Source organism: Dendrobates tinctorius, unplaced genomic scaffold, assembly GCF_039654945.1.
Source record: "Dendrobates tinctorius isolate UK_male_01 unplaced genomic scaffold, ASM3965494v1 ptg000164l, whole genome shotgun sequence".
Classification (NCBI taxonomy): domain Eukaryota; kingdom Metazoa; phylum Chordata; class Amphibia; order Anura; family Dendrobatidae; genus Dendrobates; species Dendrobates tinctorius.
Genome location: NW_027361831.1, coordinates 3737687 through 3977718, shown reverse-complemented (window position 1 = coordinate 3977718; position 240032 = coordinate 3737687). Strand labels below are relative to the sequence as shown.

Here is a 240032-nt window from a genome sequence, read left to right as displayed (position 1 = left end):
AGTGCGGAGTGCATTCCCACCTTTATGATTGCTGGACTTTTACACTTTAGTGCTGTGTGCATGCTCATTCTTAATATTGCTGGACTGCCTCATTAACTCCTTAACGACGCGTTCATGTGATACGGCTGCCGATGGGAGGAGTGAATAACGTGCTTCCTGCACATGCATGTTAAATGCCGCTGTCAGAGTTTGACAGCAGCATTTAACATGTTAACAGCCGTGGGCCAATCATGACTTCACCCGTGGCTGTTCCAGGCACATGTCAGCTGATCAGATCAGCTGTCATGTCCCGGAAATGGTGCGGGCTCATTACTGGAGTAAGCACCAAACGGGGAGTCGTCCAATGATGGACTATGTCATTGGACGTTAAGGGGTTAATTGCGGTGTGCTTACTCCCTTTCTGCTGGACTCCTATGTTTAGTGCCTTGTACACACCTGCGTTATATTACTGTTGGACTGGTTATATTAGCGGCTGCACCCCATCCCTCAGTTACTCTGGACATTTCCGTATTAAGCTGTGTTTTCATTACAATTGCAAGAAGTGCTCTGTTTTGCTTTACTTGCATCATTCTATAGTGTGCTGTGTTTTCATAACTATTGCAGGAAGTGCCCTGTTAGTTTTTTACACTTGTTGAATATACTTATTTGCATCAACTTTGGTCTGTCATATTATCCCACGCAATCAGATTCCATAGTACCCATATAATTGTTACAATAAATATATTTTTATGTACTTTTCTTAAAGGGTCACATACATTTGAGTCACATACATTTTTTTTAATTGACCATTAATACCACATACAAGGGACAAATACAGTCACACCATGACCAGATCACATATTACCACCACATAGTGACCAAATAATACCACATACAAGTAACAAATACCACCACACCCTGACCAGACCACAAATTAGCACCACATAGTGACTGAATACTAGTACTACAATACTGATCATTAATAAAAAACAAAACCCAATATTAAGTGACATTATACACAGGAGTTCTGTATATAGTGTTGGTGTACAGGTAATACAGTGAACACCAGTGACATTATACACAGGAGCTCTGTGTATAGTGTACAGTTAATACAGTGATCACCAGTGACATACACAGGAGCTCTGTATATAGTGTCAGTGTACAGATAATATACAGTTGTGGCCTAAAGTATTGACACCCCTGCAATTCTGTCAGATAATACTCAGTTTCTTCCTGAAAATGATTGCAAACACAAATTCTTTGTTATTATTATCTTCATTTAATTTGTCTTAAATGAAAAAACACAAAAAGAATTGTCCTTAAGCCAAATTAGATATAATTCCACACCAAACATAAAAAAGAGGGTGGACAAAAGTATTGGCACTGTTCGAAAAATCATATGATGCTTCTCTAATTTGTGTAATTAACAGCACCTGTAACTTACCTGTGGCGCCTAACAGGTGTTGGCAATAACTAAATCACACTTGCAGCCAGTTGACATGGATTAAAGTTGACTCAACCTCTGTCCTGTGTCCTTGTGTGTACCACATTGAGCATGAAGAAAAGAAAGAAGACCAAAGAACTATCTGAGGACTTGAGAGACCAAATTGTGAGGAAGCATGAGCAATCTCAAGGCTACAAGTCCATCTCCAAAGACCTGAATGTTCCTGTGTCTACTGTGCGCAGTGTCATCAAGAAGTTTAAAGCCCATGGCACTGTGGCTAACCTCCCTAGATGTGGACGGAAAAGAAAAATTGACAAGAGATTTCAACGCAAGATTGTGCGGATGTTGGATAAAGAACCTCGACTAACATCCATACAAGTTCAAGCTGCCCTGCAGTCCGAGGGTACAACAGTGTCAACCCGTACTATCCATCGGCGTCTGAATGAAAAGGGACTGTATGGTAGGAGACCCAGGAAGACCCCACTTCTTACCCCGAGACATAAAAAAGCCAGGCTGGAGTTTGCCAAAACTTACCTGAAAAAGCCTAAAATGTTTTGGAAGAATGTTCTCTGGTCAGATGAGACAAAAGTAGAGCTTTTTGGGCAAAGGCATCAGCATAGAGTTTACAGGAGAAAAAAAGAGGCATTCAAAGAAAAGAACACGGTCCCTACAGTCAAACATGGCGGAGGTTCCCTGATGTTTTGGGGTTGCTTTGCTGCCTCTGGCACTGGACTGCTTGACTGTGTGCATGGCATTATGAAGTCTGAAGACTACCAACAAATTTTGCAGCATAATGTAGGGCCCAGTGTGAGAAAGCTGGGTCTCCCTCAGAGGTCATGGGTCTTCCAGCAGGACAATGACCCAAAACACTTCAAAAAGCACTAGAAAATGGTTTGAGAGAAAGCACTGGAGACTTCTAAGGTGGCCAGCAATGAGTCCAGACCTGAATCCCATAGAACACCTGTGGAGAGATCTAAAAATGGCAGATTGGAGAAGGCACCCTTCAAATATCAGGAACCTGGAGCAGTTTGCCAAAGAAGAATGGTCTAAAATTCCAGCAGAGCATTGTAAGAGACTCATTGATGGTTACCGGAAGTGGTTGGTCGCAGTTATTTTGGCTAAAGGTTGTGCAACCAAGTATTTGTCTGGCCCATTTTTGGAGTTTTGTGTGAAATGATCAATGTTTTGCTTTTTGCTTCATTCTCTTTTGTGTTTTTTCATTTAAGACAAATTAAATGAAGACGATAATACCAAAGAATTTGTGTTTGCAATCAATTTCAGGAAGAAACTGAGTATTATCTGACAGAATTGCAGGGGTGTCAAAACTTTTGGCCACAATTGTAGTGATCACTGGTGACATTATACACAGGACCTCTGTATACAGTGTCAGTGTACAGGTAATACAGTGATCACTAGTGACATACACAGGACTTATATAGTATAGTGTATAGCGTCAGTGTACAGGTAACACACTTGTTGTGAACACTTTAGACCTGACTTCTGAGTTTGGGCACCCTCTGGTGGTTGCTGCGGATAATGGAGCTAGTCGGGTTGACAGAAGTCAATCACCTGAAGATGATGATTGGAAGTCAGATGTTACAGACTGGGAAGATTTAAGTCAGCAAGCTTCCTTCAGTTGCTGGTGATTTGGTTTTCTTCCTGTGCATTTTGAAGTCCGCTCGCCCCCTGCTTGGTCCTGCTTCATTCAGATAAGTTATTTGTTTGCTGGAATCTTTTTGCATTTGATCCAGTTATTGCCTTTCTCTGTTTTCTGCTTTGCTGTGTGGGTTCAGCATTGTACCCTGCTGGGACCAGTGCTGGACCTTGTTCCATAGGCCACAGCTTATGTCAGTGTTCAGTATTGCTAGTCCCCTGTTATATCAGTATGTTTTGCTTGGCTTCCAGTTCACACCAGAATGCTGATTTAGTGGGGAGAGGTCGTGTGGCCTTAGTATTTTTGTATATCAGACGTGTTGGATTTTTCTTAGGGTTTTTTGCATGATTGCAGACAGTATCCTTTTCTGTCCTGTTCTATCTAGACAGTTTGGGCCCCATTATTTGCTTACTCTATTTTCTGTCTGTGTTTGTGCCTCATCTTGTCTCACCGGCAATATATGTTTGGGGGCTATCTATTACTTTGGGGTTCTACTCCGGGGCAGTTTAGCTTTCCCCTTTCTTGCTTTAGGCTTAGTTAACTCTTTGGCTGTGCCGAGGCGACTAGGGCCTTGTAGGTACGTCCCACGGCTAATTCTAGTTGTGTTGTTAGTTTTAGGGGTCTGCAATCCGTTTAGTTACCAACCTTTCTGGTTGCCTAGCTTATTTCCCGGCTATCCTCATCGGTGACCTAATCATAACAGAATCACTAGCTTAAACTTGATTCTAGGGTACTCTAACGAAGGGAACAATTGTAAAAAAAAAAAAAAAAAAAGTGTCGAAATTTTTTATATATTTTTTTCTCTGGGGGCCGTAGGAGGATTTTTTCTTTAATGGAGACTAAGCAATTATCTGATCATGTTGAGCAGCTCGCTGCTGAAGTTCGGGGAATTTCTGCCTATCTCGCTCAATCGTCAGCTGTAGAACCAAAAATCCCTATTCCTGATGTATTTTCTGGGGATCCGTCTAAATTTTTGAACTTTAACAATCATTGTAAACTGTTTTTTGCCTTGAAACCTAATTCCTCGGGGAATTCGGTGCAGCAGGTTAAAATTGTCATCCCCCTGTTGCGCGGCGACCCTCAGGACTGGGCCTTTTCTCTGACACCTGGGGATCCTATTCTGGCTAATGTGGATGCGTTTTTTCAAGCTCTGGGGTTGTATGATAAACCTAATGTTATTGATCAAGCTGAGAAAACTTTATTGGCATTGAACCAGGGTCAGGAAGCAGCAGAGTTATATTGTCAAAAATTCTGAAAGTGGGCGGTCCTTACTAAATGGAACAATGGCGCCCTAGCAGCTCTTTTTCGGAAAGGTCTGGCAGAAACTGTAAAAGATGTTATGGTGGGATTTCCTGTTCCCTCTGGTCTTTACGACTCTATCTCATTAGCCATTCAAATTGATCGACGTTTACGTGAACGTAAAACTACGTGAGAGGCGGTGCTGCCTTTTGAACAAACTTCTGAACCCATGCAATGTGATAGGGTTTTGTCTAGGGCGCAACTTCAAGAGTTTAGAAGGCGTAATAAGTTATGCTTCTTTTGTGGGGACGCCTCTCATACTACTTCTGTCTGCCCTAAGCAGGAAAAAACGTTTTGCTCACTCATTTGCTGTGGGCAGTGTACAGCCTAAATTCCTTTTGGCGGTTTCCTTGATCTGCCCCTTATCTTCATTTTCTGCTAAGGCTTTTGTTGATTCAGGAGCAGCCCTGAAACTGATGGATTTTGACTTTGTCAAGCGTTGTGGTTTTCCCATGGTACCCCTGGGGACTCCTATTCCATTAAGGGGTATTGATGCTACCCCTTTGGCGGAGAATAAACCCCAATTTTGGACCCAGGTGATAATGCGGGTAGCCCCGGACCACCAAGAGAATTGTAAATTTTTGGTGTTGCATAACTTACATGACATTATTGTACTGGGTTTTCCATGGTTACAGACCCATAATCCTGTCCTGGATTGGAAATCTGTGTCTGTGGTTAGTTAGGGTTGTCAATGTGTTCTTAGTGACACTCCTGCTTTCTCCACCTCTCCCCAGTCTCATGATGTTCCTGACTATTTGGCTGATTTTTCTGATGTATTTAGTGAGAGTTAGTCCGCGTGTTTGCCTCCTCATAGGAGTTATGATTGCGCAATCGAGTTAGTGCCCGGTTGTAAATTTCCCAAGGGTCTGCTTTTCAACTTATCTGTACCTGAACATGATGCTATGCGAGCTTATATCAAGGAGTCATTGGAGAAGGGTCATATCAGACCGTCCTCTTCACCTTTAGGTGCTGGGTTTTTTTGTGGCCAAGAAAGATGGCTCATTAAGGCCATGTATTGACTATCGTCTCCTTAATAAAATCACTGTTAAATATCAGTATCCGTTACCCCTGATTTCTGATTTATTTTCCAGAGTGAAATGTGCTAGTTGGTTTACCAAGCTTGACCTTAGGGGGCGTATAATTTTATTCGCATCAAGCAGGGTGATGAATGGAAGACGTCGTTTAATACTCCTGAGGGACATTTTGAGTACCTAGTGATGCCTTTTGGGCTCACTAATGCCCCTTCCGTCTTCCAATCTTTCATGACGATATTTTTCGGGTCTTTGTGGATAAGTTTTTGATCGTTTATTTGGACGATATTTTGATTTTTTCCAGTGATTGGGATTCTCATTTGGAACATGTTCGGACTGTGTTCCGGATTTTGAGAGAAAATGCTCTGTATGTAAAGGGATCGAAGTGTCTCTTTGGCGTACAAAAGATTTCGTTTTTGGGATTCATTTTGTCCCCGTCTGCTATTGAAATGGACCCGGCCAAGGTCCAGGCCATTTATGATTGGGTTCAGCCAACTTAATAATAATAATAATAAATTTTATTTTTATAGCGCCGACATATTCCGCAGCACTTTACATTTCAGAGGGGATTTGTACAGACAATAGACATTACAGCATAACAATAATCACATACAGTAGATTATAACAAATACCAAGAGGAGAGAGGGCCCTGCTCGCAAGCTTACAGTCTATGAGGAAAGAGGTAGACACGAAAGGTGGGTGGTAACAGTTGCCCTGATTGTATGGACCAGCCATAATGTTAAGTGTGTAACAGTACAAACACAGAGGGCTAATGGATGCATAAAGCATGTGGGAACATGATGCGGGAAATCTGGTTATGGTAAAACTTTTGGCTGTGCCACACAGGGATAGATTAGGTTAATGTGTTGAGGCGATAGGCCAGTCTGAATAAATGCGTTTTCAGGGCACGCTTAAAATTGTGGGGATTGGGGACTAATCGTATTGACCTGGAAAGTGCATTCCAAAGAATTGGCGCGGCACGTGTAAAGTCTTGGAGACGGGAGTGGGAGGTTCTGACTATTGAGGATGCTAACCTCAGGTCATCAGCAGAACGGAGGGCGCGGGTAGGGTGGTATACTGAAACAAGGGAGGAGATGTAAGGTGGTGCTGAGCTATGGAGGGCTTTGTGGGTGAGGGTAATAAGTTTATACTGAATTCTGGAGTGGATGGGTAGCCAGTGTAATGACTGGCACAAGGTAGAGGCATCGGTGTAACGATTGGTGAGGAATATGATCCTGACTGCAGCATTCAAGACAGATTGGAGAGGGGAGAGTTTGGTAAGAGGGAGACCGATTAGAAGAGAGTTACAATAGTCAATAGTTACAATAAGAGTTTTTGCAGAGTCAAAAGTAAGAAAAGGTCGAATTCTAGAAATGTTTTTGAGGTGCAGATGACAAGAGCGAGCCAGTGATTGAATGTGGGGGGCAAAGGAAAGCTCGGAATCAAGTATGACCCCAAGACAGCGGGCCTGTTGCTGGGGAGTAATAGTGGAACCACACACAGAAATGGCAATGTCGGGTATAGGTACATTAGTAGAGGGAGGAAACACCAGGAGTTCAGTCTTTGACAGGTTCAGTTTCAGATATAGTGAGGACATATTAGACACAGTGTTTAGACAATTGCTGGTGTTTTCTAGAAAGGCTGGCGTGATGTCAGGAGAAGAGGTGTATAATTGGGTGTCATCAGCATAGAGATGGTACTGGAAACCAAATCTACTGATTGTTTGACCATTAGGGGCAGTGTACAAGGAGAAGAGGAGGGGGCCTAGAACCGATCCTTGAGGGACCCCAACAGTAAGGGGAAGGTGAGAGGAGGAGGAACCGGCGAAAGATACAGTAAAGGAGCGGTCGGAGAGATAGGAGGAGAACCATGAGAGAACGGTGTCCTTGAGGCCAATGAAACGGAGCATAGTGAGGAGGAGCTGATGATCCAGTGTCGAATGCTGCAGAGAGATCCAAGAGAATTAGCATGGAGTAATGACCATTTGATTTAGCTGTTAGCAGATCATTAGAGACTTTAGTGAGGGCAGTTTCAGTGGAGTGTAAAGAGCGGAAACCGGATTGGAGAGGGTCGAGAACAGAGTTTTCTGAGAGATAGTGGATAAGACAGGAGTGGACCAGGCGTTCCAGGAGTTTAGAGATAAAGGGAAGATTAGAGACAGGTCTATAGTTAGCGGCACAGTTTTGGTCGAGGGATGGTTTTTTAAGTAGTGGATGTATGATGGCATGCTTAAATGAGGAGGGAAAAATACCAGAAGAAAGAGAGAGGTTAAATATTTTAGTTAGGTGAGGGGTCACAGCAGGGGAAAGGGACTGGAGGAGATGTGACGGAAATGGGTCACTGGTGCAAGTGGTTGGGCGAGAAGATGCAAGAAGCCTGCTTACTACTTCTTCTGTGACTGGTTCAAAATCAGAGAGTGAGCTAGATGCAGTGGGGGAGGGAGGACAGTGCATGGTATGAGGTGACTGGGAGATAATTTCCTGTCGAATCTGGTCAATTTTTTCTTTGAAGTAATTGGTCAGCTCGGAGCTCCATGGTTGGGGCCTGTACTCTTGGATTGAGTAGAGAATGAAAAGTGTCAAAGAGACGTTTCGGGTTATTGGACAGTGAGGTGATGAGGGTGTTTAAATAGGCTTGTTTGGAGAGGTGAAGGGCAGTGTTGTATGTTCTAAGCATAAACTTAAAATGGATGAAATCTTCGTGTAGATTGGATTTTCTCCACAGACGTTCGGCGCACCTGGAGCACCGCTGCAGGAAACGTGTTTGCACCGTGTGCCAGGGTTGTCGCCATCTGCGTTGTGGTGTTCTATTTATAGGGGGTGCAAATTCATCCAGGGCACTTTGAAGTGTTTCATTGTAATGCTTCAATGCAGAATCAGGACAGGAGAGGGAGGAGATAGGGGCCAATGAAGACTGCAAGTTCTTCATAAGTTTCTGGGTGTTAATGGCCTGTATGTTTCTATAAGTCTGGACAGTGGGGGTGACCTGAGCAGCCTGGCAGTTCTTGATAGAAAATGAAAGAAGATTGTGGTCAGAGAGCGGGAGAGGGGAGTTTGCAAAATCATCCACTGCACAAAGCCGAGAGAAGACCAAGTCGAGGAAGTTTCCGTCTTCATGCGTTGGAGAATTAGTAAGCTGCGAAAGGCCAAATGAGGAGGTTAGAGATAAAAGGTGAGTAGCAGATGGTGAGAGGGGAAGAGCAATGGGGATGTTGAAATCTCCCATGATGAGGATAGGGATGTCACAGGAGAGAAAATGTGGAAGCCAAGTGGCAAAATGATCCAGGAACTGATGGGAGGGGCCGGGAGTATATACCACCGCCACTCGCATGGAGAAGGGGGTGTAGATTCTGACCGCATGGACCTCAAAAGAAGGGAAGACTAGTGAGGGTAGTTGAGGGATAACCTGAAATGTACATTTTGGTGATAGGAGCAGACCAGCGCCTCCACCTGCTTTATTGTCTGATCTTGGGGTATGAGAGAAGTGTAGCCCCCCGTATGAAAGAGCAGCAGCAGCGGTAGTGTCTGACTGCTGGATCCAGGTTTCAGTAAGAGCCAGTAGGTTAAGAGAATTAGAAAGGAAGAAGTCATGGATGAAGGAGAGTTTGTTACACACTGAGCGAGAATTCCAAAGTGCACAATTAAGAGAGACAGATGGCATGCAGGGAATATTAATAAGATTAGAGGGGTTTCTAAGTGTAGCAGTCGGGGGGTTTGACTTTCTATAACATGGGGGACCAGGGTTGGGAGCAATGTCTCCTGCGACTAGAAGGAGGATAGAAAGAGTGAGCAGATGTTAAGTGATTTGTGAGAGCGTCTCTGATGTTGAATGGTGGGACTGACTGGGTCTGTACAATTTAACAATGTGAAAAGAGCGTGAGTGCTATACATAGGAGAGGAAAGGAGCGAGGGGCTGATATGGATGGAGTGTAGAGAGTTAATGCCAGGGCAGTGGATGTGTGTGAATGCAGCGGCCAGGATAAAAATTACACAAATGCATATGGTATATATTTGATGTGCTCCAAATGTACAGGGAGTAGATGTATATAAAGGTCTTACCTGTCTCCTGCCCTGTCTAACTGCCATGTTATAACTGCCAGTAGTACTTTGATACATGTACTTCGATTACATGTGCATAAATGCTCCCCCTAGCTATGTCTGAATATATAGGAGGTTAAGACTAAGATATTTTCTTTTTGCTCTCTCTCTTCTCGTTAATCAATCACACTAAATTGAGACACCAGGACCCAATAAAATGTTGTGGTCAAATAAACATGTCCCGCACTACATGGATCATAAAGCACTTTGAAAAGTTTCTTGACCTCACAACATAAGGGGACAAGCAGAGTAAGTTGAAAAAACTATATACCAGATATAAGCTTGCATAGTTGAAAACACATAGATAGCATTCGGGATTAACTGCTTGCTGACATTGAATGGAGACATAGGAGTGGATTCAGAGCAGAGATTGGAAAAGCTGGTTACCAGATATAAGCTTGCATAGTTGAAAACACATAGCATTCAGGATTAACTGCTTGCTGACATTGAATGGAGACACAGGAGTGGATTCAGAGCAGAGATTGGAAAAGCTGGTTACCAGATATAAGCTTGCATAGTTGAAAACACATAGCATTCAGGATTAACTGCTTGCTGACATTGAATGGAGACACAGGAGTGGATTCAGAGCAGAGATTGGAAAAGCTGGTTACCAAATATAAGCTTGCATAGTTGAAAACACATAGCATTCAGGATTAACTGCTTGCTGACATTGAATGGAGACACAGGAGTGGATTCAGAGCAGAGATTGGAAAAGTTGGTTACCAGATATAAGCTTGCATAGTTGAAAACACATAGATAGCATTCAGGATTAACTGCTTGCTGACATTGAATGGAGACACAGGAGTGGAAGGCCTTCCTTGAAGGCTCTCCAGAAGTTTTTGGGTTTTGCTAATTTCTACCGTAAATTCATAAGTAATTTTTCTGGTATTGTTAAACCACTGATGGATTTGACCAAAAAGGGCGCTGATGTGCTGAATTGGTCTCCAGAGGCAGTCTCGGCGTATCAGAAGCTTAAGCGGAGATTCACTGCTGCTCCTGTCTTATGGCAATCTGATGTTTTACTCGCATTTCAGGTGGAGATAGATGCTTCTGAGATTGGTGCAGGAGCCGTTTTGTCTCAAAGCGATCCGGCAACCTCTAAGATGAATCCCTGTGCCTTTTCTCGAAAATTTCCCCATCTGAACGTAACTATGATGTGGGGAATTGGGAATTTTTTGTAATGAAGTGGGCATTTGAAGAGTGGAGACATTGTTTGGAGGGAGCCAGACATCAAATTGTGGTCCTCACCGACCACAAGAACTTGATCTATCTTGAATCAGCCAAGCGATTGAATCCTAGACAGGCTAGGTGGGCCTTATTTTTCACGCGTTTTAATTTTGTGGTCTCTTTTCTTCCGGGCACTAAGGCCTGTTTCACACTTCCGTTTTTTCAAATCCGTCAAAATCCGTTGTTTTCCGTAAAAAAACGGATCCGCCATTTTTTGCAGGATCCGTTTTTTTTGTCCCATAGACTTCCATTACGGTTACCGCGGATCCGTCAAAAAAACGGATCCGTTTTTAAAAAAACGGATCCGTTTGCATCAGTTTCCGTCAAAAAAACGGAAACGGATCCGTTTGGCGGACACAAAAACGGAAGTGTGAAACAGGCCTAAGAATGTTAAAGCGGATGCCCTCTCTAGGAGTTTCTTTGCGGATTCTCTTGATGTGACCGAGCCTACTACCATTCTAAATGAGGGTGTGGTTCTTTCTGCCATTTCACCTGATTTGAGACTTGCCCTGGAGGAATTTTAGGAGGACAAACCTGAACAATGGGGAAATTGTATGTCCCTGACCAGTGGAGGAGAAGAGTAATGTCTGAAATTCATTGCTCCATGTTAGCTGGTCATCCTGGTATTTTTGGTACCAGAGATTTGGTGAGTCCGTCCTTTTGGTGGCCTGCTTTATCTCATGATGTCGGGAATTTTGTGCAGTCCTGCGGGACTTGTTCTCGGTCTAAACGCTGTTCTCGTTCTAGTGGTTTGTTAATGCCCCTGCCGGTGCCCAGGAGGCCATGGACCCATATCTCAATGGATTTTATTTCTGACCTCCCTGTCTCTCAGAGAATGACTGACTGTTATCTGGGTGATCTGTGATAGATTTTCTAAGATGGTCCAACTTGTACCACTCCCGAAGTTGCCATCTCCCTCGTAGTTGGTGCCCTTGTTTTTACAACAGGTGGTTCGTTTGCACGGTATTCCTGAGAACATTGCGTCTGACAGAGGAGTCCAGTTTGTTTTCAGATTTTGGAGAGCTTTTTGTTCTAAACTGGAAATTTCGTTGTCTTTCTCCTCTGCATTTCACCCTCAGACCAATGGGCAGACTGAGAAAACAAACCAGACTTTGGAAACCTATTTGAGATGTTTTATTTCTGCTGATCAAGATGACTGGGTCTCATTTTTGCCCTTGGTTGAATTTGCTCTAAATAATGGGGCTAGTTCTGTCACTTCACTTTGATGTCTCCTTTTTTCTGTAACTTTGGGTTTCATCCTCGATTTTCTTCAGGGCAGGTGGAGGCTTCGGCCTTCCCAGGTGTGGATTCTGTGACAGAGAGAATGCAGCAGATTTGTAGTGGATAAGTTGTCTCACTCTCAGGAGAAGGCCCAACAGTTTGCCAACCAGCATAGGACCATTGGTCCCCGGTTTAAAGTGGGTGACATGGTTTGGTTGTCCTCAAAAAATATTCCTATGAAAGTTGCATCTCCAAAATTCAAGCCAAGGTTCATTGGACCTTATAAGATTTTGGAAACTCTTAATCCCGTTTCTTTCTGTTTGGCTCTTCTAGGAACATTTAAGATTCACAACGTTTTTCATAAATCTTTGTTGAAAAGGTTTGTGGAGCCAGTGGTTCCCTTGGCTGCGCCCCCTGATCCTGTATTGGTTAAGGGTAATCTGGAGTATGAGGTAGAGAAGGTATTGGATTCTCGTCTGGCTAGACAGGGACTCCAGTACTTGGTCAAGTGTAAAGGTTATGGTGAGGTGATTGACTTCTGTCAACCCGACCAGCTCCATTACCTGCAGCAACCACCAGAGGGAGCCCAAACGCAGAAGTCAGGTCTAAAGTGTTCACAACAGTAGCCCCCCCTTGAGGAGGGGTCACAGAACTCTCATCCAAGCCACCAGGCCGATCAGGATGGGCCCGGTGGAAGGCGCGAACCAATCTCTCGGCATGAATGTCAGAAGCAAACACCCAAGAATTATCCACCTGAGGATGATTGGAAGTCAGGTGCTACAGACTGGGAAGATTTAAGTCAGCAAGCTTCCTTCAGTTGTTGCTGGTAATTTGGTTTTCTTCCTGTGCATTTTGAAGTCCGCTTGCCCCCTGCTTGGTCCTGCATTGTTCAGATAAGTTATTTGCTTGCTGGAATCTTGTTGCATTTGATCCAGTTTTTCCCTTTCTCTGCTTTCTGCTTTGCTGTGTGTGTTCAGCATTGTTCCCTGCTGGGACCAGTGCTGGACCCCGTTCCATAGGCCACAGCTTATGTCAGTCTGTTCAGTATTGCTAGTCCCCTGTTATATCAGTATCTTTTGCTTGGCTTCCAGTTCACACCAGAATGCTGATCTAGTGGGGGAGAGGTCGTGTGGCCTAAGTATTTTTGCATATCAGACGTGTTGGAGTTTTCTTAGGGTTTTTTGCGTGATTGCAGACAGTATCTTTCCTGTCCTGTTCTATCTAGACAGTTTGGGCCCCATCATTTGCGTACTCTATTTTCTGTCTGTGTTTGTGCCTCATCTTGTCTCACCAGCAAAATATGTTTGGGGGTTATCTATTCCTTTAGGGTTCTACTCCGGGGCAGTTTAGCTTTCCCCTTTCTTGCTTTAGGCTTAGTTAACTCTTTGGTTGTGCCGAGGCGTCTAGGGCATCGTAGGTACGTCCCACGGCTAATTCTAGTTGTGTTGTTAGTTTTAGAGGTCTGCAATCCGCTTAGTTATCAAGTTTTCTGGTTGCCTAGCTTATTTCCCAGCTATCCTCCTCAGTGACCTAATCATAACACACACTGACTCACCAATGACATATGTAGCTGTAGTCTTTCATCTTTGCGTTTCTTTTTCATGCAGCGCAGACCACCATCGTTTCTTCCCGCCAGGACTCGTCTCTTCATAAGGCCTCTTTCACACATCAGTTTTTTGGCATCGGTCGAAATCCGTCGTTTTTGGAAAAAAATGGATCCAGAGAATGATTCTGCTGGATCCGATTTTTTCTCATAGACTTGTATTAGCGATGGATTGCGAGGGATGGCCTCACGCTTCGTCCGTCGTGTGCTGGATCCATTGGAAATTGTCCGTTGTCGGGAGAGGACGGACAAAGTAACGCTTTTTGTCTGCGTTGAAAAGTCGGACAGTGATGTATCCAGCGCCGTCCGTCGTTGGCTATAAGGCTGATTTCACATATCAGTTTTTTAGCGTCAGTCGCAATCCATCGGTGGGACTGATCCATCGCAGATTGTGAAAAACATGCGATGGATCCATTTTTTCATCCGTTTCTTCCGTTTTTTGACAGATCCGTTTTTAAAAACGCCTACAGACAGATAGATATGGGATAGATAGAATACATAGCTATATCTATAGATATAACCATAGATATATAGCCATAAATATATCTATGAAATAAAACACAACACATTTTTTCATAATTTTTATTACACGCCAAGATCCTAACAAAGCCATCGATCACCTGCAAAAAATATAGAAAACAAACCAACAATATACTCCCTGTCTGATGTAATCCCATTAATAACGATTGTCCCATGGCGATCTCCTGCTGATGTGACAGCTTTATAGGCCTCTGATGACACACTGACCGGAAATAACCCTCTGGCAATGTGTCATTGGAGATAAGCCTCTCGTTTTACTGCACTACAGCGTGAGAAAATTCTCACGCTGTAGTGCCGCAAAGTGACAGGTGAACTCAGGTGACCTGTCGGCGACGGAGTGATACAATGCGGAGGATTATCTCCGTCATTGTATCACTGGAGCCCATGAAGAGCGGTCGCATCAGTTGATGTGACAGCTCTCCACGGGAGATCGTTGTGGGACAATTTAATTAATTGGATTACGACGGAAAGGTGAGTATATTGGTGGTTTATTATTTTAATAACTTTTCGAGTGATCGAGGGCATCAGGGATTAGCTGTATATGGTAAGTATGGACTATATGTGTGTGTTATTTTTTTTTTACACTTAACAAATTAGCCGGATGATGGGACGACTACTGTCCCATCATTGGCTAGTGTGTCAATCACTGTCATTGTAGCAGGCATAGCCCAATGGGACTTGTAGTCCCATCGGACGATGCCTGCATACACACACACAGACCCCCACACAGCCCCGCATACACAGACTCCTGCACAGCTCCGCAGACCCCTGCACAGTGTCGGAGCATGCGCAATTTTAAAAAACTAAATTCATCGCCGGATTCCAACATTTGTCGAACAACGACGGATCCTGCGCCCATAGGCTTTCATTCTAGCAAAAATCGACGGACACAAAAGACGTTGCTCTGTGCGTCGTGTCCGGCCAGATCCGGCAAACGACGGACGAAACGATCCCGGACCTGGTTTCTCAGGGTATCTTTGATGGAACTAAGTGATCTTATGCGGGGCACAGATGTTAGCAACGGTTTGCCAAGAGTCCTCTTCAGGTGGATATCCCTGCCATCTTATAAGATACTGAAGTCAGTTTCTGTAGATCCTGGAATCAATGATTTCCTCCACCAAGAATTGCTCCTGCCCATCTACCAGTATGGGTCAAGGAGGGGGCACTATGCGTCCCTGAAAGCTATTAGGAGAGACAGGCTTCAAAAGAGAGAAATGAAATACTGGGTGTACCTTCATAGTCCTCGGCAGCTTAAGCAGGTCACAGAACTCACGATACCGCTGATCTTGAAAGGACCAATGAACTTCTGTCCCAGTTTCTGTGAAGTAACGTTCAGTCTGAGATGCTTAGTAGATAACCACACTGAGTCTCCTACCTTGAACATGGGTGCTGGCTTCCGGAATCTATCAGTCGATCTCTTGTAACGTTCCTGAGCAGAAGTTAAAGATTCCTTAAGGACTTCTAGATTCTCCCTCACAGTAGCTAGCCTCTCCTCAACTGACGGAACATCCATCGGAGATCTAGGAAAGATGCTTGGGTGATAAACAAGATTAGTGAATAAAGACGTTAACATAGTGGAGGCATTCTGAGAATTATTGTAGGAGAATTACGCTAAAGGAAGTAGTTCCAACCTGTCATCCTGAAGATGGTAGACGTAGCATCGTAAGTATTGCTCTAAAGTCTGATTGGTGAGACCGAGTGAACCATTCGTCAGAGGGTGATATGCAGAAGAAAGACAATCATTAATATTAAGCGCGGCACAAAACCCCTTCCAGAATCTTGAGGTGAATTGTACATCACGGTCAGGGATAACTTCATCTGGGACCCCATGCAGCCAAAAAATATTCTATATTACTAAGTTCACAGTCTCCTGTGCAGCCTTAGTCAGACGATCAACCACCACTAGGATTGTATTCATGCCACCAGAAGTAGGAAGATCCATAATAAAGTACATAGAGATGAAGCCCCACGGACGAGATGAAACCGTTAGTGGTTGAAGTGGACCCATAGGAGAAGCATGAGGAGTCTTATAACGAGCACATACCTCGCAAGAGAGAACATAGTCCTTAGTATCCTTCAGGCAAGTTGGCTTCCAGAAAAATCAGCTAGGGAATTCTTGTGTCTTCTGTACCCCCCTATGACCAGCCATCTTGGAGTCATGTACCAACTTGAGGATCTGCAGACGTACGGCCTCAGGAATGTAGATATGTTGGTCACGGAACCACAAGCCTCCCTTAAGGACAAGATTGAGATACACAGGCGAGTTAGCAAGAAATAAATCACCATCATAGGCCCCTTTGATCTCTGTCCACAGGTCCGGATCATGGATTACGCTGATGAAGTTGTCATCTGATAAAATGGTCTTGGGCAAGGATCCAGGTATGGAATCCACAGAATGGATTTGGGACAAAGCATCAGCCTTCCCATTACGTGAACCTAGACAGTACGAAATAGCAAAATTAAATTGGTTTAAAAATAAATTCCACCAAGCCTGACTGGGAGACAGACATTTAGCAGATATGAGGAATTCTAAATTGCGATGCTGCCTCCATTCCTTAAAGGCCGCAATAATTGCCAGAAGTCCCTTATCTCCCACGTCGTAGTTCCTCTCTGCAGGGGTAAGCCTATGAGAAAAATCACAAGGATGTAACAGAGCCTTCTCTCCAGTTCTTTGAGAGAGAATGGCCCCTAACGCCCAATCAGAAGCGCCCACCTCCACGATGAAAGGAAGTGTGGGTCCGGATGAATCAAAAGCGGAGCTGAATTGAAACATGACTTAAGCCGATCAAAGGCTTCCTGAACCTGTGAAGACCACTTAAGGAATTTCTCCTTCTTAGTCAAAGAAGTGATGGGATGGACAATCTCTGAAAGATTTCAAATAAAACGTCTATAAAAGTTTGCAAAGCCGATAAAACGTTGAACCTCCTTAACGTTTCTAGGCACCGGTAAAGTAAAGGATTGCTTGAATCTTACTGGATTCCATGTTTATCCCCTGAGGATAGATGACATAATAACCTAAGAATTGTATTTCAGAACGATGGAACTCACACTTCTCTGGCTTGATATACAGATGGCTTTCCTACAAATGCTTCAAAACCAATTTGACGTGTTCTTGATGTTCCAGTAGAGAGTCAGAAAAAATTAAGATGTTGTCCAGATAGATTACAACAAAATAGTCCAGTAAATGTCTAAAAATATCATTGGCAAGATGTTGAAAGGTTGCAGGGGCCTTGCACAGCTCAAAAGGCATCACCAAGTATTCAAAATTTCCATACCGACATCTGAAAGCCGTCTTCTATTCATCACCGGGACAGATGCGTACCGGATTATGTGCCCCGCGAAGATCCAATTTAGGAAATACCTTGGTATGACATTCTTTCCAATAGTTCTGTAATCACAGGCAAGGGGTATCTATTGGCCGAGGCAGTGCTGCAGTGCTTCCAGCTTGTGATTGATGTGGTCATTTTGGAGATGGAGGCTGAAGAGGAGAAGGATGAGGTGCAGGAGCTGTAGACTGTGGGGGCAACCCTGACTGATGTAGCGCCCGCAATCCTCGGCATTGGGAGTACATGTTCCATCCCAAGGTCTGACTGGGTACCGGCTTCCACTATGTTAACCCAGTGTGCCGTCAGCGAGATGCACCTTCCCTGCCCAGAAGCACTTGTCCACGTGTCCGTGGTTAGGTGGACTTTCCCAGTAACTGCATTGTTAAGGGCACAGCTAATATTGTGGGACACGTGCTTGTATAATGCGTGGATGGCACACTGGGAGAAATAGTGGCAGCTGGAGACCGAGTATCAAGGGACGGCCACCGCTATCAGGTTGCGGAAAGCTTCCATCTCCACAAGTCTAAAAGGCAACATTTTGAGCGCAAGCAGATGAGAAATGTGTGAATTTAGAAGTATGGCCTGTGGGGCGTTGGCAGCATATTTCCGCTTGCGTTCCAATGACGGGTGTGGACAACTGAATGCTGCGCTTGGACAAGGACATGGACGTGCTGGATGATGGTGTTAATTGAGTGTGTGCAATGGCAGGTGCAGGGCAGGAGGCATCGTCACATGCACCATGGACAGGGGAATGGCTTGCATGCACAACAGTGGTAGAAGCAGTGGTGTCACCCACAGACACTGTTCCTGGACCCTGGGATTCGGCCCACAAAGTTGGGTGCTTTGCTGCCATGTACCTGATCTTGCTGGTTGTGGTAAGGCTGGTAGTTTTCCTACCCCTGCTGATGCAGGCATGGCAGGTGGTACAAGTGGCCTGTTTGGGGTTATCGGCAGAGTCTTTAAAAAACAACCAGACTAGGGAAAACCTAACACTTGGACTTGCAACTTCCATTGTATTGGTGTTACGAGGAATGGTTGCCTGCCTTCTGTCTGCGACCACCACAATGCTTTTTCCTGTCTGTTGGGGTGCTACGCCTCCTTCCCCCGTGTGCTGCTGTCTTCGCTCTGCATGTCCTCCTGCCAGGTTGGGTCAGTTACTATATCATCCACCACCTTGTCTTCCACTTCCACACCCTGGTCCTCCTCCTGACTTTCTGGCAATTGTGTCTCATAATCGTCCACCTCTTGTGACACGTTCCCACCGTCGCCTTCGTGTGACTGTGGCTGCTCAAATATTTGGGCATCGCTACATGCAATCTCTTCTTGCCCTGCTTCAAGTGGACGAGGCGAGACACCTGAATCTATAAATAGAAAAATAAACAGCTATTGGGAGTGTTCAAGTGTGGGATCAGTTGTCTCCGGGCACTCGGCAGGGTGGGAGGAAGGAGGATCAGGGTGAGGAATATGCGGTCCAGACTCACGGCTACTCAGACTTGACAGTGTGGAAGACAGGATGGTGGTGGCATAGTGACTGGAAGCATTATCCGCTATCCAACCAACCTCTTGACACTGCTCTGGGTTCAATAGTGGTGTGCTGCTGTGGTCCCTAGTAATTGGGACAGGAAGGTCAGGTGAGAAGATGTGGGTATTTGTTGTGACACAATTTCAGCTAGCCCACGGTCTCGGCCTCTGCATGCACCATCACCATCACGTCCACTTTCCCTTCCCTTGCCACACGCCTTGCCCATTTTAAATGGAGTACAATATTTTCCACGTTAACTACAAAACTACAAATGACTGAATTTGGAACGAACTTATATGTGATCCGTATGCGGGAAAACCACAGTTTAAAATATCTCACCTGAAGTAACATTTTTTTTTTCAGCAAACTGGTGTGAATAACTAGTCTAAGACACAGCAAAAAAATTCAATAAAGGTGTGAAATGGCGCAATTTTCAGTGCACTGATATGTGAGGCCTGTGACGGAGATACCCCACTTTCAACTATCTGGCCTGTATTTTTTTGCAGCAAAATAGTGTCAATAACTAGGCAAAGACACAGCAAAAAAAATGCAATGGAGGTCTGAAATGGCACAATTTTGAGCACACTGATATGCGATCCGTGTGACAGACAAAACCCAGTGTAAAATATCTGCCCAGTAGGTAACTATTATTTTTTTTCAGCAAACTGTTGTCAAGAACTTGTATAAGACACTCCAACAAAATTGTACAATAGGCCAGAAATGGCAGAATTTTCTGCACACTCAGATGTGATCATTGTGACGGCCAAACCTCTGTTTAAAATAGCTGGATTTTTACACTGTAATATAGAAAGGATCTGGCTGTATTCTGCAGTGCCAACAAGCAAATGGTGAAAAAAAACTATGTGCTCTGGATAGCTTTTGAAGAAAATAATCAGAATTAAGATGCAAAAAAAAATATTCCTGGCCACTGATACCTGAGGCTATGTGTATACGGTCAAAATGTGTAATAGCCTATTACTAATAGGCAGCAGCAGCAGAGAGTAATGGAATGGACCCTCTTGCTGTAATGCAATAAAGTATGCCACATACACTGCCTGCCTAGCACTGACATCTATATACACCGTAATTAGTCCTCAGAAGGACTGTTGGTTTAGCTGGATTTGTGTACTCAATAATGGGATACCCACACTAACATATACACACCACCAATTCTGTTCCTATCACTGCAGCAACTCTCCCTACACTGCCTAAGTCAGGAGCACAGTATGACGAACATGGCAGCGCCAGGTCTGATATAGACCTGATGACGCTGTGCAGCCACCCAATCACTGTAATGCCCCAACCAACATGGCCGCAGCATTAGGGTACCGTTACACATAGAGATGCACCAGCGATCCCGACAACGATATGATGCGGTCAGGATCGCTGGTGCATCACTAAGTGGTCGCTAGTGAGCTGCCAACAGGCAGATCTCACCAGCGACATAGCAGGGGTCGGGGGTCGCTACTTACCTGTCAGATGAGGCGATCCTGCGTCCTCCCGCCCGGCTCCACGCGTCGCTCGTCGTCACAGCAGGAAGCGCCCGACGAGAAATAATCCAGGACGTTCTCGCGCGACCAGCGATGAGCAGCGGGGGAGCCGGTCGGAGGTATCACATGTAGCGATATCGCTAGCAATATCGCTATAACGGCACAAAACCAGTGACATTATAGCGATATCGCTATGTGTAACGGGGGCTTTACAGTGCGTGGCAGACAATCCCAGCATGTTGATTGGTGCTCTAAAGAGCACCATGACAACCAGCACAGCACACTGAGGCTCCTGATCATGTGACCCCTGACTCCTCCCCTCCTGTGACCTCATCCCAGGTCCTGTGCGCACAGAGCAGCCATATATGTGGAGTGCGGCTCTGCAGGTGGAGGTAGGTGCTGGAGATTCCCCATTACTGGGCACAGGGGGCAGTAACCCCTTCAGCACTGACACTATTTTGGTGCTTTTTTTTGTTGCCATCTTCTAAGAATTATAGCATTTTCTTCCTTTCCCTCTGATAGCTATATACAACCCAACTATGAAAGACAGGAACTGAGGAGACCTGTATTCCTCACATAGTGCACTGCCCCCTTCTTGGCCCTACGCAGTATATTGTGTATTTTTGGTGTTTTATCGACAATTTCTGAGAATCATAGTGTTTTTGTCCCTTTCCTTCCCCCTCCGACACAATATGTCACCACCACCCTCCTAATAAATAAATCCTCCCTTCCCCCACTCCTGGTGCAGATACAGATGACCCCGGGACACAGCACCGACCTCCTGGGTCAGGTTCCCAGGTCTGGAGATGTGGCCCCGGGCCGGTGCTATAGATGTATGAGGGGCTGTTATCTGCGGTGTGAGCTGTACATGGAATGGAGACATTCTGGGGACAGATTATCCCAGAAGTAGAACTTCTTATCTTTAGTGAATGGAGCTGGATTTTACCTTGCTGTTTTCTCTTTATAATTTAATGGCCTCGTTCTCGGACCCCATTGTTAGGCCCGGCTGTCATGGTGATATATTGGGAGGGGTCTGTGAGAACAGAGCCCCACATCTCTATCTTCCTCAGATATAATAAAAATAACCATAATTGAGAGTCCTCAGTAGTTGATGCCTTTAAAGGGAATCTGTCGCCCATTTTTAGTGATATCATGTAAAGATATCATTCAATTCTGTGTCACATAATGATTCTAGTAGGACTTTTGATCCCCCCTGACCTTTTATGCATAAAAACCTTTGTTATCTTTCTTGCGATGTATGTAAACTGCCGCGGTCCGGTCCGATGGACGGAGCTTATTCTCCTTCGCCCCCACCTCCTGTCTTGCTCTACGTATTTTGTTCTTCTTATTCCTGCGTTCACATAGTGTTTCCGCTCTTGCGCATTGAAAAGGCCTCTCGCGCTTGCACAGTATGCTTTACCCAACTGTGGGCAAAGCATATAATCAGTATTGCGCATGCGCCGGCATTTTTCATTGCGTTCTATGCACCTGAAGTCTTCCCATGCAAGAGACGCTCTTCCTGGACACCGGAACGCCGGAAACCATAGCAAAGCCCAGCCCTGCACATTGCACCGGAAACTTCAGAAAAAAAAACATCTGGTTGAAAAATTTGGCCTGAAAAACCGTCAAAAGAGCAAAAGGATAAACTGATATAGTAAAAAAAGTGTAGTCAGCTTACCCGTCTACAAAGCAATCCCCAAGCCTGCCAACGCCCAGCATGGACTGTGGTGAGCATCCACATGAATTAGGAGCAAGAGGAAGAAAAAAAAAAAAAGTGATCCAGCTGGAGACGCAGGCGGCTGCAATTAACAAAGCTTTATTGGACAACTTAAAAATATGTTGGTTCTTTAAAAATTTCTTATAGCAAACACCAAGCACACCAGTAAAGAAGATCAACGCGTTTCAACTAAAAAATAGTCTTAGTCATGATCTACCTGCTAATACATTCACAAACTATATATAGAGTGCACATGACATTGATTGGACAGACAATTAAAAATGCAAAAAAGCATATACATATTGAGAAAAGAAACAAAAAACAAATATTACTTGGTCAAGAATCATCATGGATAACAGTGAATTAGGATAAAACATTTCCTTATAAGATACTGCATGAACAGTGTTCAGTATAATTTTATTAAATCTTGTCTGGCATTGAGACCATGGGGAATACGGGTGTCAAGCATAAACATCCAGTATATCTCCTGATCCGCACCTTCAGCGGACAAGTAGTGCAGCCGACATACTGAACTTTGCGTGCAGTACATTCTATAAGATACACCACATTCTCAGTGTTGCAATTAATGTAATCATGTATGTCAAACTGCTTTTGATTATATGAAGACAAAAATGTGTTTGTTTTATAAACATAATTGCATGTTTTGCAACGGTTAGCTCCACATCTAAAGAATCCTGTGGCGTCCAGCCAAGTAGCTCTATTAGTATCCCGAGGAGAGCTGAGGAATAAACTTGGAAACAGGGTCGAACCCAGGGTAGGAGCTGGTTTTGCTACAAACTTGATGTCACTATGTGTTAATATTTGTTTCAATCTGTCATCTTGTTTTTGCATTGGTAAATGTTTTTAATGATATCTACAATTTGTCCATATTGCAAGCTATAAGGAGCAATGAATACTACATTATTATTATAGTTCTTTTTATTTTCATGTGAATTATTCTGAATAAATCTACCTTTTTTGGTTGTTAATAAATTTTTACGATCTGTCTGTAGAATTCTTTCACGTGCATTATCTAAATTCCATTTAGGATATCCTCTTTGTGAAAGTCGCTCACAAGTTTTCTCTGTTTCTGCCAAAAATGCATCATTTTCAGAACAATTACGTCTTATCGTAATAAGCTCACCATATGGAATATCTTTTATGACATGTTTGGATGGCAAGAGTTGGCCCTAAGAACAGAATTACTTGAGGTTGGCTTTCTATAGGGAGTGATCTCAACGGCATGCTTAGATACATTACCTCTGAGATTCAGATCCAAAAAATTAGTATTTTTTTTCTGAAAAGAAGAAGTAAATTTCAGATGATATTCATTGTCATTGATATAATCTACGAATTTTTCAGCCTCCTTTTGTGTGCCTCTCCATATTAAGATCAGATCGTCTATGTAACGACCGTACCAAACAATATGTTTGCATATATCATTATTATCGTCATAAATAGGACTTTCTTCCCATTTGAGCATAACAATGTTGGCTAAGGAAGGCGAAAATTTCGCGCCATACTGACGCCTTTCAGCTGTTTGAAAAATCTGTTATCAAAACTAAAATAATTATGGTTTAACAAAAAATCCACGGCAGATATCAAAAAATGTTATGTCATTACTGTAGGTAGAATATGTGTCCAGATAATATGTCAAACTAGATAATGCCACAGAGTGATGGATTGATGGATATAGACTCACTACATCGCATGTTAACCATGCATATTCCTCCTTCCAGTGGAATTGATCAAAACTGCAGTTACATATTTGGAATCGCATATATAGCTAGGTGTGTTTTGCACCAAAGGTTGCAGGTAATGGTCCACCCAAGATCCCAATCTTTCCCCTATGGAACCAATGCCTGCAACTATTGGTCTCATAGGGGGAGGGAATACATCTTTGTGAATTTTAGGAAATGAATGATAGATTGGAGTGACAGGATGATCATTTTTCAAAAATTCTGCCAATCTGTCATCCAAAACATTCATATGGACGCCTTCCAGCAACAAATTATGAAGCAATGAATTATACTCATCAGTAGGATTAGAACTTAGTTCAAGATAGGTCTCCTTATTTTCCAAATCTAACAAATTCTGTTTTTTGTACAATCCTGCATCTAAAAGCACTATGGTGCCACCTTTGTCTGACTGCCTTACTATGAGATCCTGATTATTATGCAAGTCTTTAAGTGCTTTTTTCTCCCTTTTAGTTAAATTATAGTATTTATTTTTAGATTCCATATTAAGTTTATTAAGGTCAACTAATTCCTGTTCAATTAAATCCTGAAATTGGTCTAAGACCGCTGGTCTGGATTTTAATGGATAAAAAAGTGGATTGCTGACAGAAAAAGAATCATTAAGTGAAATAGGACCCGCACATCATTCTCTTTCTAATGATTTTAAGCTGAGAAATGCTTTCTGTTCCTGAAACATACGAATATCATCAGTAATAGGAGAATCAAGATTATCTGTACAGGTAACATGTTTAGCAGCATCATCTGTAAGAAAATGACATTTCACTGTCAGATTACGTGAAAATTTATTCAGATCAAGTAGAGTCTTAAATAAATCAAAGTCAGTCGTGGGAGAAAAGCTTAGACCCTTGCTGAGTACCGCAATCTGTTCTTCTGAGATCACGTAGCTTGACAGATTCCAGACTGGAGTCTCTAATAACAGCGATTCTTGTGCCGAATGGGATATCTTCCTCCCCCTGTGTTTACGGCCCGCACGTTTCTTGCGTTTTTTGAAATCGCTCCACTGGTACTAGGAATGTTAGAAGCCGACCTCTGATCCACAGAATGTATACTGCTCGTTGAACCCATTGAAGAGTCTGAAAGTTCATCAGTAAACTGGTATATTTCATAACTCTATTATTACTTTATCTATCTTTCTATGTATGTCACTTTCCTTCTATCATGCCTTCTAGCAATCTGATTCCTTCTATCTATCTCATTCTATCTCTCTGATTCCTTCTATCAATCTGTCTATCCATCTATTTCTTTCTAGCTCTCTGATTCCTATCTATCTCTGCTTCTCATTCTATCTATCTGATTCCTTCTAGCTCTGATTCTCATTCTATCTATCTGTCTGATTCCTTCTATCTCTCTGATTCGTTCAGTCTATCTTTCTATCTATTTGATTCCTTCTATCTATCCCATTCTATCTCTCTGATTCCTTCTATCTATCATATACCTTCTATCTATCTCTGATTCCTTCTGCCTATCTTTCACTCTGATTCCTTCTATCTCTCTGATTCCATCTATCTTTCTATTTATCGTTCATTCTATCTATCTGATTCTTTTTATCTATCTCATTTTATCTGATTCCTTCTATTTCTCTGATTCTTTCTATCTGATTCCGTCTATCTATCTATTACTCTATATCTCCTTTTTATCAATGTTCCTGGATCATCACTTAAAGTCGGACTACATGAGCAGAAGGGAAGAGCAAAAGCTAATTCAAGTTGAAAGTTAAATAAAGCACAAATCAATGTGAAATAAACTAGTTGGGGAAGGTATAGCTGACACTCTTAGGCCGGTTTCACACGAATAATAAAGATTTGAAAACTGTGTAGTGTATTCTTTCATTAAAATACTTTCTTCTTATTGTGAGTGTGTTTATTTAACCCTTGAATAACTCTGGGATCAGTAATTGATAGGTGCCTTATTGACACCTCTCCATTACTAAGCCGGCTTATTGTCAACTTACAATAGCAAGGTGACATCAACTCCTTATTACCCCACTTGCCACTGCTACAGGGCAAGTGGGAAGAACTGGGCAAAGCTCCAGAATATGTGAATCTAATAGATGCGCCTTTTCTGGGCAGCTTCGGGCTGCTATTTTTAGGCTGTGGGAGGCCAAGATCAATGGCCCCTTACCAGCCTGAGAATATCAGGCCTCAGCTGTCAGCTTTAGTCAGGTTGGTTGTCAAAAATAGGGGGGGACCCCATGCCTTTTTTAAAATTATTTACTTAATTAAAAAAAACAGCGTGGGGACCCCTCTATTCTCGAGAACCAGCCTTACTAAAGCTGACAGCTGAGGGATACAGCCCAGAGCTGTAAGTTTCGTCTGGTTAGTTAAAAAAATCAGGGTGACCCCATGCCATTTTTTACATTACTAAAAAAACAGCATGGGGACCCCTCGATTCTTGAGAACCAATTTTGCTGAAGCTGACAGCTTTGGGTTGCATTCCCCAGCTGTTAGTTTTGCCGGGTTGGTTCACAAATAGAGGGAGAACCCACGTTGGGTTTTCATTAATTCATTCTCTCCTGCTCGCTGTTGCCTGCAGAGCATGAGAGAAGAATGGCAGCCGTGTTCAGCACCAGCCGCCGGGGAACAGCGCTTACTGTAGTGCTTCTTCCCTGGCGGCCGTCCGTGTGTGCCTGATGCAGCACATGTGCGACACACATGTTCCACACGGATTTGCCACGTATCCACACGGACAGCTCCGGGAACGATTTTTACGGTACCAGAAATATCTGGACGTGTGAAACTGGCCTTAGATTATATTTTTAGTTGATAGGCCAAAAAAAAGTGACATATTCACTTTAATTCTATGTATCTAACATGTATTCAATCTACATAATTCATTCTATCTTTCCTTCAATAATTCATTGTAACTATATTTCTATCATTTCTTTCCTGCTATCTACCTATCTATCATTACTTATATCTTTCATTGCTTAACTATCATTTATTACTTCTATGGTTGTATTTAGCGATCATGCCATCTATCCTACCTTATATCTTTAAATGGAAACTATCACCAAATTTTTCACATTTAATCTGCGGCAACCACCACTAGGGGCAAATCTACAGTGTTATGAATGAGTCACCGAAGGAGGAAAAAACAAAAATACAAGCTAAGTCCAGAAAACCGGAGAGGTTGGTAGCTATCGGATTGCAGACCCCTGATCCTATCCACAACTAACAGTAGCCGTGGGGGGTTCCTACGATGCCCTAGACCCCTCGATCACAGCCGGAGAACTAAATAGGCCTAAAGAAAGAAAGGGGAAATCTAATCTGCCCCAGAGCAGACCCCAAAGCAAAAGGCAGCCCCCAACATATGACGGTGAAGCAAGATGAAAACACTAACACAGATAGAAAGATAGGTTGAGCAAACGATGGGGCCCAAGCTAACTAAAAAGGACAGGATAGAAAAGCTGCTGTCTGCAATCTGCAAAAAACCCTACCAAAAAATGTCCCAACCGTCTGATAGGAAAAACAGGCCCTGAAGTCGCTAGGACTTCAAAATGACTATATCAGCACTCAGGTAAATTCTGAAGACAGAGCAAAGAGACAAACTGATCAGAGACAAAAATGGAACTCAGCACACCCCCGACCGGGGATGGCTGAACGACAAAAAAACAAGGAAAACAAAACAAAACTAATAAGTTCAATAGCAGAGCAAAAACTTATCTTTTGGAAGCAGGAATCAGACTGGTCTCCAAGAATCCAGCAGAGAAATCACCAGCGACTCAGAAGGGCGTCGGCTGCTTTATATCCAGTCAGCAGTTCCTGTTACCCAGTCATCATCTACCAGATCAGGTGTTTGGTAATCAGCCTCACTACCTTCCTTCACCAGAAGAGGGAGTTCACCAGACATCGACGGTGAAGGGGAAAATGAACTCACAACAGTACCTCCCCCTTGAGGAGGGGTCACTGAACCCTCATCCACGCCACCAGGGCGATCAGGATGGGCCCGATGAAAGGCACGAACCAATCTTTCAGCATGAATATCGGATGCAGGGACCCAAGAATTATCCTCCTGGCCATAACCCTTCCATTTAACCAAATACTGGAGTCTCCGTCTAGCCAGGCGAGAATCCAGTATCTTCTCAACCTCATATTCCACATTACCTTCAACCAATACCGGGTCAGGAAGTGCCACCACAGGAAATACTGGCTCAACAAACCTCTTTAACAGAGACTTATGAAACATGTTATGGATCTTAAATGTAACAGGAAGAGCCAATCGAAAAGAGACTGGATTAAGAATCTCCAAAATCTTGTAAGGTCCAATAAATCTAGGTTTAAACGTTGGAGAAGCCACCTTCATAGCGATATTCTTTGATGACAACCAAACCATATCACCCACCTTAAACTGGGGACCAATGGTCCTATGCCGGTTGGAAAACCGCTGGGCCTTTTCCTGTGAGAGAGACAACTTATCCACCACTTGGTCCCAGATCTGGTGCATTCTCTCCACCACAGTGTCAACACCTGGGCAGGCAGAAGGCTCCACCTGCCCTGAAGAGAATCGAGGATGAAACCCAAAGTTACAAAAAAAAGGTGACATCAAAGTGGCAGAACTAGCTCTATTATTTAAAGCAAATTCGGCCAAGGGCAAAAATGAAACCCAATCATCCTGATCAGCAGAAATAAAACATCTCAAATACAACTCCAAAGTCTGGTTTGTTCTCTCCGTCTGCCCATTGGTCTGAGGGTGAAATGCAGAGGAGAAGGACAACAGAATTCCCAGCTTGGAACAGAAAGTCCTCCAAAATCTAGACACAAACTGAACTCCTCTGTCAGATACAATGTTCTCAGGAATCCCGTGCAAGCGAACCACCTGTTGCAAAAACAAGGGCACCAACTCTGAGGAAGATGGCAACTTAGGGAGTGGTACAAGATAGACCATCTTAGAGAATATCACAAATCACCCAAATAACAGTCAGTCATTCTCTGAGAGACAGGCATATCAGAGATAAAATCCATTGATATATGGGTCCATGGCCTCCTGGGCACCGGCAAAGGCATCAACAACCCACTAGAGCGAGAACAAGGTTTAGACCGAGAGCAAGTCCCACAGCACTGCACAAAATTCCTGACATCATGAGACAAGGCGGGCCACCCAAAAGACCGACTCACCAAATCTCTAGTACCAAAAATTCCCTGGATGACCAGCCAATGCAGAGCAATGAACTTCAGACATCACTCTCTTCCTCCACTGGTCAGGAACATACAATTCTCCAATGGGACAACGCTCAGGTTTGTCCTCCTGAAACTCTTCCAGAGCACGTCTTAAATCGGGCGAGATGGCATAAAGAACTACCCCCTCACCTAAGATGGTAGCAGGCTTGGTCACAACAGGAGAATCAGCAAAGAAACTCCTAGAGAGGGCGTCTGCCTTGACATTCTTAGTGCCCGGAAGAAAAGAGACCACAAAATCAAAACGTGTGAAAAACAAGGCCCACCTAGCCTGTCTAGGATTCAAGCGTTTGGCCGACTCCAGGTAAATCAAATTCTTGTGGTCAGTAAGGACCACAACTTGATGTTTAGCTCCCTCCAACCAATGTCTCCACTCCTCAAATGCCCATTTCATGGCTAACAGTTCCAGATTCCCCACATCATAGTTACGTTCGGATGGGGAGAACATTCGGGAAAAGAAAGCACAGGGATTCATTTTAGATGTTACAGGATCCTTTTGGGACAAAACAGCTCCTGCACCAATCTCAGAAGCGTCCACCTCCACCTGAAACGGGAGTGAGACATCAGGTTGCCGCAAAACCGGAGCAGAAGTGAACCTTCGCTTCAGCTCCTGAAAGGAAGAAACAAGAAACAGCCTCCGGAGACCAATTCAGCACATCAGCACCCTTCTTAGTCAAATCAGTCAATGGTTTGGCAATACCAGAAAAATTAGCTATAAATTTACGATAAAAATTAGCAAAACCCAAAAACTTCTGGAGGGCCTTCAAAGAAGTGGGCTGAACCCAATCATAAATGGCCTGTACCTTGACCGGGTCCATTTCAATAGTTGACGGAGACAAAATAAATCCCAAAAATGAAATCCTCTGTACACAAAAAAGGCATTTCGATCCCTTGACATACAGGGAATTCTCCCTCAAAATCCGGAACACAGTTCGAACATGTTCCACATGAGAGTCCCAATCCTTGGAAAAGATCAAAATATCATCCAGATAGATGATCAAAAATTTATCCACCAAGTCTCGGAAAATATCATTCATGAAACACTGGAAGACAGAAGGGGCATTAGTGAGCCCAAAAGGCATCACCAGGTACTCAAAATGTCCCTCTGGAGTATTAAACGCCGTCTTCCATTCATCCCCATGCTTAATGTGAATAAGATTATACGCCCCCCCTGAGGTCAAGCTAAAATGTTAATTTTAGTACAAACATGTATGTTACATATAGGACCTAATATGTCCTGTGATGGGAACTGATCGATTGATTGATCCAAGTTTGTCTTAAAGCACTGAAGGATCTAAAAGTTTTAGCTTTGATAAAGATCGCTGTTGCGACAGAAATGTGTTGCTTTTCTTCCTGAGTGCGGTTCAGGAGAATGCGCATTTTAATATGGACTAAATACACTTTGGATTTTTTTCGAGGAGCTGAACTTTTCAAGTTGTAGCAATACTCTTGTCCACATAGTGAATGTATACATATATAGCTGAGAAATATTAAATGGACATGTAATACTGCATTTCATTTGCTTTTTAGATAACAGATGTACAATTGTGTGAAAGTGTTTGCCCCCTTCCTGATTTCATATTCTTTTGCGTGTTTGTCACACTTAAAATGTTTCAGGTCACAAAACAAATTTAAATACTAGTCAAAGATAACACAAAATGCAGTTTTTAAATGAAGGGCTTTATTAATAAGGGAAACACCAAGGTTACTTACCGGTAGCCACACCACACCACATTATATTTAACTAAAAAAAACACCCTAACTATAGTGCACACCAAAGGAGTGAAAAAAGGGGGGGAATATACCGGTGCCATCATGGGCTCTGGAAAAACCGGCTACCGGTAAGTAACCTTGGTGTTTTCCAGTCTCCCATGACGGCACACATGAGAGACTTTTGTAGAATAAGACACCTCAGGGAGGCACCACCGCTTGCAGCACCCTTCTACCAAAGGTTAGGTCAGTAGAGGAAGACAGATCAAGTCGGTAGTGCTTAAAAAAGGTGGAAGGTGAGGACCAAGTAGCGACTTTACAAATTTGTTCAATTGATACCTCAGCCTTCTCTGCCCAGGAGGTAGCCACGGCTCTGGTGGAGTGAGCCTTGATGCCTTCTGGAACCGGAGCGCCACTTGCGGAGTAGGATAACATAATGGCCTCCTTGATCCATCTGGCAATGGTACTCTTAGCTACCCTGTGCCCTTTTCTACTACCCTGAAAGGCTACAAAAAAGGACTGATCTTTCCTCCACTGACTAGTTACTGACATATATTGTACTATGGCTTTTCTTACATCTAATGTATGGAACTTTTGCTCCCCAGGGTTTCTAGGATTGTTACAGAACGATGGCAAGGAGATCTCCTGAGTCCTATGAAACTTTTGGACTACCTTGGGGAGATAGGCCGGGTCTGGTCTTAGAACCACTTGGTCATCCAAGATCTGTGTATATGGAGGACATATAGACAGAGCTTGAAGGTCGCTGACTCTTCAGGCTCATGTTAAGGCTACCAGTAAGACAGTTTTAAGTGTAAGTAGCTTTGGTGACAGTTCTAGTAGTGGTTCAAAGGGGTCTTTAGTTAAGGCCTCTAAGACTAGGTTGAGGTCCCAGGGTGGTATCTTTGGGATAATGACCGGCCTTGACCTGCCACAGGACTTTATGAATCGGGACACCCACCTATTGGCTGCTAAGTTGCAGTTATATAGGGCCCCCAAAGCTGAGACTTGAACTTTGAGTGTGTTAGTGGCTAACCCCAGTAGTAGCCCCGACTGTAAGAACTCTAGGATAGGTCCGACTGGCACTACATCCCCCAAGGTTTCCCCCAGGAAGTCTAGGAACTTTTTCCACGCTCTACCGTAGATTTGGGATGTTATAGGTTTCCTACTTTTCAACAGGGTGGAGACTAACCCTGGAGGTTATCCCTGGCGACTCAGTAGCGCCCTCTCAAATTCCAGGCTGCTAGATGGAAGCCCTTCACCTGAGAGTGGACCACTGGTCCCTGGGAGAGCAGGTCTGGAATCTCCGGTAGTATCCATGGATCTGTCACTGACATGAGCCTCAGAAGGGAGAACCAAGGCCTTCTCGGCCAAAACGGAGCTATAAGAATTATTCTCGCTCGATCCTCCCTGATTTTCCTGACCACCACTGGGATCATTGTTATCGGGGGAAATGCATAGGCCAGGATGAACTTCCAGGGTATTTGTAGGGCATCTACTGCGACGGGGTTTTCCCTTGGGTTTAGTGAGCAGAACTTCCTGACCTTCCGGTTGTGTGCGGTAGCGAACAGGTCTATTTCTGCTTTGCCCCAGGCCTGAACTATTTGTTGGAAGACTTGGGGGTTTAGGGACCATTCCCCTTGTCTCAGATGCCTGCGACTCAGGAAGTCTGAATGTATATTTTCTGCCCCCTTTATGTGCAGTGCTGTGATGGATAACAGATGTTGTTCAGCTAGCTGGAAGAGTAGATCTGATATTTGCATGAGGCCCTGAGATCTCGTTCCCCCCTGGTGATTGATGTAGGCTACTACTTCCTGATTGTCCGTCATGACCCGGGTGTGGCGGCCCCGAAGTAAGGGAAGAAAATGTCTCACGGCTTTCTCCACTGCCCATAGTTCTTTTACATTTGAACCGTGATCCCTTTCTAGCGAGGACCAGGTCCCCTGTATTGAGTGGGATCTCAGGTGTGCTCCCCATCCTGTGGCACTCGCGTCTGCTGTAATGATGTCCTCGACTGGTTTTTGCCACGGGATACCGGCTGTTAGATTCTTTTCTACAGTCCACCAGAGCAGGGAATCTCTTACAGGCACTGAGAGACATAGTTTGCCTTCTAAATGCCCTTTTAATTGTTTCTGTGCTGACAGAATTTCCCACTGTAGTTGCCTTAAGTGGTACTGCGCCCATGCTACTGCGGGTATGCATGATGTCAGTGAGCCTAAAAGGGACATTGCGTTCCTCAGTGTCATATTTGGTCTTTGAATTGCTGTGCGAGCTAGGCCTCTTATTTTGGTCACTTTGCTCTCTGGTAGGAGGCAGCGTTGTTGCTCAGAGTCCAATATCAACCCTAGGAAGGATTGCTCTTTTACTGGGGTTATCCTTGACTTGGGGATGTTTACTATCCATCCTAGTCCTACTAGAATTGCTATCACTTCCTTCACTTGATGTGTGCAGTGGGACTCCGACCTCCCTATTACAAGAAAGTCGTCTAGGTATGGGACGATCACTATGTCCCTGGAACGCAGAAAAAACATTACTTCGGCCATCACTTTGGTGAATACTCTGGGGGCTGTAGACAGGCCAAATGAAAGGGCTGCGTACTGGTAGTGTTTCACCTGCCCCTGGACATAGAGCGCTACTCTCAAATATTTTTGATACTCCCGATGAATTGGGATGTGATAGTAGGCATCTTTTAAGTCTATCACTGCCATGAGGCAATGCTGGAACAGGATCTTTGTGGCCGTGTTGATTGACTCCATTTTGAAGGAGCAATTGTCTACCCACTGATTGAGTCTCCTCAGGTTGACAATGGTTCTCCAAGAGCCGTCTGGTTTTTGTATTAAGAAGAGGGGGGAGTAGAACCCCCTTCCTTCTTCTTGCACTGGGACTTCCTGTAGGACTTGTTTTTTCACTAGTCCCAAGACTTCCGTCTCCAGGGCCAGCTGTTGCTCTTGGGCTTTCCTTCTGGGTGTCATTATGAAGGTATGCCTGGGCGGACGGATGAATTTTATTTCTAAGCCGTCCTGGATTATATTTAGGACCCATGTACTGGGGGAGATATTTGCCCAGGCGGAAAGGAAGAGAGAAAGCCTTCCCCCTACCTCCGGCCCAATGTCATTGGGGAGATTTTTTGGAGGAAGTGGAGGGCCCTTTAAACATATAGCCTGATCCTCTTCTTTCTTTAAAGTCCCAGCTTTTTCTATCTCCCGGGGGACGACCCCTGTTAAATCTCCTCCTCTGAAAGGGCTGCTTTTTAGGTTCTCCCGGAAATCGGGGAAAGCTTTTCTTCCTATCCCCCGCATGTTCCAAAATCTCTTCTAGTTTTTTCCCGAAGAGGAATTGGCCATCGCATGGAATGGAACATAACCTATGCTTTGATGGTAAATCTCCGGGACACCCTGTAAGCCACAGGGCTCGTCTTGCCGCGTTTGACAGGCTTGCTGCTCTAGCTGTCAATCTTGCGGAGTCTCCAGAGGAATCTGCTAGGAAAGCCGCTGCTCCGTGCACCAGTGTCAAATTAGACAGAATTTCGTCCCTAGGAACTCTATCCTTGATCTGGTCCTCTATTTGTTGTAGCCAGACCATGAGGGCACGAGCGGTACAGGTACCAGCTATCGCTGGTTTCAGTCCACCTGCTGAAGCTTCCCAGATATGTTTTAGGAAACCATCTGCTTTTTTGTCAAGCGGGTCTTTCAACACGCCAGAGTCCTCTAATGGTAGGGATACCTTTTTTGAGGATCTGGCTACGGCCCCATCAATTTTTGGGACTTTTTCCCAGGCTTCTGAATCCTTCTGCTCAAAAGGGTACCTCCTCTTTGATGTGGAAGGTAAGCCCACTGACCTCTCTGGTTTTTTCCATTCCCTGTCAATTAGTGCTTTTATTTTATCATTTACAGGGAAGGTACGTTTTCATTTTTCCTCCAGTCCTCCAAACATTACATCCTCTAATGATTTGGGAGTTTTTTCCTCTTTAAGGCCCATTGTAGCCCTAATCACTCTGACCAGTTTTTCCACATCCTCTGTTGGGAAACATGGACGGCCGCCTATATCGCTCTGTCCGAGGAGGATTCTGAGGACTGAGTAGAGGAAGAGGAGGTGGAGGGGGACAAGGATCTATCCCGCCCCTTCTGCCTTGGCGAGGCCTCTGAATCGGAGCTTCTTCTACGATTTCTTTTATCTTTCTTTTTAAGGGCTGCCCTTAGGGAACCTTTCACCTCCTGTTGAATTAGCTGTTTAAGGCTAGTCACCAAATCAGGGGTCTCCTCCTGTATAGTTTTATTTATACAGTCAGCGCAGAGGTCTTTCTGCCACTGATCTGCCAGCGGGTGTTTACATAGGGCGCATTCTCTATTTTTGGTTTTGCTGCTGGCCTTCCTCGACCCCTAGTGATCAAACAGAGAAAATGGAACCCCGTTACCATAAGGGTGACATTCACGTAGATCACTCACCACCCCTGTCAATCAGGGGTACCGATCTCGGAGGCTCCTCAGATGCACTCGTGACATTTCTCCTGGACGTCATGCCGATTGCGTTTATGACTGCCGCTCCCACCACTCGAGCGACTGCTCCTGGTATGTTGGCGGCTCGGCCTGGCATCTGGCGAGAGGTCCTGCTGCTGACGCTGCTGTCGCTTCTGCTGACGCTGCTCGTCTTGCCCCACTTCCATCATGAAGCCTTGGGCATGAGTGCGTCTTCTGTGGTCACTGCACTCTCCGCCTCCTCCGGTTACCTCACAGCCCCTCCCCACCTGCCATGCCGACAGGATCTCCTTTCGCCGGCCGGCGTTATTTGCTATGGGCGCCGCCATCTTGGGTTGCCGGTGCTGCCTCCTGACGTCACGCAGGCACGCCAGGGGAGCGCGGCCCGGAAGTGGCCGTTCCTTGATGCTGGCTGCTCCTGGATGCGGCAGAGGGGGAGAGGGAGGCGCAGCAGCCATGGCAGAGCCCCAGGACCCAAGGCCGTGCTGCTTCTGCGCCTGCTCGGACGCTGAGCCCCCGGGGGACCCGAGGACGGCGCTTCCCTCCCCCGACGCATGGCTCCCAGGACCCTGCCTGTTCTTCCACACCGGCACGAGATAGGGGCAGGTACGTGTTCCTTCAGTACATGGGTCCCTGTCAGGACAGGAAACTCAACTGAAGCGAGGGAGAGGTACCGCCCTTTTATCTTCAGTAGGGTTCCTGTCCTGACTGGGCAGATCCCCTCTCTCATGTGTGCCGTCATGGGAGACGGGAAAAAAGAAATCCAAATCTAGAGGGCCCTGTGTGAAAGTGATTGCCCCCTGAACCTAATAACTTGTTGGGCTACCCTTATCTCAAACAACTGCAATCAACCTTGACTAGGCCACTCCAATGTCTTAATTTTGTTTTTCTTAAGCCATTCAGAGGTGACTTTCTAGTGTGTTTTGGATCATTGTCCTCCTGCTCAAGCCAAGTGTGCTTCAGCTTGAGGTCACAGTCAGATGGCCAGACATTCCCATCCAAGAGTTTTTGGTAGACAGCAGAATCCATGGATCCACTTACCACAGCAAGTCTTCCAGGTCCTGAAGCAACAAAACAGCCCCAGGCCATCACACTACTACAACCATATTTTTCTGTTGGTATGATGTTCCTTTTCTGAAATGCTGTGTTACTTCTACGCCAGATGTAATGGGACATACACCTTAGAAAAAGTTCAGTTTTTGCCTCGTCAGTCCACAGAGTATTCACACAAAAGTCTTGGGGATCATCCAGATGTTTTCTGCTCAGCAGTGGTTTTTGTCTTGGAACTGCCATCCAGGCCATTTTTGACCATGACTCTTTGTTATGGTTGAGTCATGAACACTGATCTTAACTGAGGCAAGTGAAGCCTGTAGTTCTTTGGATGTTGTGGGGTCTTTTGTGACCTCTTGGATGAGTCATCGCTGCACTCTTGGGGTAATTTTGGCCTGCCACTCCTGGGAAGGTTCACCACTGTTCCATGTTTTCATCATTTGTGAATAATGGCTCTCACTGTGGTTCGCTGGAGTCCTAAAGGTTTAGAAATGGCTGTAGAACCTTTTTCCAGACTGATAGATTTCAATTACTTTGCTTCTCATTTGTTCCAGAATTTTTTTGGATTGCGGCATGATGTCTAGCCTACTTCACTTTGCCAGGCAGGTCCTATTTAAGTGATTTCTTTATTGAGAACAGGTGTGGCAGTAATCAGACCTGAGTGTGGGTATGGAATTTGAACTCAGGTTTCAAAGATTTCATAAACCACAGTTAATTTATGTTTTATGGGGGAGGTGGGTCAATCACTTTTTCACACAGGGCCCTGTAGGTTTGGATTTCTTTTCCCCTTAATAATAACAAACTTCATTTAAAACTGCATTTTGTGATATCTTTGTCTAAAATTTAAATTTGCTTGGTGAGCTGAAACATTTAAGTGTGACAAACATGAAAAATAATAGGAAATCAGGAAGGGGCAAACACTTTTTCAGACAATTGTATATTAGTAGCTGCATGTTTTAATGTAAGTTCAAACTTGCTTTCTTGTTTACTTATTTGTCATTACTTCGACTCTTGGTTACGTATTTTCTTTTTTAGTTTGTTAAACATATATGGTTTCTTACTGTGAATTTTCCTTTGTGGTCAACACAAGGTAGTTTTCGAGTAGAGCATTTCTCACCTTCTAGGCATGAGAATGCCCTTTTTCTTTGTGAGATATTTGATGTTTAGCACAATTCCTTTGGTTGGTAAAATATTTTCCACATTCTGAACATGAAAATGGCTTATTCCCTATGTGAGTTCTCTGATGTGCAACAAGATTTGATTTATCTACAAAACATTTACCACATTCTGAACATGAATATTATGGCTTATTCCCTATGTGACTTCTCTGATGTCTAACAAAAGCTGATTTATCTCCAAAACATTTCTCACATTCTGAACATGAAAATGGCGTCTCCCCTGTGTGAGTTCTCTGATGTGTAACAAGATTTGATTTATCTACAAAACATTTACCACATTCTGAACATGAATATGGCTTATTCCCTATGTGACTTCTCTGATGTCTAACAAAAGCCGATTTATCTCCAAAACATTTCTCACATTCTGAACATGAAAATGGCTTCTCCCCTGTGTGAGTTCTCCTATGTGTAATAAGAGAAGATTTATCTAAAAAACATTTCTCACATTCTGAACATGAAAATGGCTTCTCCCCTGTGTGAGTTCTCTGATGTGTAAGAAAATTTGATTTATCTGCAAAACATTTACCACATTCTGAGCATGAAAATGGCTTCTCCCCTGTGTGAGTTCTCTGATGTGTAACAAAATTTGTTGTATTTGCAAAACATTTACCACATTCTGAACATGAAAATGGCTTTTTCTCTATGTGACTTCTCTGATGTCTAACAAGAGCTGATTTACCTGCAAAACATTTCTCACATTCTGAACATGAAAATGGCTTCTCCCCTGTGTGAGTTCTCCTATGTGCAATAAGAGTTGATTTATCTGTAAAACATTTCTCACATTCTGTACATGAAAATGGCTTTTCCCCTGTGTGAGTTCTCTGATGTGCCACAAGATTTGATTTATCTACAAAACATTTACCACATTCTGAACATGAATATGGCTTATTCCCTATGTGACTTCTCTGATGTCTAACTAAAGCTGATTTATCTCCAAAACATTTCTCACATTCTGAACATGAAAATGGCTTCTCCCCTGTGTGAGTTCTCCTATGTGTAATAAGAGTAGATTTATCTGAAAAACATTTCTCACACTCTGAACATGAAAATGGCTTCTCCCCTGTGTGAGTTCTCTGATGTGTAACAAGATTTGATTTATCTGCAAAACATTTACCACATTCTGAACATGAAAATGGCTTCTCCCCTGTGTGAGTTCTCTGATGTGTAACAAAATTTGTTTTATTTGCAAAACATTTACCACATTCTGAACATGAAAATGGCTTATTCTCTATGTGACTTCTTTGATGTCTAACAAGAGTTGATTTATCTACAAAACATTTCTCACATGCTGAACATGAAAATGGCTTCTCCCCTGTGTGAGTTCTCTGATGTTTAACAAGACATGCTTTATATGCAAAATATTTCCCACATTCTGAACATGAAAATGGCTTCTCCCCTGTGTGAACTCTTTTTTGTCTAACATGCTCTAATTTCTGGTTAAATTTTTTCCCATACTCTGAAGAAAATCTTTTCTCCTCCATGTGAATTTTTGGATGTGTAATAAAACACGTTTTGAGGGAAAAAGTTTTTTCATATTCTAAACTTGAAAAATGCTTGTTTGCTGTCAGAGCACTATGATATTGAACACCTTTTTTGCAACTTTTAGTTTTCTTAATAATCTGTGATGAATCAGAAGATAAGACCTGTTTAAAAGGATCAGATGATAGATCTTTGTTGTGAAAGGATGTCTGCATTTCTGGAATAGTGGCATAGATGTTAGCTTTATCTTGATTGATATTAAGGCCATCTGACTTAAAAATTGAAGATGCCAATTGCCCCTCTGATCTTCTGGTGCAGTCATCTGCCAGGAATAAAGATTAATTTTAAATGAATTATAATGAATTATATTTTTATAATATTTGTAAAATACCCAAAGAAATGACAAGTTAAGCAGCAAAATTCAATTATTTAAAAAGACAAAGACAATTAAAAAAATCTAAAAGTAAACTATGAAAAGGAACATGACTTCCAGAATCCAACAGCAAAATCTGGGTTCCCAAAAGCCAAATGCCCTCCTTGCTCCTGAGCCTTACAGTGCGCCCAAAAACTGCTAGCATCCACATGTTTAGCATTGCAGTAACGGGAAGAGTGCACTTAAACATTTACAGTGTGCGTGTCTTTAGAAGTACAAGCTGAGCACCACTTCTTGGGTACTAAAATGGAAAATTTACAATTGTCATTCTCCAACATTCACTGTGTGCTAGTTTCCAGAGAATACCTATGGAGTCAAAATAATCCCTACTCCTAAAGATGAATTCATTGAGGAAAATTGAGTCAATTTTATGTGGTTTTCTACTGTTTTTCTGCACCTTAGATTATCTGCAAATGGCGCTCCCAACTATTCCAGTAAAATCTGCATTTCGAAAGTCAAATGGCGCTCTTTTCCTTCTGAGTCCTGCCATGTGCCAAAAGTATGAAATTGCCCTATTTAGGAGAAGCTGACAAATATATTGTGAGGTATATTTTTTTCTATTTCCCCTAGTAAAATTGAAAAAATTGGGGCTACATCGATATTTATTGTGAAAAGGGTTGAATTTCCTGACTGTGTTTTTTTTTACTATGAGAAGTACAATTTACTACAATATAGGCCCTCCAAGTAACTCCAAAAGTGATTTGGTCCCCCAAAAATATGTTTTGTAAATTGACTTGAACATATGACAATTGGTTGTTCACGCCTTTTAAAGTCCTAAAGAAATAAAAGGATGTTTGAAAAATGCTGTTGACCTAAAGTTGAAATAGGATAAATGCTATTTATTAAAGATTTTGTGTGGTATCACTATTTGTTTTAATGGCATACAAAAATTAACATTAGACCCTAATTCTTCTAAATATTTGGCAAATTTCAGCTTTTCCACAAACACAAAAAAATTAACCTAAAATTACCACTAACGAAAAGTACAATGTGTCACGGAAAAACCCAACAATCTCAGAATCACTTTGATCAGGTTAAGCATTTTAAAGTTATTACTACATAAAGTGACTCATGCCAGATCTGAAATATGGGGCCTGGTAAGGAACACTACTGTCTGCGGCAGAAAGCAAGGGTATGCAAAAACTGTGACATCTTTGGGTAATTATAGCATGTGACCTGGTAGCTCTCAACAATCCAAGCTGTCATAGAGGACAATACTTTCTGTCACGAGTGTCTTTAAGAAATATTAGACATTTAGAGAGAACTTTTCAACAAAGTGCACTAAATCGGAGTTATAGTCATTTATGATGGCACCATTGGAGCTCCTATAAGTCCTGACTCGAGAGGCAGAAAAAGAATTAGACTGTGCAGTGATTTTCATTCCTTAGGATCGAAAAAATCATGAAATTCATGATATAGAGTCATTAGAGCCATTAACCAAACACAGAGACATATCTTAACATAAGTGTGACATTTTTCCATGTAATATATCGTGAATTTCTTTGCAGTTAAACAGATCTTTTCTCACAGAAATTGAAAAGTCAGGATAAAACGAAACTCTGCTGTAGAAGATAATTTACATTTGGCCAAGATTCAAAATTCTTACATTTAATTTACTTATAAGGGGGATGTCACATACACACTTCTCAGCATGTGACGTGGAGTGTTGCCTGCAAGGGTTAATTTTTCTCCTCTCACTCAACCCAGCACTCAACCTCTGTTCTAGGCTACAAAGTGAGCATAAATCGCACCCTGACACATTCAGCACACCCCGCTTTCTTACGCTGCCACAAGACATCAAACACTTGTGGTGACGAGGCCCCCGAAATCTAGTAGTTACTGTCAACCACTCAAAAAAGGTCACACACTCTTAAAGGCTATAGGTTTTTTAGAGCAAACACAGATCAACTTATTAAAGATTTTAAGTTTTAATATAAAAATATACAGTGCTTACAATAAATATATAAAAAGGGAAAAATACAATGACACACAAATATGCAAACCAGTTCTAAAATAAAAAGGGAGAAATAACAAAACATACCTAAACGTCTCTTTCTGCAGTTATCCTGTTTTTCCTGAGGGAAGTAGAGTAAATCGTGGAGCACATCAGCCTTTAAGCTGCCCCCACATTTGAATACTTCTTTTTGTGTAACCCAGCTTCTTATAGTCTGGACCATAGGCTCATATTTCCAGGATGACCTGGATTGGTCTACTTAAACAATGCTGTGAATGGACAATGAGCCATGTTGTGCCGTTTCAAATACCCGTGTCTTCCTCTACAGACAATAAGAAACATTCCTTCTAGTACAGACCATTTGCTAAGACCCTCCAAGCTCTGAATCCAGGGTACCAGGAATGACCGCTACCTCCAGCAAAATCCCCTTTGTGCTTACAATACTGGTATATTCAGCTTCACCTTTTAGACAACTAAATATAACTCTACTGCACCCAGTGCAAGAGAGGTACTTTAACCTCCCAGCATTTAGCAGGCGTGCAGAGGGAGGGAGCTCCCTTTGCACTCTGATCGACATCATCGCGACATCATAGCGGGGGCCAGATTGTTGCCATGGTGACCTGATGTCGTCATGACATCCGGGTCACCAGGCTACGGCAAGCCCATCAGACCATGGGCAAATCACGGTCTCGGAGGCTTGTGTGAGTGCAGCACAACAGTTAGAATCCATTGCAATGCTTGTGCATAGTGGGACAAAGTAAAAAAGTTTAAAAAAAAAAAAGTCAAAAGTCAAAATATAAAGACAAAATAAATAAATAAAAAATGAATATATTGAACTGATAAATTTTTTATGTAAAAAAATAGATATAAACAAAAATGAACCGATGCAAAATGAATAAAGCAATGCAAAAACAATTATTTTTCTATTAAATACTTTTTTGTGTAAAAGCAACAAAACATAAAAAAACAATAAAAATGGGGTATCGCTGTAATCGTACTGACCTGAAGAATAGAGCTGCCTTATCAATTTTACCACATGAGGAATGACAAAAAAAATCCCAAAAATCACAATAGAAAGCAATAAAAAAAAATGTCATGTGACCTAAAACGGTACCAATATAAACGTCAACTCGTCCCGCAAAAAACAATGCCTCACATGACTGTCGGACAAAATATAAAAAATAATAGCTCTCAAAATATGGCAATGTAAAAACTAATTTTTGTAATAAAAAGCATCTTTTAGTGTGTGACAGCAGCCAAACAGAGAAACCCGATATAAATCTGGAATTGCTGTAACCGCAGCGACCCGAAGAATAAAGTCGCCATATCACTTATATTGCAGAAATGGTGTAAAAAATTACAACCAAAAAAATTCTTCACCTACTGTTGATTTTTTTCATTGTGCCTCCCAAAGATTGCAGTAAGACTTGGCGCACATTTATCCTGCGCTCTGCGTTGAGCGCTTTCACACAGGGTTCCTGTGTATCTCTGAAATACGTGATTCAGAAGGAACTCCCGGCAGAAGATTCCCTACAATGAGACAGATACAGGCACTGTGGACGCTGTCCGGCTGCTTATGATGCGGCGCTATCCGTCTTTTTAGGCATGCATAAAAGCGTGGCCTGCCACAGTTTTGTGCACTTCTGAAAAGAAGGAAACGGGTGAAAAGAAGCCAGACGGAGTCCAGAGTAACTGCTGCCTCATTATAGTGACTGGATCCCTCGGGGTTTCCATCTGAATCACGTCACTTGGTAATTTAGTTGGAAACCCCAATGTAAGTGCTCAGCGTAGGGCTCCGGATAAATGTGATCCCAAATGTTAAGTAAATATTGCCAATAAAAGCTTCAACCCAATCCACAAAAACAGCAAGTTCCCACTCAGGTCCGTTAATTGTCAATGGAAATATAGAGTGCTTCCACGTTACTGGTAGCACAAAAACTGTTATGGCTCCTCACAGCCAAAAAAAATCCAACAAAATCTGTGCTCCCAAATCCAAATGCCCCCTCCCTTTTGAGCCCTACAGTGTGCCTAAACCACATACTGTATAGCGTCCACATGTTTGGCATTTCTGTAGCGATGACAGCCCGCCTAATTTACAGGTCCATGTCTCCAGAAGCATGAGCTGGATATAATGTACTGATCTCTACAACATACTGGTGACTACAATGTACTGAGCACTACAATTGCAGTTTGCAATTAACTCCGTAACATCCACTGTTGCTTGTTTCTGGAAAACAGCCATGGGGTCAAAATTGCCACTACATCTGTGGATAAATTCTCAAAGGGGTATAATTTACAAAATGGGATCACTTGAAGGGGGATTCTCCTCTTCAAACACTTAGTGGCTCTGTATATGGAGTCCGCAAACTATTCTAGGAAAATCTGTGCTTCAGGATGCAAATAACGCTCTGTCTCTCCAGAGTCTCTCTGTGTTGCTAAGCAGTACTGTACAGCTACATGTTATTAGGCATCGGATTTCTGTCGCTGCACAGCGAGAATCCCGAGCCTTACTTCCAGCGGTCTCCCATTCCTCTCCAGCCGCAGAGGAGGTTGCTCAGCAAACTTGTCGGTCCAGGCGCTCTGCCCAGACCAGCTCCGTGGGTTTGCTTGCTGCTGCCACCTCTGGCACAGCTATGACAATACATGCTGCTCAGCAGCGAGATTCTCCAGGGACTAAGTGCCCATGTCGGGCCACTGAGCATGCCCGTGGAGTGATCTCCCATTGGAGATCGAAGGTCATGTGCTCAGGTCCTGCTCCTGTTCGGATTGGGCCATCCGAGAGGCCAGGAAGGTCCCGGACGCTGGTGGCTATAAAAGGTTTGCATGGCCACTGGGCCATGCGCTAGGGTAAGACTGTATTTACAGACTATGTGGCGTGAGTGATGTATGCACACATGAATGTCTCTGGTGAATGACTCATTAAGAAACCCCTACCCTTGGTACGCATGTGTTGTGCATCCTAGCCTGCTAGTGCCCAGGATTAGGCGTAGGTAGGATAGAGGTTGAGTCAGGCATCAGTCCTCACCAGGGACTTGGCACGCCTCAGTGCACGTGCTCCATAGCCAGCGTCTATAGCGGCGTTCACGGCAGCGACGCCGCGCATTCAGTGGGCCTAGAAAGACTCTAACCTCGTGTCCTTGGGGTAGACTTCTGTGGCCGTACACTGTGCGCTCTTTTGGCCGGGCTCTGTGAGCTTAACAGGCTCCGGCATCTACGTTCAGCGGTTGTGCGGCTCTGTGCAGTAACAGAGTTCGCCCCTGTTCACATTGGGTGACGTAACCCACGTGTGACTGGTTTCACACCGCTTAATCCTTCCATTACTTAGCAGCAGTGTACCACCTCTGCACGGTGGACACCGGGCTGCGAACGCACCTACTATTATTTTATAATTTGGTGCGTTCCGCCAGCCCTAACAACATGTGGGGTATTTCTACATTTATCAGAAATTGTGGGACACATTTTGGTGCCATTTTTACCCATTTCTCCTTATGAAAATGTAAAATCTGGGGCTAAAACAATTTTTTGGGGGTAAAAATTTAATTAGTTTTTCTCTACAGCCCAATGCTGTTTTGTGACACAGCTGTGGTGTCTATATGATCACTGCACCCCTACAATAATTCATCAAAAATTTTGTAAATGAGGTCTCTTATGAGGAGTTCAGCTGTTCTGGCACCTTAGGGGTTCTCCCAGTAGGTCTTGGCACCCGCAAACTATAACAGTAAATTCTGCTCTATAATATGGCGCTCCTTCCCTTCTGAGCTTTGCACTGTGCCTGAAAAGTATTTCCCATTTACATGTAGGGTATTGGCACACTCAGGATAAATTGTTACAACAAACTAAGGTCCTTTTCCTATTAGCCCTTAGAAAAATTTTGGGGCTAAAACAACATTTTAGCGGTAAAAATGTAATTATTATTTCTTCAATCGCCCAATAGTATAAATATCTGTGGTGTCAAGATGATCACTGCAACCCTTGATGAATTCACTGGGGAGCGTAATTTGTAAAAGGTCATATATGGGGTTTCTGCTGTTCTGGTACCTTAGTGGCTCTGCCAGTGTGACATGGCACCTTCAAACCATTCCAGCAAACTCTCAACTCCAATATGGTCCTTCTTCCCTTCTGAACTTTGCAATGTGCCTCAAAAGAAGTTTACGTCCACATATGGAATATTGTTGTACTCAGGAGAAATTGCATAACAAACTTTGGGGTTCATTTTCTGCTATCCTTGTGAAAATGAAAAAAAATTGGGGCTAAAACAAAAGTTTTGCGAGAATTTTTTTTTTTTTTTTCATTTTCACAGATCAGTGTAAAATTCTGTGAAGCATCTGGGTGTTCAAGGTATTTACCACACATCTAGATAAGTTCACTTAGGGGTCTAGTTTGCAAAATGGTGTCACTTGTTGGGAGTTTCCACTGTTTAGGCACCTCAGGCGCTCTCCAAACTCGACATGGTGTCAGCTAATTATTACAGCAAATTTTGCTTTCAAAAAGTCAAATGGCGATCCTTCCATTCCAATCCCTCATGTGCGCCCAAACAGTAGTTTTCCTACTCATATTGGGTATCAGCGTACTCAGGAGAAGTTTCACTACAAATTGTATGAAAAATTTGGGGCTAAAAACATTTTTGTGGGGAAAATGTTTTTTTTATTTTCACGGCTCAACGTTATAAACTTCTGTGAAGCACCTGCAGGTTCAAAGTGCTCACCACAAATCTAGAGAAGATCCCTGAGGGGTCTAGTTTAAAAAAAAGGTGTAACCTGTGGGCGATTTCCACTGTTTAGGCATATAAGGTGCTCTCCAAATGCAAGATGGTGTCCGCAAATGCAAATGTATTCAAAAAGTCAAATGGCTCTCCTTTTGATCCCTGCCATGTGCCCAAACATTGCATTTCATTCATACATGGGGTTTCGGCATGCTCAGAAGAAATTCCACAACAAATTTTGGGGTCCATTTTTACCTGTTACCCTTAGGAAAATAAAATAACTGGAGTGTAAAGTAAAATTTTTGGGACAAAAAGTTACATGTTCATTTTTTCCTTCCACATTCCAAAAATCCCTGTGAAGCACCTAGAGGGTTGATAAACTTCTTGAATGTGGCTTTGAGCACTTTGAAGGGCGCAGTTTTTAGAATGTTGTCACTTTTGGGTATTTTCTGTCATACAAGTTCCTCAAAGTCATTTCAAATGTGAGGTGGTCCCTAAAAAAATGGTTTTGTAAATTTTGTTGGAAAAATGAAAAATCGCTGGTCAAATTTTATCCCTTATAAGTCCCTAACTAAAAAGAAAATGTTTAAAAAATTGTGCTGATGTAAAGTTGACTTGTGGGAAATGTTATTTAATAAACTATTTTGTGTGACATAACTCTCCGATTAAAGGGGATCAAAATAGAAGTTTGAAAATTTAAAATTTTTTACAAATTTCCATTTTTTCACAAATAAATGCAAGTCATATTGAAGAAATTTTACCATTATCACACAGTATGTCACAAAAAACAGTCTCAGAATCAATGGGATCCATTGAAGTGTTCCAAAGTTATTACCTCATAAAGTGACAGTAGCCAGAATTGTAAAATTTGGCCCGGTCATGAAAGTACAAACAGCCTTTGGGGTTAAAGGAGTTAATTGTGATATGACTGGACAAGGCCACTGATAAAGCAGGGCCAGTGACTGAGAAGAATCTGTGACTTCTTTGCATTTATTAGTTACTCACCTCGGCAGTTATGTGAAGGAATCTCCTCTTTACACCACTCATCACCCCTCACATATGTCTCTGTAGTATTAATATGAGTCAGATCTTCACCCTGAAACAAATATTGTAAAGTCACAGACAGATGGAGAAGTCACATCTATGATCAGCTCTAATCCTGCCATCTCCACCGTTCTCATTACACAAGTATAAAACATATAATACTGGTGGATAAAACAAGACTGAGCACAAGACCGTCACAGCCGTCTACACATCATAGGGGAGATCCATTACATCTCATTACACCTCTCCATCTACCTGGTGATCCTGAGGAACATTGGGATTGTCTTGTTTAAAGTCCTGTGGACGTAGAGGATGGGAACATCTCTCTGGTGTTGTCCTCTTACTGGATAGAACTGGAAGAACCATTTACAGGAAATTAATTAAATTCTTTACATAGAGATAATTATAGGCCGTGTGTATTTAGTCCTGTCTATTACCTGGTGATGTGAGAGGCTGAGAAACCTCCATCATGATGTCTTTGTACAGATCTTTGTGTTCTTCTAAATATTCCCACTCCTCCATGGAAAAATAGACAGCGACATCCTGACACCTTATAGGAACCTGACACATACAATGATAATGTCATCCCCCGATCCCTTCATAGTGTTACTCTATAATGTACCATCATTCTCAGCAGTGTCACCTCTCCAGTCAGCAGCTCAATCATCTTGTAGGTGAGTTCTAGGATCTTCTGGTCATTGATGTTCTCATGTTTCAGGGGGTAAGATGAAAGCCGTGTGATTGGGCTCAGGGATCTTCCCCATCCCTCAGACACAGGGGCCTGACAGTGCTCACTAGAGGTCTTCTTCACTGCTGTGTAATCCTGGTTTTGGAGAGACACATTAATAAATCTCACTACAGACATTTCCAGAGTCCTCACCTCTCCAGTTCTGTCCATCTGTTATTCCCATAGATAAGAATGATGTAATGTGACATCATCAGAATCTCTCACCTCTCCAGTAAGCCGGAAGACGATCTCTAGGGTGAGGTGTAATATCCTCTCTGCCATCTTGTCCCTGTCCCTATCCATCCTTGACAGATGAATCAGGAAAATTCTCTTATACAGAAGATCTCCACTGGGAGGATCCAATATTGTAGGAATCTGAATGGAATGAAGATGAGCCGATTTAACATCATAAAGATCCCATGTAATAATACCATTATTAATTAAGCATATCAGGAAATGGAACGTGTAGATGTTGTATTCTCTCTTATCTTGCATGAACTGGAAAATAAGTTGAATTGCTGAGTAAGACATCTCCTCCATGTTCTCAATCACTGGCTATGTTAACTACAATTTTGACAATTGATTGGCTATAGGAATCACAAGTTCTTTGGGACTGAGTAGGAATTAGAGACTGACAGGGACCAAAGCAGCAGTGGTATTTTTAGAGTCTACAGAAAAGCCTGGTGGAGTAGAACAGTTGTATGTGTGGGGGTGTCGGGAGAGAAAGCTGTCAGCATGATTGTTTGACCAACAGTTATCTCATGTGTATGGGGCCATTAGTATCACACTGACAGGCAGGGATAATACCCCGCACTACAGTAGTACAGGGCATCACTGGAGCAATCACAGGCTTGTATGTTGTGTGATCGCACTAATGAGGGTTGCGGAAAAAAGCTTAAAAATAAAAATATATATCAGTATTAGCCAAAGAGAAAGAACATTCTCCATTATTGATGAGGACAGAGAGAAGACATCTTCTATATATCTGAGGTAATTGAAAAAAAGCATGTACTATTTTATTTGGGGAAGAAAGAAAGAGACAGAAAGATAGAGCCGCTCATGCATCTATCGCACCTGCCAACTGTCCTAGATCCATAATTTTCAGGCTTGGGAAACTGATCTAGGAGGTCGCGGGTATGTGTCGAATTCATATGTATCTGCAAGAATGGGAATCAGTGAGGATTTATTTATTGGCCAGTGGAGAAGGTGGTACAATATTGTGGGGGCAACTTGTACTATCATAAAGTATGTAGTGATGTCAGTACTGGAGGAACATTATACTGTGTGCAGGCAAGAATTGGTCAATTTATTATGGGAGAAATAAGTGTTTTCATGTTTCTTGTCTCTCATAGTTGTGTGGTATGTATCTATTAGTGATGAGCAAGCACTAAATTCTTGGGTGCTTGTTGCTCGGGTCAAGCAAATTGGAATACTCGGGTGCTCGACCCGAGCAATGAGCCCAATGTAAGTCTATGGGATAACCAAGCTTTCTTGCCGCGACCTCCCCTCCCCGGAGGTCTTTTTAGGGTATAAAAACTTTGGAAATTTATGAGAACAGTGCTCAAATGAATTGGGAACATCATGGGGAAGACCGCTGGAAGCATTTCTGACTCCTAGGTCACTGCTGTGGACAATGTCGTCAGAGTTTTACGCCACTTTTACAGGCGCACACTAAAACATACAAAAACGAAACCAAAATGGATTTTCCTCGGAACTATGTTAAGGAACATCCTTTCCAGAGTATGTAAGGCAAAATAAATAACTCCCCCCCAAAAAAAATGTACCTCCACCACTTGGGCTATGTTCACACGTAGCGTTTTTGATGCGTTTTTCAACTTTAGCAATGCTTTCAACCAATACAAATGCATTCACTTGTAAATGTCATTTTAACATTTAAAAATCTTAGCTGGCCATATGTGTGGGGTGTGACACATCATCAGACACATCCTGTTTCATTTATGAAGGAGGGACTCTGAAAGTCACAATGCCTATTTTTATAGGGGCATCAGGCAGCATTAATATTCTTAAAGCGCCATCAGCTGGCTATGCTTTGTTGTTCCCATTATTAAACAGTGGATATCCAATACTGTTATTGCCTATGCAGTGAGTGGCTGGGCTGCCAAATATTAGGACGCACCCCGATACCCCTTTGACGAGACATACAGGAGGGCCTCATGAAAAAATGTTCCCATTACAAGAAAGTGGGTCTTCCATAGTGTTTGCCTATGCATTGAATGCAAGGCCTGCCTTGCCCCAAAGTTACACGCACCCCAATAACCCTTTGAACCGACGTACTGGAGGGCCACATGAAACCAAAGTTCCCATTATTATTTATTTGGTACAACAGTCACACTGTTTGCCTATGCATTGAATGCAAGTCCCGCCTTGCCACAAAGTTACACGCATCCCAATAACCCTTTGATCTGACGAAGTATATGGCCACATGAAACCAAAGTTCCCATTATGATTATATTTTTTACTCCCATACAGTTTTCCCATGAAGTGAATGCAGGGCCTGCCCTGCCACAAATTTACACACACCCCAAAAACACTTGGGACAGAAGTTCTGGATGGCCACATGAAACCAATGTTCCCATTATAAGAAATTTTGTACTGCCACACTGTTTGCCTATGCATTGAGTGCAAGGCCCGCCTTGCCACAAAGTTACACGCACCCCAATAACCCTCTGAACCGACTTCTTGGATGGCCACATGAAAACAAAGCTACCATTATTAGAAGTTTGGTACTCCTATACTGTTTGCCTATGCATTGAATGCAAGGCCCGCCTTGCCACAAAGTTACACGCACCTCAATAACACTTGGAACAGACATAGTGGATGGCCACATGAAACCAAAGTTCCCATTATTGGAAACTTTGTACTATCACACTGTTTGCCTATGCATTGAATGCAAGGCCCACCTTGCCAAAAAGTTACACGCACCCCAATAACCCTTTGAACCAACATATTGGATGGCCACATGAAACCAAAAGTTCCCTTTTTTAATTTGGTACTGCCATACTGTTAGCCTATGCATTGAATGCAAGGCCTGCCTTGCACCAAATTTAGATGCAGCCCTGTAAGAGGATGAGCCGAGGCAGAGTCAGCGGTTTCTGGTGCCCTTTAAGGCAAGAACTATCGAGGCTGTCACCACTGTTACCGAGGGGAGGGTTCTTCTGGGAGGGAAGGACCTTCACGCTGGACAGAAGGGGGCCCAGGGAGTATAAAGAAGACTGAGCGCGGGAACGGGACAGACGTGGTGGGAAAGTGACAGGAGAAGGTTGACTCCCTCTCTGCTGCTCCAGCTGGCAACTCCACGCCACCCTTCTCACAGAGTGCTGACCCCACAATTGACTTTGATGCTGTTGAGTTATCGTCTGACCCTGTTCTTGTAGACAGTCCAGTCCTGCCTGTGGTGATTGATAAGCTGACTTGCTGCGTTCCTAGAGACTATCCCAGAGGACCAATACAGCTACACACATAAATATATCAAATCTCATAGCTGTTATAAATAGTTTCAATTAAAGAATAAAGAAAAAACTCCATAGATTATAATATGAAAGAAGACAAAAGGAGTGCTGACTTCAGGAGATATTAAAAAATATTTATTTTATTTATTGATACAAATTACATAGTAACATAGTTATTAAGCTTGAAGGAAGACTTTAAGTCCATCTAGTTCAACCCATATTCTATCCTAACTTCCTCTAACATGTTGATCCAGAGGAAGGCAAAAAAAAACCCAAGTGGCAAACAGTAAGCTTCACATTGGGGAAAAAAATTCCTTCCCGACTCCACATATGGCAATCAGACTAGCTCCCTGGATCAGCGCAATATCAAGGACTCTAGTATACAGTATATAACTTGTAATATTATACTTTTCAAGAAAGGCATCCTTTTCAAGAAAGGCTTCTTAAATTTTAGTAGGGAATCACTCATTACAACATCATATGGCAGAGAGTTCCATAGTCTCACTGCTTTTACAGTAAAGAATCCGCATCTGTGATTATGCTTAAACCTTCTTTCCTCCAGACGTAGAGGATGCCTCCTTGTCCCCATCACAGGTCTAAGAGTAAAAAGATCATTAGAAAGGTCTTTGTACTGGCCCCGCATATATTTATACATTGTAATAAGATCACCCCTAAGCCTTTGTCTTTCCAAACTAAATAACCCCAAGTGGAATAACCTGTCTTGGTATTGCAGACCCCTTAGTCCCCTAATAACCTTGGTTGCTCTTCTCTGCACCCGCTTCAGTTCAGCTATGTCTTTCTTATACACCGGAGACCAGAACTGTACACAGTTGTTGTGAGTTCATTTTCCCCTTCACCATTGAGGTCGGATGAACTCCCTCTTCTGGTGAAGGAAGGTAGTGAGGCTGATTACAAAGCACCTGAGCAGAATGATGATGACTGGGTGACTGGGATTGTTGACTGGATATAAGGCAGCCGACGCCCTTCTGCCTTGCGGGTGATTACTCAGGGATTCTTGGAGACCAGTCTGATTCCTGCTCCTCAAAAGCTAAGTTTTCTGCTCTACTTTTTGCATTTGTGTTTTGGTTTTGTTTTGCCTTGTTTTTCTGGATTTCTGCCTTTCCCTGCTGGGTGAGCTGAATTCCTTTTTGCTCTGTCTTCAGATAATACCTGAGTACTGATATAGTCTTTTTGAAGCCTAGCGTCTTCAGGGCTTTTTTCCCTATCAGTCTGTTGGCTCTTGTTTTTGAGAGGGTTTTGGCGGATTGCAGACAGCAGCTTTTCTATTCTGTCCTATTTAGTTAGCTTGGGCCCCATCATTTGCTCAGCCTATCTTTCTATCTGTGTGAGTGTTTTTTCATCTTGCTTCACCGTCATTATATGTTGGGGGCTGCCTATTGCTTTGGGGTCTGCTCTGGGGCAGTTTAGATTTCCCTTTCTGTCTTTAGGCTATGTAGTTCTCCGGCTGTGATCGAAGGGTCTAGGGCACCGTAGGAACCCCCCACGGCTACTGCTAGTTGTTGTTGTTAGGTTCAGGGGTCTGCAATCCGATAGCTGCCAACTTCTCTGGTTTTCTGGACTTAGCTAGTATTTCTGTTTTTGCCTCCTACGGTGACTCATTCATAACAGAATCACCCGCCATACCGCATTTCCTAGGGTACTCAATAGCAGGAAAGAATTGTAAAAAAAAAAAAAAAAAGTGTGTATATTTTTTCCTCTATATCTCTGAGGCCTTAGGGGGATTTTTTTTTTCTCTCAATGGAGATAAAGCAATTGTCTGATCGTGCGGAGCAGCTCGCTGCGGAAGTGCGGGGAATTTCCGCCTACCTTGCTCATTCACATGCTGATGAACCGAAGATCCCTACTCCTGATGTGTTTTTTGGGGATCGGTCTAAATTTTTGAATTTCAAAAATAATTGTAAATTATTTTTTGCCTTGAAGCCTAACTCGTCAGGGAGCTCCGCGCAGCAGGTTAAAATTGTCATCTCTTTGCAGCGTGGCGATCCCCAGGATTGGGCGTTTTCTTTGAAACCAGATGATCCTATTCTGACTAATGTGAACGCATTTTTTCAAGCCTTGGGGTTGTTGTATGACGAACCTAATGCTATTGATCAGGCTGAAAAGACCCTGTTGGCATTGAGCCAGGGTCGAGATTCTGCAGAATTGTACTGTCAAAAATTCCGAAAGTGGGCGGTCCTTACTACCTGGAATGATAATGCCTTGGCAGCTCTCTTTCGGAAGGGTTTGTCAGAAGCCGTAAAAGATACTATGGTGGGATTTCCTGTTCCCTCTGGTCTTGACGATTCTATGTCATTAGCCATTCAGGTTGATCGGCGTTGACGTGAACGCAGGACTGCACGAGAGGTGTTGCCACCTGTTGAACAAGTGTCTGAACCTATGCAATGTGATAGAGTTTTGTCCAGGGAGCAACGTCAGGAGTTCAGAAGGCATAATAAACTGTGTTTTTTTTTGTGGAGATGCCTCGCATATTATTTCTGTCTGTCCTAAACGAGAGAAACGTTTTGCACTCACGTTTTCTGTGGGTGGTGTTCAACCTAAGTTTCTTCTGGCAATTACTCTTCTGATCTGCTCCCTGTCCACATTTTCCGCGAAGGCTTTTGTGGATTCGGGAGCAGCCCTGAATCTAATGGACTTGGATTTTGCTAAACGTTGTGGATTTCCGATTACACCTCTGGGGATGCCTATCCCTTTGAGGGGGATTGATGCTACTCCTTTGGTGAAAAATAAACCTCAGTTTTGGACCCAGGTGGTAATGCGGGTCACCCCAGACCATCAAGAAAATTGCAGATTTTTGGTGTTGCATAATTTGCATGATACCATTGTTCTGGGGTTTCCCTGGTTGCAAATTCATAATCCAGTTTTGGACTGGAAATCTGTGTCTGTGGTGAGTTGGGGTTGTCGGTGTGCCCTTAGTGAGGCTCCGGTTTTTTTCCACCTCTCCTCAGTCGCATGATGTTCCTGACTATTTGGCGGACTTTTATGATGTATTTAGTGAGAATGAGTCTGCGTCTCTGCCTCCTCATAGGAGTTAGTGCAATTGAACTGATCCCGGGGTGTAAATTTCCTAAGGGTCGGCTCTTCAATTTATCTGTACCCGAGCACGAGGCTATGCGATCCTATATTAAGGAGGCGTTGGAGAAGGGTCATATTAGACCATCCTCTTCACCCGTAGGTGCCGGTTTTTTTTTCGTGGCCAAAAAGGATGGTTCATTAAGGCCTTGTATTGATTATCGTGCCCTCAACAAAATTACTATTAAATATCAGTATCCATTACCCCTGATTTCGGATCTATTCTCCAGAGTTAAAGGTGCTTGCTGGTTTACCAAGCTTGACCTCAGGGGGGCGTATAATCTTATCCGCATTAAGCATGGGGATGAATGGAAGACGGCGTTTAATACTCCGGAGGGACATTTTGAGTACCTGGTGATGCCTTTTGGGCTCACTAATGCCCCTTCTGTCTTCCAGTGCTTCATGAACGACATTTTCCGAGACTTTGTGGATAAATTTTTGATTATCTATCTGGATGATATTTTGATCTTCTCCAATGATTGGGATTCTCATGTGGAACATGTTCGGACTGTGTTCCGTATCTTGAGGGAGAATTCCCTGTATGTCAAAGGATCGAAATGCCTTTTTGGGGTACAGAGGATTTCATTTTTGGGATTTATTTTGTCTCCGTCAACTATTGAAATGGACCCGGCCAAGGTACAGGCCATTTATGATTGGGTTCAGCCCACTTCTTTGAAGGCCCTCCAGAAGTTTTTGGGTTTTGCTAATTTTTATCGGAAATTTATAGCAAAATTTTATAGTATTGCCAAGCCATTGACTGATCTGACTAAAAAGGGTGCTGATGTGTTGAATTGGTCTCCGGAGGCTGTTTCTTCCTTTCAGGAGCTGAAGCGAAGATTCACTTCTGCCCCGGTTTTGCGGCAACCGGATGTCTCACTCCCGTTCCAGGTAGAGGTGGACGCTTCTGAGATTGGTGCAGGAGCTGTTTTGTCCCAAAAGGATCCTGTAACATCTAAAATGAATCCCTGTGCTTTCTTTTCCCGAAAGTTCTCTCCATCTGAACGTAACTATGATGTGGGGAATCGGGAACTGTTAGCCATGAAATGGGCATTTGAGGAGTGGAGACATTGGTTGGAGGGAGCTAAACACCAAGTCGTGGTCCTCACTGACCACAAGAATTTTATTTACCTGGAGTCAGCCAAACGCTTGAACCCTAGACAGGCTAGGTGGGCCTTGTTTTTTACACGTTTTGATTTTGTGGTCTCTTTTCTTCCTGGCACTAAGAATGTCAAGGCAGACGCCCTCTCTAGGAGCTTCTTTGCTGATTCTCCTGTGGTGACCAAGCCTGCTACCATCTTAGGCGAAGGGGTAGTTCTTTCTGCCATCTCGCCCAATTTGAGATGTGCTCTGGAAGAGTTCCAGGAGGACAAACCTGAGCGTTGTCCCAGTGGAAAGTTGTATTTCCCTGACAAGTGGAAGAAGAGAGTGATGTCTGAAGTTCATTGCTCTGCATTGGCTGGTCATCCAGGTATTTTTGGTACTAGAGATCTGGTGAGTCGGTCTTTTTGGTGGCCCGCCTTGTCTCGTGATGTCAGGAATTTTGTGCAGTCCTGTGGGACTTGCTCCTGGTCTAAACCTTGTTCTCGCTCTAGTGGCTTGTTGATGCCTTTGCCTGTCCCCAGGAGGCCATGGACCCATATTTCAATGGATTTCATCTCTGATATGCCTGTCTCTCAGAGAATGACTGTTATTTGGGTGATTTGTGATAGGTTCTCTAATATGGTTCATCTTATACCACTCCCTAAGTTGCCATCTTCCTCTGAGTGGGTGCCCCTGTTTTTGCAACAGGTGGTTCGCTTGCACGGGATTCCTGAGAACATTGTATCTGACAGAAGAGTTCAATTTGTGTCTAGATTTTGGAGGACTTTCTGTTCCAAGCTGGGAATTCAGTTGTCCTTCTCCTCTGCTTTTCACCCTCAGACCAATGGGCAGACGGAGAGAACAAACCAGACCTTGGAGTCGTATTTGAGATGTTTTATTTCCGCTGATCAGGATGATTGGGTTTCATTTTTGCCCTTGGCCGAGTTTGCTTTGAATAATAGAGCTAGTTCTGCCACTTTGATGTCACCTTTTTTTTTGTAACTTTGGGTTTCATCCTCGATTTTCTTCAGGGCAGGTGGAGCCTTCTGCCTGCCCAGGTGTTGACACTGTCGTGGAGAGAATGCACCAGATCTGGGACCAAGTGGTAGATAAGTTATCTCTCTCCCAGGAAAAGGCCCAGCGGTCTTCCAACCGACATAGGACCATTGGTCCCCAGTTTAAGGTTGGTGATATGGTTTGGTTATCATCAAAAAATATCGCTATGAAGGTGGCTTCTCCTAAGTTTAAGCCTAGATTTATTGGACCTTACAAGATTTTGGAGATTATTAATCCGGTCTCTTTTCGTTTGGCTCTTCCTGTCACATTTAAAATTCATAATGTGTTTCATAAGTCCTTGCTGAAGAGGTTTGTTGAACCAGTTGTTCCTGGGGTGGCACCTCCGGACCCTGTATTAGTTGAAGGTAACATGGAATATGAGGTAGAGAAAATACTGGATTCCCGTCTGGCTAGACGGAGACTCCAGTATTTGGTTAAGTGGAAGGGTTATGGTCAGGAGGATAATTCCTCAGTCTCTGCCTCTGATATTCATGCCAAAAGATTGGTGCGTGCCTTTCATCGGGCTCACCCTGATCGCCCTGGTGGCGTGGATGAGGGTTCGGTGACCCCTCCTCAAGGGGGAGGTACTGTTGTGAGTTCATTTTCCCCTTCACCATTGAGGTCTGATGAACTCCCTCTTCTGGTGAAGGAAGGTAGTGAGGCTGATTACAAAGCACCTGAGCAGAATGATGATGACTGGGTGACTGGGAATGCTGACTGGATATAAGGCAGCCGACGCCCTTCTGCCTTGCGGGTGATTACTCTGAGGGATTCTTGGAGACCAGTCTGATTCCTGCTCCTCAAAAGCTAAGTTTTCTGCTCTACTTTTTGCATTTGTGTTTTGGTTTTGGTTTGCCTTGTTTTTCTGGATTTCTGCCTTTCCCTGCTGGGTGAGCTGAATTCCTTTTTGCTCTGTCTTCAGATAATACCTGAGTACTGATATAGTCTTTTTGAAGCCTAGCGTCTTCAGGGCTTTTTTCCCTATCAGTCTGTTGGCTCTTGTTTATGAGAGGGTTTTGGCGGATTGCAGACAGCAGCTTTTCTATTCTGTCCTATTTAGTTAGCTTGGGCCCCATCATTTGCTCAGCCTATCTTTCTATCTGTGTGAGTGTTTTTTCATCTTGCTTCACCGTCATTATATGTTGGGGGCTGCCTCTTGCTTTGGGGTCTGCTCTGGGGCAGTTTAGATTTCCCTTTCTGTCTTTAGGCTATGTAGTTCTCCGGCTGTGATCGAGGGGTCTAGGGCACCGTAGGAACCCCCCACGGCTACTGCTAGTTGTTGTTGTTAGGTTCAGGGGTCTGCAATCCGATAGCTGCCAACTTCTCTGGTTTTCTGGACTTAGCTAGTATTTCTGTTTTTGCCTCCTACGGTGACTCATTCATAACACACAGTATTCTAAGTGTGGTCGACTTATATAGAGATAAAATTATGTTCTCCTCATGAGCATCTATTCCTCTTTTAATGTATCCCATTATTTTATTTGCCTTTGCAGCAGCTGCCTGACACTGGCCACTAAATGTGAGTTTGTCGTCCACCCATACACCCAGGTCTTTTTCAGTGACAGTTTTGCCCAGTGTTTTACAATTAAGCACATAGTTATACCACTTGTTTGTTCTAACCAAGTGCATGACCTCACATTTATCCCCATTAAAGCTCATTTGCCATTTATCAGCCCAAGCTTCTAGTTTACATAAATCCTCCTGTAATATAAAATCGTCCTCCTTTGTATTGATTACCCTGCAGAGTTTAGTGTTATCTGCAAATATTGAAATTCTACTCTCTATGCCCCCTACAAAGTCATTAATAAAGATGTTAAAAAGCGGGCCCAAAACTGACCCCTGTGGTAACCCACTGCTAACCGTGACCCAGTCCGAGTGTGCTCCATTAATAACCACCCTTTGTTTCCTATCCCTAAGCCAGCTCTTAACCCACTAACACATATTTTCCCCTATCCCCATTGTTCTCATTTTATGCATCAACCTTTTGTGTGGCACCGTATCAAAAGCTTTTGAAAAAGTTCATGTACACCACGTCCACTGCATTCCCTTGGTCCAGTCTGGAACTTACCTCTTCATAAAAGCTTATCAGATTAGTCTGACAGGAACGGTCCCTCGTAAACCCATGTTGATATTGGGTCATGAGGTTATTCTTCTTAAGATACTCCAGTATTGTATCTTAGAAAAACCTACAGGATTTTACCCACAGTTGAGGTTAAGCTCACTGGCCTATAATTTCCAAGTTCAGTTTTTGTCCCCTTTTTGAATATTGCCACCTCATTTGCCATACGCCAGTCCTGCGGTACAGACCCTGTTATTATGGAATCTTTAAAGATTAAAAATAATGATCTATCTATGACTGTACTTAATTCCTGCAGTACTTGGGGGTGTATCCCATCCGGGCCCGGGGATTTGTCAATTTTAGTGATTTTTAGACGTCGCCGTACTTCCTGCTGGGTTAAGCAGGTGACATTTAATGGGGAATTTTTGTTATCACTGATCATGTTATCCGTCATGGGATTTTCTTGTGTAAATAAATACTATTGAAGAAAAAGTTATTTAGCATATTGGCTTTTTCCTCATCCCCATCCACCATTTCACTCATTTTTAAGCGGCCCAACACTATCATTTTTTATTTTCTTACTATTTATGTAGTTAAAGAATATTTTGGGATTATTTTTACTTTCTCAGGCAATGAGTCTCTCTGTCTCAATCTTTGATGCCTTGATTTGCTTTTTACCGAATTTATTTAATTTTCTGTATTTATTTAATGCCTGATCACTAGAGTTGAGTGAAACAGGTCGGTCAGATTCAAAGTCGGGTTTTGCCGAGCAAAACCCCCCGACCATAGTGTGAAGTCGGCCATGCGGTCGTCGACCCGAGCGCCAAAGTCACGTTTCTCATAATGCTTTGCAGTCGCCTTTTCTCAGCCACTGAGCAAGGATGCATACTATGGGCAACGAGATGACATGGGCAGCGGCCACCACCATCTTAGAGAAGGGCATTGCAGTGATTGGCTTGCTTTGTGTGGCGTCACAGTGGCTATAAAAGCCCTGACCGCCGACTTCGTTTGATCTTAGCGTAGGGAGAGGTTGCTGACGCTGTTTCTCAGTAGGGAGAGAGGCAGGAAAGAAAAGTGATTCTGTGCTTGTGCTGATAGCAATTGTGCTGTACAGTTAGTGTGCAGTGACAGGGGAGGATTTTGTTGTGTGCAGCAGCGCTGGTTATTAGGCTGCCTGATAGCTGCATTGCTGTGTGTACACTGCTGTGCAGACTGCTTTTTACACAGCACTAATACTTTTAGGCTATGTGCACACGGAGTTTTTTGGCTCTGCGGATTTTGTAGTGAAAACTGCAGATAAATCTGCGGTTTTGCCCTGCGGTTTTACACCTCATAATGGATGAGGTGTGAAACTGCAGCGTTTCTGCACTAAAGAATTGACATGCTGCTGATTGTAAACCGCAGCAAAACAGCGCAGAAAAATCTGCAGCATGTGCACTGCGTTTTTCAGTTTACCATTGAAAACGATGGTACTGTACAACGCACCTAAATCTGCTGCGGACCCGCAGCTGCAGAAACGCTGCGGATCCGCAGCAGAATCCGCACCGTGTGCACATACCCTTATTCTTTTTTTCTGCAAAGTTACTGACCGTTCATTTTTTCCCACACCGTATAGAGCTGTACGCTCCTCATACACTACCATGTACCGGCTGGTATCACGGACAAATACATGCTGACTATCTGTGTGTGAGTCTGGAAATAAATACGGAGATTTAAATTTTCCCCTACACCGTATACAGCTGTACGTTTCTGATACAGTACCGTATATCTGCTGTTTGTATTATGGTCAAATCCATACTGGGAGAGCGTCTGTGTGTGACTAAAAAAATATATACAGAGATTTAAATTTTCCGCTACACTGTATACAGCTGTACGCTTCTGATACAGTACCGTATATCTGCTGTTTGTATAACGGCCAAATCCATACTGGGAGAGCGTCTGTGTGTGACTAAGGAAATATATACGGAGATTTAAATTTTCCCCTACACTGTATACAGCTGAACGCTTCTAATACAGTACCGTATATCTGCTGTTTGTATTACTGTCAAATCCATACTGGGTGAGCGTCTGTGTGTGACTAAGGAAATATATACAGAGATTTAAATTTTCCCCTACACTGTATACAGCTGTACGCTTCTGATACTGTACCGAATATCTGCTGTTTGAGATTTAAATTTTCCCCTACACCGTATACAGCTGTACGCTTCTGATACAGTACTGTATATTTGCTGTTTGTATCACGGTGAAATCTATACTGGGAGAGCGTCTGTGTGTGACTAAGAAAATATATACGGAGATTTAAATTTTCCCCTATACCATATACAGCTGTACGCTCCTCATACAGTGCCATGTATCTGCTGGTATTTTTAGTACATTTTCCCAAACATGAGAAAGTATGGTGGAAGAGGCCGCGGACGTGGGCGGGGGGGGCAGCTGTTACTGATGGTGGTGGTGGTGCATCTGCTGGTTATGCCAAAAGCACAATAGCAGCTAAGGCAGGAGGTGTTGAGCCTGCGTCATCGTCTGGCTCAAGAAGGCCTGGAAGGTTCCCTTTTCTGGGACTAGGTAAACCGCTTTTAAAGCCGTAGCATCAGGAACAGGTTTTGGCTTACGTTGCCGAAACAGCCTCCAGCTCTATCGCCTCCTCTTCTGAAGTTACAACAACTGCAAGCACAGAGTCGTCAGTGCAGGCTTCTGGTCAGGAACAACACCTTTCCTTGTGTCCTTCACCCCCACCAAAAGTGAAGGATGCGGCAGGCCACACTTCAGATTACTCCATGGAGCTCCTTTCACATACAATGACTGGGTTATCAAGTCAAATCCTGAATTCCCCAGTCCAAGATGAATCTGACATGGAGTGCACTGATGCACAGCCACTGCTAGATGATTCTGTTGGTACATTGACCCAGAGCACTACATTGCCCTCGCAGTCTACTGAGCCAGAATCTGACCCTGATGAAACTCAGGTGCTCCTTCCCGCACACTATACCACCTTACACGGTGACAGAGAGGAAGGTGCAGAAGAAATTGAAGAGGAGGTGATGGATGACCCAGTTGTTGACCCAGATTGGCATGAATTGGGGGAAGAGGGTGCCGCTGGCAATAGCCCAGAAGAGGAGAAGGATCCGCAGCAGGCATCGACATCGCAGCAGCGGTTATCTGGCAGGCCCGTAGCTGTCCAAAAACGTGGTAAAAAAACAAAAAGAGTTGCAGGACAGCTTGGTCAGACGGTCAAATTAGCACAGCGTGCAAGCCCTGAAAATTTATACCATAGTAGGAAGAGTGCAGTGTGGCACTTTTTTTACCAAAATCCTATTGATGAGGCAAAGGTTATCTGTAAGAAGTGCGGAAGGACCTTTAGCCGAGGGAAAAATCTCCGAAATTTGAATACTAGTTTGAATGCTTTGACATTTAATCACCATGCACTTGCAAGCGTGGACAGACTACAAAACCTCAGGTAGAACATGTGCACCTGCTTCGACTGAAGGTAGCCAGCAACGCTCCATCGCTTCCCCCACTGTAAGCCCACCGGTAAGCACACCACCAGCAAGAAATGTTGAGGTGTCGTCGCAAGGCCAAAGCAGTCAGGGAATCACAATGTTTTTGCAACAAAAGACTGAATCTAGGCCATCACCACCATCACCAACTCCCTCTCAGTCTGTCAGGTCCACCGCTAGTTCCCCCATATGCAACTCTCAAGTCAAGCTCACCCTAGCAGACACTCTGAGTAGGACAAGAAAGTACTCATCCTCTCATCCGCGTACACTGTCTTTGAACGCCTACATTGCCAACCTGATCTCATTAGAGATGATGCCCTTCCGTTTGGTTAAAAGCAAAGCGTTCCGAGAGCTCATGGCCTACGCTGTCCCACATTATGTCGGCACTTCTTTTCTAGAAAAGCCAACCCTGCCCTCCACCTGCATGTGAAAGACCGCATTGTCCATGCACTCAATCAGTGAGTGGAAAGGTGCACCTCACAACAGATGAAAGGGCCAGTAGGCATGGCCAGGGCCGATACGTGTCCATCACTGCGCACTGGGTTAATGTGGTGGATGTAGGCTCCACAAGGGACAGCGGCGGTGGAACAGTGCTGCCTAGCCTACGGTATAGGAAACAGTTGGCTGTAGGCGTTTGACCCTCCTCCTCCAGAAGCGAAAGCTCATCGACAGAGCGCAGTCACCTGAGCACTCAATCCGCAGCTGCCAGTGTTGCACAGCTAGTGGTAAGCGTCAGCAGGCTGTTTTAAAGATGATGTCTTTGGGCGACAACAGACACACCGCGGAGGTACTGGCCGAGTACTTGCAGCGAGAAACTGAGTCATGGCTGGGCAGTCTACATCTTGAGCCAGGCAAGGTAGTCAGTGATAATGAACGTAATTTTGTGGCGGCCTTAGCCCTTGCAAAACTCAGACACATACCTTGCCTGGCTCACACCTTGAACCTGGTGGTGCAGTGCTTCCTAAATAATTTTCCGGTGTTAACAGCCCTGCTCCATAAGGTGTGAAGACTGTGCTCACACATCTGTCGCTCGCCCGTAGACTCCAGTCATATGCAGAGGCTGCAGCGATCGTTCCACCTCCCCAACACCGCCTAATCATAGACGTTGCAACAAGGTGGAACTCCACCATGCACATGGTTGAGAGGCTGTGCGAACAGAGGCAGGCTGTTATGCATTTGTGGGAGGATACACGGGCAGGCAGTGTGAGGGCAGATATGGAGTTGTCGGGTGTGCAGTGGTCAAAGCTGAAAGACCTCTGTAAAGTCCTTCAGTGTTTTGAGGAATGCACACGGCTGGTAAGCGCAGACGACGCCATCATAAGCATGAGCATCCCACTAATGCGTCTGCACATGCAAACTTTGATGCACATTAAGGATCAGGTGTCTGCAGTGGAGGAGGAGGAGGAGGAGGGAAGCCTTGATGACATTCAGCCATTGTCTGCTCAGGTAACTGTCCTGGATGAGGTCGAGGAAGAAGAGGAAGAGAAGGAGGATGAGGGGGATGATTATTTTGAGGAGGAGGATGCTTCTAGGGGGGCAAGAGAAAATGTTGGCTTGCCAAGGTCAGGTACAGGTTTTGTGCGTGACTGGAGGGATTTGGCAGAAAGTGCTCCTCTACCATTGACACCATTGTTAGTGCACCATTGACAACTGAAACATTGGCCCACATGTGTGATTATCTCTTGCGGATCCTAAAAAAAGGACCCCCGCTTTATCAAAATTATGAAGGATGATGACTACTGCTTGGCCAGTATCCTCGATCTACGCTATAAAGGCAAATTATAGAACATCATGCCACAGGAGAACCTAGAGCTAATATTGGCGAACAAACAAGCAACTCTGGTAAATCGTTTGTTAGAGGCATTCCTAGCACACAGCAGCAGTGCAGGTTCTACTCCGAGCTGTACTGGGCCAAATGGAAGAGGTGTTCGTGGTGCACACAGCCGAACTGGCATTGGAGACAGGGGTTTCATGACCATGTTGTGGACTGATTTCTCGAGGACCGCTCACACTACTGTTAATACTGAATCGATTGCAACAGACAGGAGACAACAGTTATCAACTATGATTCAAAATTACATCTCTCCTATCGATGTTCTCCCTCACAGTTCATTCCCCTTTGACTACTGGGCCTGTAAACTGGACACCTGGCCTGAATTGGCACAATATGCCATACAGGAGCTCCTAGGATCGCATGACGCGGCATGCAATCAGCGTACCCTATACTTAGCGTAGGGTACGCTGACCGTGCGCCCAGCACACAAAAGTGCAACACAGTGCGTTTTTGTGCACTTGGCACAGCGGCAGCAAAATCATACCAGCGCACGGTCAGCATACCCAACGCTAAGTATAGGGTACGCTGATCACATGCAGCATCATGCGATCCTAGGAGCTGACCGGAGGGGGCACGGCTGGGGCGGAGCTAAGCAGCGGCCCTGCGCTGCACCAGAGAACGCTAGTGTGAAACTAGCCTTATTCAGGATGCTAATAAACATCTCCCATTTTCTTTGTGCATTTTTATGTCTCAGGATATCGTCCCAGTTAATTGCACCAAGATCATCTCTCATCCATTGGAAATTTGCCTTTCTGAAGTTTAGTGTCCTTGTAACCCCTCTACTACACATCTTGTTATAGGACACATGAAAACTTATTAATTTGTGATCACTATTACCCAAGTGACCCTCAACCCTTACATTTGATATGCGGTCTGGCCTGTTGGTTAATATTAGGTCTAGCAGTGCCTCCCCTCTTGTTGGGTCCTGAACAAGCTGTGAAAGGTAATTGTCTCTCATAGTTGTCAAAAACCTATTACCTTTGCTGGAACTGCAGGTTTCGGTTCCCCAATGTATTTCAGGGTAGTTGAAGTCCCCCATAATAATGACTTCTCCTTGAGTCGCTGCTTCATCTATTTGCTTTATGAGGATATTCTCTGTTGCTTCCATTATTTTTGGAGACTTATAACAAACCGCTATCAGTAATTTATTATTTTTCCCCCCTCCCCTTATCTCTACCCACAGGGACTCTACATTTTCATTAAATTCATATATATTATCACACAGGATGGGTTTTAAGGATGATTTTACATATAAACACACGCCTCCCCCTCGCTTATTTGTACGGTCATTTCTGAACAGACTATAGCCCTGTAAATTAACCGTCCAGTCATGGTTCTCATCCAGCCATGTCTCAGATATCCCCACCATGTCATAATTATGTTCCAACAACATTAACTCCAATTCCTCCATTTTGTTGGCGAGGCTTCTGGCATTAGTATACATGCACTTTATGTATCTCTCTGTACCTCTATTCTTTCTTAAATTATTAACTGTTCTAACCCTACCCCCCATGCCACCCCCAATTTCATTATTTGTGCCCAGGTCTCTATCTGTACTGTCTTCCCCTCCTATAAAAGGAATACCCTCCCCCAGTCCCTAGATTAAACACTCCTCCAACCTTCTAGCCATTTTCTCCCCCAGCACAGCTGCACCCTCCCCATTGAGGTGCAGCCCGTCCCTAGCGTAGAACCTGTAGCCAACTGAGAAGTCGGCCAAGTTCTCCAGGAACCCAAACCCCCCCTTCCTACACCAATTCCTGAGCCACTTATTAACCTGTGTATAAGGAAAAGAACAGAAGTGCAGGAACCATTGTGGATTAAATTAGATTACATTACACCAGTTTACTCATATGTGAGGATTTTTTGTAGGATGTTTATATATGTGATGCACGATATACAATTTTGATTAGATCTATTTCCTTGCCCATGCTGTTATGTGCGGTGTCCACTCAGTGGGATGTTAACCACTATTATTTGTACCCACGATTGTCAATTTTATATCTACCTAATAGGTCAGGTCTGATCTGCCTTTGCATGTTGTTATTTTAATTGTGTTTTTATATTGTATGTCTTTTTGTCTGTCGGGCATTTATGTTCAATAAAGCTTTTTGTATTTTTCATTTCGGCTGAGTGTGCACTGGTTCCTGCGCTTCTGTTCTTTTCCTTATACACATGCACTTCTTGACGCAGAGTAGCACCCGGTCATCTTCATCGTGCATATCTAATGTGGTGCCCACCTTGTTTTTTGTATTGACCACTTATTAACCTCCCTAATCTCCCGTTGCCTCTCTGGCATGGCACGTGGTACTGGAAGTATTTCCAAAAATACCACCACCTTGGAGGTCCTTGCTTTAAGCTTACAGCCTAATTCCCTGAAATCATCTTTAAGGACCTTCCACCTACCTCTAACTTTGTCATTTGTGCCAATGTGCACCATGACCGCTGGATCCTCACCAGCCCCTCCCAGTAATCTGTCAACCCGATCAGCGATGTGTCAGACTCGAGCGCCAGGTAGGCAGCACACCGTTCGACGATCCCTGTCTTTGTGACAGATTGCCCTATCTGTTCCCCTAATAAATGAGTCCCCCACTGCCAGCACCTGTCTGGCCTGCCCTGCTCTCCTATTTCCCCCCTTACTGGCGCAGACAATCCTCCGGCTTTCAGAGGACATGCCTTGCTGCAGCAGTGCTACTCCTGCACTGACACTCCCCTCATCTAGCCTCCCTGGCACTCTTTCCTCTACCCCGCCTTCTAACTGTCACCCAGCTAGCTGCTTCTGTGGCGCCCCCAGGAGTATGGTCGCCACACTGGCATTGCCTTCCTCCAGGGAGGGTGATGTCATGCTTGGAAGCAAGGAAGGGTCTCTCTGACAGTTAGTCATTTACATGCAACACAGTTCCCATTCCAGGCCAGCAGAGGGAGCTCTGAACCAGGATTGGGGGAGGAGTGCGCTCTGAGGGCCAGGAGGGTAAATAGTTAGTTAGTGTGAGGAGGGCAACGTGTGTAGACGCATGGAGAGAAGCTGGAGGTTGAGCTGAGGAAAGAGAGCTCCCTCCCGGTGATAGCGCATGATCTGGAGCCTGGTCTCCACGGTTGTATGGATACTGAAGATCCTGCAACAGAATCCAGAGGAATAGGAAGCTGTAAATGCTCTATTCCCACCTAAGACGCGGAGGTACAACAGCGACTGGTGAGCCGAGATAGAGGGCTACAGCTGTCTGCCATATGAGGTAGTTCTAAGAGACGATAAGAAGGAGGAACTTCAGTGTAACACTGTACTGCATGTACCTCAAGCAAGCGCTAGGAAGGAGACTACACAACCCATCTGATAGAGAGATTTCTGAGTTGCTTCCAGGCTAGTCTGCTCCTGTGCCATCTGTAATCAGGACCCTGGACTGCGTTTGCCAAGTAAAGGTAAAGAAATTGCACCCTGTTGTGTCCTTGTCTCCTTCCTGCAACATCCTCAGCACTACTACATCTCTGTGCCAAACACTGCACCCTCTTCCTAAACATTTCGCTACACTGCCCTGGGACCAACAGCCCTACCTGTGGAGGGCTACACCATCATTGCTGCACTACACCATCTGTTCCAGAGGATCTGTCTGCAGCGTTGGCTTAACACCTCCCTTGCCGAACACCACAGGTGGCGTCACGAAATCACTTATAAACTTTCACCACCATAAGGGCACTGAAACAACCCCCTTTTACAATGGGCGCCCAGGGCCACGGGCCGGGTCACAGCTGCCGTGACATCTCCTATTGAAGCTCATCTGGCCCGGTACCGAGTACCCCACAGCCCTGGGAGGGCGACTCATTTTACTGTCCTGCAGCTCCAACCTAGCATCCCCCCCTCATCTATCCCATTGAGCGTCTGCTCAGTGAGCAGAAGACTATTTTCCATATTGTCTATGGATCTCAGTGTTGCCAGCTGCACATTTAGATCCAGTATCTGGGCTTCCAAATGCACAACGTGCTCACATCTCGCACAGCAGTATGTACCCTCGACTGGCTGTTCAAGGATTTCATACATGCGGCAAGACGTGCACTGGATGGCATTGGCAATAGTGGAGCACATCCTAATGGGGATTGCAAAAGCCAGAAAAGATAAGTAAATATAAATAAAAAAGTATTACTAAAATATAACATCAATTCAGTAATACCTCCCTTGTAAACTCCCGGAATCCACTCAGCTCACTCACACTCGCTAAGCAGAAGAGATTTTTTTTTATTTCCCCTCAGCAGCCATCCACCCTGCAGATCAATGCACTTCCATGCCTGCATGCCTTGCACTGATTAATATAGTCACATACACTCCGTGCCTACCTAGCACTGCAATCTACATACCCCGTAATTAGTCCTTAGAAGGACTGTTGGTTTAGCTGGAATTGTGTATTGTAGGATGGTAGACCCACACTAACTAATAAACTCCCAAATCTGACCCAATCTCGGCAGCAGCTCTCCCAACACTGTCTGAAATCTGAATCTGAATGCGATGCAGCAGGGCGCACGAGGTCGCTTATAGTCCTGATGACGCAGTGCGGCCAGCCAATCACTGTAACACCACAACCAACATGGCAGCAGCATTACAGTGCATGGCAGACAATCCCTGCACATTGAATGGCTGTCTAAATAGCGCCGAACATGCAGGGCAGGGACCCGAACTCCCACCGAGCAAACACGGAAATGCTCAGCGCTTGCCGAGTACTGCGAGTATAGTGATGCTCAGACGAGTAACAAGCATTACCGAGTATGTTCGCTCATCAGTAGTATCAGAGAATAGGAAAAAACATCAAGTCATATAAAGAATCAACAGAAAGTACCAACATAGTCCCAGCGCTAAAGGGGTTACTACCCTCTGTGCCCAGTAATGGGGAATCTCCAGCACCTACCTCCACCTGCAGAGCCGTACTCCACATATATGGCTGCTCTGTGCGCACAGGACCTGGGATGAGGTCACAGGAGGGGAGGAGTCAGGGGTCACATGATCAGGGGCCTCAGTGTATGTAGGACTCTACTGTGCTGGTTGTCATGGTGCTGGATGAGGGGAAGTTTATGTGTGGGGACAGGAGGGGTTTACAGGGGGGCATGTAGCAGAGCCGCGTGTGTACGAGGTGTACGGAGCGGAGCCGTGTGTGTGTACGAGGTGTACGGAGCGGAGCCGTGTGTATGAGGTGTACGGAGCGGAGCCGTGTGTGTACGAGGTGTGCGGAGAGGAGCCGTGTGTGTACGAGGTGTACGGAGCAGAGCCGTGTGTGTACGAGGTGTACGGAGCGGAGCCGTGTGTGTACGAGGTGTACGGAGCGGAGCCGTGTGTGTACGAGGTGTACAGAGCAGAGCTGTGTGTGTACGAGGTGTACGGAGCAGGGTCGTGTGTGTACGAGGTGTACGGAGCAGAGCCGTGTGTGTACGAGGTGTACGGAGCAGAGCCGTGTGTGTACGAGGTGTACGGAGTGGAGCCATGTGTGTATGAGGTGTACGGAGCGGAGCCGTGTGTATATGAGGTGTACGGAGCGGAGCCGTGTGTGTATGAGGTGTACGGAGCGGAGCCGTGTGTGTACGAGGTGTACGGAGCAGGGTCGTGTGTGTACTGGGTGTACGGAGCGGAGCCGTGTGTGCGCGATGTGTACGGAGCGAAGCCGTGTGTGTACGAGGTATATGGAGCGGAGCTGTGTATATACGATGTGTACGGAGCAGAGCCTTGTGTGTACAGAGCAGAGCCGCGTGTACACGGAGCGGAGCCGTGTGTGTACGAGGTGTACGCAGCGGAGCTGTGTGTGTATGGGGTGTGCGGAGCGGAGAGTGTGCGTACAAGGTGTGCAAAGCGGAGCCGTGGGTGTATGAGATGTACGGACCAGATCCGTGTGTGTACAAGGGATTCGGAGTGGAGCCTTGTGTGTACGAACCGTATGGAGAGATGTGTGTGTATGGGGTGTGCAGAGCGGAGCCTTGTGTGTACGGAGCAGAGCTGTGTGTGCGACGTGTGCAGAGCACAGTCACGTGTGTGGGACGTGTACCGAGCGGAGCCATGTATGTGCGACGTGTACGGAGCAGAGCTGAGTGTGAATGAGGTGTTTGGAGTTGATCCGTGTGTGTATGATGTGTACGGAGCAGAGCCATGTATGTACGACGTGTATTCAGCGGAGCCGTGCGTGTATGACATATGAGGAGCAGAGCTGTGTGTGTACGACGTGAGCATAACTGTGCCTCTATGACACGTACGAGGCAGAGCTGTGTGTGTACGATGTGTGCGGGGGGATCCATGTGTGAAGTCCTGTGCATACAATACGTATAATAAGAATAATACATTTTATTTCTATAGCGCCGACATATTTCGCAGCACTTTACATTTCAGAGGGGATTTGTACAGACAATAGACATTACAGCATAACAATAATCACATAGATCATAACAAATACCAAGAGGAATAAGGGCCCTGCTCGCAAGCTTACAGTCTATGAGGAAAGAGGTAGACACGAAAGGTGGGTGGTAACAGTTGCCCTGATTGTATGGACCAGCCATAATGTTAAGTGTGTATCAGTACAGACACAGAGGGCTAATGGATGCATAAAGCATGTGGGAACATGATGCGGGGAACCTGGTTATGGTAAAACTTTTGGCTGTGCCACACAGGGATAGATTAGGTTAATATGTTGAGGCAGTAGGCCAGTCTGAATAAATGCGTTTTCAGGGCACGCTTAAAATTGCCGTGATTGGGGACTAATCGTATTGACCTGGGAAGTGCATTCCAAAGAATTGGCGCAGCACGTGTAAAGTCTTGGAGACGGGAGTGGGAGGTTCTGATTATTGAGGATGCTAACCTCAGGACATTAGCAGAACGGAGGGCGCGGGTAGGGTGGTATACTGAAACAAGGGAGGAGATGTAGGGTGGTGCTGAGCCATGGAGGGCTTTGTGGGTGAGGGTAATAAGTTTATGCTGAATTCTGGAGTGGATGGGTAGCCAGTGTAATGACTGGCACAAGGTAGAGGCATCGGTGTAACGATTGGTGAGGAATCCATATGGGACAGATCTGTGTGTTGAGTAGTTAGCCTTGTGTGCACGGTGTGTAGGAGGGCAGGGCCATGTGTGTATGAGGCTGAACCATGCATGTGCACAATATGTTTGGGGTGGAACTGTGCATTTGTGATTTGTACAGGGGAAAAGGTGTGCATGGTGCAGAGGTGCGCGTGCGATGAATCTGGGGCAGAGGTGTGCATGTGATGAGTCTGGGGCAGAGGTACGCATGCAATTTGAATGTGACAGAGGTGCATGTGCGATGTGTATGGGGCAGAGAATTACAAAAAGAAATCTCAATTTTTTACACTTAAGAATGATTAGAAATTAATTTCTATTTTTTGTGGGTGTGACTTAGTAGAAAGGTGTGGCCATCCTTACTTTATCAGATTTAGGCTGGGATCACACATGCGAGGAATACGGCCGAGTCTCGGATGTTAATACCCGGCTCCATGCATTGCTATGCGGCCGCACGCTCCGATCCAAGTGCCGGCGTCAGTGCCAGGTATTAACATGCGAGACTCGGTTGTATTTCTCGCATGTGTGATCCCGGCCTTACTGTGATCTACACCAGAATGTGCGGTAAATGATCCTCGGCTCCTACAGACACTGAATGAGGAAGCTGGAGCTTGTAGCTCAGCTGTACGATTTGTTGTTTTACCTTCATGTGTGGGTTACCCCAAGTTATTAGGGCCATACAGCATCCTGGCCCAATCATCGTTTCATCCTTGGAAACAAGTTAATTTCCTTTTGATTGATTGCTCCATAGTTTGGGAAAGTCAGTGCAGATGTCTTTAACTCCTTGACCATTGAAGTACCCATACATCACAGTTGGGAAGGGATTCCTGACCTTTGATGTATGGGTACGTCATGGCCATTATGCGACCACTGTGTCTGAAGGCACCATAATCGCATGAAGGTCCTGCTGTTTCTTACAGCAGGGCACCAGGACTCACAAGGATTTTCACCGCTGCCCCGCAGCTACGATTGTTGTGATTGATGTACGATTGCTGTGATTGATGTACGATTGCACTAATCAATGAGCAGGAATACAGTATGACTGCTCTACATCGCCTCATTCCAACTTTAAGATGTGTGCTGTCACGGTATTCTGCTGCTGATCTGCTGGGCCTTGTGGTGCCACAGACTACTGTAGCCTGTGCCAGCAGTTCTGATGCTGATAGAAGACATTCCTGATCTGTTCCTATCCCTTACTTCATTCTAATCCACCCCATCCCTCTATTCTCTCTTTTCCCCTTTTCCTAACCCCTTCCCATACTCCCCTTCTGCCGCCGAGTGCTGATGAGTACTTGATCGCTCTATTTCTGGCAGCTTTTTTCTTTTGCGACACCTCGGTGCATGTGTTTTGTAGCTACCGGGCGCTGATTAGTGATGCACATCACTGATTGGCATCCATAGATTGTTTTTGATGGTACTTTATCTTTCCTGTCTCCCTCCCCCTCCCTCCATCATTTTGCACCACCTGCATGCGTCCTGCGGCTGCTGATTAGTGTCGTACATCACTGATCAGCATCCATGCTCGCTTTTGACTTAGGATTTTTTTTCCTGCACATTTTTGCCCCCTTTTACAACACCTACATGTATGCATTTTGCATCCTCCAAGATGCTGATCAGTGATGCACATCACTGATCGTCATCCATGCTCGTGTTTGTCCAGGACTTTTTTTCCTGTCCATCCCCCCCACCCCTATTGCACCACCTCCGGGGGTGTGTCCTGCAGCCGTTGAACGCTGATTAGATACGCGCAAATTATTGTAGTACTTCTACAGGTTTTTTCTACTGCATAGAATTACGGTTAGTGTAATTTACTTGCGGGCGCTCAGTAATTGTTTTCACTGTCGTCTGTTTAGTAAGTTTTCTATTTTACCAAATTTTCGTATTCTCCTTTTTATTTTACCTTTCTATCAATAAAATGTCCTGCTTTTCACAAAGCCTGTGACGTTGATAATGAGGGAGAATATTTCTCTATATTTCCTCCTCCTCCTTCCACTGATAACTAACCCCCACGCAGACACCCCAGGACAGCAAGTGAGCCAGCGCCCATCATTTGTGACCCAGTATGGACCTCAACCCCGAATATTTTGAACCTCAGGTTCTTGACTTTGTGGCCCAATCAGGAATCCAATTTCACACTACTACCCTCACTGAAATTGACTTTTCAAAGTCTTTTTTGCTGAGGAGTTTGTAAACCTCATTGTTGCGCAGACAAATTTGTATGCCCAACAATTTTTAGCCCAAAATCCCACTTCATCCTATGTTAACTGGACCTCCTTAGAAAGAGTAATTATGAAGTTTTGGAGCTTTGTACTTCACATAGTGATAGTGAAGATGCATGAAGTTTGGCAGTGTTGATGTTTTAAATAACACTCCAGTTTTCCCCATGGCTATGACCCCAAAATTCTTTGAGGCCATTCAGAAAATCTTGCATGTAATCACTAATGCACAGTGTTTACCCTGAGACGACCTCAACTTTGGCTGACTTTTCAAAATTTGGCTGATCATTGATCACTTCAGCAACAAATTTGGTAAGGTATACATTCCCCAAAGGGACATCTGCATAGCTGAATCCCTAATACACTTCAAGGGGAGGTGTAAATGTTGGCAATACCTGCCCAGTAAGAGGCCCAGATATGGAATAAAATTGTACAAACTGTGCAAGGGTACATCAGGATGCATCCACAGATTTATGAATTATGAAGGGAAGGACACCTGGTTTAAAACTCCTGAACGGAAATGATGGCCATGAAACTAACATGCCCCACAGTCGAGGAGCACACCGTGGGGTTCTTCACCCCCCAGAAGGGGGGAACAAAGACTCCAAAGGCATAATTTCTGAAAGTCCCACTACCTAGACTAAATTCAAAAGGCAAAGATTCCGTTGATTAATGGACACCGGATCCCAAGTGACAACCATGCCAGAAGAATATTTCCAGGGCCACTTACCGGTAGTTACTCCAGGGTGGAACCAACCATATGACTGGTGGCTGCTTACCAGTTGCCCGTTCCCATGGCAGGAGTAGTGTGGATGACCATACGATTGTGCGAAGGATCTGGGAAAGAAGGGGAAGGTATTAGTAAGTGGCTCTGGTGGGGGAGGACACATTGTGACTCTGGGAATGAACTTCTTAAGAGAAATGGGACAGTTTCTGGCCGAAGGGCAGCAAGAGAGCAGCTAAGCCCTCGTAACTAGTGATGAGTGAATTTGTTCAGAAAACGATCCCCAAACACAAATTCGGCACGAATATAGCACATTTGGATTTGTGATCGGAAACCCAAGCAAAATTTTATAACATTGGTAAAAATCGGTAACATTCGGTAAAAGTGCGGGAAAATATTTGCGTAGTGTATCATGACCGTTTGGCATGTTTGATGATGGGAGGGGGTTTACAGAACTCAGAGGCATGGTGTTCTTGTAAGCACAGCAGACATTTTTTTCCTAACTTTATGTGTGCACATTGCAGCTAGAAAATCAGGGCGCTGGAAACACCCACAATGTCCTGATACTATGGCTTGTGTCATTGGCTGCTGAAATCACATGTCCCTCTCCATACAAATAGTGGACATGTTGTTTTAGCGCCATTTTGACACTGTAAGGCTACTTTCAGACTTGCGTTGGGAGGCGCAGCGCAGGGCCTTGACTTCAGTCAAACATCAAAATGTTTTTCAGATACACCTCACTAAAGTACTTGCATGATTCATCTCATAAGGGAAGAATAAGTATTCTTTATCAGCCTGTTGGTGGAGTGGTTAAGCTACTGGTTTATGGAATGGAAAATTTGAGTTCAAGTCCCACGTTTCAATTATCATTTTTTTTTTAAATTAGCAGATTACCACACAAAATCCAATCATGTTTCACTTTTAATATCTGACATTCCTATTAGCCTCCTGACGTGTTAGGAAAGAGTTTCAGACATGCTGTGTCTAATGATCAAATTACTTCATAGAATTTTTTTGTTTGCATTGACCCAGGGACTGGCTGCAAACTCATGAGCACTAGGTGGTCTCACTAATCCACTGTGTACAAGGCATGGTCCTCCTATAGCAGCAAAAAACAGAGCTATGGGTGTGTCCTCCACTATCTGATTCTGCAGGGGACGTGCATGTGTTCATTGCCATCTCACAGATCTGTGGAGCATTGTTTCTCTCTGTAAGGCTGGCGTCACACTACCGCAGAATACAGGTGAGTGCTATGTGAGAAAACATCATATAGCAATCGGCCCAGTGTTAATCTATGGGGCAGCTCCCATCAGCGTTTACAGTATTTTCCCAGTATTTTTCAGTCTGCGATTGCCACCGAGATTCCACTGACACTCGCCAATGCAAGTCTATGGGTGCGAGAAAAAAAAATCGCACAGCACTCGCACTATGCAAGTCCTGTCCGATTTCTACACGATTATTCTATAAATCCCATCCACTTTGCTGGAATTATAAGACGTTTTTACAGACAAGGAGGTAAAGTGGTTGTTGACTACTGGACAATCCCATCCTATTTAAGGACTCCAATAAAACCAGTGTGCACTCCCCTCTCACAGCAGCGCCATTCCAGCTAAGTCAGCGCCACTATTCCCAGAGAGTGACGTGACATTGTTGTGTCAGGTGCCTGCTGCACTGAGCAGCCGCTATTTGCCTACGGCTCATCAGTATTCCATAAGGCTGTTTCCACAGTCAGTAAACACTGCGGGTTTGACGCTGCGTACATCCACAGCGTCAAACCCGCAGCGTCCAGATGTTACAGCATAGAGGAGGGGATTTAATGAAATCCCATCTCCACTATGCGTTCAGAGACGCAGGCGGTAGACCTGCGAAACCGGACATGCGGCTCGTCTTTATATACCGCAGCATGTCTAATCTAATGATTAGTCACATGCGTAATAACTGTGAAAACGCATCTTACTACGCATGTCTACTAATTTACGTAAGTTCTTACCTGTCACACCGCCGAAAGTCCGAGTCCACTGCAGTTCTCGCGATAACTTAGCTTACCGCGAGAACTGCCATGCACATGACCGGGGGTTCACTCCGGTCACACTAGGCTAGTTCTCACGGTCAGCCGAGAACTAGAGTGCAGGGGATCGCTGGATCGGTGGTCATCTACAAGCTCTGCTATGTCTGGATGTCATGCATCCAGAGGTAGCAGAGCTTGACTCATTGTGCGACACTCGTTATTAAGGACTACGTCGGAACAGGAAGTATTTCTGTTTATTTTATTTTTTTTCAGGAGATGGAGGGCTTCGCATGGATTAGGTGTATAATAAAATGGGAAAACTGCGTGGTGATTTATTTCATTAAAATACTATATTCTGCCTTGTGTGGTTATTTAGCCTTTACAAACTTTAGGATTAGGTGTCTTATTGACGCCTCTCCATTACTAACTGGGCTTAGTGTGACCCCGGCCTAACGCAGATTTCGTGTGTGTCTTTAAGGCCGGGATCACACATAAGAAAAAATCGGACGAGTCTTACATCTTAAAACCTGGCACTGCTGCTGGAACTCGGGAGTGGAGCGTGCGGCTGCATAGAAATACATGCAGCTGCACGCTCCGCTCCCGAGTGACGGCGGCAGTGCCGGGTATTAAGATACGAGACTCATCCGGGTTTTTTGCATGTGTGATCCCAGACTAACTCTTTATGTACCATTTTATTATGTTTATTACTAAACACCAGGCTTGGTATTATCTATAGATATATCTATCTATCTATAGATATATATCTATAGATAGAAATAGGAGATTTAGAGCAGCACAATCCAATAAGAAAAAGAGAGTCTGGGTGCAAAAGGCTCCCACAGGCAAATACCAAACCTCTTAAAACATGAATGCAAAAAATAGGAGCAGCACACCGTTTCTTGTGAAAAAAGAGAGCTATTTTATTTAGCCCATCATGGCTATGAGATGGATAGATAGATAATACCAAGCCTGATGTTTAGTAATAAACATAATAAAATGGTACATAAAGAGTTAAATAAAGACATACACACACAAAATCTGTGTTAGGCCAGGGTCACACTTGCGAGAAACTTACACCTCAATACCCGGCACTGCCGCCGGCACTCGGACCGGAGTGTATGGCTGTATAGAAATACATGCAGCCGCACACTCCTGTCCCGAGTGCCAGGTATTGAGGTGCGAGACTCGTGCGAGTTTCTCGCAAGTGTAACCCCGGCCTTAAATGCAATATCTGTTTAATTTTAAAAAATGGAAGAAAAAAATGCTTTGAGCTCCCACGCAATTTTCTGCGCCAGAGAGGGAAAGCCAGCGACTGGGGGCCGATGTTTCTAGCATGGGAAGTGGGTAATACCCATGGATCTTCCCAGGCTATGAATATCAGCCCGCAGCTGTATATTTAGCCTTTAATGGCTATTAAAATAGGGGGACCCCCCAAAAAATGACGAGGAGTCCCCCTATAATTAATAGCCAGGATGGCTATGCAGACAGCTGAGGGCTAATATTCATAGCCTAGGAAGGGGCCATGGATATTGGCCTCTATTTTCCCACTTGCCCTGTAGAGCTGGCATATGGGGTAATAGGGGGTTGATGTCACCTTTCTATTGTAAGGTCACATCAAGCCAGGCTTAGTAATGCAGAGGTGTCAATAAGACGCCTATCATTACTAATCCTATAGTTGGTAATGAGTTAAAAAAAAGACAAAGCCAGAAAAAAAGTATTTTAATTAAATAAAACACCACACACAGTTTGCCATATTATTACAATGCTAATCCATGCAAAGCCCTCGATCTCCTGTAAAAGAAATAAAAATAATAAACACAAATTCTCCCTGTTACAACGTAGTCCATTTAATAACGAGAGTCCCATGACGATTTCCCCTGTGATGTGAGAGAATAAGCTCAGGTGATACACAGCGGAGGATTACCTCCGCCTGTCAGTGCATCGCAGAGGCCCTGTAGAACACTGACAGACCCGATGTCAGTGTTGTACATGGGAGATCATCGTGGGACACTCGTTATTATCTGGACTATGGAGGAAAGGTAAGAGGAGATGAAATTACTCATATACGACTGTTGAGAGTTGAAATACCGTAGATGGAGGCAGGAGCAGAGTTCACTTGGAAGCAAAGAAAAAAGCTTTGCTACAAGACGTCACCACTGCTCTCCACTGTCAATCACGGATTGGAGGGTGGTGCTTGTGGGGAGAAGGTAAGAATTGCTGAGTACTGATCCCTCCACCAATGCTTTGTGAGCCTAATTTGCATGTCACGCTGGTGGACTGTGGATCCACTGTACCACGGGCTGGGCTAACTCTGGAGGGGTGTGGCTAAGCAGCTACACTAGATGCCCTGATGGTGGAGTTAGGCTTGAGCTACAGGTAGCTGCCAGGTACCGCTCCAGGGCAGTCCCCAGTACTGCAAGACCTGACCCCAAGTGTCAGGATCGCAAACATGGACTTGGAGTCACTGGCAGCTCAGGATTCGGCATCACAGATGGAATGGATATCGGAGCCGGTTCAGACAGAACAGGATGTTCAGAAGGGAAGGACTCAGGGTTTAGATGAGACAGGTTCTGGAACAAAGGTAGAGGATGCAGGTTCTGACAGGGATGATTCAGGAACAGGGACATGACTAGACTAGTGGGTACAAACACAAACTAGAAACTAAAGGTTGCTCAAGCACCTCTCTACAGTGGAGGTTGCCGTAAGTACTTGATGCTTCCCAGCTATAGGCAGGGGACATTTCCAAAATGCATGCACTGCCACTTTAAGATGCGGGGAGCACACGCGCATAGAACATAATGCACCTGCTTGGCCCCCACTTAATCGTTTTCACCATATAAATGTGTATTTCAGAGATCTGCCTTGGAACAGAGACAACCACAGACTAAAACTAAAAATGTTACAAAGGGGCTGGTTGGCACTTTTCAGACTGGGAGGCAATCACAAGGCAGTGGCCCTCCAGTTGCGGTTCTTTTGCCCTGCTTTTCTCTGGCCGCTGCATTAAAGCAGCAGAGATAACAGGCTTTAAAAACAGGCTGGTACATAGATATTGGAACAGAAAGGAGCTAGCTGCCTATATATGGAAGCAGAACCAAACTTGCTGCCTACATAGATACTGTAACAGAAGCAAGCTGACTACATAGACACGAAACCGGAACCAAGATTACTACATAGACAAGGAATCTGACTGGAGCTTGCTACAGAGATATATTAGAGCATAACCAAGCTTTCTACAGACATATGGGAGCAGGACCGAGCTTATGACAGAGCTATGGAAGCAGAACCAAGCTTACTACAGAGATATGGGAGCAGAACCGAGCTTACTGCAGAGATAAGGGAGCAGGACTGAGCATACTATAGTTATGAGAGCAGAACGGAGCTTACTACAGAGATATGGGAGCAGAACGGAGCTTACTACAGAGCCATGGGAGCATAACCGAGCTTACTGCAGAGATATGGGAGCAGAACCGAGCTTACTGCAGAGATAAGGGAGCAGAACAGAGCTTACTCCAGAGATATGGGAGCAAAACCGAGCTTACTCCAGAGATATGGGAGCAAAACCGAGCTTACTCCAGAGATATGGGAGCAGAAAGGAGCTTACTCCAGAGATATGGGAGCAGAAAGGAGCTTACTCCAGAGATATGAGAGCAGAATGGAGCTTACTGCAGAGATATGGGAGCAGAACCGAGCTTACTGCAGAGATAAGGGAGCAGAATCGAGCTTACCATGTCTACTACAAGATACAGAAACAGAACCAAGCTTATAGCATACGTATCGTACCGGAATCTAGATTACTACATCGATACAGTACCAGAACCAAGGTTACTGCTTAGATATGGTACCATAACTGAGCTTACTTACAAGCAAACATGCAACTCCATAAACACGACATGTAAACACACAGTACGGCAGGGGTGTTGCTAGGGTACTTAAAGATCAAGGGCCCAAGCCCCATACGATCACCCTATAGCCATTTAAAATAGCATGTATATATAATTACAGTATACCACTGTTGTTAACCAAAAAACATACAATGCAAAGACCAATATTATCAATATTATTACTATAAAAGGACAAAACAATATGGCTGCACAATGCCCATTACCATCACCACCACACCGCAAATACATAATATAATATGACCATTACCTCTACATAACAAAACACTCTATACAAAGACCAATGCCACCACCATACACCTTCTACTACATAATGACCGAAACACTTTAAGCTGTTACTAAATAAAGAAAACAAAGCTACTAAAAAGAGCAATATTCCCACCTTACAGGAACTGTATATTGGTTGATACCAGTCCTGCAGAACACACACATGATTACAGTCAGGGCTGCCACTAGGAATTTCGGGGCCCCATACTGGCAAAATTTTCAGGCCCCCTTGAGACACCGCTCATGCTCCACCCCAGTTCCACCTCCACACCTCGAGCCTTCCACAGTCTCACTGCCCGCTCTTGGAAAAGCTCATCTTCTACCTGATGTCCTCACCAATCACATACATAACCAGCAGCTTTTGTTTTGGACAAAATAATTTTTAAGCCACCACGACAAGGTACTCTTTTGGCCGTTCCCTAATCTACTCTTACCTATTAAACATTTCCTAAAATATCCAATACTCTTTTTATGTTTATTTTTATTTATTTTTATACCACATACAAGGGACAAAAACCATCCACCATGACCAGACCATATATTAACACCACATAGTGACCGAATAATACCACATACAAGGAACAAATACCTCCATACCATGACCAGATCACATATTACCATCACATAGTGACCAAATAATACCACATACAGGGAGAAATACCACCACATCATAACCAGATCACATACCACCACCACATAGTGACTGAATATTACAATACTGATCATTAATAAAAAAACACAACACTAATGCCATTATACAAAGGAGCTCTGTGTATAGTGTACAGGTAATACAGTGATCACCAGTGACATTATACACAGGAGCTCTGTATATAGTGTCAGTGTACAGGTAAAACAGTGATTACCAGTGACATTATACACAGGAGCTCTGTATATGTCAGTGTATAGGTAATACAGTGATCACCAGTGACATTATATACAGGAGCTCTGTATAGAGTGTACAGTGAACAGGTAATAGAGTGTATAGTGTCAGTGTACAGGTAACACACTGACTCACCAGTGACACTTCTAGCTGAAGTCCATCATCTTTGCTTTTCTTTTTCATGCAGCGCAGACCACGATCTTTTCTTCAGGACAGGACTCGTCTCTGCATAAAATAACACAGATACCTAGAGCCCTGCTTCCAGAGCACATTCCCCACTTTTTCCCTTCTTCTACACTACACATCTGAATACAGACGTGCACCCACCATTAAAATATAATTGGTTATTATGCAATCCACCATTACAAATATAAAATTATAATTCACCACTGTGCGCCCAACTATAAGTAGCCACTTTTCCCACCTAATAAATATATACATTAATTAGCCCCTGTGCTCTTCCCCCAATTCATTACCAGTCACTGCATCCTCAATGTCCCACACTATGTGCCTCCCGCTTCCCTGATTCATTAAATTTACATGCACCTTCCGCCCCAATTCATTGTCGTGTCTTCTCTCTCTTCCACCCCCACCCTCTATTCATTATCAACTGCTTTCTACCCGCATTCAATACATGATTTATTCCCACCACCCTGAAAATTCATTATTTGCTCTCTCCCAGGTCCCCATTTGCTCTCCCCATCCCCCACCTTCAATTCAATTGCTGTCCCCCATCCCTCACTTCATTTGCAGTCCCCCTCACTTCATCATTCGCTGTCCTCCTCCCCCTCTCTCCATCATTTGCAGTCCCCCATTCTCCCTCCACTTCATCATGTGTAGCCCCCTTTCGTTCATGTGCAGTCTTCTGTCCCCTCCCTCACTCATCATTTGCAGCCCCCTCCATCATTTGCAGCCCCAACTCCATCATTTGCAAATTGCCGCACCCCTCCTTCATTTGCAGCCCCAACTCCATCATCATTTGCAAACTGCAGCACCCCTCCATCATTTGCATCCCCCCTCCATCATTGGCAGCCCTCCTCCATCATTGACAGCCTCCTCCATCATTTGCAGCCCCAACTCCATCATAATTTGCAAACTGCAGCACCCCCTCCATTTGCAGAACCCCTTCCATTATTTGCAGCCTCCCTCTATCATTGGCAGCCCCCTTTCATCATTTGCAGACCCTCTCCATCATTGGCAGCCCCCCTCCATCATTTGCAGCACCCCTCCATCATTGGCAGCCCCTCTTTCATCATTTGCAGCCCCCCTTTATCATTTGCAGCACCCCCCCTCCAACATTGGCAGCCCCCTTTATCATTTGCAGCACCCCCTCCCTCATTTGCAGCACCCCTCCATCATTGGCAGCCTCCTAACATCATTTATAAAAAAAAATTTTTCATACTTGCCTCTCAAGCGATCCCCAGCAGGCACAGCTCCGCTTCTTGTCACGGTAGACGCTATACTTGGAAGGAGCCCATATATTGCATTATTTTCAGCAGTGAATCAGCTAGACTGTATGGGCTGCTAAGAGGACCTGAAAGGAGCCCATACATTCTAGCACATTCACTACTGAGACAGCTAGAATGTATGGGCTGTAGTCAGGACGCAAGGAGCCCATACATTCTAGCTACAACCATGTCACCTGACCATAAGTCCAGAGAGGGCGGAGGGAGTCAGAGCTGTGCAGCCGTCAAGGTAAGATGGCCGTGCAAACAGCTCAGAGAAAGCCCCCGGGCCCCGGCATCGACATGTGCGCCTGTGGGGAGTGACCCGTGGAGCATTTACCTCTCTGCCACCCGGCCCAGCCTGCCTCTGCAGGATTGGCACTTCCAAACCTGTGGCTCTATTACCTTGCAACACAAAGTAAGCATCTAAAGGGAATCTGTCACCACTTTTGAGCTGTGTGCCCTATTAATATGGGCATACAGATTATAGAATGCTGAAAAAGTCCTACCTGAATGCCTTGTTGTTGAGAAATCCACTTTTGTCTCTTTATGCAAGAGTTATTCCAGCCTAATGGGAGGATGCTGGCGAGAAGATAACTCTGCCTCCATACTTCATTATCATGTGAATCGCCTCCCACAGCGTCACTGTGTGTCTTTGATGTCGGGTTTTTTTCAGCAGTTTATAACTTGTATGCTCATATTAATAGGTTACATAGCTGAAATGTGGTGACAGATTCCCTTTAAATAGGTATGCCAGGGTGATGAAGTATACTTCTGGACAAACCTTCATAACCTAGAGCTGATATCCATAGGGTTCTTTTTAATCCTGACAGTATCTGCTATTCACAGTGATGGTGAAGCTGCTCTTTTTTGTTCCCCCTCCATCTGGGATGTTACATCACATATTAAGGGGAGTGGCCTACTCCTGGCTTTTGGCTAGCCCATTGATAACATCTCCTTCCATTTAGTCCAAGGTCAGGGGGTGTGTACAGTCTCAGACCAGCTACACGTATTCATCAGTGCTCTGCCTTCTCTCCACTTTGGGAGGAATGTAATCTCCCTCATAGATATTTTATTAATATATACAGGTCTGATACACCTTTGATGCACAAAACAGGATTTTATGGAGTAAGGTTATTACACTTGTATAATTATCAGGTTTGGTTGGAGACTGCAAGGTATTTTATCAGGGAACGTAGAAGAACAGACACTGGACACACGGTAAAACTCCGGTAGGACGTTTATTGTGTTTTGTACATAAATTGATAACATTTAGATGGATTCAAACAAACCCTCCTACAACACGTGATAACAAAGTCATTATTACAGGACTGTATGAGAAAGGGATTTATTCTACAAGGAACGCCAGAGACAAAATGAGAGAATCCGGGCCTCCCGTAAGAACGAGACGGGGTCTTTGTCCCTGGAGCTTCTCTACTCGGTATAATGAGACACTGATCTTGTTCATATAAAGAGCGACTGAGAATAATAGAAACTGCCTGAATATGAGAATGTTGTCTGATCTACATGTCCTTGTATAAAGAACTATGGAGATAGCGCTATTCTTCTGTATAAATTATGTGATATTAATGTAGCCCTAATACTTCTGTACATGAGGTCTCTGTATAGATAACACGAGTTTGAAAAAAATAAAATTTCAAGAGCTGTTTTGGTTATTCCACATAAGTTGTATGATTTTGGTGCGCTGAATCCGAAAATGACCTCCGTTTTGACATCACGTTTCCTGACAACTAGTAATTATGTTAAATAAGGCAATACTGTGAAATAAACGAAAATAGACTTAAAAAAAATTATTTTATATTTCAAATTTTTCATGAAAATCATTTCTGAACTGAAATGAGCTCACTAACTCACTAAAGTCGATTTTTTTTTCCCCTGTGAGGCTCCTCTTGGTACATTTAGGTTATACGCGTTTTTGGACTGACGGAATTGCATCAAATCTGCAGTGTAGTGCACAAGCAATGTTAATCAATGGAAATCACAGAATTGCTGTGCACTTGCTGAGGAAAAATACGCGCGGATTCGCAGCATTTTATTTTTCGCAGCATGTCAATTCTTTTTGCGGATCTGCAGCGTTTCTGCACCCATTGACTTCCACTGAGTCAGTCAAATCCGCAGCAAAACCGCAGGTGTAAAAAGATTTGTGGTTTTGCTGCGGAGTTGCGTGCGAGAAACGCTACAGATAGGAAGGAGGAAGCGTGTGTGGAGACTTTGTGTGTCTGGGCGGAGACTGTGTGTGTCTTTGTGTGTGTGCTGGTGTGTGGGTCTGTGTAGCCAGGCATTGGCTGATGGGATTACTAGTCCCATCCGGCTATGAATGCTGTCACATATAACAGTGACAGCATTAGCCGATGATGGGGCAGTAGTCCCATCAGACAATGCATGTGTTCAATAGTAAAAAAAATAAAAAAAACCATACTACAGTACACATATTCACCAATCACCTAGTCCCCGATGCCCTCGTTCTCCTGTAACAAAAGTAAAATAATAAACCAACCTATAGTTATCTTGAACCTTTCCGCCATAGTCCATTTAATAACAAGTGTCCCACGACGATCTCCCATCTAGAACAGTGATGGGAAAACTGTTTAATTTCATTAAAATACTTTATTCTGGCTGTCTTTATTTAACCCCTTAACAACTCTAGGATTAGTAATGGATAGCTATCTTATTGACACCTCTCCATTACTAAGCAGGGCTTGATGTTACCTTACAATACAAAGGTGACATCAACCCCCAACTATTACCCCATATGCCACCACTACAGGGCAGTTGGAAGACAGAGGCTGTGTCAGAACTGGCGCAACTTAGAGATGCGCCATTTCTGGGGTGGCTGAGAGCTGGTGTTTGTAGCCAGGATGGGCAATATCCATGGCCCCTTCCTAGGCTATGAATATCAGCCCGTAGCTGTCTGCATAGCCTTTTCTGGTTATTAATTATAGGGGGACCCCACATCATTTTTTTGGGGCCCCCCTATTTTAATAGCCAGTAAAGGCTAAATATACAGCTGTTAGCTGATAGTAACAGCCTGGGAAGCTCCATGGGTATTACCCCCTCCCCAGGCAATAAACATCTGCCCCAGTCGCTGACTTTACCTCTCTGGTTTTGAAAATTGTGGAGAGCCCACACCATTTTTTAAAATTAAACAGATATTGCGTTTAAGGCCGGGGTCACACTTGCGAGAAACTAACACGAGTCTCACACCTCAATACCCGACACTGCCGCCGGCACTCGGGACGCCCCGGTCCGGCAGCAGAGCTGGGTGCTGAGGTGCGAGACTTGTGAGAGTTTCTCGCAAGTGTGATCCCAGCCTAACGCAGATTTTGTGTGTGTCTGTCTTTAAACTCTTTATGTACCATTTTATGCTTATTACTAAACATCGGGCTTGGTATTATCTATCTATAGATATATCCATCCATCTAGCTATAGCTATCCATCTATCTATAGATATAACTATCTATCTACAGATATATCTATTCTATCTATCTGTGTGTGTAAACATTATTCTTCAATGTAGCATGTACAAGAAGAAGTTGGACAAGGAAATGACATCACAATTTTTTTTGTTAAATAATATATCTTTATTTATCTTACAAAAACGCATACAAATCCATATGAAAAAACACATGAAAATCCGCATCCAAAACGCATCAAATCCGTGCGGATTTTTACCTGCATTTTCTGCCAAGAGAGGAAGAATCTGTGCAGAAAATTCCACAGGCAAACCTGCAATGTGTGCGCATATATCCTTACACTTGCGAGTAGTGCCTCGAATGTCTCTCTGAAGCATCCAACAGTAGTCTGCCATCATTTTAATGCTCCATTTCCCCTGGTATCTTTTCTCCCATCTCTTTAATGTCATGGTGGAATCGTTCATCTTGCTCTTCACTCACAGCTCCCAAATTTCCAGGAAAGTAGTCAAGGTGGGAATGGAGGAAATGCACTTTCAAACTTTCAGCATTCGTCCGATGATCTTTTTGTAGTCAGGATCTTTTTTTACTGCCTAAAATTTACTCTACGAGCTCTTTAACTCCTTCATGATCAGAGGTATTTTCCTTTTTGGGTTTTCATCTTTTGCTCCCCTTCTTCCCAGAGCCATAACTTTTTTATTTTTCTGTCAAAACGGCCATGTGAGGTATTGTATTTTGCAGGACAAGTTATACTTTTGAACTACACCATTGGTTTTAACATATCATGTACTGGATACTAGGCAAGTGCTGTGAAATTGCCAAAAGAGTGCAATTCCACAGTTGATTATTTTTTTTTTATCATGTTCACTAAATGCTAAAACTGACCAGCCATTATGATTCTATAGGACATTATGAGTTCATAGATACCAAACAAATCAAGGTTCTTGAATAAAAGAGAAGGTACTGCGCTATTATAAGGACACTAAAAATGTGGCTGGGTCAAGTTGAAGTAGAATCTCAATGAAATTCGTAAATCACAATAACAGTGATGGTGTACTTCAGCTGGGCTATGTATATACAAGGAACAATTAGTGAATTGCAGAACTGGCATCTATCCCAAATACTAACAGTCGCTGAATTAAGTGGTTGCCTATAGTGGGAACGGTGGTGTAAGTGGCAGTGGACTGGCCGTGCAAAAGGTGCGGGCTTACCTCGACTGTGAGTGATCAACAAGTCCCCGTCCTGGTGAGAGGTTAAATGCACGGAGATGGCAGGTGGATGCTGATCAAGAGTAAGCGGAGATGGTTGTGCACACCGGTGTCAGGGTACTGAAGTCAGAGAAAGCCAGGCAAAGCCAGAGACGCACCGGCTGGTAGCAACCAAAGGCAAATCGACCTTCTTCGTCAGGGTTACCGCCCCTCCATTCTAGCTGCTATATAAAGTGTGTGTACGGCTATACACCTCATTAATCCTTGATTTGCCCCCCCCCCCCGTGAAATAGAGGGACAGAAAAAAGGCTGTTAATTGAATTGGGTGAAATTGAACACCAAGTCCCAAGCACCAGAGCCTATTGTGGTGTGAATGATGTGTGTCCACTAGTAAAGAAAAAAACAAAAAAAAATCAAGAAAAAAAATTGTACTGCTAAAACATATGTATCTTTATTAAATAGAAATTTAAAAAACTATCTGAATAATAGATATAAAGACCGGATGTTGGGGGGAGTAAAAATAAAAACGTAGATAAATGAACCATATCTTATTTTTGTGGCCGTACACACACTATATATAGCAGCTAGAATGGAGGGGCGGTAACCCTGACGAAGAAGGTTGACATGCCTTTGAAACGCGTTGGTTGTTTTTGGCCCCAGCCAAGCTCCATAGCCTGGCTTAGCGACGTCACACGCTGTTACACAGTGTCGGCCATTTTCCTGCCGCGCATCCAGGTCGCTACTGGCCAGAGCGTTTCTGGCTCTGCCCGGCTTTCTCTAACTTTAGTACCATGACATCGGTGTGCACAACCATCTCCGCTTACTCTTGATCAGCATCCACCTGCCATCTCCATGCATTTGACCTCTCACCAGGACGGGGACTTATTGATCACTCACAGTCGAGGTAAGCCCGCACCTTTTGCACGGCCAGTCCCCTACCACTTACACCCCCCATTCCCACTATAGGCAACCACTCAGTTCAGCAACTGTTAGTATTTTGGATAGATGCCAGTTCTGCAATTCACTAATTGTTCCGTGTACATAATTAGCCCAGCTGAAGTACACCATCACTGCTGTTGTGATTTACTAATTTCATTGTGATTCTACTTCAACTTGCCACATTTTTAGCATCCTTATAATAGCGCGGTAAATTCTTTTATTCAATTTTTTTTCCCAGTGTTGACAGTGAAGTAGTCTCTGTGTATGTACCAGCTGCTCACACACCATGTAGGGAGCGCCAGTGTAACTCCTATTGTGCGATGTCTAGTTTCTTTTTTATTTAAGTGATGAAAAAAAAATCCAATCTTCAGTAAAAAAAAAATTTAAATAAAAAATGGCACCATTTTTCAAGACCTGTAGCATCTCCATTTTTCATGATCTGGGGCTGGGTGATGGCTTATTTTTTGAGTGTAGATACAATCTCTTGATCGCCCATGATCTTATTGCATTATAGCGGCGACGAAATATTTTTGATGTTAATTTTTTTCTCATTACTTTTTTTATATTGATAGATTGGGCAATTCTGAATGCAGAAATACAAATTATATGTATATTTTTTTTATTGTTTTAGTTTGAATGGGGTGAAAGGAGAGTGAGTTGAACTTTTTATATTTTTTAATATTTTTAAAAACATTTTTTACTTTTTGTATGCTTCAATAGTCTACTAGAAGCTGCAGTTGTCTGATTGCCTGTGCTGCACACAGGCGATGATCAGATCACCTGTGTGTAGCAGAAATGCTCACTTGCTATGAGCGCCGACCACCAGGCGGTGCTCATAACAATACAGCTATGACAACCATAGAGGTCTGCTGGAGTCCTCTGGTTGTCATGCCAACCCATCGGTAACCCGCAATCACAGGAAGGGGTCACCAATGGGCGGGATTTCCGGCGTGCTTCTGGTAAGCGCAAGTTAAATGCCACTGGATCTTGACTACACCCGCTGCTGTTAGAGGCACATGTCAACTGTTCAAAACAGCTGGCGTGCTAGGAAAGATGTGGGCTCAGCATCGGAACCCACATCAAAGTAATGGATTCCGACGTGAGCTTACTATTACACCCAACGTTGGAAAGGTGATAAATGCAATCCACCCTTCTTTTTGAGGATCCATCATGGTATTGACAAACTCTATCTGCTATAAGTCTTTTAATGTGTGGCCCGACGAACACACTTTCCTTCAATTTTGCCTTTGAGAGCCCAATTTTATGTGGAGAGGTGATAGAAGAACTTTATAGGGAGGTACCAAAGTTTCTCGGAGGACATTTTTTTACCGACTGTGAGCACCTTTGGATGCCAACTCTTCTTGGTCCAGCAATTTTGTCGCTTTCAATTGTCCCACAGACACAGAAAAAAAGGGTATTTGGTATACCCAGCTTGTTGCCTGAGCAGCATGAAAAAGACCTTCAAATCCCACACATTTGCCAACTGTTGTCTTCATATTTAAGTTTACAAAGAACCAATTCCAAGTTCCCATAGGTTTCCTTCAAGTGTACAGAATGACCTACAGGGATGGAAGCGTAAAAACCATCATTGCGGAGTAAAAGTGCTTTGAGACTTCTTTTTGAAGAATCCATAAGGATACTTCATTGCAATGAATCATATTGGATTTTGAATTGACCCATCAAACCTTTGACATCGATGCAGTAAACCAACTTGTCTTCCTGGGCAAAGTAAGGAACGAACTCCTTTTCACAATGTCTGAACCATGAAAAAGACACTACTGGTAAAATTAAATTCCTGCTTTTGAGCCTTGATCTAAGTAACTCAGAATCATCTTTGGGAAGATTCAAGCCTTTTACTAAATCCTTCATCTCCTCCTGGGAAAAAAAATGGTGGTCTTGTAACATCTTCAATGTCAGAACTTGATTAGTCATCTGGTTCAGGTATGATTCTGCCTTCATCGGAGCAAGGTATCTCTTCCAAAGTAACAGTGGCCTTGAATACTGGTATATCTGTGCCATGGGGGATGGGACGATTTACTGAGTGAAGATTGGGGTATGAAATGGAATGCTTCCATTTGTAATTATCCCCTTTCGCATTGAATGAACAAAAGTAGAAGTCATCACTATGGTTCTTTTGCTCTCACCATACCATAGGAATCCAATAACTTTCGCTTTTTTCTTACCCTTGAACCAATTTCAGAGGTCCTCAAACACGCTGTCTGCACACTTTGAGGCGCCCAAACTATTTATTAATCTCCAAGTGTTAGTCTGACGTATGCGACATATACTTTTTTCACAAAGTATGTAATATTCAGGTGTTGATTCAGCACTGTATATTCACCACAAATGAAACAGAAACGGTCAGGTGAATTAATATACTTCCGCAAAGCCATAACGGTAATTTGAGGAAACACGGTTGATGAATTAAATTCTAATGCAAGTTTCTTGAAAGCATAAGGACCTTTCTATGTCACTAACCACCTGACTGCCACCAGCCAATTACACAGTTCCTATTGATGTTAATTGGGAAAGAAAATAAGCTACCTGCCCACGATTCACACCAGAGTTTGCAGAAGAAGGTTTAAGGCAAGTCCTGACGTTTAGGATTTTTTCAGTATTTTTTCCGTTATCAAAATACATGGAAATTATATGAAAATAATCAAACAGCTTATTAGTCACAGACCTGTGTAATCTTACCCCAGCATTACAAATTGAGATTGGGAGTTAGGCAGAAGATGGAGGAAGAAAAGTTGTTTTTGTTTCTTGGGAGATTTAAGGGGAGGTGTAGCAATACTCTTGTCCATGCAGTGGATATATGTAACTGATAAATATTCAATGCAGATGGAATATTGCATTGAATTTGATATTTAGATAAGACGTGTATTAATAATTGCATATGGTTTAATTCAAATGTAAGTGCTCACTTGCTATCTCATTTACTTATTTGTCGTCATTACTTTGACTCTTTGTTATGTATTTTCTTGCAGTTTGTAAAAAAATTTATGGTAAACAGAGCTGTAAATGCGTTTCTATATACGAAACAGCCGTCATCTGACTAGCCGCACACTGCCTGTGTGAGTTTTTGAATGTGGTCAACAAAATATGATTTTCGAGTAAAATATTTCACACCTTCTAGGTACGAGAATGCCTTTTCCCTTTGTGAGATATTTGATGTTTAGTAAGACTCCATTTATTGGTAAAACATTTCCCACATTCTGAACATGAATATGGCTTCTCCCCTGTGTGACTTCTCTGATGTGAAACAAGATATGATTTATCTGAAAAACATTTCTCGCACTCTGAACATGCAAATGGTTTCTCCCCTGTGTGAATTCTCTGATGTGTAACAAAAATTGATTTATCTGCAAAACATTTCCCACATTCTGAACATGAAAATGGCTTCTCCCCTGTGTGAGTTCTCTGATGCTTAGCAAGTCGTGATTTATATGCAAAACAATTACCACACTCTAAACATGAATATGGCTTATTCCCTGTGTGACATTTCTGATGTGAAACAAGATATGATTTATCTGCAAAACATTTCTCACATTCTGAACATGCAAATGGCTTCTCCCCTGTGTGACTTCTCTGATGTCTAACAAATTCTGATTTCTTTGCAAAACATTTCTCACATTCTGAACATGAAAATGGCTTCTCCCCTGTGTGACTCCTCTGATGTGTAACAAAATGTGATTTATATGCAAAACATTTACCACATTCTGAACATAAATATGGCTTCTCTCCTGCGTGAACTCTTTTTTGTCTAACATGCTCTAATTTCTTGGTAAAATATTTTCCACACTCAGAGGAAAAAAGATTTTCTTCTTCAATGTCAATTTTTGGATGTGTAACAAAAGTCGTTTTGAGGGAAAAACTTTCTTCATGTTCTAAGCTTGTATATTCATTGTTTGTGGTCAGAGTACTTTGATATTTAACAACTCTTTTGTGACTTTTATTTTTCTTAATAATCGGTGATGACTCAGAAGACAGGATCTGATGAAAATGATCAAATGATAGATCTTTGCTGTGAAAGGATGATGGTATATCTGGAATAGTGGCATAGATGTCAGTTATATCTTGATTGATATCAAGGCCATCTGATTGAAAAATTGAAGATGCCAATTGTCCCTCTGATCTGCTGTTAAAGTCATCTGCCAAGAATAAAGATTATTCTTAAATTATGATGAATTATATTTTATAACATTTCTAGAATATCAAAAGAAATGGCAAGTTATGTAGCAAAATTCAATTATTTACAAAGACAAAAACAGTTAAAAATTCCCTAACCCTATCCAGCAAAATCTGAGTTCCCAAAGCTAAATGTCCCCCTCACTTTTGAGCCTTACCGTGTGCCCAAAAACTGTTAGCGTCCACATGTTTAACACTGCAGTAAAAAGAAAAATCCACTTAAACATTTACACTGTGAATGCCTCCAGAAGCACATGCTGGGCACCAATCATTGGGTTCTAAAATGGCATATTTGCAATTGTCATTCTCCAATATCCACTCTGTGCTAGTTCCCAGAGAATACATTTTTTGCTTTATTTTTTCAATTTTCTTCCTCTAAAATCTAGATGCGTCTTATAGTCCGAAAAATATGGTAAATTTTCATCTAGACCAAATGTGAATTTCTGTACAATATATTATATCCTGATATGCACCACCTCCTCATCCCCATCCTGGTATGCACGGCCCCCTCATCCCTATCTTGGAAAGCACAGCCCCCATAACCATCCTAATGTGCATGTTCCCCTCATCCCTATCATGGTATGCATGACACCCATCAAAAAATATTAAAAAAAACCTACTTAACTTCCCTGCGCTCCCTCGCAGCATCCTATTCAGATGCCAGCAGCTGATTTATGCTTGTAAGCAGCGAATGGCAGTGAAGTCATGCGCTGCTTACAAGCAGAGGACAGCTGCCGGAATACTCACTGCTCCCTGTGCCCGGGACTATGGGGGTGTGGAGCAGTGAATATTCATCTTCTTTAACCCCTTCATGACAGGAGGTATTTTCGGCTTTGCGTTTTCGCTTTTTCTCCCCTTCTTCTCAGAGCTATAACTCTTTTTTATTTTCCCGTCAATATGGCCATGTGAGGGCTTGTTTTTTGCGGGACGAGTTGTACTTTTGAAGGTCACCATTGGTTTTACCATGTCATGTGCTAGAAAACGGGAAAAAAATTCCAAGTGCAGTGAAATTGCAAAAAAAGTGCAATCCCACACTTGCTTTTTGTTTGGCTTTTTTACTAGATTCTCTAAATGCTAAAACTGACCTGCCATTATGATTCTCCAGGTCATTACGAGTTCATAGGCCCCAAACATGTCTAGGTTCTTCATCTAAGGCTAGGTTCATATTTGCGGTTGAGTCCACAGCGTATTGTCCGCAAACGCATGCAAAAATGCATGCAAACGCATGCATGCGTTTGCGGTTGCAGATGATAGGCAACTGCTATTCTCCCGGTGAATTTTTGAATTTACACAAACCACGCCCAATGGGTGAGTCTTATGTAAATTCCTGCGTCCGCAAACACAAAGTGCACGCATGTCGTTACATATGCAAACGCAGAGTGTACACATGTCGTTGAGTTCATAGCCAGTAATGCGTTTTTCTTACGCACGTCATCCGCAGTCATCTGCATGCGGATGACTGCGGATATTTGACGCCGCAAAAAATGCAACAAGATGCGTTTGGCGCGCCCCACCGCATACCGTGAAAAGGCACAACCGTACGCAAACACATCCGAACGCATACAAACATACGTCCCTGCGTACCCCATGTTAAAGATAGGGACGCATGTGGATGTATGCGCATCAAACGCAGCGGACTAAACCACAAATGTGAACCTATCCTAAGTGGTAAAAAAAAAATCCAAAACCTTGTTAAAAGAAAAAAAAAAAAAATTGTGTTATGTTCCGATACCCATAGCGACTCCATTTTTCGTGACCTCGGGTTGGGTGGGGGCCTATTTTTTACGTGCCAAGCCAACGTTTTTAATTATACTATTTTGGTGCAGATATGACCTTTTGATCACCCGTTATTTCATTGAATTGCAATGTCGCCGCGACCAAAAAAAATAATTATGGCATTTTGACTTTTTTTCTCGCTACGCCTTTTAGCGATCAAGTTAATCCTTTTTTTATTGATAGATCGGGCAATCCTGAAGGCAGCAATACCAAATATGTGTATGTTTGATTTTTTTTTTAATTGTTTTATTTTGAAAGAGGCGAAACTGGGGTGATTTGAATTTTTATATTTTTTTAAACTTTTTCATTTTTTTAAAAACATTTTTTTTTTTACGTTTGGCATTCTTCAATAGTCTCCATGGGAGACTAGAAGCTGCCCTGACCCGATCAGCTCTGCTACATACAGGCGATGATCAGATCGTCTATATGTAGTAGTGGCGCTCACATAGGTCTCTGGTTGTCATGCCAACCCACCCGTGACCTGTGTTCATGTGATGGGGGTCACCGGTGGGAGGATTTCCGGAAGTGTGAGTTAAATACCACTGTCAGCGTTTGACAGCGGCATTTAACGGGTTAATAGCCGCGGGTGGATTGCGATTCCACCTGCGGCTATTCCGGGCACCTGTAAGCTGTTCAAAACAGCTGACATGACCCGGGAAAGATGTGGGCTCACCATTGGTGCCCACATCGGCGTATTATTATGCCCAATGTCGGAAAGGTGTTCACAGCAGGCACACTCTTAGCCACAGCCTTTGGGAGAGCACTTGTGCCTGCTACAAGAGAATGAATATTCACTGCTCTCCACTCCCATGTGCGTGGAGAGCAGTGAAAATTCATTCTCTTTAATAGCAAGCAAAGGCTGCAGGAAGCCGGCAGCTGCGGCCATTGTGCAAACTAATAAAGATTAATGAATATTCACTGCTCTGCACGCCCATGGGAGTGGAGAGCAGTGAATATTCATTCCCTTTAGTAGCGGGTACACGTGTTCGCCCAGCGGCTCCATGAGCCATGGCAGCAGCTAACAGCATGTCCGCTATTAAAGAGGAATGAATATCCATTCCTCTCCGCGCCCATAGTACCTCCCACCTCTCGGCGCCCGCTTAAGTGCATAAATGTGGGAGGGATTATGGGCATAGTGAGCAGTGAATATTCATTTCTCTTTAGCATCGGGAACAGAGGTTATCCACAGCAGCCAGCACCCGCCTCCTGTGACCCACTGCTCCGCCGCTGCATCATCTCCCCATCCACAGCCGCAGCAGGTACATCCAGACTATAAGACATACCCACCATTTCTTCCAAAATTTTGGAGGAAAAAGTGGGTCTTATAGTCCGGAAAATACGGTAAATTTAATTTACAAATATGAAGAAAATTTTATTTTCTGGCCCCATAGATTCAACAATGGATGACTAGAGTACAAGTTCTTATATAAATGCTAAAACTAATGGGGGCATTTTTGGGTAGAGGAGCATGCAGAGGTATAGCAGCAGAATGGTGACCTTTAATTGTGATATGACCGGACAAGACCACCAATAAAGCAGTATCAGCCAGTGAATGAGAAGAATCTGTGACCTCTCGGTATGTAGTGGTTACTACTCACCTGGGTGATCATATGTAGGAATCTCCTCTTTACACCACTCATTACCCCTCACATATGTCTCTGTAGTATTAATATGGGTCAGATCTTCACCCTGAAACAAATATTGTAAAAGTCACAGACAGATGGAGAAGTCACATCTATGATCAGCTCCAATCCTGACATCTCCACCGTTCTCATTACACAAGTATAAAACATACAGTGTCAAGTAAAAGTTTGGGCACCCCTGGTCAAAATTACTGTTATTGTGAACAGTTAAGCAATTAAAGTTTAAATGATCTCTTAAAATGCCTAATTAAATATGACAAATGTCCTTTATATTTTAAGCAAAAAAATATATTATAATTATATATATGCACACACACATAATATTTTGCATCAGTCCATTTTAATTTTTAAAATGTAAAAGAGGACAATTTAATAATATAATAATATATACAGTATATACATACACACATATTTATATATATATATATTTAAATCGTGTGAGTGTGTAGCACGACAGGGACTCTTCGTGAAGAGACCCTATATGCAGGTGTATATCATCTACAACTTGTGTCACCCTCCCCTGGCTGAGTGGGACAGAGGGACAGAGTCAATGGCCTGAATGCTTAAGGGTCTTGGACTCATCAGGCCATGAGTCTGGACAAAGTGAGCATCCACCAGATTGATTTCCGCTCCACTGTCCACAAGCACCGGTATAGTCTCAGTCCCACCTCCAACCACTACTTCAGCATGGATGGTGCACTGAGACGAAAAGATGGAGGAAATATACACTCCCTGGTTGTCTCCCTCCACACGACCAGGTGGACACGGCTTTTCCTATGGTGTAGATATTTTGGCGCAAGCTGGGCAGACACCGATGAAAAACCCCACCTGAGACGCAACGCCTCCCACCTGCATGGGTTCGTCCGCCTGCATCAGTGTGTCCTCCTCCCTAGCAAGGCCAACAGGGGGCAGATTTGGTGTATGCCTCTTCCTGAGGCATTTATCCACCCAGCTAGCAAGGGACATGGTGGCTTCCAACCACCTGAGAGCAGCGTACTACACCAAAGTATCCTGCAACCTAGGAGACAGACCCTGACAAAAATGGCTCCTAAGGGCAGGGTCATTCCACTGCGTGTCAGTGGCCCACCTCCTAAACTCTGAGCAGTACTCCTCAGCCGGCCGGCCCTCTTGCTTGATCTTATCGAGCCGGGACTCAGCCAGGGAGACGCCATCAGGATCACCATACACAAGCACCAATGCCGCAAAAAACTCGTCCACCGACCGCAAAGATGGTGAATCGGTCAGCAAGGAGAAGGCCCAGGATTGGGGTTCACCCTTAAGAAGGGAGACTATGATTCCCACCCGTTGTTCCTCACTCTCTGATGAACGAGGGCGGAGCCTGAAGTAGAACTTGCAGGCTTCCTTAAACACCAGAAACTTATCTTTCCCTCCAGAAAACTGGTCAGGGAGAGATATTTTGGGTTCCGGTAAAGCCTGAAACTTAGCCGAAGCCCAGATTCCCATTAACTGCTGCAGCATCACCTGACCCGGCAGCTCCTTGAGCTCATCAGTGAGGGTCTGGATCAGTTGGGCAAAGGCCTGCATACAAGACATGACTCACCGGAGAAAATATGACTGTCAGTGTTAATGTCACGGAGTGACTGTTACGGTGTGACACGACCCCACGAATGGTCGGTCAACGGACGGCGCAACACACAAGGGAACGCAAGGGAAACAATAACAACGGTGGGCCCTGCTGATAGGGAACAGGGAACTGGACACCTACTGCACTCATCTGAGGATGTACCCTGATCTCCCTATCATCCCTATATGGCTTCTTTTACCCTGTTGCCGAGCAGGATGCCTAATCCCTCACTTGCCCTGCTCTTATCCCTAAGTAGAGAGCTGGAAGGTGAGAGCACTAGTCCCACCACTGCACTAATACAACAAAAAGTAATGAAAGGACAGACATTAAAGGGACAAGGTAAAAAAAATACAACACTTAGCTTTCTCTTCTGCAAAGCACCACACAGCAGAATAAGACACCAAAAGAGCGAACTCAGCAAAGTACAACTGCACCCAGAGAGCTCCCCCCTCCAGCTTGGTCACTGTAGAATGCTCTAACACTGTCAGTCAGCTGAAGCCTCAGGTGACTGTTGTGAATTTCTTGATCTGACTTCTGAGTCGGAGCTCCCTCTGGTGTTTACTGCGGGTAGTGGAGCTGGCCGGGTTGATAGAAGTCTGCCACCTGACGATGATTGGAAGTGAGGGGTTACGGACTGGGAGGATACAAGTGAGTAGGCTTCCCTCAGTTGCTGCTGGTGATTTGTTTCTTCCTGTGCATTTTGAGGTCTGCTGTCTCCTGCCTGATCCTGCATTTTTCAGTTAAGTGATTCATTTGCTAATCCTTTGCATCTAATCTGGTTTTGCCTTTTTCTGCTTTTTGCTTTGCTGTTAGGGTTCAGCATGCTCCCTGCTGGGGCAGCGCTGGACCCTGCTCCACATGTTACAGCTTGTGTCAGTTTGATCAGTCCCCTGTTATATTAGTCTCTTTTGCTTTGCTGCCAATTCACACCAGAATGCTGATATAGTGGGGGAGAGGTCGTGAGACCTCAGTGTTTTTTGTACATCAGACGTGTTGGATTTTTTAGGGTGTTTGCGTGATTGCAGACAGTGTCTTTCCTATCCTGTCTAGACAATTTGGGCCCCATCATTTGCTCAGTCTATTTTCTGCCCGTGTTTGTGTCTCATCTTGCCTCACCAACAATATATGTTTGGGGGCTATCTATTCCTTTGGGGTTTTACTCCGGGGCAGATTAGATTTCACCTTTCTTGCTTTAGGCTTAGTTAGCTCTCCGGCTGTGCCGAGGCGTCTAGGGCATCGAAGGTACGCCCCACGGCTACTGCTAGTTGTTTTGTTAGGATTAGGGGTCTGCAATCCGCTAAGTTACCAACCTTTCTGGTTTCCTGGTGGCCTAGCCTATTCCTGCCATCCTCCTCGGTGACCAGTTCATAACAGGAGACCTTTTAAAGGATGGTGGGAGTGGTCATCACCCACATCAGCTAACCCAGCAGCAATGCAATTACACCAACTTGCCAGCGGGGAAGGGGGGGGGACCTGACATTAACCCCCGCTGGCCTGAAAGGAAAAAAGTTTTAATTTGAGAGAAACCAAATCTTCCAAAAATGGATTGTGACACAAGTGTTAGAAACTGATGGATATACCCCAGTTATGCCTGTTTGGCACAATCCAAAATTATCAGAGCTGTTTAGATTGGAGGGATTTAAGGCCCCGTCACACATAGCGACTTACCAGCGATCCCGACAACGATATCAACGTGTCAGGATCGCTTGTGAATCGCTATGTGATCGCTGGTGAGCTGTCAAACAGACAGCTTCACCAGCGATTAGCACAGCGACGCCGCGCGTGCGGAATGTCCATATTATCCTTACTAGGTTGAAACTGTTTCAGTACTCTGATGTCTGATCCATCTCTAGCCGTGGCTTCTAGTAATATTATTGTGTAATGCTTAATATTGCATTATGAGATCAATATCTGATTTAAGAAGAAACAAAAGGCCGATTTGACAGAACAGTTTTCTGTTTGCCCGTTCTTTTTCTTTCTATGTATCAACCTTTTTCTGTATCTTTGATTGTATGTGATGGTCTGTTATATGCATGTAGGGAATTTATAGGGTCCAGAGATGAAGGAGTTGGAACGGGGGGGGGGGGTGAAGGCAGTGTGTTTTTGTTTGTGATTGTCGTAGTGTTAAAAATGTAAAAAAAGCTTTAAGAAAAAGATATCTGATTAAAAAAAAAAGTTTTAAAAGATGACAATATATACATATTTTTGTTAACCTAAAACACAAAGGAAACGTGTCATCTTTAACTTTAGGCCTTTTAGAGATCATTTCATCTTCAACTTGCGCCACTGTTTACAATAACTGTAATTCTGACCAGGGGTGCCCAAACGTTTACATGCCACTGTATAATTTTGATGGATAAAGCAAGACCTTCACAACCATCTACACATCATGGGGGAGATCTCATGATATCTACTCTCCATCTACCTGATCATCCTGAGGAACATCGGGATCTTCTTGTTTACAGTCCTGTGGAAGAAGAGGACGGGGACAACTCTCTGATGTTGTCCTCTTACTGGATAGATCTGGAGGAAACGGAAACACATTGAAGGACTGAATTCATTGATTACACACCGATAATTATAAGCCGTGTGTATTTAGTCTTGTCTATTACCTGGTGATGAGAGGGGCTGGGGAACCTCCATCATGATGTCATTGTACAGATCTCTGTGTCCTTCTAAATACTCCCACTCCTCCATGGAGAAATAGACGGTGACATCCTGACACCTTATAGGAACCTGACACATACAATGATACAGTCATCCCCCCCGATCCCTTCATTGCGTTACTGTATAAATGTCTCAGGATTGCCAGCAGTGTCACCTCTCCAGTCAGCAGCCCAATCATCTTGTAGGTGAGTTCTAGGATATTCTGGTCATTGGTGTCCTCATGTATCATGGGGTGAGGTGGAGGCCCCGTGATTGGGCTCATCGGTCTTCCCCATCCCTCTGACACAGGGGCCTGACAGCGCTCCCTAGAGGTCTTCTTCACCACTGTGTAATCCTGGTTATGGAGAGACACATTAATAAATCTCACTACAGACATTTCCAGAGTTCTCACCTCTCCAGTTCTGGCCATCTGTTATTCCCATAGATAAGAATGATGTAATGTGACGTCATCAGTATCTCTCACCTCTCCAGTAAGCCGGAAGAGGATTTCTAAGGTAAGGTGTAATATCCTCTTTGTTATCCTGTCCCTGTCCATCCTCGATGAGTAAATCAGAAATAAGACCTCCACTGAGAGGATCTGATATTGTAAGAATCTGAATGGGGAGAAGATGAGTCGTTGTAACACCATAAATAATCTAATAATAAAATTACTGAAGATAATAGGGGGAAACATATCAGTAGATACTTGGGAATAGATAGATGCTGTATTCTCTGTCTCGCATGGACTGGAAAATAAGACGAATTGCTGACTAAGACTTCTCCTTCATACTCCCAATCACTAGCTATGATGGCCACTATTTCAGCAACTGATTGGCTGTAGTTCTTTGGGACTGAGCAGAAATTAGAGACTGACAGGAAACCCAAGCAGCGGTGGTATTTTTTAAATTATTTTACAACATTCTGTTTAAGTAAACTCTTAAAGCTGTCCACTACTTGGACAACTTCTGGTCATATGCATTAGCGCTGGCTTCAGAAACCAGCTGCAGCACGGACTTCCTCTTCATGTTCAATTTGTACAAAGACGGAGACAGTGACACCAGCGCTGATTGGACGCCAGGGTCACATGTCACAACAGCACAAGACTCCTTGGGAGAGCTGCCGACACCGCGGAACTGGCATCGGCCCGGGAGGGGAGTGTAAGCTTCTTTATTTTATTGGGGCCAAGCGTGGGGCATGAGAAGGGGTTGTCCTAGTATTGGTTAACCGTTTTAAGGCTCCAATATATTAGATTAAAGTCAGCTGCAACTGCAGATTATGTCAGGTGAGAAAAGGGTCTGGCATTTGAATTTCAGAAGCTGATCAGTTTGTTCTCCCTGAAGAAAAGTCTTGCGCAAGTCTCTCGCATCAACACCCGGCACTGCCGCCGGCACTCGGACCACAGCGTGTGGCTGCATGTATTTCTATGCAGCCGCACACTCCGGTCCCGAGTGCCAGCGGCAATGCCGGGTGTTGATGCGCGAGTTTCTCGCATCGCACTCGCAAGTCTGACACCGGTCTTAGGAGAACTATGGTGCCATTATGGCCAGTAGTTACCTTCTTATCTATTGATTCTCTGGAACTCCTTCTCGGGGTATTCTATTTATCTCGCGTACTCTGTCTTGTCTATGCCAGTTACCTTGATGGCTGTCCTCGGCCATCCGGTACCTGCAAAACACCAGCAAACTACTACACATAACTCATAGCACTAGATGAAGTACCTTGAGACACAGATCCGGTCCTACTCGGTTAAGCCCCTGGAACGTACGATCATCTGAATGCTTTTTGTTTTCTCCTAACCAAACACCAGTCCCTAGGGTTAATTTGGCGTCTCTGAACATGGACTCTCAAGCAAGCAACAGTCTTTTCCTTTAAGGGCAGCCCTTTTCACCCATTAGGCACAGTCTGTTGTCCCTCATTAGTCCTAAGGATGAGGACACAATTCTTTTACTCCACCCCTACCCAAGAGACAGGTAAAAATATAGTCCCCCCCACTATGGATGACGTCCACCTTCTTGTTCGGTGCCAATAACGCCATTACAGTGTCCACGTTTGGCACTATCTTAAACCGCTTAATGGTCGCCATCCTCCAGGTAACTCAAGTCTTCCCACATCACTCTGCTCTTCTAGCTACAAGACTTAATCCTGTAACATGGCACTCGGTGACAGCCATTGGCGAGGTACTTATCTCCCATGCCCAGGCACGTTAAATGAAGATGGGGTCCTGGCTGGGTGTGTGGACTTGTGCATAGAGGACTTTACATCGATGAAGGCTGCATGCAACCGAAGACTCTGGTTTGCCAGGACCAGTTGTTTCATAGTTCAATGAAAGATCCAACCATCAAAAATAAACTTTTACTGAATATTAACTTGGCGAAGATTATATGTAGTTGATAGTGGGTACAGATCTTCTCAAACATTTCTTTGATCATGTGTAACATTTTTCTCATTTCTGTTGTCGTCTTGTTTATCATTTGTGACACCCACATCACGAGGCACTGCTCACACTGGACCCTTAGGTCCTTTATCTAGGTACACTTGGGCTATTCTAACAGGAAACTGTCTATTTCCCTCTAGCTTAGCCCTTCCCACTCTGAGTCAGTCCCAAACATTAACGCTAACTGTCCCTGTGAACTACCTGTTACTGGGAAGAATACAGGTTCATCACTTACAATGCAAAACATTAAATACACAAACATAATGATACATGCGTCTTCAAAGGGGAATGTGGGCAGCATGTCCATCTCCTCACAGTGGTACTGTGGGAACATTATACTGTGTGTGGGACAATGGCTGTAGTGTGGAAACATTATACTGTGTGGGGGGATGGCAGTATTGTGGGAACATTACAAGGTGTGTGGGGGATAGCGGTACTGTGAGGCCATTATACTGTATGTGTGAGGATGGCGGTACTGTGGGGACATTATACTGTCTGTGGGGGGGGATGTCAGACATGTGGGGACATTATACTGTGTGTGGGGGGATGGCGGTACTGTGGGAACATAGTACTGTGTGTGGGGGATGGCAGTACTGTGGGAACATTATACTGGGTGTGTGGGGGGATGGCGGTACTGGGGGAACATTATACTGTATGTGGGGGATGGCAGTACTGTGGGAACATTATACTGGGTGTGTGGGGGGATGGCGGTACTGGGAGAACATAGTACTGTGTGTGGGTGGATGGCGGTACTGTGGGGACATTATACTGTGTGGGGGGATGGCGGTATTGTGGGAACATTATACTGGGTGTGTGGGGGGATGGCAGCACTGTGGGGACATTATACTGTGTGTAGGGGGATGGCACTGTGGGGACATTATACTATGTGTAGGGGGATGGCGGTACTGTGGGAACATAGTACTGTGTGTGGGGGGATTGTGGTACTGTGGGAACATTATACTGGGTGTGTGGGGGGGATGGCAGCACTGTGGGGACATTATACTGTGTGTGGGGGGATGGCAGTACTGGAGGAACATTATACTGTGTGTGGGGGGATGGTGATACTGTGGGAACATTATACTGTGTGTGGGGGGATGGCGGTACTGGAGGAACATTATACTGTGTGTGGGGGATGGCGGTACTGGGGGAACATTATACTGTGTGTGGGGGATGTCGGTACTGGGAGAACATTATACTGTGTGTGGTGGGGATGGCGGTACTGGGGGAACATTATACAGTATGTGGGGGATGGCAGTACTGGAGGAACATTATACTGTGTGTGGGGGGATGGCGGTACTGGGGGAACAGTATACCGTGTGTGGTGGGGATGGCGGTACTGGGGGAACATTATACTGTATGTGGGGGATGGCAGTACTGGAGGAACATTATACTGTGTGTGGGGGGGATGTTGGTTTGGGTTCTTTTTTTTTTACTATAGACTTGTATGAGGAGCTTGTAAAAAATATATAAAAGACTCATGTAAAAAAAATACTGACTTTAAGCAATAACCTGAGAAGATTGTTATCATGTAGTTTGGTGCGAACACCTGCAGAAAAACTACAGCATTTAGACTAAGTGCCCACGTTGCAGAAATGCTGCGGAAATGTCTGCAGCATTTCCGCAACTCCCTGCCACGGGTAATCCGCATGCGGAATTTGAATGCGTTTTCCCGCAAAACACAAGCTTTTTTGCAAGCGTATTTAGATTGGCAGAATGCTATCGCTTGGAAAGGTGATAGACAGGTTGGTCACACTTGTCAAGCATAGTGCTTGACAAGTGTGACCAACTTTTTACTAATGATCCTGCCTATGCAGCATCAATAGTAAAGATAGGATGTAAAAAATATCGTTATTCTCACCTTCCGACAGACCCCGATCTCCTCAGTGGCGCTTCCGATACATTCCGTTCCCAGGGATGCTTTGCGCGAAGGACCTTTGTGACGTCACACTCGCAAGACCGCGACATCATCTCAGGTGATTCGTGCAGTGCATCCCTGGAAATGGAAGATGCTGGCAGCGTGGTGAGAGGCGGGAGCACTCCGGGGGCCGTCAGAGGGTAAGTATATCTTGATTTTTTATTTTAATTCTATTTTTTACAGGAATATGGTACCCAGGGCCTGGAGGACAGTCTCCTCTCCTCCAGACCCTGGGTACCATCCGCACATGAAGCGCTCACTTTATGCATCGCCGGCATAGCCACATGTATAAAGTGAGCACTTCAATACAATCCTATGGGTGCGGAATCACCGTGATTCTGCAAAATTAATGGACATGCTGCGGATTTTACTGCTACGCGATTCTGCAGCTGATAAATGTGCTTCATTAGGACAGCAACTGCGGAATCCCATAGGATTGCATGGAAATGCGTTTCAATAGCGTTTTTAAGCGTTTCCGTTGCGGCAAAAATGCAATGTGGGCACACAGTCTTACGCTACTTGTGAACACGGCCTTACATATGTGATTGCACATAAACCAGAGCTGGGATACTGAAGAAATGGGTGGCAAAGGGGTATGGTCAGGGGAGCGGCCAAAATTACAGTGTAGGGCACCTGATGTGTCCCTCTGTCAATTCTGGAAAACTTATGAGGTGGGAACATTATACTGTGTGGCAGCAAGAGAAGGGCAATAGGGGTCGTCTGTATCTATCAGAGGGAATGGAGCAAAACAACACCAAACTAGTCTCAGCGCTGAAGGGGTTACCGCCCCCTGTGCCCAGTAATGGAGGGGTTACTGCCCCCTGTGCCCAGTAATGGAGGGGTTACTGCCCCCTGTGCCCAGTAATAGAGGGATTACTGCCCCCTGTGCCCAGTAATAGAGGGATTACTGCCCCCTGTGCCCAGTAATAGAGGGATTACTGCCCCCTGTGCCCAGTAATGCAGGGGGTTACTGCCCCCTGTGCCCAGTAATGGGGGGGGTTACTGCCCCCTGTGCCCAGTAATGGGGGGGTTACTGCCCCCTGTGCCCAGTAATGGAGGGGTTACTGCCCCCTGTGCCCAGTAATGGAGGGGTTACTGCCCCCTGTGCCCAGTAATGGAGGGGTTACTGCCCCCTGTGCCCAGTAATGGAGGGGTTACTGCCCCCTGTGCCCAGTAATGGAGGGGTTACCGCCCCCTGTGCCCAGTAATGGAGGGGGTTACCGCCCCCTGTGCCCAGTAATGGGGGGGGGTTACTGCCCCCTGTGCCCAGTAATGGGGGGGGGTTACTGCCCCCTGTGCCCAGTAATGGGGGGGGGGGGTTACTGCCCCCTGTGCCCAGTAATGGGGGGGGGGTTACTGCCCCCTGTGCCCAGTAATGGGGGGTTACTGCCCCCTGTGCCCAGTAATGGGGGGTTACTGCCCCCTGTGCCCAGTAATGGGGGGGTTACTGCCCCCTGTGCCCAGTAATGGGGGGGTTACTGCCCCCTGTGCCCAGTAATGGGGGGGTTACTGCCCCCTGTGCCCAGTAATGGGGGGGTTACTGCCCCCTGTGCCCAGTAATGGGGGGGGGGTTACTGCCCCCTGTGCCCAGTAATGGGGGGGGGGGTTACTGCCCCCTGTGCCCAGTAATGGGGGGGGGGGTTACTGCCCCCTGTGCCCAGTAATGGGGGGGGGGGTTACTGCCCCCTGTGCCCAGTAATGGGGGGGGGGTTACTGCCCCCTGTGCCCAGTAATGGGGGGGGGGTTACTGCCCCCTGTGCCCAGTAATGGGGGGGGGGTTACTGCCCCCTGTGCCCAGTAATGGGGGGGGGGGGTTACTGCCCCCTGTGCCCAGTAATGGGGGGTTACTGCCCCCTGTGCCCAGTAATGGGGGGTTACTGCCCCCTGTGCCCAGTAATGGGGGGGTTACTGCCCCCTGTGCCCAGTAATGGGGGGGTTACTGCCCCCTGTACCCAGTAATGGGGGGGTTACTGCCCCCTGTGCCCAGTAATGGGGGGGTTACTGCCCCCTGTGCCCAGTAATGGGGGGGTTACTGCCCCCTGTGCCCAGTAATGGGGGGGTTACTGCCCCCTGTGCCCAGTAATGGAGGGGTTACTGCCCCCTGTGCCCAGTAATGGGGGGGGTTACTGCCCCCTGTGCCCAGTAATGGGGGGGGTTACTGCCCCCTGTGCCCAGTAATGGGGGGGGGTTACTGCCCCCTGTGCCCAGTAATGGAGGGGTTACTGCCCCCTGTGCCCAGTAATGGAGGGGTTACTGCCCCCTGTGCCCAGTAATGGAGGGGTTACTTCCCCCTGTGCCCAGTAATGGAGGGGTTACTGCCCCCCTGTGCCCAGTAATGGAGGGGTTACCGCCTCCTGTGCCCAGTAATGGGGGGTTACCGCCCCCTGTGCCCAGTAATGGGGGGGTTACCGCTCCCTGTGCCCAGTAATGGAGGGGTTACCGCACCCTGTTCCCAGTAATGGAAGGGTTACTGCCCCCTGTGCCCAGTAATGGAGGGGTTACTGCTCCCTGTGCCCAGTAATGGAGGGGTTACTGCTCCCTGTGCCCAGTAATGGAGGGGTTACTGCTCCCTGTGCCCAGTAATGGAGGGGTTACTGCCCCCTGTGCCCAGTAATGGAGGGGTTACTGCCCCCTGTGCCCAGTAATGGAAGGGGTTACTGCCCCCTGTGCCCAGTAATGGGGAATCTCCAGCACCTACCTCCACCTGCAGAGCCGCACTCCACATATATGGCTGCTCTGTGCGCACAGGACCTGGGATGAGGTCACAGGAGGGGAGGAGTCAGGGGTCACATGATCAGGGGCCTCAGTGTATGCAGGACTCTGCTGTGCTGGGTGTCATGGTGCTGGATGAGGGGAAGTTTCTGTGTGGGGTCAGGAGGGGTTTACAGGGTGGATGTAGCAGAGGTGCGTGTGTACGAGGTGTACGGAGCAGAGCCGTGTGTGTATGAGGTGTACGGAGCGGAGCCGTGTGTGTATGAGGTGTACGGAGCGGAGCCGTGTGTGTACGAGGTGTACGGAGCGGAGCCGTGTGTGTACGAGGTGTACGGAGCGGAGTCGTGTGTACGGAGCGGAGTCGTGTGTACGGCGCAGAGCCGTGTGTGTACAAGGTGTACGGAGTGGAGCCGTGTGTGTGTGAGGTGTACGGAGCGGAGCCGTGTGTGTGTGAGGTGTACGGAGCGGAGCCGTGTGTGTACGAGGTGTACGGAGCGGAGCCGGGTGTGTACGAGGTGTACGGAGCGGAGCCGTGTGTGTACGAGGTGTACGGAGCGGAGCCGCGTGTGTACGAGGTGTACGGAGCGGAGCCGCGTGTGTACGAGATGTGCGGAGCGGAGCCGCGTGTGTACGAGGTATACAGAGCGGAGCCGTGTGTGTGCGAGGTGTACGTAGCAGAGCCGTGTCTGTATGAGGTGTACAGAGCGGAGTCGCGTGTGCACGAGGTGTACGGAGCGGAGCCGTGTATACGAGGTGTACGGCGCAGAGCCGTGTGTGTACAAGGTGTACGGAGTGGAGCCGTGTGTGTACGAGGTGTACGGAGCGGAGCCGTGTGTGTACGAGGTGTACGGAGCGGAGCCGTGTGTGTACGAGGTGTACGGAGCGGAGCCACGTGTGTACGAGATGTACGAAGCAGAGCTGTATGTGTACGAGGTGTACGGAGCGGAGCCGCGTGTGTACGAGGTGTACGGAGCGGAGCCGCGTGTGTACGAGGTGTACGGAGCGGAGCCGCGTGTGTACGAGGTGTACGGAGCGGAGCCGCGTGTGTACGAGGTGTACGGAGCGGAGCCTCATGGGTACGACGTTTACGGAGCAGAGCCGCGTGTGTACGAGGTGTACGGAGCGGAGCCTCTTGGGTACGACGTTTACGGAGCAGAGCCATGTATGTACATGGCAGAGCCATGTATGTACATGGCAGAGCCCTGTGTGTACAACATGTAAGGGGGCGGAGCCACATATGTTTGGGGATGTAACCGTGTGTGTGGGTTCTCCCTGAGTCATCAGCGCCATACAGCATCCTGGTCGGTTCATGACTCATCCTTGGAAACACGTCCATTCCCTTTTGATTGATTGCTCCACAATCTGGTGATGTCAGTGCAGATGTCTTTAAGAACCTGTGTCTGCCATGGCCGGGGGGCAACAGTGGTGCATGCTATGCCATGTCATGTTTGGGGTCAGAAGTTGGCACTCTGGTCTAGTGCTTGCCATGTCATGACTGGGGGCAGGAGTGGCGCTCTGGACTGGTGCATGGGAGACAGTGTTGCCGATAACCTTGGTGAGGCTGGGTCGCATACACGTCGGCTCTCTGCACATCACTAAGGTGTTCTGTGCCCGGACCCTAAGGCTGAGTGCTCACAGTGAGGATTTGGTGAGCTTTTGATGCTGTAGATTTTCTGCACCAATTAGGTTACTTTTTTATTGCAGTTTTTGCTTTGTTTTTTTTTTTCTTGTTATAAATCTTTATTTCTGATACTTCCATGTATTTGTATATGACAGAACTATATTGTTATAGTGATTGGTCAATTAGATGCATTTTTGGGGGGGCATTTTCACAAAGCTCACACATTAAAGTTACATATGCATTTTTTATCCTGTGGGTTTTCCGCATCTAATACAATTCAATGGGGAGAATGTGCAGAGAAAACTTACAGTTCCAGCAAGATTTGCATGTCGCAGATTTCAAAAACTGCACCGCAGGTCATTTTACAGTGTACAAAATCCCAGTGTGCTTGAGTATTCTAGAAATCCCATCCACTTTGCTGGAATTGTAAGACGATACGTTTCTACAGACGAGGTAAAGTGTCGAGAAGTTTCACCCTATAGAATGTATTGGATGTGGTGAATTTGCACGGTTCAGTGAACACATGCGGATTCACCTGCGTTTAATAGATGGCAGCGCTTTAGATGCAGCGAACATGCATAACCTTCTTCAACGCCTCTATATCATCCAGATGGTTGTTGGGAACTTCAAATGGGCCTGAACATGTGCTGGCATGAGCATGGGGACCTTGTGTGCCCTGCAGGATTTTTATCCATGAGGGCATAGTGTGTTACTAACCAGAACCGTGGAGTCGGTGTCCATTTTGGTGGAGTCGGTATAAAATAGACCGATCGGGTACAGTATTACAATGCAGTATGTGCTGAATATTTTTTCATAAGAATATGGGAAACATTATGAAATGTCCTATAAATGTCTGTTCTATTCTTGAGCTAAGGATCTCGGCTTTTAGTTGAGATGAATCTGTTCTACACTTTATGTGTATGCTCAGTAGTAACGTTCTTCCTTTAGAGATCAGAGGAAAAGGCACTGGGAAGGAATGCCTGCACTCATCTCAAGAACTGCTAGTGTGAACAGGAAATCAGAATTAAGGCAAGTACTTCTCTAGCCTTATCATAATTAGGTCAGATTTGAGGTCATCTATGAAGGAGGATCTGATGGAGGCGATACTATTTCTCAGAACAAATTCATAGACTGCATAAATGTTATTCACTACGTTTTTGTTGAGAACTGTTTTCCCCCCCACTTACTGCATATTTACAATTTATAAAAGTTTTTGGGGGTTCTAAAGTTGGATTCCAATAAATAGAACATTAAATATATCTAAATAGCTTGAATATTGTCTCATAATGTTGAGTAAATGTCTGATGTTATCATTTTACTACAGTAAATTTATCACTTAAACAGTGAGCCATGTAGGAGGGAGTCGGGAAATGGAGTTTGAGACTGTGGTCCCAGGTCTCGTCTGGTCACTAACTAGGTTCACCTGTGGTGTTCTGGGCTGTTTCCTGACCTCTCTCAGAATTATCGTAACCCCACGAGACAAGCATGGAGTCCCAGACCGAGGAAGATTGACATTCATCTTGTGTTTCTTCCACTTTCTAATAATTGTGCCAATAGTTGTTGCCTTTTCACCAAGCTGTTTACCTAGTGTCATGTAGCCCATCCCAGCCTTGTGCAGTCTACAGCTTTGTCCCTGGGGTTCTTTCCAGCTCTTTGATCTTGGCCTTGGTGGAGAGGTTGGAGTGTGATTGATTGATTGTGTGGACAGATTCTTTTATACAGGTAATGAGTTCAAACAGATGCAATTGATACAGGTAATGAGTGCAGAATAGGAGGGCTTTTTAAAGAAAAAACTAACAGGTCTATGTGAGCCAGAATTCTTGCTGGTTGGAAGGTGATAAAATAATTTGCATGAAATATGTAAATATCATACAATGTGATTTTTTGGATTGATTTTTTTAAGATCGGTCTCTTACAGTTGAAGTGTACCTACGATAAAAATGACAGACCTCTCCATTCTTTGTAGGTGGGAAAACGTGCAATATCAGCAGAGTATCAAATACTTATTTTCCCCACTTTATACATGTGCATTTTACAGATCTGATTTGGAAACTAGTTATGCCAAACACAGTATGATACCCCCTTAGCAAATTCCTCCACAATCACAGTATGAAGACCCTACAGTACCCCTCAGAAAAGTATTATAGCTGTGCAGTGACCCCAGCAAAGTATAATAGCCCCCACTCATAGTAGGATAGTCCCAACACAGTCCTCCTGCACAGTATGAGGCCCCCCACATTCTGTCATACAATAGGATGGACCCCACACAGCCTTCCATACAGTATGATGGCCCTCCATGAGGTATAATAGCCTCCAGACAGTTTGATGGACCCCTCAGAACCCTCCACACAGTATGATTGACCCCACACATTGCTCTCCAAACAGTAAAATGGCCCCAACATAGTCATCCAAACAGTATAATTGACCCCCACATAGTCCTGCAAACAATATAATTGACACCCACATAGCCTTGCAAGCTGTATATTTGGTTCCAACATAGCTTTTGAAACAGTATATGTGACTCCCACCGGGCAGGTAGACACACGGGCCTCGTGGCAGCCGTGTGGTCTGCCACTACTAGTGGTAGGCCACAAACTGCAGTCAGTCAGTCTGCAGTCAGACATGTAGCTGAACACAAAAGTGAATTCAGGGGGATGGTTTATATGATTTCTGGGCTTTCTAAAATGCCACTACCTAAATATGGCGAAAATTATACTCTTGTTAGTATGGATAACTGGGAAATGGACATTGAGCCATTACTAATTACCAACAGACAAGCATTAGTGGAACATTGTAGACTGTCATAACTATAAATTATCCATAGGGGATACATGGCCCCTCTGTTTCTCCACAGGTTCAGCATACATACAGAGGCCAAATGCCCAAAGTGCTTAGCCGAAGCTGCTGATCTTATACACATGCTGCGGGATTATAAATACTTTTTAGAGTAAAGCAATTACAATTTCAAAATCATAAAATCAGCAGGTTTAGTCAGAGACACCAAGATTTTTTGTTACAGTATGTAGAAAAACAGACATGATAAACCTGCAGTAATCGTTTCTTGCACATACAGTCATCGTTGAAAGTGTTGGCATCCTTGAATATGTTTCAGAAAATTAAGTTTTTCTCCCTGAAAAATAGTGCAGTTATAGATGTTTAGTTATACATGTTTATTTCCTGTGTGTGAATTGGAACACCACAAAAAAACGGAGAAAACAAGGTAAGTTGAGGTAATTTCACACAAAACCCCCAAAATGGGCCAGACACAATTGTAACCTTTCCAAAATTGTGGGTAAACAACTTTGTTTCAGGCATGTGATGCTCATTCAAACTCACCTGTGGCAAGTAACAGGTGTGGGCAATATGAAAATAACACCTGAAACCAGATAAAAAGGGAAGAAGTTGACTCAAACTTTGCATTATATGTCTGTGTGTGCCACACTTACCATGGAGGACAGAAAAAGGAGATGGGAACTGTCTGAGGACTTAATAACCAAAATCGTTAAAAAATATCAATCTCAAGGTTGCAAGTCAATCTTCAGATCTCTTAATGTTCCTTTGTCTACAGTGTGCACATAATCGAGAAGTTTACAAGATATGGACCTATAGCTAATTTCCCTGCACATGGACAGCAAAGAAAAATTGATGAAATGTTGCATCGCAGGATAGTGTGCATGGTGAATCAGCAGCCCCAATCAAATTACAAAGAAATTTAAGCTGTCCTGCATGCTCAAGGTGCCTCAGTGTCAGCTCAAAACAACCGTCGCCATTTGAATGAAATTAAATGCTAAGGTAGGACACCCAGGAGGACCTCACTACTGACAGACGTAAAAAGCTAGACTGAAATTTGCAAAAATGCATGCAAGTAAGCCAAAATCATTCTGGGAAAGCGTCTTGTGGACAGATGATACTAAAAGATAACGCTTTTTCATAAAGTACATCGTTACACTATTTACCGTAAATGGAATGAGGCCTACAAAAAAGGACACAGTACCCACAGTCAAATATGGTGGCTGATCAAATACGTTTTGGGGTTGTTTTGCTACCTCTGGCACTGGGTGCTTTGACTGTGTGCAAGGCATCATGAAACCTGAGCATTTTTGGTCACAGTGTGTCAGAAAGCTAGGTTTGTGTCCCGTCATTTGTCTTCCAGCAGGACAATGATCCCAAACATATTTCAAAAAACACTCAAAAATGGATAGAAACACAGAGGTGGAGAGTTCTGAAGTGGCCAGCAATGAATCCGGATCTAAATCCCATTGAACACCTGTGGATAGATCTTAAAATTGCTGCTGGGAGAAGGCATACTTCAAATTCAATTATCCTATTTTTCTCAGGTTTTTTATGTGTTGTTCCAATACACACAAAGGAAATAAATGTGTATAACAAACGTTTAATTTCAATAATTTTCTGGGAAAAATACTTAATTTTCTGGAACAACTTCAAGGGTGCCGACACTTTCGGCCATGACTTTAACATAATTTAGGTGGATTCAGACTAACCTTCCTATAAAACGTGATAAACTAATTGCTATAGCACTGTATGAGAAAATGATTTATTCTAAAAGAAACACCAGAGACAAAAATGAGAGAATCCGGGCCCCATAGCTGGATACTCCGGGCCTGGCCTCCAGCTTGTTATTACAAAACAGCGTCTTTGTCTCTGGAGCTTCTCTACTCGGTATAATGAGACTCACTGATCTTGTTCATATAAAGAGCGTGTGAGAATAATAGAAACTGCCTGAATATAAGGACCTTGTCTGATCTATATGTCCTTGTATAAAGAACTATGGAGATAGCGCTATTCTTCTGTATAAAATATTTCATGTTGCTGTAGACCTTATATTTCTCTACAGGAGAGTGGAAGAAGGAAAAACATGATTGTAGCCAATTTGTCATTTCCCCTTTAAAAAATATCTAATAGCTCAAATATTACTATTGGACAAAAAAAATTAAACTTGTAAAAAATGTGTTCAAAGACCTTGTGTGGAGGAAAAGAGCCAAGGCTGAAGAGGCTTCCTCTCCATAATTCTAGAAAAGAGGGAGGATTGGCAACTCCGAATTGCCTTGTGTATTTTATGGCTTTCAGCGCTTGGAAACTTCTGAGAGAATCAGTTCTCAATGATGGAAAGGGATTTAATAAATGGATCCCATCAGATGTTCCTACAAACAAGGAAAGGATTGTAGATGTAGCCAGTAATGTGTAATATGAACATGTTTATTATTAGAAAAATTGGGAAAACTTTGAAAGTGTCCCCAAGTGCAGTGGCAAAAATCATCAAGCGCTACAAAGAAACTTTTAGGCGTCGGGTTTCTGCCGCTGCACAGCAGGAATCCCGGGCCTTGCACTCGGTGGTCTACCATTCTCTTTCGGCCGCAGAGGAGCCTTCTCAGCAGACTCGTCGTTCCCAGCTCTCTGCTCAGACCAGCACTGTGGGCTTGCTTGCTGCTGCCACCTCTGGTCCACCTTTAGCAGGGCAGGCTGGTCAGCAGCGAGTCTCTCCAGGGACTAAGTCCTCCTTGCGGTCCACTGAGCATGCCCGTGGTGTGATCTCCTATTGGAGATCGAAGGTCACGTGCTCAGGTCCTTCTCCAGCTAGGATTGGTCCATCTGAAAGGCCAGGAAGGTCCCGCAAGCATGCGGCTATAAAAGGGTCGCATGGTCTCTCGGCCATGCGCTAGTATAGACTGCATTAGTTGACTATCAAGAGTGTGTGTCGTATGCATGTATGAATTTCTCTGGTGAATGACTCATTAAGGCTACTTTCACACTTGCGTTTTTTGCTGTGTGTTTTTTGCGCACACAAACGCATGAAAAAATGCATCATGCGTTTGTGTGCATTTTTTGCGGGTTTTGGTGCGTTTTTTTTAAACCGCATGCTTTTTGGCGCATACGTGCGCATTACAATGTGCACCCATAGACTATAATGGGATGCATTTTGTGCGCCCGAGCGCACACTACAAAAACGCATGCGCATACAAACGCGTACAAATGCATGTGTATGCGCACCTATGCGCATCCATGTTAAAGTATGGGGGAAAAAACGCATGCTTTTTTTGCGCTAAAAACAGCGCAAAAAAACGCAAGTGTGAAACCAGCCTAAGAACCCCTACCCTTGGTACGCATGTGTTGTACAGCCTAGCATGTTAAGCGCCCAGGCTTAGGTGTAGGTAGGTCAGAAACAGTGACAGGCATTGGTCTCCACCAGTGGCTTGGCACGCCACAGTGCACGTGCTCTACACACTGAAGTCAGCGTCTATACCGGCGTCCGAAGGTCTAGACGGACTCTGACCCCGTGTCCTTGGGGCAGGGTTCTGTGACTGCTTTCTGTGCACTCCTTGGCCAGGCTCTGTGAGTTAAACAGGCTCTGGTGTTTATGTTCAGCGGTAGTGCGACTCTGTGAGTTAACAGAGTCGTTGCTGTTCACACTGGGTGACGTTAACCCACGTGTGACCTTCCCACACTGCTTTATACTTCCGCCTTTACTTAGCAGCAGTGTACCACCTCCGCACGGTGGACCTCGGGCTGCAAATGCACCTACTATTATTTTATAATTTGGTGCGTTCCGCCAGCCCTAACAGAAACTGGCTCACATGAGGACCGGCCCAGGAAAGGAAGACCTAGAGTCACCTCTGCTGCTGAGGATAAGTTCATCCGAGTCACCAGCCTCAGAAATCACAGGTTAACAGCAGCTCAGATTAGAGACCAGGTCAATGCCACATAGAGTTCTAGCAGCAGACACATCTCTACAACAACTGTTAAGAGGAGACTTTGTGCAGCAGGCCTTCATGGTAAAATAGCTGCTAGGAAACCACTGCTAAGGACAGGCAACAAGCAGAAGAGACTTGTTTGGGCTAAAGAACACAAGGAATGGACATTAGACCAGTGGAAATCTGTGCTTTGGTCTGATGAGTCCAAATTTGAGATCTTTGGCTCCAACTACCGTGTCTTTGTGCGACGCAGAAAAGGTGAACGGATGGACTCTACATGCCTGGTTCCCAATGTGAAGCATGGAGGAGGAGGAGTGATGGTGTGGGGGTGCTTTGCTGGTGACACAGTTGGGGATTTATTCAAAATTGAAGGCATACTGAACCAGCATGGCTACCACAGCATCTTGTAGTAGCATGCTATTCCATCCGGTTTGCGTTTAGTTGGACCATCATTTATTTTTCAACAGGACAATGACCCCAAACACACCTCCAGGCTGTGTAAGGGCTATTTGACCAAGAAGGAGAGTGATTGGGTGCTACGCCAGATGACCTGGTCTCCACAGTCACCAGACCTGAACCCAATCGAGATGGTTTGGGGTGAGCTGGACTGCAGAGTGAAGGCAAAAGGGCCAACAAGTGCTAAGCATCTCTGGGAACTCCTTCAAGACTGTTGGAAGACCATTTCCGGTGAATACCTCTTGAAGCTCATCAAGAGAATGCCAAGAATGTGCAAAGCAGTAATCAAAGCAAAAGGTGGCTACTTTGAAGAACCTAGAATATAAGACATATTTTCAGTTGTTTCACACTTTTTTGTTAATTATATAATTCCACGTGCTAATTCATAGTGTTGATGACTTCAGAGTGAATCTACAATTTTGATAGTCATGAAAATAAAGAAAGCTCTTTGAATGAGAAGGTGTGTCCAAACTTTTGGTCTGTACTGTGTATATATATACACTCACTGGCCACTTTATTAGGTACACCTGTCCAACTGTGTGTTAAGACTTAATTTCTAATCTGCCAATCACATGGCGGCAACTCAGTGCATTTAGGCATGTAGACATGGTCAAGACAATCTCCTGCAGTTCAAACCGAGCATCAGTATGGGGAAGAAAGGTGATTTGAGTGCCTTTGAACGTGGCATGATTGTTGGTGCCAGAAGGGCTGGTCTGAGAATTTCAGAAACTGCTGATCTACTGGGATTTTCACGCACAACCATCTCTAGGGTTTACAGAGAATGGTCCGAAAAAGAAAAAAAATCCAGTGAGCGGCAGTTCTGTGGCCGGAAATGCCATGTTGATGCCAGAGGTCAGAGGAGAATGGGCAGACTGGTTCGAGCTGATAGAAAGGCAACAGTGACTCAAATTGCCACCCGTTACAACCAAGGTAGGCAGAAGAGCATCTCTGAACGCACAGTGCGTCGAACTTTGAGGCAGATGGGCTACAGCAGCAGAAGACCACACCGGGTACCACTCCTCTCAGCTAAGAACAGGAAACTGAGGCTACAATTTGCACAAGCTCATCGAAATTGGACAGTAGAAGATTGGAAAAACGTTGCCTGGTCTGATGAGTCTCGATTTCTGCTGCGACATTCGGATGGTAGGGTCAGAATTTGGCGTAAACAACATGAAAGCATGGATCCATCCTGCCTTGTATCAACGGTTCAGGCTGGTGGTGGTGGTGTCATGGTGTGGGGAATTTTTTCTGGGCACTCTTTGGGCCCCTTGGTACCAATTGAGCATCGTTGCAACGCCACAGCCTACCTGAGTATTGTTGCTGACCATGTCCATCCCTTTATGACCACAATGTACCCAACATCTGATGGCTACTTTCAGCAGGATAATGCGCCATGTCATAAAGCTCGAATCATCTCAGATTGGTTTCTTGAACATGACAATGAGTTCACTGTACTCAAATGGCCTCCTCAGTCACCAGATCTCAATCCAATAGAGCATCTTTGGGATGTGGTGGAACGGGAGATTCGCATCAGGGATGTGCAGCCGACAAATCTGCGCCAACTGTGTGATGCCATCATGTCAATATGGTCCAAAATCTCTGAGGAATGCTTCCAGCACCTTGTTGAATCTCTGCCACAAAGAATTGAGGCAGTTCTGAAGGCAAAAGGGGGTCCAACCCCTTACTAGCATGGTGTACCTAATAAAGTGGCCAGTGAGTGTATACACACATGGGAGTATGTGTGTCAGTGTCCAGCTGCAGCAATGAGACTCATGGGTCTTTCCCACCTGGTAATCAAGTACCTGCACGGACTGTATTAGGAGTAAATCCTTCAATAGGAGAACAAAAAGGAAATCCAGCAAGAACTCAGCAAACCAGGGTTGGAGTAAAATGATGCTTTTCTTTATTTCTTCAACAAGGTAAAAAAACAACGCATTTGGACCGTGAAAAAGGCGGATTAGGCCGCCGAAACGCGTAGTCCCATTTGCGCTTATTTCTGCCATGCACTCTGGTTTCTGATCCTTGTGGGTCGTTTTTTTACCTTGTTGAAGAAATAAAGAAAAGCATCATTTTACTCCAACCCTGGTTTGCTGAGTTCTTGCTGGATTTCCTTTTTGTTCTCATATATACACACATATATATAATGTGAAATCTTCAATGCACAAAGAATATTGATGTTTATTTGATTATTACATGAAAGCAACTAAACAAATCTGCTATAGCTGCACATTTACATACACACGTTATGAATGAGTCACTGAGGAGGAAAAACAAAAACAAGCTAAGCCACAGAAAACCAGAGAGGTTGGTAACTAAGCGGATTGCAGACCCCTGATCCTATCCACACAATTAGCAGTAGCCGTGGAGCGTACCTACATTGATCCTAGACGCATCGTCACAGCTGGAGAACTAAATAAGCCTAAAGCAAGAAAAGGGGAAATCTAAACTGCCCCAGAGCAGACCCCAAAGCAATAGACAGCCCCCAAACATGTATTGTCGGTGAGACAAGATGAAAACACAAACAGAGAGAAAAATAGGCTGAGCAAACGATGGGACCCACACTAACTAGAAAGGACAGGAAAGATGCTGTCTGCAATCACGCACAAAACCCTGCCAAAAAATGTCCAACACTTTCTGATAACAAAAACCCTGAAGTCGCTAGACTTCAATTCCCTATATCAGCACTCTGGTATATTCTGAAGACAGAGCAAAAAGAGACCAATCTGATCAGGGACAAAAAGCAAACTGGCATAACAGAGACATAAGAATGGAATTCAGCACAGCCCCAGCAGGGGCTGGCTGACCACAAAAACCGAGTAAACAGACCAAATCTCATAAGAAAAAATAGCAGAGCACACTTAGCTTGAGAAGGCAGGAACAGAACTGGAAACAGAACCCCAGGGCAGGAAAAATCACCAGCACAAAATTAGGGAGTCGGCTGTCTTAAATCCAGTCAGAGACTCCTGATGTCCACTCACAGTCCTCCTCCTCAGGTGGCAGGTCTCTGCCATTTAGATCAGCTTCATTACCTACTGTCACCACTAGACGGAGCCCGGATGGAGAACTCACGACTCCTCTGTCAACACAGCCAGCTCCACCACCCTCACCAGAAGCCAGAGGTAAACCAGAAAATGAGTTCACAACACACACAGCTCTACTACATAGGCACAATTGGATACACATACACTGTATACATTAACCCATTTTGCAGTTTCTTGCAGGTGAAGTTAAAGGTCCTAGTTCTAGTCCAGTGGAAGGATCTTCAGCTGCTCACTCAGGACTAGCCGTCTCTGTGCAGGTCCCGATTCTCTTTCTCTCCTGCTATACACAATCATATAGATCAGTGTGGAGCAGGACGAGAGCAGTTCCCTCAGTGATCGAGAAGGACACCGTCTCAGCTTTCTTGTCTCAGGAAGCTGACTCCAGACTACAGGAGGCATTCATTATTAGCAAGAATTTTTCATGTTAAAAGTCTGTCTTAATGTATTTTTTGAACTATACGGTAAGTTCTAAAGTAATTTCCCTTTCTAGTGTAATTATATGAATGTGAGTTATATGTTTTTGTGCAATTTGTAAATAAAATACATAGTTTTTCCCTGTGTGTAATATTTTTGTTGTTTAACCCCTTCACCCCCAAGGGTGGTTTGCACGTTCATGACCGGGCCAATTTTTACAATTCTGACCACTGTACCTTTATGAGGTCATAACTCTGGAACGCTTCCATGGATCCCAGTGATTCTGACATTGTTTTCTCGTGACATATTGTACTTCATGATAGTGGTAAAATTTCATTCAAATAACTTGCGTTTATTTGTGAGAAAAACGGAAATATGGCGAAAATTTTGAAAATTTCGCAATTTTCCAACTTTGAATTTTTATGCCCTTAAATCACAGAGATACGGCACACAAAAAACTTGATAACTAACATTTCCCACATGTTTACTTTACATCTGCACAATTTTGGAACCAAAATTTTTTTTTGTTAGGAAGTTATAAGGGTTAAAAGTTGACCAGCGATTTCTCATTTTTACATCACCATTTTATTTTTAGGACCACATCACATTTGAAGCCACTTTGAGGGGTCTATATGATAGAAAATACCCAAAAGTGACACCATTCTAAAAACTGCACCCCTTAAAGTGCTCAAAACCACATTCAAGAAGTTTATTAACCCTTAGGTGCGTCACAGGAATTTTTTTGAATATTTAAAAAAAAATGAACATCTAACTTTTTTTCATAAAAAAAATACTTCAGGTTCAATTTTTTTTATTTTACCAAGGGTAACAGGAGAAATTGGACTGCAAAAGTTATTGTGCAATTTGTCCTGAGTACGCAGATACCTGATATGTGGGGGGGAACCACTGTTTCGGTGCATGGCAGAGCTCAGAATGGAAGGAGCGCCGTTTGACTTTTTCAATGCAAAATTGGCTGGAATTCAGATTGGACGCCATGTCACGTTTGGAGAGCCCCTGATGTACCTAAACAGTGGAAACCCCTACAAGTGACCCCATTTTGGAAACTAGACCCCCCAAGGAACTTATCTAGATATGTGGTGAGAACTTTGAACCCACAAGGGCTTTACAGAAGTTTATAACGTACAGCGGTACAATTAAAAAATCATATTTTTTCCACAAAAATGATCTTTTCACCCCAATTTTTATTTTCCCAAGGGTAACAGGACCGTAAAAGTTATTGTGCAATTTGTCCTGAGTACGCTGATACCCCACATGTGGGGGTAAACCACTATTTGGGCGCATGGCAGAGCTCGGAAGGGAAGCAGCGCCATTTGACGTTTTTGGCTGGAATTGAGATCGGACACCATGTCGCGTTTGGAAAACCCCTGATGTACCAAAACAGTGGAAACCCCCCACAAATGACACCATTTTGGAAACTAGACCCCCTAAGGAACTTATCTAGAGGTGTGGTGAGAACTTTGAACCCCCATGGGCTTCGCAGAAGTTTATAACATAAAGCCATACAATTAAAAAATCATATTTTTTCCACAAAAATGATCTTTTCACCCTCAATTCTTATTTTTCCAAGGGTAACAGGACCCTAAAAGTTATTGTGCAATTTGTCCTGAGTACGCTGATACCCCACACGTGGGGGTAAACCACTATTTGGGCGCATGGCAGAGCTCGGAAGGGAAGCAGCGCCATTTGACGTTTTTGGCTGGAATTGAGATCGGACACCATGTCGCGTTTGGAAAACCCCTGATGTACCAAAACAGTGGAAACCCCCCACATATGACACCATTTTGGAAACTAGACCCCCTAAGGAACTTATCTAGATGTGTGGTGAGAACTTTGAACCCCCATGGGCTTCACAGAAGTTTATAACATAAAGCCATACAATTAAAAAACCACCATGGTTACTTACCGGTAGCCGGTTTTTCCGGAACCCATGACAGCACCACATGAGAGAGGGATCCGCCCCGCCAGGACAGGAACCTACTGAAATATAAGGGGCGGCACCTCTCCCCCGCTTCAGTTGGATTACAGAGCATTGAGAGGACTTCCCGGTTAGTTACATGTTTATCCAACACCACATCACACAAATACACCCGACTATTGTGCACACCCATACGGTGAAAAAAGGGGGGGGAATATACGGGTGCTGTCATGGGTTCCGGAAAAACCGGCTACCGGTAAGTAACCATGGTGGTTTTCCCTTCACCCATGACAGCACCACATGAGAGATTTTTGGAGACTTCGAAACACCTTAGGGAGGGACCACCGCTTGCAGCACCCTTCTACCAAAGGTCAAGTCAGCCGAGGAGGATAGATTTAATCTATAGTGCTTAAAAAAGGTTGAGGGTGAGGCCCAGGTAGCGGCCTTACAAATTTGCTCAATTGATACCTCTGCCTTTTCAGCCCAGGAGGTCGCCACGGCTCTGGTGGAATGAGCCTTGATGCCATCAGGAATCGGAACACCACTAGCTGAGTAGGCTACACTAATGGCCTCCCTAATCCATCTGGCAATAGTCCCTTTCGATACTCCATAACCCTTCCTGGCACCCTGGAAGGCTACAAATAGGGACTGGGACCTCCTCCACTGGCTGGTTACTGATATATACTCTAAGAGGGCTCTTTTCACATCTAGATTATGGAATTTCTCCTCTCCTGGGTTTTTCGGATTTTCACAGAAGGAGGGGAGGACGATTTCCTGGCTACGGTGAAAATCCGACACCACTTTCGGTAAATAAGCAGGGTCTGTTTTTAGGACAATTCTGTCCTGGTATACCTGGGTATACGGTGGACTAACTGATAGGGCCTGCAGGTCACTTACCCTACGTGCCGATGTAAGGGCCACTAGAATAATGGTTTTTAGGGTAAGATATTTCACTGATAGTTGTTGTACTGGTTCAAATGGTTCCTTTGTGAGAGCTTCTAACACAAGGTTTAAATCCCAGGGAGCCATTTTTTGCGATGGGACTGGTCTAGACCTGTGGCAGGATTTAATAAACCTAGCTATCCATCTGTTTGCCGCTATGTTACAATTATATAGAGCGCCTAGCGCTGAAACTTGTACTTTGAGTGTATTTACCGCTAGGCCTAGCTGTAGACCTGCCTGTAAGAACTCTAAGATAGTCTTGATCGGGGGTTCTTGGTCTAATGGTTTCCCCAGAAACTGCAGAAACTTATTCCATATTCTACCGTATATATTAGTTGTTACTGGCTTCCTACTTTTCATCAGTGTAGCCACCAACCCAGGGGAGAATCCTCTATTACTTAAAAGTGACCTCTCAAATTCCACGCCGTCAGATGGAACCCCTTGACTTGCGTGTGGAATACCGGACCCTGAGCTAGCAGGTCTGGAATCTCTGGCAGTACCCACGGATCTGAGAGGGACATTATCTGTAGTAGTGAGAACCATGGCCTTTTTGGCCAGAACGGGGCTATTAAGATCACTCTGGCCTGATCTTCCCTTATCTTTTTCACTACTACTGGGATTAGAGCTACCGGAGGAAAGGCATAACTTAGCTTGAAATCCCACGGAATTTGCAAAGCGTCCACTGCCCATGGCTCTTCCTTTGGGTTCAGTGAACAGAATCTTTTTACCTGCCTGTTGCTTCTGTTGGCAAAGAGGTCTATTATTGGCTCTCCCCAAAGATGTACTATCTTTTGGAACACTACCCGATTCAGGGTCCATTCCCCCTGTTTTAGTGTGTTGCGGCTTAGGAAATCGGCTTGTGTGTTTTCTACCCCTCTGATGTGTAGGGCTGATAGGGAGTGTAGGTGTCTCTCTGCCCTGTGAAAGATCTCGTTGGTTTCGAGCATTAGGGAGCGTGACCTTGTCCCTCCCTGGTGGTTGATGTAGGCTACTGTTGTGCTGTTGTCCGACATAATCCGGACATTGCGGCCTTCTAGAGTGGGCATGAATATCCTTAGGGCTCTGTTTACTGCCCGTAGCTCTCTTAGGTTGGAGGATGCGATTTGCTCTAGGTGTCCCCAGGGTCCCTGGGCTACCTGTCCCCTTAGGTGCGCTCCCCACCCCGAGGAGCTTGCGTCTGTCATTATCACGTCGGACACTGGCTTCTGCCACGATGTCCCTGTTAGTAGGTTTGCTCTGTCTAGCCACCATCTGAGAGAGCCTTTGGTTTTTACGGAAAGTTCCAGCCTTCCTTCTAAACAGCCTTTTAGCGACTTCTGTGCTGATAGGACCTCTGCTTGTAGTTGACGGGTATGAAATTGTGCCCATCTGACCGCTGGGATACAGGCTGTCAGAGTGCCTAACAAGGACATTGCCCCTCTCAGGGTCGTGTGAGGTTGTTCTATTGTTGCCAAGATCATATCCCTTACCTTTTCCACCTTGGCGTCTGGTAAGAGACAAATTTGTTGATTTGAGTCCAAGATGAAACCTAAGAACATTTGCCTTTGTAAGGGTTGTAGCCTTGACTTCTTGACATTCACCATCCAGCCGAGATTCCGTAGGGTATCTATCACCCTTTCTACTTGCTCTGTGCAGTGACGTTCTGAGTTGCCCACAATTAGAAAATCGTCTAGGTAGGGTATTATAATTGTGTTGTGGATGCGGAGGAATGCTGTCATCTCTGCAACTACTTTTGTAAACACCCTCGGTGCTATGGATATGCCGAATGGAAGGGCTCTGAACTGAAAATGTTTGAGGTTGCCCCGAATGTAGAGCGCTACCCTTAAGTATTTTTGGTATTCTGAATGGATCGGGATGTGGTAGTAAGCATCCTTTAGATCGACTACCGCCATGAAACAGTTGTGGTGTAACAGCCTTATAGCTGAAGTCACTGACTCCATTTTGAAGGTTTGGTTCTGTATCCAACGGTTGAGGCCTCTCAGGTTTATAATCGTCCTGAACAAATGATCCGGTTTTTTTATTAGAAAGAGGGGCGAGTAGAAACCCCTTCTTTCCTGTCCTCTTGGGACCTCGATCAGGACATGTTTGTCCAGCAGGCTTAGGATCTCTGCCTCTAAGGCCAACTGTTCTTCTACCCCTCTCCTGACGGGGGTCACCACAAACGATGCTCTTGGCTGTTGAAAAAAGGGGAATTTTAAACCTTCCTTTATGATGTTTAAAATCCAAGTATTGGAAGATATATTTTCCCAGGCCTGACCAAACAGCATCAGTCTCCCCCCTGCGGGGATGCCGGCGTCATTGAGGGGACTTTTTTGCGGATGAAGCGGCTCCCCCGAACATGAATCCAGACTCTTTCTTCCTCTTGTCTTCCCATCTTTTCCGATCTCCCGGAGGCCGGCCTCTATTGAATTTCCCCCTCCGAAAGGGCGGTCTTCTTTGATCTCCCTGAAACCTGGGGAAGCCCTTCTTCTTATCACCCGCTTTTTCTAGGATTTCGTCCAGATTTTTTCCAAAGAGAAATTGTCCATCACATGGAAGGGAGCATAATTTGGCTTTTGATTGTAGATCTCCCGGACACCCTTTAAGCCATAATGCACGCCTTGCAGCATTTGATAGTCCCGCTGCTCTCGCCGTCAACCTCATGGAATCGGCCGAGGTGTCGGCTAAAAAGGCGGCTGCTCCGTGTAGCAGATACATGTCTCCTAAAATTTTCTCCCTAGACATCTTGGAAGCAATTTTTTCTTCTAGCTGCTGTAGCCAGATCATTAAAGACTGGGCTGTACAGGTACCGGCTATCGCAGGTTTTAGTCCCCCCGCTGTTGCTTCCCAAGCATGCCTTAGGTAGGAGTCTGCTTTCTTATCTAGTGGATCTCTTAGTACTCCTGAGTCTTCTAGGGGCAGGGCCGACCTTTTGGATGACCTGGATACCGCCGCATCGATTTTTGGGACCTTGTCCCATATTTCCGTATCCTTAGGGTCAAAGGGATATCTCCTTTTTGAGGAGGAAGGAAGGCTACCTGATTTTTCAGGCTTCTTCCACTCCCTTTCGATGAGCGCCTGGACTTTTTCATTAACTGGAAAGGTGCGTTTCTTCCTTTCCTGTAACCCACCAAACATTACATCTTCTAGGGATTTGGTCGCTTTTTCCTCCTGAAGGCCCATAGTTGACCTAATGGCTTTAAGGAGACTATCAGTATCCTCAACCGGAAAACACGGTCTACCCCCTGTGTCACTATCCGAGGAGGAAGAGGACATGCGCTCAGCCTGATATTCGGACGAGGAGGAGTCTGATGAAGAACTTGGGGAGTTTCTTCTACTTTTTTTCTTTTTCTTTAATAATAATTTAAGTGAACCTTCCACCTCTGATTTTATGACAGATCTGAGGTGAGTTGCTAGGCTCGGCACTTCCTCCGCCACTGTTTGCTGTATACAGCTAGCGCAAAGGTTTTTTTGCCAATCTTTCGCTAGGGGGTTCTGGCATATCGCACACTCCCTATTATTTCTTTTGCTCCCTGCTTTTTTGCCTTTCACCTAAGGAAGCAAATAACACACAAAAAGGACCCTATTAATAATGGTCTAACATTCACGAAGATCCACTCACCACCCACAAAATCGGGTACCGGGCTGGAAGGCTGCGCTGGAGCATGTGGTCTGTGTTCTCTCGATCTCGAGGAATCATTTGATCTGTGGCTCGGACGGCTGCTGCTCTTACCGCTCGAACGGCTACCGTGCTTCCGTGCCGAGGTCTGCGACGGGGGTAGAGACAGTGGGGACGGTGAGCGTTCCTGCTGTGACCCCATTGTAACAGCCCGGCCGTTCTGCTCCTTGCCTCCTTTAAATAGGCCCCGGTGAGCGATCCTTTTGACCCTCCCCCCTGCGACCGCCGGCCATTCTTTTTTTTTTTTTTTTTCCTTCTTCTTTTGTGGTTGGCGCCGCACTAGGCGCCATATCCGTCGCGTCCGTGATGTCAGCCGGCGCATACCCAAGCTGCACCGCGCCGCTGACGTCAGGCGCCGGAAGTCACGCCCGACTTCCCCTGTCCCAGGGAGAAGGAGCGAGCGAGCGGGCGCGCGCGCAGGGGGAGGGAGGCACGGAGGAGCGCCCTGAATGGAGGCCGCCTTACCGCACCCGCACGAACCCGGGGCCTGCTGGAGGAACCCCGGGGACTGCGCTTCCAGGCGCCGACGGCCAGCACTGCAGGTAAGCTGACCTGCTCTTCCCGCGCCGGGACGGCCCTGGGTCCATGTCTTCATCCATGGCAGGCACCGCCGCTGTCAGCCTGGGATCCCGCTCCAGGACAGGAACCCAACTGGAGCGGGGGAGAGGTGCCGCCCCTTATATTTCAGTAGGTTCCTGTCCTGGCGGGGCGGATCCCTCTCTCATGTGGTGCTGTCATGGGTGAAGGGAAAATCATATATTTTCCACAAAAATGATCTTTTCACCCTCAATTCTTATTTTTCCAAGGGTAACAGGACCGTAAAAGTTATTGTGCAATTTGTCCTGAGTACGCTGATACCCCACATGTGGGGGTAAACCACTATTTGGGTGCATGGCAGAGCTCGGAAGGGAAGCAGCGCCATTTGACGTTTTTGGCTGGAATTGAGATCGGACACCATGTCGCGTTTGGAAAACTCCTGATGTACCAAAACAGTGGAAACCCCCCACAAATGACACCATTTTGGAAACTAGACCCCCTAAGGAACTTATCTAGATGTGTGGTGAGCACTTTGACCCCCCCAGTGCTTCACAGAAGTTTGTAATGCCCGGGCGTGAAAATAAAAAATTCGTATTTTTTCCACAAACATGATCTTTTAGTCACCATTTTTTTTATTTTCCCAAGGGTACCAGGAGAAATTGGACCCCAAAAGTTGTTGTCCAATTTGTCCTGGATATGCTGATACCCCATATGTGGGAGAAAACTACTGTATGGGCACACGTCGGGGATCGGAAGGGAAGTAGTGACGTTTTGGAATGCAGACTTTAATGGAATGGTCTGCGGGTGTCATGTTTCCTTTGGAGAGCCCCTAATGTACCTAAACAGTGGAAACCCCCCTCAAATGACACCATTTTGTAAACTAGACCCCCCAAGGAACTTATCTAGATGTGTGGTGAGCACTTTGAACCCCCCAGTGCTTCACAGAAGTTTATAACGCCCGGGTGTGAAAATAAAAAATTCGTATTTTTTCCACAAACATGATCTTTTAGTCACCATTTTTTTTATTTTCCCAAGGGTACCAGGAGAAATTGGACCCCAAAAGTTGTTGTCCAATTTGTCCTGATTATGCTGATACCCCATATGTGGGAGAAAACTACTGTATGGGCACACGTCGGGGCTCGGAAGGGAAGTAGTGACGTTTTGGAATGCAGACTTTGATGGAATGGTCTGCCGGTGTCATGTTGCCTTTGGAGAGCCCCTAATGTACCTAAACAGTGGAAACCCCCCACAAATGACCCCATTTTGAAAACTAGACCCACTAAGGAACTTATCTAGATGTGAGGTGAGCACTTTGAACCCCCAAGGGCTTCACAGAAGTTTATAATGCCAGGGCATGAAAATAAAAAAATCGTATTTTTTCCAGAAACATGATCAATTAGTCCCCAATTTTTTCATTTTCCCAAGGGTAACAGGAGAAATTGGACCCCCAAAAGTTGTTGTCCAATTTGGCCTGAGTACGCTGACACCCCATATGTGGGAGAAAACTACTGTATGGGCACACGTCGGGGCTCGGAAGGGAAGTAGTGACGTTTTGGAATGCAGACTTTGATGGAATGGTCTGCCGGTGTCATGTTGCCTTTGGAGAGCCCCTAATGTACCTAAACAGTGGAAACCCCCCACAAATGACCCCATTTTGAAAACTAGACCCACTAAGGAACTTATCTAGATGTGAGGTGAGCACTTTGAACCCCCAAGGGCTTCACAGAAGTTTATAATGCCAGGGCATGAAAATAAAAAAATCGTATTTTTTCCAGAAACATGATCAATTAGTCCCCAATTTTTTCATTTTCCCAAGGGTAACAGGAGAAATTGGACCCCCAAAAGTTGTTGTCCAATTTGGCCTGAGTACGCTGACACCCCATATGTGGGAGAAAACTACTGTATGGACACACGTCGGGGCTCGGAAGGGAAGCAGTGACGTTTTGGAATGCAGACTTTGATGGAATGGTCTGCGGGTGTCATGTGCGTTTGGAGAGCCCCTGATGTACCTAAACTATTGAAACTCCCCACAAGTGACCCCATTTTGGACACTAGACCCTCCACGGAACTTATCTAGATGTGTGGTGAGCACTTTGAACCCCCAAGTGCTTCACAGAAGTTTATAACACTCGGAAGTGAAAATAAAAAAATCATTTTTTTCCACAAAAATGATATTTTTGCCCCCAATTTTTTATTTTCCTAAGGGTAACAGGAGAAATTGGACCCCAAAAATTGTTTTGCAACTTGTCCTGAGTAGGCTGATACCCTACATGTGGGGGTAAAACACTGTTTGGGCGCATGGCAGAGCTTGGAAGGGAAGGAGCACCATTTGACTTTTTCAACTCAGAATTGGCTGGAATTGAGATCAGACGCCATGTTGCATTTGGAGAGCCCCTGATGTGCCCAAACAGTGGAAACCCCCCAATTATAACTCCAACCCTAACCCCAACACACCCCTAACCCTAATCTGAGCCCTAACCCTAGCCCTAACCCTAGCCCTAACCCTAACCCTAGCCCTAACCCTAGCCCTAATTGGAAAATGGAGATAAATACTTTTTTTTTAATTTTATTATTTTTCCCTAACTAAGGGGGTGATATCGGGGGGTTTGATTTACTATTTATGGCGGTTTTTATGTTTGGCGGCTGTCGCACGCTAAAAGACGCTTTTTATTGTAAAAATAGTTTTTGCATCACCACATATTGAGAGCTATAATTTTTCCGTATTTTGACCCACCAAGTCATGTGAGGTCTTATTTTTTGCGGGACGAGTTGACGTTTTTATTGGTACCATTTTCGGGCATGTGACATTTTTTGATCGCTTTTTATTCCTATTTTTGGGACGCAGAATGAACAAAAACCAGCGTTTCATGAATTTCTTTTGGGGGGGTGCGTTTACACCGTTCCGCGTGCGGTAAAATTGATAAAGCGGTTTTATTCTTCGGGTCAGTACGGTTACAGCGATACCTCATTTAGGTCGTTTTTTTATGTTTTTGTCGGTTTTATGCAATGAAAACTATTTTATATAAAAAATAATTATTTTTGCATCGCTTTATTCTGCGATCTATAACTTTTTTATTTTTTCGCTGATGATGCTGTGTGGCGGCTCGTTTTTTGCGGGACAAGATGACGTTTTTAGCGGTACCATGGATATTTATATGCGTCTTTTTGATCGCGCGTTTACACTTTTTGTTTGGCGGTATGATAATAAATCATTATTTTTTGCTTCGTTTTTTATTTTTATTTTTTAAGAGGTTCACTAAAGGGGTTAACTAATGGGACAGTTTTATAGGGCGGGTCATTACGGACGCGGCAATACCTAATATGTGTACTTTTATTGGTTTTTTTTTTTTATTATTTCCAAAAAATGGATTTATTGGGGGAATATTTTTTTTTCTAATTTATTTGGCGATTTTTTTTTTAAATTATTTTAACACTTTTTTTTATTTTTTTTTTACTTTATTAATTAGTCCCAGGTGGGACATCACTGTCCTGTGACAGATCGCTGATCTGTCACATCACAGATCACTGTGACAGATCAGCGATCTGACACAGGCACTGCTGAAGGCTTCCTCATGCCTGCGCTTTGCAGGCACTGAGGAAGCCAGCTTCCTCAGGCCCCCGAAGGCCCCCGTCGCCATCTTGGATTCGGGGGCCTGGAGGAAAGGAGCCCCCCGCAGCAGCGCTGCACATTGCGCTGCCGTGGGGGCTCAGGGAAGCACGGAGGGAGCCCCCTCCCTGCCGATGCTTCCCTTTAACCCCCGGTACACCGCGATCATGTTTGATCGCTGTGTGCAAGGGGTTAACGTGTCGGGGGCGGTCCGTGACCGCCCCTGACACATTGTGCCGGGTGTCAGCTGTGATAATCAGCTGACACCCGGCCGCGATCAGCGGCGCTCACCACGTGGGCGCCGCTGATCGCGTCAACGTACTATCCCGTCCATGGGCATAGGGGCCCAGGGCACATGGACGGGATAGTACGTCGGATGGCAGAAAGGGGTTAATAAAATATGTTTTCTAGTAATTCATTTTTCACATTCTAGGTATGATAATGGCTTCTCCCCATGTTGGGTTTTTGATTTTGAAGAAGTTACCCATTTTCGGTTAAACACTTCCCACACTCTGAACGTGAAAAAGAGGATTGTGAGTACTTACTGTAAAATAACTTCATTAGGTGGACAGAAGATCATGGGGTGTATGCTGCTGCCATTAGGAGGATGACACTAGGCAAAAAAAAAATAGCTCCACATTCTCAGGGTACACCCACCAACTGGCAAAAAGCTACTCTTTAGTGAGAAGGCAGTAGGAGAAACAACAAGAAACAAGAATAACTTAAATGCCAACATGCAGCTCTGGCAAAAATGAAGGGACCACTGCACCATTTTATAAAAATCAGCTTCTCTACATGTCTGACAGCCATTCCATTCCAGTGTCAGTTGAATTCCAACCAGAGTACACCTCATTCTAATTAATGTGCTTCAGATTAGGTGATCACCTGAACCAAATCTTATTTAATGAAGGAAAGTATAAAAAAACCCTGCTGTGGTGTTCACAATCCTCTTGCAATAGGACAAGCTGGATGGCAAAACAAGTGCTAGTAATATCCCAAATAGGAATGAAAAAATAACTTTTAACCATGCCAAAGGAGATGAAAAGAAAAGTCTTGAATGAGGAACAAAAGGGCTCAATTCTGGCTTTACTAGCATTGTGCTTCATGTTGCCTCCATCCTTAAAATTTCTAAAGACAGCAGTTCATTACAACAAGGTCAAGCAGCAGACATTGGGGACAACAAATCTACAGACTGGCAGAGGGTGAAAACTACTCTCCTCTGACCGGGATGACCGTCATCTTATTCGATTACTCAGCAACCGCAGGATGACATCAAGTGACCTACAAATGGCAGCTGGGGTGAAGTGCACGGCAAGAGCAGTTTGCAACAGGCTCCTGGAGGCAGGGCTTAAGTCATGTAAACCAAAAAAAAAAGCCTTTAATCAATGAGAAGCAAAGGAGAGCCAGGCAGAAGTTTGCCAAAGACCATATGGATTGGACCATAGGGACTGGAGTTTGGTAATCTTCTCTGATGAGTCTAATTTTCAGTTTTGGCCAACACCTGGTCATCTAATGGGTAGAAGGAGACCTGGAGAGGCGTACAAGCCACAGTGTCTTGCACCCACTGTGAAATTTGGTGGAGGATCAGTAATGATTTGGGGATGCTTCAATTGGGCAGGTTAATCTGCAAGGACATACAAGGTTATCCTGGAAAAACAGTCGATTCCTTCTGCTCAGGTAATGTTCCTGTCATGATCCCAGTGCAGGTTTTGACCTGCACGTCAGGGGTTAATGTCTTGAGCTCAGTGCAGGCTTTGACCTGCACACCTGGGGTTAATTATTGTGGCCTCTCTTTGGTTCAGGCAGAGCTTTTTATTGCCCTGAGATACTCCAATCCCTGTCAGTTACACTTTTGCCTTTGGCCGAGTGTTGTGACCCCTGTGTGCCTGTTCATTGTCTTATAGCTTGCTTATATGGTTCTGATCCGGTTCTGTCCCCCGTTGTGAGTTTGCCTGTTGATTCTGTACTGTATATCTGCTTCTCTGGTTTCTGACTTCTTGGCTACGTCTTGACTATCCGTTCTGTCTTGCCCTTTGGTAATTGTCGTGCTATCTCGTGCTTTGACCCCGGCCTGATATGGTTTATTTCCCTGTCTATGACAATTAGTAACTTTGTTCCGTAGTTACCATTCTAAGAGTTTTCCTGCAGCTCCTAGCTCTCGGGAGTTTAGGCCCTGCCCCCAGCAGTCACATGCTTTAGGTCCTATGGGTCTGAAGCACGCATCTTCTCTGTTGCTGCCTGCTCCACAGGTATCTCTGAGCACAGGTTGTCTTACTCAGGACACGCGCACTGGCTCAGTGAGCAAGTGCAGTGCGGTGTTCTTGACAGTTCCCCAACTCTGAGGACTGGTTTTTCCAGCAGGACAATGCGCCATATCACACAGCTAGGTCGATCAATGTGTGGATGAGTGACCACCACATCAGATGCCTGTCATGGCCATCCCAATCTACAGACCTGAACCCCATTGAAAACCTCTGGAAAGTAATCAAGAGGAATATGGACAGTCACAAGCCATCTAACAAAGAACTGCTTACATTTTTGTAGCAGGAGTGGCATAAGGTCACCCAAAAGCAATGTGAAAGACTGGTGGAAAGCATGCCAAGACGCATGAAAGCTGTGATTAAAAATCATGGTTACTCCACAAAATATTTATTTCTGAACTCTTCCTGAGTTAAAACATTCGTATTGTTGTTTCTAAATGATTATGAACTTGTTTTCTTAGCATTATTTGAGGTCTGCAAGCACTGTATTTTTTGTTATTTTGACCATCTCTCATTTTCAGATTATAAATACAAAATTTATTGCTTGGACATTCGGAGACATGTTGTCAGTAGTTTATAGAATAAAAGAACAATTACATTTTACTCAGAAATATACCTCTAAAGAGAAAAATCAGACGAAGTGAAAGTTTTGCAGTGGTCTCTTAATTTTTGCCAGAGCTGTACAGTGGGGAAAAAAAGTATTTAGTCAGTCAGCAATAGTGCAAGTTCCACCACTTAAAAAGATGAGAGGCGTCTGTAATTTACATCATAGGTAGACCTCAACTATGGGAGACAAACTGAGAAAAAAAAATCCAGAAAATCACATTGTCTGTTTTTTTTTCATTTTATTTGCATATTATGGTGGAAAATAAGTATTTGGTCAGAAACAAGCAATCAAGATTTCTGGCTCTCACAGACCTGTAACTTCTTCTTTAAGAGTCTCCTCTTTCCTCCACTCATTACCTGTAGTAATGGCACTTGTTTAAACTTGTTATCAGTATAAAAAGACACCTGTGCACACCCTCAAACAGTCTGACTCCAAACTCCACTATGGTGAAGACCAAAGAGCTGTCAAAGGACACCAGAAACAAAATTGTAGCCCTGCACCAGGCTGGGAAGACTGAATCTGCAATAGCCAACCAGCTTGGAGTGAAGAAATCAACTGTGGGAGCAATAATTAGAAAATGGAAGACATACAAGACCACTGATAATCTCCCTCGATCTGGTGCTCCACGCAAAATCCCACCCCGTGGGGTCAGAATGATCACAAGAACGGTGAGCAAAAATCCCAGAACCACGCGGGGGGACCTAGTGAATGAACTGCAGAGAGCTGGGACCAATGTAACAAGGCCTACCATAAGTAACACACTACGCCACCATGGACTCAGATCCTGCAGTGCCAGACGTGTCCCACTGCTTAAGCCTGTACATGTCCGGGCCCGTCTGAAGTTTGCTAGAGAGCATTTGGATGATCCAGAGGAGTTTTGGGAGAATGTCCTATGGTCTGATGAAACCAAACTGGAACTGTTTGGTAGAAACACAACTTGTCGTGTTTGGAGGAAAAAGAATACTGAGTTGTATCCATCAAACACCATACCTACTGTAAAGCATGGTGGTGGAAACATCATGCTTTGGGGCTGTTTCTCTGCAAAGGGGCCAGGACGACTGATCCGGGTACGTGAAAGAATGAATGGGGCCATGTATCGTGAGATTTTGAGTGCAAACCTCCTTCCATCAGCAAGGGCATTGAAGATGAAACGTGGCTGGGTCTTTCAACATGACAATGATCCAAAGCACACCACCAGGGCAACGAAGGAGTGGCTTCGTAAGAAGCATTTCAAGGTCCTGGAGTGGCCTAGCCAGTCTCCAGATCTCAACCCTATAGAAAACCTTTGGAGGGAGTTGAAAGTCCGTGTTGCCAAGCGAAAAGCCAAAAACATCACTGCTCTAGAGGAGATCTGCATGGAGGAATGGGCCAACATACCAACAACAGTGTGTGGCAACCTTGTGAAGACTTACAGAAAACGTTTGACCTCTGTCATTGCCAACAAAGGATATATCACAAAGTATTGAGATGAAATTTTGTTTCTGACCAAATACTTATTTTCCACCATAATATGCAAATAAAATGAAAAAAAAACCAGACAATGTGATTTTCTGGATTTTTTTTTCTCAGTTTGTCTCCCATAGTTGAGGTCTACCTATGATGTAAATTACAGACGCCTCTCATCTTTTTAAGTGGTGGAACTTGCACTATTGCTGACTGACTAAATACTTTTTTTCCCCACTGTATATACAACAGAAGCGGGAACTGTGTTCTCCAATGAAGTTTCCGAGAAAGGGATTTTATGATAAATACCCAAAATCCTCTTTTCTCTAATGCTTCATTGAGAGACCCAGGTGACCATGGGATGTCCTAAAGAAGTCCCAAGGATGGGAAAACAGTATAGAAGAACATCCAAAACAGACAGGTCTAGGTCCGGGCAACTGCTGCTATCAGAACCTTCCTAGCTAGGCTCATATCAGCCGAGGTATAGGTTTGCACACAGTAGAACAGAACCATGTAGCAGCCTTGAAGATATACAAAGCAGAGGCCTGATGATGAACAGCCCAGGAAGCCCCCACTGCATGTGTGGAGTGACCCTTGAGCCTGGGTGTAGGCAGCCTATCCTGTGCTCGATAATCTTCCAGGATGGCAGAATGGCTCTAGCAGGAAATTGTGGCTTTGGAGGCTGAAGAACTCTGTGATGACCCTCAGGAGTCACAAACAGTTTGTGCATCTGAAAGATGACATTCTGGAAAGATAGGGAGGTAGAGCTCTGATGAGATCTAACTTGTGGAGAGACTGCTCACAAGGATGAGATGAAGAAGGACATAAGAGTCGGAAAACTATGTCCTTATTAAGGTGAGATTGGGAAACCACCTGCGGAAGAAAAGAAGGAACAGGCCGGAGCACCACCTTGTACTGGTGAAAAACAAAAAAGATCATCCGGCAGGTAAGGAACCCAGCTCAGATACATCTCAAAAAGATTCAAAGGGAGAACCCCAGGGGTCCATGAGAGGATGATAGGGAGGAATTGAATGAGCAACGCCTTGTAAGAAAGTCCTGACTTGAGAAGATTCCTTTGAAATAGGACTGAAAGGACAGAGACTTGGCCTTTAAGAGATCTGAGATATAGCCCAAACTCAAGTTCTGACTGTAAGGCAGTGTGCCCACGTTGCATTTTTTTAAGCGTTTCCGCAGCGTTTGTGCCGGCTCAGATGCTGCAGAAACGCTTAAAAGAAGCTTCAAATTAATTTGCACGCGTTTTTGGCTTTTTGTGCCAATGCATGCGTTTTTAAACGCTCAGGAATCGCTTAGTGGCTAAAAACGCAGCATGCTCATTAATTTCCGCATTGCTGAATGTTTTTAGCCTTCCCCAATGTTCCCAGAAAACGCGCGTCAAAAACGCGCGACTTTTGTGCAAAAACGAGCAAGAAATGCGCGGAAAAAAGACACGCCTTTTCTGGGAAGGGGATCAGTTTCCTGAGCGTTTAAAAACGCTAACATGGGCACATAGCCTAAAAAGGCCAGAAGGTAAGGGATTGAGAAGGACATTGGGGCCACCTGGTTGGCCTCCCACCAGCAAGAAAAAAGGCTTTCCAGAACAATGGTAGACTGGGGAAGATGACATTTCTTGCTTTGATCATGGTTTTGATCTGCATCTTTCAGGACTGCGGCTTCAACAGCCATGCCGATAAATTGAGGAACTGGGAAAGAAGGTCTGGATAATACAAGTGTCACGACCCACAAGGTTCAGACCAGCGGACAGCACAACAAACACTAACAACGGGGAAGGAAAAAGGGGGAGGAAAGCCCTAAAAATAGGGAACAAGGAATGGGGCACCTCCTATCACAGCGCGTGCCTATCCCTAAGCTCCCCTAACGCCCTATGTAGGTCTTTCCCTCGTCGCCGTCACGTGCCTCGTCCCTAGCTGTCACTTCACTATACCCTGGCTTGTGCACTGGCCGGCAAGGATGTTAGCTTCACTACGGCAGATGGTGTAAACACAGGGGGTATTGTCAAGCACGAGACAGACAAAGACAGAGTATAAGGAAACTTATATTTCAAGCTTCTACTGCCAGCACCACACAGCAGAGGATTAGGAACCAGGACCTCAAGCAGCTGATACATGCTGACACCAGAGAGCTCCAAACTCATCGGCTGGTCTCCAGAGAAAAACTCTATCGCCATCAGTCAGCTGATGCGTCAGATGACCATTTAAAGAATGGTGGGAGAGGTCACTAGCCACATAAGCTGACCAGCAATACTGCAACTGCCATCAAGGAAACTGACACTAACCCTTGCTGGTCTGAAAAGAAAAAAAGCTACATTAAAATTATAGTGGAACCAGAGCTGCCATGAATCCAAAAATGAATCTCCCTATACGCAGTTTAATATTATCTATAACTTGGGTCAGACTCCCCTGGCTGAGAAGAACAGAGTCAATTGCCTGAACTGTAATGGGTATTGCCAGCGTCCTACCGATCAGACCATGGGTCTGAACAAAGTGAGAATCCACCAAATTGACTGCAGCTCCACTATCCACAAGAACCGGTATGGTCTCAGCTTCCCACCAACCACCACTTCAGCCGGAATAGTACACTGAGACGCAAAGGTGGAGGAAATGTACCTACCCTGGTCGTCTCACTCCACACGACCAGGGGAACGAGGCTTTTGTGATGGAGTATTTACTTTGGCGCAGCTGGGCAAACATTGATTTAATGACTAGTCAGACCACAGAAAAAACATGCCCTGTGCCACGGCGAACTGCAGACAACCTAGTTTGAGAGGAGACTCCTCCCACCTGCATGGGTTCGTCCATCTGCACCAGTGTGTCCTCCCTAGAAAGAACAACAGGGGGTAGATTTGGCGTATGTCTCTCCATGAAGCATCTATCCACCTGGATAGCAAGGGCCATGGCAGCCTACAATGACCCAGGAGTAACATACTGCACCAGAGTATCCTGAAGCCTAGCTGACAGGCCAAGACAGAAATGACTCCTAAGAGCAGGGTCATTCCACTGTATCAGTGGATAATATCCGAACCTCTGAGCAGTACTCTTCAGCCGGCCGGCCCCCCTGCTTGATTTTACGGAGTCTAGACTCAGCCAAAGAAATGCCATCAGGATCCCCATACACCAGCGCCAATGCCGTGAAAAACTCGTCCACTGACCGCAAAGATGGTGAATCGGTCGGCAGGGGAGAAAGGCCCAGGATTAGCGATCACCCTTGAGAAGAGAGACTATAATCCCCACATGCTGTTCCTCACTCCCTGAAGAACCAGGGGCGAAGCCTGAAATACAAATTTACAGGCTTTTTTAAAGACCATAAATGTCAGAGATATTTTGGGTTCTGGTTGGGCCAGGACTTGAGTCGAGACCAAGAACCCCATCACCTGCTAAAGCTGCAGCACCACCTGAGATCGCAACTAGGTAACCTCATCCTGAGGGTCTGGATCAGGCGAGCAAAGGCCTCAGCCTGAGCCATGGGTTCACTGGAAAAAAGTACAGGTTGGTGATAATGTCACGGCCCACAAGGGTCGAACCAAATGACGGAACAACAAACATCAACAATGGGGATGGAAAAGGGGGAGGAAGGCCCTAGCAATAGAGAATGAGGGATGGGACACCTCCTAACACAGTCTGTGCCTATTCCTAAGCTCCCCTAACACCCTATATGGGTCATTCTCCCCGCCGCCACGTGCCTCGTCCTTAGCGGTCACCTCACTATATCCTGGCTAGTGCACAGGCTGGCAAGGATGCTTGCATCACCACTGCAGATGGTGTAAACACGGGGTAGTGACAAACATGAGACAGACAAAGACAGGGAATAAGGAAACTTAGCTTTCAAGCTTCTGCTGCAAGCTCCACACAGCAGAGGATTTGGAACCAGGACCTCAAGCAGCTGACACGCGGGCACCAGAGAGCTCCCAACTCATTGGCTGGTCTCCAGAGAAAAACTATCACCAACAGTCAGCTGATGCATCAGGTGACCATTGAAAGGATGGTGGGAGTGATCACCATCCACATCAGTTGACCAACAACACAGAAGCTGCCAGCAAGGAAACTGACATTAATTCTTGCTGGCCTGAAAGGAAAAAAGCTACATTTAAATTATAGCAGAACCAGAGTTCCATGGAACGTCTGCGATGAGATCGACCACTTTTGCGTACCACACTCTACTGGACCAATCGGGAGCCCCAAGGATGACTGGCACTCCTTCCACCTTCATTTTCTTCAAGAGTTTGGGGATTAGTGGCAAAGGTGGAAAAAGGTATGGAAGGTGAACCTGTGACCACAGAAGAACCAGGACATTGGAGATGATCACAAGGGGGTCGCAAGACTTGGATACGAACCGGGGAACCTGGTTGTTTATCCTTAGGTTGATGTGAGGCATGCTCCACCATTGACAGATCTGCCTGAACACCAATGGGTTCAAGGATCACTCTCCTGAAGAGATGCCCTGATGACTTAGAAAGTCAGTGGCCCAGTTTTATACTCTGGAAATGTGAACTGCTGAGACCAGCAGGCACACTTTTTTTGGTCCAAGCCAGCATTTGAGAAACTTCAGACATGACAGATCTGCTTCATGTTACGCCCTGACGATTGACGTAAGGCTCGACTGTGGCATTGTTTGACTGGATATGCACAGGTCAGCTCGCTAGAAGGACCTGCCAGTGCCAGAGAGCAAAATAGGCAGCCCTGAGCTCTAAAATGTTGATGGGGAGTGAGGACTACCAAGGTTTCCAACGGCCTTGGATCATGAAGTGTTAAAAATCTGCTCCCTGACCGAGGAGGCTGGTATCCATTGTCACAATCTGCCAGTGTAGTGGGAGGAAAGATATCCAGCGTTTGGAGGAAAAAGAATACTGAGTTGTATCCATCAAACACCATACCTACTGTAAAGCATGGTGGTGGAAACATCATGCTTTGGGGCTGTTTCTCTGCAAAGGGGCCAGGACGACTGATCCGGGTACGTGAAAGAATGAATGGGGCCATGTATCATGAGATTTTGAGTGCAAACCTCCTTCCATCAGCAAGGGCATTGAAGATGAAACGTGGCTGGGTCTTTCAACATGACAATGATCCAAAGCACACCACCAGGGCAACGAAGGAGTGGCTTCGTAAGAAGCATTTCAAGGTCCTGGAGTGGCCTAGCCAGTCTCCAGATCTCAACCCTATAGAAAACCTTTGGAGGGAGTTGAAAGTCCGTGTTGCCAAGCGAAAAGCCAAAAACATCACTGCTCTAGAGGAGATCTGCATGGAGGAATGGGCCAACATACCAACAACAGTGTGTGGCAACCTTGTGAAGACTTACAGAAAACGTTTGACCTCTGTCATTGCCAACAAAGGATATATCACAAAGTATTGAGATGAAATTTTGTTTCTGACCAAATACTTATTTTCCACCATAATATGCAAATAAAATGAAAAAAAAAACAGACAATGTGATTTTCTGGATTTTTTTTTCTCAGTTTGTCTCCCATAGTTGAGGTCTACCTATGATGTAAATTACAGACGCCTCTCATCTTTTTAAGTGGTGGAACTTGCACTATTGCTGACTGACTAAATACTTTTTTTCCCCACTGTATATACAACAGAAGCGGGAACTGTGTTCTCCAATGAAGTTTCCGAGAAAGGGATTTTATGATAAATACCCAAAATCCTCTTTTCTCTAATGCTTCATTGAGAGACCCAGGTGACCATGGGATGTCCTAAAGAAGTCCCAAGGATGGGAAAACAGTATAGAAGAACATCCAAAACAGACAGGTCTAGGTCCGGGCAACTGCTGCTATCAGAACCTTCCTAGCTAGGCTCATATCAGCCGAGGTATAGGTTTGCACACAGTAGAACAGAACCATGTAGCAGCCTTGAAGATATACAAAGCAGAGGCCTGATGATGAACAGCCCAGGAAGCCCCCACTGCATGTGTGGAGTGACCCTTGAGCCTGGGTGTAGGCAGCCTATCCTGTGCTCGATAATCTTCCAGGATGGCAGAATGGCTCTAGCAGGAAATTGTGGCTTTGGAGGCTGAAGAACTCTGTGATGACCCTCAGGAGTCACAAACAGTTTGTGCATCTGAAAGATGACATTCTGGAAAGATAGGGAGGTAGAGCTCTGATGAGATCTAATTTGTGGAGAGACTGCTCACAAGGATGAGATGAAGAAGGACATAAGAGTCGGAAAACTATGTCCTTATTAAGGTGAGATTGGGAAACCACCTGCGGAAGAAAAGAAGGAACAGGCCGGAGCACCACCTTGTACTGGTGAAAAACAAAAAAGATCATCCGGCAGGTAAGGAACCCAGCTCAGATACATCTCAAAAAGATTCAAAGGGAGAACCCCAGGGGTCCATGAGAGGATGATAGGGAGGAATTGAATGAGCAACGCCTTGTAAGAAAGTCCTGACTTGAGAAGATTCCTTTGAAATAGGACTGAAAGGACAGAGACTTGGCCTTTAAGAGATCTGAGATATAGCCCAAACTCAAGTTCTGACTGTAAGGCAGTGTGCCCACGTTGCATTTTTTTAAGCGTTTCCGCAGCGTTTGTGCCGGCTCAGATGCTGCAGAAACGCTTAAAAGAAGCTTCAAATTAATTTGCACGCGTTTTTGGCTTTTTGTGCCAATGCATGCGTTTTTAAACGCTCAGGAATCGCTTAGCGGCTAAAAACGCAGCATGCTCATTAATTTCCGCATTGCTGAATGTTTTTAGCCTTCCCCAATGTTCCCAGAAAACGCGCGTCAAAAACGCGCGACTTTTGTGCAAAAACGCGCAAGAAATGCGCGGAAAAAAGACACGCCTTTTCTGGGAAGGGGATCAGTTTCCTGAGCGTTTAAAAACGCTAACATGGGCACATAGCCTAAAAAGGCCAGAAGGTAAGGGATTGAGAAGGACATTGGGGCCACCTGGTTGGCCTCCCACCAGCAAGAAAAAAGGCTTTCCAGAACAATGGTAGACTGGGGAAGATGACATTTCTTGCTTTGATCATGGTTTTGATCTGCATCTTTCAGGACTGCGGCTTCAACAGCCATGCCGATAAATTGAGGAACTGGGAAAGAAGGTCTGGATAATACAAGTGTCACGACCCACAAGGTTCAGACCAGCAGACAGCACAACAAACACTAACAACGGGGAAGGAAAAAGGGGGAGGAAAGCCCTAAAAATAGGGAACAAGGAATGGGGCACCTCCTATCACAGCGCGTGCCTATCCCTAAGCTCCCCTAACGCCCTATGTAGGTCTTTCCCTCGTCGCCGTCACGTGCCTCGTCCCTAGCTGTCACTTCACTATACCCTGGCTTGTGCACTGGCCGGCAAGGATGTTAGCTTCACTACGGCAGATGGTGTAAACACAGGGGGTATTGTCAAGCACAAGACAGACAAAGACAGAGTATAAGGAAACTTATATTTCAAGCTTCTACTGCCAGCACCACACAGCAGAGGATTAGGAACCAGGACCTCAAGCAGCTGATACATGCTGACACCAGAGAGCTCCAAACTCATCGGCTGGTCTCCAGAGAAAAACTCTATCGCCATCAGTCAGCTGATGCGTCAGATGACCATTTAAAGAATGGTGGGAGAGGTCACTAGCCACATAAGCTGACCAGCAATACTGCAACTGCCATCAAGGAAACTGACACTAACCCTTGCTGGTCTGAAAAGAAAAAAAGCTACATTAAAATTATAGTGGAACCAGAGCTGCCATGAATCCAAAAATGAATCTCCCTATACGCAGTTTAATATTATCTATAACTTGGGTCAGACTCCCCTGGCTGAGAAGAACAGAGTCAATTGCCTGAACTGTAATGGGTATTGCCAGCGTCCTACCGATCAGACCATGGGTCTGAACAAAGTGAGAATCCACCAAATTGACTGCAGCTCCACTATCCACAAGAACCGGTATGGTCTCAGCTTCCCACCAACCACCACTTCAGCCGGAATAGTACACTGAGACGCAAAGGTGGAGGAAATGTACCTACCCTGGTCATCTCACTCCACACGACCAGGGGAACGAGGCTTTTGTGATGGAGTATTTACTTTGGCGCAGCTGGGCAAACATTGATTTAATGACTAGTCAGACCACAGAAAAAACATGCCCTGTGCCACGGCGAACTGCAGACAACCTAGTTTGAGAGGAGACTCCTCCCACCTGCATGGGTTCGTCCATCTGCACCAGTGTGTCCTCCCTAGAAAGAACAACAGGGGGTAGATTTGGCGTATGTCTCTCCCTGAAGCATCTATCCACCTGGATAGCAAGGGCCATGGCAGCCTACAATGACCCAGGAGTAACATACTGCACCAGAGTATCCTGAAGCCTAGCTGACAGGCCAAGACAGAAATGACTCCTAAGAGCAGGGTCATTCCACTGTATCAGTGGCTAATATCCGAACCTCTGAGCAGTACTCTTCAGCCGGCCGGCCCCCCTGCTTGATTTTACGGAGTCTAGACTCAGCCAAAGAAATGCCATCAGGATCCCCATACACCAGCGCCAATGCCGTGAAAAACTCGTCCACTGACCGCAAAGATGGTGAATCGGTCGGCAGGGGAGAAAGGCCCAGGATTAGCGATCACCCTTGAGAAGGGAGACTATAATCCCCACATGCTGTTCCTCACTCCCTGAAGAACCAGGGGCGAAGCCTGAAATACAAATTTACAGGCTTTTTTAAAGACCATAAATGTCAGAGATATTTTGGGTTCTGGTTGGGCCAGGACTTGAGTCGAGACCAAGAACCCCATCACCTGCTAAAGCTGCAGCACCACCTGAGATCGCAACTAGGTAACCTCATCCTGAGGGTCTGGATCAGGCGAGCAAAGGCCTCAGCCTGAGCCATGGGTTCACTGGAAAAAAGTACAGGTTGGTGATAATGTCACGGCCCACAAGGGTCGAACCAAATGACGGAACAACAAACATCAACAATGGGGATGGAAAAGGGGGAGGAAGGCCCTAGCAATAGAGAATGAGGGATGGGACACCTCCTAACACAGTCTGTGCCTATTCCTAAGCTCCCCTAACACCCTATATGGGTCATTCTCCCCGCCGCCACGTGCCTCGTCCTTAGCGGTCACCTCACTATATCCTGGCTAGTGCACAGGCTGGCAAGGATGCTTGCATCACCACTGCAGATGGTGTAAACACGGGGTAGTGACAAACACGAGACAGACAAAGACAGGGAATAAGGAAACTTAGCTTTCAAGCTTCTGCTGCAAGCTCCACACAGCAGAGGATTTGGAACCAGGACCTCAAGCAGCTGACACGCGGGCACCAGAGAGCTCCCAACTCATTGGCTGGTCTCCAGAGAAAAACTATCACCAACAGTCAGCTGATGCATCAGGTGACCATTGAAAGGATGGTGGGAGTGATCACCATCCACATCAGTTGACCAACAACACAGAAGCTGCCAGCAAGGAAACTGACATTAATTCTTGCTGGCCTGAAAGGAAAAAAGCTACATTTAAATTATAGCAGAACCAGAGTTCCATGGAACGTCTGCGATGAGATCGACCACTTTTGCGTACCACACTCTACTGGACCAATCGGGAGCCCCAAGGATGACTGGCACTCCTTCCACCTTCATTTTCTTCAAGAGTTTGGGGATTAGTGGCAAAGGTGGAAAAAGGTATGGAAGGTGAACCTGTGACCACAGAAGAACCAGGACATTGGAGATGATCACAAGGGGGTCGCAAGACTTGGATACGAACCGGGGAACCTGGTTGTTTATCCTTAGGTTGATGTGAGGCATGCTCCACCATTGACAGATCTGCCTGAACACCAATGGGTTCAAGGATCACTCTCCTGAAGAGATGCCCTGATGACTTAGAAAGTCAGTGGCCCAGTTTTATACTCTGGAAATGTGAACTGCTGAGACCAGCAGGCACACTTTTTTTGGTCCAAGCCAGCATTTGAGAAACTTCAGACATGACAGATCTGCTTCATGTTACGCCCTGACGATTGACGTAAGGCTCGACTGTGGCATTGTTTGACTGGATATGCACAGGTCAGCTCGCTAGAAGGACCTGCCAGTGCCAGAGAGCAAAATAGGCAGCCCTGAGCTCTAAAATGTTGATGGGGAGTGAGGACTACCAAGGTTTCCAACGGCCTTGGATCATGAAGTGTTAAAAATCTGCTCCCTGACCGAGGAGGCTGGTATCCAATGTCACAATCTGCCAGTGTAGTGGGAGGAAGGATATCCAGCGGCAAACAAGGTGAGTGGGGTGCCAACAGGCCAGCAACTGTCTTACTTCTGGGGAAGGAGAACAAGACCGTCCAGTGATGAAATCTTCTTGTCCCAATGTGACCAAAGTGCCAAATGAAGGGGTTGAGTGTGAAATTTTCAAAGGGAACCGCTTCCATAGTAGCTACAATCTTGTCCAGAGCACTCTTGCAGATCTGAAGCTGAGAGGGCGATGGGGTTCTGAGAGGAGGGAGGAGACTTTTCTTAGTGAAGAACTTTTGCGCATGCATTATTGAAGAGTATGCTTAAGAACACTAGCTGCTGAGCCACGATCAGATATGACTTTGCCGTGTTGAGACGAACTAGGTGAGAGCATGTCGAGAGTCAGATGAAGACTCTCGCAGCAGTCCCGATAGGATGGGGTTTTAATCAACGGATCATCCAGGTAGGGGATGATTTGAATTCCTTTTTAGTGAAGAGCTATGACAGCAGCCATGACTTTCGTGAAGACTTTGGGAGAAGACGATAGGCCGAATGGGAGTGCCTTAAATCGAAAGTGATAATCATGACCTGCAAATTGAAGGAACCATTGGTGATGTGCACAGATTGGAATGTGAAAGTAGGCATCTTGAATATCTACTAAACAGAGGAATTCCGTGGGCTCCATGGAGGCAATTACTGAGCAGAGGGCTTCCATCCTGAAGCGGCAGAGCCGCAATTGCTTGTTCAATAATTCTAGTATAGGACAGACAAAATCATCCTTTTTTGGGACCACAAAAAGGTTTGAGCAGAAACCTGAGTAGTGAATGGGAACGATGATGCCTGACTTGATGAAGAAGGAAATTGCCTGAAAAAAAATGGATAACAGCGAAGGATCCTTTGGGGACTGGGACTCGAAGAGCGATAGTGGGGGAGAGATGAGCACTCTATTTTGTAACTGGTGGAGACGAATTCTCTGACCCAGGCAGTGTTGACTACTGAGAGCCACGCATCCCTGAATATTCAGGGCAGTCGTTTTCTCTTGAATAGGAAAAGATGGCTGTCCACCCTGGGAGAGTGCCCAGTTGGCTGTTTCTGGTCATGCAGAGGAAAATATGTTTGACCTGGATCAGGAGGGTTTACTTTGATGGCCTCCAGGAGGTAACTGGCTAATCCAGCTGTGTCGGGGAGCCGTCCCGGTGGTTAGAAGTCCCAGAGTAAGAAAATTGTCAAAAGAAGCAAAACTGCTGTGTGCGTTTCCTAGCCGTTGGACGTTTTGGTCTCTATTGGGGAATGGAGACACCCTTCCCTCTGGTAGCATCCGAGATGATTTGGTCCAGTCTGGTTCCGAACAGCCATAGACCCTGGAAACTGATGCTTGAGTGATTTTTTTGGGAGGCCACATCTGCATTCCAGGCATTGGGCCATAGACCTCTGCAAATGGCCATGATGTTGCTGGAAGCTAGCGACGAGCAGCCATCGGTGTCAAGATATGCTCTGAGAAGGTATTTACCCGCATAGGCAATTTGATCGGTTAGATCAGCCAGTTCTTCGGAAGGGGCCCATGAAAGGATGCCCTGACAAAGGAAACTAGCCCAGGTGGAGACTGACTGAGAGACCCAGGTGGAAACAAAGGCTGGGGAAATGCCCCCCAACCTCTCAAAGGCAGACTTTGATAGCGATTCAATGTATCTGTTTGAAAGGTCCATGAGAGAGGTGCAATCCGAAAAAGGAAGGATCATATTTGAGGACATTAGGGAAACTAGAAGAACCACCATGAGTGGCTCAGCCCAGGATTTGAGCAGCTCAGGAGGGAAATGATACAAGATATCCATTTGTCTCCTTCTCTGAAAGCGCTTTTCCGGGGGTATCCTACTTCTGTGAAAAAATGTTGTCAAACTCCTTATGGTTTGAGAAAACCCAAGATAGGTGTTTCACATTGTTGAAAGAGACTGTTTGTTCTGTGGGAAGGGGGTCCCAAACCTTGAAGCTGACAGTCTGATTTATGGCAAGAATCAGACTGTCCATCATGTCCCGCAATTTAGATCTTTGCTCGGAATCAAGGTCCAAAACTGACTCAGAGTGGAATTCAGATCCCGGAGCTGCATGAGGCCCAGGGGAGGTTGAGTGGGAGAGAGGCCACCCTGGAGGATGTGGGGAGGGACCCAGAGGAAGACGAATGAGATTGATTCCTCAACCTCGCATGCGATCTGCCATGAAATAGAGAACATGGCATGGATTTCAATTCGTCTCAGGGAACATTTGGAGTACTAGGGTTTCCTGCTGACGTGCAACAACCGAAACCAGGCTCTGGGAAGCCTTGGTTAGATCGGTGACAGACTTAGATATTGCGGCATCCGACTTGAGGGTGAGAGAGTGCTCTCTTCCTGGGAATTGGGGGGCTCCTAGGAGAGGTTTGCAATGTGGGAAGGCTGTAGTCAGGGAAGAGGGACAATTGCTGACCTGAGGGCAAATTTTTATGACAGGAGGAACAGGCAAAGTACAGAATTATGGGGGAATGAGCATGAGAGAATGTCCCTAGGGATAGACATAGGGTGTATCAGGGTAGAGCTGCTGAGGAGTGCTGAACCTGTGACCCAAATGATAGAGAGTCTACCAGTTCCGAGGAGTGCTGTGACAAGGAGTGAGGTCCCGAGGCAATCTTGGAGTGGCCGCAGGTGGAGAGCGATAGTTACCCAGGTGTGGAATGGTCAGCGTCTGGAGGGAAATTACGCCGAGCAGGGGTGAAGAGGCGGAGTCTGGGAACAAAGCGTGTGAGGAATCAACTTCAATGAAGGATAAGGGAGGTTCGGCTGTCGAGCAAGTGTATGCTGAGGGAAAGGAAGAGTGTGTAGCTGTGAAAAGTAAGCCTTGGGTAAGCATTCAGCTGGAAGAGGGGAACCAAGGTCATGGGAGGCCTACTATCGCAAAGGAAAGGAGGTGAGCCCTGCGCTATGGAAGGAATTGAGACCCAAAGGCAGGGAGTTAGATTAAGCTAGGAGCCTCCATATTGCCCTTTTATTTCTTTTACTTCTTTTGCTGCGAAGACCTGGAGGAGAGGTACCTGTCCTATCACAATCCAGACTCCTCCTTCGTAGTATGCCCCAGGTATGTCACTGGAAATGGTCCACCTTGCCACTGGCACAATCTCGCTATGGTGGACGACTGGGCTGGAGTTAGTTGACAAAGGAGTATCCTTATTGATGCCTCGAGACACTCTAGATGCATTGGGGGGTATGGTCCTACCACGTATACACGAGATGGTATGATGTGGATCATACCACCCTGTTCTCTCGGTCTCCAGGTGGGAAATCAGAGTGAGCTGTAACAATCTATTGCTAGTAGTCAAAAACTGAGTCTGAAAGAAAAAGGTAGAAAATTAATAACACATAGCGAGTCCCTAAGGTAGAGATGGATCTGAGAGCGCCTCTTGCTGACGAAACTAAAACTGATTAGTTTCGAGCCCATTGGTGGGTGTATCCTGCTAAAAAGAGCTATTTTTTCCTATTGTCAGGCTCCTAGTGTCAGCAACATACACCCCTGTTAGCGACAGGATCTCTTCCTTTATTTCCAATCCTCAGGTATCCTATATGTCTTAGGTACCCAAGCTATGAAGAATAAAACAACATGGCACACAAGCAATAGTCTCGTTTATTCTTGAATATGCTCATCTTTTATAGGAGTTAGATCAAAGAAAATAGGGACATGGCACAGTATCTTGGCAGAAATAGAACTTATACAATAATTTGTCAAACACATCCTGGGGCACAAGATGGATTACATGTAGGAATCTGGGGGAATTTCCTATATGTAGAGTTTACCCTGTACAATAGTTGAAATAAACAAGGAGGAATTTGGGCTGACATCTTATAACATCCTATATCAAAAGATAACCACAGAAAAAATAATCATGGTCCCTAGCAGATTCTAGGAAATGGGAGAGGACATCAGTCAACAAGAATGTGCAAGCAGACACAGATGAGAACCACACAGCCATAACCACATATGGGACAAAGGTTACTTTCTAAAAAGGTTATTTTTTCATATTTTAGGACAAAGCAGATTTTAACTATTTCTTTAACACTCCATAGTCTTCTGGGTCCTTTAATAAAGCGTAAGAGAAAAGGCTTCTACCCTGTATGGGTTCTCTGGTATATAACAAGATGTGATTTCTGGTTAAAATATTTCCCACATTCTGAACAGACATAAGCTTCTACCCTGTGTGAGTTCTCCGATGTCTAACAAAACTTGATTTCCGTACAAAACATTTTCCACATTCTGAACATAAAAAAGGCTTTTCTCCTTTGTGAGTTCTCTGGTGTGTAACATGATATGATTTATGTCCAAAACACTTTCCACATTCTGAACATGAATATGGCTTCTCCCCTGTGTGAGTTCTCTGGTGACTAACAAGAATCCATTTCCGGTTAAAACATTTTCCACATTCTGAACATGAATATGGCTTCTCCCCAGTATGAATTCTCTCATGTCTAACAAGTTCTGCCTTCCGGTTAAAATGTCTCCCACATTTGGAACAAGAAAATCTCTTCTCTGTGTGAATTTTTTGATGTTTAACAAAAGAGGTTTTGAGGGAAAAACTATTTCCATATTCTGAATGTGTAATTGGCTTCTTTGCTTTAAGAGCAGTTAGTTTTTTAATGCCTCTTTTCTGACTTTTATTTTTATTAGTAGTCTGTAATGAATCAGAAGATAGGAAAGGTTTCAAATGATCAGATGAAAGTTTTTTGCAGTGAAGGGATGATGGTATATCTGGAGTAATGGCATTCTCTTCAGTTGTATCCTGTGTGAGCTCAAGGTCATCTGATTTAAAAACTGAAGATGTCAGTTGTCCCTCTGATCTCCTGGTACAGTCATCTGCCAAAAATAATACCAATCAGTATTTTTGAATAAAATATCCTTGAAATTCATATTTTTGAACATTCCTACTCAAACTATCTATAGAAATGGGAAGTTATGTAGCAAAATTGAATTATTAGGGCAGCACGGTGGCTCAGTTGATAGCATTGCAGCACTGGGGTCCATGGTTCGAATCCCACCAAGGACAACATCTGCAAGGAGTTTTGTATGTTCTCCCCGTGTTTGCGTGGGTTTCCTCTCACATTCCAAAGACATACCGATAGGGAATTTAGATTGTGAGCCCCATCGGGGACAGTGATGATAATGTGTGTAAAGCGCTGCGGAATATGTTAGCGCTATATAAAAATAAAGATTATTATTATTCACTAAGACAATGACAGTTCACAGTCTAATAAAAGGCCTCAGCATGAACCAGGGGATCATGATGTTCAACAGTTTGTTCATTCTGCCTCCTAAATTTTTCAATAAAAAGCCACCAAAAAATGTTATGTAGGCGAAAGTCATACTAATAAAAACTTTTACTCATTCTGCAAAAAACAAGTCCCCATTCGGGTGTCACAACGCCTATAGATTAATTCACTGATGGTTACAATCTACAAAATGGAGTCACTTTATGGGGTTTTCTATTGTTCTAGCTTTCTGCCATTCTGTAGCATTTTGGCTTCGTTCAAATGGTGCGTCTCATCTCCTGCCCCGGCCACCAGTTACCACCATCATTCATTCTGCAGGCGGCACTGGTGATGGAGGAGACATTGGAACCAGAAACTCTGTGCGGCGCAGGCTATATCCAGCCACTAACAATAGGGTGGAGGGGTTCAGTACTACCATCCACTCTGGCAGTATGGGTGTGTGTGCAGTCCACCTTGAATAATCAGCTCTCTGCCAAATGGAAAGCACCACACTACTAAAGCTCGAATCATATTGCCGGAAGCTGCCATATACAGCCTTGCTCTCCTCTGGTTCAGTCCTCTGTGCTCAGCTCCTGGCTTGTGTATTTGATCCTGGCCTATTTACAGAATACTCATGTCTTCTAATTTTGTATTTTAGCTGCCCTCCTGATTCTCTCTAAAATCTAGGCTCCTGAAAGTAATTTCAAAAGCGATTTGTTACTCAAAAAATAGGTTTTATATATTTAATTGAACATAAAAAATTGTTGGTAAACTTGTAAATCTTTTATCATACTAAAAATAAATAAAGGAATGTTGAAAAAATAAAATGGGATGTTGAGAAAAAGCTGCCGACCTAAAGTAGAAATACGGTATATGTTATTTATTAGCTATTTTGTCAAGTATCACTATTTGTTTAAACAGCATACTTATTGAAAATTACAAATCTTTCTAATTTGGCAATTTTCAGGTATTTTCAAAAATAAACTGTTATGCTTGTGTAGCAACTCATTCTGGGAACTAGGTTATACACTAAAATCTGCCACTGACCCTGCCAGTTCTTGTACAGACTAGATATCCTGATTTAACAGTCCCTAGTGGTGCCTGCAGATGCGGAGGTAGCAATAACCACAGACTATGAGATGGCACCTCAGACCTCAACTGCCTAAATGGACATCAATTTGCTTCACTTTCCTCCTAAAGAACCGAAGGGCAGAGCAGAGTGTGAAGTACCTGCAAGAGCGAAGTGTGCTGAACAATGGAGAGATTCCAAAGTGAGTTTGCTCGATCTATTTGCCATTGTCAAGATTTTGGAGCCTCCCCAAATTTAAGAAAAAAACAAAAAGGCAGTTTTAAGTACATATACAGAACCTTACGCTACGTCCCTTGAGCTGCGTCCTGTCCCTAGGCTTATCAGAGCAGAATGGCTGCGCAACAGGCTCTGTTAGGGTACTCTGCACCAGGCTGTATTATGGCACTCTGCACCAGGATGTATTACGGGTACCCTGCACTAGGCTGTAATATGGGTACTCAGCACCAGGCTGTAATATGGGTACTCTGCGACAGGCTTGATTAGGTCAAAGTGCACATGGCTGCATTACGGCACTCTGTATCAGCCTGTATTATGGTACCATGCGCCAGGCTGTATTACGGCACCCTGCACCAGGCTTTATTACGGCATACTGCAACAGGCTCTATTATGGCATTCTGTATAAGGCTCAATGAGGGTACCAGGCTCAGAATGCAATGCAGGAGCGACCCATGATCCGGCAATTATATTGGTGGGGTCACGTGGTGCAATGGCCAATCACAGCCATGACAATATTTTGCATGGTTGTGATGGTTCCGGAAGTGCCCACATCCTGAAAGTTTGTAGATTGTTGAGAGACTGTAGGGCAGCCAAACTTTATTAGTCATCTGAGCCGAACAGTACCACAGACTTTCGGCAGTAGTTTGTGTTTGGAGTTCAGCACCAGACCATAGGCGTCCTGTATGAACCCCGGTATTTACAGTTTGGGTTCGCTCATCTCTAGTGATCACGTGATTGTGATATGGGCGGTTATGACAAGAGAATAAGCTGTGACTTCTCTGCATTTAGTGGTTACAACTCACCTGGGTGGTGGTTATCTATAGCAATCTCTTCTTTACACTTCTCACCATCCCTCACATATGTCTCTGTAGCATTAATATGGGTCAGATCTTCACCCTGAAACAAATATTGTAAAAGTCACAGACAGATGTAGAACTCACATCTATAATCAGCTCTAATCCTGCCATCTCCACCGTTCTCATTACACAAGTATAAAACATATAATACTGGTGGATAAAACAAGACTGAGCACAAGACCTTCACAGCCGTCTACACATCATAGGGGAGATCTCATGACACCTTCTCTCCATCTACCTGATGATCCTGAGGAACATGGGGATTTTCCGGTTTACAGTACTGTGGAAGAAGAGGACGGGGACATCTCTCTGGTGTTGTCCTCTTACTGGATTGATCTGGAAGAAACAAATACAGGGACTGAATTCATTCTTTACACACAGAAAATAATCATCTATGCGTATTCAGTCCCATTACCTGGCGATGTGAGGGGCTGGGGAACCTCCATCTCAACGTCTTTGTACAGATCTTTGTGTCCTTCTAAATACTTCCACTCCTCCATGGAGAAATAGGCAGCAACATCCTGACACCTTATAGGAACCTGACACATACAATGATACCGTCATCCCCCGATCCCTTCATAGTGTTACTATATAATGTCCCAGCATTTCCAGCAGTGTCACCTCTCCAGTCAGCAGCTCAATCATCTTGTAGGTGAGTTCTAGGATCTTCTGGTCATTGATATCCTCATGTATCACAGGGTGCGGTGGAGGCCCAGTGTTTGGGCTTAGGGGTCTTTCCCATCCCTCAGACACAGGGGCCTGACAGCGCTCACTAGAGGTCTTCTTCACTACTGTGTAATCCTGGTTATGGAGAGACACATTAATAAATCTGACTACAGACATTTCCAGAGTCCTCACCTCTCCAGTTCTGTCCATCTGTTATTCCCATAGATAAGAATGATGTGACGTCATCAGAATCTCTCACCTCTCCAGTAAGCCAAAAGAGGATCTCTAGGGTGAGGTGTAATATCCTCTCCGCCATCTTGTCCCTGTCCCTATCCATCCTGGATGGCTCAATCAGAAAAATTCTATTATATAAAAGATCTCCACTGAGAGGATTTGATATTGTAGGGACCTGAATGGGGAGAAGATGAACTGATGTAACATTATAAAAACAAAATCCATGTAATAATACAATTACTGGAGATAATAAGGGTAAACCTATCAGGAGATTAAACTTGTAGATGTTGTATTCTCTCTTTGTCTCGCATGGGATTTTAAAGGAAGACAAGATCATAGGAGAATTGCTACCAATAGTTTCAAAATTCATATACAGAAAGGCAAAAAATCTGGGGAACTTAATAGCACCATCAGTACCTATGTCCAATTTACGTAAGATATCCTCACTTGGTCCCCTTGGATACAAACCCGGCTCTTACCCATGCTGTAGAATTTGTAAATCGTTAAAAGTAGAGATGCTAACCATACCTAATGGAAATGAAATATTAAATATTTGTGATTTCATCACTTGCAATATATCAGGGGTCATCTATTCAATAAGATGCCCCTGTGATAAATTATATATAGGGCGTACAAAACGGCCATTGAGGGTCTGGGTTAATGAACATCTTAGAAATATTAAAAATAAATTTTTATGACACCCTTTGTCCAAGCATTGCTGCGAGTATCATGGGGATCATCTATGGGGACGATTATTATGGGTCTCCATATTGTGCGGAGAAATTGGAGAAAGGGGGACTATATTAAACAGATGTCCCGTATGGAGAGTCAATGGATTTTCAATTTGGATTGCCTCGTGCCAAAGGGGTTAAATTGCGAGGTCGAGTTATTTGCATTCAATTAAGAGTAGTGCTGGAAGTTACAGTTGTGGCCAAAAGTATTGACACCCCTGCAATTCTGTCAGATAATACTCAGTTTCTTCCTGAAAATGATTGCAAACACAAATTCTTTGGTATTATTATCTTCATTTAATTTGTCTTAAATGAAAAAACAAAAAAAGAATTATCCTAAAGCCAAATTGGATATAATTCCACACCAAACATAAAAAAGAGGGTGGACAAAAGTATTGGCACTGTTCGAAAAATCATGTGATGCTTCTCTAATTTGTGTAATTAACAGCACCTGTAACTTACCTGTGGCACCTAACAGGTGTTGGCAATAACTAAATCACACTTGCAGCCAGTTGACATGGATTAAAGTTGACTCAACCTCTGTCCTGTGTCCTTGTGTGTACCACATTGAGCATGGAGAAAAGAAAGAAGACCAAAGATCTGTCTGAGGACTTGAGAAACCAAATTGTGAGGAAGCATGAGCAATCTCAAGGCTACAAGTCCATCTCCAAAGACCTGAATGTTCCGGTGTCTACCGTGCGCAGTGTCATCAAGAAGTTTAAAGCCCATGGCACTGTGGCTAACCTCCCTAGATGTGGACGGAAAAGAAAAATTGACAAGAGATTTCAACGCAAGATTGTGCGGATGTTGGATAAAGAACCTCGACTAATATCCCAACAAGTTCAAACTGCCCTGCAGTCCGAGATTTCAAGAGTGTCAACTCGTACTATCCATCGGCGTCTGAATGAAAAGGGACTGTATGGTAGGAGACCCAGGAAGACCCCACTTCTTTCCCCGAGACATAAAAAAGCCAGGCTCGAGTTTGCCAAAACTTACCTGAAAAAGCCTAAAATGTTTTGGAAGAATGCTCTCTGGTCAGATGAGACAAAAGTAGAGCTTTTTGGACAAAGTCATCAACATAGAGTTTACAGGAGAAAAAAAAGAGACATTCAAAGAAAAAAACACGGTCCCTACAGTCAAACATGGCGGAGGTTCCCTGATGTTTTGGGGTTGCTTTGCTGCCTCTGGCACTGGACTGCTTGACCATGTGCATGGCATTATGAAGTCTGAAGACTACCAACAAATTTTGCAGCATAATGTAGGGCCCAGTGTGAGAAAGTTGGGTCTCCATCAGAGGTCATGGGTCTTCCAGCAGGACAATGACCCAAAACACACTTCAAAAAGCACTAGAAAATGGTTTGAGAGAAAGCACTGTAGACTTCTAAGGTGGCCAGCAATGAGTCCAGACCTGAATCCCATAGAACACCTGTGGAGAGATCTAAATATGGCAGTTTGGAGAAGGCACCCTTCTAATATCAGGGACCTGGAGCAGTTTGCCAAAGAAGAATGGTCTAAAATTCCAGCAGAGCATTGTAAGAAACTCATTGATGTTTACTGGAAGTGGTTGGTCGCAGTTATTTTGGTTAAAGTTTGTGCAACCAAGTATTAGGCTGAGGGTGCCAATACTTTTGTCTGGCCTATTTTTGGAGTTTTGTGTGAAATGATCAATGTTTTGCTTTTTGCTTCATTCTCTTTTGTGTTTTTTCATTTAAGACAAATTAAATGAAGATAATAATACCAAAGAATTTGTGTTTGCAATCATTTTCAGGAAGAAACTGAGTATTATCTGACAAAATTGCAGGGGTGTTAATACTTTTGGCCACAACTGTATTTAAGGTGACTAATTTCTCCATTGGACAATCCCTATGAAGAAAACTGGGCTTTTTATGAAACTAGTCAGAGAGGAATTGGTTTACTGCGCTCCCTGTAATTCATGACGTGACGCCGCAGCCACTCATCGTGCACAGTACACGCTAGTGCATCGTTGGAACAGAGTGAACGTGTAGTGCCTGTCACACGCCGTGGCAGCACTCCAGAAGATTCGTGGCACAAACCCACGTTTCATGTGTGAAGCACTTTATGCTCAATATCTAGACTTACAGCGATCATCGCTAACTGGCATATAGGAGTCCAGACAATCAACTCTAGAAACCAACTTGTCACGATCCCACCGCTGACACCGATATGTCACAGACAGGGGGATGTGACCTTTGGCTGCACACGGCTATCACAGACACAGGGGGGCTTATCTTAGTTATCCCACTGCTGGCACTATGTGATAAGAAAACAGCAAGCTAGTCTTGCCCTAACAATTTACCGTAGGGGGGTTTATTTTAGTTACCCCACCACTGCTACAATATGTTACAAGCTGTCAGGATTTATGGATATTCCACTTTCCCAGTTCCACTTTGGAACTTGCAGCTCTCCGGTGCCCCCCTTACCCTCAGGTTAGTCAGGGAACTACACCTAGGATAATTGGTCGCTGGATGGCCAGCTCACTGTGGACTGGCTGGTAGGCGCGCTACAGCGAGGGAATTATCAATGCTCTGGCCGCAGCCACACAAAAGCTTATAAAACCCCTTCCATCACTGACAGCTAGCCCAACCAGCCAAAACACTTTGCTGCCATCAGCTTCAGATTTCTCCAATTAATATTTAAAATTAATAGAGGGGTTCGAAGCAAACCCGAATCAGTAGCGTAATTAGCTTATAGGCGCATGAATTTGTCACAGAGCATAGAGGCAGAACTAATAAATTTTATAGTTTATTCCCAAAAGATGGTGTGTTTACAGAAGATAAAAAGGTTTTACAAAATGAGAAAATAATATATGTACAATGCAATTAAAAATAAAACAGGGTTAAAGAAGAAAACACTCACATGGTACTTAGATCATACCGGCGAATCAGGCAGAACCATGCTGGGGGGGAGGAGCCAGATGTCCCAATACATTTGAGATCCTATTCGCATTGCATCTCAGGCTAGAGTGAATAGGGGGTTAGGGGACAATACCTTATAACTTTGGGCTGGTGACATCACCAAAGGGGCGATCTGGTGACCGACCTCCTCCCTGCTCTTACAGTTGCAATATGACTGAAAATGTTATCATAACCATAACTCACAGAGGGTACCTCGTGTAGAAACACACAAAGCATCATCTTTTCCAGCCTGTCGCTGGCATTAATTCAAGATCAGACACAGACTAGTTATTTCACATGGTTCAGGAGAAATCCATTTCTCTGATTCCGTGGTTGCTAAAAATTAGCAAGAACCATTGTGGTGGAGCCTGATCGGAGTACATCCCAATGTGAAATTTTCATATTTCTGTCGAAATCTGCCAGCTTTTTATGACCAAATGATGAGATTCTCATTATCTGTCTATGAGAGTAGCGAAATACATGCTGCAGGGACAAAGGGACCCCTTGCCGTAAGACAGGAAGCCAATGACTAGCAATTCAGGTTACACTGGTTGTGTGTGAGTTAGTCAAAATTCGCAGGCAAAGGGAAAGGGAAGGGGGGTCGAATCCCTCACAGCTGGACATAGCAGAGTTCAGTGTGAGAATAGCAGAGACTTGACTGTTCCAGAATATGTGATCATCAGGGGAATCTTATGTCATATCTTATTATCGTTACACAACTTAAGGAAATAATTACCTATTTGGGAGTCATTTATTTTAGCCTTGTAAACTTTTTAACTGTATTACTGGATTGGGGAGTTCATTTTTGTACAAACTTTTTATTGATTTTCATTTATTTATCTACTAGAGGTGTGCCCGATGCTATCGCATCGGGAGGGAAGTGTGTGTGGGGTGTGTGTGTGAGTATGTGTGTGTGTGTGAGTACATGTGTGTGCATCTCGCAGCTGCCTGCCCACCCACCTCTGTGCAGTCACAGCAAGCAGGAAAGAGGGTGATTTGCGGCCTGTGCTGGAGATGTGAGTACATGTGTGTGTATGTGAGTACATGTGTGTGTATATGTGAGTACGTGTGTGTATATGTGCGTACATGTGTGTGTGTGAGTACATGTGTGTGTGAGTACGTGTATGTGTGTGAGTACGTGTATGTGAGTGTGTGTGTGTGTATGTGGTACGTGTGTGTAGGTGTGAGTACGTGTGTGTATGAGTACGTGTGTATGTGAATACGTGTGTGTGTGTATGTGAGTACGCGTGTGTGTGTATATGTGAGTACGTGTGTGTGTATATGTGAGTATGTGTGTGTATATGTGAGTACGTGTGTGTGTATGTGAGTATGTGTGTATATGTGAGTACGTGTGTGTATGTGAGTATGTGTATGTGAGTACGTGTGTGTGTCTGAGTACGTGTGTGTGCATGTATGTGTGTGTATATATGAGTACGTGTATGTGTGTGAATGTGAGTACGTGTGTGTGTATGTGAGTATGTGTGTGTATGTATATGTGAGTACGTGTATGTGAGTACGTGTGTGTGTATATGTGTGAGTACGTGTATGTGTATATGTGAGTACGTGAGTGTGTATGTGAGTACGTGTGTGTGTATATGTGAGTATGTGTGAATGTATATGTGAGTACGTGTGTGTGTATGTGAGTACGTGTGTATGTATATGTGAGAACGTGTGTGTGTGAGTATGTGTGTGTGTATATGTGAGTACGTGTGTGTGTGTATATGTGAGTATGTGTGTGTGTGTGTATGTGAGTATGTGTGTGTCTATGTGAGTGTGTGTATATGTGATTAGGGGTGTGTGTATATGTGAGTACGTGTGTGTATGTGAGTATGTGTGTGTATATGTGAGTACGTGTGTGTGTGTATGTGTGTATGTGAGTACGCATGTGTGTATATGTGAATGTGTGTGTATATGTGAGTATGTGTGTGTGTATATGTGATTACTGGTGTGTGTATATGTGAGTACGTGTGTGTCTGTGAGTACGTGTGTGTGCATGTGTGTGTATGTGAGTACGTGTGTGTATGTGAGTATGTGTGTGTATGTATATGTATATGTGAGTACGTGTGTGTATATGTGTGAGTACGTGTGTGTATATGTGAGTACGTGAGTGTGTATGTGAGTTCGTGTGTATATGTGAGTATGTGTGAATGTATATGTGAGTACGTGTGTGTGTATATGTGAGTACGTGTGTATGTATATGTGAGAACGTGTGTGTGTGAGTATGTGTGTGTATGTGAGTACATGTGTGTGTATATGTGAGTACGTGTGTAAAAGTGAGTACGTGTGTGTGTATATGTGAGTACGTGTGTGTATGTGATTGGGGGTGTGTGTGTATATGTGAGTATGTGTGTGTGAGTACGTGTGTGTATGTGTACATGTGTGTATGTGAGTACATGTATGTATATGTGAGTACGTGTGTGTGTGTATGTGAGTGTGTGTATGTGGTACGTGTGTGTAGGTGTGAGTACGTGTGTGTATGAGTACGTGTGTATGTGAGTACGTGTGTGTGTATGTGAGTACGCGTGTGTGTGTATATGTGAGTACGTGTGTGTGTATATGTGAGTATGTGTGTGTATATGTGAGTACGTGTGTGTGTATGTGAGTATGTGTATGTGAGTATGTGTGTATATGTGAGTACGTGTGTGTATGTGAGTACGTGTGTGTGTCTGAGTACGTGTGTGTGCATGTATGTGTGTGTATATATGAGTACGTGTATGTGTGTGAATGTGAGTACGTGTGTGTGTATGTGAGTATGTGTGTGTATGTATATGTGAGTACGTGTATGTGAGTACGTGTGTGTGTATATGTGTGAGTACGTGTATGTGTATATGTGAGTACGTGAGTGTGTATGTGAGTACGTGTGTGTGTATATGTGAGTATGTGTGAATGTATATGTGAGTACGTGTGTGTGTATGTGAGTACGTGTGTATGTATATGTGAGAACGTGTGTGTGTGAGTATGTGTGTGTGTATATGTGAGTATGTGTGTGTCTATGTGAGTGTGTGTATATGTGATTAGGGGTGTGTGTATATGTGAGTACGTGTGTGTGTATGTGTGTGTATATGTGAGTACGTGTGTGTGTGTGTATGTGTGTATGTGAGTACGCATGTGTGTATATGTGAATGTGTGTGTATATGTGAGTATGTGTGTGTGTATATGTGATTACTGGTGTGTGTATATGTGAGTACGTGTGTGTGTCTGTGAGTACGTGTGTGTGCATGTGTGTGTGTATGTGAGTACGTGTGTGTGTGTATGTGAGTATGTGTGTGTATGTATATGTATATGTGAGTACGTGTGTGTATATGTGTGAGTACGTGTGTGTATATGTGAGTACGTGAGTGTGTATGTGAGTTCGTGTGTATATGTGAGTACGTGTGTATGTATATGTGAGAACGTGTGTGTGTGTGAGTATGTGTGTGTATGTGAGTACATGTGTGTGTATATGTGAGTACGTGTGTAAAAGTGAGTACGTGTGTGTGTATATGTGAGTACGTGTGTGTGTATGTGAGTGGGGGTGTGTGTATGTGAGTACGTGTGTGTGTATATGTGAGTATGTGTGTGTGAGTACGTGTGTGTATGTGTACATGTGTGTATGTGAGTACATGTATGTATATGTGAGTACGTGTGTGTGTATGTGAGTCTGTGTGTATGTGGTACGTGTGTGTAGGTGTGAGTACGTGTGTGTATGAGTACGTGTGTATGTGAGTACGTGTGTGTATGTGAGTACGCGTGTGTGTGTATATGTGAGTACGTGTGTGTGTATATGTGAGTATGTGTGTGTATATGTGAGTACGTGTGTGTGTATGTGAGTATGTGTATGTGAGTATGTGTGTATATGTGAGTACGTGTGTGTATGTGAGTATGTGTATGTGAGTACGTGTGTGTGTCTGAGTACGTGTGTGTGCATGTATGTGTGTGTATATATGAGTACGTGTATGTGTGTGAATGTGAGTACGTGTGTGTGTATGTGAGTATGTGTGTGTATGTATATGTGAGTACGTGTATGTGAGTACGTGTGTGTGTATATGTGTGAGTACGTGTATGTGTATATGTGAGTACGTGAGTGTGTATGTATGTGTGTGTATATGTGAGTATGTGTGAATGTATATGTGAGTACGTGTGTGTGTATATGTGAGTACGTGTGTGTGTGTGTATATGTGAGTACATGTGTGTATATGTGAGTATGTGTGTGTATGAGTACGTGTGTGTGTATGTGAGTACTATGAGTACGTGTGTGTGTATGTGAGTACGTGTGTGCATGTGAGTACGTGTGTGTGTATGTGAGTATGTGTGTGTATGTGAGTACGTGTGTGTGTATGTGAGTGTGTGTGAGTACGTGTGTGTGTGTGTGAGTACGCGTGTGTGTATGTGAGTATGTGTGTATGTGAGTATGTGTGTGTGTGTGTATGTGAGTACGCATGTGTGTATGTGAGTACGCGTATGTGTGTATGTGAGTACGCGTATGTGTATGTGAGTACGCGTGTGTGTATGTGAGTACGCGTGTGTATGTACGTGTATATGTGAGTACATGTTTGTGTGTGTGTGTGTGAGTACGTGTGTGTGTATACAGTGCCTACAAGTAGTATTCAACCCCCTGCAGATTTAGCAGGTTTACAAATTCGGAATTAACTTGGCATTGTGACATTTGGACTGTAGATCAACCTGGAAGTGTGAAATGCACTGCAGCAAAAAAGAATGTTATTTCTTTGTTTAATTTTTTTTTAAATTGTGAAAAGTTTATTCAGAGGGTCATTTATTATTCAACCCCTCAAACCACCAGAATTCTGTTTGGTTCCCCTAAAGTATTAAGAAGTATTTCAGGCACAAAGAACAATGAGCTTCACATGTTTGGATTAATTATCTCTTTTTCCAGCCTTTTCTGACTATTTAAGACCCTCCCCAAACTTGTGAACAGCACTCATACATGGTCAACATGGGAAAGACAAAGGAGCATTCCAAGGCCATCAGAGACAAGATCGTGGAGGGTCAAAAGGCTGGCAAGGGGTACAAAACCCTTTCCAAGGAGTTGGGCCTACCTGTCTCCACTGTTGGGAGCATCATCCGGAAGTGGAAGGCTTATGGAACTACTGTTAGCCTTCCACGGCCTGGACCGCCTTTGAAAGTTTCCTCCCGTGCCGAGGCCAGGCTTATCCGAAGAGTCAAGGCTAACCCAAGGACAACAAGGAAGGAGCTCCGGGAAGATCTCATGGCAGTGGGGACATTGGTTTCAGTCAATACCATAAGTAACGTACTCCACCGCAATGGTCTCCGTTCCAGACGAGCCCGTAAGGTACCTTTACTTCCAAAGCGTCATGTCAAGGCTCGTCTACAGTTTGCTCATGATCACTTGGAGGACTCTGAGACAGACTGGTTCAAGGTTCTCTGGTCTGATGAGACCAAGATCGAGATCTTTGGTGCCAACCACACACGTGACGTTTGGAGACTGGATGGCACTGCATACGACCCCAAGAATACCATCCCTACAGTCAAGCATGGTGGTGGCAGCATCATGCTGTGGGGCTGTTTCTCAGCCAAGGGGCCTGGCCATCTGGTCCGCATCCATGGGAAGATGGATAGCACGGCCTACCTGGAGATTTTGGCCAAGAACCTCCGCTCCTCCATCAAGGATCTTAAGATGGGTCGTCATTTCATCTTCCAACAAGACAACGACCCAAAGCACACAGCCAAGAAAACCAAGGCCTGGTTCAAGAGGCAAAAAATCAAGGTGTTGGAGTGGCCTAGTCAGTCTCCTGACCTTAACCCAATTGAAAACTTGTGGAAGGAGCTCAAGATTAAAGTCCACATGAGACACCCAAAGAACCTAGATAACTTGGAGAAGATCTGCATGGAGGAGTGGGCCAAGATAACTCCAGAGACCTGTGCCGGCCTGATCAGGTCTTATAAAAGACGATTATTAGCTGTAATTACAAACAAGGGTTATTCCACAAAATATTAAACCTAGGGGTTGAATAATAATTGACCCACACTTTTATGTTTAAAATTTATTAAAATTTAACTGAGCAACATAACTTTTTGGTTTGTAAGATTTATGCATCTGTTAATAAATCCTGCTCTTGCGTGAAGTTTGAAGGCTCTAACTTATTGGCATCTTATCAAACCTGCTAAATCTGCAGGGGGTTGAATACTACTTGTAGGCACTGTATGTGAGTACGTGTGTGTGTATATGTGAGTACATGTGTGTGTATATGTGAGTATGTGTGTGTATATGTGAGTATGTGTATGTATGTGAGCACGTGTGTGTGTATATGCAAGTCCGTGGGGGTGTGTGCGTATGTAAGTCCGTGTATGTGTATATGTGAGTATGTGTGTGTGTGAGTACGTGTGTGTGTATGTGAGTACTATGAGTACGTGTGTGTGTGTATGTGAGTACGTGTGTGTATATGTGAGTACGTGTGTGTGTACACTGTGTTCCAAATTATTATGCAAAAAATATTTCCTCATATTTTCTCTAAATTACCTATATGAATTGCAGTCATTGTTATTTTCCAGTCATCTAATATTCTAGTATAATTGCAATGTTTTTGAACAAACTGCCTATGAAAACAGTATATTTTTAAAAATAAGAAGCACTTAAAATGCATGTTCCAAATTATTATGCACAGCAGAGTTTTCAACCTTTTTATTTTTATTTTGAACAAAAAAATGGTCAATTGTGAAATTATAAGCATTATCAGCTTATTACAAAATGAAATCAAGCAGTTTTCAAGTCAAAACTTTATTCTAGGTGATGTTACATTTGCTCATAGGACCCCTTGCTCGAAAGAAGCTTCTGAACTCTCTCGTCCATTGAATTTGTCAGTTTTTGGATGGTTTGTGCTTCAGTTGTTTTGCATGTGGACAGAATACCCTCCCAGAGCTGTTGCTTAGGTGTGAACTGCCTCCCGCCATCATAGACACTCCTTTTGATGATGCTCCAGAGGTTCTCAATGGGGTTGAGGTCAGGGGAAGATGGTGGCCACACCATAAGTTTGTCCTCTTTTATGCCCATAGCAGCCAGAGATGCAGATGTGTTATTTGCAGCATGAGACGGTGCATTATCATGCATGAAAATGATCTTGCTGCGGAAAGCACGGTTCTTCCTCTTGAACCATGGCAGGAAGTGCTGTTTTAAAAAACTACACATAAATTATGGAGTTCATCTTTACCCCTTCAGGGATCCTAAAGGGGCCGACAATCTCTCTCCCCATGATTCCAGCCCAAAACATTACTCCATCTCCTCCTTGTTGGCGCCTTAGCCGTGTTTTCATGGGGTGTCCATCAACCAGCCATCCTCCACTCCATCCATCTGGACCATCGAGCGTTGCACGGCACTCATCGGTGAACAAAACAGTTTGGAAGTCAGTCTTCATGTATCGTTTTGCCCACTGGAGCCGTTTCTGCTTGTGTGCAGTGGATAGAGGTGGTCAACAGGATGGCTTACGCACAGCTGCAAACCTCTGAAGGACCCTGCATCTTGTTGTTCGGGGGACGTTGGAGGCACCAGCAGCTTCAAAAACTTGTCTGTTGCTATGACAAGGCATTTTTGCAGCTGCTCTTTTAACCTGACGCAATTGCCTGTTGGAAAGAGTCCTCAATTTTTCCTTATCAGCACGCACACAAGTGTGCTGGGAATCAGCTACATACAGTGGGGAAAAAAAGTATTTAGTCAGTCAGCAATAGTGCAAGTTCCACCACTTAAAAATATGAGAGGCGTCTGTAATTTACATCATAGGTAGACCTCAACTATGGGAGACAAACTGAGAAAAAAAAATCCAGAAAATCACATTGTCTGTTTTTTTTTCATTTTATTTGCATATTATGGTGGAAAATAAGTATTTGGTCAGAAACAAAATTTCATCTCAATACTTTGTGATATATCCTTTGTTGGCAATGACAGAGGTCAAACGTTTTCTGTAAGTCTTCACAAGGTTGCCACACACTGTTGTTGGTATGTTGGCCCATTCCTCCATGCAGATCTCCTCTAGAGCAGTGATGTTTTTGGCTTTTCGCTTGGCAACACGGACTTTCAACTCCCTCCAAAGGTTTTCTATAGGGTTGAGATCTGGAGACTGGCTAGGCCACTCCAGGACCTTGAAATGCTTCTTACGAAGCCACTCCTTCGTTGCCCTGGCGGTGTGCTTTGGATCATTGTCATCTTGAAAGACCCAGCCACGTTTCATCTTCAATGCCCTTGCTGATGGAAGGAGGTTTGCACTCAAAATCTCACGATACATGGCCCCATTCATTCTTTCATGTACCCGGATCAGTCGTCCTGGCCCCTTTGCAGTGAAACAGCCCCAAAGCATGATGTTTCCACCACCATGCTTTACAGTAAGTATGGTGTTTGATGGATGCAACTCAGTATTCTTTTTCCTCCAAACACGACAAGTTGTGTTTCTACCAAACAGTTCCAGTTTGGTTTCATCAGACCATAGGACATTCTCCCAAAACTCCTCTGGATCATCCAAATGCTCTCTAGCAAACTTCAGACGGGCCCGGACATGTACAGGCTTAAGCAGTGGGACACGTCTGGCACTGCAGGATCTGAGTCCATGGTGGCGTAGTGTGTTACTTATGGTAGGCCTTGTTACATTGGTCCCAGCTCTCTGCAGTTCATTCACTAGGTCCCCCCGCGTGGTTCTGGGATTTTTGCTCACCGTTCTTGTGATCATTCTGACCCCACGGGGTGGGATTTTGCGTGGAGCACCAGATCGAGGGAGATTATCAGTGGTCTTGTATGTCTTCCATTTTCTAATTATTGCTCCCACAGTTGATTTCTTCACTCCAAGCTGGTTGGCTATTGCAGATTCAGTCTTCCCAGCCTGGTGCAGGGCTACAATTTTGTTTCTGGTGTCCTTTGACAGCTCTTTGGTCTTCACCATAGTGGAGTTTGGAGTCAGACTGTTTGAGGGTGTGCACAGGTGTCTTTTTATACTGATAACAAGTTTAAACAGGTGCCATTACTACAGGTAATGAGTGGAGGAAAGAGGAGACTCTTAAAGAAGAAGTTACAGGTCTGTGAGAGCCAGAAATCTTGATTGCTTGTTTCTGACCAAATACTTATTTTCCTACCATAATATGCAAATAAAATGAAAAAAAAAACAGACAATGTGATTTTCTGGATTTTTTTTTCTCAGTTTGTCTCCCATAGTTGAGGTCTACCTATGATGTAAATTACAGACGCCTCTCATCTTTTTAAGTGGTGGAACTTGCACTATTGCTGACTGACTAAATACTTTTTTTCCCCACTGTACTTCTTGATTGTGCGATGATCACGATGAAGTCTCTTGGCAATGTTGATTGTAGTCATGCCTTGACCTAAATACTCCACAATTTGTTGCTTCTCAGCAGCCGACACATCCTTTTTCTTTCCCATTTTGGCAAAAAATGTAGGCTGCTTAATAATGTGGAACAGCCTTCTTAAGTAGTCTTGCCTTTATTTGGACACACCTGCCAAACTAATTTGCACAGGTATCTGCAATTGCTTTCAGTGATATAAAGAGCCCTGACACACATCACCATCAATGAGTTTAAAGGACAAACAAAAAAATTCTAACCTTATCACTCCTAAACTCTTTTTGCATAATAATTTGGAACACAGTGTATGTGAGTATGTGTGTGTATGTGAGTACGTGTGTGTATGTGAGTACGTGTGTGTGTGTATGTGAGTACATGTGTGTATATGTGAGTGTGTGTGAGTACGTACATGTGTGTATGCGAGTACGTGTGTGTATGTGAGTACGTGTATGTATGTGAGTACGTGTGTGCGAGTGTGTGTATGTGAGTACGTATGTGTGTGAGTACGTGTGTGTGTGTATGTGATCCGTGTGTGTGAGTCCGTGTGTGTGTGTATGTGATCCGTGTGTGTGAGTCCGTGTGTGTGTATATGTGAGTACGTGTGTGTATGTGAGTATGTGTGTGTGAGTACGTGTGTGTGTGTGTGTGTACGTGAGTACGTGTGTGTGTACTTGAGTACGTGTGTGTATGTGAGTACGCGCGTGTGTGTGTATGTGAGTACGCGTGTGTGTGTATGTGAGTACGCACGTGTGTGTATGTGAGTACGCGTGTGTATGTATGTGAGGACGTGTGTGTGTGTATGTGAGTACGTGTGTGTGTATGTGAGTATGTGTGTGTATGTGAGTACGTGTGTGTGTATGAGAGTACGTGTGTGTGTGAATGTGAGTACGTGTGTGTGTGAATGTGAGTACGTGTGTGTGTGTATGTGAGTACGTGTATGTGAGTACGTGTGTGTATGTCAGTACGTGTATGTGAGTACATGTGTGTGTGTGTGTATGTGAGTACATGTGTGTGTACATTTGTGTGTGTGTATGTACATGGTGGGCAGGCAGTGGCAGGTCCAGCGGCAGCAGGTCCAGCGGCAGGGGGGTCCAGGCGGCGGCTCTTTCCTGCCGGCTGTGAAGGAGGTGGGTGGGCAGGCAGCGGTGGGTCCATCGGCGGCGGGTCCAGCAGCGGTAGCGGTGGGGGGGTCTGGCGGCGGGGGGGGTCACGGCAATGGAACACTGGTGGTACTGTGGAAGGGCCTGGTACCACCAGCGGGTGCCATATTGAAATAACCATCATTGGGTATTTCAATATGGCGGTTGGCGTACTTCCGGTCGGCGCGGTGGATTGTGGGATTCGGGGACATCCAGACGGAAGTGGATGACAAACAATTTAAGGCAATTATATATATAGATTGATCACCTTGGTAGCGTGTGTTCCTGTTTGCAGCAAGTGTCCCCGCCTTCTATTTTAGTTACCAGCGCCCTCTATAGTTTTTATAAAAAATAAATATTTAAATTAAAAAAAATTGAAACAATAAAAGTACACATATTTAGTATCGCCACGTCCGTAACGACCCCACCTATAAAACTGTCCCACTAGTTAACTTCTTTAGTGAACACCATTAAAAAAAACAAGGCAAAAAAACAATGCTTTATCATCATACCGCCGAACAAAAAGTGAAATAACACGCAATCAAAAAGACGGATATAAATAAACATGGTACCGCTGAAAACATCATCTTGTCCCGCAAAAAACAAGCCACCATACAGCTCCATCACCGGGAAAATAAAAAAAGTTATAGCTCTCAGAATAAAGCGATGCAAAAATAAAATAGTTTTTGTATAAAAGCGCCAAAACATAAAAAAATGATATAAATGTGGTATCACTGTCATCGTACTGATCCAAAGAATAAAATTTTATCAATTTTACCACACGCGGAACGGTATAAACGCCCCACAAAAGAAATTCATGAATTGCTGTTTTTTGTTCATTCTGCCTCCCAAAAGTCAGAATAAAAAGCGATCAAAAAATGTCATGTGCACGAAAGTGGTACCGATATAAACGTCGACTCCTCCGGCAAAAAAACAAGACCTCACATGACTGTGTGGGCCAAAATATAGAAAAAATTATAGCTCTCAAAACATGGTGATGCAAAAACTACTTTTTACATTAAAAAGCGTGTTTTAGTGTGTGACAGCAGCCAAACATAAAAAACCTGCTATAAACACCCGCTATAAATAGTAAATCACAAGCCCCTTTATCACCCCCTTAGGGAAAAATAATAAAATAAAAAAGTATTTATTTCCATTTTCCTATTAGGGTTAGGGTTGAGGTTAAGGTTAAGGTTGCAGCTAAAGTTAGGTTTAGGGTTGGGTGTTGTGAGCTCATTTTCTCGTTCATCTTTGATGTCCGATAAACTCCCTCTGCTGGTGAAAGGAGGTGGTGAAACTGATTTGGATGGGAGAAATCTGTCACCTGAACAGGTGGATTGCGATTGGACATCCGGAATCTCTGAGTGGATATAAGGCAGCCGATGCCCTGTAGGGTTGCTGGTGATTTCTCTGCTCTGAGCTCTGGCCTCCAGTTCAGTTCCTGTCTTCTAAAGCGAAGTTTTGCTCTGTTATTGTTCCATGAGATTTTGTCTGATTTGCTTAGTTTTGTGATCTGCCAGCCCCGGCTGGGGCTCTGCTGAATTTCCATTTTTGTCCCTGATCGGTTAAATCTCTTTTGCTCTGTCTTCAGAATATATCGGAGTGCTGATATAGGGATTTTGAAGTCTAGTGACTTCAGGGCCGTTTTTCCTATCAGACGTGTTGGGACATTTTTGGTAGGGTTTTTGCGGATTGCAGCCAGCATCTTTTCTGTCCTTTCCTATCTAGTTAGTTGGGCCCCATCGTTTGCTCTGCCTGTCTTTTTGTCTGTGTTTGGGTTTTCACCGACAATACATGTTGAGGGCTGTCTATTGCTTTGGGGTCTGCTCTGGGGCAGTTTAGATTTCCCCTTTCTTTCTTTAGGCTTATTTAGTTCTCCGGCTGTGAAGAGGCGTCTAGGACCACCGTAGGAACACTCCACGGCTACTGTTAGTTGTTGTGAATAGGATCAGGGGTCTGCAATCCGCTAGCTACCAACCTCTCCGATTTTCTGGACTTAGCTTGCACTTTTGTTTTTTCCTCCTCCGGTGACTCATTCATAACAGTTGGGGCTAAAGTTAGTGTTGGGATTAGGGTTAGGGGTGTGTTAGGGTTATGTTTGTGTTAGGGTTGGAGTTAAAATTAGGGGGCTCCCCTGTTTAGGCACATCAAGGGCTCTCCAAACGTGACATGCGTCTAATATCTTTTGCATTGAATAGTCAAATGGCACTCCTTCCCTTTTGAGCTCTGCCATGCGCACAAACAGTGGTTTACCCCCACATATGGGGAATCATCATACTCAGGACAAATTGCACAACAACTTTTGGGGTCCAATTTCTCCTGTTACCCTTGGGAAAATAAAAATTGGGGGCGAAAAGATCATTTTTGTGAAAAAAAATATGATTTTTTATTTTTATGGCTCTACATTATAAAATTCTGTGAAGCACTTGGGGGTTCAAAGTGCTCACCACACATCTAAATAAGTTCCTTAGGGAGTCTACTTTCCAAAATGGTGTCACTTCTGGGGGGTTACCACTGTTTAGGCACATCAGAAGCTCTCCAAACGCAACATGGCGTCTGATCTCAATTCCAGCCAATTTTGCATTGAAAAGTCAAATGGCGCTCCTTCCCTTCTGAGCTCTGAAATGTACACAAACAGTGGTTTACCTGCACATATGGGGTATCAACGTACGCAGGACAAATTGTGCAACAACTTTTGGGGTCCAATTTCTCCCGTTACCCTTGGTAAAATAAACAAATTGGATCTGATCTTGGAACAAATGCACTACAGGGTGCAGCCAGCCCATAAAGCAAGATGTCAGCAACACAGGTGCAAAATACCAGATCAACAGCCACTCTCCTGCCCAGTATACAATTGAAACAATAAAGGCCCACATAGGGCATTGTTCACACAAGGGTACTGCACAGTGTCTGGTTCACAGCCTATTAGTCACTACATTTCGATTAGGTGGGCTGGCCAGCACACTCTCAATGCATAACAGTGTGAATACTCCGTAGGCGTGGGGCCCTTTTGCGCAGGTCACGGGCTTAAGTATTTTGGCCAAAATATCAACAAATACCTCACTATTTTTGTATGTTTTGCACAATATATTTTTCGGGGTGCAGCCAAGCCCAACTATGTCTAGTCTCGCATGAGGGGTTTTCACACTGTTGTGCATTGAAAGTGTGCTGGCACTTTTGACATGTAAGTTATACTAGTATCCCAAATTTGGATACATTGTAATGAGAGCAATGGAACAGAGCTATGTGTTTGGGCTTAGTACAGGCATAATGGAATCTCTCCAGTGGTCAATTTGATATACTGATTACTCCCATGCAGGATGAAGTAACTTATTGTAACTTGTTTGTGACTTGTTTCCTTTCCTGGGTATTTATGTAACCTCTTTTTCAGCTGACTCCTCCTTGTTTTTTGGTTTGAGGCACCTATTGTTTACTTGTTTGTATTATGCCTTAGTTGTTCTAATAAAATTGACTGTTTACTAAATTTTGTGAGAAACACTTTTTGGTTTTAATATAGTTGCGGGACTATATGACCATTATGTTCATATATTATAGTGTTTGTATGCATTATAGTGTGAGTGTGTTCTGCACAATACTGTCTGTGGGGGGACTGCACTATACTGTGTGGGGAGGCTGCACTATACTGTGTATGTAGGGGCTTCACTATACTGTGTGTACGTGTGGGGGCTGCATTATACTGTGTGTACGTGTGGAAGCTGCACTATACTGTGTGTTTGTGGGGGGGGCTGAATTATACTATGTGGGGGGGACTGCTTTACGCTATGTGTGTGGGGGTGCTGCAATATACTGTGTTTGTGGAGGGGGCTGAATTAAACTGTGTGTTTGTGGGTGGTGCTGCACTATACTGTATGTGGGGGGTTGCATTATTCTCAGGGGGCTGCACTATACTGTGTGCGGGGGGGGCTGCATTATACTGTGTGTGTGGGGCTGCACTATACTGTGTGTGGGGGGGCTGCATTATACTGTGTGTGTGAGGGGGCTGAACTATACTGTATGTTTGTGGGGGGCTGCATTATACTCTGGGGGAGCTGCATTATACTGTGTGTGGGGCTGTATTATACTATGAGTTTTGGGCTACATTATACTCTGAAAGGGCTGCATTATACTGTGTGGGGGGCTGCATTATACTCTGAGAGGGGCTGCATTATACTATATGAGTGGGGCTGCATTATACTCTATCAAGGACCAAAATTAGGATTATTTCCTCTAGAAAAAAGACGACTGAGGGGCGATCTAATGACCATGTATAAGGGGACAATACAAATATCTCTCTGAGGATCTGTTTATACCAAGGAAGGTGGCGGTCACAAGGGGGCATTCTCTGCATCTGGGGCAGAGAAGGTTTTTCCACCAACATAGAAGAGGATTCTTTAGTGTTAGGGCAGTGAGAATCTGGAATTCCTTGCCTAAGGAGGTGGTGATGGTGAACTCAGTCGAGGGGTTCGAGAGAGGCCTGGATGTCATAGAATCATAGAATCGTAGAGTTGGAAGGGACCTCCTGGGCCATCTGGTCCAACCCCCTGCTCAACGCAGGATTCACTAAAACATCCCAGAAAGATGTCTGTCCAGCCTCTGTTTGACTTCTATTGAAGGAGAGCTCACCTCCTCTCGTGGCAGCCTATTCCACTCATTGATCACTCTGTCAAAAAGTTTTTTCTAATATCTAATCTGTGTCTCCTCCCATTCAGTTTCATCCCATTGCTTCTAGTCTTTCCTTGTGCAAATGAGAATAAAGATGATCCTTCTACAATGTGACAGCCCTTGAGATATTTGTAGACAGCTATAAAGTTTCCTCTCAGTCTTCTCTTTTGCAAGCTAAACATTCCCAAATCATGCAACCTTTCCTCATAAGACAGGGTTTGCAGACCGGTCACCATTCTGGACACTCTTTTCTGAACTTGCTCCAGTTTGTTGATGTCTTTTTTAAAATGTGGCACCCAAAACTGGACACAGTATTCCAGATGAGGTCTGACCAAAGAGGAGTAGAGGGAAATAATGACTTCACGTGATCTAGACTGTATGCTTCTGTTAATACATCCTAGAATTGCATTTGCCTTTTTTGCTGCTGCATCACACTGTTGACTCATATTCAGTCTGTGATCTATTAGTATACCAAAGTCTTTTTCACATGTGCTGTTGCTTAGCCCTATTCCTCCCATTCTGTATATGTTTTTTTCATTTTTATTGCCCAGATGTAGTACTTTGCATTTTTCCCTGTTAAAAACCATTCTGTTAGTTGCTGCCCACTACTCCAGTTTATTTATATCTTTTGAATCCTCTCTCCCTCTTCTCTAGTATTAGCTATCCCTTTTAGCTTTGTGTCATCAGCAAATTTAATCAGTTTACCCTCAATTCCTTCATCTAAATCATTGATAAAGATGTTGAACAATACAGGGCCCAGGACAGAGCCCTGTGGTACCCCACTTGAGACATTCTTCCAACTGGATGTGCAGCCATTTACGACCACTCTTGGGGTCCGATCACTAAGCCAGTTATGAATCCACCTAATATTTGCCTTGCCAATTCCATACTTAGTCATTTTTTCAATAAGGATGGTGTGAGATACTTTGACAAATGCTTTGCTGAAGTAAAGATATACTATATCTACAGCATTTCCCTGATCCACCCAGTCAGTGATTCTGTCATAGAAGGAAATTAAGTTAGTCTGACATGACTTATTAGTTACAAACCGATGCTGACTCTGTTTAATCACTTAATTCTTTTCCAGGTACTCACATACATGTTGTTTAATAATTTGTTCAAAGATCTTTCCTGGTATAGACTCACCGGCCTAAAGTTGCCTGGGTCCACCTTCTTCCCCCTTTTGAAGATAGGAACAACATTTGCTCTTCTCCAGTCTTCTTGGTCTTCTTCTGTTCTCCAAGAATTTTCAAAGATTATGGAGAGGGGTTCAAAAATTTCTTCTACTATCTCCTTCAGTACTCTGGGGTGTAATTCATCTGGACCTGGAGACTTGAATTCATTTAGGTTAGCTAAGTGTTTCCTCACTATCTTTCTGTTTACAGATATCCTGGATTCTTCTATTCCCTTAATAGGACAGTGAAGAACAGTTGATGCTACATTTTCTTTCTGAGAGAAAACAGATGCAAAATAGGAATTTAAAAGTTTGGCCTTCTCAACATCCTGTCTTACCATTTCATCATTTTCATCCTGTAAAAATCCTATAGCATCTTTGACTTTTCTTTTACTTTTGACATATCCCCAAAATCCTTTTTTATTGCTTTTGACGTCTCTTGCGAGCCTCAATTCATTGTCAGCTTTAGATAATCTGATTTGTGCCCTGCAGGTTCTGCAGACAGCATTATATTCTTCTTTAGATATGCCTCCCCCTTTCCATTTTATAAATATTTATTTCTTCCTTTTTTAGCATGTGCTTAAGTTCTGTGTTCATCCATTTCCCATCCTTCTTGGTCATTTTTGTCCTTAAGGATATCCAGCCATTGGATCCCTCCAATTCTCTTTCTGAGTCCCTTAAAATCTGCCTTTCTGAAATCTAACCTTGACGTCTGAGTCTTCACAGGTCTTCCTCCTCTAGTTCTCCAAAATTCTAAAATAGCATGGTCGCTACCTCCTAGGGTCCCAGCTACTCTTACCTCCTCAACCATTTCCACCCTGTTTATGAAGATTAGATCCAAGGTAGCAGATCCCCTTGTTTTCTCCCGTACCTTTTGGAAGATAAAGTTGTCAGCAAGAGAACTGGAGAGTCTTCCTGGAGTGTAACAATAATGTATCTTACAGTTATTAGGTTTAGAAGGACGTAGATCTGGGGATTTATTCTGATGGAATATAGGCTGAACTGGATGGACAAATGTCTTTCTTTGGTCTTGCCAACTATGTTACGAGGAGTGCATTTTACTACTTGTATTATATGGGACCTGCATTATACCTTATTGAAGACTACCTGTACCAGTCATTCTTCCTCAGCCAGAGTAAGGGTAGATGCACACGGTCAGTAAACGCTGCAGGTTGGATGCTGTGTACTTGTGCAAAGTCCAGATTTTACAGCATAGTGGATGGGATTTCAAGAACTCCCATGCCCACTATGCGGGAACAGATGCCCACGGCTCACCCACGGAGCTGTACATGCAGCGCATCTTTCCAAACTGCAGCATGTCTATTTACCTCATGGAGACGCTCAGTCTCCGCAATATAATTGTCATCTGTACAATGCAATGGACGCGGTGATTCTGCACGGTTCAGTGATCACATGCGGGTTCACCTGCATTCAATAGCCGGCAGCGGACAAGTGCTGCCAATTCCTGATCATGTGCACCTGGTCTAAAGAGGCCAAGAAACAAGAGTCGAACGACTTCAGTGTTGATCGCACTAGTTTACAGGCCTGAACTTAGCACTTGTAAATACAACAGAAATATTTCTGTGTGATGGTGCAATATGTGAGCATTTGGGGTCCCACTTTGTCTAAAACCAGCCCTGGTGGGAACCTAATACTGTGTGTGGGTGATGGCGGTACTGGGGGAACATTACATTATGGGAGCAATACAGGTTTCCATTTTTCCTGTCTTTTATATTTGGAGCGTAGATATCAGAGGGAAAGGAGCAAATCACCAGGAGTCATATAAAGAAGCAACAGAAAACACCAAAATAGTCTCAGCACTGAAGGGGTTACTGCCCCTGTGCCCAGTAATGGAGGGGTTACTGCCCCCTGAGCCCAGTAATGGAGGGGTTACTGCCCCCTGTGCAGCCCAGTAATGGGGAATCTCCAGCACCTACCTCCACCTGCAGAGCTGCACTCCACATATATGGCTGCTCTGTGCGCACAGGACCTGGGATGAGGTCACAGGAGGGGAGGAGTCAGGGGTCACATGATCAGGGGCCTCAGTGTATGCAGGACTCTGCTGTGCTGGTTGTCATGGTGCTGGATGAGGGGAAGTTTCTGTGTGGGGTCAGGAGGGGTTTACAGGGTGGATGTAGCAGAGCCGTGTGTGTGCGAGGTGTACGGAGCGGAGCCGTGTGTGTACGGAGCCGAGCCGCGTGTGTACGAGGTGTACGGAGCGGAGCCGTGTGTGTACGAGGTGTACGGAGCGGAGCCGGGTGTGTACGAGGTGTACGAAGGGGAGCCGTGTGTGTACGAGATGTACAGAACAGAGCCACGTGTGTACGAGGTGTACGGAGCGGAGCCGTGTATATACGAGGTGTACGGAGCGGAGCCGTGTGTGTACGAGGTGTACGGAGCGGAGCCGGGTGTGTACGAGGTGTACGAAGGGGAGCCGTGTGTGTACGAGATGTACAGAACAGAGCCACGTGTGTACGAGGTGTACGGAGCGGAGCCGTGTATATACGAGGTGTACGGAGCGGAGCCGTGTGTGTACGAGGTGTACGAAGGGGAGCCGTGTGTGTACGATTTGTACAGAACAGAGCCACGTGTGTACGAGGTGTACGGAGCGGAGCCGTGTATATACGAGGTGTACGGAGCGGAGCCGTGTATATACGAGGTGTACGGAGCGGAGCCGTGTATATACGAGGTGTACGGAGCGGAGCCGTGTGTGTACGAGGTGTACGGAGCGGAGCCGCGTGTGTACGAGGTGTACGGAGCAGAGCTGCATGTGTACAAGGTGTACGGAGGGGAGCCGTGTGTATACGAGATGTACAAAACAGAGCCACGTGTGTACAAGGTGTACAGAGCAGAGCCGTGTGTACGAGGTGTACGGAGCGGAGCCGTGTGTGTATGAGGTGTACGGAGCGGAGCCGTGTGTGTACGAGGTGTATGGAGCAGAGCCGTGTGTGTACGAGGTGTATGGAGTGGAACCGTGTGTGCACAAGGTGTGGAGCTGTGGCATACAATGTGTACGGAGCGGAGTTGTGTGAGCGGGGCTGTGTGTATAATGTGTGCGGAGCCATATGTACTGAGCGGAGCCATGTGGGTTTGCATGGAATGGAGCAGAGCCGTTTGTGTACGGAGCAGAGACGAGTGCGTACAAGGTGTACCAAGCGGAGCCGTGTGTTCAACGTGCGCGGAGCAGGAGCTCGAACATGGCACTACCTAATCAATGCAAAGAATATAAAAGACATTGACCACCGTCAGGTACAACCGAGACAAATCTGAGGTTGACGGCAACAAACTGGAAGTTGTTAACAACACTGGAAGGCAATAGGAGAATAGCTGTGGACAAATCAATGATGGAGTCATTGGACAAGGTCTTCAGATGCATACATGGCACACCCGGCTTCATACATTCCTTGCTACAATTCGCACATCTCTTGGAAATGAAAACTCTCTAAAGATCAATTAACTCACTGATATTTGATCAGGTGCCGCCATTTTTTAAACTTCCAACTCTGCATCAGACCCACCACTGCATTTGCTGTCTAATTTATAAATCAAGAATAACGTAGAAAGGATCAGCCTAAGGCTGGAGTCACACTAGCATATAGCATCCGATGTGAGATGCTAATGACCCTCTGTTCCTGCTCTGCTATGAGCGAGAGCCGAGTGTCATACTACTGTGCTCCGATCCTCTCGCACAGCTGCAGAGAAGGCAGAAAAAGTAATTTCACCATCTCCTCCACTGGCGGCGTCGATGTATATTGCACCGCACTCAGATGATATCTGAGGGGAGTGCGCTTTGTCACTCACACCCATAAAATCATATGAGTGCAAATGAGCCGAGACTCGACCGAGTCTTGGTGCCAATTGCAGCATGCTGCGACTGTTCTCGCATGCTGATTCTGCATGAGAAAATAATTGCAGATGTGAGCTGCCCCATAGAGTAACACTCAGCCAAATGCTATGCAATGTTTTTTTGCATAGCACTTGGCCGTATTGTACTTTAGTGTGACTCTGACCTAACACACTCATTCACAGGTACATGCTTCTCTTTGAAAAGTCCTAAGTTTCTCACATCCCATAAACTCTCCATCACATAAGCCATAATTAACCATAATACTCTTATCTTTCACACGACTACACACACCAATCCCAAACACTGCAATACGCCAATCAATAAAACTCACACCCGCTAACTCTTTACACAAACCGCCTACACTCTTCCACACACTGACCTCCTGACAAAGGCAGCGTGCCGAAACGCGCGTTGAGGAGGACGCCTATCCAGGAGAATTTAACTTTGTGAGTCAATATATAACCTTGGCCCTATACCCTTTCTACTCTTATTACGTTTTTTTGTCTTGGTCCTTGTGTAGTGTGCCTTCACACTGACACCTATTGGTGTCCTTTAGCACTTGCACTTTACTTACTTTTGCACTGTGCACATTGTGTATATATGCACTATATCTATACCCTTGCTGGGTTACACATTTTATGCCCATGATGTTATATTGCACAGCATTGTGATTTCATCATCTTTTTGCACATTATCAATATGTCATTTTATCTGGATAGTAGCGCACCTTTTCAGTATATACTGATTTTTATCTATACATTGATTTTTTCTTCATTATTAATCTTACTGTCATATTAATATACTATATATTATATTCTTGGGACTTATGGTTGGTCTTTGTCTTCTTTTTCTATTCTTCCACACACTGCATGCATAATCACAGTCCCACATCGTATGCCACATAGTCTCACAGCCACCGTATCCTTCTCTTGGACACACGTCCATTTTGATTGGATCCCTACTCTTCTGAACCTGTCTCACAGGCAAAATATTGTGCAAGGCCCTCCATACAATATCCCTTTGCTTCCATGAAACCGAAACTTAATTTCCTCTGAACCTCACAATATTACACTCCACCTCATTTCTAGATATCTTTTCCATCACATTCTTAGCCATTCTAAAATCATTCATTGGGACACTCAGTAAATCATGCTTCCTTACAAACTTCTCAATCACCTCACACCAGACCGGACATCCCTTTCTCCAACATGAGCCATACACCATCCAACCAGCTGAAAAACTTTGCCATTTACTCTCCCTTATTCCTTTTATTCAACAACATAACTAACATTTTAACATACTGAAGCCCCCCAAAAATCTCAATGTTTGGAAAATAGAATTAGACTTACCGGTAATTCGGTTTCTAGGAACCTTCCACGACAGTCACCTTGGAGGTTGTCTCCTTGCCCTAGTGGGGGACAGGAAACACAAAGAGGTTAAATAACCCTCCCCTTCTTGCTACCTCCAGTGTTTTTTCTGGACATTCTAGCATGAATAGTTACCGCCAGTAAAGCAGGAATCATCCGGTAAAGTAGGGAGGTAAATTAGTGCTGTCATGGAAGGTTCCTAGAAACCGAATTACCGGTAAGTCTAATTCTATTTTCTCCAGTCACCTTCCACGAAAGTCACCTTGGAGTTATACCAACAATAATTTTTTAGGGAGGGACCACGGCTTGCAGAACACGCCTGCCAAATGTTAGATCCCTATTAAAATTCAGGCTGCAGTGTCTGGTAAAGGTGTGTACAGAGGACCAGGTGGCAGCTCTGCATATCTGCTCCGAAGACGCGTTCCCTCTTGCTGCCCATGATGTAGTGACTGATCGAGATCTCTTGAGGAATATACCAGGAAGATGGACTGCTTGATCCAGCTTGCTATCGTGTTTTTTGCCGCCTTCTTTCCCCTGTTCCATCCTGAATATTGAATGAACAGGTTCTGGTCGATTCTCCAATCCTTGGTTAGTTCAAGATAATGGAGAACCACCCTGCGGACATCTAGGGTGTGGAACTTTTCTTCCTTCGTATTTGAAGGATTTGGGCAAAATGAGGGCAACACGATATCCTGACCTCTATGAAAGTCTGACACCACTTTGGGCATAAAGGAGGGGTCTAGGCGCAGTAATATACTGTCCGAGTTGAGTAGGAGGTATGGTTCCTGTACCGATAGGGCCTGTAGTTCCCCTACTCGCCTAGCAGTGGTGATTGCTACGAGAAAAACTGTTTTAAGTGTGAGGATTCTCAATGAAATTTCCGACAGGGGCTCAAACGGGGCCTGTGTTAGGCTATTCAGCACTATATTAAGATCCCAGGGGGGAACCCGGGTAGGAAGTGTAGGCCGTACTCTGTTTGCAGCGGTCATGAATCGTTTAACCCAATGGTGCCTGGCCAGGTCCTGGTCAAAAAAGGACCTAAGGGCAGATACCTGTACCCTTAGAGTGCTTGGAGTAAGTCCTAGCTCTAACCCTTTCTGCAGAAAATCTAGGACCTGGGCAATATTGGGATGGAAGGGGTCAGGGACCTCAGGAAGACACCAGGAAGAGAATTTCTTCCATATTTTGCCGTATATGGCATTTGTTATCGGCTTTCTACTTTTTTGAAAGGTCCGGATTACTTCATCCGATAGCCCTTTGGCCTTCAGAATGTTGGCCTCAATAACCAAGCTGCTAGACCTAGTTTGCTGGGGTTTAGGTGCAGTAAGGGACCCTGGAAAAGGAGGTCAGTCTTTTGGGGTAGAAGCAAGGGACCTTCCAGGGCCATGTCCAATAGAGCACTGTACCAGCTCCGTCCTGGCCACATTGGAGCCACCAGGATTGTCGTGACCTTGTCTGATCTGATCTTCTGCAGCGTCCTTTCCAGCATAGGGATTGGTGGAAAAGCGTAGGCCAGTCTGAAGACCCACGGATGGGCGAACGCATCTGTCCCCCGGGCTCCATACGTGGGACTGAGGGAGAAATAGATTGTCATTTTTGCGTTTTCCGCATTCGCAAATAGGTCGACTTATGGGTCTCCCCATCTCAAGGTCAAAAACTGGAAGACCTCCTGATTCAGACACCACTCTCCCGGATGGACGTCCTTCCTGCTTAGGAAGTCTGCCTGGATGTTTTCCGACCCTTTCAGGTGTACCGCAGAGATGGATAATAGGTGCTTTTCTGCCCAGAGGAAAATTCTTGCTGCCACGGCCTTCAAACTGGCATACTTCGTGCCCCCCTGGTGTCTGAGTTACATTGTCGGAGTATATCCAAACGTGATGGTTCTGGACAAGGGATGACGCGGCTTTTAGTGCTTCTTCCACTGCCTTCAATTCCCTTAGATTTGAGGATATGGTTTTTATGCTCTGGGACCATTGTCCCTGGAAGTACGACTCCTCCGCCACGGCTCCCCAACCTCTCAGACTGGCATCGGTACACAGTATTTTCAGAGGAAGCTGGTCCCAGCTTATTCCTCGTCTCAAGTTCCGGTAATTCAGCCACCACAAGACGGCCGATTTTACGTGTCCTGGAAGTGGAATCCTTTTTGACAGATTGTTCTGATACTTCCTTGTGTTTATCAGGACGTATGATTGGAGGACTCGCGTATGTGCCTGTGCCCAGGATACCTCCTGGATACACGATGTCAGGGAACCCAGGAAAGACATGGCGTCCCTCAGAGTCGGTGCGCTTTGTTCTCTGAACCGGATTATTCTCTGACGAAGGTCTGATTGACGATCCTTGAGAAGAAAGGACGCCCTCTCTTCCGAATCTAAGAGGATCCCCAGGAATTTTTTCCTTGGGGAAGGATGAAGGTCCGACCTAGGGATTCGAGCATCTGCAGGGTCTTTGATACATCCTAGTTCAGCCGGGATACCGATGGAGCAACAATGAGCCGATCGTCTAAATATGGAACAATGCATTTTCCCTGAAGATGGATAGAAATGACTGCTTCCCTCATAATTTTCGTAAATACCCTTGGTGCCGGGGACACGCCAAACGGGAGGGCATTGAACTGAAGATGGCTGATCCCCTGGTCGTGGGAGACTGCGTACCTCAGGAACTTCTGGTGATCCGGATGAATTGGGATGTGGTAATAAGCGTCCCTTAGGTCTATCGTAGTCATCAGCCAGCCCTGCCCAATAAGGGGGATTGCCAATTTTACTGACTCCATCTTGAACCTCCGATATCTGATGAAGCGATTCAGGGGTTTCAGGTTTATGATAAGCCTGTGCTTTCCGGAGGGCTTTTTCACCAAGAATAGGCGGGAGAAATGTCCTCTGCCTATTTCCTGTTGAGGTACATACGAGATTACAACTTTGCGTAATAGATCTTCTATCTAAAGAAGTAAAACCTTTTGGAGATTTGGGGATTGTGCAGGGGTGACTCTCAAACAGTGGTGGGGGGGTGTTCGAACTCCAGTTTCAGCCCAAATTGTATAGTATGCAGGATCCACTGGTTCGAGGTCGTGGCCTGCCATTGGGCGAGAAACTGAGTGAGTCGGCCCTCCACCGGGGAGTCACTGTTTGTCCGGGGGTGGCTGTTGCTGAGGGACAAGGATGTTCTTCCCTCTACCCCCTTCGGGTAGCTCCATCATCCCGTCTTGCCTTTCCCTCTGAACTCCTTCTGGGAGGACTGCTTTCGTGGGGGATGAAAAAATCGTCTTTTGGCGGCTCTCTGCTCGGGTAGCGATTTCTTTTTTCGGAAGCCTTTTCGAGGATGTCATCCAAGACTGGTCCGGACACGTGGTGCCCTTGGAAGGGGATGGCACAGAGTTTTGTCTTAGAGGTGATGTCGCCGCCCATGACTTCAGCAAAAGGGCCCTTCTAGGCAAATTTGAAAGGACTAGGGACCTTGCTGCTACCCATACCGTTTCTCCCATCAGGGAAAGGGAATTTAAGATTTCTTCTCTGGGAGTACCCCCTAGGAGGTGTTTCTCTAACATACAAAGCCAGAAGAACAATGATCTGGTGACGCAAGTGGAAGCTACATTTGCTTTGAGCAAGTTCGTAGAGGCTTCCCAGGATTTTTTAAGGTGACTTTCTATTTTACGATCCATTGGATCCCTCAATTGGGAAGCGTCTTCGAAAGGAAGGGACGTCTTTCTAGTCACTTTAGAGACCTGAACATCTATTTTGGGGATGTCCCAAATAGAGTTGTCACCCTCGAGGGGAAAGCGTTTTTTTAGTTCTGAGGGTAAACTAAGTGCCTTCTCAGGGGAGGACCACTCCTGAGCTACCAGGTTTTTATGTTTTCGTGAACCGGAAACCCTTTCCTATCTCTGGGTTTCAGCCCCCCAAACATCTCATCTTGGACTGAGAGCTTTACCTCCTCCTCCTCAACCCCCCCATGGTATTTCTCACCATGGAGACCAGCTCCTCCATATCCTCAGAGGAGAAATAGTATTTCTTTGCGTCGGTTTTGGAGGTGGATGTGGAGCCCTCATTTTCCCAAATATCCTCTGACCCAGAGGAAAGGACCTCTCCCGAATCGGCTACCGTAAGTGCCTTTTTCCTCTTTTTTGGGGGAGGGCCCTGAGTCACAGGGGTCTGGGCCGCCATGGAGGTCTGAACCTCCTGTCTAATGAGAGTTTTTATGCTGTCAAACAGGGAGGGCTGCTCGGTGCGCAGAATGTTTTGCGTACAAGGTTGGCATAGCTTCTTCTTATAATCAGAAGGGAACCTGGCACCACAGATACCACATTTACGGGGGTTTCTTGAGGCAGAGGCCTTGTCCTCCTGTAAGAAGAGAGAAAGGCTTGCTCAGACCCGTGCCACCAGGTTTCACAGATAAGGGACCGGCCCTGCTACTCACGGTAGGAGGGGGAACGCTGGGCTCCGCAGATGCAGCAGTTGAGGGTTTGTCACCGTCCATGTCAGCACTCTAGTACAGACACACTGCGCTTACCTGGGGTCTGTAGCACCCTTATATGGGTGTCGCAGCATTGGTAGTTTCGTGCCCCTCCTTCCTCCTGGTCCCGTGGGAGGAACTCTCACCCGACCCCTGCCGCCATTGTTTCCCCATGCCCCGGGTGGCAGCGCGCGTCCCCATCCTGGGAACTGCTGGAGGACGCGAACCGGAAGTGCTCCGACGTCACATCCGGTCGGGAGCCCGTCCCCTCCGACGCGCGCGCGGCCAGCAGCGTGGTGAGGAAGGAGGAAGCCGGGGAACTAACCGGAGGACCCCGCCAGCACTATACCGCCCCGCTTTACTCCGGGGGGTGCGGGAGGGGCGGACAAGTCCCGAGTCACACCGGGAGGTGGAGACGGGAGCAGCAGCATGGAGGAGGAGAGGCGAACCCCCCGACCTCGGCTGCCCAGCTTGTGAGTATGTAGGCGCTCCGCTCGCTGGCCACGGCAGCCCCTCTTGTAACCTCTTCATGCCCCACTGGGGGACAGGAAAAGCACTGGAGGTAGCAGGAAGGGGAGGGTTATTTAACCTCTTTGTGTTTCCTGTCCCCCATTAGGGCAAGGAGACAACCTCCAAGGTGACTGTCGTGGAAGGTGACTGGAGAAAGGCCATGCCACCATGGTGACAAGCCTTATAAAGACAATCTCGCTTAAAAACTAAATTCTACAGTCTTGATTTTTCTAAGAAGGTGGATGAAAAACTAGCAATAAAAAGCAAAATCGGAAGAATCACCGTTTTTATGACCAAAATCTTACCACTCAAGGTCAAGTCTTTCAGGCGCCAAGAATGTAATTTACATTCTATACGCCACCCACACTTCTCCCAGCTCTCATTACCTTCCAAGTCCTTATTAAATTATCCTCCCATTAAAGCAAATTTCTTCTAAATTTTTTTTGGGGGGGACATCTAAACCTAGATTATCATACACGGTTTTTCTCAAGACCTAAAACCTCGGGGGGCATGGGTGTCCCAGATTTTGTGGGTAACCATAGAGCATCAATATTAAATAGCATTTTGCATATCAGCATAAAGCCTTCCAAGGGACTATTGAGTGAATTGGAGGAACACTTAAATCCTGTTCCACTTGCTAAACAACTTTAGGGCTGACATACTTTTAGATCCATAACATCTCCATAACATCTCCCCTAACACCCCTATATCGTGTTCTTTTAGCTATCTTGGGCAAAATAATTAATAAATATAAAATATCATCTGTTCCGGGACCGTTGTCTCCTATAGGCCGGGGTCACACTTGCGAGAAACTCACGCGAGTCTCTCGCATCAACACCCGGCACCCGGACCGGAGTGTGCAGCTGCATGTATTTCTATGCAGCTGCACACTCCAGTCCTGAGTGCCGGCGGCAGTGTCGGGTGTTGATGCGCAAGTTTCTCGCATCACACTCGCAAGTTTGACCCCGGCATTACTCTGTAATCCTCAGGATCTAGTCACACTAGATAATCCATTGTCCCAGATGAGACAGGTTGTCTCCCCAAGTGGCTTAAAACCCTTAGAGAGTCTTATTACACCAGAGCGTTCATCTGGTCAGGCTTGAATGGAGTACCGCCGTATCCATAGTCTTTATCATTCAATTACCAGCCATGAAGCGTGGATCAGACCTTTAACTGATTTTGAAAAAATCTATATTGGGAGGAGACTTCCTTTGCATTGTTTTTAGGTGGGCTTCTGAAGAGGGAGGAGGTGCTGGGGACACATGTTCCCTATCAAGACCAATGTGAGAAGGAGCTAGGTAAAAACATCTGTACTTCTGATTGGCATAAATCGTTCATTCTTACTCACAAATTATCTAGATCATGTCACATCCAGGAAACTAATTACAAGATCGTCTCCAGATGGTACAGGACACCAGACCGCATTCATCACATGTATCCTAAAATAACAAATAAGTGTTGGAGATGTGACTCCACTGTAGGTAACATGACCCATATCTGGTGGTCTTGCCCTCGAATATCAAAATTGTAGAAAGTATTATTTGATCTCTTCAATAAGTTATTCTGCACTAACATCCTGAACTCTCCAGAAACAGCTTTACTATCAGTATTCCCTATTTCTATTTCTACCATTACAAAGGGACTATTTAGGGTATCTTGAGCTGCAATGAGACAGATTATCCCCAAACATTAAAGATCAATCACCATGCCTTCTAAATTGGAATGGGGTGAGGTGGTGGATAATCTTATTCACATGGTCTAAGAGCTCAGAGTCTCTGACAGTTGGCTGAACTTGGACTCATACGAATATATGAGAGCTTGGTTACCCGGGACATCATTCAGAAATTCATCTGAATTTAGCACTTGGCTAACATCGTCATTCTAGTGATGATGAGCCATTAATATTGAACTCAGAATATGCAAAATTCCCCTCCCTATAACTTCCTCCTGTGTTGGCCTTTGTGTTCCCCCCGATTCTACCCCAACATGTCTCGTCACTTGAATACAACTATTTATTCACACAACATGATACAATGTTTCAATACTAAATGTTGCACTATACCAGACCTGGGCCACACGGTGCCCGCCCGCTTGCTGTTTCCATGTGCGGCTCTGCGCCGCTGACTCTTTTGGTGGAGGAGGGGCCTCCACCCACTTCCTCCACCAATCAGCGTGTGAAACAGCTGGCGTGATGATGTCATTTCATCGTGTCAGCTCTGTATCCCGGAGAGTCCGCACACTGGAGGCAGGGAGAGAAGCAGAGTGCCTTGGAATGGGACCGAGGTGAGTATGCGGTGTTTTTTTTTCTTCTCATGTGTATTGGCTGTTTGGGTGGGCATGGCGAGGCTATGGCGGTGTGACATGGTGCTGCACACATGGGGTGACAACATGGTGCTGCACAGAGGGGTGACATGGTGCTGCATATGGGGGCGACATGCTGCACATGGGGAGGCTATGGGGCAACATGCAGTGTATATAAGGAGGCTGTGCGGGGCTCATTCTATGTATATAGGGAGGCTGTGTGGGCTCATTCAATGTATATAGGGAGGCTGTGTGGGGGTCATGCAGTGTATATAGGGTCGCTGTGTGGGGCTCATGCAGTGTATATAGGGAGGCTGTGTGGGGCTCATGCAGTGTATATAGGGAGGTTCTGTGGGGCTCATGCAGTGTATAGGGAGGCTATGTGGGGCTCATGCAGTATATAGGGAGGCTGTGTGGGGCTCATGCAGTGTATATAGGGAGGCTGTGTGGGGCTCATGCAGTATATATAAGGAGGCTGTGGGGGCCTCATGCAGTATATAGGGAGGCTGTGTGAGGCTCATGCAGTATATAGGGAGGCTGTGTGGGGCACATGCAGTGTATATAGGGAGGCTGTGTGGGGTCATGTAGTGTATATAGGGAGGCTGTGTGGGGTTCATGCCATATATGGGGGAGGCTGTGTGGGGCTCATGTAGTATATGGGGAGGCTGTGTGGGGCCACATATAAGGGGCTGTTGGGGGGCTCATATGATATACAGAAGGGGCTGTGCTCGGGATCAAACGATATATAGGGGGATGTCAGCATACTTAATTCTGCTCAATATTAAGTGATACAATTATTAATAAAATTATCAATAACATAATTATAATATATCAATATTAATATTGAACAGAATTAATTTCAAGCTATTAGTTCTGCCCTCCACAACAGTCACGGTCTCTCATGTGGCCCCTCGGGAAAATTAATTGCCCACCCCTGCACTGTACGATCCCCTTCCAAATAAGTATACTCGCATGCTGGTTAATATACTTACATTTTGTTGATTGTACCTGTTGTGCAATGTGAATTTGATTTTGATGTATGTTGAAACATCAATTGTTAATTATAACTTCAATAAAAAATATATTAAACCATAATACTCCCAGCACTTTGATAGCACCCTCCTCACACTTTACCCCCTCCATTTTAAACCTGTCATCCCAAAACATTTAAAACTACATTTATTCCAATTCACTCTAAAGCCAGATGCACCACAGAAAAACTCCAGAAAGCAACTTAACCCTACTCATAGACGTAGCACTTTCACTCACAACCACAACATCATCCATATATCCAAGAACTTTCACATGCTTCCCACCACTCCCAGGTACCAACAAACCTCGCATCATTTTATCACGTCTCACCAAGCACAACAGAGGTTCAATCACACATACAAACAAGACAGAGGACATGGGACACCCCTGCCTCACACCAGACCCAATATTCACTTTCTCACTAAGGCTACTTTCAGATATCCGGTGTGTGGGGTCCGGCGGCGTGACACCGGATGTGTATGCGGTGTCTGATACAGCTCAGACAGGATTTAAAGGAGCCGCAGGAGGAAGATACGTCGGGGACGAGAGAGACAGCCGCCGAAGGGTATGGGGGGAGGGGAGGGGGTGGCAGTTAGAGAGAGAGACACATGTGGGGTTAACACTCAGTGTCCGGGCAACAGAGAGAGAGATGTCTCTCGCCCGGACACTGTGAGTGATAACCCACAAGTGCCCGGTGAGAGAGATCTCTCACAAGTGTCCGGGTGAGAGAGAGAGATCTCTCTCTTGCCGGGCACTTGTGGGGTTAACACTCACAGTGTCCGGGCATGCGCTGTGTAAAAAGCCGTTCCGGCGCTGCAAAAAATCGTTGCAGGGAACGTTTTTTGCAGACGCCGGACAGGCATTTTTTGCCGTATCCGGCAAAAGCCGGACACGCCGCATGGCCATCAGGCGCAATGCGGCGATAATGCTAGTCTATGGGATAAAAGCCGGATCCGGTGGCAACCGGCGCCGGCTTTTACATTTTTCGCCGCATCGCGCCTGATGCTAAAAAACTGATGTCTGAAAGTAGCCTAAGCCACCCATTAACAACAAAATCACTTGACACATGATTATACAAAGACATTGGCCCATTGACAAGTTTTTTAGGAAATCTCATTCTCTCCAGAACTTTAACCCATTTCTGACATTAGATGTAATAATACGTCCCTGTGCCCTGGGCATATTTGACCAGGGATGGATTATTATGTCATCGCGATCGCCGCTGGGTGTCGGCTGATTCTGACAGCTGACACCCAGCAAACAGTGCCAGGAGCAGTAACACACCACTCCCAGCACTTTAACCCCTGAAGCGCTGCGATCGCAGCATTCCGGGAACAGGCAGAGGGATGACAGCCTCTCTGCCTTTGGATCAGAGACCCTGTGGCGTGATGCATGATCAGCAAGTTTCTCTGTCAGTGCAGAGCTGACAGTTTCTACATCATGGGCAGCGTTGGACTGGCCCACCGGAGAACCGAAGGATTCTCCGATGGGCCCTGGCATCTGGTGGGCCCTGGCACCTGCTGGTGTAGGGAAGGTGACCTGATGGACGGACTTGTCAGAACAAAGATGGAAAGGTTTGCACAGTTTAGACAGGTGTCAGTTACTACAGTGGGGAAACAGCTGAGAAAGTGTAGTGGACGTGCAGTACCTTGGGTTGACCATTAGAGGGCAGGGAGGAGTGTGAGCAAAGGACTTGACATCAGCTTAGGGCTTAGGAAACCGCTGGTCATGGGGGGCAGAGTTACAGGGAACCGGGAAAGGTATAAATTTGAAGGAGGGTTCCAGAAAGTTCCAGTCCCCAGGGGGAGCTCCAGTGACAGGAGGACTACGACAGTTTGTGCACTGTGAGGAAAACCAAACTAGGGGGACTGAGGAGAGAGAACGTCAGAGGGGTGGTCCTGACAGGAAGAACTGCAGTAGAGACGAGGCACTGGGTGTAGGACACCGTATTTGGAACAACGAAACCGACCAGTAAAGTGCTGATGGTGTACGGGCCTAAGGCGGCCACAGTGACTGGATACCATGTTTTGGCATAGGTGGTTTCCTTCATTGGAGACTGCCCTTCCCGTGGTTGTTCCTTCCCGGGGAAAGACCTGGCTAGTCATTGCTTGCGTTGAGAAACATGTGATGGTGTCTCCGCGGCTGTTGATTTACATGCTTTTGCATATTTCCCATAAGGGATGGGGGCATTGCTCTAGATCACTGCGTTGAGAAACATGTGATGGTGTCTCCGCAGTGTTGGATGTTGATCTCCATGAGGTCACTCATCCTTATGTTCATAGCCTTTCACTAGGCATTGCTCCTACTAGCCAGTTTCCTACTCCACACTGATGAGGGGCAATACCCCGAAACAGCTGTCTGTGGATGGATACCATGTTTTGGCATAGGTGGTTTCCTTCATTGGAGACTGCCCTTCCCGTGGTTGTTCCTTCCCGGGGAAAGACCTGGCTAGTCATTGCTTGCGTTGAGAAACATGTGATGGTGTCTCCGCGGCTGTTGATTTACATGCTTTTGCATATTTCCCATAAGGGATGGGGGCATTGCTCTAGATCACTGCGTTGAGAAACATGTGATGGTGTCTCCGCAGTGTTGGATGTTGATCTCCATGAGGTCACTCATCCTTATGTTCATAGCCTTTCACTAGGCATTGCTCCTACTAGCCAGTTTCCTACTCCACACTGATGAGGGGCAATACCCCGAAACAGCTGTCTGTGGATGGATACCATGTTTTGGCATAGGTGGTTTCCTTCATTGGAGACTGCCCTTCCCGTGGTTGTTCCTTCCCGGGGAAAGACCTGGCTAGTCATTGCTTGCGTTGAGAAACATGTGATGGTGTCTCCGCGGCTGTTGATTTACATGCTTTTGCATATTTCCCATAAGGGATGGGGGCATTGCTCTAGATCACTGCGTTGAGAAACATGTGATGGTGTCTCCGCAGAGTTGGATGTTGATCTCCATGAGGTCACTCATCCTTATGTTCATAGCCTTTCACTAGGCATTGCTCCTACTAGCCAGTTTCCTACTCCACACTGATGAGGGGCAATACCCCGAAACAGCTGTCTGTGGATGGATACCATGTTTTGGCATAGGTGGTTTCCTTCATTGGAGACTGCCCTTCCCGTGGTTGTTCCTTCCCGGGGAAAGACCTGGCTAGTCATTGCTTGCGTTGAGAAACATGTGATGGTGTCTCCGCGGCTGTTGATTTACATGCTTTTGCATATTTCCCATAAGGGATGGGGGCATTGCTCTAGATCACTGCGTTGAGAAACATGTGATGGTGTCTCCGCAGTGTTGGATGTTGATCTCCATGAGGTCACTCATCCTTATGTTCATAGCCTTTCACTAGGCATTGCTCCTACTAGCCAGTTTCCTACTCCACACTGATGAGGGGCAATACCCCGAAACAGCTGTCTGTGGATGGATACCATGTTTTGGCATAGGTGGTTTCCTTCATTGGAGACTGCCCTTCCCGTGGTTGTTCCTTCCCGGGGAAAGACCTGGCTAGTCATTGCTTGCGTTGAGAAACATGTGATGGTGTCTCCGCGGCTGTTGATTTACATGCTTTTGCATATTTCCCATAAGGGATGGGGGCATTGCTCTAGATCACTGCGTTGAGAAACATGTGATGGTGTCTCCGCAGTGTTGGATGTTGATCTCCATGAGGTCACTCATCCTTATGTTCATAGCCTTTCACTAGGCATTGCTCCTACTAGCCAGTTTCCTACTCCACACTGATGAGGGGCAATACCCCGAAACAGCTGTCTGTGGATGGATACCATGTTTTGGCATAGGTGGTTTCCTTCATTGGAGACTGCCCTTCCCGTGGTTGTTCCTTCCCGGGGAAAGACCTGGCTAGTCATTGCTTGCGTTGAGAAACATGTGATGGTGTCTCCGCGGCTGTTGATTTACATGCTTTTGCATATTTCCCATAAGGGATGGGGGCATTGCTCTAGATCACTGCGTTGAGAAACATGTGATGGTGTCTCCGCAGTGTTGGATGTTGATCTCCATGAGGTCACTCATCCTTATGTTCATATACAGTGACTGAGCTGACAGGATCGTCACAGCGTGAAAAGGGGCGGTACGTATAAATACGTCCCTGCTGTAAAGTACGGTGTGTGAAGCGGCCCTGGACACGGAGGGCCGTGAGAAAGAGATATTGTGGTGTGCTGTGAAAGCCGTCAGTCAGACGGTGGACAATAAACTTGGACCTGTTGCACCCAGAACGTGTCTCCATCTTGTCTTTGTTTCGTCTCTGCTTGGTAAGAAGAGTGACCACCCCCCAGCTCGGCCCACCGACCCTACACTGGCATACAGGGCTAGCAGTTGCCTAGGGCCCCCGCTGCTCCAGGGTCCCCCAGCCAGTGGTGTGTCGCTAATAGCGGCAAACCACGCAGCTGCTAATGAGGGCCCTGTGCCAGCGGAGCAGCAGCCAGGAGCCCCTGTCCCCGCTGCTTAAAGGAAATGAATATTCACTGCTTCCCACGCCCACATGGGAACAAATTCTTCACCTGTAGTTGATTAGCTGATTTTTTCATTCTGCTCCCTAAGATTGCAGTAAGGTTCGGCAAACATTTATCCTGCGCTCTGCACTGAGCGCTTACATTGGGGTTTCCATGTAAATTTCTAAATACGTGATTCTGGTGGAAGATTCCCTATAAGTAGGCAGATGAAAGTACTGTGGACGCCGGCTGACTTGTAATCTGGCTGTGTCCATCTTTTTAAGATTGCAAAAAAGTGCCATCCGCCAGAGTTTTCTACACTCCTGAAAAGAAGGACATCGCTGAACAGAGACCAGACGGAGTCCAGAGTAACTCTGCTGCCTCATTATAGTGAATGGATCCCTTGGGAGTTTCATCAGAATGATGTCACTCAGGGATTTAGATGGAAACCTGTTGTGAATTCGCTTTCTGGCCTACCTCTGGTTACTACTGAAGGTAGTGGAGCTGGTCAAATTGACAGAGGGGTTGCGAGTTCTCTTTCTGGGCTCCCTCTGGTGGTTACTGGAGGTAATGGAGCTGATCTGATTAACAGAGTCTTGCCACGAGGACAACGATTGGAGATCTGGGGTTTCAGACTGGGATTTAAGACAGCTGACTCCCTCTATCCCTGCTGGTGATTTTCTTCCTGCCTCCTGCGGTCTTAGTTTCCAGCTCAGTCCCTGCATGTTCAGCTAAGTGTTCATTTGCTATTCTGTTTACATTTGATCTGGTTTTGTCTATTTCAGTTTTGTGTGGGTCAGCCAGCTCCGCCTGGAGCTGTGCTGAATCACCATCCATATGTTACTGTTTGTGCCAGTTTGTTTTTGTCCCTTATTAGATTGGCCTCTTTTTGCTCTGCTTTCAGAATATACCAGAGTGCTGATATAGTGGGCGAAGTTGTGCGACTTCAGTATTTTTTGCATCAGACGTGTTGGACTTTTTTGCAGGGTTTTTTGCGTGATTGCAGACAGTGTCTTTCCTTTCCTGTCTAGTCAGTGTGGGCCCCATCGTTTGCTCAGTCTATTTTCCTACCTGCGTTTGTGTTTTCATCTTGTCTCACCGACAATATATGTTTGGGGGCTATCTATTCCTTTGGGGGTCTGCTCTGGGGCAGTTTAGATTTCCCCTTTCTTGCTTTAGGCTTAGTTAGCTCTCCGGCTGTGCCGAGGCATCTAGGATCATCGTAGGCACGCTCCACGGCTACTGCTAGTTGTGTGGATAGGATCAGGGGTCTGCAATCCGCTTAGTTAACAACCTCTCTGGTTTTCTGCGGCTTAGTTTGGGCTTGCTCTCCTCTTCGGTGACCCAATCATAACAGAAACCTCAAAGTAAGTGGTCAGCGTAGAGCGCCGGATAAATGTGTTCCCAAACGTTATGTAAAATGTTCCTAATAAAAGCTTCAACTCAATCCACAAATAAAGCAAGCCCTCACTCAGGTCTGTTATCTGCTAATGGAAATATAAGGAGGCTTCCACATTGCTGATAGCACAAAGGCTCTGGAAAAGCGAAATGGCTCCTCACCCTCTAAAAGAAATTCAGCAAATTCTCCGCTCCCAAATCCAAATTCCCCCCTCCCTTCTGAGCCCCACAGTGTACCTAAACCACATATTGCGTCCACGTTTGGCATTTCTTAAGCAAGGACAGCGCACCTAACTTGCAGGGGCATGTATCCAGAAGCACGGGCTGGGCATAACATACTGGTGACTGCAACGTACTGGTCACTACAACGGCAGTTTGCAATTTTCAGTCGGCAACATTCATTGCTGCTTGTTTCTGGAAAACACCCAAGGAGTCAAAATCATCACTACATCTGTAGATAAATTCTCAAAGGGGTATAGTTTCCATAATGGGGTCACTTAAGGGAGATTCTGTTCTTCTAGCACTTAGAGGCTCTGTATATGGAGTCTGCAAACTGTTCTAGGAAAATCTGTGCTCCAGGAGGCAAATAGCGCTTCGTTCCACCCAAGTCTCTCCATATGGCTAAGTAGTACTGAACAGCCACATATGGGGCATTTCCTCTTTCAGTAGAAATTGTGGAAAAATTTTGGTGCTATTTTTACCCACTTCTTGTGTGAAAATGTAAAATCTGTGGCTAAAACAAAATTTTGGCGGTAAAAATGTAGATATTTTTTCTTAATTGCTGTTAGCACCACGCTGGAGTCCTGCTCTGACAGGCAGGGTCTCCGGCGTGTCTCTTCACTCACCTGTGCTGCAGACAGTTCTTCCCTTCCCCATGCTCCCAGCCAATTCTCTAGCCATGTCCTTAGGGTATGCGCGCGGGCGCTCCCACCGTCTTAAAGGGCCAGCGCATGCGCTTGCTATTTCCTCCCCATCCAATGGATGTGGGAATTTGTGCATACATTGCTTCTTCCCCACTGGGGAGATGCCTGAGCAACCTTCCTGTTTACAGTCTATGTTGTGAAAGGTTGCACACCAATACAAGTCCTGTTTGCTGCACTCAAGTGCAAATCCTGCTTGCTGTACTCAGATGCAAATCCTGTTTGCTGCACTCAGATGCAGATCCTGCCTCCTGCACTCATATGCAAACTCTGATTGCTGCTCCATCCAGTCTGTCCTTCTGGTCCAGCTGCTGCGCGATTGTTGGTCTGTCCTGGAGTGGCACCTGGTGTTCATCGGGAGCCAAATCTAATCTCATCATCAGAGGCTCTAGTGAACAGTCAGGTGATTGCTTAGTCATGCCCCTCCAGGCTCTCAACGGTTGCCCAATGATATAAAATTCTGTGACACACCCGTGGTGTTAATATGATCACTGCACCCCTAGATGAAATCATTGAGAGATGTAGTTTGTAAAATGGGGTCACTTATGGGGGGTTTTGCTGGCACCTCATGGGCTCCCCCAGTGGTTGTGAGCCAGAAGCCCTGCATTCCCTGTGTGAGCACTGCCACATGCGGATTCTTTCTTCTGCACTGGTGTACCACACGGCCAATCCCTGATTGTAGGCTGGCTGTTTCATTTGGTATTTATGCACCTGTGCAGTTGCCATTTTACTTGGGTCCGCTGCACCCTGTTTTAGTGCAGATGCATTTAGGCCTGTCTGGTTTGCATCTGAATTTTTTGGAGGATTTTTTCCCCTTTTTGAGGTTTTCATGTTAGAGTGGGACTGGCAAGTGTAAGGAACTTTGACGCAGTTTGTCAGTTTCCGTATTAAGGCCTTAATATCAACCAATACCTTACATATATTGATATGTTTTTTGTGCACTTTTTATATTTTTTCCAGGGTGCAGTTGGGCCCAAATGGTTCTGCAAACTTGTGGCCTCTGTTCACACGGGATGCATTCTAGTTGGCACTGGGCAGCCCCCCTGTATTAGTGCAGATGCATTTAGGCCTGTCTGGTTGTTACTGCACAATGTTATAAACTTTTGTGAAGCACCTGGGGGTTAAAGGTGCTCACCACATATCTAGATTAGTTCCCGGAGGGGTCTAGTTTCCAAAATGGTGCAACTTATAGGGTATTTTCAGTGTTTTTGTGTTTAGGCAAATTTTGCATTCAAAAAGTCAAATGGCGCTCCTTCCGAGCTCTACCGTGCGCTTAAACAGTGGTTTTCGCCCTCATATGGGGTATCGCAATGCTCAAAAGAAATTACACCACAAATTTTGGGGTCCAGTTTTTGCTGTTACCCTTGTCAAAATAAAAAAAAAAAGGATCTGAAGTATTTTTTGTGAAAAAAGTGAAATGTTAATTTTTTTTCCACATTCCAAAAATTCCTGTGAAGGGTTAATAAACTTCTTGAATGTGGTTTTGAGCACCTTGAGGGGGCTGGTTTTAGAGTGGTGTCACTTTTGGGTATTTTCTATCATATAGACCCCACAAAGTCACTTCAAATGTGATACGGTCCCTAAAAAAATGGTTTTGAAAATTTTGTTGTAAAAATGAGAAATCGCTGGTCAAATTTTAACCCTTATAACTTCCTAACAAAAAAAATGTTGGTTCCAAAATCGTGCTGATGTAAAGTAGACATGTGGGAAATGTTACTGTACTTAGTATTACTAAGTATTTTTTTGTGACATCTTTGTGATTTAAGAGTATGAAAATTCAAAGTTGGAAAATTGCGAAGTTTTCAAAATTTTCACCAGATTTCTGTTGTTGTTTTTTTTTTTTACAAATAAACGCAAAACATATCAAATAAATTTTAGCACTTTCATGAAGTACAATATGTATTAAAAAAACAATGTCAGATTCACCAGAACCGTTGAAGCGTTCCAGATTTTTTACTACACAAAGTGACAGTGGTCAGAATTGTAAAAATTGGCCTAGTCATTAACATGCAAACCACTCTCGGAGATAAATGGATTAAACAAAAACATATGTGAAACCCTATAAAACGCTTTCTCAAAATCAATTGCAAGAACCATACACTTCTGATTCCTCACCATGCAGTCTCCAATCAAATTCCTTTATAATAACAAGTTATCACTCACACTCCTACACACTTGAACCTCATCTACAATACTACCCATCACCTTCCACATGATTTGCCAACAATTTGCTATAGATTTTGTAATCTGCATTCAACAATGTTATAGGTCTCCAATTCTCTAAACATTTTCTCTCACCTTTCTTATACACAAGCACAACCACACCCGCCTTCATAGATTCACACAGCTTAGGCCTCTTTCACACTTCAGTTTTTTGTGTCAGTTAAAATCCGCCAAAATGGCGGAAAGCGGATCCGTTGCTAAACTGATGTGAACAGATGCCACCGGGCCGTTTTTTTTACGGATCCGATGAACGAAGAATTTTAAAGGAACCGTAGCCCCGGGGGGGGAGGGGAGAGAGATATTTTTTTTCCATTTTTTCCAACCGCCAGAACAGACTTTAGGGTTAAATTTCAGGCTGAGTGAAGTCTTTCGGGCATGCGCAGTGTGAAGTGCGGATCCTGCTGCCCGAAAAAATGTTACTTGCTCCGTTCGGGCATGTCGGCGGCCGGCAAAATTTTGGCGGATCCGTAAAAAGACGGATCCAACGGATGGCCATCCATCAAGATCCGCCGCTAATGCAACTCAATGGGAAAAAAAAACGGATCCGCCAAGCAAAATGGCGGATCCGTTTTTTTTGCAAAACGGTGGATCTTGACTGATGGACAAAAACTGATGTGTGAAACAGGCCTTACCATTCTCCCACATATACCGTATATACTCAAGTATAAGCCGACAAGAGTATAAGTCGAGGCACCTACTTTTGCCACAGAAAACTGGGTAAGCTTATAGTATAAGCCGGGTATGCATTGTCCCCTCATCCCGGTCCTGGTATGCATGATTCTGTCATTGTATGCATGCCTCCCCAGTCCCTGTCATTGTTTGCATGCCTCCCCCATCCCACTCATTGTATGCATGGCTCTATGTCCCTGTCATTGTATGCATGGCTCACTGTCCCTGTATGCATGGCTCCCCTGTCATTGTATGCATGGCTCCCGCTTCCCTGTCATTGTTTGCATGCCTCCCAGTCTCTGTCATTATATGCATGCCTCCCTGTCCCTGTATGCATGCCTCCCCTCCCGTCATTGTATGTATGTCTCCCCCTTCCCTGTCATTGCATGCATGCATCCCAGTCCCTGTCATTGTAGGCATGCCTCCCCCGTCCCTGTGATTGTGTGTATGCCTCCCCGTCCCTGTCATTGTATGCATGCCTCCCCGTCCCTGTCCTGGTATGCATGCCTCTCCCGTCCCTGTCATTTTTTGCATGCCCCTCCCGTCCCTGTATGCATGGCTACTTATCCCCTATCCCTGTTTGCATGTTTCTTATTGAAAAAAACAAACATCCTACTCACCTACCTGCGAGCCCTGAGTGCTGGCACTGCATCTTGTTCCTGCTGCTGGCGCCTGCAGCTCTTCCTGCCGAGCGATCACGTGGCCCCGCACATTAAGGTAATGAATATGCGCTCCACGCATATGGGAGCAGAGAGCAGTGAATATTCATTACCTTAATGAGCGGTGCCACACGATCGCTCTTCCGGTAGAGCTGCAGGCGCCGGCGGCCAGAACGAGATGCAGTGCTAGCACCCTGGGCGCGCAGGTAGGTAAGTATGATATGTGCTGGAAGCCGGCGGCTGCAGCTGGCACTGTGCACTATTACAGCAGCAGCACAGGCTTTAGCCACAGCTGCCGGCTTCTGCCTGTGACCCGTCACTCTCCGGGACAAGGACTCGTATATAAGTCAAGGGGGGCATTTTCAGCACAAAATAATGTGCTGAAAAACTCGGTTATACACGAGTACATATGGTACTTACTAGGGATGAGCGAATAGCTTTGGACAACTCCTTATCTGAATAGCTATAGCGCTTACTGAATAGCTGCATTGAGAACCTGGATACCTGGAGCGCTCCCAATAATCAGCTGTTCGGTGCTGCAGCTGCATATGTCATGGCTGTGTGACAGTCACAACATATGCATGAAGATGAAGAGCCTGTTTGTTTGGCTCTCCATGCATGTGTTGTGACTGTCACACAGCAGTGACACATGCAGCTGCGTCGCCGATCAGCTGATTATTGGGAGCGCTCCAGGTATCCGGGTTCCCGATGCAGCTATTCGGTAAACCCAACAGCTATTCGGATGAGGAGTTATCAGAACCTATTCGCTCTACCCTAATACTTGCATATCTCAGTCAAATAAGCACCCAGAAAATCCCATGCTTTCACATAGAATTCTACCGGCAATCCATCTTTACCTGGTGTCTTATTCTTTTTTGCACTTTTCATCACGTTTTCCACTTTATCCATTATCACATCCTCATCCAAAATATCACATTCACCACTATCCAACTTATTCTGTAGTCTAACATATTCAGGACTTCTGTAAAACGACCAGAATCAATCCATTTTTTATCACACCTGAAAAAACACTTAAGATCAGAAAAAGGTACAAACTTCATACACAACATATGTTTAGAAAATAACATTTTATCTATTCTAGATACAATACCACCCCTGTCACCATGGTATACCAGCGGTGGTGGGAAGCCAAATTCAAGAACAGCAGCATCTAGAAGGGAGAAATCAAATAAGATCGGATAACTTTTAACAGCTTTGTCACAATTCCCTTCTGTGATGCAAATGAAGTCCCCAACTAAAACTGTGGGCATTTTGCCTGGGAGAAATAAACTTACCGTATATACACGCGTATAAGCCAAGATTTTCAGCCCATTTTTGGGGGCTGAAAGTCCCTTTTTCGGCTTATACGCGAATCATATACCGGGGGGTCGGCGGGGAGGGGGAGCGGGGGTATCAGAGACCATACTCACCCCCTCCTGGAACGTCTCTGCAGCCTCTGCTTCTCCCTCGGTCGTCTTCTTCCTGCGTTCAGCAGTCACATGGTACCGCTTATTAAACTCATGAATATGCACATATTCATGAGTTTAATGAGCGGTACCACGTGACCACTGAATGCAGGAAGAAGACGACCGAGGGAGAAGCAGGGGCTGCAGAGAAGACCGTGCGCCAGGAGGGGGTGAGTATGACGGGGGGGGGCAGAGCAATATTCACCTGTCCCCATTCCATCGCTGTGCACTGCTGTGTTTCCGGGTCCTCCTGCTGTGATGTTCAGCAGACGGCGTGATGACGTAGTCAGTGAGCGCCCTCTGCTGAATGTCACTGCAGAGACCTGGGAAACACAACGGTGGACAGCGATGTAACGGAAACCGGCAAATATCGCCAGTGTCGGGGGCTCAGGACACCGGTACCTGGCCCCCAGCGACGGAGAGGGGAGTATGTCATTTTTTTTTAATTGCAGCAGCAGCGGCAACAGCAAATAAGGGGTATTTATGGAGCATCTTATGGGGCAGCATTAACCCTTGTGCAGCAGCATATGGGGGGTATTTATGGAGCATCTTATGGGGCAGCATTAACCCTTGTGCAGCAGCATATGGGGGTATTTATGGAGCATTTTATGGGGCAGCATTAACCCTTGTGCATCAGCATATGGGGGGTATTTATGGAGCATCTTATGGGGCAGCATTAACCCTTGTGCAGTAGCATATTATGGGGGATATTTATGGAGCATCTTATGGGGAATCATTAACCCTTGCGCAGCAGCATATTACGGGGGGTATTTATGGAGCATCTTGTGGGGCAGCATTAACCCTTGTGCAGAGGCATATGGGGGGTATTTATGGAGCATCTTCTTGGGTCAGCATTAACCCTTGTGCAGCAGCATATGGGGGGGTTTTATCTATGGAGCATCTTCTTGGACCACCATTAACCCTCGGCTTATACATGAGTCAATAAGTTTTCCCAGTTTTTTGTGGCAAAATTAGGGGGGGGGGGTCGGCTTATACGCGCGTCGGCTTATGCACGAGTATATACGGAATTGTACATCTACCCACCTCTACCATGTAGCTATCAAAACTAGTCTCCCTGTTACTCATTAATATCCCTACACTATCATTTTATCAACACAGCCGGACTAGACTTGCTGTACTTAAGGGCAGTCCTTATTACTTGGAGTGTCCACAATCCCATGTTCCTGTAGAGAGATGATATCAGCATTCATCTGTTTGATATAATCTAGGACAGTTGCCCTCCTGGATTTGGATCTAATTTGCCTTACATTCAGGGATGCAGTGCCCCAACCAGTCTGGGGAACCATAACATGATGGTTTTATCTACATGAAGACAAACAGGCCACTTCCTCTTCAACTGTTTTTGTCTTCCATCTGGAACTGGAACTCCTTGAACCTGTTTGTGCCTGTGAAAATGCCTAAAATAGCATTGGTGTCAGGAGAGAGGGTTCTCTTGCCGGACATGCACAATCTTCACCGGCGTCTGCCCAATCCATTTTGGGGTTCTTACAGGAAGTTCCAGGCTCCTCGTCCCAGGAAGACCTCGCCAAAGGGATTTCACTTTGACCTCCAAAACTGATTCACTCCTCTTCAGTAGGTATCCAAGATACACTGTGGGACTTACCAAGAGAACTTTCCAACTCCCCCTCCCTGCAGACATCAGTCTGATAAGGGAGCTCACACTCAACTTCAGCAAGTTCCAAATTTGTCGCTTCTGGCCTGGGAGATTCTGTTTGGAAAAGGACCTCCTCATGTGCATCTATTATTTTAGAAGGCTCAGGTTCCTCATTAAGATCAGGAACTGTAACCTGTAGGATATAAACAACAGCAGAAGGGGGTGCAGGAGCCCCACCTGAGACTTTATCATAAGACCTAGGACTGGTCCTGGTCTTACAGTCCCGATGCTTACGGCCCTCGTCACCGCATTCATTGCACATAACAGGATTTGTGCAGTATTTTGCCATATACCCAGAACCATTGCAATTCCTGCAAATTGACATCTCCCTGCAACAATCCTGGGTATGCCCAAAATCTTACACTCCCAGCAGTACATCGGGGTATCCGCGAAAAACAAAAAAACACTATTCTTCCCATTTGAAAAATTAAGAGGATGCCTCCCAAGCTTTGAGGATCCACCCCAAAGCCCATAAAAATTTTTTTACTTCCCATTCCAGATCCCTTCTCCATTCAGTACCCTGTGGTAGTACTGAACATAAATTCAATGTCTCCTTAAAAATAAATGTCATTCATGGAAACAAAAGGGTTGTGGATAAAAACTACAAGTGCGACATTCCCCTTAGTGTAAAGCTCAGTAAAGGTAAGACCTTCTGTCATGAATTGCAGGGGGGATATATTTGGTTATCCCACCGCTGCCACCAATATGTCATGAACTGGGGGGTTTGTTTGCCCCCAGTTCGTCAGGGATCCTATTTTATGACCCCACTCCAGTTCCTGTTTTGGAACTTGTGGCTCTCTGGCACCCCCCTTACCCTCAGGTCAGTTAGGGAACTGCACCTAGGGTAATCAGTTGCCAGACAGGCCGCCTGGATGTGTACTGGCTATTAGGCACGCTGCAGCGAGGGAAATATAACTACTCCCAGCCGCAGCCAGGCAATATGCTTATAAAACCCATTCCGTCACTGCCAGCTTTGCCCAACAAGCCCAGGATACGGCGCCGCCACCAGCTACTATTCCTATTAGTAACGGGTCAGACGCCAACCCAATAAGTAGCGAATTTAGCCTCAGAGGACGTTAACGTACGTTGTAGAGCAAGGAGAAAGAAAGCTAGTAATTTTATAGATTTTAATCCAAAAGGTAGGCAGTGTTTACAAAAGGTATAAAAAGATATTATAAAAGGGAAACAATTGAAATATGTACACGTGATTACAAAATAACAGGTATTAAAAGGAGAAAAATCACTTACAGTTGCTGAAGTCATTTAATAACAGACCATGCGATGCGGGGGAGGGGTGATACATCACAGTGCATCACAGAGCCTCTCTGTATCAGGGTTCCAGGGCAAAGACACCAGCAAAATGAGCTACCACTATCTTATACCCCCTGGTCGTGGCATCACTGAGGGGGCTGAGATATGGAAGCACTCCTCTTTTCTCAGAGGGGTTAACACGTACTGAAAACTCATAAGTATCATATCTCGGGGAGGGAACCTTGTAGAGCGACGACCAAAGTATCACTTTCCCCAGCATGATGTTGGCATTAATTTGAGCCCAAACACGAAGTACTGATATGGACCATTTAAGTAGGAATCCATTTTTTGGATTCCACTGGAGTTGGAATCTAGAAAACTACAGGTTGGGTAGCTCTATTGGAGCACATTCCAAATATGTAACTTTCATACTTATAGCACCAACTGGGGTCAAGATATGCCATAATATTTAGATCTTAAATCACTCTTAGACAACAGAGCACATGTTTCCAGACAAAGGATTGTATTCTGGTCCCCCAGCACATTCTTGAGGGAGGGGGGAGGAAGTATAGGATTACACATGCAGGCAGAGGGAGAGAGGAGGTGGAAGGGGGGTCAAAAGCCCACAGCGTGTGTCTGTAAGGCCACACAACCTTCTAGAAGTATACTCAGAATATGGCATAGTAGTAGGATCATTACACCTTCCAGCAGAGGATTTGCAACTCCGATTTTCAGGGCAGTAAACAAATTCTAGCAAGCAGCAAAAGAAGATACTTGCCTTCCTTCTTGAACTCCTGCAAGCATATTATCTCAGACTTCCATATCTTTAGGATGTCATAAAACACGTGTTGACCAAATATCCCAGAGAAAAATGCATCTTATCTTCAGCGATGTCAATCCTGAATCCATTTTTGACCCGGGTAATACTGGTTCCAGAGAATTGAAGTTCGACTCTAAAGTGGTGATGCCGGAAGATCAAGAGACAGCACTCAAGGTGTTTCGGAGTCTTTGAAAAGTATGATAACTGATTCTTCAAGGCGAGAGCCTCTGATTTGTGGTCCAAAAGGTTCTCTTTGCGAAAAGTAACATACCGGCTCTGGCATGCCAAGGTAAGGAGGCTTATTCGCTGTACATTGCTCCACTGGGAAATTTAATATACAAACTGCCTCTTCAGAGAGGAAGAGCACTTGAACTCTATAGCGCCACCTGTTGGAAGCAGTGATCCTACAAGTCACTATCAACCCATTAATGGATCTTGAAATGTGACTTAGGATAAAAGCCAAATCAAAATCTCAATTTGCAGACACAGTATGGAGAAACGTTACCTTTTAGACCTCAGTCCAGAGCCTTTCACCTAGTCAAATCAGATCTGGTAATTATGATATTATGTGAATGACCATATGCTTGAGGAATGTATGTGTCTTTGTTGGACTATTGAAATGACTTGGTTATGATTATCTGCTTTATCAATCTCACAACGCACGTTTAGCTCGAGATATAAAATAGTTTATTTTAATACACTTTTGTTGGTGTGCTTTCTTTGCTGACCGTCCCCTAGAATCTACGTAGGGATATTCTTGTGCGATATTTGTATCGTTTGATATTGGTGTTGCCAATAATAATATTTCTTGATGTTTTATTGTTCAGTACGCTTGTCATTCAATATTGAGCTCTGAACTGTGATGTATTTTTCACAGTCTGCAGCAGTCATGTGCCTATAATAATGGAAGAGAAGAGACCAGCGAGAGAGTCCAGCTATCTGGGATCGAGGAATATGTACAATTTATTAATTTGCTAGCCAGTCTGGCACATGATAAATAAAATAGAATGATGGAAACCCATTTAAAACCTTAGATGCTGTGGTCAATACAGACTAAGGCATCCAAATCGATACAATGCTTGGTACTAGTGGGGTGTCATGGCTGCCAGGGTCTATTATCTTTTTTTTATATGACTAATAAAGCATCACGAAAATGACAAACTGCAAATCAGAAGTATTACTGTGAATTATACCTGTGATGTGTCTCCTAGTAATACTAAATGCATGCAAATAATCTCATCAATCCTCCCCGCCAGTCATTTCTGTGGTGTTTGTCAATGTGTTAGACACTCAACCTATCGAAGAATTCCCCGAGAGCTAGAAATTCCAAACTGGTGACACTTTTGGGGTTTTCTGCTATCTTAATGGGTTTGTAAACTAAACTGTGTTCCAAATTATTATGCAAAAAGAGTTTAGGAGTGATAAGGTTAGAATTTTTTTGTTTGTCATTTAAACTCATTGATGGTGATGTGTGTCAGGGCTCTTTATATCACTGAAAGCAATTGCAGATACCTGTGCAAATTAGTTTGGCAGGTGTGTCCAAATAAAGGCAAGTCTACTTAAGAAGGCTGTTCCACATTATTAAGCAGCCTACATTTTTTGCCAAAATGGGAAAGAAAAAGGATGTGTCGGCTGCTGAGAAGCAACAAATTGTGGAGTATTTAGGTCAAGGCATGACTACAATCAACATTGCCAAGACACTTCATCGTGATCATCGCTCAATTAAGAAGTATGTAGCTGATTCCCAGCACACACGTGTGCGTGCTGATAAGGAAAAATTGAGGACTCTTTCCAACAGGCAATTGCATCAGGTTAAAAGAGCAGTAGCAAAAATGCCTTGTCATAGCAGCAGACAAGTTTTTGAAGCTGCTGGTGCCTCCAACGTCCCACGAACAACAAGATGCAGGGTCCTTCAGAGGTTTGCAGCTGTGCATAAGCCATTCCTGTCGACCACCTCTATCCACTGCACACAAGCAGAAACGGCTCCAGTGGGCCAAATGATACATGAAGACTGACTTCCAAACTGTTTTGTTCACCGATGAGTGCCGTGCAACGCTCGATGGTCCAGATGGATGGAGTGGAGGATGGCTGGTTGATGGACACCCCATGAAAACACGGCTAAGGCGCCAACAAGGAGGAAGTGGAGTAATGTTTTGGGCTGGAATTATGGGGAGAGAGATTGTCGGCCCCTTTAGGATCCCTGAAGGGGTAAAGATGAACTCCATAATCTATGTGCTCAAAACCAGGGGAAGAGTCTTGAGGAGATCATTTGCATTTTCCCAGTGCCTTCTGGGACAAGTGAAGAGTCTCCGGGAGCTCAACGATCCCTGGGTTTTGGCCGTTGCAGCTGAAAAGAGGAAATCGGAAAACCAGGGGAAGAGTCTTGAGGAGATCATTTGCATATTCCCAGTGCCTTCTGGGATAAGTGAAGAGTCTCCGCGAGCTCAACGATCACTGGGTTTTGGCCGTTGCAGCTGAAAAGAGGAAATCGGAAAACCGGCGCGCCTGTCGGCGCGCGAATTTTGGCTCATCTTTCATCGTTTTTAAGAAATCTCAAGATGGAAGAGGCCACGAGCCATTTGGTGAGCTGCATTTCTTGCTACATGTTCACAGATTTACCAGTGGAAAAGCCAAACTTCACATGCCACAAATGCAAGCTTGTGTCCCTGTTGGATGAAAAGTTGCAAAATCTCGAAGAGAGGTTAGCTACGTTGAAGATCATTAAGGAAGGTGAAGAGTTCTTGGACAGAGCAGAATTATCTCTTCATGTTACAAAAAGAGAAGAAATTCGAAGTGCACCTGAAGAAACAGAGGAATGGAGACATATGACCCAGAGAAGCAGGAGGATCAGGAGGCAGTCAGCACCCATACTGCTCAGAAACCAGTACCAGGCTCTCACGCAGGAAAACGATGAAGAAATACATCAGGATAAGACTTTGCCAACAAACAGCAACCTTGTACCCCTTCAGAGTCCTCCTGGATGGAGAAAGAAAAATGTTGTGAAGAAGAAACGGAGAGTGGTGGTCATGGGGGATTCCCTGTTGAGAGGAACAGAGGCCGCTATCTGCAGACCGGATATAACTTCAAGAGAAATGTGCTGTCTTCCAGGTGCAAAAATTAAAGATGTGTCTGACAGGATATCAGGACTCTTCAGACCTACAGATGACTACCCATTCCTGCTACTACATGTGGGGTCAAATGACACCGCAAGAAACGACCTGGAAACCATCTGCAGAGACTTTGAAGACTTAGGCAAGAAAGTGAAAGAACTGGGAGCGCAAGTGGTCTTCTCTTCCATCCTCCCAGTGGATGGCTATGGAACAAGGAGGTGGAATAAGATTCTGCAGGTGAACAACTGGCTACGTCGATGGTGCCGTCAGCAACGATTTGGATTTCTGGATCACGGAGTGAACTACTTATACGATGGACTACTTGCTAGAGATGGGGTGCACCTTACGAAGACTGGAAAGCATGTATTTGGAAGTCGCCTTGCTACACTTGTAAAGAGAGCTTTAAACTAGAACAACATGGGAAGGGAAGCAAAAGACCAGAAAAAGCCATACACCTGACAAATGCTATTGAGAACTCTGCTATTAGAAGTGGAAAGAAAGAACAAAGACTAAAGAATTTAATTAATAAAAATATTGGAGAAAGAGAAACCAATCACAAACTAAAATGTTTCTATACTAATGCACAAAGCATGGGCAACAAACAAGGAGAATTGGAACTACTAACACAGGAAAAGAAATATGATGTCATTGGAATCACTGAAACTTGGTGGGACAATACACATGATTGGAATACAAGACTAGAAGGATACAACTTATTTGCAAGAAACAGACTTGATAAACGAGGAGGGGGTGTCGCATTGTATGTTAGAAACGCGTATATCTGCACAGAGATTGAAGCTGGGAGTTCTGTGGAAACTGTTTGGGTAAGAATACAAGGACAGAACAATGGAAAGGACACCATTGTAGGCATTTACTACAGGCCACCTGTGCAAGCTGGATGAACTCTTTATGCATCAAATGGCCAAGTTCTCCAAAAAATATGACATAGTTGTCATGGGAGATTTCAACTATCCAGACATTTGTTGGGAATCTCTCTCAGGCAAAACTAACAGGTCAAGGAAATTCTTATCCTCTCTTGCTGACAACTTTATCTTCCAAAAGGTAGGGGAGAAAACAAGGGGAACTGCTACCTTGGATCTAATCCTTATAAACAGGGAGGAAATGGTTGAGGAGGTAAAAGTGGCTGGGACCCTAGGAGGTAGCGACCATGCTATTTTAGAATTTTGGATAACTAGAGGCGGAAGACCTGTGAAGACTCAGACGTCAAGGTTAGATTTCAGAAAGGCAGATTTTAAGGGTTTCAGAAAGAGAATTGGAGGGATCCAATGGCTGGATATCCTTAAAGACAAAAATGTCCAGGAAGGATGGGAAATCTTGAAAAATGAAATTCTCAAAGCACAGTTGTTAACAATTCCGAAAAGAGGGAAGAATAGGAAGCATTTAAGGAAACCAGGATGGATGAACACAGAACTTAAGCACATGCTAAAAAGGAAGAAAAAAATGTTTATAAAATGGAAAGAGGGAGGCATATCTAAAGAAGAATATAATGCTGTCTGCAGAACCTGCAGGGCACAAATCAGATTACCTAAAGCTGAAAATGAATTGAGGCTTGCAAGAGATGTCAAAAGCAATAATAAAGGATTTTGGGGATATGTCAAAAGTAAAAGAAAAGTCAAAGATGCTATAGGATTTTTACAGGATGAAAATGATGAAATGGTAAGACAGGATGTTGAGAAGGCTGAACTTTTAAATTCCTATTTTGCATCTGTTTTCTCTCAGAAAGGAAATGTAACATCAACTGTTATTCACTGTCCTATTAAGGGAATAGAAGAATCCAGGATATCTATAAACAGAAAGATAGTGAGGAAACACTTAGCTAACCTAAATGAATTCAAGTCTCCAGGTCCAGATGAATTACACCCCAGAGTACTGAAGGAGATAGCAGAAGAAATTTTTGAACCCCTCTCCATAATCTTTGAAAATACTTGGAGAACAGGAGAAGTGCCAGAAGACTGGAGAAGAGCAAATGTTGTTCCTATCTTCAAAAAGGGGAAGAAGGTGGACCCAGGCAACTATAGGCCGGTGAGTCTGACTTCTATACCAGGAAAGATCTTTGAACAAATTATTAAACAACATGTATGTCAATACCTGGATAAGAATGAAGTGATTAAACAGAGTCAGCATGGGTTTGTAACTAATAAGTCATGTCAGAATAACTTAATTTCCTTCTATGATGGTATCACTGATTGGGTGGATCAAGGAAATGCTGTAGATATAGTATACCTTGACTTCAGCAAAGCATTTGACAAAGTCTCTCATACAATCCTTATTGAAAAAATGACTAAGTATGGAATGGACAAGGCAACTGTTAGGTGGATTCATAACTGGCTTAGCGATCGGACCCAAAGAGTGGTCGTAAATGGCTGCACATCCAGTTGGAAGAATGTCTCAAGTGGGGTACCACAGGGCTCTGTCCTGGGCCCTGTATTGTTCAACATCTTCATCAACGATTTAGATGAAGGAATTGAGGGTAAACTGATTAAATTTGCTGATGACACAAAGTTAGGAGGGATAGCTAATACTAGAGAAGAGAGAGAGAGGATTCAAAAAGATTTAAATAAACTGGAGAAGTGGGCAGCAACTAACAGAATGGTTTTTAACAGGGAGAAGTGCAAAGTACTACATCTGGGCAATAAAAATGAAAAAAGCATATATAGAATGGGAGGAATAGGGCTAAGTGATAGCACATGTGAAAAAGACTTGGGTATACTAATAGATCACAGACTGAATATGAGTCAACAGTGTGATGCAGCAGCAAAAAAGGCAAATGCAATTCTAGGATGTATTAACAGAAGCATACAGTCTAGATCACGTGAAGTCATTATTTCCCTCTACTCCTCTTTGGTCAGACCTCATCTGGAATATTGTGTCCAGTTTTGGGCACCACATTTTAAAAAAGACATCAACAAACTGGAGCAAGTTCAGAAAAGAGCGACCAGAATGGTGACCGGTCTGCAAACCCTGTCTTATGAGGAAAGGTTGCAGGATTTGGGAATGTTTAGTTTGCAAAAGAGAAGACTGAGAGGAGACTTAATAGCTGTCTACAAATATCTAAAGGGCTGTCACATTGTAGAAGGATCAACTTTATTCTCATTTGCACAAGGAAAGACTAGAAGCAATGGGATGAAACTGAAAGGGAGGAGACACAGATTAGATATTAGAAAAAACTTTTTGACAGTTAGAGTGATCAATGAGTGGAACAGGCTGCCACGAGAAGTGGTGAGTTCTCCTTCAATGGAAGTCTTCAAACAGAGGCTGGACAGACATCTGACTGGGATGATTTAGCGAATCCTGCTTTGAGCAGGGGGTTGGACCAGATGGCCCAGGAGGTCCCTTCCAACTCTATGATTCTATGATTCTATGTGGAGTTTCTAAAACAGCACTTCCTGCCATGGTTCAAGAGGAAGAACCGTGCTTTCCGCAGCAAGATCATTTTCATGCATGATAATGCACCGTCTCATGCTACAAATAACACATCTGCATCTCTGGCTGCTATGGGCATAAAAGAGGACAAACTTATGGTGTGGCCACCATCTTCCCCTGACCTCAACCCCATTGAGAACCTCTGAAGCATCATCAAAAGGAGTGTCTATGATGGCGGGAGGCAGCTCACATCTAAGCAACAGCTCTGGGAGGGTATTCTGTCCACATGCAAAACAATTGAAGCACAAACCATCCAAAAACTGACAAATTCAATGGACGAGAGAGTTCAGAAGCTTCTTTCGAACAAGGGGTCCTATGTGCAAATGTAACATCACCTAGAATAAAGTTTTGACTTGAAAACTGTTTGATTTCATTTTGTAATAAGCTGATAATGCTTATAATTTCACAATTGACCATTTTTTTGTTCAAAATAAAAATAAAAAGGTTGAAAACTCTGCTGTGCATAATAATTTGGAACATGCATTTTGAGTGTTTCTTATTTTTAAAAATATACTGTTTTCATAGGCAGTTTGTTCAAAAACATTGCAATTATACTAAAATATTAGATCACTGGAAAATAACAATGACTGCAATTCATATAGGTAATTTAGAGAAAATATGAGGAAATATTTTTTGCATAATAATTTGGAACACAGTGTATTCCAGCAAAATCTACTTTCCAATGGCCAGATATCTATTTCCTTCTGAGTAGGGATGAGCAAGTTCGAACTGTAAAGTTTGGGGTTTGTACCAGATACCTAGGTCCTAGAGCCCGAACATGGACTATACATTCGTTTTCCTGTTTCAGGTTCGTCAAACTAATAAAGCTTGTTGAAAGGCTGCAGTGCAACCAATCAACAAGCTTTTAGGCTGTGGGCACTTCCTCTGCCATCACAGCCATGCCAAGTACTGGCATGGCTGTGATTAGCAAGCGCAGCAAGTGACATGGCCTCTATAAAGGCTGGGTCATGAGTGCTGCTACCATTATGCTCTGATTAATGGAGGAAGAGGACGTAGCTGGAGTGAGGGACAGTGTTAGGTAGCGCAGCTGTTAGGAACGGCGGAATGCACTAAATAAATGAATAAGTGCGCTCGCCGCTCAGGCTCCACCGTGCAGTAGGTGTTAAAACCGCTGCTAAACAATGGCAGACGCACTATATGGCGGTATAATGCGCTCGGGTTCAACGTCACCTGAAGAGCGCAGAGCGGGCTCTGTTAAACTCACAGAGGCGCTGTAACAAAAACATACAAGTATACACTGAGCCAGTTAGACTTCACCAGACTCAGTGAAATTGCACGCACGGTATCTAGTCACAGGACACGGTTCCAAGACAGGGAGCGGTGTCCGTCTAGACCTACTGTGCGTGCGACGTTGCTGCTGCGGACGCCAGTAAGTGCTGCTACATGCAGCGTGGCGGCAGACACAGCCGCTAAGCGATGGTGCCTTGAGAGACATGACACCACCGGACGCTAGTGTAGAGGTGCGGTGTGCACAGTGGCCTATGGCTTGCCACTGATTGGTGCGGACTCTAACTATAGTTCCCTATCCACATGCGTAATATCAGAGGGAGGGGAATCTTAATGAGTCAGTCACCAGAATCATACATCCATGACCATTCACACATCTAGCAAGAATAGCCTATACTAGTGCATGGCCGAACGGCCATGCGGCCCTTTTATAGCCGTGCGCTGCCGGTACCATCAAGATCTCTGAGATGGACCAATCAGATCAGGAGAAGGACCTGAGCACATGACTCCCGACCTCCAATGGGAGATCGTCGCATGAGCATGCTCAGAGGAGCGGCAGAGGGACTTAGTCTCAGGAGTAACTTGCTGCGAAGCAGTATGTGAGGCTCTGGACTCCTGCTGTGTAGCCACAGGAATCCGACGCCTAACAGCAGTCTTCCAGAAAGCCGCTGTGTGTACTCCCCCCCCCCTGCGCCTGTGGGAGTACTGTTCAAAAATGCTGCTGTATGTACTCTACACCCCTGCCTGTGGGAGTAAAGTGCCTTTAAGCCTCTGTGTGTACTCTGCCCCAATGCCTGTGTGAGTACTATGCCAAATAGCCATGCCATGTACTCTGCACCCCTGTCTGTGGGAGTACTTTGCCTTTAAGCCGCTTTGAGTACTCTGCACCGATATATATGTGGGAGTACTCTGCCAAAAAGCTGCTGTGTGTACTTTGCACCCTCAACTGTGGTAATACTGTATCAAAAAGCTGCTGTGTGTACTCTGCTCCCCTACGTGTAGAAGTACTGTGCTTTAAGCCGCTGTGTGTTCTCTGCTCCCAGAAGTACACACCAGTTCATAGATGGGACATAGTGCCTCATAAACTAGACAACCAAAGAAAAATAGACCCCAAAAATTAACTTTTATTTATATTTTAAAAGTATTAAAGATTTACAATTTTGAAACACACAGCAGACAAAATATATATATGGGCAATATGGTTAGGGTTAGTATCGGTTGGCCAGGCAGTGGTATGGACAGGCTTATCAAGTCCCTAGTAATCCCTTTTTATCTAGCCCTACCTAGCAGTGGAGGTTGGCAACCTAGTTCAGTCGGTGTCACCTGTAACCCTAGGTATAACCTCTCCTAATAACAGACACAGTACAGATAGTAAAAGGATGGAAAAAAGAGTACACAAATGTATATCAGACTTTGCATGACATAGTTTAGGACAGATATAGCCCAGTGTCAAGATCTTATCACAGAAATTCACAAATATCACAGGCCGGGAGTCCAGCAGAACCACCCGCTGTGATCTTTGTGTTGAACAGCTTTCTGCTGCCCCATCGTCTGGACAATTACAGATTAGCCAACGAATAACGGAGGAGGCTGCAGGCTATTTGCACTAACATGTCAGTTATCAGGAAACTAACAGTGAACTTATGGTATATATACGTCCAGATTCCAACACATGGAATATATGTATATACCAAAGGGAGGCAGGGTTTATGAAAAATACACAAAAGATTTTACATAGTTGGCAAAACAATACAGCATACACAGTTACAGAAAATAAAAGGGATTAACAAGAGAACTTACTACACCGATAGCAGGGATGATTCGGTTTAGCCGAAGTAGAGCGTTCAGTAAACGGGGTTCATGCATACACGATGTGCATGTCTCTACAGAAACCAGATCATAATTCGCCTTGATCTCTTATCAGCCTGAGTCCCACCCAAACACTCTCTCCGTGATGCCCCCACGTGGGCAGAGTTGTGGGCTGTTCTCAGTCTTTCAGGATTTTATGAAATCCCAACTTATGCTTTAACTCCTCACCGGACGATCGCAGAAGATCTAGATTGATACATTTTTTAATCAAGATTTCATCTTTACTCAGAGCCCAAACATGGCATAACTGCTGGCAGTTATCTGGCCCCTACGAATTTAGGGGGTATTGGCAGGGGTTATAGTTATGAGAAAATATTTATCTTTTTCCATAGTTAGCCCCGGCGCCGAAAATGTATGTCTCATTAATATCGAATTTCTACAAATTCCCGTAATCTATATTTTCTTTCGGACACATACAGTCTGAGCTGGCTTACTGTAACATTTCCTCCTGCAGGAAACCAGTGTAACCTGAATCCAACATGCATTTCTTGAAGACAAAAGGGCTTCCACTGTCCTGTTTATGTGCTCGCTGGGTGACCATGGCTATTTCTAAAGGGTGTGAGATATTCCAATCTGTACTATTTCTCTATGCACAATATACACTGCTCAAAAAAATAAAGGGAACACTTAAACAACAGAATATTGTGATGATCTATGCTGGATTGCGACAGATAAAAGCACTTGTAACCTTTTTTTTTTTTCCTTAAGCTGTGTACTTAAAGTTAGTTTTACCCCCGGTGGTCATTAGGGTCATTGCACTGTGGTGGTTTCAGTTCTAGTTTTGCCCCGGTGGCCGTTAGGGTCATTGCACTCTGGTTACTTAAGTTTAGTGCACGTGATTATGAAGCAAGTGTGATTGCTCTGGCTCCTACCTATAAAAGAGTGTCAGGTGGTTGCAATCACTGTTGGTGATATTGGTCATTTCAACCATCCTTGGTGGAGGAAGGAGCTAGAGAGAGTTCCTTGCAGCTCAGTCAGAGTCCTGGTTTGAAGGAGCCACAGAGAGGAGTTCCTTCCAGCTCTGACAAAGCTTGGTGAAGTAGCAGCTATTCTGGAGGAAAGCTGCATTCTGGTGCTGTACTCTGTTGCTGGGAGCAAGAGCAACAGAGCAAAGCTAAGTGGTGTTATCCCTGTTTGTACCTTTCCTTTTGTGTGTTTCAGTGCAGTGGTGGGAATAGTTTATGCACCGTCCATTTCATTAGAAAGGGCTAGGTGCAGGGTGCTAGGGTTTTTAGGTATCCTGCTCGGTGCCAGGTTCGGAACCTGAATAGGGACTGTCAGGAGTGTAGAGACACTGACTCAGGGGAGTGCAGGAGGTCTCCACATCCCCGTTCCCTATCGCAGGGCCCTCCATTGTATCAGTTTCCCTGGTGTTTCCCTTTATTATTTAAATTCGCCCTGCTGGAGGCAGTGTATCCAGAAACACGTGTAATTCTGAAATTCGCCTGCTGGAGGCGGTGTATCCGGCTGCACGTTATATTATTTAAATTCACCCTACTGGAGGCAGTGTATCCAGGGTCACGTGTGTCAAGAGAAATTCGCCCTGCTGGAGGCGGTGTGTCTAGTCACACGTAACCATCACAAATATAACTCCAAGTAAATCAAACTTCTGTGAAATCAAACTGTCCACTTAGGAAGCAACACTGATTGACAATCAATTTCACATGCTGTTGTGCAAATGGAATAGACAACAGATGAAAATTATTGCCAATTATCAAGACACCCTCAATAAAAGAGTGGTTCTGCAGGTGGGGACCACAGACCACATATCAGTGCCAATGCTTTCTGGCTGATGTTTTGGTCATTTTGAATGTTGGTTGTGCTTTCACACTCATGGTAGCATGAAACGGACTCTATAACCCACACAAATGGCTCAGGTAGTGCAGCTCATCCAGGATGGCACATCAATGCGAGCTGTGGCAAGAAGGTCTGCTGTGTCTGTCAGCGTAGTGTCCAGAAGCTGGAGGCGCTACCAGGAGACAGGCCAGTACATCAGGAGACATGGAGGGGACCGTAGGAGTGCAACAACCCAGCAGCAGGACAGCTACCCCACGCCTTTGTGCAAGGAGGAACAGGAGGAGCACTGCCAGAGTCCTGCAAAATGACCTCCAGCAGGCCACAAATGTGCATGTGTCTGCACAAACGATGGTCTGAGTGCCCGACGTCGACAGATGGGGGTTGTGCTCACAGCCCAACACCGTGCAGGACGCTTGGCATTTGCCACAGAACACCAGGATTGGCAAATTCGCCACTGGCGCCCTGTGCTCTTCACAGATGAAAACAGGTTCACACTGAGCACGTGACAGAGTCTGGAGACGCCGTCGAGAGCGATCTGCTGCCTGCAACATCCTTCAGCATGACCGGTTTGGCCGTAGGTCAGTAATGGTATGGGGTGGCATTTCTTTGGAGGGCTGCACGGTGTTGGGCTGTGAGCACAACCCCCATCTGTGGACAACGGGCACTATGGACATTTTGATTTCACAGAAGTTTGATTTACTTGGCGTTATATTCTGTTGCTTAAGTGTTCCCTTTATTTTTTTGAGCAGTGTACATCCTCATTCAGTCACCTGGGCATAAAAAAAGACTCCATACATTTTAATAGATGGTTCACATCTTTTTGTACACTTCCATTTTATATAAAGGCAGCTTTAGATTGCTAGCTCCTGTTTTCTTGTGCAAATGGGAGCGGGGAGGGGGAAGAGGGGTTTGGTATCAGGTCTTCTGTTACTCTTAAAGTAAACTGGTGTGAGGAAAAAAAGAAGGGGGATGGATGTGGATTAAGAGATTTTTAATATCTTTATGACACCCTGCCATGCAAGTATAATCAAAACTAGGGCGTACACAGATAGATAGTGACTGTGAAAGGACTCTGTTACCTTGGCACAGTTTCCAAAGGAAATACTAAAGCACCTATCCTGAGGCAATTAATCGGAATAATGTTCAGCTATCAATTTATCAAAATGTATCTGTATTTTTCATAGAAAATGTCATTGCTCTAGAAATCGTCATTCCATCTGGTCCAATCCCCAGACGGAAGAAAACTCTATATATAAATAACAGTACTTGAATGGTAGCCCTGTGTATCTTAATAATTAATGGGCACCCAACACCTTTTCTGGCTATATGGAGATTGAAGTCTCCCACTGGTCTCCTGATAAACCCTGAATGACGCAGGGGTAAATGCGTCGGAACTACCAATGATAAGTGTCGTTTTTCTACCTGTATTATTGATGGAGGTTCAGCTGTAATTGCTTGGACTTGGACAGGTGGTTATGACTCTGAATTAATAAGATACACAGGGCTGCCCCTCAAATCCTCCATACAGTATTACAGGCACCACATAGTCCTCCATACAGTATAATGGGCCCCATAGAATGCAACATACAGTATAACAGGCCCCACATAATGTTCCATACAGTATAGAGGGCACCAGACAGTGCTCCATACTGTATAATAGCCTCATTTAGTTATGCCGATACAGTAAAAAGTGCGGTCCCGAGCGAGAAACCAGCCCGGCCAAGCATCACGGGCCAAATATGCTGAGCCTGCAGGCCAGAGTTTGACATATGTGGTATAGATAATCTTACCCCAGCATTACAAATTGAGATAAGGGAGATAGAAACATTTTATTTTAATTGGAATGGATCATACCAGATGATCCAACAATAGTGTTATAGAAAAGTTAAACATTTATTCACAGATGGATATTGTGGATTAGATTGAAAGAGATTGATGAATGGCAGATTGCTGAGATTGGGAGTTAGGAAGAAGAGGGAGAAGGAAATGTTGGGTATTTTTTGGGAGGTTTAAGAAAAACGTGTAACAATACTCTTGTCCATATAGTGAATATGTGCATATATAACAGAACAGAAATATTCAAAGCAGATGAAATATTGCATTCAATATGCTTTTTAGATAAGATGCATATTAGTAACTTTATTTATTGTAATTCAAATGTAAGTTCTCACTTGTTTTCTCATTTACTTATATGTCGTTACCTTGACTCTCTGTTATCTGTTTTTTTGTACAGTTTGTCAAAAAAAATATGATTTCTCCTTTTTGGTCAACAAAATATGGTTTTCGAGTAAAACAGTTTCTAACTTCTAGGTATAAGAATGACTTTTCCCTTTGTGTGATATTTAGTGTTTAGTAAGTCTTCTTTTGTTGATAAAATATTTCAGACATTCTGAACATGAACATTTTTTCTACTCTGTGTGAGTTCTCTGGTGTCTAAAATAATTTGATTTCTTTGCAAAACATTTCCCACATTCTGAACATGAAAATGGCTTCTCCCCTGTGTGACGTCTCTGATGAGTAACAAGAATTGATTTATATGCAAAACATTTCCCACATTCTGAACATGAAAATGGTTTCTCCCCTGTGTGACTTCTCTGATGTGAAATAAGATATGATTTATCTGCAAAACATTTCTCACATTCTGAACATGAAAATGGCTTCTCCCCTGTGTGACTTCTCTGATGTTTAACAAAATAGGCTTTATCTGCAAAACATTTCCCACACTCCGAACATGAAAATGGCTTCTCCCCTGTGTGAGTTTTCAGATGTGTAACTAAATGTGATTTAAATGTAAAACATTTATCACATTCTGAACATGAAAATGGCTTCTCTCCTGAGTGACTTTTCTGATGTGCAACAAGATATGATTTATCTGCAAAATATTTCTCACATTCTAAACATTCAAATGGCTTCTCCCCTGTGTGACTTCTCTGATGTCTAACAAGATTTGATTTATCTGCAAAACATTTCAAACATTCTGAACATGAAAAAGGTTTCTCCCCTGTGTGAGTTCTCTGATGTGTAATAAATTGTGATTTGTGTGCAAAACATTTCCCACATTCTGAACATGAATATGGCTTCTCTCCTGCATGAACTCTTTTTTGTCTAACATGCTCCAATTTCTGGTTACAATATTTCCCATACTCTGAAGAAGAAAATCGTTTCTCCTCTGTGTGAATTATTGGTTGTGTAACACAAGAAGTTGTGAGGGAAAAATTTTGTTCATATTCTAAACTTGAAAATTGCTTGTTTGCATTCAGCAGAGCACAATGATATTTAACTCCTCTTTTGTGAATTTTATTTTTCTTAATCGTCTGTGATGAATCAAAAGATAGCAACTGTCTAAAAGGATCAAATGATAGATCTTTGCTGTGAAAGGATGACGGTATATCTGGAATAGTGGCATAGACATCAGTTATATCTTGATTGATATCAAGGTCATCTGATTTAAAAACTGTAGATGCCAATTGTCCCTCTGATCTCCCGTTAATAAAGTCATCTGCCAAGAATAAAGATTATTTTTAAATAAATTATGATGAATTATATTTTTATAACATTTCAAAATTCCTAAAGAAATTGTAAGTTATGTAGAAAAACTAAATTATTTACTAAGACAAAAACAGTTAAAAATCTATTAGTAGACCTTGAAAAAGCAACATTGCATCCGTAAACCAATTTAGGATAATCTGCATTCTCAAAGCCAAATGTCCCCCTCGATCCTGAACCTTAAGGCCCTTTTACATTTAGCGATGCACCAGCGATCCGACCCGGTCAGGATCGCTGGTGCATCGCTAAATGATCGCTAGTTAGCTTTCATACAGAAAGATCTCACAGCGATGCAGCAGCGACGCAGCGCACGATACTTACCATTCACACACAGCGATCCTGCGTCCTCCCGCCCGCGTCCACGCGTCGCTCATCGTCACAGCAGGAAGTCTCAGCAGGAAGCGCCCGACGAGAAATGGAGCCGGACATTCTCGCGCGATCAGCGATGAACAGCGGGGGAGGCGGTCGCTGGTAAGTATCACACATAGCGATATCGCTAGCAATATCGCTATAACGTCACAAAATCAGTGACGTTATAGCGATATTGCTAGCAATATCGCTATGTGTAAAACCTCCTTTACAGTGCGCCCAAAGACTGTTAGCATCCTCATGTTTAGCACTGCAGTAACGAGATTAACCCACTTAAACATTTACAGTGTGTGTGGCCCCAGAAGCACAAGCTGGGCACCATTTATTGGGCACTGAAATGGCATATTTGCAATTTTCGTTCTGCAACATCCACTGTATGCTAGTTTCCAGAGAAAACCTGTGGAGTAAAAATAGTCACTAACCCTAAAGATGAAGCACCTTAGGTAATCTGCAAATGGTGCTCCTCAACTATTCAAGCAAAATCTGCATTCCCAGTGTCAAATGGCATGCCTTTCCTTCTGAGCCATGTAATGTGCCCAAGCAGTATGAAATTTATTATTATTTAGGAGAAGCTGCAAAATATTTAGTGGTATCCATTTTTTTCAATTTCCCCCTGTAAGATGTAAAAAAAAATGGGGCTACATCAATATTTATTGTGATAACCCTTTAGGTGTACATTTCCTGAATACGGTTTATGATACTCTGCAGAGTGCAATTTTCTACACTATAGGTACTAAAAATAACTCAAAATGCGATTTGGTCCCCAAAAAGTCTTAGTTACTTACTGGTAACAGGATTTTTCAGAGCCCACGAGAGAGGGGATCCACCCTTCAAAGACAGGAAACCTACAGACATAAAAGGACAGCACCTCTCCCATGCATGAGTTGGATTACAGATCATGAGAGGACTTCCTATGGTTAATTACAAAATATATGCCAATCCAAACAGAAACTAATTTCTCAAAAGTGATTATGTACAAGTGAAGAAGTGCTCACTCACACGTGAAGGGGGGAATATAAGGGTGCTGTCATGGGCTCCAAAAAGTCCTGTTACCACTAAGTAACTAAGACTTTATTAGATTTGCCATTAATTTAGGGAGGGACCACAGCCTGAAGCACCCTTCTTCCAAATGCGAGGTCGGAAGAGTCACCTATATCAAACATATAATGCCTATAAAAAGTGGAAGGAGAAGACCATGTAGCTGCCTTACATATTTACTCAATCGAAACCACCCATCTTTTCACCCAGGAGGCTACCCATGTGGAGTGAGCCCTCAGACCTTCTAGCGCTGCCTTACCACTTGACGTATAAGCTAACGAAATGGCCTCCTTGATCCACCTAGCTAAAGTGCCTTTTGAAATTTTAAGTCCCTTCCTAGCACCCTGGAAGGACATGAATAAAGAATTATCCCTTTTCCAAGGATTAGTAAATGACATGTACTCTAAAAGGCACCTCCTGATGGCTAGTGTACGGAGCTTCTCCTCCTTCCGATTCTTAGGGTTGGGAAGGAAGAACAATCTCTTGTAACCTATGGTGTTATGAATGGGTCACCAAGGAGGATGGCAGGAACAGGTCAAGCCATCAGAAAACCAGAGAGGTTGGTAACTAAGCAGATTGCAGACCCCTGATCCTATCCACACAACTATCAGTAGCCGTGGAGCATACCTACGATGCCCTAGATGCCTTGGCACAGCCGGAGAGCTAACTAAGCCTAAAGCAAGAAAGGTGAAACCTAAACTGCCCCGGAGCAGACCCCAAAAGGAATAGATAGCCCCCAAACATATATTGTCGGTGAGACAAGATGAAACACAAACGCAGGCAGAAAAATAGACTGAGCAAATGATGGGGCCCAAACTGACTAGATAGGATAGGAAAGGAAAGACAGGAAAGGAAAGACACTGTCTGCAATCACGCAAAAACCCTGAAAAATCCAACATGTCTGATGTACAAAAAAATACTGAAGTCACACGACTTCGTCCCCACTATATCAGCACTCCGGTATGAACTGGAAGCAAAGCAAAAGAGACCAATATAACATGGGACTGAACAAACTGACACAGGCTGTAACATATGGAGCAGTGGTCCAGCACAGCCCCCAGAGGAGCAAGCTGAACCCGCACAACAAGCAGAGAGAAACAAAACCAGATCAGATGCAAAGGATTAGCAAATGAACCACTTAGCTGAACAATGCAGGATCAGGGCAGGAGACATCAGACCTCAGAATGCACAGGAAAGCAATCACCAGCAGGGATTGAAGGAAGTCTTCAGACTTAAATGCTCCAATCAGTAACCCCAGATCTCCAATCGTCATCATCATCATCAGGTGGCAGACCTCTGTCAATCTGGCAAGCTACACTACCTCCAGTAACCACCGGAGGGAGCAGGGGGAGCTTCGGCTCAGAAGTCTGAGCCAGGAAATTCACAACACTATGGCATTTAGAAGCTACCTTTAGTAGGTAAGATAGATTTCATTTGGCTTCAAGAAAACTAGGTGTATGGTGGAAGTCTGGAATGGACTGAATATCACTAACCCTTCGGGCAGATATCAGTGCTATAAGAAGGGCTGCTTTAAGGGAAAGAATCTTTATTAGGGCTGACTCAATGGGCTCAAACAGTGATTCTGTCATAGCTGTTAGGACTAGGTTCAGGTCCCATGGCGTTATCCATGTTTTAAATATGGGCCTAGATCTAGCTGATGCCATAATAAACCTAGCTACCCAATAATTCCAAGCCAGATGATAACTAAACAGCCCCAAGAGCTGTTATTTAGACTTTGAGAGTGGTAGTGGATAGTCCCATCTCAAGATCTTTTTGTAGGAACTCCAAACCAAAATCCGACCTACTGTGACTCCCCCCTCGGCGTAAATTTTGGTTGTGGCCACTTTCCTGCTCTCTAGTAGAGTGGCTACCAGATTAGGAGAAAAACTTTTTTCCCTCAACAGTGCCCTCTCAAATTCCATGCCATCAGGTGTAGGCTGGACTCGCTTGGATGGCAGACTGGCCCTTGAGAGAGGAGATCTGGGAGCTCCGGCAATACCCATTGGTCGGTGATTGACATAGTCCTGAGCCATGAAAACTATCTCATATTGGGCCAAAAGGGGCAATAATCCTTGCCTTGTCCTCTCTGACCTTCCTTACTACCAATGACAACAGGGCTAACGGAGGGAAGGCATACATCAGACTGAAGTCCCACCGGATAAGGAAGGCATCCACCACCAGTGGATCTTCTCTGAGTTTGAGAGAACAGAACTGATCTACCTTCCTGTTCCCCCTCGTGGTGAAGAGGTCTATATCAGGTCCCCCACATATCTGCACAATTGCCTGAAGATGGCCTGATTCAACACCCTCTCTCCCTTCCTGAGTTGGTTGCGTCTCAAAAAGTCTGCTCTGATGTTCTCTCTTCCTCTTATATGAAGAGCAGTTAATGACAGAAAATGGTTTTCCACTATGTTGAATATCCGATCTGTCACTTCCATTAAGAGTGTGAATAGGGTCCCCCCTTGGTGGATGATGTAGGCCACTGTCACCTGATTGTCAGAGAGGATCCTGATATGATGACCCTGTAGGGATAAAGAGCCTTCTTATTGCCAACTCCACCACCATCAGTTCTTTTAGGTTAGATGAGCTACCTAATTCCTTCACCCTCCAAATCCCTTGGACAATGACGTCTGTAGTGAATAATGATGAGCCAGTATACTCGTTGCTCGGGTTTTCCCAAGCATGCTCGGGTGATGTCCGAGTATTTGGGCGTTCTCGGAGATTTAGTTTTCATCGCACCAGCTGCATGATTTGCGACTGCTAGACAGCTTGAATACATGTGTGGAATGCCTGTTTGTTAGGGAATTCTCACATGTATTCAGCCTCAAATCATGCAGCTGAGATGACAAAATCTAAATCTCCGAGCACGCCAAAATACTCGGAGATCACCCAAGCATGCTCGGGGACATCCATGCAACAATGCTACTCACTCATCACTAGTAGGGACTATTCGAGATATATGATTAACCAAGGGAACCCCCCAGGATAGATTAGAAAAATCCAGCCACCACGCAAGGCGTATTGAGGATGGGGATAAAGATATTATACCTTCCAGGTACTCCCTAAGAGAACTGTCATTAAGCAAGACGTCCCACTGTAAGGCTTTCGTATGAAATTGATCCCTCCGGGTGAGTCCCACCTAATACCAGGCCATGCGTGTTACCCAGGGTGCCTTTGGGCCACGTCACCAGGTTCCACCCCGGATGTGTAACCAGGGCCCGCCTCGGATGCATCACCAGGGCCCGCCCAGAACGTGTCATCAGAGCGGGCCTCTACCCGCAGCCACTGCCTGAAGGCACCGCCAGCAGGCTCCAGGCCATACCAATCTGATACTCCTACCCGGATACCGCTGACCTGCTCCGCTCTCTACCGTGCAGTCCCACTGGACCCACTGTGGTGCTCTCAGGGACCTTGCACAGGCTGAGGCAAAGGACCCCCGCTGCCTGAACTGACCGCCTGGGCCTGGGAATAACTCCGTCATCGACAGATATGTCTGTAGAAGTTCACCTGTCAAGGACAGGAAACCAACTGATGCATGATAGAGGTGCTGCCCTTTTATGTCTGTAGGTTTCCTATCCTTGAAGGGCTGATCCCCTCTCTCGTGGTGCGGTCATGGGGGATTGAATAAAATAGGTTTTGTAAATTTCTTTGAACATATGATAATTGGTTAAGTCTTTTAAAGTCCTAAAAATATAAAAGGATGCTTGAAAAATGCTGTTGATATATAGTAGAAATACGATAAGTGCTATTTATTCAATATTTTGCGTGGTATTACTATTTATTTTAATGGAATACAACAATGTTTGAACTTTCTAATTCTTCAAAATATTGGAAAATTTCAGATTTTTCCATAAATAAATTCAAAACCAATTAAGCTAAAATTACCACTAACGAAAAGCACAATGTGTTACGGAAACAAAACCCAACAATCTTAAAATCACTTGAATCAGGTTAAGCATTTTAAAGTTATTACTACTGTGATAGATTGGCTCACTGGGCTGCACACGGAGTTAAACAAAGGAAAACTGTCTCTAAGTCTCTCACTGGTTTATTGAGGGTGCTGCATGAGCCAATTCAGAGGTAGCAACAAAAACCAAACCTTTCTGGCCTAAGGAAAAACAAAACATAATGTACAGCACAATCCATTATGTCACGGTGATCAGCCCGTTCAGGAAAAAAAAACATACACTGGTTAAATTACCTTGTCAGGACACATAGCACTGGAGATCCAATCTGCAGGCCTACCAAACACCTAATGACTCAAAAGGCTGGCTATTCATATCCCAGACCAGACCCTGGGGTGGAGATATAATGAACAACCTCCCACCCACTCTATGGATGTTCACAAAAACCCAACCCTTAAAATGGCCAATTAACCCCTCTCAACACATTGTGCGCTGAAGGAAACTTCTAGGTTTCAAATCACTGAAGCTAATAACTTCAGTGAAATATATCTTCCCTCCAGTACTTTACCAGTGACATTACATGGTCTGACAAAGTGACACATGTCAGATGTGGGGCCTGGTTAGGAACAAAACTGGCTGCAACAGAAAATGCAGCAGACTTAAATTAAAGGATCTTGTGTGATAACTACTGTAGACAAAAACTGTGACATCTCTGGGTAATTATAGTATCTGACATAGTAGCCCTCAGCAATACAAACTACCGTAGTGGACAATATTTTTTGTCAGACGAGTTTCTTTAAGAAATATTAGACATTTACAGAGAACTTTTCAACATAGTGCACTAAACCGGAGATGCAGTCATTTATGATGGACCATTGGAGCTCCTGTAAGTCCTGACTAGATAAGTAGAAAAAGTATTAGTGCTCCTCGTTTCAGGAGAGATCTTTCAGTAATTGGCATTCCTTAGGATCAGAAATAACATGAAATTCATGATATGGAGTCATTAGAGCTATTAACCATGCAAAGCTTAGACATATCATTGCATAGGTGTAACGTTTTTTCATGTAGTTTATTGTGAGCCACTTTGAAGTTAGACAGTTCTTTTCTCACAGAAACGTAAACGTCAGGATAATGTGAAACTCTGCTGTTATTGTACAGAAATTCACATTTGACTAGAATTAAAAAATATTACATTTAATTTACTCTACTAATAAGGGGGGATTTTATTTTCTGGCCTCATAGATTCAACAATGGATAACTCCACTGCACCTTCTTACATAAATGCTCAAACTAATGGGAACAGTTTTGGATGGAGAAGCATGTAGTGGTCTAGTGGCAGAATGGTAACATTCAATTGTAATATGACCATAAAAGACCACTGATAAAGAGTCAGCTATTGAATGAAAAGAATCTGTGACTTCTCTACATTTAATGGTTACTACTCACCTGGTTGGTTATCTGTAGAAATCTCCTCTTTACACCACTCATCACCCCTCACATATGTTTCTGTAATATTAATATGGGTCAGATCTTCACCCTGAAACAAATATTGCAAAAGTCACAGACAGATGAAGTCACATCTACGATCAGCTCTAATCCTGCCATCTCCTCCGTTCTCATTACACAAGTATAAAACATATAATACTGGTGGATAAAACAAGGATGAGCACAAGACCCTCACAGCCGTCTACACATCATAGGGGAGATCTCATGACACCTTCTCTCCATCTACCTCATGATCCTGAGGAACATCGGGATTTTCTTGTTTACAGTCCTGTGGAAGAAGAGGACGGGGACATCTCTCTGGTGTTGTCCTCTTACTGGATAGAACTGGAGGAAACACATACAGGGACTGAATTCATTACAAACAGATAATTATAGGCCGCGTATTTAGTTCTGTCTATTACCTGGTGATGTGAGGGTCTGGGGAACCTCCATCATGACGTCATTGTAAAGATCTTTGTGTCCTTCAAAATATTCCCACTCCTCCATGGAGAAATAGACGGCGACATCCTGACACCTTATAGGAACCTGACACACACAATGATACCATCATCCCCCCGATCCCATCATAGCATTACTGTATAATGTCCCAGCATTCCCAGCAGTGTCACCTCTCCAGTCAGCAGCTCAATCATCTTGTAGGCGAGATCTAGGATCTTCTGGTCATTGATGCTCTCATGTACCAGGGGGTGAGGTGGGGGCCCTGTGATTGGGCTCAAAGGTCTTCCCCATCCCTCAGACACATGGGCCTGACAGCGCTCACTAGAGGTCTTCTTCACTACTGTGTAATCCTGGTTATGGAGAGACACATTAATAAATCTCACTACAGACATTTCCAGAGTCCTCACCTCTCCAGTTCTGTCCTTCTGTTATTCCCATAGAGAAGAATGATGCAATGTGACATGAGAATTTCTCACCTGTCCAGTAAGCTGGAAAAGGATCTCTAGGGTGAGGTGTAAAATCCTCTCTGTTATCATGTCCCTGTCCATCCTTGATGAGTAAATCAGAAAAAAAGATCTCCAGTGGGAGGATCCGATATTGTAGGAATCTGAGTGGGAAAAAGATGAGTCGTTGTAACATCATAATCCAATATAATAAAACAATTACTGAAGATAATCAGGGGAAACGTATCAGGAGATAGAACGTGCAGATGTTGTATTCTTTTGTCTCATATGGACTGGAAAATAAGTTGAATTTTTGACTAAGACACCTCCTCTATGCTCACAATCATTACCTATTTTGGCCAATTGATTGTCTGTAGGAATCATAAGTTCTTTGGGACTGAGCCGGAATTAGAGACCAAACAGTGGTGGTATTTTTTATTATTTTACAACATTCTGTTTAATAAAACTTTTAAGGCTCCCATACACATTAGAATAAAGTCAGCTGGAATTGCAGATGCTATCAGGTGATATAAGGATCTGGCATTTGAATTTCAAACGCTGATCTCTTTTGTTCTCCCTGATGCTCTCTAGAGGAGTCTGCCAAGGACTTTCTGCTTTGAATAGGTCACCGAGGAGGATGGCAGGAATAGGCTAGGCCACCAGGAGACCAGAAAGGTTGGTCACTTAGTGGATTGCAGACCCCTAATCCTAATAACACAACTAACAGTAGCCGAGGAGCGTACCTACGATGCCTCGGCACAGCCGGAGAACTAATTAAGCCTAAAGCAAGAAAGGTGAAATCTAAACTGCCCCGGAGTAGAACCCCAAAGAAATACTATCTATTTCTTTGGGGTTCTACTCCGGCATATATTGTTGGTGAGACAAGATGAGGCACAAACACAGGCAGAAAATAGAATGAGCAAATGATGGGGCCCAAACTGTCTAGATAGGATAGGAAAGGAAAGACATTGTCTGCAATCACGCAAACACCCTAAAAAATCCAACACATCTGATGTACAAAAACACTGAGGTCTCACGATCTCTCCCCCACTATATCAGCATTCTGGCGTGAACTGGCAGCAAAGCAAAATAGACTAATATAACAGGGGACTGAACAAACTGACACAAGCTGTAACATATGGAGCAGGGTCCAGCACAGCTCCAGCAGGGAGCACGCTGAACCCTCACAAATGAACAACTTAACTGAAAAATGCAGGATCAGGCAGGAGACAGCAGACCTCAAGATGCACAGGAAGAAACTAATCACCAGCAGCAACTGAGGGAAGCCTGCTCACTTATATCCTCCCAGTCAGTAACCCCTGATTTCCAATCATCGTCGTCAGGTGGCAGACTTCTGTCAACCCTGTCAGCTCCACTACTCGCAGTAACCACCAGAGGGAGCCCCGACTCAGAAGTCAGATCCAGAGAACCCACACCACTTTCTCACAGAGACCACAGGAAAGCCCAGCTGAGTTGTTTATATGGGGAGTCAGAAGAGACAGCTGTCTGCAAGATCGTTTGGCCAAAAGTCTCATATATATGGGGCCATTAGTATAACACTGACTGGCAGGGATGATACCCTGCACTATAGTAGTGCAGGGTATCATATAAGCAATCAAATCCTTGTATATTATATGATCCCACTAATGAGGGTTTGTCACGGTTCCACCCCTCAGGGTGTCTGGGATATAGTTACTGACAGCTCAGCCGTTCAATCTCGTATAGGGGTGTGCTGAAGCTGTCAGTACTTTGACTGACAGCTTGGCCATCCAGTCTGGTAGAGGGACATGCTGAGCTGTCAGTGTGTTGATTGACAGCTCGACTATCCAATCTGAGACTGTGAGGCATCGTCTGTCTCCATATGTTCATCATTCCAGTTAAGGGCCATGCTTCTTAACTGAGCTGTGTCTCCCAAAACACTGGCAGACAAACATTCAGCATGTGAGGTTTGTTCTGTTGTGCTTTGAGTTCTGTATGTTCGATCTGTTGCCGGACCTTGGACTTCGTTCTGACCATCCACCTGTTTAACCCCTTCAGCTCTGATCCGTTATCTTCCCGGTACTCTGACCTTGGAACGCTACCTGACTACGCTTTTGTCTCTTCCTTCTGTTTATGATGTACCCTCCTGGCTTATGACCTTGGAATCCTTGACCACTCTGACTCACGGCGTGGCCATGAAAAAAGTGACTAGTGTGACAAGGTTGTTGAAAAAAGTCTATAAAAAAGCTTTTAAGGATAAAAATAATCACAGTTTTAGCACGAGAGAAAGTTATCCATTACTGATGAAGACCTATAGAAGGCATCTTCCATATATTTCAAATAACTGCAAAAAAAAATATTTTTTTTTGAGGCAGAAAGATAGAGCCCCTCATACATCTATAGTACCTGCCAACCATTCGAGATCCTAATTTTGGAAACTGATCAAGGAGATCGCTGGTATATGCCGGGTACATATGTATCTGTGTCAAAAATGGGGAAAAAGGATCATTTATTTTTTAGCTGGTGGAGTGGGTCATAACATATTGCGGGGGGGCAGCTTGTAGCTGTTAGGTTCTTGCAGCTGCACAGCAGGAATCCAGAGCCTTGCATTCAGCGGTCTCCCATTCTCCATCGACCGCAGAGGAGCCTGCTCAGCAACCCCGTTGTTCCCGACGCTCTGCTCAGACCAGCTCTGTGGGTCTGGCTGTTGCTGCCACCTCTGGGCCAGCAATAGCAATGCAGGCTGCTCAGCAGCAAACCACTCCAGAGGCCAAGTCCTTCCGTCGCTCAACTGAGCATTCTCACGAGACGATCTCCCATTGGAGATCGGGAGTCACTTGCACAGGTCCTTCTCCAGATCTGGTTGGTCCATCTCAGGGATCTTGGAAGCTTCCGGAAGGTCCTGGCTATAAAAGGTTTGCATGGCCGCTCGGCCATGCGCTAGTATGGACTCTAGTTGCTACCTGTGTGAATGATGATGGATGCATGGACTTGCAAATGACTCATTAAGATTCCCCTCCCTCTGATATTACGTGTGTGGATAGGGAACTAGTGATAGAGTCGGCGCCAGTCAGTGGCACGCTACAGGCCACAGTGCATATCATCCACGGTACTAGCGTCCGACAGTGTGCCTGCTACCGGGCATTGTCGTACAGCAGCAGTGTCTGTCGCCGCGCTGCAATCAGTAGTACTTATTGGCGTCCGCGGTTGCGACGCCAACGCTATGCATTGAACAGGTTGGTTAAACGCAATGTGAACCAACACTTAGACTGGCGAACTCGAATAGGAAAACAGATGTACAGTAAAAAGTCAGTGTTCGGTAATGGACATTAGGTGTCCAGTGCGTACGATGTACTTTACCGTTTGGGTTAGCTCATCCCTAGTAGCAACAAAAAAAGCACCAAAATAGTCCCAGCACTGAAGGGGTTACTGCCCCCTGCTCTTCCCAGTAATGGGGAATCTCCAGCACCTACCTCCACCTGCAGAGCCGCACTCCACATATATGGCTGCTCTGTGCGCACAGGACCTGGGATGAGGTCACAGGAGGGGAGGAGTCAGGGGGTCACATGATCAAGGGCCTCAGTGTATGCAGGACTCTGCTGTGCTGGTTGTCATGGTGCTGGATGAGGGGAAGTTTCTGTGTGGGGTCAGGAGGGGTTTACAGGGTGGATGTAGCAGAGCCGCGTGTGTACGAGGTGTACGGAGCAGAGCCGTGTGTGTACGAGGTGTACGGAGCGGAGCCACGTGTGTGTACGAGGTGTACGGAGCGGAGCCGTGTGTGTACGAGGTGTACGGAGCGGAGCCGTGTGTGTACGAGGTGTACGGAGCGGAGCCGTGTGTGTACGAGGTGTACGGAGCAGAGCCGTGTGTGTACGAGGTGTACGGAGCGGAGCCGTGTGTGTACGAGGTGTACGGAGCGGAGCCGCGTGTGTACGAGGTGTACGGAGCGGAGCCACGTGTGTACGAGGTGTACGGAGCGGAGCCGTGTGTGTATGAGGTGTATGGAGCGGAGCCGTGTGTGTACGAGGTGTACGGAGCAGAGCCGTGTGTGTACGAGGTGTACGGAGCGGAGCCGTGTGTGTACGAGGTGTACGTAGCGGAGCCGTGTGTGTACGAGGTGTACGGAGCAGACTCGTGTGTGTACGAGGTGTACGGAGCAGAGCAGCGTGTACAGAGCAGAGCCGTGTGTGTACGAGGTGTACGGAGCAGAGCCGTGTGTGTACAAGGTGTACTGAGCGGAGCCGTATATGTACGAGGTGTACGGAGCGGAGCCGTGTGTGTACGAGGTGTACGGAGCGGAGCCGTGTGTGTACGAGGTGTACGGAGCGGAGCCGCGTGTGTACGAAGTGTACAGAGTGGAGTCGTGTGTGTACGAGGTGTATGGAGCAGAGCCATGTGTGTACGAGGTATACGTAGCGGAGCTGTGTGTGTACCGAGCGGAGCAGTGTGTGTACAGAGCAGAGCCGCGTGTGTATGAGGTGTACGAGGTGTACGGAGCGGAGCCGTGTGTGTACGAGGTGTACGGAGCGGAGCCGTGTGTGTACGAGGTGTACAGTGCAGAGCTGTGTGTGTACGGAGTGGAGCAGTGTGTGTATGGAGCGGAGCCGCGTGTGTACGGAGCGGAGCCATGTGTGTGCGAGGTGTACGGAGCGGAGCCATGTGTGTGCGAGGTGTACGGAGCGGAGCCGTGTGTGTACGAGGTGTACGGAGCAGAGCCGTGTGTGTACGAGGTGTACGGAGCGGAGCCGTGTGTGTACGAGGTGTACGGAGCGGAGCCGTGTGTGTACGAGGTGTACGGAGCGGAGCCACGTGTGTACGAGGTGTACGGAGCGGAGCCACGTGTGTACGAGGTGTACGGAGCAGAGCCACGTGTGTACGAGGTGTACGGAGCGGAGCCACGTGTGTACGAGGTGTACGGAGCGGAGCCACGTGTGTACGAGGTGTACGGAGCGGAGCCACGTGTGTACGAGGTGTACGGAGCAGACTCGTGTGTGTACGAGGTGTACGGAGCAGAGCAGCGTGTACAGAGCAGAGCCGTGTGTGTACGAGGTGTACGGAGCAGAGCCGTGTGTGTGCAAGGTGTACGGAGCGGAGCCGTATATGTACGAGGTGTACGGAGCGGAGCCGTGTGTGTACGAGGTGTACAGAGTGGAGTCGTGTGTGTACGAGGTGTATGGAGCAGAGCCGTGTGTGTGCGAGGTGTATGGAGCAGAGCCGTGTGTGTACGAGGTGTACGTAGCGGAGCTGTGTGTGTACCGAGCGGAGCAGTGTGTGTACAGAGCAGAGCCGCGTGTGTATGAGGTGTACGAGGTGTACGGAGCGGAGCCGTGTGTGTACGAGGTGTACGGAGCAGAGCCGTGTGTGTACGAGGTGTACGGAGCGGAGCCGTGTGTGTACGAGGTGTGCGGAGCAGAGCCATGTGTGTGCGAGGTGTACGGAGCGGAGGCGTGTGTGTACGAAGTGTACGGAGCAGAGCTGTGTGTGTACAGAGCGGAGCCGTGTGTGTACAAGGTGTACGGAGTGGAGCCGTGTGTGTACGAGGTGTACGGAGGATTTGTACTGTGTTTTTATGATACCTGATGAAGGATGTACACTGTATCCGAAACAAGTTGTATCTCCTATTTTTTAACCTATCAAATAAAAAAATATGAAATATCATCTTTGGATGTGAGTCCTGGGAAGCGCTGCCATTCATGGGCTGGATGTGCCTTTCTTGATTTACTCATCCTGTGTGAGCCTAACTCTGGCTCTTTCACTTGTATGCACCCGAGGCAAGCTGCAAGCCCTGTCTATTGAAAAGCATCCCAGAAGGATCTTTGAGGATACACAATCTAAAGCCATATTAGTCTTCTATCAGGTGAGTGCATAAAATTGTGCACCCTTTAAAGACTACAATATTGTGTTTACGCACTTAGGGCGCCACGAATTGTCTGTTCTCTCCCAAACAGGGTTTTTTTTGCAAGGTGTACGGAGCGGAACCGTGTGTGCACGAGGTGTACGGAGCGGAGCCACGCGTGTACGAGGTCTACAGAGCAGAGCCATGTGTGTATAGGGTGTACGGAACGGAGCCACTTGTGTACGAGGTATACGAAGCAGAGCCGCATCTGTACTAGGTGTACGGAGCAGAGCCACGTGTGTATAAGATGTACGGAGTGGAGCCACACGTGTACGAGGTGTAAGGAGCGGCACCACGCGCATACAAGCTGTATGGAGCAGAGCCGTGTGTGTACGGGGTGTACGGAGCGGAGCCATGTTTGTACAAGGTGTACGGAGCAGGGCCACGTGTGTACGAGGTGTACGGAGCAGAGCCATGTGTGTACGCAGTGCAGCCATGTGTGTACGGGGTGTACAGAGTGGAGCCGCATGTGTACGAGGTGCCATGTGTGTACGCAGTGGAGCCATGTGTGTACGGGGTGTACGGAGCGAAGCCGTGTGTGTACGGGGTGAACGGAGCGGAGCTATGCGTGTACAAGGTGTACAGAGCGGGGCCTTGTGTATATTAGGTGTACGGAGCGGGGCCGTGTGTGTACGAGGTGTACAGAGTGGGGCCGTGTGTATTAAGTGTACGGAGCAGAGCCGCGTGTGTAAGAGGTGTACAGAGCGGAGCCATATGTGTACAACTTGTATGGAGTGAAGCCGCGTGTGTGCGTGGTGTACGGAAGGAAGCCGTGTGTGTACGAGGTGAACGGAGCGGAGCCATGTGTGTACAAGGTGTACAGAGCGGGGCCTTGTGTGTATTAGGTGTACGGAGCTGGGCCGCGTGTGTACGAGATGTACAGAGCGGGGCCGTGTTTATCAGGTGTACGGAGCAGAGCCGCGTGTGTAAGAGGTGTACAGAGCGGAGCCATATGTGTACAACTTGTATGGAGCGAAGCCGTGTATGCATGTGGTGTTCGGAGCGAAGTCACGTGTGTACGAGGTGTAGGGAGCGGAGTCACGTGTGTACGAGGTGTAGGGAGCAGAGCAACGTGTGTACGTCGTGTACGGAGGGGAGCCGCATGTGTACGACGCTGGCGGAGTGGTGCTGCATGAGTACGAGGTGTTCAAAGTGGAGCAGCGTGTGTATGGAGCGAAGCTGCTTGTGTACGAGGTGCGCAAAGCAGAGCCACATGTGTAAAAGGTGTGCCGACAGAGCCGTGTGTGTACGATGTTTGCGGGTCGTGGCATATGTGCTGACCATGGTAGCTTGTGAGTGGAGTCGTGTGTGTACGACATGTTGCTCCACAGTCTGGTGATGTCAGTGCAGATGTCCTTAAGGACCTTTGCCTGCCGTGTCATGGCCAAGGGCAGGAGTGGCGCTTTGGTCTGGTGACAGCCATGTCAAGACTGGGGGCAGAAGTGGCTCTCTGGACTACTCAAGGATAACCTTGCTTTAATAGAACGATCGTACATAGGTTGTAACCAAGCAGCAACTGTTAATTTAAAAAAAAAATGTTTATAACCAGCAGAGGGAAAGCTGAGGGCTGATGTTAATATTCTGAGAAGGAGCCAATTGCCATAAAGGTTCCCACACTATTAAGATCAGCTCACAGCTGGTTGCTTAGCCTTTACTGGCTAGTTTACAGGGGACGCCCATAAAAAATTAACATAGGGCACCCCTATAAAATCTAACACGCAAAAGCTAGGCAGACAGCTGCAGGCCTAATAATAGCCTAGGAAGAGGCCATGAATATTGGCCCTCTCCCAGACTAAAAACATCAGCTCTCAGCCACCTCAAGAAAGGCACATCTATAAGTGTGAGGCTCTGAGCCATGTTCCTGTTCTGTTTGACTTTGCCCTTACTTTTGCCCTTATCAAAGATGGAGTAAGTAGCTTCACAAGGGGCCATCTTGTTCCTGTTTGACTTTGCCCTTACTTTTGCCCTTATCAAAGATGGAGTAAGTAGCTTCACAAGGGGCCATCTTGTTCCTGTTTGACTCTTCCTGTTTCCTGCCTGCTGTGTACAAAAGGGACTCAGCACATTATACCTGTGCTTGTGTATCTGGATCTTCACCTGCTGCCAAGCTTGGAGAACTCGCATTGTGCCTGCTTCTTCTATACCTCAGGATTCCCCGTTTGTTACTTACCTGCCATCCTGCCTGACCGCCTCTCCTGTCCGGATCTGCTCTGCTTCATTCATCTCTGCGGCCTGCTCTCCGCTTGAAGCCTGGTCCAGGCTCAGGACTTTAGGACTGTGTGCTCCCGGACCTCAGACTCTCGCCAGTTGGTTCGTACAGACTCTACCTGTTGCCAGAACTTATATCTGCTTACCGTGTAATACTGAAGCCTGCTTCCTGCAATACCCCTGAACTATCTTTGCATAGTACTGTGACCTGTTGCTACAATACAATACTGAACCTTTGAACATATACTGTGTCTGTCTTCTCTGACCCATGCTACCGAGTTCCATAGAACCCATAGTACCAATTTGACAGGATACACAAGCAAATAATATGGAGCTCGCTGGGTCAGATTCTGTGGAAGTACGCCTTAAAAAGATATGCACATTTATCTCAGGACTTCAAGGGGAGCTTCAGGCTACCAAAACAAAATTGTCGGCACTAGAGACTCAAGCTAACCATAATGCTACCATAGCCGATACGTCCATTCAGGCGTTAGCTACTCGTCTCTCAAAACTAGAGACTACAGTTTCAGCCCCAGCCGCAACCCCACCTTCGATTCCAGCTTTCCCTAAACTCCCGCCATTCAGGTTCGGTGGCGAAAGAGAAAAGTTCCGAGGGTTCCTAAATCAGTGTCAGCTGTATTTTGCTGCGCATGCGGCTCAGTTTCCAACAGGACTAGACAAGGTGTTAGCTATGATAATGCTGTTAACCAACAAGGCTCTTGCTTGGGCAAATCCCCTGATTGAAACTAATGATGTCTGTTTGAATTCTTTAAATGACTTTATTTCCGCAATGTGTCAGATGTTCGATGACCCCAACCGAAGTGCCACAGCAGAAACCGCATTGCTGGCCCTCCATCAGGGAAAGCGTCCTGTCGTAGAATACGCGATGGAATTTCGGAGGTGGGTGTTGGATACCACATGGTGCGACTCAGCAAAATACGCAGTGTTTAGGAGGGGGTTATCTGCCGCAATTAAAGACGAATTGGCTAGAGGCGAGTCACCCACTGCCCTGGGAGACTTCATAAACCATTGCATTCGTATTGATATTCGTCTTGCAGAACGCCGGCAAGAGAGATGGGCAGATGCTAACCGCAGTAATTTTTTAACCTTGCCGTCTCCCTCCAGGGAAGCTCAGAACAAGTCTTTCCTCCCGGTTGAGTCAGAACCTATGCAGGTCGATGCAGTCCGGAGAAGTCCTCCTGACCCACGCAAGGAGCACCGTTTTAGAGAAAATTTATGCTTCTATTGTGGAAAATCAGGTCACTATATTTCAAATTGTCCCGGTAAGAATCGCAAGACCACGGCTGCGGTAATCGAATGTGACTTTTCGGATGTATCTTCAGTAGTTTCCCACTCAAACCCTAATAGGAAGGAAATAGTCGACTGGAATCAAGACTTCTCCGACTGTACTTCAGAAATATTCTCACCGGTGAATGCAGCCATCTCATCAGTAAGTTCCACTACTTCGACCTTGGACGGCTCAAGGAAGGACTCGCACTGTTATATCCCCATCAAGATATGGACCCAGTCCCAGTGGATTACTAGTTTCGCTATGGTTGACTCAGGGGCCAGCGGCAATTTTATGGACATTACATTCGCTAAAAAACACAGTATATGTTCACAAAGGAGGATTTCTCCGGTATTGATGGAAACTGTGGATGGTTCCCCACTGGTATCCGGGCCCGTAGACCTTGAAACAACGTCACTGAAAGTCCGTATGGGGGCGGATCACTCAGAAAGACTGTCCTTCTTGTTAATTTCTTCCCCTCATTTTCCCATAATCCTAGGATTACCATGGCTACGACTGCAAAACCCTACTATCAATTGGGAGACGAAAGAAATACAGTTTCCAAGAAGACAGATATCATCTAAAGAACCAGCTTTAGTTGGGTCAGCATGCTCAGTTGACCTAAATCTACCAATAGAGTATCAGGATTTCATCGATGTATGTGACAAAAAAAATGCAGACAAATTACCTCCACATCGGCTGTACGATTGCCCCGTGGAACTGCTACCTGGTGCCGCGATTCCGTTCGGTAACATTTACCCTTTGGCTGGGCCAGAACTAAAAGCCCTCAAGGAGTATATCGATGAGAACCTAGCCAAGGGATTTATACGACCATCTTCCTCTCCAGCGGGTGCCCCAATCTTCTTCGTAAAAAAAAAAAAGGATGGTTCACTCCGCCCATGTATTGATTACCGAGAACTCAACAAAATTACGATCAGGAACTCCTATCCACTTCCATTAATTCCTGAACTACTTGAAAGGGTGCGACACTCGAAAATCTTCACGAAATTAGATCTCCGTGGAGCATACAATCTAGTACGGATCCGCCCCGGTGACGAGTGGAAAACAGCCTTCCGGTCACGCTATGGGCATTTTGAGTACCTCGTCATGTCTTTTGGTCTCCGTAATGCACCGGCTACATTTCAACACTTGGTGAATGACATTTTCAGAGACATACTCGATATTTTTGTTGTTTATTTGGATGACATTTTGATCTTTTCCAGCAACATCGAGGAGCATCAGCAGCACGTGAGAGTAGTCTTGGATCGTCTACGGCAGAATCACTTGTATATCAAGTTGGAGAAATGCGAATTTCACAAGACGGAAATCCAATTCTTGGGGTATGTTATCTCTCCTCAGGGTCTCAGCATGGATGCTAGTAAAACTCAAGCCATTCAGGAGTGGCCAATTCCCAAGTCTGTGAAGGAAGTACAACGACTTATTGGATTCGCCAATTTTTACAGACGATTCATTAAAAAATTTTCGGAGATCGTCATACCCATCACCCAATTGACCCGGAAGAAGATACCATTTGTCTGGTCACCGCAAGCGCAGACAGCATTTTCCAAGTTAAAAGCTAAATTCACATCAGCACCGATCCTCGTACACCCGGATCCGGATCGAGCTTTCATAATGGAAGTAGACTCTTCCGACTGTGCGATAGGGGCCATACTCTCGCAAAGAACAGGTGAGAAAGATCTTTTACACCCTTGTGCCTTTCTTTCCCAGAAATTGTCGCCCGCAGAGAGAAATTACGATGTCGGGAATAAAGAGCTATTGGCCATTATAACCGCATTCAAGGAATGGAGGCATCTACTACAGGGAGCATCTCACCAGATTGTTGTATTTACGGATCATCGGAACCTCGAATTCATGAGATCGGCAAGGTGTCTAAAACCTAGACAGGCCCGATGGACTTTATTTCTTAATCAGTTTGACTTCATTGTTTCCTACAGGCCAGGCTCTCGTAATGGGAATGCCGATGCACTATCTAGGATTCACTCAGGAAACGTAACTCCAGCATTACCTCCGAGGACTATACTCTCAGAAAGAAACTTCATAGGAGTGTTACACAATCAAGATCTATTAACAGGTATTAAGGAAGCCTACGCTGGAGACCCACTACTGATCCGACCCCCCCCAATCAGGTAAACCTAACCTTGAAAAACAGACTTTGGTTTCAGGGGCAACGCCTGTATATTCCGGAAACGGTCAGACTAAGTGTACTAAAACTAATGCATGACTCAAAGATCGCCGGTCATAGAGGAGTCCAGAAGACTCAGGAATTCTTGTCTCGCTTCTTTTGGTGGCCGACCTACCGGAGAGACGTTCAGCATTACGTCTCGTCATGTGAGGTATGTGCAAGATCAAAGGTTCCCCGCTCCTCACCTACGGGACTGTTACAACCCCTCCCTATTCCATCTCGCCCTTGGGGGTCTGTTTCAATGGATTTCATTGTAGAATTGCCTACTTCTAAGGGGAAAAATACTATCCTAGTAGTGATCGACCGTTTGACCAAGGCTGCCCATTTCATTCCCTGTATCGGTCTTCCGACAGCCAAACAGACAGCGGACCTCATCGTACAAAATGTTTTTCGGCTACATGGAGTTCCTGACGAAGTGATATCAGATCGAGGGGTCCAATTTACCTCAAAATTTTGGCGAAGGTAAATCTATCATCTGCTTTTCATCCGCAGTCTAACGGACAAACAGAACGGACTAATCAAACCTTGGAGCAGTATTTACGTTGCTACGTATGCCACTTGCAAGATGATTGGGTAAACTTACTCCCGATGGCCGAATTTACATATAACAACTCGCAGAGTGCCTCCACCAAGCAGTCTCCTTTCTTCGCCAATAAGGGGTATCATCCCAGCATCCTCCCTCGACTCCCGATAGACACGTCTGTACCCGCAGCAGCTGACCGAATTACGTGTTTACAACAGAATTTAGAGTCTTTGAAACAAATGCTGGCTACAGCTCAAGAGAGATACAAGAGAGCTGCAGACAGGTTCCGTAAACCAGCACCAACATACAAGGTAGGAGACATGGTCTGGCTTTCGACAAGAAATTTGAAATTAAGGATTCCGACATCTAAGTTGGGACAGAAATATGTTGGCCCATACAAAATCGACAATATAGTGAGTCCTGTAGCCTGCCGTCTTAAGTTGCCTACATCTTTGAAAATACACCCTGTTTTTCATGTCTCCTTGCTTAAACCGGTAGTACCGAATCCTTTTCCTGGACGTACACCTGTTCCACCTGGTCCGGTTCTCATTGACGGGCAAGAAGAATTTATCGTGGAAGGGATCATCGACTCTCGGATCCATAGGGGGAAACTTCAGTACTTGGTGAAATGGCAGGGTTACCCATCGGAGGAGAATTCCTGGGAACCTCAGGAGAACATTCGAGCTCCCCGTCTGATCCAACGGTTCCACAGCCGATACCCCAATAAACCTGATCTAAGGTCGTCGGGAGGACATCCTTGAAGGAGGGAATAGTGTGAGGCTCTGAGCCATGTTCCTGTTCTGTTTGACTTTGCCCTTACTTTTGCCCTTATCAAAGATGGAGTAAGTAGCTTCACAAGGGGCCATCTTGTTCCTGTTTGACTTTGCCCTTACTTTTGCCCTTATCAAAGATGGAGTAAGTAGCTTCACAAGGGGCCATCTTGTTCCTGTTTGACGTTTCCTGCCTGCTGTGTACAAAAGGGACTCAGCACATTATACCTGTGCTTGTGTATCTGGATCTTCACCTGCTGCCAAGCTTGGAGAACTCGCATTGTGCCTGCTTCTTCTATACCTCAGGATTCCCCGTTTGTTACTTACCTGCCATCCTGCCTGACCGCCTCTCCTGTCTGGATCTGCTCTGCTTCATTCATCTCTGCGGCCTGCTCTCCGCTTGAAGCCTGGTCCAGGCTCAGGACTTTAGGACTGTGTGCTCCCGGACCTCAGACTCTCGCCAGTTGGTTCGTACAGACTCTACCTGTTGCCAGAACTTATCTGCTTACCGTGTAATACTGAAGCCTGCTTCCTGCAATACCCCTGAACTATCTTTGCATAGTACTGTGACCTGTTGCTACAATACAATACTGAACCTTTGAACATATACTGTGTCTGTCTTCTCTGACCCATGCTACCGAGTTCCATAGAACCTATAGTACCAATTTGACAATAAGATGCGCTAAATCTGCACTTATCCTTGGTCTTCTCCCTTGCCCTATAGCGGTAGCAAGTGAAGTTCATATTTGTGGGGTTGATGTCACCTTTGTATTGTCAGGTGACATCAAGCCCACAGGTTAGTAATGGAGAGGAGTCTATAAGACACCTATCCATTACTAATCCTATAGTTATATGGTAAATAAAGACACAGCCAGAATAAAGTGCTTTATTTGAAATAATGGCACAGACTCCTTTAATGAACCTTAACTAAAACATATTCAACGAATATCTAATGCATCGAAGCCAAAGTCTCTTGCAACAAAAATAAAATAATAAAACCCCTACTATTCCTCACCTGTCAGCCAAGAAGATAATCCATAATGTCTCACGACGAACCTGATCACTTTGAGCAGTTACTGACGTGACTGCTCTTAAAGACAGCCGGCGATACACTGACAGGAGGTAATCGCTCCTGCAGTGTATCACTGAGCCTCCATAAGAAAGTTCTCACAGCAGCTCAGTGATATCCTGCAGGAGCAATTATCTCCTGTCAGTGTATCGCCAGTCGGGTGGAGTGGTCACATCTCTCAATGTACCTGTTCACAGGCACCAACTGGTGAGACTACGTCTCCCATCAGTGGTACCTGCTGTCACTGTTATCAGTGACAGCAGACGTAGCCGGATGGGAGCAGTAGTCTCATCCTGCTGACTGCAGGCCACCGCTGTGAGTCACGCTGATATCTGACAGTATAGTTCTGTAGAACTGTGACTGACAGTCTGCAGTAGCGATACCTTGGGTGACAGACACAGCTGCGGGGTTACACTGACATCTGCCAGCATGATCCCACAGGGCTTTGACCGACTGTCTTACTGGCGGTAGCGCTACTGCCGATGAGAACCTCCACGCTGTGTTTCCCATACTGTCACACAGATGGCAGCATGGGAAGCACCATAGGAAGCCCTTTAAAATGCAAAAGAAAAACTCATCAAATCCGCAAACATTTTTATACCTGCGTTTTTGCTGCGGATTTGACTGACTCAATTGAAGTCAATGGGTGAAAAACACTGTAGAAACACACAAAGAATTGACATGCTGCATAAAAAAATGCACTGCAAATGCTCAAAGAAAATTTACTGATCATGTGTGTAAGGGTTTGCGGTTCGCATCAAATGTAAATTAAGAGAAGGTGCGCTCGCAACCCGGGGTCCACTGTGCAGTGATGGAAAAACCGCAGCTAGAGGACAATGGTGGAGCGGAGCTGCGAGCAAGCACAGTAAACACACAGAGTTAAGCGTCACTCAACGTGAACAGAGTGCAACGTGCCTGACTGTTACACCACAGAACAGTGCCAAGACTGAGGGCACTCTAAGCTATGCACTGTTAGACATCACAGGAGTATAGAGGAATTGATGCTAGTTAGGGTCCCTATAACTCACCCCCCACTATGCTGGTGATTAAACCTGCTCTGCTACACGGTGGCTTTTGAGCCCGCGCCTGTGGACGCCCGGTGCAGACGCTAAGTTCAAGCGGAGAGGGAGTTCCCACCCTACACTGCCTGTCTAGAAACACACTCGTAGTGCTATTAACGGCACACATGCATACAGGGTGGTAACTGACCCACCAACACACACACAGCAAATATGAATGATCTGAGCACCCCACTAGGTGCGCCAAAGATCCTTTTATAGACAGTGCCAATCAGACAGGACCTTGCTAGCCGACCAATCCGGAGCCGGCGCAGGACCAGAGCAGCTGATGGCCGACCACTAATGCGAGGTTGCCACCTCATGAGTGAGTGGTGAGTATGGCCGGGTGAGTATGGCGGAGCGGTGTAATAGTACCCCCCTAAGCTGCCCCCCCGGAGGTTAGCAAGAAACCTCTTGAGGATACGGGGAGCATTGATATTCTCCCGAGGCTCCCAGGATCTCTCCTCAGGACCAAAACCCTTCCAATCAACAAGAAAGAAAGTCCTACCTCTAACCCTCATCACAGCGAGAATGTCCTGCACTTCAAAAACGTCGTTGGCACCTACCGGCTGAGGACCAGGATCAAGCGAGGAATGGAAACGATTCAGCACCACAGGCTTCAGGAGAGAGATGTGAAAGGTGTTCGGGATCCGGAGCGAAGCAGGCAACCTTAATTTGTAGGCGACTTCGTTAATACGTCCCAGAATTTCAAACGGACCGATGTAGCGTGGGCCCAGTTTGTAGGAGGGCAGTTTTAATCAGACGAATTTGGAGGCGAGCCAGACCTTGTCACCAACACGATACGGAGGAGAATC

The 240032-nt window shown here is 45.0% G+C and overlaps 1 protein-coding gene and 1 pseudogene across 1 annotated transcript; both read right to left on the bottom strand.

The window, feature by feature from the left end:
* Positions 1-37144: 37144 nt before the first annotated feature.
* On the bottom strand, positions 37145-227709 carry LOC141052917 (uncharacterized). Its single transcript, XM_073550242.1, is given in 18 exon segments — positions 37145-38836; positions 91149-92114; positions 95526-95616; positions 99581-99678; positions 99768-99891; positions 99977-100156; positions 100286-100384; positions 151866-152002; positions 152082-152205; positions 152288-152467; positions 152592-152741; positions 177681-177739; positions 223283-223373; positions 223569-223666; positions 223744-223867; positions 223951-224130; positions 224257-224387; positions 227676-227709. Coding segments are annotated over 17 exon segments (4176 nt in total). The 5' UTR covers positions 224329-224387; positions 227676-227709; the 3' UTR covers positions 37145-37433.
* On the bottom strand, positions 214789-216090 carry LOC141052962 (uncharacterized; annotated as a pseudogene).
* Positions 227710-240032: the final 12323 nt, after the last annotated feature.